Below are 288358 nucleotides of genomic sequence, written 5' to 3'. Positions count from 1 at the left end.
AGGGGAAGGGTTAACGGGGAAGGGTTAGCGGAGAAAGGTTGGCGGTAAGGGTTAATGGGGAAAGGTTAATGGGGAAGGGTTAGCAGGGAAGGTTTAGATGGGAAGAGTTAGGGGGAAGGGTTAGCAGGGAAAGGTTAACAGGGAAGGGTTAGCGGGGTAGGGTTAGCGGGGAAGGGTTGGAGGGGAAGTGTTGGCGGGAAAGGGTTAGAGGGGAAGGGTTAACGGGGAAGGGTTAGCGAGGAAAGGTTGGCGGTAAGGGTTAATGGGGAAAGGTTAGCGGGGAAAGGTTAGTGGGGAAAGGTTTGTGGGAAGGGTTAATGGGGAAGGTTTAGTGGGAAAGGGTTAGCGGGGAAAGATTGGCGGGGAAGGTTTAGTGGGGAAAGGTTGGCGGGGAAGGATTGCCGGGAATGGTTGGCAGGGAAGGGTTAGTGGGGAAAGGTTGGCAGGGAAGGGTTGGCGGGAATGGTTGTCGGGAAAGCGTTAGTGAGGAAGTGTTAGCTGGGAAGGGTTATCAGGGAAGGGTTAACGGGGAAACGTTAACAGGGAAGGGTTGAGGGGAAGGGTTGGCGGGGAAGTTGTGGCGGGAAAGAATTAGCTGGGAAGGGTTAGTGGGGACAAGTTAGCAGGGAAAGATTAGCGGGGAAGGGTTAGGGGGGAAGGGTTGGGGGAAGGGTTAATAGGGAAGGGTTAACAGGGAAGGGTAAGCGGGGAAGGCTTAGCTGGGAAGGGATAGGGCGGAAGGGTTAGCAGGGAAAGGTTAACAGGGAAGGGTTAGCGGGGTAGGGTTAGCGGGGAAGGGTTGGAGGGGAAGTGTTGGCAGGGAAGGGTTGGCGGGAATGGTTGTCGGGGAAGCGTTAATGGGGAAGTGTTAGCTGGGAAGGGTTAGCGGGGAAGTGTTGGCGGAGAAGGATTGGCGGGAAAAGGTTAACGGGAAGGGTTAGGGGGTAGGGTTAGGGGGTAGGGTTAGCAGGGAAGGGTTCACAGGGAAGGGTGAGCAGGGAAGGGTTAGCTGGGAAAGATTAGGGGGGAAGGGTTAGCAGGGAAAGGTTAACAGGGAAGGGTTAGCAGGTTAGGGATAGCGGGCAAGTGTTGGCGGGAAAGGGTTAGCGGGGAAGGGTTAGCGGGGAAGGGTTAGCGGGGAAAGTTTAGCGGGGAAGGGTTAATAGGGAAGGGTTAGCGGGGAAGGGTTAGTGGGGAAGGGTTAGCGGGGAAAGGTTAGTGGGGAAAGGTTAGCGGGGAAAGTTTAGCGGGGGAGGGTTAATGGGGAAGGGTTAACGGGGAAGGGTTAGTGGGGCAGGGTTAGCGGGGAAAGGTTGGCAGGAAGTGTTAATGGGGAAGGGTTAGCGGGGAAAGGTTAGCGGGGACGGGTTAGCCGGGAAGGGTTAGCGGGGAAAGGTCAGCGGGGAAGGGTTAGTGGGGAAAGGTTAGATGGGAAAGTTTAGCGGGGAAGGGTTAATGGGGAAAGGTTAGCAGGGAAAGGTTGGCGGGGAAGGGTTAGTGGGGTAAGGTTAGCGGGGAAACGTTAGCAGGAAGGGTTAGTGGGGAAGGGTTAGCGGGGAAAGGTTAGCGGGGAAGGGTTAATGGAGAAAGGTTAGCGGGGAAAGTTTAGCAGGAAGGGTTAGTGGGGAAGGGTTAGCGGGGAAAGGTTTGCGGGGAAAGGTTAGCCGGGAAGGGTTAGCGGGGAAACGTTAGCGGGGAAAGTTTAGTGGGGACAGGTTGGTGGGGAAAGGATAGCGGGGAAGGGTTAATGGGGAAGGGTCAGCGGGGAAGGGTTAGTGGGGAAGGGTTAGTAGGGAAAGTGTAACAGGGAAGGGTTAGCGGGGAAGGGTTAGCGTGGAAGGGTTGGAGGGGAAGTGTTGGCAGGAAAGGGTTAGCGGGGAAGGGTTAGTGGGGAAGGGTTAGCGGAGAAAGGTTGGCGGGAAGTGTTAATGGGAAAGGTTAATGGGGAAGGGTTAGCGGGGAAAGGTTAGCGGGAAGGGTTAATGGGGAAGGGTTAGTGGGAAAAGGTTAGCAGGGAAAGGTTGGCGGGAAGTGTTAATGGGGAAGGGTTAGTGGGAAAGTGTTAGCGGGGAAGGGTTCGCGGGGAAGGGTTAATGGGGAAGGGTTAGCGGGGAAGGGTTAGTGGGGAAGGGTTAGCAGGGAAATGTTAGCCGGGAAGGGTTAGTGGGGAAAGGTCAGCAGGGAAAGGTCAGTGGGGAAAGGTCAGCAGGAAAGGGTTAGGGGGGAAGGTTTAGCGGGGAATGGTTAGGGGGGAATGGTTGCGGGGAAGGGTTGGCAGGAAAGGGTTAGTGGGGAACGTTTAGCGGGTAAGGTTTAGGGGGAAGGGTTAGCGGGGAAGGGTTAGCTGGGAAGGGTTGGGGGGAAGGGTTGGGGGGAAGGGTTAGCAGGGAAAGGTTAACAGGGAAGTGTTAGCGGGGAAGGGTTAGCGGGGAAGGGTTGGCAGGAAAGGGTTAGCAGGGAAGGGTTAATGGTGAAAGGTTAACAGGGAAGGGTCGGGGAGAAGGGTTGGCAGGGAATGGTTGGTGGGAAAGGATTAGCTGGGATGGGTTGGTGGGGAAAAGTTAGCAGGGAAAGGTTGGCGGGGAAGGGTTAGGGGGGAAGGGTTAGGGGGTAAGGGTTATCAGGGAAGGGTTGACAGGGAAGGGTGAGCGGGGAAGGGTTAGCTGGGAAGGGTTGGGGGGAAGGGTTAGCAGGGAAAGGTTAACAGGGAAGGGTTAGCCGGGTAGGGATAGCGGGGAAGGGTTGGAGGGGAAGTGTTGGCGGGAAAGGGTTAGCGGGGAGGGTTAACGGGGAAGGGTTAGCGGGGAAAGGTTGGCGGGAAGGGTTAATGGGGAAAGGTTAATGGGGAAGGGTTAGCGGGGAAAGGTTAGCGGGAAGGGTTAATGGGGAAGGGTTAGTGGGAAAGGGTTAGCGGGGAAAGGTTGGCGGGAAGTGTTAAAGGGGAAGGGTTAGTGGGAAAGTGTTAGCGGGGAAGGGTTAGCGGGGAAGGGTTAATGGGGAAGGGTTAGAGTGGAAGGGTTAGTGGGGAATGGCTAGCAGGGAAAGATTAGCCGGGAAGGGTTAGTGGGGAAAGGTCAGCGGGGAAAGGTCAGCGGGGAAAGGTCAGTGGGGAAAGGTCAGCAGGGAAGGGTTAGGTTGTAAGGTTTAGCGGGGAAGGGTTAGGGGGGATGGTTAGCGGGGAAGGGTTGGCAGGAAAGGGTTAGCGGGGAAGGTTTAGCGGGGAAGGGTTAGGGGGAAGGGTTAGCGGGGAAGGGTTAGCTGGGAAGGGTTGGGGGGAAGGGTTAGCAGGAAAATGTTAACAGGGTAGAGTTAGCGGGGAAGGGTTGGCAGGAAAGGGTTAGCGGGGAAGGGTTAACAGGGAAAGGTTAACAGGGAAGGGTTGGGGGGAAGGGTTAGCGGGGAAGGGTTGGTGGGAAAGGATTAGCTGGGATGGGTTAGTGGGGAAAAGTTAGCAGGGAAAGGTTAGCGGGAAAGGGTTGGGGGGAAGGGTTAAGGGGGAATGGTTAGCAGGGAAAGGTTAACAGGGAAGGGTTAGCGGGGTAGGGATAGCAGGGAAAGGTTGGTGGGAAGGATTAATGGGGAAGGGTTAGCGGGGAAAGCTTAGCGGGAAGGGTTCCTGGGGAAGGGTTAGTGGGAAAGGGTTAGTGGGGAAAGGTTGGCGGGAATTGTTAAAGGGGAAGGGTTAGTGGGAAAGTGTTAGCGGGGAAGGTTTAGCGGGGAAGGGTTAATGGGGAAGGGTTAGAGGGGAAGGGTTAGTGGGTAAGGGTTAGCAGGGAAAGATTAGCCGGGAAGGGTTAGTGGTGAAAAGTCAGTGGGGAAAGGTCAGCAGGGAAGGGTTAGGTTGTAAGGTTTAGCGGGGAAGGGTTGGGGGGAATGGTTAGCGGGGAAGGGTTAGGGGGAAGGGTTAGCGGGGAAGGGTTAGCTGGGAAGGGTTGGGGGGAAGGGTTAGCAGGGAAAGGTTAACAGGGTAGGGTTAGCGGGGAAGGGTTAGCGGGGAAGGGTTGGCAGGAAAGGGTTAGCAGGGAAAGGTTAACGGGGAAAGGTTAACAGGGAAGGGTTGGGGGAAGGGTTAGCGGGGAAGGGTTGGTGGGAAAGGATTAGCTGGGATGGGTTAGTGGGGAAAAGTTAGCAGGGAAAGGTTAGCGGGGAAGGGTTAGGGGGTAGGGTTAGGGGGTAGGGTTAGCAGGGAAGGGTTCACAGGGAAGGGTGAGCAGGGAAGGGTTAGCTGGGAAGGATTAGGGGGGAAGGGTTAGCAGGGAAAGGTTAACAGGGAAGGGTTAGCAGGTTAGGGATAGCGGGCAAGTGTTGGCGGGAAAGGGTTAGCGGGGAAGGGTTAGCGGGGAAGGGTTAGCGGGGAAAGTTTAGCGGGGAAGGGTTAATAGGGAAGGGTTAGCGGGGAAGGGTTAGTGGGGAAGGGTTAGCGGGGAAAGGTTAGTGGGGAAAGGTTAGCGGGGAAAGTTTAGCGGGGGAGGGTTAATGGGGAAGGGTTAACGGGGAAGGGTTAGTGGGGCAGGGTTAGCGGGGAAAGGTTGGCAGGAAGTGTTAATGGGGAAGGGTTAGCGGGGAAAGGTTAGCGGGGACGGGTTAGCCGGGAAGGGTTAGCGGGGAAAGGTTAGCAGGGAAAGGTTAATGGGGAAGGGTTAGCGGGGAAGGGTTAGTGGAAAGGGTTAGCGGGGAAAAGTTAGCAGGGAAGGGTTAGCGGGGAAGGGTTAATGGGGAAGGGTTAGCGAGGTAAAGTTAGCGGGAAAGGCTTAGCGGGGAAGGCTTAGCAGGGAAAGCTTACTGGGGATGGGTGGAGCAGTGGCCATGCAAAGGTGGAAGGGATAGTGTAGGCTGTTCAGGTGACCTTTAAATATGGTGCCCAGACCATTGACCCCATGAGGTAACAGCAGGGACAGTGACTTCCTGCCCACCCCCACCACGTGATTCCATGCTACACACCAATGCATAAGTAATGCGCTGAACAGCACAGGCTCAAGCATGTCCCATCCACCAACAGGAATCAGTCCCACTCTCACACCCATCACCTAACTTAGATTTAAGAGCAGGAGGTTCCACCATCTGTTTCTCTGCACTGGTCCTTGTTGTAGGAGGGGCCCTGCCCTGTGTGATTGATAGTTCTGGTCATTTCCTGTTCTTAAGATCGAGGCTGTGCTGTGAAAGTGTTTTCTGCCATTGGAAGTTGCTTTGGAGGCAGACTGACCGGGAGCTCTAACCCAAGGGTATTTATTTAGCGAAGCCTTACCAAGGTGATTGGTATTTGTCTTGTTGCTATGTTGAAATTATACAGCCTCACTCTGTACAATGAGTTCTGCTGTTAATGCTACAGTGTCTGCAGCTGAGAGTCTTTTGTTTCCCCCTTCAGCACTTTCCACATTCGAATTTGAGGCAGTCTGACCATAGCCAGCGCTGATACCTGAAATATTCAACATGGAAACACCCACAAATACCTTACTCAACTTCCTGCATGACTTGGAGTCTCGACTGGAAATGTTGTGGTCAGACACAAGAGCTGGCAGAAGCAGAACAAACATTTCCAACCTTAAAAATCTTCATACCACTGCGGGGGGGGGGGTGCAATCAGCCCATCAATTTCTCTGTCCACCCCAGCATGCTTTTCTATTCTTCCTTACCAAAACCTTACCCATTCTCTGCTTCTCTGTGGCAGAATGTTCCCAATTAATACCCCTCTATGTGAATCTTCAATCCCCCAGTGAAAATCCTCAGTCCATGTCCTGGGTTACTAATGCACCAATCTAAAGGAGCAACTTTTCACAGTTTACCCTCCCAAAACATTTCACAATTTCAAAATTTTCCATTGAATTCACTTTCATTCTGATTCAACTCACCAAGGCTCCTTAGACAGCACCTTCCAAACCCGTGACAACTACCATCTAGGACAAGGATAGTGGACACATAGGAACACCACCATCCAGAAGTTCCCCTCCAAGTCACTGGTCATCCATCACTTGGAAATACATCACCGTTCCTTCACTGTCAGTGGGTCAAAATCCTGGAACTCCCTCCCTAACAGCACTGTGGGTGTACCTACACCACATGGACTGCAGCAGTTCAAGAAGACAGCTCACCACCACCTTCTCAAGGGCAACTAGGGATGGGCAATAAATGCTGCTTAGCCAGCGAAGCCCACATTCCATGAATGAATAAAAGAAAATGCCCCAATTTATTTCTGTTGTTCTGACGAAAGGTGATCAGCTCTGCTGAATCTTTCCAGAAGTTTCTGTTTTTATTTCAGCCTTCCAGCATCCTCAGTATTTTACATTTTTGTTGCAATTTACCGAGCTTTTCTTTATAAGGTCAATCTCCCATGTTGGGAGTCATTCTAGTTAATCATCACTGTCCCTTTCCAATTATGCCATGCTCCCATAATAAAATTTTAATACCATTCCCCAAAACCAGTTCAAAAATCTTCCCACCCTGTTCAGCACTGGTTTGGGTGAGGGTGAGGTCAGTGGGGGATCTCTTGGACTTGATTTGCGACTCAGGCACAACTCTGGGAGGAGTCTCAAGCAAGTTTGGGGGTTTGGTCCCTACACAGTGTGTGGTATCTAACTCCAACTCAAACCTTTTATGGGCCTTGCCTGGAATGTCCTGCAAACTCTACTCGCAATATGGATGTGTTCAAATAGAAACATTGCGTAAATTTTGTGTGTAATGATTTTGTACAAACTCTTGTCCATAACTCACTGTGTTTATTATTTAATAAACTCTGCCTGTCTTAAAGATCTATGATCCTGTGGGTTAGATTTGACTTAGTGACTCAATTAATCAGAAGCTCTTTGAGTGGAGGGTGGGCATTAGGCCGATGAGAAGAAAGGTTCTGAATTACCCGATAATCCCCCCTCCACCCCGCCAACCACCCCCATCCTCCACCTAAATCCTACCACCAACTTGAGAAACAGAAAGTAACTCACAAAGGTTTTGAGTCTATTTTGGATAAACTCAGCTCGGTGGTAAGGGGTAAACTTTCTGGGGAGAGTCAGTCAGCAGGTGGTTCCTGAAGTCAGCACTGAGCCTCACACAACTTGTTTCCGAGCAATGGAATCTCTGAAAGTTTATCTGGTAAGCTCAATTTTTCCTCCTCCATTCACTACCTGACCTGATTCTGTGAGTTATGTCTCCATTGAAGTGTTATCATCACTATGAGGGGGTTTGTTACACAAATCTTTATATCAGGGACAGCTGCACTGCCTCCTTGAGGAAGTTGAAAGAAGGAATACAGAAGTCACAACAAAGACAGGGTTAAAGAAACCCCCTATAGCCCACTTCTACCTCCTTCCCAAACACCACAGACTGCCCTGGTAGACCCATCGTGTCAGCCTGCTCCTGCCCCACTGAACTCGTTTCTTCCTATCTTGACTGTTCTCTCTCCCCTTGTCCAGTTTCCTCCCATCTACATCCGCGATTCCTCTGACACCCTACATCATATCAACAATTTCCAGTTCCCTGGCCCCAACCACCTCCTCTTCACCATGGACATCCATCCCTCTACACCTCCATCCCCACCAAGATTGTCTGAGGGCCCTTAGCTTCTTCCTCGAACAGAGGTCCGAACGATCCCCATCCACCACCATCTCCTCCGTCTGGCTGAACTTGTTCTCTCACTGAACAATTTCTCCTTAAGCTCATCTCACTTTCTCCAAATAAAAGATGAGCTTTATTCTGCTATTAACACTTACTCTGGGCCAAAGCTTTAGCTTTTAATTCTATCATTACCAATCCCTTTGTTTTATGTTCCATGACATCTTTGTAATTTAATCTCTCCTGCCCCTCCTTTTACAACAGCATAAGAACCCATCACATTTCTGCCTCTCTCCAGCTCTGTAGAGTTAAACAGACTCGAAACATTAACTCTCTTTCTTTCTCCACAGCTGCCAGAGCTGCTGAGTTTTTCCGGCATGTTCTGCTCTTATTTCAGATATCCACATGGGCCCCAGTTATGCCTGTCTCTTTATGGAGTATGTGCAACATTTCTTGTTCCAGTCCTACTCAGGCCCCCTCCCGCAACTCTTTCTCTGGTACATCGATGACTGTTTCAATGCCGCTTCATGGTCTCATCTGGACCTGGAAAAGTTAATCCATTTTGCTTCCAATTTCCACCCCTCTCTTACTTTCACATGGTCCATTTCTGACACTTCCCTTCCCTTCCTTGACCTCTCTGACTCCATTTCTGGTGATAGACTATCTACCAATATTTACTCACTAACCCCCACACCTACCTCAACTACACCTCTTCACACACTGCTTCCTGTAAGGACTCCGTCCCATTCTTCCAGTGTCGCCGTCTTGGTCGCATCTGTTCCAATGATGCTGCCTTCCAATACAGCACTTCCTTTTTCCTCAGCCGAGGTTTCTTCCCCACTGTGGTTGACAGGGCCCTCACCATGTCCTGTCTATTTCCTGCACTTCTGTCCTCACCTCTTCCCCTCCCTCCCAGAACCATGATAGGGTTCCCCTTGTCCTCACTTTACACCCCACCAGCCTCCACTTTCAAAGGATCATCCTCCGCCATTTCCGCCAACTCCAGCATGATGCCACCACCAAACACATCTTCCCTTCACCCCCCTGTCGGCATTCCATAGGGACCATTTTCTCTGTGACACCCTGGTCCACTCCTCAATTGCCTCCGACATCCCATCCCTTTCCCACGGCACCTTCACATGTTATTGCAGGAGGTGTAACACCTGCTCCTTTACCTCCTCACTCTTCACTGTCCAAGATCCCAAACACTCCTTCCAGGTGAAGCAGCGAGATATTTGAACTTCTTTCAATTTAGTCCACTCTATTTGCTGCTCACAATGAGGTCTCCTCTACAGTGGGGAGAACGAACACAGTCTGGGTGACCACTTTGCAGAACACCTTCGCTCAGTCCCTAAGCATGACCCTGACCTTCTGGTCACTCGCCATTTCAATTCACCATCTTGCTCTCACGCTCACATTTCTGTCCTCAGCCTGTTACAATGTTCCAGTGAAGCCCAACACAAGCTGAAGGAACAGCAGCTCATCGTTCAGTTAGACACTTTACAGCCTTCTGGACTCAACACTGAGTTTAACAACTTCAAACCATGATCTCTGTCTCTATTTTCCTTCCATTCCCCCCAAATGCCAGTCTGTATCTTGTACTCATGTTTTTGCTTTCAGACATCGCTGAGCTTTATTCTGCTATTAACACCTATTCTGGGCCAAAGCTTTAGTTTTTAATTCTATCATTACCAATCCCTTTGTTTTATGTTCCATGACATCTTTGTAATTTAATCTCTCCCGTCCTCTATCCTTGGCCTCTTTTGTGCCACCTGCCCCTCCTTTTACAACAACATAAGAACCCATCACATTTCTGCCTCTCTCCAGCTCTGAAGGAGAGTTAAACAGACTCGAAACATTAACTCTCTTTCTTTCTCCACAGCTGCCAGAGCTGCTGAGCATTTCCGGCATGTTCTGCTCTTATTTCAGATATCCAGCATCTGCAGTATTTTGCTTTTATTGAAGAAAAATTATTTTCGCTTTTTACGAAAGTTGGATTTTCTTTACTTGTCAAATAAATCAGAAACATGAGTTTGATGGAGGCAAAATAACTTTATTTTTAAATGAAAACATTGAATTGTTAGACTTATCGTCGCATTAGTAAAGACTTCTGTCGTTCATATTCATGGATTTCTATCCATCTCAGCTCTTCTCCTTCAGCGGCAATGTATGATGCTATAATAATTCCACAATTACATTGAAGCTGATTTAGATTTCACCAGGTGAAGGAGATCCTGTCTCACCAGGTCCCATCAGAGAGGCGTGGCAGCAGGTGTGTGGCAGGTGTGCGGCAGCAGGTGTGTGGCAGCAGGTGTGTGGCAGCAGGTGTGTGGCAGCAGGTGTGTGGCAGCAGGAATGTAGCAGGTGTGTGGCAGCAAGTGTGTGGCAGCAGGTATGTGGCAGGTGTGTGGCAGCAGGTGTGTGGCAGGTATGTGGCAGGTGTGTGGCAGCAAGTGTGTGGCAGCAGGTGTGTGGCAGGTGTGTGGCAGCAGGTATGTAGCAGGTGTGTGGCAGCAAGTGTGTGGCAGCAGGTGTGTGGCAGCAGGTATGTGGTGGCAGGTGTGTGGCAGCAGGTATGTAGCAGGTGTGTGGCAGCAAGTGTGTGGCAGGTGTGCGGCAGCAGGTGTGTGGCAGGTGCGCGGCAGCAGGTGTGTGGCAGCAGGTGTGTGGCAGGTGTGTGGCAGCAGGTATGGAGCAGGTGTGTGGCAGCAGGTGTGTGGCAGGTGTGTGGCAGCAGGTGTGTGGCAGGTATGTGGCAGGTGTGTGGCAGCAAGTGTGTGGCAGCAGGTGTGTGGCAGGTGTGTGGCAGCAGGTATGTAGCAGGTGTGTGGCAGCAAGTGTGTGGCAGCAGGTGTGTGGCAGCAGGTATGTGGTGGCAGGTGTGTGGCAGCAGGTATGTAGCAGGTGTGTGGCAGCAAGTGTGTGGCAGGTGTGCGGCAGCAAGTGTGTGGCAGGTGCGCGGCAGCAGGTGTGTGGCAGCAGGTGTGTGGCAGGTGTGTGGCAGCAGGTATGGAGCAGATGTGTGGCAGCAGGTGTGTGGCAGGTGTGTGGCAGCAGGTGTGTGGCATTAGGTATGTGGCAGATGTGTGGCAGGTATATGGCAGGTGTATGGCAGGTGTGTGGCAGCAGTAAGTGTGGCAGCAGTGAGTGTGGCAGCTGTGTGGCGGCAGCTGTGTGGCGGCAGGAGTGTGGCGGCAGGAGTGTGGCGGCAGGAGTGTGGCAGCTGTGTGGTGGCAGGTGTGTGGCAGCAGGTATGTGGCAGCAGTGTGTGTGGCAGCAGTGTGTGTGGCAGGTGTGTGGCAGCAGGTGTGTGGCAGGTGTGTGGCGGCATGTATGTGGCAGCAGGTGTGTGGCAGGTGTGTGGCAGGTGTGTGGCACCAGGTGTGTGGCAGGTGTGTGGCAGCAGGTGTGTGGCAGGTGTGTGGCAGCAGGTGTGTGGCAGGTGTGTGGCAGTAGTGTGTGGCAGGTGTGTGGCGGCAGGTATATGGCAGCAGGTGTGTGACAGCAGGTGTGTGGTGGCAGGAGTGTGGCAGGTGTGTGGTAGGTGTGTGGCAGCAGGTGTGTGGCAGCAGGTGTGTGGCAGGTGTGTGGCAGGTGTGTGGCAGCAGGTGTGTGGGAGCAGGTGTGTGGGAGCAGGTGTGCGGCAGCAGGTGTGTGGCAGCAGTGTGTGGCAGCAGGTATGTGGCAGATGTATAGCAGCAGTGTGTGTGGCAGCAGTGTGTGGCAGGTGTGTGGCAGCAGGTGTGTGGCAGAAGGTGTGTGGCAGATGTATAGCAGCAGTGTGTGTGGCAGCAGGTGTGTGGCAGAAGCTGTGTGGCAGATGTATAGCAGCAGTGTGTGTGGCAGCAGGTGTGTGTGGCAGCAGGTGTGTGGCAGCAGGTGTGTGGCAGGTGTGTGGCGGCATGTCTATGGCGGCAGGTGTGTGGCGGCAGGTGTCTGGTGGCAGGAGTGTGGCAGCAGGAGTGTGGCTGCAGGTATATGGTGGCTGGTGTGTGGCTGCAGGTATATGGTGGCTGGTGTGTGGCAGCAGGTGTGTGGCAGCAGGTGTGTGGCAGCAGGTATATGGCGGCAGGTATATGGCGGCAGGTATATGGCAGCAGGTGTGTGGTGGCAGGTGTGAGGCAGCAGGTGTGTGGCAGCAGGTGTGTGGTGGCAGGTGTGTGGCAGGTGTGTGGCAGCAGTGTGTGTGGCAGCAGTGTGTGTGGCAGGTGTGTGGTGGCAGGTATATGGCGGCAGGTGTCACAGCATGTTTGTGGTGGCAGGTGTGTGGCAGCAGGTGTGTGGTGGCAGGAGTGTGGCAGGTGTGTGGTAGGTGTGTGGCAGGTGTGTGGCAGCAGTGTGTGGCAGCAGGTGTGTGGCAGCAGGTGTGTGGCAGCAGGTGTGTGGGTGTGTGGCAGCAGGTATATGATGGCAGGTGTGTGGCAGCAGGTGTGTGGCAGCAGGTGTGTGGGAGCAGGTGTGTGGGAGCAGGTGGTGCGGGAGCAGGTGTGCGGCAGGTGTGTGGCAGCAGGTGTGTGGCAGAAGGTGTGTGGCAGATGTATAGCAGCAGTGTGTGTGGCAGCAGGTGTGTGTGGCAGCAGGTGTGTGGCAGGTGTGTGGCGGCATATATATGGCGGCAGGTGTGTGGCAGCAGGTGTCTGGTGGCAGGAGTGTGGCAGCAGGAGTGTGGCTGCAGGTATATGGTGGCAGGTGTGTGGCAGCAGGTGTGTGGCTGCAGGTATATGGTTTCAGGTGTGTGGCAGCAGGTATATGGCGGCAGGTGTGTGGTGGCAGGTGTGAGGCGGCAGGTGTGTGGCAGCAGGTGTGTGGTGGCAGGTGTGTGGCAGGTGTGTGGCAGCAGGTGTGTGGTGGCAGGTGTGTGGCAGGTGTGTGGGAGGTGTGTGGGAGGTGTGTGGCAGCAGGTGTGTGGCAGCAGTGTGTGTGGCAGGTGTATGGCGACAGGTGTGTGGCAGGTGTGTGGCAGCGGGTATTTGGCAGCACTGTGTGGTGGAAGGTATGTAGCATGTGTGTGGCAGCAGGTGTATTGAGGCAGGTGTGTGGCGGCAGGTGTGTGGCAGCATTGGAATGGCAGGTGTGTGTGGCAGCAGTGTGTGGCGGAAGGTATGTAGCATGTGTGTGGCAGCAGGTGTATTGAGGCAGGTGTGTGGCGGCAGGTGTGTGGCGGAAGGTGTGTGGCGGAAGGTGTGTGGCGGCAGGTGTGTGGCGGCAGGTGTGTGGCGGCAGGTGTGTGGCGGCAGGTGTGTGGCAGGTGTGTGGCAGCAGGTGTGTGGCAGCAGGTGTGCGGCAGGTGTGTGGCGGCAGGTGTGCGGCAGCAGGTGTGCGGCGGCAGGTGTGCGGCGGCAGGTGTGCGGCAGCAGGTGCGCGGCAGCAGGTGTGTGGCAGCAGGTGTGCGGCAGGTGTGTGGCAGGTGTGTGGCGGCAGGTGTGTGGCAGGTGTACAGCAGGTGTGTGGCGGCAGGTGTGTGGCGGCAGATGTGTGGCAGGTGTGCAGCAGGTGTGTGGCGGCAGGTGCGTAGCGGCAGGTGCGTGGCGGCAGGTGCGTGGCAGCAGGTGCGTAGCGGCAGTATGTGGCGGCAGGTGTGAGGCAGCAGGTGTGTGGCAGGAGTGTGTGGCAGGTGTGTGGCGGCAGGTGTGTGGCAGCAGGTGTGTGGCAGCAGGTGTGTGGCGGCAGGTATGTGGCAGCAGTGTGTGGCGGCAGGTTTGTGGCGGCAGGTGTGTGGCGGCAGGTGTGTGGCGGCAGGTGTGTGGCAGGTGTGTGGCAGCAGGTGTGTGGCAGCAGGTGTGCGGCAGGTGTGTGGCGGCAGGTGTGCGGCAGCAGGTGTGCGGCGGCAGGTGTGCGGCGGCAGGTGTGCGGCAGCAGGTGTGTGGCAGCAGGTGTGCGGCAGGTGTGTGGCAGGTGTGTGGCGGCAGGTGTGTGGCAGGTGTGCAGCAGGTGTGTGGCGGCAGGTGTGTGGCGGCAGGTGTGTGGCAGGTGTGCAGCAGGTGTGTGGCGGCAGGTGCGTGGCGGCAGGTGCGTGGCGGCAGGTGCGTGGCAGCAGGTGCGTAGCGGCAGTATGTGGCGGCAGGTGTGAGGCAGCAGGTGTGTGGCAGGAGTGTGTGGCAGGTGTGTGGCGGCAGGTGTGTGGTGGCAGTGTATGGCAGCAGTGGATGGCAGGTGTGTGGCAGCAGTGTGTTGCAGCAGTGTGTGGCAGGTGTGTGGTGGCAGTGTGTGGCAGATGTGTGGCGGCAGGTGTGTGGCAGCAGGTGTGTGGTGGCAGGTGTGTGGCGGCAGATGTGTGGCGGCAGGTGTGTGGCGGCAGGTGTGTGGCGGCAGGTGTGTGGCGGCAGGTGTGTGGTGGCAGGTGTGTGGCACCAGTGTGTGGCAGCAGGTATGTGGCAGCAGGTATGTGGCAGCAGGTGCGTGGCAGGTGTGTGGCAGCAGGTGTATGGTGGCAGTGTGTGGCGGCAAGTGTGTGGCAGGTGTATGGTGGCAGTGTGTGGCGGCAGGTGTGTGGCAGCAGGTGTGTGGCAGGTGTATGACGGCAGGTATGTGGCGGCAGGTGTATGTTGGCAGGTGTATGGTGGCAGTGTGTGGCTGCAAGTGTGTGGCAGGTGTGTGCCAACAGGTGTGTGGCAGCAGGTGTGTGGCAGGAGTATGGTGGCAGTGTGTGGTGGCAGGTGTGTGGCAGCAGTGTGTGGCGGCAGGTGTGTGGCAGGTGTGTGGCAGGTGTGTGGCAGGTGTGTGGCAGCAGTGTGTGGCAGCAGGTGTGTGGCAGGTGTATGGCGGCAGGTGTATGGAGGCAGTGTGTGGCAGGTGTGTGGCAGGTGTGTGGCAGGTGTGTGGCAGGTGTGTGGCAGGTGTGTGGCAGCAAGTGTGTGGCAGCAAGTGTGTGGCAGGTAGTCAGTTTGCTACAATGATCCATTATTTGTTTTTGCGACTGACTGACAGTTAAATAACTATAAAAGCAGACACTTTATTAGCATCCGTTTCTTCACAATATTTTGTCTGGATTAATATCCAGGTGCATATGGAGGGGGAGTCATATACTCTTCAGGGAGAGCAACTATGCCACTTGCCTGTCCTCTCCCCTCTCCCTCAGCACAGCCAGTCACAAGCTGACAACCACCTACTGGCTCTTCCTGACCAAGGCACAAAGAACAAAGAGTGGGCCTGTGCAATATGGACTGACCTGGGGAAACGGATTTACGTGTGGCCCTGGGAGGGTGACGGGGATTGTGGTGAGCTGGGAAGAGCAGATCATAATGATTCCCAATTGAAGGAGAGTTGTCTATGTATTTGGGAGTAGGAGCAAAGATGTTTGTATCTGTCACATGATCAGTTTGCTGTCTCTGGATAGGGATGGGATGACTCCCAGAGACATTACCATCTGCTTGATGCTTAAATTCAGATTTTGAATCAGAAACATCTGGTCCTGAACTGCTATTCCAGATTCTCGTTTCTGAGTTGTGCTGGTTTCTTTGAAGGAGCAGATTCTGGGCACCAGAAGCAGTCGCCTGAAATGGAAATATGACCAATGGATTTATTGACTTCTAATGCACAAAGGTTTGTTCATGTCCAGTCAGTCCGACACAGGTTGATAGTCAATGAGAAAGCAGGCCATACATATATCCATGAGGTTATGTTGGCCATGACCTGCAGTATTGGGACAGTTCACCTGCCCAGATCTTCTGGAATCAGGCTCCAACTTTGTGAGGTGACAGTGGCGGGAGGTTCAATAACATAAGAAATAAGGGCAGGGATAGACCATCCTCCCCCTCAACTCTGCTCCACCATTCAATATGGTCATGGCTGATCTTTTGTCTCAACGTCACTTTCACACAAGCTCCCCATATGAAACAAAGAACAAACACTTGCATTTATATAGCACCTTTCATGACCATCAGTGTTGTAAAGTGCTTTGTGGCCAATGAAGTACCTTTTGAAGTATAGTCACTATTGTAACATAGAAAATACGGCAGCCAATTTGCACACAGCAAGCTCCCACAAACAGCAATGTGATAATGATCAGAATGTCTGTTTTTGTGAAGAGGAGTCATTCAGGCTCAAAACATTAACTCTGTTTCTCTCTCCACAAATGCTGCCAGACCTGTTGAGTTTTTCTAGCATTTTCTGTTTTTATTTCAGATTCCCAGATTTCTTTTATCTGTTTCTGTGATGTTGATTGAGGGACAAATATTGTCCAGGAAATCGGGGAGAACTCCCCTGCCCATCTGTGAGCAGTGTTGCAGCCATCCAAAGAGGCAAAAGGGGCCTCGGTTGAATATCCCATCTGAAAGATTGTGCAGCACTCATTCAGTACTGCACAGGAGTGGCATCTTTGACTTTTGTACTCAAACCCTGGAGTTGGACTTGAACCTGGAACGTTGTGACTCAGACACTAGACTGCAGATATCCTTTGATTCCCTGAGAAGCCAAGAATCTGTCTATCTCAGCCTTAAATATATTCAACGATGGAGCATCCACAACCCTCTGGGTGAATTCCAAAGATTCAAAAACCTTTCAGTGAAGAAATGTCTTATCAGTGCAGTTCTAAATGATCACTCATATTCTGATACTGGGCCCCCATGTTCTAGATTCCCCAGTGGGGGGAAACAACATCTCAGCGTCTACCCTGTCAAATCCTTCAGAATCCTTCATGTTTCAATGAGATCACCTCTCATTCTGCAAAATCCCAGAGAATATAAACCCAGTTTATGTAGCCTCTGAACATAGGGCAGCCCTCTCAACCCTGAAACTAATCTAATTTACATTTGCTGTACTGCCTCCAATGTTAGTATACCCTTCCTTAGATATGAAGGCGAAAGCTGCACATAGTGTTCCAGGTGCAGTCTCACCAAAGTCCTGTAGAATTGTAGCAAGACTTGTTTATTCTTATATTCCAATCCCCTTGCAATAAAGGCCAACAGGCAATTTGGTTCCTAATTATTTGCTGCACCTGCATGCTCTGTATTTCTTGTACGAGCACATCCATGTCCATCTGAACATCAAGATTCACAAGCCTTTTAAAAAAAATTCTACTTTTCTATTCTTACCATCTCACATTTCCCCATGTATACTCTATCTGACACTTAACCTGTTTATATCTCTTTGCAGCCTCTTTGTATCCTCCTCACAGCTTGAATTCCCGCCTAGCTTTGTATTATTAGTAAACTTTAAAACATTTTCCTGTGTCTTGCTGAAAAAAAAGAGATGTTTCAAAGCTTTTCATCTTGCACTCATCAGGACACTTTGCAAGAATACCAATATAAAGGGAAAACAACAATTTATACTGCATGTAAAGAGAGTGCTGATTGGTTGGCAAGTGGTTTCTGATTGGCAGAGGCGTTACCATGGAGAATGCACCAGTGATGATAACTGACAGCATTGTTTGAAATTTAAACAAGGTAGCTTGACCCTGATTGGTCAAGGTATTGCCCTGAGGAATGAGTCAGCGAATGACTGTCACCTATTTTGGTTAGCTGAAACAGGTCTATAGATGACTCCCACCCATGACTTCTTCCCCTTGTTACTCCTTATTTCCACCCAAACTGATTCCATGTCATGATCTATTGCACCTTTATTATTACTCAGCACCGCAATGATCCTTTCTTTTATTAACAAAGCTACCCCACCTCCTTTTCCTTTTAGCCCATTTTTCCAGAACGTCACATACCTTTGAATATTGAGTTCCCAGTCTTGGTCACCCTGTAACCACGTCTCTGTAATAGCTATCAAGTCATATCCATTTATTTCTATTTGTGCTGTCAACTAATCTATCGTGTTACAAAGCCTATGTGCATTCAGATAAGGAGCCTTAAGCTTTGACTTTTTACAATTATTACTCATTTTGGTTCTGATTTCTGCTACAACTCTTCTGCTTATATTTTCTGCCCCTTTTTGTTACACCTTGATTATCACTCACCTCTTCACTACCCTGCACATCTGCTCTCTTGATTCTTTTTGATTTTTTTTAACTTCCCTTCAATTGAACCCTCCACTAAAATTAGTTTAAAGTCCTATCTACAATCCTAATTATATGATTTGGCAGGACACTAGTCAATGGAACAGCTCTCTCCTTCCCCAGTACTGGTGCCAGTGTCCCATGAATCGGAACCTGTTTCTCCCACACCAATCTTTCAGCCATGCATTTACCTCTCTAATCTTACTTATCCTACCCAATTTGCATTTGGCTCACATAGTAATCCGGAGATTATTATCTTTGTGATTCTGCTTTTTAATTTAGACTCGAGCTGCTCGGAGCTCCTCAGCAGAACCTCTTTCCTACTCATATGTATGTTGTTGGTACCTACCTTCCCCTCCCACTCCAAGTTCCTCTCCAGCCCAGAAGAGACATCCTTAATCTTGGCACGCAGCCTCTGGGGCTCTCTGCCTCTTTGATCTATTACAATCTTTAACTTTTCTTGTTAGCCACACTTGGATCACTTCTTCTGCTGGTTTTTTGTGTCTTAAAGGGATGTATAATTGTTGTAAATCATGTATTAAATCTTCAAATGTTAGCCATTGCCTGTCTACTATCATACCTTTAATGTAGTTTCCCAATCTACCATGGTCAACTTGCCCCTCACACCTCTGTAGTTTTCTTTGTTTACATTTTAAGACCCTAGTTTTGAACTGAACTACATCACTTTCAAACTTTAATGTAAAATTTTATCATATTATGGTTACTCTTTCCTAAAGAATCATTTACAATGAAATTATTAATTAGCCCTTTCTCATTAAGCAACATTAGATCTAGCTGGTTCCTCAAAATACTCGTATACATTTCAAGAATTCATCCTCCACAGCATTGGTGTTTCTTAACTGTGCTGTAACTATTCTATGATTTTATGAATGTGTACACAGCAAGATCCACAAACAGCAATGAGGTGATGACCAGATAATAAAATCAGAAGATGCTGGAAATACTCAGCAGGCCACTTAGCATCTATGGAGAGAGGAACAGAACTACAGCAAGCAGTTAGGAAAGCAAATGGCATGTTAGCCTTTATTGACATGAGCCTGGAACATTTGGTCTGTCTCTCCACAGTTGCTAACTAGCCTGCTGAGTATTTCCAGCACTTTCTGTTTTTATTTCAAATTTACAGCATCTGCAATATTTTGTTTTTGTGTTGTAATGACCAGACAATCTGTTTAGAGTTAAATATTAGCCAGGGCAACGTAAAGAACTTCTCCACTTGTCTTCAAACAGTGCCATGAAAACTTTAACATGTAGCTGACAGGATAGCACCTCCGATAGTGTAGCATTCCCTGCACTGGAGTAGCAGCCTGGACTATGTGCTTAAGTCTCTGGAATGGCACTTGAAAGCACAACCTTCTGACCCAGGAGGTCTAAGTGACACCAGAGTTTGTTTATTTGTTTAAAGTAAACTGGAGTTACAAGTTGTAAGTCTGGGTTTGTTTATTTGGGTGGTGTTTGGTTGAATTGTGTTACTGGCTTTGGGACAGCTCTGGGTGGCGTTTATTGCATCAACTTTACTGTGAAGTGCAATTAGTTTTAGTGCCTGAGGTTAGGGTAGATTTGTCATTCTCACTGGAATTAGGGTAAGGGACTGGACCTGGTTTGCTGTATTAGCTTTGACTGGCTGTTTTTGGTGGTTGAGGATTAGGTTTAAACCGAGTTTTCTGTGCATAGTCATCAAGCCCACAGAGCTGGAAACATGGACTGTTGGTGACTTAATTGCTCTCCTGATGGCGGGTTGAGATGTTGTGACAAAATGAGCAGCGTGTCTGCAGCATGTCGAAAATTATGCCGCTTGTGACAGATTTGTACTTTAATACGTTTGTATGTCATGAATATTCATTAACATTAAACAGTTTTCAATAAAGTCCTACCTTCAAGATAAAGTCAGCAGGGCACGAGAATCTCATGGCCCCCTGCTCACAATTGTTTAAAGGTGGCAAACACCAGCCAGCTTTGTGCAGTTGTGTGTAAAGTCAGTGCTTTTCCTCATTAAATTCTAGGCTACAAGAGAGGGGAGCAGGAGAATGGCAGCTTGCAGGAGGCTCAGGACAGGCACAGGTAAGTCAGTGATTCGGGGGGTGGTTGTGGCATGAGGTTGGGGGCATGGAGGAGTGAAGTGGGAAGGGCCTGGAGTCCTGGGTGCGGTGGGGACAGTCAGTCAAGGTAAGAAAATGAAAGGCCTAAATGGTGGTGTCAGTACTGTCTAAATGTGTGTCCATCTCAGGTTGTCAGCTGGCAGAGTCCTTACAGGACTTTGAGTTCACCTCCAACATTTCAATTGCCCCCGCTGGGGGTGATCTTGGAACATGTTCTTTACAATGCAGAGAAGGGAGGGCCAGCTGAGCCTGTGAGTTCAGCCATGTCCCACAGAGCGGCGAGTACAACACTGGGCACTAACGTGAACATTCAATAAAGAGTGAACAAAAAAAAACACAACATTGTTTCATCCACAATAAAGGAAATGTCCCTAACTCCTCTGTAACCATCAACCATGAGGCGTGCCAACATTTAACTCTCTGACTCAGCTAGTTTCAACAAATGATGATGATGCACTCATGAATAAAGTGATAGGAATGTAATGTGAATGATCCACAAGTGAATTTTAATTTCGAAAAACCTGTGCTACTTCTGTGCTCTCAGATCTTATGTAAATGGTAATGGAGTTGGGCAGGAACATTGTGACCGTGATACAGAGCCTTCCTGTTTGACCAGGAGGCTCTTTAATAGACCACCTGTAGATGCAGCATTGTCACCTGATGGCAGGTTTCACCTATGAAAAGCCTGTCCCACTGCTGAATTGAAAGTGTTTTGCATGCACATCACTGGCACTTAGAATTTTAATTATAATCACATGGGAAAGGGCAAGAGAAGAGAAAATGGAAGTGCTGCACAGTTCCAGTTATGACGCTGGGAATGGCATGCTGTTCACAAAATCCTGAGCTCAGAGTCATTTAATCAAAGAGGCCATTCAGCCCATCTACTCCATTTCGGCTTCCCATGGAGCAATCCAATCTTGGGGAGCAGTCCCACTCCCCAACTTGATCCCTGTAGCCTGTAGGGGGTTGAGGTGTTGGGGGTAATGGAGGAGTGGACCAAGGTGTCCTGGCATGCATGATGCCACCACCGAACACATCTTCCCTTCACCCCTCCATGTTTGCATTCTGTAGGGATTGTTCCCTTTGGGAAACCCTGGTCCACTCCTCCATCACCCCCAACACCTCAACCCCCTCCCACGGCACCTTCCCGTGCAACCGCAGAAGGTGCAACACCTGCCCCTTTACTTCCTCTCTCCTCACCGTCCAAGGGCCCAAACACTCCTTTCAAGTGAAGCAGCATTTCACTTGCACTTCCCACAATTTAGTCTACTGCATTCGTTGTTCCCAATGTGATTTCCTCTACATTGGAGAGACCAAATGCAGACTGGGTGACCGCTTTGCCGAACACCTTCGGTCTGTCTGCAAGCATGACCCAGACCTTACTGTCACTTGCCATTTCAACACTCCACCCTGCTCTCATGCCCACATGTCCGTCCTTGGCCTGCTGCATTGTTCCAGTGAAGCTCAGCGCAAACTGGAGGAACAGCACCTCATCTTCTGACTAGGCACTTTACAGCCTTCCAGACTTAACATTGCGTTCAACAATTTCAGATCATGAACTCTCTCCTCCATCCCCACCCCTTTTTGATCCCCTTTTTCCAAATATTTATTTTTTAATTTTCTAATATATTTTTTTCCTAAGTATTTCCATTATTATTATTTTAAAATTTATTTCCATTCATTTTTTTATCCCCACCCTTTTGCCTATTTTGATCTTTTCTCCCACACCGTCCCCTCCCCCCACCCCACCCCCACTAGGGCCATCTGTCACTTGCTCTTCCTGCTTTCTACTCTTAATGTCACCATTAGTGCCTCCTTTATCCAGTATCACCACCATCAACACCCCTTCGACCTTTTGTTTATGACATCTTTTGCAATCTCTCCTGTGCCTTCACCTATCACTTGCCCTCTATCCAGTTTCATCTATCCCACCCCACCCTTAAACAGTTTATATTTCACCTCATTCCTACTTCTCTTTAGCTCTGAAGAAGAGTCACCTGGACTTGAAACGTTAACTCTGTCTTTCTCTCCACAGATGCTGTCAGACCTGCTGAGTTTTTCCAGGTATTTTTGTTTTTGTTTCAGATTTCCAGCATCCGCAGGATTTTGCTTCCATGCTATTATCATGACTTGTTGTTTTCTGCCCTTAAACCAATTATTAGCCAAGCTGACACTAACCCTCCTATTCCATGAGCTTCAATTTTGTTAGCCAGCCTTTTTCATGTTAACCTATCAAACATTTCCTTAAAATCCACATAGACAACATCCACCATATTGCCTTCATCAACCTTCTCTGCTATTTTGACAAAATATTCAGTTGGTTTAGTTAAGCACAATTGGCGTTTTACAAATCTGTGCTGGATCTCTGCAATTAACTCAAACCTCTTCAAGTGCCAACTGACATTCTTCCCTGGCTGTGGATTCTAAAACTTGGTAATATTGTGGTTAGGTCTGTTTGGAACTGTGTGCTTCAGAGGATAGAGTTCAATTTGTTTTGATGGAATAAATTACATTTCATTACGGTCATGTTTTTGGATTTTTGTCTATTTTCCCAAGGAGGGATTGAGGTTCATTATGATATTGAACCATTTCGGATAAGACTGAAGCAAACCCAGTGGATTTGGAACTTGACTCATTGGGATTTGAGTATTATTGGGTTTGATAGGATAGGAAACTGCCCCTCAGATATTTTGAAGTCTGCAATGCAGAAAGGAGGAATGCTCCTCAATGATTTGCCTCTGTCTGTAATGGGAAGAAAGAGAAAGTGCTGTAACAAGTGCTGGAACTAGGAGGTACATTTCCTTTACCTTGAATAAACCCTCATTCCCTCGGTTCAAAGCTCAGGAAAAAGGAAGTAGATTTTTTTCCCCACCCACTTTGGTCTCATCCCAGAATTCCTGAGAACTCTTCCCAAAAGAAGATTTGTTCAAGATTCCCCATATTAAACAGGCAGGAAGATGAGGTGCCAGAGGGAATTAGAGACCCTGAACTCTCATGGGTGCCTGTAAATCTTACAGTGAAGGTCTTGTTGCTGGGCACTCTGCTCAGACAGATGAGCTGAGGGGCTGCAGGAAGCAAGTTGTACACTGACCTAAAGGTAAATCATCTTGTTTACAATCTGCAGTCAATTTTCAGGCCCAGGGAACCTCGTGTCAATATTGTCCAACAGGGGGTTCTTGAGCTCTTTGGGCAAAGTCAGTCCTCTCAACAGCCTCCGTACCCAGTGCAAACCCCAGGGGAGGTAACTGCTCCAGACATCCAGCTAGCTAATCCAAAATGGAAGCTGAATAGGAAAATAAAATTCAAACAGCACTTACTCCTGCAGTGGGTAGCTGCTCCATAGATATTGCGGTCGGCTGATTTCTTAATGATGGGTAGAGTCTTTTCACAGACGCTCGATCTTGCAGCTCGGGAAGCTCATCAATCATCGCTTTGGTCTCTGACATCGGTTTCAAGGAGGTCACTCCTCGACATGGAAGAGAAGGGGGCACATTGTTACTGCCTCCTTTCAGTGGTATTGGAGGGCCACTGGCTGCTTCTTTTGGCTGATTAGGAGTCCCATGGTGGCAAACAGATTTCGGTTTCGCTGGATAGGAGCTCCCAGCAGAGGAATCTGAACAAGAAGTTGGTGAGTTCCAATTCTTTTCCATGGGAACAAAAATACCCAATTCTTCATAATCAACATCTCTGTGACTCACCTGTGAAAGATAAGATTGTAATTGTGGGGAGGAGGAACTGCCAATCATTCAGCAAAATCTACACTTCAGACCAGAGATTCTCAAGCTGCCTTCTTTTTGACAGCTCCCTCTCAAAACATTAAAAATTCCACAGATCCTTGTACCACAGCACAGCGATTTAAGACTGACTCCTGTCACCTGGTAAAACTGCAGCAAATTTCACATAGCAAGATCCAACAATGGAACATCAAATGGATCAACAGGCCTGACATGCACACTAGCTGCAGTCTCACTCCCACATATAAAAAGGCCAGCGTTCACAGTTACCCAGACCATGTCACTGGGAGTCAGGCCCAGGACAGCAATATGTAGCTGGGAGAGGGAAGTTCGATAAGCTGTCCTTGCCATTAGTGGTTCTGTGAACAGCATGGACAAGCAGCAGGCGCGAACATTTACTGACATTGATTAATTCACAGAACATTTGCCAACAAAACAGATAAGAAACCCCACTGCCCACTGGTGAATAGGGTTAAGCATGGCAGTAGGACGGGGCAGCAATAGAAGACAATATCAAAGGGCAGAATTGGCGAAGGTCGCCTCGTTCAACATCAGACTGGTGACAGCTCGTGTCTGACCCTGTCACTGTATCAACGTGAAACTGTGTGTGACCGTCACTGTATCAGTGTAACACTGTGTGACCGTCACTGTATCAGTGTAACACTGTGTGTGACCCTGTCACTGTATCAGCGTGACCCTGTCACTGTATCAGTGTGACACAGTGTGTGACCGTCACTATATCAGTGTGACACTGTATGTGCGTGTGACCCTGTCACTGTATCAGTGTGACACTGTGTGTGACCCTGTCACTGTATCAGTGCAACACTGTGTGTGACCCTGTCACTGTATCAGTGTGACATTGTGCGTGACCCTGTCACTGTATTAGCATGACTCCGTTACTATATCAGTGTGACACTGTATGGGCGTGTGATCCCATCACTTTATCAGTGTGGCACTGAATGTGACCCTGTCACTGTATCAGTGTGGCACTGTGTGTGAACCTGTCACTGTGTCAGCATGACACTGAGTGTGACACTGTCACTGTATCAGTGTGACACAGTGTGCATATGTGACCCTGTCACGGCATCAGTGTGACAGTGTGTGTGGCCCTGTCACTGTATCAGCGGGAATCTGTATGAACATGTGAACCCGTCACTGTATCAGTGTGACACTGTGCGCGTGTGTGACCACATCACAGGATCAGCGTGACACTGTGTGCATGTGTGACCCTGTCACTAAATCAGTGTGACACTGTGTGCGCTGGTGTCCCCGTCACTGTATCAGTGTGACACTGTGTACGTGTGTGACCCATCACTGTATCAGCGAGATACTGTGTGCACGTGACCCCATCCCTGGATTGATGTGACACTGTGTGTGCGTGTGACCCCGTCACTGTATCAGTGTGACACTGTGTGCGTGTGTGACCCCATCATTGTATCAGTGTGACACTGTGTGCACATGTGACCCTGTCATTGTATCAGCGTGACACAGTCTGTGACCCTGTCACTGTATCAGTATAGCACTGTGTGTAAACCTGTCATGGTATCAGCGTAACAATGTGTGTGATCCCGTCACTGTATCAGTGTGACAGAGTGTGACCCCTTCACTTTACCAGTGGGATATTGTGTGCGCGTGTGACCCCGTCACTGTATCAATGTGACAGTGTGTGACCCTGTCACTGTATCAATGTGGCACTGTGTGTGCATGTGGCCCTGTCACTGTATCAGTGTGACACTGTGTGCGACCCAGTCACTGTATCAGTGTGACACTGTATACGTGTGTGACCCCATCACTGTATCACTGTGACACTATTTGCGTGTGTGACCTGTCACTGTATCAGTGTGACACTGTGTGCACATGTGACCCCATCACTGCATCAGTGTGACACTGTGTGTGCGTGTGACCTTGTCACTGTATCAGCGTGACACTGTGTATGATCTTGTCACAGTATCAGTGTAACAATGTGTGTGATCCTGTCACTGTATCAGTGTGACCATGTGTGACCCAGTCACTTTATCAGTGGGACAATGTGTGCGCGTTTGACCCCTTCACTGTATCAGTGTGACAGTGTGTAACCCTGTCACTGTATCAGTATGACACTGTGTGCTCATGTGACCCCGTCACTGTATCAGTTTGACACTGTGTATGCGTGTGACCCTGTCACTGTATCAGCGTGACACTGTCTGTGACCCCATCACTCTATCAGTGTAACACTGTGTGCACGTGTGACACCGTCACTGTATCAGTGTGACACAGTTTACGTGTGTGACCCCATCACTGTGTCACTGTGACACTGTTTGCGTGTGTGACCCGTCACTGTATCAGTGTGACACTGTGTGCACATGTGACCCTGTAAATGTATCAGTGTGACGCTGTGTTCGCATGTGACCCCACCATTGCATCAATGTGACACTGTATGCACGTGTGACCCTGTCACTGTATCAGTGTGACACTGTGTGTAACCCTTTCATGGTATCAGTGTAACAATGTGTGTGATCCCGTCATTGTATCAGTGTGACACAGTGTGACCCTGTCACTTTATCAGTGGGACATTGTGTGTGCGTGTGAACCTGTCACTGTATCAGTGTGGCACTGTGTGTACATGTGACCCTGTGACTGTTTCAGTGTGAAGCTGCGTGTGCGTGTGACCCTGTTACTGTAATAGTGTAACACTGTGTGCACGTGTGGCCCTGTCACTGTATCAGTGTGACATTGTGTGAGACCCAGTCACTGTATCAGAGTGACACTGTATGCACGTATGACCTTGTCACTGTACCAGTGTGACGCAGTGTGTAATCCTGTCACTGTATCAGTGTGACACTGTATACGTGTGTGACCCCATCACTGTAACACTGTGACACTGTTTGCATGTGTGACCCGTCACTGTATCAGTGTGACACTGTATGTGACCCTGTCAGTGTATCAGTGTGACAGTGTGTGCACGTGTGACCCTGTCAATGTATCAGTGTGACACTGTGTTCGCATGTGACCCCGTCACTGCATCAGTGTGACACTGCGTGCGCGTGTGATCTTTTCACGGTATCAGTGTAACAATGTGTGTGATCCCGTGACTGTATCAATGTGACTGTGTGTGACCTGGTCACTTTATCAGTGGGACAATGTGTGTGCGTTCGACCCCTTCACTGTATCAGTGTGACTGCATGTGACCCCGTCACTGTATCAGCGTGACACTGTCTGTGACCCCATCACTCTATCAGTGTAACACTTTGTACACGTGTGACCCCGTCAGTGTATCAGTGTGAAACTGTATAGGCATGTGACACCATCACCATATCAGTGTGACATTGTTTGTGATCCTGTCACTATATTAGTTTGACACTGTGTGCGTGTGTGACCCTGTCACTGTATCAGCATGACACTGTCTGTGACCCCATCACTGTATCAGTGTAACACTGTGCGCACGTGTGACCCCGTCAGTGTATCAGTGTGAAACTGTGTACGCGAGTGACCCTGTCACTGTATCAGTGTGACACTGTCTGTGACCCCATCACTGTATCAGTGTAACACTATGTGCACGTGTGACCCCATCAGTGTATCAGTGTGAAACTGTATACGCGAGTGACCCTGTCACTGTATCAGTGTGACACTGTCTGTGACCCTGTCACTTTAGCAGCGTGACACTGTGTGTGACGCCATCACCGTATCAGTGTGACATTGTGTGTGACCCTGTCACTGTATCCGTGTGATACTGAGTGCATGTGTGACCCTGTCACTGTATCAGTGTGTGTGTGTGCATCCTGTCACTGCATCAGTGTGACTGTTAGAGAGACCTTGCCACTGCACCAATGTGACAGTTCCTGTGTGTGACACTCTGTCATTTTATCACTTTGGCAGTTAGTTTGACCCTGTCACTGTATCAGTGTGACATTGTTTTTAACACTCTTACTGTTTCAGTTTGACAGTTCCTGTGCATGTGACCCTGTCACTGCATCAGTGTGACTGTTAGTGTGACCCTGTCCCTGTATCAGGGTGACAGTTAATGTGACCCCGACACTGCATAAGCATTACAGTTAGTGTGACCCTAATACTGTACCGGTGTCACAGTTAGTGCGACCCTCTCACTGTATCAGGGTGACGGTTAATGAGACCCTGTCACTGTATCAGGGTGACAGCTGGTGTGATCCTATAACTGTACCGGTGTCACAGTTAGTGTGACCCTGTCACTGTATCAGGGTGACGGTTAGTGTGACCCGGTCACTGCATAAGCGTGACAGTTAGTATGATCCTATGACTGTACTGGTGTCACAGTTAGTGTGACCCTGTCACTGTATCAGGGTGATAGTGTGACCCTGTCACTGCATAAGCGTGACAGTTAGTGTGACCCTATAACTGTACCGGTGTCACAGTTAGTGTGACCCTGTCAGTGTCACAGTGTCACAGTGTGTGTGACTGTGAGTGTATGTATGCGACTGAGTGTGTGTGTGTGTGTGTGTGTCTGAGTGTGCGTGTCCGAGTGTGCGTGTCTGAGTGTGTGTGTGTGTGTGTGTGTGTGTCTGAGACTGTGTATGTGTGTGTGACTGAGTGTGTGTGACTGTGACTGTGTGTGTTTGTGTGACTGTGAGTGTGTGTGTTTGTGTGACTATGAGTGTGTGTGTGTATGTGTGACTGACTGTGAGCATGTGTGTGTGTGACTGTGTGTGCGCATAACTGTGAGTGTGTGTGACTGTGAGAGACTGTGTGTGTGCGCCTGTGAGAGACTGTGTGTGTGTGTGTGTGTGTGTGCGTGTGTGCGTGTGATAGAGTGTGAGAGAGAGAGACTGAGAGTGGTGTGTGTGTCTGTGAGAGACTGTGTGCGCGCGCGTGTGTATGTGAGACACTGTGTGTGTGTGTGTCTGTAAGCGCGTACATGTGTGTGTGTCTGTGAGAGCGTGTGTGTCTGTGTCTGTGAGAGCATGTGTGTGTCTGTGAGTTTGTGTGCCTGTGAGAGACAGTGTGTGTGTGTGTGTGTGCGTGCCTGTGCATGTGTATGTCTGTGAGAGACTGTGTGTGTGCCTGTGAGGGACAGTGTGTGCATGTATGTGCATGTGCGTGTGTGTATCTGTGAGAGACTGTGTGCGTGCGTGTGTATTTGTGTGCGTGTGTGTGTGCGTGTTTGTATGTGTGAGACTGTGTGTCTGTGTGTGATAAAGAGACTGTGTGTGTGTGACTATGTATGTGTGTGTGTGTGTGTGTGCTTGTGTGTGTGACTGTGTGTATGTGCGTGTGAGAGAGACTGTGTGTGTGCGTGCACATGTACCTGTGAGAGGCAGTGTGGGGGTGGGGGGTGTGAGAGAGAGAGACTGTGTGTGCATGTGAGAGGCTGTGTGTGTGTGTGTATGTGTGTCTGTGGGTGTCTGGGTGTGTGTGAGAGAGAGAGACTGTGTGCATGTGCGTGTGTGTGTGTGTGTGTGTGTGTGAGCCCCTGTCACTGCATAAGTGTGACAGTGAGTGTGTGACCCTGTCACTGCATCAGTGTGACAGCGAGTGTGACCCTGTCACTGTATCAGTGTGACAAAGTGTGAGACGCTGTCACTGTTTCAGTTTAACAGATAGAATAGTGGAACTAGTGGAGTTGTTTTGAGATAGGATCTGTAACTGTAGTGCTAAAGTTAAGTTTGGAATATTTTATACATTTGTTTGGCAGATGGAGGGTTTCATTGCCTGAAGCCAGCATCAGGACAGCTAATGGTTTTAAATTCAAATTCAAATTGCTTCAAATTCACTAAATCAATCACCCAGCTTGTGTGGCAGTTCAAATCCCTACCTGTCCACAAGGGCTCGTCAGACATTCATTGAATGGGGCAATGGGAACATGTGTGTGGAAGTTCACCAAATCTTGCAGTGCGCTGTGGAAATTTGACTCTCCTGCGATGTTGTACTGTCCGCCTGTTGTTACATCAATGATGAAATGACGACAACGATCTAACCCTCTAGAATGGGCATAGATTAAAAGAGAATTTAAAGATGCTTCTATCCAGGATTGTTAAAGGCAGAGCAAATAACTTAAACATCAACCAATAGAAAGGAACTCTCCCACCACCTGGCAGCGATCTAGGCACTGGAAACGACAAAGGCAAACTCAGCCCTGTCGACTCTGCAAAGTCCTCCTTACTAATATCTGGGGGCTTGTGCCAAAATTGGGAGATCTGTCTCACAGACAAGTCAAGCAACAGCCTGACATAGTCATCTTCACAGAATCATACCTGACAGATAATGTCCCAGACTCTGCCATCACCATCAGTGAGTATGTCCTGACCCACTGGCAGGACAGACCCAGCAGAGGTGGAGGCACAGTAGTATACAGTCAGGAGGGAGTAGCCCTGGGAGTCCTCAATGTTGACTCTGGACCCCACAAAGTCTCATAGCACCAATTCAACCATGGGCAAGGACACCTCCTGCTGATTATCATGGACCACCTTCCCTCAGCTGATGAATTAGTGCTCCTCCATGCTGAACATCACTTTGAAGAAGCACTGAGAGCAGCAGGGCACAGAATGTATTCTTGGGTGGGGGACTTCAATACCCATCACCAAGAGTGGCTCGGTAGCACCACTAGGACTCAGTCAGTGAAGGACATAGCTGCTAGACTGGGCCTGTGGCAGATGGTAAGGGAACCAACAAGAGGGGAAAGCAGGCTTGACCTCATCCTCACCTGTTGCATGACGGTATTGGTAGGAGTGACCACCGCACAGTTGTTGCGGAGACGAAGGGCGGAATTGTCCCAGATTTACACTAAGTGCAGTAGTGGGCAGGATAAAGGGCATTTTACCCACTGGCTGCAATGGTGGATTTTCGTGCCACGTTGTCCCATTCCCAGCTTATTAATTATGCAGTCATAGGAAACACGCTGTCTCGCTGGCGGGCAGCCTCTGACTTGCCCGCCATGTTGTTACCTCACCGCCTCCTCATGCAGGGCACCATATTTAAACTGCAGCTGTGCTTGCAGACCAGGACTGCTCCAGTGAAGACGTGGCCCCAAAAGCCAGGAAGAGTGCAGCCATCGCACCCCCCCGCACCACCTGAGTCAGTATCGCATCCCTGGGACATCTCCTGGACAGCGCAGGGGCCCATGTAGAGGGTCCTCTACGCACACTCTGGCTGGAGGAGCCCGTCAGTCTCACCACTCCAGCTTGAGAGGCAGTGGCAGAGGTGGTCAGTGCCAATGCTGCACACAAGTGGTCAGCCATTCAGTGCAGAAAACAGATGAATGATCTCATCCGTTCCCCAGGGTGAGGCAACCATCTCATCACTCTAAACTCACAGACTCACCAGCCCATCACACATTCACTGACATCTCACTCACTGCCAGTTCAAGGGACATCACCTCTCACACAAACCTCTCACATTATCATCTGGCCTCATCTCCTCTGGAGACTGCCTCCTCAGCCCTCACCATCTTGAGGCCACTTACACAGATCAACATGTGCCCCCACACACACTCTGGGATACCCCCCCATTCCCCAGTACAGTCGTCGCCCTGCAGCCTCTTCCTTTGCCCGAGGTCACTTCTCTCCCTTCTCCAAGAAGGCCCTAGACCTGCAGCAATTGAAAAGCACCCCCCCTGCCTTACGGCTGGTCTGGTAGGTAGAGACCAGCCCGTGAGCACCCCTAAGAGTGATGTGGTGCTGCCTGCGAAGCCTGGCGCTGATGACCATGAGTGCTGCCCAAGGCAAGGTAGGTAAACAAACCTCCAAGTCCCAAGCAAGGTGTAGCCTGCTAGGTGTATGTCACTTATGTACAGTTGTGAAACACGTTGGCATGCAATCACGCCAACATGCCCAGATGATCCAGCATGGGGGGGATGATTCCGGTGAGCAGGGCTTATAATGAGATGCTGAAGTATTGATATTAGGTTCCTGACAAGCAGCAGGAATTAGTATTATTATTTAAACTGCAGCTGCAGTAATAATAACAATTATTCCATTGACGGGTGGAGCAGTTGATCAGAAACTGGTTTCACGATCGTGTAAAGCCAACTTCTGGCTCTCTCATCATATTGTCAGCTCACGCCAGCCACTGCCAACAGGACCGGACAATTTGGCCCAAAGTCCTGTCTTCACATTGAGGATACCTTCCATCGTGTTGTGTGGCACTACCACCGTGCTAAATGGGATAGATTTCAAACAGATCTAGCAACTCAAGACTGGGCATCCATGAGGTGCCGTGGGCCATCAGCACAGCAGAATTGTACTCTAACATAATCTGTAACCTCACAGCCTGGAATATCCCCCACTCTACCATTACCATCAAGCCAGGGGATCAACCCTGGTTCAATGAAGAGTGCAGGAGGGCATGTCAGGAGTAGCACCAGGCATACCTAAAAATCAGGTGTCAACCTGGTGAAGCTATAACACAGGACTACTTACGTGCCAAACAGCAAAAGCAGCAAGTGATAGACAGACGTAAGCTCTGCAGTCCTGCCACATCCAGTTGTGAATGGTGGTGGGCAATTAAACAATTAACAGGAAGAGGAGGTTCGACAAATATCCCCATCATTAGTGCAAAGGACAAGGCTGAAGCATTTGCTACAATCTTCAGCTGGAAGTGCCGAGTGGATGATCCATCTTGGCCTCCTCCGGAGGTCCCCAGCATCACAGCTGCCAGTTTTCAGGCAATTCGATTCACAATTCACACCACGTGATATCAAGAAATGGCCGAAGGCCTTGGAGACTGCAAAGGTTATGGGTCCTGACAATATTCCGACTTGTGTTCCAGAACTTGCTGCGCCCCTAGCCAAGCTCTTCCAGTACAGCTACAACACTGGCATCTACCCGGCAATGTGGAAAATTGCCCAGGTATGTCCAACCCAGCCAATTACCACCCCATCAGTCTATTCTCAATCTTCAGTAAAGTAATGGAAGGGGTCAACAACAGTGCTATCAAGCGGCACTTGCTTAGCAATAACCTGCTCACTGACACCCAATTTGAGTTCCGCCAGGGCCATTCAGCTCCTGACCTCATTACAGCCTTGGTTCAAACATGGACAAAAGGGCTGAACTCCCGAGGTGACATCAAGGCCACATTTGACCAAATGTGGTATCAAGGAGCCCTAGCAAAACTGAAGTTAAAAAGAATCGGGGGAAAACTCCACTGGTTGGAGTTATACCAAACACAAAGGAAGATGGTTGTGGTTGTTGGAGGTCAGTCATCTCAGCTGCAGGACCTCACTGCAGGCGTTCATCAGGGTAGTGTCCTAGGCCCAAACATCTTCAGCTGCTTCATCAATCACCTTCCCTCCATTATAAGGTCATAATTGGGGATGTTCAGAGATGATTGCACATTGTCCAGCACCATTTGCGACTCCTCAGATACCGAAGGAAACCATGTCCAAATGCAGCAAGACCTGGACAACATTCAAGTTTGGGCTGATATGTGGCAAGTTACATTTGTGCCACACCAGTGCCATACAATGAGCAGTCCAACAAGAGAGGATCTAACCAAACGGCTGACATTCAATGGCATAATCATCGCTGAATCCCCCGCCACCAGCATCCTGGTGTTACCATTGACCAGAAACTAAACTGGACTGGCCATATAAATACTGTGACTACAAGAGCAGGTTAGGGATCCTGTAGTGAGTAACTCACCACCTGACTCCTCAAAGCCTGTCCACCATCTACAAGGCCCAAGTCAGGACTGTGAATGAATTCTCTCCATTTGCCTGGATGAGTACAGATCCAACAACACTCGAAGCTCAACACCATCCAGGACAAAACAGTCCACCCGATTAGCACTCCATCCACCACCTTCAACATTCATTCCCTCTGCCACTGATGCACAGTGGCAGCAGTGTGTACCATCTATTAAGACGCACTGCAGGAATTCACCAAGGTTCCTTAGACAGCACCTTCCAAACCCATGATGACTACCATCAAAAGGACAAGGGCAGAAGATAGATAGGAACACCACCACTTGGAAGTTCCCCTCCAAGCCACTCACCATCCTGACTTGGAAATATATTGCCGTTCCTTCACTGTCGCTGGGTCAAAATCCTGGAACTCCCTCCCTAACAGCACTGTGGATGTACCTAAATTACATGGACGGCAGTGGTTCAAGAAGGCAGCTCACCACAACCTTCTCAAGGGCAACTAGGGATGGGCAATAAATGCTGTCCTAGCCAGTGAAGCCCACATCCCGTGAATGAATTAAACAAAACTGAGAGTTTGGTGTGTTCTCAGAGTAACTGTGGAATAGACCTTTGATGTAACAACTGAGGTAGAGCTGGGGTCCAGCAAGTAGATGTGAGGAATCTTTTCTCCAATATCCTATGCTTATTATCCCATATTCCTGGGAATTTCCGGATTTTGCTCTATTAAACTTCTATAGCTCTGATATGAAGATAAACATTTTCCGATAAAGAAATAACAAGCTTGTATTGGTGTAAAGCGTTTCACATTCTCATCACGTACTCCAAAACTCTGCTTTGAAATAGAATGCTTTAAATATGCAATATTTTACAGAAATTGTGTGTGTGCAGGGGAGAGAGCCAGAGGGTGACAGTCCATAAAGGGAGAGGGCTGAACAATTTACAAAAGTATCAGATAGAATTGAGGCACAGGGAGCTGCTTGTAGCACCATTCAATTAGATTGTAGCTGATCTGGATCTTAACTCCATTTACCTGCCTTGGTTCCATAATCCAGTAATCTTTAATAGCCTCATCCAAGAAAAATCCATCAATTGTACTTTTGAAGTTTTTAATTGACACTTAAGCTCATTAGTATTTTGGGAGAGATTTCCAGATTTCCACTAAGCTTCCTGACATCATCCTTGAACAGCCTGACTCTAATTTTATTATGGGCAGAATCATCCATACCTGTTGGTGTTGGGCATGTTCAGAGGCGTGAGCGGACAATATGGTGAGACGGCCAAAGATTTGTTTCACAACGTCGTGAAACCAGTTTGCGATCATCCACTCAGCACGTCAATGGCGGGCTGCGTTTCCCGCCACCGGACATCAGGAATCTCATTGTAATACATCTACATATCATCATAAGGCCAGCCCGCCAAACACATACCACCCCCGCTCCCCCGGGTCATCTGTCCACGTTGGCATGATTGCATGCCAACATGTTTCACAACAGCATATATAAGTTGTGCACTTGGTTGGCTGCATTTTGAGGGGAACTGGGAAGTGAGTGCACAGTAATGTTGCACAGCACTCGCCCGGGTCACCTGTTGGACTTCAATGTTGAGGCTTGTTGGGAGGGTGGCAAAGGCTGCCCTGCAGTTGAGATGACATGGGGAGGGATAGAGGCAAAGGCTGCCCTATGGTTGAAGATGGTGCACAAGCATGTGCAGGGTGGGGTGGGGGAGGGGTGGCAAGGGAAGCAGCCACACATTAGTACAAAGTGATCATTCCTCTGCAGCTGAGACAGTTCAGGCACAGCCACATTGATAAGATTAGAGTCGGGCCTGTAACTCATCTGCCCGCACGAGCAATGCAGAGGCCTGAAAGTGCCACCAAGCGCTCCAGAGCTTTTCACACCTCAGGCACAGACTGCGAACTAAGGAGCATTTTAGTGGACTGCAGAACAGTTGGACGACTGGGCACATTGTACAATCTCCTTGCTAAAGCCGGCCAAGGAGCAGTCACTGGTGGAGATGCTTGCAATGTCATCATCCCAGTTTGGACCAGTCTCCCCCATGTTTCAGGCTAACAATGCAGCCTTGCAGTGTGAGTTAGGAGAATGCCTGTGCCTGGGCTGAGAGCACATCATGCAGTCCAATGGGTAAAGCTGTGCCAATCGGTCAGGTGGAGTGGGGTGGAGGTGGGTGGGGTTTCGGGCAGCCAAGCAGCGCACTAAACCCTGGCCATCCTAGTGGTGGCCAGCACTCTCCAGGATGCCTTAAGGGGCCTTCAGACTTAACCAAGAGAGGTTCTTAGAACACCCACGCATTTCTCTCTTTCATCCTGCAGGAGGAGTACATCAGGAGCTTGGAGCCTGGTGAACAAGCTGTATGCCTTGTGGTGTACAGAGATCGAAGACGACAGAGAAGAGAGCGACTGAAGTGCCTGTGTGCGCAGAGGGAGCAGCACCCTCTGGAAGAAGAGGCGGCTGGGGCTCCTACACACACTGCCCAAGAGCCACAGCAAGCCGTCACTAGTTGGCGCCCAACTAGACTCAGGGTCAATAGATGCTGCCTTTCATTCCTGCACGCGGCCGAGACCCAGTGTCGCTGAAGACTGCGCATGTCTAGGGACCTGGTTGGTCACAGCTTGCCATGAAGAGATAATGTGATTGGGAATTATTTTTAAATTAGACCTGTAATACGTTCTGTGACTGTGTGTGTCTTAATTGGATTAAGGCCAGCTAGTCTGGGTGCTTTGATGTATAGTTTTGAGATATTAATTAGATAAACGCAAGTTAGTTAAAAGGTAAAATGAAATTTGCATTTTTAAATGAACCATTGAAAAGAATGGATGAAATCTTGCACCTAGCTGGGAGACGCCAAGCAATGTGTTTATATTACTAATAAAATTGGTGGAATGAAAGGATTATTATTATTAGGAGGTAAAATTTAAAAACTTAGTAATACAATGGAAAATTTACATTCAAAGGGGAAGCTAAGTATAAACAGGAAGGAGTGTGTGTGTGAGTCAGAGGCCTTTAAGATGTAACCAGCTTGTAAGCCTAAAATTGTGTCTGCAAAGGGACCAAATTGCGAGGGACCTCATTTTGAATTTGTAAGGTCAAATGTACTTTGCCTGATGTCTGTTTAAAGTCTATGGGTCATTGTTGCATTGGTGAAGATTTACCTAGGTGTGGTTAATTTGGGGATTTGTTTAAAAGTTATTATGGTAGTAATTTGTAGGCATATGAATGTGTTTAATTAGTTGTTAACTTAATAAATGTTTAATTTAGTTTTATATAAAAAACCTCTTGAGGCTTGGTGGCTTTATTCCTGAATTCAGAGCTGCATCTCAGACATACCAATTGGAAATATAGGTTATGACAGTTGTTCAAGTTTCCCTCTGGGATTTAAACAACTCAGCCTTTATCAACTGCTGTGTCACAACAAGCTAGCAGCTACTGCAGGATTCGGAGCCACGTGGACATGAAGGACATCTACTGTCAGTGGCTGTGAAAGTGACCGCAGTGTTCAATTTCTATGCCAGTGACTCCTTTAAGGTTCCACAGGTGACCTCTGAGATTTCACAAGCCTCCACCCACAAATATATCCACGCAGTCACGGATACCATCTTCGCGAGGGCACACAACTTTGTGCATTTTGCCCAGGACCAGGAGAGACAGGATGCAAGAGCGATTGGATTTACCCAGATCTCAGGTTTCCCACAGGGTGCATCGACTGCACTCACATGGCACTCAGATCTCCGTCACAACACACGTTCTACTATGTCAACCTCAAGGGCTTCCACTCGGCCCTTGCAGGGTTGCGCAGTTGGTGTGTGACCACCACAACCGCATCCTGCAGGTCTGCACACAGTTTCCAGGGACTATGCACGACTCCTACACCCTCAGTCAGTCACAGATCCCTGACATCTTCCAGGGTCCACAGAGTCTGCAGGTGTGACTCCTCGGGGACAAGGGCTACCCGCAGAGGCCGTGGCTGATGACACCCATGTGGTGGCCTCAGACTGCAGCAGAGTGAAGGTATAACAAAGCTCATGCTGCAACTCACACCTTGGTGGAGCAGATCATTGGGATGCTGAAATTGAAGTTCCAGTGCCTGGACCGGTCTGGCGGATCCCTGCAATATGGTCTGCAGAGGGTGTCACATATCGTCACCTGCTACACCCTTTACCACCTGGCACTGCAATGGGGAGAGAAGCTGGCTGAGGAGGAGATGGAGGTCTCCTCCAATGAGGAGGATATTGATGGTGAAGAGGGTGAGGAGCTCCTTGAAGGCGGTGATGACAGTGATGAGATCCTCACTCTGGCCAGGCGAGGTAGGCGCGCTTGGGAGGCCTTCATAGCTGTTAGATTTGTGGAGAATGATGACAACATGCAGTGAGGAGAACCCATTAGTCCTCACATAGCCTTTGTGAATGTCTAACTTCTGTCCGACCGAGGACAGCTCACTTGTGCTCTGTGATCAGGGTCATAACATAGAGACACAGCCATGAAACTTTAGAAGCATCTGATCCTTTGTCAGCCTTCAGTACCTGACCCCTTCAGGAGCACAGCTTCACTGGTCACAGATGCTGGTGTACTGGGAGCCAGCCTCACCTTAAAGGTGCTGAGAGCACACAGAGGGTATGAGAGAACTCTGTGGCGCCTGCCCACTACATTCTGGCAGCAATGACCAGCACCACCGAGGTGCAGGCATCAGTAATGTTTCCAGGGAGTGTGAGGCTGGACCATCACTTTGGTCTGAAGGCTGCACAAAGCACAGGGAAGAGGCTCTGGGCTGAGACATCTGCCTTTTATTTTGTGCAGAAAGGTTTCACATCTGAGTGACACGAACACTGCTCATCAGAACAAGGAGCCACAGGCAGGGAGACATTCTTGGGAGTTTATTTACAATCATGAACATTATGTACAAGTGATTAACACCCATGCCCAGGCTGTGCAACTATATCTTCTTAACCTTCCTAACCCTGCCGCTATGTCTTGGTGCTTCCTGGACATCCACAGCAGAGGTGGAGGCAGCCTGCTGACTGTGATGCCCTGTCTGTGATGACTTTGGCGGGGTCTTCTGAAGGACTGAGACCTGGAGAGCCCCGGCCTGCTTTCGAGGTCCTACTGTGTGGCAGTGGTACCCCCCTCGGCCTGTGGAGCTGGAGCTGTTGGATTCACAGGAAGAGGGGATTTGGATGGGCTGGGAACTCCCAGAGTCACCTGGGTGAATGGCCCCTGGATGTGCATCTGCTGATCCTCCTCCTTATGAGTGCCCTAGGGCCCCTGGTTGACTCCTCGAGGAGAAGGGGAAGCTGGAGTGAGATTGAGCTGCCCAGCACCCCTCTCACATGCACACTGTTGGAGTCCAACTATGGCATCAGCAATGGAGTTCAACCTGCGCAGCAGTGCAGGAGCCATGTCCTGGACCAAGGTCTCCATGGCGGCTGCCATCCTGCCAGTGTTGGCCTCGGTGTGTTGCAATGCCAGTACTATCATGTCAGCCTGAAGACAGATAGACTCCTCCATTGTGCCTTGCAATCTGAGGAGTGCAGTGGACATCTCTTCCTGGTGTTCCTGAGCTTGCCTTTGCAGCTCCAGCAACTGTGACATGACCGAGTCCAGAGGCTCGTCATCTGACTTGGACTCAGCAATGTTCTGGCCTCCAGCAGTCCTCTGAGTGGCGGACACCTAGGAAGTCCCTGCCTCCATCTGCTATGGATCAGACAGTGCAATATGCCCACCAGATTGTGATCCCAAGACTACTCTAAAGCTAGGTCCCACTGAGGTGTGTGTCTCTGCGCTGGTGGAGGGTGTGGGTGAGCGCTGTGATGGGACTTCAGGGAGGGTGCCTCCAGATTCCTCTTCAGAGGTTTCTTTGGAACTTGCTTGGAGACTCTGGGTCATGGACTCCATTGCTGCTTCCCAGATGTGCCTGCGAAAGCAAGGGGAGATAATTAGTGCATGGCAGTGGCCTGTGAAACAGGACGCTTCACTCACAGCATGGTTATCTGATGGATGTTGCACTGCTGGATCCTCACTTGGTAGAGCACCTCCGACTTTACCGTCAGCACAGGACCGGTCCAGATCCTCACCGGCCAGCTGGATGGCTCTGTTTTCAAAGTCCATGAGGACCTTGATTTCGGGCATTCTGCCACCGGCTTGTTGTCTACCAGCTTGTCCTGCATGGATTGAGATGGGGGGAGTCTATCAGGACGCCTGCCAGGCCAGATGATAAGTACGTCTGGCATGTGTGGGTGGTGAGTAGTCCCATGGAAGGGATGAAGACAATGATGATGAGTGTGAGAGAGTGATGTCTCTTGAACTGACAGTGAGTGAGGGCCCTGTGGGTGTGCGATGGGTTTGTGAGTGTGTGATTTGGGAGTGATGAGAAGTGTGACTTACCCTGGTGGAATGGAGGAGACCATTCATCCTCTTACGGCACTGGGTGGCTGTCCTCTTCTGAAGGCATTGGCACTGACCACAGCCTCCCAAGCCGGGTTAGTGCTGTTAGAGCCCATCCTGCGGCCAGAGCGGGGGTAGAGGACATCACAGCGGGCCTTCACTGCATCCAACAGATGCTCGAGGTAGGTGTCATTGAGCCTGGGGGGCCGGTTTTGGACAATATGGCACCTTCTATATTCACTGGAATATCAACTGAGTCTATGCAGCCTGTCCTCAACATTTAACCCGTTTAATCCCAGTATTGTCCTGCTCTATCTATGCTGCAGCCCCTCCAAAGTCAGTATACTCTGCCTTAATAGGCCCTTTAACTTTGCTCCCTCCTTGAAGTGGGCAGTTGCTCCGTACCCAACTCTGCCACTGGTAAAATGCCCTGGTGTCTGCACCATGTCTAAGAACCATCCCGACCCCACTCGCAACTATTTTATTATCACCCACCCGGGGACTGCTAAATTTCTGTCCAAGGTTATGGAGATGTGTTACTCATTTCCCGGTGCCCTTGTTTACCTGTAGGAGAGGCTAAATCCAATCCGACTCTCACCAACGCGAATGAGGAAACAGCCCAGAGCTTTATCCTTCAGTAACTGTTCAGCTTCTCTGTCATGGAAAAGAACATATGGTGAACACATGGCAGATACATGTCAATGCATGTTTAATATTAGTCTGGAACATACAGACATTACAGGCTGAATTTTAAATTGCAGGTGGGGGAAGGAGCAATGAGTCAGGATCCCCAGATTTCATGGAGTGGTTTTTCCGTGGCATTATCCCAGTTCCCTCTTTCCAAACCAAATGGATATCAATAAATGGCTAAAGGCACTGGACTGGATACCGCAAAGGCTATGGGCCCTGACAATATTCCGGCAATAGTACTGAAGACTTGTGCACCAGAACTTGCTGGGCCCCCAGCCAAGCTGTTCCAGTACAGCTACAACACTGGCACCTACACAGTTGTGTGGAAACTTACCCAGGTATGTCCTGTAAACAAAAAGCAGGGCAAATCCAACCCAGCCGCCCCATCAGTCTACTCTCAATCATCAGCAAAGTAATGGAAGGAGTCATCAACATTACTATCAAGCGACACTTGCTTTGCAATAACCTGTTCTCTGTCGCCCAGTTTGGGTTCCACCTGGAACACTCAGCTCCTGATATCATTGCAGTCTTGGTTCAAACATGGACAAAAGAGCTGAACTCCTGAGGTGAGGTGAGAGTGACTGCCCTTGACATCAAGGCAGCATTTGACCGAGTGTGGCATCAAGGAGCCCTAGCAAAATTGGAGTTTATGGGAATTGGGAAAAACTCACTGCTGGCTGGAGTCATAGCTAGCACAAAGGAAAATGGGTGTCTCCAACAAAAGAGAGTCTAACCATCACCCATCGACTTTCAATGGCATCACCATCACTGAATCCCCCACTAACATCATCCTGGGAGTTATCATTGACCAGAAACTGAACTGGACTAGCCATATAAATACTGTGGCTACAAGAGCAGTTCAGAGGCTGGGAATCTTGCGATGAGTAACTCATCTCCTGACTCCCCAAAGCCTGTCCACAATCTACAAGGCATAAGTCAGGAGTGTGATGGAATACTCCCCAATTGCCTGGATGAGTGCAGCTCCAACAACACTCAAGAAGCTTGACACCATCCAGGACAAAACAGCCCACTTTTTGGCACCCCACTCACAAACATTCATTCCCTCCATCACCAATGCACAGTGGCAGCAGTGTGTACCATCTACAAGGTGCACTGCAGGAACTCACCAAGGCTCCTCAAACAGCACCTTCCAAAACCACGACCACTACCATTTAGAAGGACAAGAACAGCAGACACATGGGAACACCACCACCTGGAAGTTCCCCTCCAAGTCACTCACCATCCTGACTTGGAAATTTATCACTGTTCCTTCACTGTCGCTGGTCAAAATCCTGGAACTCCCTCCCTAACAGCACACGGACTGCAGTGGTTCAAGAAGGCAGCTCACCACTACCTTCTCAATGGCTACTAGGGATGGACAATAAATGGTGGTCTAGCCAGCGACACCCACATCCCATGAATGAATGAAAAAAAGGTTGGTGGTAACAAGATCCGCTTCGTGGAATACCTTCACTCAGTCTACCAGCAAGACCCCAAACTTCTGGTCTCTCAGCATTTCAGTTCACCATCTTGCTCACATTTCTGCCCTTGGCCAATTAGAATGTTCTAGTGAAGCCCAGCAGTGGAAGAACAGCACCTCATCTTCTTATTAGACACTTTACAGCCTTCTGGACTCAACATTGAGTTCAACAACTTCAGACCATGAACTCTGTCTCTATTTTGATTTATTCCCCCCAGTGCCAGTCTGTATCTTGTTCTCATGTTTTTGCTTTCAGACATCACTGAGCTTTATTCTGCTATTGACACATTCTGTTATTTTGCTTTCAGACATTGTTGACCTTTATTCTGCGATTTACACCTAATCTGGTCCAGTCCTTTGTTTCTTTAATACTATCATTACCAGTCCCTTTGTTTTTTTGTTCCATGACATCTTTGTTATTTAATTTCCCCATCTCATCCCTATCCCTGACCTTCCCTTTAACTCCACCTTACCCTCTCCCCTTTTTCAACAGCATAAAACCCATCACATTTTGACCTCTTCTTCAATTGTAACATGGGCTCGAAACATTAACTCTGCTTCTCTCGCCACAAAAAACTTTCTGTTTTTATATTACCTTTCCACCGAGCTTTGTATCATCAGCAACTCAGATACGTAACTCGCTGTCTCTTCATCCAAGTTTAGATTGTAAATAACTAAGGCCCCAGCACTGATCCTTGTGGCATTCCACTATTTGCTGCCTGCCAGCTTGAAAAAACCTCGTTTATACCCATCTCTACTTTCTACCCTACCTGACGACTGAAGTGTCAGAGACGCTGGAGGGGGGCTGAATGGAAAAATTCTACTACAGGCAACTGAGATACAACAACTGGAGTGTTGGAGTCTCAAAGGAAGGCAGTCCCCAACCCCACCCCTCATCAGTAGCAAAATGGATGTAACTTTTGACCCCAGAAACCATGGCACCTGTTACTATGGAGAAGCACTTTCGGGGCAGGTTGTGAAGGGCTGCTGATGTCACCAGCTGAAGTCTGGAAAGAGCTGGAGGTGAATAAATCCAGAATCCACCACAGCCACATAGCAGGAAGGCTTGTCCCAGAGGATATTAGATGTCAGCAATGAGCAGCCATCAAAGGGAATCTCTGGAGACACTGCAACTCAGTTACATTGCGAAAGCTGTTCCTCTCTCTGTGTATCCTGTGCCGGGATGGGGGAGATCACCTTCTTGTGCTGGGGGGGTAGAGGGCATCATCTTCCTGTGCTGGGGGGGTGGTAGAGGGCATCACCTTCCTGCGCTGTGAGGGGGGATCACCTTCCTGTGCTGTGAGGGGGGTGTTATGAACTTGATTTTCTGGATAGGTTTCTCCAAAGAAAGAATGAACTTTATTTATAGGGATCCAGCAGCAGTTACATGCTTCATCAAGAACCATAACTAAACACAAACTCCACCCCTAAGGTCCGTGCACTTCAGGCTGATTCGCTCACTCTGTCACATGATACTACACAGTACAATAAGTCTCAAAGCTACAGTCACTACATTCCTTAAAGCTACAGTTCACAGAATCACAGAAGTTTAACGACACAGAAGGAGGCCATTCGGCCAGTGTCTGTGCCTGTTCTCCAAATGAGCATATGCCCTGCCTTTTCCCTGTACCCCTGCACATTGTTTCTATTCAAATAATCATTGAATGCCCTCTTGAATGCTTCGATTGAACCTGTCTCCACCACACATCCAGACAGTACTTTCCAGACCCATACCATTCACTGTGTGAAAAAGATTTTTCTCACATCGCATTTGGCTCTTTTGCAAATCACTTTAAATCTGTGCCCTCTCGTTCTTGATCCTTTTATGAGTGGGAACAGCTTCCCTCTATCTACTCTGTCCAGCCCCCTCATGATTTTGAACATCTCTACCAAATCTCCTTCTTAGCTTTGGACATAAGTTCAAGGTGAGGGACAGGAGGTTTAGGGGGGGTGTGAGGAAAAACATTTGAACCCAGAGGGTGGTGAGAGTCTGGAATGCGCTGCCTGGGAGGGTGGTGGAGATGGGTTGCCTCACATCCTTAAAAAAGTACCTGGATGAGCACTTGGCATATCATAACATTCAAGGCTATGAGCCAAGTGCTGGTAAATGGGATTAGGTAGGTAGGTCAGGTGTTCTCACATGTCGGTGCAGACTCGATGGGCTGAAGAGTCTCTTCTGCGCTCTGTGATTCGTGATTCTCTCCAAGGAGAATAGTCCCAATTTCTCCAATCTATCCTCATAGTGGAAGTTTCTCATCCCTGGAATCATTCTTGTAATCCTCTTCTGCACTCTCCAATGTGTTCTCATCCTTCCTATAATGTAGTGCCCAGGACTGTACACAATATTCCAGCTGAGGTCTAATGAGTGTTTTATATCAATTCAGCATAACCTTCCTGCTCTTGTACTCTATGCCCGTATTAATAAAGCCCAGGATACTATATGATTTATTAATTGCTCTCTCCACCTGTCCTGCCACCTTCAATGATCTATGCAGATATACACACAGGTCTTTCTGCTCCAGCACCTCCTTCAAAATTTCACCCCTTATTTTATATTTTCTGTCCATGTTCTTCCTACCAAAATGCATCACCTCACACTTCTCTGCATTGAACTCCGTCTACCATGTATCCACCCATTCCACCAACTTGCCTATGTCCTCTTGAAGTTCCACACCGTTCTCCTCACAGTTCACAACACTCCCAAGCTTCGTATCATCCACAAATTTTGAAATTGTCTCCTGCACACCAAGATCTAGATCATTAATATAATAGGAAAAGCAATGGTCATAATACAGTTTATACCTGGGGAACTGCACTACAAACCTTCCTCCAGCCCAAGAAATATCCATGGACCATTACTCTCTGCTTCCTATTTTTCAGCCAATTTTGTATCTACAAATTACTACATTCCTCCCCCTTTAATTTTCTTTTACAGTTTATATTTACGAGAACAACTACATTGATAACATTACAAATATATTTACAGGTTATGAAATTATAAGTTCAATCTCTCAGGCGGTTTCCTGATCAGGGTGAAATGTCATAGCTCCACGACTTTAGAATCTCTTACCAAAGCTTCCTTCTGTGGAACCGCACCATCATCAGGTAACTCCTTAGGTGCAGGCAGTTCAGTGTTATCCACCACAGAGGCATCTGGTATGTCTATCCTCGGTTGATCAATCACAACAGGGACCACAGGTTTTACAATGGTTACAGGTGGAACATCGGTTTATTGGGGTATCTCACTTCTTCTCAAATGATCCACATGCTTTCAGGTGATCCGGCCCCCCCACTTCTACATGGAACAACAACGGTCTGATTACAGAAACTATTACACCAGGTAACCAACTCGATCCACCACTGAAGTTTTATACAAATACTGTTTTACCGACAGTAAATTTGACTATGCAAATCATGAGTCACTTTTTGACTCCCTTGACTGTTCTCTACCTTCCCCTCCAAATTGGGAAATACCAGGCTCAATCCCATATGAAGGCGACATTTCATAAATAATCCTGAAGGTGTTGAACCAGCAGTAGTGTGTGGGGGTCATTCTATAGTAAAGCAGAAAACGTGAAAGTTCATTCTCCAATGATCCTCCCGATAATCTTTTCATACCAACTTTAAAAGTCTACTGCATTTGTTGCTCCCCATGCGGTTTCCTCTACATTGGAGAGACCAAACGCAGACTGGGTGATCGCTTTGCAGAACACATTCAGTCTGTTCGCAAGCATGACCCATACCTCCCTGTCACTTGCCATTTCAACACACCACCCTGCTCTCAGGCCCACATGTTCGTCCTTGGCCTGCTGCAATGTTCCAGTGAAGCTCAACGCAAACTGGAGGAACAGCACCTCATCTTCCGACTAAGCACTTTACAGCCTTCCGGACTGAATATTGAGTTCAACTATTTTAGATCATGAGCTCTTTCCTCCATCCCCACCCCCTTTCCGATTTTCCCCCTCCTTTTTGTTTTTTCCAATAATTTATATAGATTTTTCTTTTCCCACCTATTTCCATTATTTTTAAATGTATTTCCATCCATTGTTTTATCTCTACCTTTTAGCCTTTTTCGATTCCTTCACCCCACCCCACCCCCACTAGGGCTATCAGTACCTTGATCGTCCTGCTTTCTACCCTTAATTAGCACATTCCTTTAGATAATATCACCACCTTCAACACCTCTTTGTTCTTTTGTCTGTGACATCTTTTGGTTATCTCCACCTATCACTGGCCTTCTATCCAGCTCTACTTGTCCCACTACCACCCCCCACCCCCCCACCACCCCCAAACCAGCTTATATTTCACCCCTTTTGTATTTTTCCTTAATTCGGTTGAAGAGTCATTTGGACTTGAAATGTTAACTGTGTTCCTCTCCACAGATGCTGCCAGACTTGCTGAGTTTTTCCAGGTATTTTTGTTTTTGTTTTGGTTTTCCAGCATCCGCAGTTTTTTGCTTTTATATTAAAAGTTTGTACTGCTCTCTCGGCCAATGCATTAGATGATGGATGATCTGATGCTGTCTTTACGTGTTTGATGCCATTTAGACTCACGAATCTTTGAAAATTCAGCACTAGTAAATGCAGTACTATTGTCTGAGACAATGACTCCAGGCTCTCCATGTTAGAAAAACTTTGGCATCACCTTTCTATAGTCACACCTGACATTGGCGATCTAACATCGTACGCGTCCAACCATTCGGAGTGTACATCAATTATTAGAAGGAGCATGGTGCCTAGAAATGGACATACATAATCTATATGCAGTCTCATCCAGGGTCGATCAGGCCATTCCCATGGGTGCAGTGGGGCTGCAACAGGCAACTTTTGTCATTGCTGGCTCTAAGACAGGGTTTAACCATTTTTTTCTATATCACTGTCTATATCTGGCCACCAGACAGAGCTCCTTGCAAGCATTTTAATTTTGGAAATTCCAGGATGCACGCCATGCAACTCAGTTAAGAGCGGTTCCCTTCCTTGTGAAGGAACAATAACTCATGCACCTCATAATAGGATACCATCCTGACCACTCAGTTCACTCCTTCAGGTGAAGAATGGGTTAAATTGTTCGGGGACTGGTTCCTGGGACCACCCGCTGGGCTGGGACTTTCCATGCCTGCTGGGGTCGGTTGTGTTCAGTGGTTTGAATGGAAAATATGGCGAGAAGGCCAAAAATCAGTTTCGTAACACTGTGAAAATAGTTTGCAATCGTCTGCTCAGCCTGTCGTGTTTCTCACCATTGGACATCGGGAACCTCATTGTCATACATCTGCACATCATTATAAGGCCAGCCTGCTTTTTCCGTTTTTCCTGCCAGCTACCGCACTTAATGCAAATCTGGGATGATTCTGCCCCTGGTCTCGTACTCTAGACAAGACTAGATCCCAGTTCGTCCAGTTTCTTATTTGTCTTGCATAGACTGGCGAAGGATCCGGGAAATTCATCACTAATACAGTCTCTTGGGCATGTTCAATGCTCTCCTGCAAAGGAAGGCAACTTAGAGCATCTGCATTGGCTATATGCATCCCTGGTCTGTGTATAAAAGTATATGTTGATAAAATCAAAGCCCTTCTTGGAATTCTTGCGGAAGCTATGGGAGGGGTAGCTTTTTCTCGCTAAACAGACCCAAGAGCGGTTTGTGATTAGATACTATAGTAAAATGTTTGTCATGTAGATACTGATGGAATTTTTTAAACTCCAAAAAAAAATCAATAATCTTTCTTTCTCAATTTATAAATAAACCTTCTTGGCCATAGAGGGACTTCTGGGTGCTTACATTATCAGCCTTTCTGAACCGTTATCCAGCTTGTGTGATAGTACCACTCCCACACCATAGGGGGATGCACCCCAAGTTAGCACCAATTCTTTTGTGAAGCAGCTGTTTGAAAGGTTAGAGGGTGTGGAAACCTATATCAGCAATGTGCTTGTCTGGGGAGCCTCACGAGAATAACATGACCACAGACTGAGGCAGGTGCTGCCGGACCGAGTGAAAGGAATCTCAAGTTGAAGAAGGAAAAGTGCAAAATAGGTCTTCGTGAAATCAAGTACTTGGGACATGTGCTAAAAGGTAAGGGACTGAAGCAGAATCCAAGTGAACATGCTATCCCCAGAATGTGAGAAACACTTGGAGAAGTTTTTGGGAATAGTGACCTATCTTGGGAAATTCATTCCGAACATATCAGACCTGACAGCACCTCTCAGAGATCTTCCACAAAATGATGTGGAATGGCACTGGGAACAAAGTCACCAGGAAGCTTTGACCAGAAGAGAACACCGACCCAGGCACCAGTGTTAAAGTATTACGATGTCAGTCAGTCGGTCAAGACCTCAGTGGACACTTCAAAGACTGGCCTGGGAGCTGACCTCTTGCAAAATGAGGCACCAGTGGTAGATGCTTCAAAGGCAATGGCTTAAACACAGCAGTAGTATGTCCAAATAGAGAAAGTAATGCTATCAATTGTATTTGGCCTATAACACTTCCACCAGTTTGTCTACGCCAAAGACATGGAGGTAGAGTTTGATCATAAGCCTTTGGAAGCTATACTTAAAAAACCCCTAAACTGTGCACCACCAAGAATCCAAAGATTACTAATGCATTTGCAGAAGTACCAGGTCAGAGTTAAATACAAACCGGGCAAGGAAATGTACATCACAGGCACGTGCGTACCTACCCATCATGGAGGAAGAGGATAAAGAAACAGAGGCACAGCTTCACATGCTAACAAAGAACTTACTGTGGCTGTAACCAAACTGGGTGAGATCAGGAAAGTGACCAAGAACAACGCCACCCTGAGAAACCTGCAGCAGATTGTGCAAACTAGCTGGCCCACACATCGGATTGGAGCCCCTTCTGCTGTACAAGAGTACTGGAATTTTCACGAGTAGCAGAAGGAATACTTTTCAAAGGAGAAAAGACCATAATTCCTGCAACACTGAGGAAAGAAATGCTGCAGCACATACATGAAAGTCACCTCGACACAGAAACATGCAGGAGAAGAGCTCATAATGTAATGTATTGGGCTGGAATGGGAGCACAAATCAGGGAAATGGTGAATACATGTGCAGTGTGCCAACAGTTCAGTAAATCAAAACAAAAAGAACCACACAATGTTCCAGAGAGGCCCTGGCAGAAAATTGGAGTGGACCTGTTCACATTTGACAACAGTGAGTAGTACTAGCAGTAGATTATTACTCAAAGATTTTTGAGTCTGTGCTGCTGGGAAATGATAGTAAGAGCATTGCTGTAATAAATCATGTAAAATCAATGTTTGTTTGCCACAGCATACCTGAAGTGCTCATCTCAGATAACAGTCCACAATTCTCAGGCACTGAGTTTCGTGAATTTGCACAGGACTGGGAGTTTTGCCACACTATGTCAAGATCCAAATATCCACAATCCAATGGAATGGTGGAACGTACCTTGCAGACCTTAAAACACCTGTTGAAGAAGCAAAGGCGGACGCAAGAAACCCCTACCTGGCTCTGCTGGATTTCAGGAATACTCCATTAGAGGGTATTGGATCATCTTCAGCACAGCTCCTGATGGGGAGAAGACTAAGAACGAAGCTTTCAGCTGCACCCCAACTGTTATTTCCACAGCCAGTGAGCAGGACCTGCTCAAACTGAGACAACAGAAGCAGAAACAGTACTTTGATTGAGGTGCCCAACCACTGCCTGACCTGAACATGGGAGAGACAGTGAGGATTCAGCATGAAGGGATCTGGAATCCTACTGTTACCACGGGAATCACAGGAGAACCAAGGTCTTATATAGTGCAGACTCCAAATGGACAACAGTACAGGAGAAACCAGAAATACTTAACGGAAAACAAATGAAACGCAAGCTGCTCTGAACCAGAAAGTGTGGCTGAAGATCAAAAACCAGAATACACCAGTGAAGCAACAGGTAACCAGACAAAGCCTGAGACTCCTGAAAACTGTCCAAGGAGTGATAGTGACACAGAACTGGAGAAGGTCCCTTGTCCTTCAAAATCACCTCTGTCACCATTCAGAGCATCCAGTGGAAGAATTGTGGAAAAAACAGAGATACTGAGATGAGTAAAAGACAAAACAGACGGATCAAAACAGAGTGAGAAAGAATAGATAAGAAATTTTGTGTACCTGAGCTATATAAAAGCCTTTTTTTTAAAAGGGAAATGTCATGATAATAGTTGATTGTGGCAGTGGACCCCAGTATTAGATACTATATAGTACTCTGTACTATTCTGACCTGGGTGTAGTAGGTGGGATAACACATGTTGGAACCTGTCTTGATAGAGTTCAGTTAGTACAGGTATGTTTTCATGTTAGGAAAAAGTGTTATCAGTAAAGTTAGTTCAGCTACAATGTCAACAGCCTGTGTACATCATTGAAACAAAAAACAAGATGAGGGGGGGTTGGAGGGTGGGGATCACCTTCCTGTGCTGGGGGGTGGGAATTACCTTCCTGTGCTGGGAGGAGGGTGATCACCTTCCTGTGCTGGGAGGAGGGTGATCACCTTCCTTTGGTGGGAGGAGGGTGATCACCTTCCTTTGGTAGGAGGATGGGATAACCTTCCTTTGGTGGGAGGATGGGGATCACCTTCCTGTGCTGGGAGGAGGGATATCACCTCCCTGTGCTGGGAGGAGAGGGATTACCTCCCTGTTCTGGGAGGAGGGGGATTACCTCCCTGTGCTAGGAGGAGGGGATCACTTCCCTGTGCAGGGAGGAGGGGGAGAAATCACCTTCCTGTGCTGGGAGGAAGGGGGATCACCTTCCTGTGTTTTTGTTTAGTGGCTCAATGCATGGACATAATCTTACTGTTTGCAAAGCACAGGGCCGTATTTGAATACATGTTGCCTCTGGAACGTATATTCACACAGACATTTCCTGGTTCACTGCAATTAAATTTCCCTACTTTTATATTCCATTTCCCTTGCAATAAACACAGCATTCCATTTGCCTTCCTAATCTGCACCTGTAGCTGTGCCTGCATACTAACATTTTGGGATTCATGTACCAGGACACCCAGATCCCTCTGTACCACCGAGTTTTGCAATCTCTCTCCATTTAGATTTACTGCTTCCTGCCAAAGTGGACAAGTTCAATTTGCAGACTCTCTACGACTTACTTTTCTACCTATCTAGCCATCATTGACAAATTTAGCTACTACACATTTGGTGTCCTCATCTAAATCATTGATATAGACTGTAATAAGGATGCTTCTATAATCATGGGTGACTCTAATCTACATATAGAATGGGCAAACCAAATTAGCAAAAATACTGTGGTGCAGTGTGTATGAAATGGTTCTTTTGACCAGTACGTCAAGGAAGCAACTAGGTAACAGGCTATCCTAGATTTGGTATTGTGCAATGAGAAGGGGCGAATTAATAATCTTGTCGAGTGGGATCCTTTAGGGAACAGTGACCATAACATGATGGAATTCTTCATTAGGATGGAAAATGAAGTAGTCAAATCCAAAACTAGGGTCTGAAATCTAAATAAAGGAAACTACAAAGGTATGAGGGGTGAATTGGCTAAGGTAGATTGGGAATCTTCATTAAAAGGCATGACAGAGGATAGGTAATGGCTAATATTTAAGAATGAATGTATGCATTGCAACAGTTACATATTCCCTTCTGGTACAAAAACACAACAGGAAAAACGGCCCAACCATGGCGAACAAAAGAAATTAAGGATATTATTGGATCCAAAGAGGAGTCATATAAAGTTGCTAGAAAAAGTAGCAAACTCTCAGGATTGGGAGCAGTTTAGAATTCAGCAAAGGAGGATCAAGAGATTGATTAAGAGAGGAAAATAGAGAATGAGAGTAAACTTGCAAGGAACATAAAAGCAGACTGTAAAAACTTCTATCAGCATGTAAAAAGAAAAAGATTATTGAAGACAAATATAGGTCCCTTACAATCCAAAATGGGAAAATTTATAATAGAGAACAAGGAAATGGCAGAGCAATTAAACATTTACTTAAGATCTGTCTTGACGGAGGAAGACACATATAGCTTCCCAGAAATACTACGAAACCAAGGGTCTAAAGAGGAAGAATTGAAGGAAATTAGTATTAGTAAAACAATAGTGCTGGAGAAATTAATGGGACTGAAAGCCAATAAACCCCCAGGGCCTGGTAATCTACATCCCAGGGTACTAAAGGAGGTGGCCATGGAAATAGATGCGTTGATTGTCATCTTTCAAAGTTCTGTAGATTCTGGAACAGTCCCGGAAGATTGGAGGATGGAAATTGTAACCCCACTATTTACAAAAGAAGGGAGGGAGAAAACAGGGAATTACAGACTGGTTAGCCTAACCTCAGTAGTAGGGAAAATGCTACAGATAACTATAGAGGATGTAATACAGGACACTTAGAAAATATCAACCAGATTAGACAAAGTCAACATGGATTTATGAAAGGGAAATAGTATTTGACCAACCTACTGGAGCTTTGTGAGGATATAACTAGCAGAATAGATAAGGGAGAACGAGTGGATTGGGTGTATTTGGATTTTCAGAAATTTGGATTTTGATAAAGTTCCACATAAGAGGTTAGTGTGTAAAATTAAAGCACATGAGATTGTGGATAATATATTGTCATGGATTGAGAATTAGTTAGCAGGCAGGAAACAGAATAGGAATAAATGGGTCTTTTTTGGAGTGGCAGGCAATGACTACCACAGGGATCAGTGTTTGGACAGCAGCTATTCACAATATATATCAATGATTTGGATGAGGGAACTAAACGTAATATTTCCAAGTTTGCTGACGACACGAAACTTGGTGAGAATGTGAGCAATGAGGAGGGTGTTAAGAGGTTTCAAGGCGATTTAGACAGGTTGAGTGGGTAGGCAAATACATGGCAGGTGCAGTATAATGTGGATAAGTGTGAAGTTATCCACTTTAGTAGGAAAAACAGAATAGCAGAGTATTATTTAAATGGTGATAGATTGGGAAATGTTGATGTACAAAGGGACCTGGGTGTCCTTGTACACCACTCACTGAAAGCAAGCATGCAGGTGCAGCAAGCAGTTAAGGCGGCAAATGGTATATTGGCCTTCAGTGTGAGAGGATTTGAGTACAGGAGCAAGGATGTCTTACTGCAGCTGTCCAGGGGCCTTGGTGAGACCACACCTGGAGTATTGTGTGCAGTTTTGGTCTCCTTATCTAAGAAAGGATATACTTGCCGTTGAGGGAGTGTAGCGAAGGTTCACCAAACTGATTCCTGGGATGGCAGGATTGTCGTATGAGGAGAGATTGGGTTGACTAGGTCTGTATTCACTGGAGTTTAGAAGAACGAGAGGGGATCTCATTGAAACATATAAAATTCTGACAGGGATGGACAGATTGGACGCAGGGATGATGTTTCCTCTGGCTGGGTTGGGTAGGGGGGGGTCTAGAACCAAGGGGTCATAGTCTCAGGATATGGGTTAGGCCATTTAGGACTGAGATGAGGAGAAACTTCTTCACTCAGAGGGTGGTGAACCTGTGGAATATATTTAAGAAGGAAATAGATGTTTAGATTCGAAAGGCATCAAGGAGTATGGGGAGAGAGCGGGAGCATGGCGTTGAGATATAGGATCAGCAATGATCATATTGAATGGCGGAGCAGGCTCGCAGGGCCGAACGACCTGCTCCTGCTTCTATTTTCTATGTTTCTATACTTCACACTGCGATATACGCTGCACTGTGATATATTCTGTCCTGCGATATACAAGACACTGTGATATACCCTGCACTGTGATATATTTTGCCCTGTAATATAAAAGACACTGTGATATACCCCACACTGCGATATACCCCGCACTGTGATATATTCCGCCCTGTGATATACACCATACTGCAATATACAAGACACTGTATATATATAAATATAAAGGGGTAAGTCATGGCAGGAGAGCTCAAAGCCATGGTGTGCTCCTCCTGTTCTATGTGGGAAGCCAGGCACATTTCCAGTGCCCAGGGCCAGCATGTGTGCGGGAAGTGTCTCCAGCTGCAGCTCCTGGAAGACTGGGTTTTGGAGCTGGAGCGGTGGCTGGGGACACTGTGGAGAATCCGCGAGGTGGAGAGTATCGTGGATAGCACATATAGAGAGGTGGTCACACCGCAGGCTAAGAGTCCACAGGCAGGAAGGAAATGGGTGACCACCAGTCAAAGCAAGAGGACTAGGCAGGCAGTGCAGGAATCTCCTGTGGCTATTCCCCTGCAAAACAGATATACCGCTTTGGATACTGTTGGGGGAATGGCCTCTCAGGGGAAAGCAGCAACAGCCAAATTTATTGCACTGCAGTTGGCTCTGCTGCATAGGGGAGGAGTAAAAAGTGTGGGAATGCAATAGTTATAGGGGATTCAAGTGTAAGGGGAATAGATAGGTGTTTCTGTGGCCACAAATGAGATTCCAGGATGGTATGTTGCCTCCCTGGTGCTAGAGTCAGGGATGTCTCAGAGCAGCTAGAGGACATTCTGAAGGGGGAGGGTGAACAGTCAATGGTCATGGTACACATTGTTACAAACGACATAGGTGAAAAATGGGATGAGGTCCTAAAAGCAGAATATAGAGAGTTAGGAAGTAAGTTGAAAAGTAGGACCTCAAAGGTAGTAATCTCAGGATTACTACCAGTTCCACGCCAGTCAGAGTAGAAATAGCAGGATATGTCGGATGAATACATGGCTGAAGAGATGGTGTGCAGGAGAGGGTTTCAGATTCCTGGGGCATTGGGACCGGTTCTGGGGGGAGGTGGGATCAGCACAAACTGGACGGGTTACACCTGGGCAGGACCGGGACTGATGTCCTAGGGGGAAAATTTGCTAGAGTGGTTGGGGAGGGGTTAAACTAAAATGGTAGCGGGGTGGGAACCTATGCAAGGAGTCAGAAGAGGGGGAATCAAGGACCAGAACAAAAGACAGTAGAATAAGAAAAGTGATAGGCAAAGAAATCAAGGGCAAGAATCAAACAGGACCTCAGTGAAAAATAGTGGGAACGGGACAAGTAATGTTAAAATGTCAAGCCTTAAGGCTTTGTGCCTTAATGCGAGGAGCATTCGCAATAAAGTGGATGAATTAACCACGCAAATAGATGTAAACAGGTATGATATAGTCGGGATTACGAAGACACGGCTGCAGGGTGACCAGGGATGGGAACTGAACATCCAGGGGTATTCAGTATTTAAGAAGGACAGACAAAAAGGAAAAGGTGGTGGAATTGCATTGCTGGTTAAAGAGGAAATTAACGCAATATTATCTCCGAGAATGTGGAGTCTGTATGGGTGGAGCTGAGAAACACTAAAGGGCTGTACATAGACCCCCAAACTGTAGTGGTAATGTTGGGAATGGCAATAAACAGGAAATTAGAGACACATGCAATAAAGGAACATTTGTAATTATGGGTGACTTTAATATGCATATAGATTGGGCAAATCAAATTAGTAACAATACCATAGTGGAGGAATTCCTGGAGTGTATACAGGATGTTTTTCCGGACCAATACATTGAGGAACCAACTAGAGAACAGGTCATCCTTGACTGGGTATTGTGTAATGAGAAAGGAATAATTGGCAATCTAGTTGTGCGAGGATGAGTGATCATAATATGAAAGAATTCTTCATCCAGATGGAGAGTGACGTAGTTGATTCTGAGACTTGGGTCCTGAATCTTAATAAAGGAAACTACGATGGTATGAGGCACGAGTTGGCTATGATGGATTGGGAAACGTTACTTAAAGGGATGACGGTGAATAGGTAATGGCAAACATTCAAAGAGCGCATGGGTGATCTGCAACAATCGTTTATTCCTGACTGGCGTAAAAGTAAAACAGGAAAGGTGGCCAAACCATGGCTTACAAGGGAAATTAGAGATAGTACTAGATGTAAGGAAGAGGCATACAAATTGGCCAGAAAAAACCAACAGACCTGAGAACTGGAAGCAGTTTAGAATTCAACAAAGGAGGACCAAGGGATTTATTAAGAAGGGGAAAATAGAGTACGAGAGTAAGCTTGCAGGGAACATAAAAACTGACTGTAAAAGTTTCTATAGGTATGTGAAGAGAAAAAGATTGGTGAAGACAAATGTAGGTCCCTTACAGTCAGGAACAGGGGAATTTATAATGGGGAACAAAGAAATGGCTGACCAACTTAATACATAGGTAAAAGCAAAATACTGTGGATGCTGGAAATCTAGAACAAAAACAAAAATACCTGGAAAAACTCAGCAGGTCTGACAGCATCTGCGGAGAGGGATACAGTTGACGTTTCGAGTCCGTATGACCCTTCATCAGAACTAAAAAATATAGAAATGAGATGAAATATAAGCTGGTGGAGGGGGGTGGGAGGGACAGGTAGAGCTTGATAGGAGGCTAGTGATAGGTGGAGGCCAAGAAGAGATTGCCAAAGATGTCATAGGCAAAAGGACAAAGGGGTGTTGACGGTAGTGATTATCTAAAGGATGTGCTAATGGGGACATTGAGGGTAACAAGCAGAACAAGCTAGTGGCAGATGGCCCTAGTGGGGTTGGGGTGGGGGGGAAGGGATCAAAATGGGATAAAAGGTGGAGATAAAACAATAGATGAAAATACATTTAAAAATAGGTGGGAAAAGAAAAATATATTTGCAAAAAAATTATAAATTATTGGAAAAAGGGGGTAGGAATGGAGGAGAGAGTTCATGATCTGAAATTGTTGAACTCAATATTCAGTCCGGAAGACTGTAAAGGGCCTAGTCGGAAGATGAGGTGCTGTTCCTCCAGTTTGCATTGAGCTTCACTGGAACATTGCAGCAGGCAAAGGACGGACATGTTGGCATGAGAGCAGGGTGGATTGTTGAAATGGCAAGCGATAAGTAGGTCTGGGTCATGCAGTGGTCCATCACTGACACTTCCCTTCCCTTCCTTGACCTCTCTGTCTCAATCTCTGGTGATAGATTGTCCACCAATATTCATTACAAGCCTACCGAACCCCCACAGCTACCTCGACTACAGCTCCTCACACCCTACTTCCTGTAAGGACTCCATCCCATTCTCTCAGTTCCTTTGCCTCCATCGCATCTGTTCTGATGATGCCACTTTCCAAAACAGTTCCTCTGACATGTCTTCCTTCTTCCTTAACTGAGGTTTTCCACCCACAGTGGTTGACAGGGCCCTCAACTGTGTCCAGCCCAACTCCTGCACATCTGCCCTCACACCTTCCTCTCCTTCCCAGGACCATGATAGGGTCCCCCTTTTCCTCACTTATCACCCCACCAGCCTCCATGTTCAAAGGATCATCCTCCTCCATTTCCGCCAAATCCAGCATGATGCTACCACGAAACTCATATTCCCTTCAGCCCCCCTGACAGCTTTCCACAGGGATTGTTCCCTTTGGAACACACTGGTCCACTCTTTCATCACCTCCTACACCTCAACCCCCTCCCACGGCACCTTCCCATGCAACCGCAGAAGGTGCAACATCTGCCCTTTACTTCCCCTCTCCTCACCGTCCAAGGGTCCAAACACTCCTTTCAGGTGAAGCAGCGCTTCACTTGCACTTCCCTCAGTTCAGTCTACTGCATTCGCTGCTCCCAATGCGGTTTCCACTACATTGGAGAGACCAAAAGCAGACTGGGTGACCACATTGCGGAACACCTTTGGTCTGTCCGCAAGCATGACCCAGACATCCCTGTCGCTTGCCATTTCAACACTCCACCCTGCTCTCATGCCCACATGTCCGTCCTTGGCCTGCTGCATTGTTCCAGTGAAGCTCAACACAAACTGGAGGAACAGCACCTCATCTTCCGACTCTGCACCTCACAGCCTTCCGGACTGAATATTGGGTTCAACAACTTTAGATCATGAACTCTCTCCTCCATCCCTTGCCCCTTTTTCCAATGATTTATAATTTTTTTACAAATTTATTTTTCTTTTCCCACCTATTTTTAAATTTATTTCAATCTATTGTTTCATCTCCATCTTTTATCCCATTTCGATCCCTTCGCCCCACCCCACGCCCACTAGGGCCATCTGCCACTAGCTTGTCCTGCTTGTTACCCTTATTGTCCTCATTAGCACATCCTTTAGATAATATCACCACCATCAACACTTCTTTGTCCTTTTGTCTATGACATCTTTGGCAATCTCTTCTCCACCTATCACTGGGCCCCTATCAAGCTCTACCTGTCCCTCCCATCCCCCTTCTACAAGCTTATATTTCATCTCATTTCTATATTTTTTAGTTCTGATGAAGGGTCATACGGACTCGAAACGTCAACTGTATCCCTCTCCGCAGATGCTGTCAGACCTGCTGAGTTTTTCCAGATATTTTTGTTTGTGGTTTCAACTAAATACATACTTTGGTTCTGTCTTCACAAAGGAGGACACTAATAACATACCAGAAATGTTGGGGAACACAGGGTTAAGTGAGAGGAAGGAACTGAAAGCACAACGCGGGATACAGCACAACGCAGGGTAGAGCATGGCCCGGGGAACAGCACAACATGGGGTACAGCGCAATGCCGAGTACAGCGCAATGCGGGGTACAGCACAATGCAGGGTACAGTGCAGCCCGGGATACAGCACAATGCAGGGTACAGCACAACGTGGGGTACAGCGCGGCCCAGGGATACAGCACAATGCGGGGTACCGCACAACGCAGGGTACAGATCAACGCGGCGTACAGTGTGGCCCGGGATACAGCTCAGCCTGGGATACAGCATGGCCCGGGGTACAGCACAACGTGGGGTAGAGCTCAACACGGGGAGCTGTGAGGCGGGGGCTCCAGCACGGCCGGGGTACAGAACAGCACAGGGTGCAGCACAACATGGCCCGGGAAGCAGCACAATGCGGGGTACAGCATTTCCGAGGGCACGGCGCAACGCGGGGTAAAGCACGGCCCAGTGTACAGAGCAACGCGGGGTACAGCACAACACGGGGTTAAGCACGGCCCAGTGTACAGAGCAACGCGGGGTACAGCACATCACGGGGTAAAGCACGGTGGGGGTATAGCGCAACACATGGTACAGTATGGCTTGGGACACAACACATACAGCACAACACGGGGTAAAGCACAACACAGGGTACAGCATGGCCCAGGGTACAGCACAACGCGGGGTAAAGCACGGCCCGGTGTACAGAGCAATGCGGGGTAAAGCACAGTGGGGGTATAGCGCAACGCATGGTACAGTATGGCCTGGGATACAACACATACAGCACAACGCGGGGTACAGCACAACACGTGGGAACAGCGCGACGTGATGTACTGCACTGTGTGGGGTACAGCGCGACGTGGCATAAAGCATGGCCCAGGGTAGAGCGCAACCCATGGTACAGTATGGCCTGGGGTACAGCACAGCCTGGGGTACAGCACAACATGGGATACAGCACACCGTGGGGTACAGCGCAATGCAGGGTACAGCGCCACGCCAGGTACAGCACAACGTGGGGTACAGCACAACAAGGGGTACAGCGCGGCCCAGGATACAGCACAATGTGGGGTACAGCACGGCCCAGGGTACAACACGGCCCAGGGTACAGCACAACATTGGGTACAGGTCAACACAGCGTACAGCATGGCCCGTGATACAGCTCAATGTGGAATACAGAACGGCCCGGGGTACAGCACAACTTGGGGTGAAGCACAACACAGGGTGCAGCAAAACACGGGGTACAGCACAATGCAATGATCAGCTAAACGCGGCATATAGCGTGGCCCAGGATACAGCACAATGCGGGGTACTGCACGGCCCGGGGTACTGCGCTGCCCGGTGTACAGCATAGCCCGATGTACAGCACGGCCCAAGGTACAGCACAACGCGGGGTACAGCACAAGGCAGGGTACAGCAAGGCCCGGGGTACAGCAGAACACGGGGTACAGCACAACGCAGGGTACATGACAAGACGGGGTACAGCACAACGCGGTGTACAGCACAACGCAAGGTGCAACACAGCCCGGACTACAGCGCAATGTGGGGTAAAGCACTACACGGGGTACAGCACTTCCCAGGGTACAGCGCAACACTGTGTACAGCGCAATGCTGGGTTACAACACGGCCCGGGGTATAGCTCAACATGGGGTAGAGCACAATGTGGGGTACCGCACAACATGGGGTGCAGCACAACACGGGGTACAGCATAACGCAATGTACAGCTAAACGCCGCATATAGCGTGGCCCGGGATATAGCACAACACGGGGTACTGCGCGGCCCGGTGTACAGCACAATGCAGGGTACAGCACAACGCTGGGTACAGCACAACACGGGGTACAGCACAAGACAGGATACAGCACAAGGCAGGATACAGCACAAGGCAGGGTACAGCACAACGCAGGGTACATGACAAGACGGGGTACAGCACAACGCGGTGTACAGCACAACGCAAGGTGCAACACAGCCCGGACTACAGCGCAATGTTGGGTAAAGCACTACACGGGGTACAGCACTTCCCAGGGTACAGCGCAACACTGTGTACAACGCAACGCTGGGTTACAACATGGCCCAAGGTATAGCACAACATGGGGTAGAGCACAATGTGGGGTACCGCACAACGTGGGGTGCAGCACAACACGGGGTACAGCATAACGCAATGTACAGCTAAACGCCGCATATAGCGTGGCCCGGGATATAGCACAACACGGGGTACTGCGCGGCCCGGTGTACAGCACAATACAGGGTACAGCACAACGCAGGGTACAGCACGGCCCAGGGTACAGCACGGCTCAGGTTGTAGCACAGCCCAGGGTATAGCACGGCACTGGTAATAGCACGGCCCGGGTTACAACATGGCCCAGGGTACAACATGGCCCGGGTTCAGCACAATACGGGGTACATGACAAGACGGGGTACAGCACGGCCCGGGGTACATCACAACGTGGGGTACAGCGCTACATGGGGTACAGCAATTCCCAGGGTACAGCGCAACGCTGTGTACAGCGCAAAGCTGGGTACAGTGCAACGTGGGGTAAAGCACTGCCCGGGGGACTGTGCAACGCGGGGTATAGCGCGGCCCAGGGTGCAGCATAATGCGGGCTACAGCACAATGCGGGGTACAGCAGGGCCTGATATACAGTACAATGTGTGATTCAGCGCAACAAGGGGTACAGCGCAACGTGGGGTAAAGCATGGCCCGGGTACAGCACAACGCATGGTACAGTATGGCCTGGGGTACAGCACAGCCCTTGCTACAGCACAACGCATACAGCACAATGCGGGGAACAGCACAGCCCGGGCTACAGCACAATGCGGGGTACAGCACATCGTGGGGTACAGCACGGCCCGGGATACAGCACAACGCGGGCTACTGCACAACGTGGGGTACAGAACAAGGCGGAGTATAGCAACTCGCGGGATACAGCACAACACGGGTTATAGCGCAACGCCGGGTACAGCGCAACCCGGGGTACAGCACGACTCGGATTGTAGCACAGCCCAGGGTATAGCACGGCCCTGGTACAGCACGGCCCGGGGTACAGCACGGCCCGGAGTACAGCAAAGCCCGGGTACAGCGCAACTTGCGGTACAGTGAAACATGGGGTACAGCCCGACGTGGGGTACAGCGCAACATGGGATAAAGAACAATGCGGTGTACAGCACGGCCCAGGGTGCAGCGCAACACAGGGTACAGTGCAACGCGGGGTAAAGCACAGCCTGGGGTACAGCGCAACGCAGGGTAAAGCACGGCGTGGGTTCAGCGCAACGCATGGTACAGTGTGGCCTGGGATACAGCGCAGCGGGGTACAGCACAACGCAGGGTACAGCACAACGCTGGGTACAGCACAACGCAAGGTGCAGCACAACGCAAGGTGCAGCACAGCCCGGGGTACAACACAATGCAGGGTACAGCATGGCCCAGGATACAGCGCAACGTGGGGTACAGCGCTACACAGGGTACAGCACTTCCCAGGGTACAGCGCAATGCTGTGTACAGCGCAACACCGGGTACAGTGCAACGTGGGGTAAAGCACTGCCCGGGGGACAGTGCAACGTGGGTTATAGCGCAGCCTGGGATACAGCACAACATGGGGTACAGCGCAACGCGGGGTAAAGCATGGCCCAGGTACAGCACAACGGATGGTACAGTATGGCCTAGGGTACAGCACGGCCATTGCTACAGCACAACGCATACAGCACAAAGCGGGGAACAGTACGGCCCAGGATACAGCACAACATGGGGTACAGCAAGCCCTGGGGTACACCAGAACACGGGGTGCAGCACAACACAGGGTACAGGACAATACAGGGTACAGCATAACGCGAGGTGCAGCACAGCCCAGGGTACAGCACAGCCCGGGGTACAGCACGGCATAGGGTACAGCACGCCCCAGAACGCAGCACAACACAGGGTACAGCACTTCCCAGAGTACAGCGCAATGTGGGGACAGCACAATGAGGGGTAAAGCACCGCCCGGTGTACAGCGTAACGCGGGGTACAGCACAACACAGGGTAAAGCACGACCGGGGGTACAGCACAACGCGGTGTAAAGCATAGCCTGGGGTTCAGTGCAACGCATGCTACATTATGGCCTGGGATACAGCATGGCCCAGGCTACAGCACAACTTGGGATACAGCACAACGCGGGGTACAGCACAAGGCGGGATACAGCACGGCCTGGGGAGCAGCACATCACGGAGTACAGTGCAACCTGAGATACAGCACAATGTGGGATACAGCACAACACGGGGTACAGCGTGGCCCATGATACAGCACAACGTGGGGTACAGCACAACATGGGTTACAGCATGGCCCAGAGTACAGCACAACGCGGGGTACAGCACATGGGGTACAGCATAGCGTGGGATACAGCACAACGTGAGGTGCAGCAAAACGCGGGGTATATGACAATACGGGGTACAGCACAAGAGGGGGTACAGCACAACGTGAGGTGCAGCACAGCCTGGGGTACAACACAACGCAGGGTACAGCACAGCCCGAGATACAGTGCAACACAAGGCACAGCACTTCACGGGGTACAGCGCAAAGCTGTGTACAGCGCAATGCTGGGTACAGCGCAACATGGGGTACAGCGTAGCCCAGGGTACAAAGCAACATGGGGTACAGCACAAAGCGGGGTGCAGCACGGCCCGGGGTGCAGCACCACGTGGGGTACAGCCCAAGACGGGGTACAGCAAGGCCCGGGGTATAGCAGAACATGAGGTACAGCACAACACGGGGTACATGACAAGACGGGGTACAACGCTACGTGGGGTACAGCACTACAGGGTGTACAGCGCAACATGGAGTAAAGCACGGCCCAGTGAACAGCGCAACGCGGGGTACAGCGCAGCCTGGACCACAGTGCGGTATACAACGTGGCCCAGTGTAGAGCCCAATGAGGGATACAGTGTGATGCGGGGTACAGCACAACGTGGGGTACAGTGTAGCCCAGGGTACAGCGCAACACGGGGTACAGCTCAATACAGGGTATAGAACAGCCTGGGGTACGGCACAATGCGGGGTACAGAACCGCCCGGGGACACCAGAACACGGGGTACAGCACAAGGAAGGGCACGTGACAATACGGGGTACAGCACAATGCGGGGTACAGCACAACATGGGGTACAGCAAGGCCCGGGGTACACCAGAACACAGGGTGCAGCACAACGCAGGGTACATGACAATACGGAGTACAGCACAACGCAGGGTACAGCATAACGCAAAGTACAACGCGGCCCAGGATACAGCACAACGCGGTGTAAAGCATGGCCTAGGGTTCAGCGCTAAGCATGCTACATTATGGCCTGGGATACAGCACGGCCCAGGCTACGGCACAACTTGGGATACAGCACAACGCGGGGTACAGCACAACATGGGGTAGAGTACAAGGTGGGGTACAGCACGGCCTGGGGAATAGCACAACACAGGGTACAGCGCAACCCAAGTTACAGCACAATGTGGGATACAGCGCAACGCAGGGTACAGGTCAACATGGGATACAGCACGGCCCGGGGTAGAGCACAACGCGAGGTGAAGCACAACATGGGGTCCAGCACAACATGGGGTCCAGCACAACGCGGGGTGCAGCAAAACGCGGGGTACAGCTCAACAGGGTGTACAGCGTGGCCCGGGATACAGCAGAACACGGAGTACATCACAATGCCGGGTACAGTGCAATGCGGGGCACAGCACAATGCGGGCTACAGCGCGGCCTGGGATACAGCACAATGCAGGATACAGCACAACGCGGGGTACATCGCAATGCCAGGTACAGCGCAACGCCGTGTACAGCTCAACGTGGGATACAGCACAACGTGGAATACAGCACAACATGGGTTACAGCATGGCCCAGAGTACAGCACAACGCGGGGTACAGCACAACATGGGGTACAGCACAGCCTGAGATACAGCACAATGCGGGATACAGCACAACGTGGCGTGCAGCAAAACGCGGGGTACAGCTCAACAGGGCGTACAGCATGGCTCGGGATACAGTACAACACGGGGTACTGTGCAGCCTGGGTTACAGCACAACGCGGGGTACAGCACAAGGTGTGATAAAGCACGGCCGGGGGTACAGCACAATGCAGGGTACAGCACAGCCCGGGGTCCAGCACAACACGGAATACAGCTCAATACATGGTACAGAACGGCCGGGGGTACGGCACAACGCGGGGTACAGAACGGCCCTGTGTACACCAGAACATGGGGTACAGCACAACGCAGGGTACATGACAATACGGGGTACAGCACAAGAGGGGGTACAGCACAACGCGAGGTGCAGCACAGCCCGAGGTACAACATGGCACAGGGTACAACACAACGCAGGGTACAGCACGGCCCGAGATACAGTGCAACACGAGGTACAGTGCTTCGCTGGGTACAGTGCAATGCTGGGTACAGCGCAACATGGGGTAAATCAATGCCCGGGGGAAAGTGCAACGCGGGGTACAGCACAGCCTGGGGCACAGTGTGGGATACAACGTGGCCTGGTTTAGAGCACAACGACGGATACAGCACGATGCGGGGTACAGTACAACGTGGGGTACAGCGTAGCCCAGGGTACAGTGCAACACAGGGTACAGCTCAAAACGGGGTGCAGCATGGCCCGGGGTGCAGCACTACGTGGGGTACAGCCCAAGATGGGGTACAGCAAGGCCCGGGGTATAGCAGAACACGTGGTACAGCACAACACGGGGTACATGACAAGACGGGGTACAACACTACATGGGGTACAGCACTACAGGGTGTACAGCACAACGTGGTGTAAAGCACAGCCGGGGATACAGCACAACGCGGGGTACAGCGCAGCCCGGGGCACAGCGAGGGATACAACGTGGCCCGGTGTAGAGCACAACGAGGGATACAGCACGATGCGGGGTACAGCACAACGCGGGGTACAGTGTAGCCCAGGGTATAGCGCAACACGGGGTACAGCACAAAGCGGTGTGCAGCACGGCCTGGAGTACAGCACTGCCCGGGGTAAAGCACGGCCCTGGATACAGCACAATGCGGGGTATAGCGCAATGTGGGATAGACCGTGTCCTGGGATAAAGCACAACACCCGGTAAAGCATGACCCGGGGTACAGTACAGCATAGCCCAGGGTACAGCGCAACACAGGGTACGGCACAAAGTGGGGTGCAGCACAATGTGCGGTACAGCGTAGCCCAGGGTACAGTGCAACACAGGGTACAGCACAAAGTGGGGTGCAGCACAATGTGGGGTACATGACAAGACGGGGTACAACGCTACGTGGGGTACAGCACTACAGGGTGTACAGTGCAACGTGGGGTAAAGCAAGGCCCAGTGAACAGCGCAACGTGGTGTAAAGCACGGCCCGGGATACAGCACAACGCGGGGTACAGCGCAGCCCGGGGCACAGCGTGGGATACAACGTGGCCCGGTGTAGAGCACAACGAGGGATACAGCGCGATGTGGGGTACAGCACAATGCGGGGTACGGCGTAGCCCAGGGTACAGTGCAACACGGAGTACAGCACAAAGCGGTGTGCGGCACAGCCCAGGGTACAGCACTGCTGGGGGTAAAGCACGGCCCGGGAAACAGCACAATGCAGGGCACAGCACAGCCCTGGGTACAGCACAACACGGGGTATAGCGCAATGTGGGATAAACCGTGTCCTGGGATAAAACACAACACCCGGTAAAGCATGACCCGGGGTACAGTACAACGCGAGTTAAAAGACAGCATGGGGTTCAGCACAACACGGGGCACAGCATATCACGGGGTACAGAACAGCCCGGGGTACAGCGCAACATGTGGTACAGCGCAACACGGGGTGCAGCGCGACGGGGTGTACAGCATGGCCCGGGCTACAGCACTTCTCAGGGTACGTAACATGGGGTACAGCACAACGCGGGGTAAAGCAAGGCCCGGTGTACAGCGCAACGCGGGATACAGCACAACGCGGGGTAACGCACGGCCTGGGGTTCAGCGCAACGCATAGTACAGTATGGCCCGGGATACAGCACAGCCTGGGACACAGCACAACGCGGGGTACAGCACAGCCCAATCTACAGCACAATGTGGGGTACAGCAGAATGCGGGATACAACACAACGTGGGATAAAGCAATGTCCGGGGGACAGCGCAACACGGGGTACAGCGCAGCCCGGGGCATAGCGCGACACAGGGTACAGCACAAAAATGGGTACAGCACGGCCCATGGTATAGTACGGCCCGGGGTACAGCACAGCCCGGGGTACAGCACAACAAGGGTCAGAGCACGTCCCTGGGTACAGCACAACGCGGGATACAACACGGCCTGGGGTACAGCACAACGCAGGGTATAGCGCAACATAAGATAGAGCGTGTCCTGGGATAAAGCACAACATGGGGTAAAGCATGACCCGGGGCACAGTACTACGCGAGTTAAAACACAGCCTGGGGTTCAGCATAACGCGGGGTACAGAACGGGCCGGGGTACAGAACGGCCCGGGGTACAGCGCAACGCAGGAACACAGCACAATGCAGGATAAAGCACAGCCCGGGGTACTGCACAATGTGGGTACAGCACAACGCAGCATATAGCACGGCCCGGGGTACAGTACAACACAGGGTACAGCACAACATGGGGTACAGCACAAGGCGGGGTACAGCAGAACCCGAGGTATAGCAGAACACGTGGTACAGCACAATGTGGGGTACATGAAAAGACGGGGTACAGCACTACGTAAGGCACAGCACCACATGGTGTACAGCACAATGTGGGGTAAAGCACGGCCCGTGGAACAGCGCAGCACTTGGTAAAGCACGGCCCGAGGTACAGTACAACGCAAGTTAAAACACAGCCTGGGGTTCAGCACAACGCTAGGCACAGCATAACACGGGGTTCAGAATGGCCCGGGGTACAGCGTAAATGTGGGGTGCAGCACAACGGGGTGTACAGCACGGCCCGGGCTACAGCACTTCTCAGGGTACAGCACATCGCGGGGTAAAGCAAGGCCCGGTGTACAGCCCAATGCGAGGTACAGCACAACATAGGGTAAAGCACGGCCGGGGGTACAACACAACGCGGGGTAATGCAGGCCTGGGGTTCAGCACAACGCATGGTACAGTTTGTCCCGGGGTACAGCACATCGCGGGGTATAGCACGGCCCAGGATACAGCATAACGCGGGGTACAGCAGAACGCGGGGCACAGCACAACGCGGGATACAGCACAACGCAGGATACAGCACAACGTGGGGTAAAGCAATGTCTTGGGGACAGCGCAACGCGGAGTACAGCGCAGGCCGGGGCACAGCGTGTTATACAACATGGCCCGGTGTAGAGCACAACAAGGGATACAGCACGATGTGGGGTGCAGCACAGCCCGGGGTACAGCACGGCCCGGGAAACAGCACAATGCGGGGCACACCGCGGTCCTGGGTACAGCACAACATGGGATACAACGCAGCCCGGGGTACAGCACAACGCAGGGTATAGTGCAACATGGGATAGAGCGTGTCCTGGGATAAAGCACAACTCGGGGTAAAGCATGACCCGGGGTACAGTACTACGCGAGTTAAAACACAGTCTGGGGTTCAGCACAATGCGGGGTATAGCATAACGTGGGGTACAGAACGGCCCGGGGTACAGCACAGCCCAGTGTACAGCGCAATGCGGGAACTAGGCGCAATGCGGGATAAAGCACGGCCCGGGGTACTGCACAACGTGGGGTACTGCACAACGTGGGGTACAGCACGGCCCAGGGTACAGCACGGCCCGGGGTACAGCACAGCCCGGGGTACAGCACAGCCCGGGGTACAACACAACGCGGGATACAGCACAACGCAGGGTACAGCACAAGGCGGGGTACAGCACAAGGCGGGGTACAGCAGAACAAATGGTACAGCACAACGCGGGGTACATGACAAGACGGGGTACAGCGTTACGTGGGGTACAGCACTACATGGTGTACAGTGCAACGTGGGGTAAAGCACGGCCTGGGGAACAGCGCAACGCAGAGTAAAGCTTGGCCCGGTGTACAGCGCAACGTGGGGTAAAGCACGGCCTGGGGTTCAGTGCAATGAATGGTACAGTATGGCCTGGGGTACAGCACAGCCTGGGGTACAGCACAACATGGGATAAAGCACAACGTGGGGTACAGCACAACACAGGGTACATCGCAATTCCAGGTACAGCACAACGCAGGATACAGCACAACATGGGGTACAGCACGGCCCAGGGTACAGCACTACGCGGGGTATATCGCAGCCAGAGATACAGCACAATGTGGGATACAGCACAACACCGGGTACTGCGCGGCCTGGGTTACAGCACAACGCGGGGCACAGCACAGCCGGGGGTCCAGCACAGCACGGGATATAGCACAATACAGGGTACAGAAAGGCCCGGCTTACAGCACAACGCGGGGTACAGCACAACGCGAGTTGCAGCGCAGTCCGGGGTACAGCACGGCCCGGGGTACACCAGAACACAGGGTACATGACAATACGGGGTACAGCACAATGCGGGGTACAGCACAACACGAGGTGCAGCACAGCCAGGGGTACAGCACGGCCCGGGGTACAACACAATGCAGGGTACAGCACGGCCCGAGATACAGCGCAACATGGGGTACAGCACTTCACGGGGTACAGCGCAATGCCGAATACAGCACAAAGTGGGGTGCAGCATGGCCCGGGGTACAGCACAACGCAGAGTACAGCAAGGCCTTGGGTATAGCAGAACACATGGTACAGCAGAACGCGGGGTACATGACAAGACGGGGTACTGCGCTACGTTGGCTACAGCACCACATGGTGTACAGCGCAACGTGGGGTAAAGCACGGCCTGGGGTGCAGCGCAATGCATGGTAGAGTATGGCCTGGGGTACAGCACAGCCTGGAGTACAGCACAACCTAGAGTACAGCACAACAAGGGATACAGTGTGATGCAGCGTACAGCACAACGCGGGGTGCAGCACGGCCCGGGGTGCATCACAACTTGGGGTACAGCACAACGCGGGGTACAGCATAACACGGGGTACATTGTAGCCCCGGGATACAGCACAATGTGGGGTACAGCACAACACGAGGTGCAGCACAATGCGGGGTGCAGCACAGCCCGGGGTGCGTCACAACATGGGGTACAGCACAACGCGGGGTACAGCACAACGCAGGGTACAGTGTAGCCCCGGGATACAGCACAACGTGGGGTACAGCACAATGCGAGGTGCAGCACAACGCGAGGTGCAGCACGGCCCAGGGTGTGTCACAACATAGGGTACAGCACAACACGAGGTGCAGCACAACGTGGAGTACAGCACAAGGCGCGATACATGACAAGATGGGGTACAGCACTACGTGGGGTACAGCACTACATGATGTACAGCGCAACGTGGGGTAAAGCACGGCCTGGGGATCAGCACAACGCAGGGTAAAGCACGGCCTGGGGTTCAGCGCAATGCATGGTACAGTATGGCCTGGGGTACAGCACAGCCTGGGGTACAGCACAGCCCAGTACACAGCACAACACCGGGTATTGCACAACGCGGGGTAACGTGTGGCCCGGGATACAGCGCAACGTGGGGTACAGCACAAGGCGGGGTACAGCAGAACAAAGGGTACAGCATAATGCGGGGTACAGAATGGCCCGGGGTACAGCGCAACACGGGGAACACGGCGCAACGCGGGATAAAGCACGGCCCGGGGTACAGAACAATGCTGGGTACAGCAAAACGCGGGATACAGCACAACGCAGCGTACAGCATGGCCCGGGGTACAGCACAACCTAGGATACAGCATGACCTGGGGTACAACCCAGCCCGGGGTACAGCACAACGTGGAGTACAGCACAAGGCGGGGTACAGCAAGGCCCGGGTTACAGCAAGGCCCGGGTTACAGCAAGGCCCGGGGTACAGCAGAACACATGGTACAGCACAATGCGGGGTATATGACAAGACGGCATACAGCACAACGTGGGGTACAGCACAACGCGGGGTAAAGCACGGCCCGGGGTACTGAGCGGCCCAGGATACAGTGCAATGTGGGGTACAGCGCAACATGGGGTGCAGCGCGACGGGGGGGTACAGCACTTCCCAGGGTACAGCACAATGTGGGGACAGCACAATGCAGGGTAAAGCACGACCCGGTGTACAGCACAACGCGGGGTACAGCACAGCCCGGGGTACAGCACAACGCCGGATACAGCACAATGCGAGGTACAGCGCGGTCCGGCATACAGCACAACGCGAGGTACAACACGGCTCGGAGTACAGCATAACGCAGGGTACAGCACAACACGGGGTAGAGCACAACGTGGGGTACTGCACAACACGGGCTACAGCGCCACAAGGGGTACAGCACTACTTGGGGTACAGCACAACGTGGCTTAAAGCACAGCCCGGGGTACAGCACATCATGGGGTACAGCGCAATGCGGGGTAAAGCACAGCCCGGGGTACAGTGCATCACGGGGTTAAGCACGGCCTGGGGTTCAGCACACCACATGGTACAGTATGGCCTGGTGTACAGCACAATGCGGGATACAGCACAACACGGGATACGTCGCAATGCCAGATACAGCGCAACGACGGGTGCAGCGCAACATGGGGTATAGCACGGCCCGGGATACAGCACAACGTGGCGTACACCACAATGCGGGGTACAGCTCAGGGCGTACAGCGTGGCCCGGGATATAGCACAAAGCGGGGTACTGCACTGTCTGGGATACAGCACAATGTAGGGTACAGCACGGCAAGGGGAACAGCGCGACATGTGATAAAGCACGGCCCAGTGTACAGCACAACGCGGGGTACAGCACGGCCTGGGGTACAGCAGAATACAGGGTACATCACAATGCAATGTGCAGCACAGCCAGGGGTACAACCCGGGGTACAGCATGGCCCAAGGTACAACACAGCCCGGGATACAGCACATCGCGGGGTTCAGCACAGTGCGGGGTACAGCACAAGGCAGGGTCCAGCAAGGCCCGGGGTACAGCAGAACACGGGGTACAGCACAGCCCGGGATACAGCGCTACGCGAGGTACAATGCAACACTGTACGGCGCAACGCTGGGTACAGTGCAACGTGGGGTACTGAGCGGCCCAGGGGACAGCAGAACATGGGGTACAGCACAGCCCAGGTTACAGCGCTACGCAGGGTACAGCACAACACTGTGTACAGCGCAATGCTGAGTACATCGCAACATGGGGTAAAGCACTGCCCAGGGGACACGACGTGGGGTACAGTGCGGCCCAGGATACAGCACAACGCAGAATATAGCGCGGCCTGGGGTACAGCACAATGTGGGCTACAGCACAATGCGGGCTACAGCACAATGTGGGCTACAGCAGGGCCCGGTATACAGCACAACGTGGAATATAGCACGGCCCGGGGTACAGCACAACGCAGGGTACAGCACAACGAGGGATACAGCAAATCGCGGGGTACAGCACAACACGGGGTACAGCACGGCTCGGGGTACAGTACAGCCCAGGGTACAGCACAACGCAAGGTACAGTGCAACATGGGGTACAACGCAGCCCGGGATAAATCACAATGTGGGTACAGCACCACGTGGACTACAGCGTGGCCCGGGATACAGCACGACATGGGATACAGCAGAACACGTGGTACAGCACAAAGCGGGGTACATGACAAGACGGGGTACAGCACGGCCCGGGATACAGCACAATGCAGGATACAGCACAACGCAGCCTACAGCAAGGCTCGGGGTACAGCAGGGCCTGCGGTACAGCACGGCCCTGGGTACAGCACAAGGTTGGGTACACCAAGACCTGGGGTACAGCAGAACACGTGGTACAGCACAACGCAGGGTACATGACAAGACAGGGTACAGCACAACGTGGGGTACAGCACGGCATGGGGTACAGCACAATGTGGGATACAGCACCACGCGGGATACAGCACAATGTGGGGTACAGGTCAACGCGGCTTATAGTGTGGCCCAGTATACAGCTCAACATGGCGTACAACACAGCCCGGGCTACAGCGCTACGCGGGGTACAGCACAACACCATGTACAGCGCAACACTGGGTACATTGCAACGTGGGGTAAAGCACTGCCCGGGGGACAGCGCGACAGGGGCTACAGTGCAGCCCAGGATACAGCACAATGCAGGATATAGCACGGCCCGGGGTACAGCACAACGCGTGCTACAGCACAACGCGGGGTACAGCAGGGCCCGGTATACAGCACAACGTGGGTTACAACAAATTGCGGGGTACAGTACAACACGGGGAACAGCACGGCCTGGGGTACAGTACAGCCCATGGTACAGCACAAAGGGAGGTAAAGTGCAACATGGGGTACAACGCAGCCCAGGATAAAGCACAACGCAGGTACAGCACCACACAGGCTTCAGCACGGCCCGGGATACAGCACAAGGCGGGATACAGCACAACATGGGATACAGCAGAACACGTGGCACAGCACAAAGCGGGGTACATGACAAGACAGGGTATAGCGCAATGTGGGATAAGGCACGGCCCAGGGTACAGCACAACGCAGCCTACAGCACGGCCCGCGGTACAGCACGGCCCAGGGTACAACACAGCCCAGGGTACAGCACAACGCGGGGTACACTACAAGGCGGGGTACACCAAGGCCCAGGGTACAGCAGAACACATGGTACAGCACAATGCGGGGTACATGACAAGACAGGGTACAGCACGATGTGGGGTACAGCGCGACGGGGGTACAGCACAGCCCGGGGTACAGCACAACGCGGGATACAGCACAACACTGGGTACAGCACAACGCAGGATACAGCACAACGCTGGGTACAGCACAACGCGGGATACAGCACAACGCTGGGTACAGCACAACGCGGGATACAGCACAACGCGGGGTACAGCACAACGCGGGGTACAGCACAACGCTGGGTACAGCACAACGCGGAGTACAGCACGGCGTGGGATACAGCACAATGCGGGGTACAGCACAGCCCAGGGTACAGCATGACCTGGGGTACAGCATGGCCCACGGTACAGCATGGCGCGGGATACAGCACGGCCCGGGGTACAGCTCAACGCAGAATACAGCACAGCCTGTGGTACCACACGAGCTGGGGTACAGGTACAGCACAGCCCGGGGTACAGCACCACACAGGGTATAGCACAACACAGGGTACAGCGCGGCTTAGGGTACAGCGCGGCTTAGGGTACAGCGCAACACGGAGTAAAGCAGCGCCTGGGTACAGCACGGCCTGGGGTACAACACAACGCGGGGTACTGAACAATGCGGGGTACAGCACAGCCCAGGACACAGCACAGCCCGGGATACAGTATAACGCGGGGTATAGCGCAACGCAGGATACAGAACAGCCGAGGGTGCAGCACGGCCAAGGGTACAGCACCACGTGGGGTAGAGCACAATGCGGGGTCCAGCACAACGCGGGGTGCAGCAGGGCTCGGTATACAGCACAACGCGGAATATAGCACAGCCAAGGGTACAGCACAACGTGGGGTACAGCACAACGCGGGATACAGCAAATTGAGGGATACAGCACGGCCTGGGATACAGTACAGCCCAGGGTACAGCACAAAGGGAGGTACAGTGCAACATGGGGTACAACGCAACTCGGAATACAGCACAACATGGGATACACCTCAGCCTGGGTAACAACACAAAGCAGGGCACTGAACAACGCGGGGTACAACGCAATGTGGGGTACAGAACATCCCGGGACACAGCACAGCCCGGGATACAGCACCACACAGGGTACAGCACAACACGGGGCACAGCGTAGCTCGGGTTACAGCATGACCTGGGGTACAGCGCAACGTGGGATACAGCACAGCACGGGATACAGCACAACGCAGTGTGCAGCACGGCCCGGGGTACAGCACGGCCTGGGGTACATCACGGCCTGGGGTACATCACGGCCCGGGGTACAACACGGCCCGGGGTACAGCACAATGCGGGGTGCAGCACAAGGCAGGGTCCAGCACGGCCCGGGGTACAGCACAGCCCGGGACACAGCACGGCCTGGGGTACAGCGCTATGTGGGGTACAGCACTTCCCAGGGTACAGCACAACACTGTGTACGGCGCAACGCTGGGTACAGCGCAACGTGGGGTAAAGCATTGCATGCGGGACAGTGCAACTTGGGGTACAGCGTGGCCCAGGATGCAGCACAATGCAGAATATAGCGCTGCCCGGGGTACAGCACAACGTGGGGTACAGAGCAGCTCGGGATATAGCACAATGCAGGATACAACACAGCCCGGGGTACAGCACGGCCTGGGGTACAGTACAGCCCAGGGTACAGCACAACGCAAGGTACAGTGCAACATGAGGTACAACGCAGCCCGGGATAAAGCACAACGCGGGTACAGCACCACGCGGGCTACAGCGCGGCCCGGGATACAGCACAACGCGGGATACAGCAGAACACGTGGCACAGCACAAAGCGGGGCACATGACAAGACAGGGTACAGCACAACGCGGGATAAAGCACAGCCCGTGGTACAGCACAATGCGGGGTACAGCATGGCCCAAGATACAGTACAACGCAGGATACAGCACAGCCCAGGATACAGCACAACGCGGGATACAGCACGGCCCAGGGTACAGCAAGGCCCGGGGTACAGCACAACACTGGGTACAGCATGACCCGGGGTGCAGCAGGGCCTGCGGTACAGCACGGCCCTGGGTACAGTACCTGGGTACAGAACGGCCGAGGATGCAACACGGCCAAGGGTACAGCACCACGTGGGGTAGAGCACAAGGCGGGGTCCAGCACAACTCGGGGTGCAGCAGGGCTCGGTATACAGCACAACGCGGGATATAGCACAGCCAAGGCTACAGCACAACGTGGGATACAGCACCACGTGGGATACAGCACAACACGGGGTACAGGTCAACGCGGCGTATAGTGTGGCCCAGTATACAGCTCAACATGGCGTACAGCACAGCCCAGGGGACAGCACAACGTGGGGTACAGGTCAATGTGGCGTACAGCGTGGCCCGGTATACAGCTCAACGCGGGTTACAGCACAGCCCGGGGTACAGCACAACACTGGGTAGAGCACAACACGAGGTTCCACACAATGTGGGGTGCAGCAAAATGTGGGGTTCAACACAATACGTGGTACAGCTCAAAAGGGCATACAGCATGGCCTGGGATACAACACAACGCGGGGTACAGCACAGCACGGGGTACAGCTCAACGCAGTGTACAGTTTGGCCCATGATACAACACAACACGGGATACAGCATGGCCCGGAGTACAGCATGGCCTGGGGTACAGCACAATGCAGGGTACAGCATGGCCCGGGATACAGCGCAACGCGGCGTACAGCACAACGCGGGGTACAGCGCGGCGCAGGATACAGCTCAACGCGGGATACATCACAGCCCAGGATACAGCACAATGCGGGATACAGCACGGCCCGGGGTACAGCACGGCCTGGGGTACAGGTACAGCACAATGTAGGGTACAGCATGGCCTGCAGTACAGTGCAACGTGGGATACAGCACGGCCCAGGGAACAGCACGGCCCGGGATACAGCACGGCCCGGGGTAGAGCACAATGAAGGGTACAGGACAACATGGGGTACAGCGCAGTCCGGGATGCAGCACAATGCAGGATACAGCGTGGCCCAGGGTATAACACAGCCTGGGGTACAGCACAATGCGAAGTACCATGCAGCCCGGGATACAGCACAACACGGGCTACAGCACAGCCCGGGGTACAGAACAACGTGGGGTATAGCACAACGTGGCCCGGGGTATAGCACAGCCCGGGGTACAGCACAACGCGGCCCGGGGTATAGCACGGCCCGGGGTACAGCAAAACACAGGGAACAGGACAAGGCGGGGTACAACGCATCCCGGGATACAGCACAAGGTGGGATACAGCATGGCCCGGGTTGCAACGTGGCCCAAGGTACAGCGCAGCCCGGGGTACAGGTACGGCACAACGCGGGGCACAGCACGGCCCAGGATACAGCTCAACACGGGATACAGCACAGTCCAGGATACAGCACAACGCGGGATACAGCATGGCCCGGGGTACAGCACAACGCGGGATACAGCACGGCCCAGGGTACAGCATTGCTCGGGGTACAGCACGGCATGGGGTAGAGCACAATGCAGGGTACAGGACAACATGGGGTACAGCACATCCCAGGATACAGCATAACGCGGCATATAGCGCAGCCCGGGATACAGCACAATGCAGGATACAGCACAGTCCAAGGTACAACACAGCCTGGGGTACAGCACAATATGAAGTACAGCGCAGCCCGGGATACAGCACAACCCAGGCTACAGCGCGGCCCGGGATACAGCACTACGCGGGGTACAGCACAGCACAGGGTGCAGAACAGCCCAGGGTGCAGCAAGTGCCGGTGTACAGCACCACGTGGGGTACAGCGCAACATGGGGTACATCGCGGCCCAGGGTACAGCACAGCAAGGGATACAGGTACAGCACAACGCGGGAAACAGCACGGCCCGAGGTACAGCACCAAGTGGGATACAGCGCAGCCCGGGTTACAGCATAATGCGGCCCGGGATACAGCGTGGCCCGGAATACAGCGCAGCCCGGGGTAAAGCACATCACAGGGTACAGCATGGCCCGGGGTAAAGGACAGCCTGGGAAACAGCATGACGCAGGGCGTAGCACAGCCCAGAACAGCACAAAGCAGCGTACAGCACAACGTGGGGTACAGCACTTCCCTGGGTACAGCGCAATGCGTGGTACAGCGCAACACGGGGTTAAGCTCTGCCCAGGGTACAGCGCAATGCGGGGTAAAGCATGGCCTGGGATTCAGCGCAATGCATGGTACAGTATGGCCTGGGGTAGAACACAGCTTGGGGTACAGCGCAATGCGGGATATAGTGTAACGCAGAGTAAAGCACAGCCCGGGATATAGCGCCGCTCAGAATACAGCGCGGCCCGGGGTACAGCACAACATGGGGTACAGTACAGCCCGGGGTACAGCACGATGCGGGGTACAACACGGCCCAGGGTGCAGCGCAACCCGGGGTACTGCACGGCCCGAGGTACAGCACAATGCGGCATACAGCACAATGCGGGGTACAGCACAACGCAGGGTACAGCACAACTTGGGCTTAAGCACTGCCCAGGGTACAGCACAATGCACGGTAAAGCACAGCCTGGGGTTCAGTGCAACGCATGGTACATTATGGCCTGGGATAGAATACAGCCTAGGATACAGTGCAATGTGGGGTATAGCGCAACGCGGGGTAAAGCTCAATGCAGGATACAGCACGGCCCGGGGTACAGCACCACGTGGAGTACAGCACAACGCTGTGTATAGCACAATGCGGCGTACAGCATGGCCCAGGGTACAGAACTATGCGGGGTACAGTGCAACACTGGGTACAGCACGGCCTGGGGTACAACACAATGCGGGGTACTGAACAACGCGGTGTACAGAACAGCCCGGGATACAGCACAACACGGGGTATAGAATGGCCCGGGATGCAGCACGGCCCAGGGTACAGCACCACATGGGGTGCAGCACAGCTCGGGGTACAGCCCAACACGGGGTACAGCACGGCCCGGGGTTCAGTGCAACACGGGTACAGCACGGCCCAGGGTACAACACAACGCGGGGTACTAAACAACGTGGGGTACAGCCCAACACGGGGTACAGAACGGCCCGGGTTGCAGCACAGCCCGGGATACAGCTCAACGCAGGTTACAGGTATAGCAGAATGCGGGGTACAACGCAACCCAGTGTACTGCACAATGCTGGATACAGCGCGATGTGGGATACAGCACAACGCAGGGTACAGCATAGCCCAGGGAACAGCGCAACACACTGTACAGCGCAACGCGGGGTAAAGCATGGCCCGGGGTACAGCACAACGCTGGATACAACGTGGCCCGGTGTACAGCACAACGCGGGATACAGCACAATGTGGGGTAGAGCACAATGTGGGGTAAAGCATCCCAGGATAAAGCATGGCCTAAGGGAAAGCGCAATGTGGGGTAAAGCATGGCCTGGGGTACAGCACAACGCGATGTAAAACACAGCCTGGGGTACAGCACAATGCAGGGTACAGAACAATGCCAGGTACAGAACAACGCAGGGTACATCGCGGCCCAGGGTACAGCACAGCCCAGGATACAGATACAGCTCAACACGGGGTACAGCACAACGCAGAGTACAGTGTGGCCTGGGATACAGTGCGGCCTGGGATACAGCACAACGCGGGGTACAGCACGGCCCGGGACACAACACAACGCAGGGTACTGAACAACGCGGGGTACAGCAGAACGCGGCATGCAGCGTGGCCCAGGATACAGCACAACGCGGGATACAACATGACCTAGGGTAAAGCACGGCCCAGGTTACAGCATGGCGTAGGGTACAGCACAACGTGGGGTAAAGCGTGGCCCAGGGTACAGCACAATGCGGGGTACAGCACGGCCTGGGGTTCAGTGCAACATGGTACAGCACAGCCCGGGGTACAGCATGGCCTGGGGTACAGCGCAACACGGGGTACAGCGCAATGCGGGGTGCAGCACAACGCGAGATACAGCACGGCCCGGGGTACAGCACTACCCAGGGTATAGCGTGGCCCAGGGTACAGCACAACGCGGGATACAGCACAACACGGGATACAGCGCAGCCCAGGGTACAGCACGGCCCAGGATACAACACAACGCAGGGTACAGCACCTCCCAGGGCACAGCACAACGTGGGGTAAAGCACGGCCCGGGGTACAGCACAACGCATGGTACAGTATGGCCTGGGATACAGCACAGCCTGGGGTATAGCACAACATGGCGTATAGCACAACGCGGGGTACAGCACAACACAGGGTACAGCACAGCCCGGGGTACAGCACAGCCCGGGGTACAGCACGGCTCGGGGTACAGCACAACGCGGGGTATAGTGCAACGCGGGGTACAGCACGGCTCAGGGTACAGCACGGCCTGCGATACAGCGCTACGTGGGGTACAGCACAGCCCGGGATACAGCGCAATGCAGGGTAAATCACGGCCCGGAGTACAGCGCAACGTGGGGTAAAGCGTGGCCCAGGGTATAGCGCAACGCATGGTACAATATGGCCTGGGGTACAGCACAACTACGGGTATAGCACAACACGGGGTACAGCAGTGTAATACAGAACTTGGGCATAGCTAAACAGAGAGACACCTCAAAGCTTTTCGTCTCTCTACACATCAGGACACTTCGCAAGAATACCAAGAAGGGGAAAACAACCATTTATATTGTATAAGAAGAGAGTTCAGATGGGTTGGCAAGTGGATTCTTGATTGTTGAGATATTACCATGAGGAATGCACCAGTGATCGTGGCTGACAGTTAACTGCCAAGAATTGTTTGAAATTTAAACCAGGCAGCTTGATACTGATTCGTCAAAGCACTGCCCTGAGGAATGAGTCCGCGAATGGCTGACACGATGTGCTAAATCGCCTCTTTCTGCGCCATAACTTATCTACGGCTCTGTATCGCAGTGTGTGGTAGATCGCTGTGCGAGGCAAATGGCAGCACGTAGTACAAGGCAACATGGGCTATGTTGCATTGCATGTTATCGCAGTGTGGAGTGTATCACCATGTGGGGTGCATCACTTTGCGGGGTGCACCCTGCGGGGTATATCATAGCATTGAGTATATCACAGTGCTGGGTATATCGCAGTTTAGCTTGTGCAGCATAGAGTGTGATGTAGGATGTATCACAGTGTGGGATATATCGCCGGGTGGGGGCATATCACAGGGCGGGGTACATCGCAGTGCATCGCTGAGATGGTTGCATCACAGTGTAGGGTATATCACAGTTTAGCATATGCCGCATCTATTCCGAGTGATCTGATGTGATACATCTTACTTTACAATGTACCTTGCACTGTAGCAGGGTACATCGTGAAGTAAGATGTATTGCATCAGATCACTCAGATCAGAATAGATGCGGCACAGGACTCGCTCCGCTCGCTCCCACGCGATAAATAAAATGACATCGCCGACTTCATTTGAGAAGTAAAAGACCCTAAACAGGTCTTTTAAGCCAACATTTTAGAAATTAAAGGCTTTCAAGCTGACTTTTATCTTGGTGTTACACTAATGGCTGATCATTTGCCATGGTTCTAAGCAATTCCTTTCAGCCATCAAACATATAACATTAAGGTCCAGGAGGAACAAGTCAGATCACTGCCAGTCTTAGTTACCAGGACCAAAGATTACAGAAACCCTCCATGTCTTGCACTTCAAAGCATCCCTTTCCTCAGCAGAAATCTGTGCGGGCAACCAGGCATTCTGCCAAAAGTGGACAAAGTCCTCTGACAAGGGTCAGCCACCTATGGCCACTGAGATGATTTTCAGTGGAACGTGACGTGATTTTCCAGTCTGAGCAGCCAGATTCACAGACCAGCTTTGAACAAATCGGAAGCGGAGAGTTGTGATCTTTTTAAAGCTGCTCTCTCAATGTCACTTTCACGGAGTTGCTGTGCTGCTGCTTCGGGACTTTGGGCAACTTCTTGGCTCCGATTTCTTTGTTTTGAAATGCCCACTACAAAGCTGTCAGCAGCTCTCAGTTGGAAAATGGTAGGAGACATCCTTGTAATTATACAACCAATTGGATGCTGTGTGTGTAGTGGGTTGAGGGGGTGGGGGTTTGGGGCTTGCGTTGGGAGCAGGTGGAGAGGGGAGGGAGGGAGATGGGGAGGGAGTGTTGAGGGGAGGCTGGACGGAAGGTTAGAGTAGGGTTACAGGTGTTGAAGAGGAGGTTGGACGTAATTATATATAGAGACTTTATAAACGTTAAAATATATTACTGGCATGCGAAAGCTTAAATCAGAGTGAAGTACACCAGTTCAGAAAGGTTGCCGAGCCTTGTCCTACAACAAAACAACAGGACTGAATTCTGCCCAGAATTCCAACAGCTCTTTAAGGGGCTAAGTAAACTCAAATCTGAATACATTGCTTCTAGGTGCTACATCATGCCTATACATTCCTAAGGGGGTACCACACCCACTACTACCAAATGTTAAAGAGGAAACTTCACAGAACGTTACATATCGGGGTAATATTACCCATCATGGAGGCCAGCCGGTGGTGTTCGGGGCTCGGAACAGTCCCCAAGCCGAATGGTCAGCTCAGGCTGTGTGTTGACCTCACAAAACTAAACAAAGCAGTCCTGAGGGAAATCCACCCTTTGCTCAGTGGATGACAGTTTGGCAAATCATGTCAACAGCATCCTCTTTACTAAACTTAGCTCTAAACTTTGCTGGTTTTGGCAAATACCCCTCAACCAGGAGTCCAGGCTCTTAACAATATTTATGACACCATTTGGAAGCTTCTGCTTTAACCACCTTAGATTCAGACTCAGATATTTACAGCACAGAAGGGGGCCCATCATGTCCACACCGGTCAAAGATCTGACTACGCTAATCCCATTTTCCAGCGCTTGGCCCATAGCCTTGGAGGCTATGGCAATGCAGATAAATATCTAACTACTTCTTAAATGTTACAAAGGTTTCTTACTCAACCATCCTTTCAGACAGTGAGTGCCAGACTCCCACCATCCCTTGGGTGAAAACATTTCTCCTCAACTCCCCTTTTAGCCTTCTACCTCATCTTAAATCTATGCCCCCTGGTTAATGATCCCTCTACTAATGCAAAAAGTGCCTTCCTATCCACCCTATCTATGTCCCTCATAAGAACATAAGAAATAGGAACAGGAGTAGAAAATTCAGCCTCTCGAGCCTGCTCCACCACTCAAAAAGATCATGGCTGATCATCTTCTGAACTCCAGTGGAAACAAGCCCAGTCTATCCAACCTTTCCTCACAGGACAACCCACTCATTCCAGGTATCAATCTAGTAAACCTCCTTTCAACCACTTCCAATACATTTACATCCTTTCTTAAATAAGGAGACCAAAACTGCACACAGTATTTAAGGTGCGGTCTCACCAATGCCCTGTATAACTGACGCATAACATCCTTACTTTTATGTTCAATCCTTCTCGTAGTAAAGGATAGCATTCCATTAGCTTTTTCAATTACTTGCTGGACCTGCATAATAACTTTTTGTAACTCGTGTACTAGAACACCTAGATCTCTCTGCACCTCAGAATTATGCAGCCATTCTCCATTTAAGTAATACTCTGCTTTTTTGTTCTTCCTGCCAAAGTGAACAACTTCACATTTTCTCACAATAAACTCCATTTGCCAAATCTTTGCCCACTCATTCAACCCACCAAGATCCATCTGCAACCTCATGTCCTCTTCACAACATACTTTCCTACCTACCTTTTATGTCATCTGCAAGTTTAGCTACCATGTCTTCACTCCCTTCACCTAAGTCATTGATGTAAATCATAAAAAGTTGAGGCCCCAGAACAGACCCCTGTGAGACTCCACTCTTCACATCCTGCCAATCAGAAAAAAACCCATTTATACATACTCTCTGCTTTCTGCCAGCCAGCCAGTCAGCCAATCTTCTGTCCATGCTAATATGTTATCCCCTATACTATGCGCTTTTATTTTCTGTAATAATCTTTGATGTGGTACCTTATCAAATGCCTTCTAGACTGTAAGTCTAGAGGCTCCCTTTTATCCACTGTGCATGTTACTCCATTAAAGAACTCCAATAAATTGGTTAAGCATGATTTTCCTTTCACAAAACCATGCTGACTCTTCTCTATTTCCTTGAGCTCTTCTAAGTGCCCAGCTGTAACCTCCTTAATGATCGATTCTAACACTTTCCCCACGACAGATGTCAAGCTAACTAGCCTATGGCTTCTTGTTTTCTGCCTCCCTCCCTTCTTGAATAGAGGGGTTATATTTGCTACTTTCCAGAATCTAGCGAATTTTGGAAAATTAGCACCAGCACGTCAACTACCTCATTACCCTAGGATGTAATCCATTGGGACCCAAAGACTTGCCAGCCCGCAGCTCCGTCAATTTGTTCAGTATTGTTTCCCTGGTGGTTTCAATTTTACCAAGTTCCTTTCTCCCGTTCACCTCCTGATTTGCAGCTATTACTGGAATGTGGACACAGAAGCAAATGATTTGTTCATTTCTTCCACCATTTCCTTATTATCTATTAACTCACCTTACTTACTCTTTTCCTTTTTAAATACCTATAGAAACTCCTATCTTTTTTCACATTTCTAGCTAGCTTCGTCTCATACTCTCATAGTACTTTCTTTCTCCTGATTAACCTTTTAGTCATTCTCTGCCATTCTTTATATTCTGTCCAATCATCTGTCCTGCCACTCATCTTTACGGAGTTGTATGCTTTTTCCTTAAGTTTGATGATTTCCTTAACATCTTTACTTAACAATGGATAGTGGGCCCCCACTTAGAATTTTTCTTTATAGTAGGAATGTACTTATTCTGAATATTCTGAAATACCCCCTTAAATGTCTGCCATTGCTTCTCTATTGATCTATCCTCTGGCCTAGTTTCCCATTTCACTTCAGCTTTCATCCCCACATAGTTGCCTTTATTTAAGTCTTAGACCCACTTTCAAACTGGATGTAAAATTCAATCACATTGTGGTTGCTGCTACCTAGGGGTGCATTTACTCTGAGGTCATTAATTAATCCTGTCACATTACACAACACCAGATTTAATATAACCTGTTCTCTGGTTGGTTCCAGAACATGCTGCTCTAAGAAACTAACTTGAAAGCATTCTAAGAACGCTTCATTCAAGCTACTACTGCCAATCCAATTTTTCCTGTTTATTTGTAGCTTAAAATCATCCATTATTATTGCTGTCCCTTTATCACAAGCACATGATATTTTCTCTTAAATACTTTGTCCTACACTGCGGCTGCTGTTATGAGGGCCTGTAGACCACCCCCACTAATGACACTTTTCTCCTACTATTTCTCATCTCCAGCCAAACCAATTCTACATCCTGATCTCCTGAACCAAGGTCATCTCTAACTATTGTACCAATGACCTCTTTGATTAACAGTGCTACCCCTCCACCTTTACCTAGCTTCCTATTCTTGAATACCATACACACTTCAATATTAAGAACCCAATCTTTGTCATCCTGCAGCCACGTCACCATAATTGCTATCAGATCATATTTATTTACTTCAATGTGGGTCATCAATTCATTTACTTTGCTATGAATGCTACATACATCCAGATAGAGAGCCTTCAGTTTTGTCTTTTTATTACTTTTGTAACATTTAGTCTTGACTGTTGATATATTTTTAGGTTTTTTCTCTGTCCCTTCCTGCCATTCTCTGACCCTCATTTCCCATGACTCTACACCTTGAATTGCTAACCCTACCCAAGCTTGATCCCTCATCCCTTTTGTTTAGTTTAAACACCTTATACACCTTAAATATCTTATACATCTCTATCAGGTTTCCTCCCAACCTTTGCTGCTCCAAGGAAAACAATCTCAGCCTATCCAATCTTTCCTCATAGCTCAGACTCTCCAGCCCAGGCAGCATCCTCGTAAATCTCCTCTGCACCCTCTCTAGTGCAATCACATCGTTCCTATAATGTGGTGACCAGAACTACACGCAGTACTCCAGTTGTGGCCTAACCAGCGTTTTATACAGTTCCAGCATAACATCCCTGCTCTTGTATTCTATGCCTCGGCTAATAAAGGCAAATATCCCATATGCCTTCTTAACCACTTTATCTATCTGCCTTGTTACTCTTGGGGATCTGTGGATATGCACAGCAAGGTCCCTCTGATCTTCAGTACTTCCCAGGGTCCTACCATTCATAGTGTAATCCCTTGTCTCCTCCCCAAAGTGCATTACCTCACATTTTTCTGGGTTGATTTCCATTTGCCACTGCCCTGTCCACCTGACCAGTCCATTGATATCCTTCTGCAGCTTACAGCTATCCTCCTCACTAGTTACCACCCTACCAATTTGTGACATCCATGAACTTCTTGATCATATCCCCTACAATTAAGTCCAAATCATTTATGTACACCACAAACAGCAAGGGCCTCAGCACTGAGCCCTGAGGAACCCCACTGGAAACAGACTTCCAGTCACAGAAACAGCCTTCTACCATCACCTTCTGCTTCCTGCCTTTCAGCCAATTTTGGATCCAGCGTGCCACTTTGCCTTGGATCCCATGGGGTCTTACTTTCTTGACCAGTCTGCCATCAAACTACATGACCACCTTATCAAAAGTCCGCTGAAGTCCATGTGGACCACATCAAATGCATGAACCTCATAAATACTCCTCGTTACCTCTTCATAAATTCAATCCAGTTTGTCAAACACAACCCTCCCTTAACAAATCCATGCTGACTATCCCTGATTAATCCGTGTCTCTCCAAGTGCAGATATATTCTGTCCTTTAGAATTCTTTCTAGTAACTTCTCCACCTCTGAGGTGGCCTGTAATTTCCTGGTCTATCCTTTCCTCCCTTTTTTAATAATGGGACAATGTTAGCAATCCTCCAGTCCTCTAGCACCTCACCTGTGGCCAGAGAGGGTTTGAAAATTACTGCCAGGACCCCTGATATCTCTTCCCTTGCCTCCCTTAACAGTCTGGGATACATCTCATCCAGGCCTGTGGATTTATCCACTTTTAAGGCCGCTAAACCCGCTAGTACCTCCTCTCTCTCTATGTTAATTTCCTCTAATATTTCATAGTCCCCCACCCTGATGTCGATACCTGTGTCGTCCTTTTCCATTGTGAAGATCGACGTAAAGTATTCATTGAGGACAGTACCCATGTCTTCCGGGTCCACACACAGATTGCCTCTATGATCCCTAATTGGCTGTACTCTTTCCCTAGTTATTCTCTTGCTCTTAATATATTAAAAAAAAAGCCCTTTGGTTTTTCTTTATTCTACCCACCAATGCAGTCTCTTAGCTTTCCTAATTTCCTTTCTAAGTCGCCCCCTGCACTTTTTATACTCCTCTAGGGACTCTGCCATACTGAGCCCTTGGTATCTGCCATAAGCTTCTCTTTTTTTCTTAGTCCTAACCTTTTTGTCCCTTGACATCCAGGGTTCTCCAGACTTGGTCCCTATCCCAGTTAATATTTGGGTAGTTAAAATCCCCTACTATTTACTGCCTTATTATTCTAATGCTTCTCAGAAATGTGACTACATGATCCTCTATCTCTCCCTGACTATTTGACGGCCTATGGTACACACCCAACAGTGTGTTTGCTGTTGTGTGATTTTTACTTCTAACCATATAGTCTCATTTAATGATCCTTCCAAGGTTTCATCCCTCCTCACTGCTATAATTGATTCCTTGATCAATATTGTGACTCTTCTCATCTCTCCCCCTCCCTATCTCATCTGAATACCCTAGAATCAGGAATATTGTGCTGCCAATCCTGCCCTTCTGTTAGCCAAGTCTCGGTCATAGCCAGGATATCATACTCCCACGTGCCTATCTGGGGCGTTAGCTCATCCGTCGTATTTCTCAGGCTCCTTACATTAAAATGTATTCTATTTAGCCTTGCTGAACTCACTTCTTTCTTATCAAGCCTATGGTTCCTCTGCCTTCCAGACTCACTTACTAGCGCTTTAATTTCTAATTCCATTTCGGCTTCTCTCCCCTCTGAACTATTTTTCAGGATCCCAGGCCCAATTTAGTTTAAATCTGCCCCAACAGCATTAACAAACCTCCCTGCGAGGATGTTGGTCCCGTTCCTGTTCAGATGCAACCCATCCAACTTGTACAGGTCCCACCTCCCCCAGAAACAGTCCCAAAGCCACAGGAATCTAAAGCCCTCCCTCCTGCACCATCTCTTCTGCCACGCATTCATCTGCTCTATCCTTCTGTTCCTATACTCACTACTGTGTGGCACCAGGAGTAATCTGGAGATTACTACGTTTGAAGTTCTGCTTTTCAATTTCCTAACTCCCTAAAGTCTGCTTGCAAGAGCTCATTTCTCTTTCTTCCTATGTCATTGGAGCATGACTTCTGGCTGTTCACCCTCGTCCTTCAGAATGCCCTGCTGCCGTTCTGTGACATCCCTGACCCTGGCACCCGGGAGGCAACATACCATCCTGGAGTCACGTCTGCGGCTGCAGAAACGCCTGTCTACTTCCCTTACTGATGAATCCCCTACCACTATTGCCCTTCCACACTTCTTCCTCCCCACTGTGAGCAGCTGCACCACCCACAGTGGCATGACCTTGGCTCTGGTTGGCCTCCACAGAGGAACTGTCACTCTCACCATTTTCCAAGGCCGAAAAGCAGTTTGCAAGCGAGATGCACCTTCCCTTTGGGATATTATCAAGTATTCCTGCAAACTATGTCAAATATTCTGGCAGGGGAATGAGAGGTAATTTGTCACATGGATGACATCCTTATCCATGGAGCCACAAGATAGGAGCATGACCACAGAGTTCAGGAAGTTCTCAAAGTGTTTTGAGAGACAGGTCTCACTTTAAATAAGAAATATGAATTAGCCAAAACTACTATCAAATTCTTGGGACACATGGTGCAAAGACAGGGTCTTATGGTATACCCTCAAAAAACGAAAGCCATCAGTGACTTTCCACAACCACAGTGTATTACTGATGTCGAGAGGTTCTCCGGAATGGTCAGTCAGGTTGGCAAATTTATTCCAAATTTACCCACTATTGTGGAAACATTAAGAGATATTTTACAAAAGGGTCAACAGTGGTTTTGGGGCATTGATCAATCCAATGCATTTGGGCATATAAAGGATAGACTCATCTCTTCAGATGTGCTGGCACATTATGACCCAACATTGCCCACAGTAGTGGCTGTCGAGACATCCTCAACAGGCCTTGGAGCTGGGCTCATTCAAGTCCAGGAGAATGGAAAGACAAAGCCTGGATACTTTGCCTTCAGAGCATTGACAGAAATGGAGCAATGCTATGCAGCCATAGAGAAGGAAGCATTGGCAGAGATTCTCCAGCTACCTGATTTCTAAACTGAGACCAACCATAAACCATTAATCATCTTCTTGAATTCCACAGAGATCGTCAAAATACCCCTACACATCCAACAGTTCAGGCTTTGGTTGATGCATTACTATTACACGGCTGTGTATGTGTCAGGAAACTCACAGACAACGGCTGACGCCCTATCCAGAGCCACAGTGGATCAGGCCCAGGACTTCATTCTCGTTTCCAAGGGGGAAGCATCCTCATCAACTGTAACTCCCTCTCTCCAAACGAAAGCTGCAAGAAGTCCACCAAGCACAGGAGGAGGGTGTGGAGTGTGCCCAAGTCAGGGAATTTTGCCAAGAATGTTGGTCAAAATACAGTCCGACTGAGGTGGGATTGGAACAATATGGTGTGAAAAGCCACCATTGTGGCCAGCTGGTAAAATGCTCTTTGTCCCGCCCACTACCATACTTGGTGCAAATTTGGGATGATTCCGCCCTAAATCCCTGTGATGCCTTCACAAGTCTCCCTGATCATGTTATTGTGACCATTGAGTGGGGCGGTGGTCTTGAACCAGCTCGTTGGATAGGTCAGCATTCTGCAAGTTGATTGATGGATTCTTTGGACCTTCATCCCAAAGCGCATGGTAATTGAACACACGTTCTCGAAGGCATGAATGAGATCTGGGCTTTCTTGAATCTTCTGAACGTGCCGAATGGTGTTTGGATGAGAAAGGAATGTGGATGTTCCATTCGTTGAAGGACTGGCCTTCAGATTTTCAGTCCCGAATCCAGGCTTCTGGCCTGGTATTAAGGGAGCTCGGGTCTTGCCTCGCCGCTTGGAGTTATACCAGTTCTTCTGTTTTTCATGCAGGTCGGTCTCCAAGTTCCTCACTCTTTTATGGCCAACTGCCGTAATGGTTGCAGGTTCTGCTGCAGCAAAGGGACTTGTTTCTTCAGCCGTAGGCCCATGAGCAGTTTCACCAGTGAGAAGCTGTTAGTTACAGGTGGAGCTCTGTAGTGTAGTAAGGCTGAATTCCAGGCAGAATTCTTGGTCATTAATGTCTTGATGGTTCTTTCACCCATTCCATTGGTCTGTGGGTGGAGGAGAGAACTGGTAACGTGGCTGATCCCACAGATATCTGTAAATTTTTTGAAGTGTTCATTGACAAATTGTGGCCTGTTATCCAAAATGATTTTGTCCAGAACCCATGTGTGGAGAATATGTTCTGTAACGCCCGAGTCACAGTCTCGGCCATCGTAGTTTGGAGTCTGGTAGCTTTTAACCATCTGGAGTAATAGTCGATGGTAACATAGAAACATAGAAAATAGGAGCAGGAGTAGGTCATTTAGACCTTCGAGCCTGCTTCACTATTCAATATGATCATTGTTGATCCTCTATCTCAACGCCATACTCACATGCTCTCCCCATACCCCTGGACTTTAGAGTCCAGGAATCTATCAATTTCCTTCTTAAATATATTCTGTGACTTAGCTTCCTTTGCTGACAGTGAGGTCGGAAGTGCTCTACCAAGTGAGGACCAGTGGGACTTAGCTTTGGAGTAGCCTTGGGATCACATAGTTGGCCTCTAATAGTGTGTACACGAGAGGAGCACTGGGCAGTTTGATCTCACTTCAGCTCCCCTTCTCCTCGACGAGTCAGCCTGGGGCCCTCGGGCACCCAAATGGAGGAGGATCAGCAAATACACAGCCCGGTTCCATCCACTCAGGTAACTCCGGAAGTGTCTGGCCCAACTGTATCCTCTCTTCCTGTGACTCCAGAAAATCCAGCTCCACAGGCAGAGGAAGGTGCCACTGCCACACAGCAGGATCCCTAAAGCAGGCCGGGGCCCTTCAGCAGACACCCACCAAAGTCACCACAGCAGTCAGCCGGCTGCCTCCACCTCCGCTGGGGACGTTGGGGAAGCAACAAGGTGTAGCAGCAGGGTTAGGAAGATTAAGAAGATATAGTTGCTCAGCCTGGGCCCGGGTGTTAATAGTGAACAATATGTGCAAGTGATTGTCAATAAACTCCCAAGAATGTCTCCCTGCCTATGGCTCCTTGTTCTGATGAGCAGTGTTCACGTCACTCAGATGTGAAACCTTTCTGCACAAGATAAAGGCAGGTGTCTCAGTCCAGGGCCTCTTCCCTGTGCTCTGTGCAGCCTTTCCAGCACACTGATGGTGCACCTTCACTGTCACTGGTCACAACAGCCATGCCTGTGTCTCAATGGGGTTATCATCGCTGCCAGAATATCCTGGGCAGGCAGCAGAGAGTTCCGTCATTCTCTCTGTGCTCCCAGCACCTTTGAGGTGCTGATGAGATGGGGGGGGACCAGCCGCATTTGTGTCCAGTGACAGTGTGGTCCTGAAGGGTTCAGCTCAAGAAGGATGCCATAGGATCAGGAGAAGTTAAAGGTTCCCTGCTGTATCTCCATGATATGACCCTGCTTACAGAGCGCAAGCGAGCTCCCCTCAGACAGACAGGAGTCAGATATTCACAAAAGCAATGTGAGGATCTATGGAGTGTCCTCACTGCCTATCATCATCACCCTCCTGGAATGTAGGAATTATTAGGGTCTTCGCTGCATCTCCATGCCTTATCACAGAGGGTATGTGCACTGTCACCAACCAGAAAGAAGTCAAACGTTCACAGATGCGATGTGTGGATTTATGGTGTCTCCTCACTGCACATCGTCATCATCTTCCACAAATCTGGCAGCTATGAGGGCCTCCTGAGCACGCCTGCCTCGTCTGGCCTGTGCACGGGCCTCATCACTGTCATGCTTGCCTTTGAAAACCGCCTCACCTTCATTGACTTCCTCATCAGAGGAAACCTCCAGCTCCTCAATCTCCTCCTCAGCCAGCTCCTCTCCCCATTGCAGTGCCAGGATTGTATTGCAGGGCTCCACCAGACCGGTCCAAGCACCGGAACCTCATTTTCAGCATCCCAATGATTTGCTCCACCAAGTTGCAGCATGAGCTTCATCATACCTTCACTCTGCTGCAGTCTGAGGCCGCCACACGGGTGACATCAGCCACGGCCTCTGCAGATAGCCCTTGTCCCCGAGGAGCCAAACCTGCAGCCTCTGTGGACCCTGGAAGACGTCAGGGATCTGTGACCTGCTAAGGATGTAGGAATCATGCACACTCGCTGGAAACCGTGTGCAGGATGTGTTTGTGGTGGTCTCACACTAGCTGCACATTCAGCGAATGGAAGCTCTTGAGGTTGATCTAGTTCACCATGTGTTGTGACGGAGATCTGAGTGCCACATGAGTGCAGTCACTCACACCCTGCACCTGTGGGAAACCCAAGATTTGGGCAAACCTAATCACTCTTGCATCCTGGGTCTCCTGGCCTTGGGTAAAACGCACAAAGTTGTGTGCCCTCACAAAGATGGCATCCATGACTGCATGGATGTATGTGGGTGGAGGCCTGTGATATCCCATAAAGATCACCTGTGGAACTGTGAAAGGGGTCACTGGCATAAAAATTGAACGCCGCGGTCACTTTCACGGCCACTGCAATGGATGCCCTCCATATCCCCATGGCACCAAATCCTGCAGCAGGTGGCAGATGTGACCAACCAGCTCCCCAGACGTGTCTTTGGAGACACTGGTTCTCAGTCATCTGCAGGAATAAAAGACAGCTAGTCCCTGGGTCTAGCAGACACCGACCAGCGACAGCTCACTGTGGCTCTTGAGTGGCATGTGTGGGAGCCCCAGCCACCCCTTCTTGAGGGTGCTGCTTCTGCCTCTGCCCACCCAGGCACTGGTTGGTCTTTTCTCTTTTGTCTTCGCTCTCTGTACGCCACAAGGCATACAGCTAGGTCACCAGGCTCCGGGCTCCTGATACTCCTCCTGCAGGATGAAAGAGAGAGATGCGTGGGTTAGCTTGGGTGTACTAAGAACCTCCCTTGGTTAAGTGTGAAGGCCCCTTAAGGTATCCTGGAGAGTGTGGCCACCACTTGGATGGCCAGAGTTTAGTGCACTGCATGGCTGCCCGAAACCCCACCCACCTCTGCCCCACTCCACCTGACTGATTGGCAGCAGCTTTGCCCACTGGACTGCATGCTGTGCTCCCAGCTCAGGCACAGGCATTCTCCTAACCCACACTGCAAGGCTGCATTGTTAGCCTGAAACATGGGGGAGACTGGACAAACCAGGATGCTGACATTGCAAGCGGCTGTGTGCGTCTCCACCAGTGACTGCTCCATGGCCGGCTTTAGCAAGGAGACTGTACAATGTGCCCAGTCATCCAATTGTTCTACAGTCCACGAAAATGTTCATTAGCTTGCAGTCTGTGCCTGAAGGGTGAAAAGCTCTGGTGCATTTATTGGCACTTTCAGGTCTCTGTGTTGCTTGAGTGAGCAGATAAGCTAGAGGCCCGACTCCACACATGTCAATATGGCTGCGTCTGAACTGTCTCAGCTGCAGAGGAATGGTCACTTTATATAAGCTTTCCCTAATGTATGGCTACTTCCCTCCGCTGCCCCACCCCCCAGCACACACTTGTGTACTACCATCAACCGCAGTGCAGCCCTTGCCCCAGTACTGTACTGTCAGCCAGTGGGAGAATGTGACTTGCCTGTGCCCTCGCCCGAATGCGCGGTGTTTCAACCTTGAAGTCCAATAACCGACTCTCCCGAGCGCTGCACAACGTTACTGTGCACTCACCTCCGAGTTCCCCTCGAAGTGAAGCTCACCAGGTGCACGCCTTATAAATGCTGTTGTGAAACACGTCAGCATGCAAACACACCAACGTGCTGGGTGATCCAGCGTGGGGGGGGCATGAGGGGGTCCAGCATGCAGGGCATATAACGATATGCAGATGTATTAAAATGAAGTTCCCGACATACGGCGGTGGGGACCAATTTTTGGCCTTCCCACCATATTGTCCACTCACGCCCGCCATGAAACCCAACACCAACGGGCACAGAAAATTCCGCCCTTAATCTCTGAATTTTGGGGAGACTTGGTGGTTGGGTAAGTATAACGTAAATAGTTTAAGAAATAGTTGAACATTGTTATTAAGGAATTTGATATTATACTTAGGGTTGTTGTCGTATAATGGGTTAATAGTTAAGGTAATGAGTTAGTCATATGTATCATGATTTAACAGTGACATCAGCAGACACACGAGAGATTCTGTAGAGCAGATGGAATAGTCTGTACTGGAGAGAGATGTGCCTATCTATTAGCTCATCATGTATATATAATGTAAATAAAGCGGTTTGAAGTAACATTCCTGAGTCAGACTAGTGTTACTCTAAATAAGACAAGCCACATGACCAAAATACCAAGCACTCTGTCCAATGTCCTATCTGAATCCAGTCTGCTGTTGTACCCGAGGCTGAGAACTTGTCCTCGGTTCTCACATTCCACGCTCCTTTCAGCCTGAAAACCTCTCATCATAGCTGCACCATTCAGCTCAGCAACTCTCCCCCGCCAGATGTTTTATCTTATTCTATATATTTTGTCCTGTATGAAATCTGTCCAGTCACATTGGGTGCTCTCACAGCACATGGCATTGTGGATTACATACCCAAGAGTAATTTTCAGTTCTTGAACCCAGGATCCTATCCCACTTTCCAGTTGCTGCCCCGGGATCTCTCAGAATCATTCAGCAGACACTCACCTCCTGGAGATAATACCATGGAACCAATCTGGGACAGTGCCATCTCTCATGATCTTCAAGGCTTGAGTTGTGGTAAACCAGGTGACTGCAGCTTTCCGAGTCAAAGCTGCATTCGAGGCATCCATTGAAGCAGCTTTGAGTTAACAGCTCCTGTCAGATCACAATAATAGAGGCAAATGTGTGACAGACCATCGCTAGAACAGGTGAGCCCCTTCCCCCCACCACCACCTTCTATGTCTGTATGGCTATCACTGCAGAATACTACATTTCACCTTCTTGCTGTGTGTTAAGGACAGTTGGCAGATAGGAGCAAGAATCCAAGTGCCATCAGTTTGTAAAGGGCTCCTGAACATAGAATTTACTTTTCCTTATTGAAAGGGAGAGAAGGGCCAGCAGCACATACATATATACATGGGGATTAGCAGCAGAATTAGTCTATTCGGACCATCCAGCCTGTTCCATTATTTGATAAGATCATAGCTGATCTGATTGTGGCCTCAGCTCAACTTTCCTGTCCACCCTCAATACCCTTTGACTCCCTTGTCAGTCAAGAATCTAACTCAGCCTTAAAAATATTCAATGACCCTGCCTCATTGCTCTCTGGAGACAAGAGTTTCAGACTCGTGACCCTCCGAGAGAAAAAAATTCACCTCATCTTCACCTTAAATGTGAGAGCCCTTAGTTATAAACTGTGTCCCCTAGTTCTAGTCTCTCCCACGGGGGAAAGATCCTCTCAGCACCCAACCTGTCAAGTCCCCTCAGGATCTGATATGTTTCAATAAAATCACCTCTCATTCTTCTAAACTTCAATGGATTCAGGCTCAGCCTGTCCAACCTTCCTTCATAAGATAACCCTTTCATCCCAGGAATCAGTTGAGTGAACCTTCTCTGAACAGCTTCTAATGCAATTATGCCCCTTCTTAAATAAGGAGATCAAAACTGTACACAGTCCTCCAGATATGGTTTCACCTGCATCCTGTACAGCTGTATAAAATATTCCTACTTTCATATTCCATCCTCTTTGTAAGAAATGCCAACATTCCATTTGCCTTCCTGAACACTTATTAACTGCGTATTAACTTGATTCATGTACCAGGGCCAGGACTTTTAGGATGGAGGGTTTCCCTTTCCGTCAGGTGAAGAGTCGGTGGGGAACACATCCCCTCTGACACTGTCTGCCCAGCAACAATTTCACACTCCAGCGAGCGCTAATTGGCTGGAGACGGGACTTCTGCCCCTCACTCAGGAGGGGCCTTAGAGAATTCCAGTTAACCTGATTGCTTGGCAGCTCTCTAGCCCGTGCAGCACCAGAAGCTGCAGTGGACAGGACTGGGACTGCAAGCAGTCCCCAGAGCCAAGTCCTGGGACTCCAGGGAGAGATAAGGTGGAGGGGTAGGGGAGGCCTGATGGAGGTGGACAGGGGAGATTGGGTTGGAGAGGTCAGGGAGTGGAGGGAGCTCCTGTGGTTACTGGACCTTAAGGGTTAACCCCAAGGTTTAAAGGATAGTGCCGAGGCCTGAACCAGATTTATTTTCAGGCTTCCCTCATACCCTGGAACTCCTCCAGCCAGCCTGAAAATTGAGGCTGGGTGGGGAACAAACCTTCAGTGGCCAATAACTGGCCACTTAAGGACTTCAAATCAGGGAAAGCACAGGCCTTGCCCGTCCCAGCGCAAACTTGCAAAGGCCGGGGGCGGGCAGGAACCCAGCGGGAAGCTGAGGAATTTTATGTTCACATCCCACCTATAAACCCCCTAGCAGGGGTATGTAAAATTTAGCCCCAGGACAGCCAGATTGACATTGAACCTATTGATGCCAGGACATTTCAGTGGCAGCACGATCAGTGCCATCCCAAAGGATTTACTCCAAAATCTTCCATGTCCATTGGAAGGAGTGCTGAGTGATCAGTTTTTGCCTCAAGTACTTCACTTGGAGCAGCTCTCATTCGCCTTGCAAATGGAACTTTCATCTGCTTTGGCACATATTCACTGCACAGGCCATATATGCACACAGGCTGCACATGCACACAGGCCATATGCACAGGCTGCATGAGCTCTGTACATCACGGAGAACTGCGTAAGTCCGATCCTGACAGCATTTTACATACCATCATAGAATCAAAGAATGGTAACAGAACAGGAGGAGACATTCAGCCCATCATGACCATTCAGCTAGTTCCACTCCCCACCCTTTCCCTGCAGCTGTTTAAATTTTCTCTCATCAGGTACCTGATGAAATGTCATCTCAACCTGAAACATTAACTGTTTCCCTCCACAGAAGCTGCCTGACATGGAGTATTTGCAGCATTTTTTTTATTATTAAGTCAGCAATCTTTCACTGGTCAATGATAATATGGCCTTGATATTCTTAGGCAATCAAGAAAGAAATGGTCAGAGCACAACATGTTATATAGGGGACCAGTGGGAGGGGGCTTGTTGGAACTGTATACCACCCACCTCGGCCTGCCTGCTAGTGCACAGTGCCAGGCTCAGTCACGCTATCAGCACCGCCCCCCAATGCCTGCAGTCTTTACAGGTTGGTAGACACATTGTCCACAGATGCTTCAGGAAATGTAGACACAGAGACAGTGGCCAGAATTTTCCAGCCCCTCACTCCTCTCCCACCAATGTGAACAGAGATTTCAATGGCTCACTGGCCCCACTGCAGGGGAGCCCACCACAGGCGTGCTGGAAAATTCCAGCCAGTGAATCTGTGGTCTGGCACTGGCAGTGGGGTCACTGGCAGGAAGTGCATCTTCAGAAAATATAGCTGTGTCGCCCAGCTGTTTCTGGGGCTTGAATGCGATATTCAATCTCCAGGTAATCATTTGAATATAAATGATACATCAACATAATTTCCATTGTAAAATGATTGCAGATTCTGACATATAATTGGTGAATAGTGGAAGTGCTGTATCTCAGGAGCCCATGCTGTGTCCACTTTTGTTCTCTATTTTATGTATTGATGACTTATACGTGGGCATAGGAAGCACATCTCAAAACATGCTGATGACAAAAAGAACTTGGCAAACAGCAAGGACTGACAGACAAATGAGAATCAAAAAAGTAATTTGATCATCAGTTAAGTAATTTGATCACCAATAAAGTAATGGAGGGGGTCATCAACAGTGCTATCAAGCGTTAAATTGCTTTGCAATAACCTGCACACTGACTCAGTTTGGGCTCCACCCAGCTCCTGACCTCATTAACCTACTCAGCTCCTGGCCTCCTAACCCACCACTGACACACAGTAGCAGCAGTGTGTACCATCTACAAAATGCATTGAAGGAATTCACCAAGGCTCCTATGACAGCACCTTCCAAACCTACGACCACTACCACCTAGAAGGACATGGGCAGCAGACACATGGGAACACCACCAGCTGAAGGTTCCCCTCCAAGTCGCTCACCATCCTGACTTGAGGCCACTTCTCCCCCTTCCCCAAGCAGGTCCTAGTCCTGCAGCCATTGAAAAGCCACCCCCGCCTTACGGCTGGTCTCATAAGTAGAGACCTGCCTGTGAGCCCTCCTAAAAGTGACTTGATGCTGCCCATGAAGCCTGGTACTGATGACCATGAGTACTGCATGAAGCAAGGTAGGCAAACAAATCTCAAAGTCCCAACCGAGGTGCAGCTCGCCAGGTGCAAATTGTTTTATGTGTAGTTGTGAAACATGTTGGCATGATCACCTGGATGATCCAGTGTGTGTGTGTGTGTGTGTGTGTGTGTGTGTGTGTGGGTTGGGGGGGGGGGGGGCGAGATTCTGGTGAGCAGGGCTTATAATGAGATGCTAAAGTATTGAAATTAGGTTCCTGTTGTGCGGCGGCTGGAAATGTGGCCCGCCATTGATTGGCGGAGCAGACAATCACAAACTGGTTTCATGAAGGCTGTGGGAACTGCTTGCAGTCCCAGTCCAGTCCACTGCAGCTTCTGGCACTGCATGAGCTAGAAAGCTGCCAGCCAATCAGGTTGGCCAGCACCACTCTAAGACAGGACTTCCTTCCGAATGAAGGATCAAAGTCCAGTCTTCAGCCAATTAAGACTCATTGGAGTATCAAATTGCTGTGGGGCAGACAGTAATGGTGGGGACAAAAACAAAAATTGCTGGAAAAGTTCAGCAGGTCTGACAGCATCTGTGGAGAGAGAAACAGAGTTAATGTTTCTGGTCTGTATGACTCTTCTTCAGAACTCAGTAATGGTGGGGATGTGTTCCTCACTGACTCTTCGATGGTGGGAGGGGAAACCCCGCCATGCAAAAAATCCTGGCCTTTCGTTTCAGTATTGTTGCCAACTTACTATTCATAATATTTATTCACAGGGTATAGGCACCATTGGCAAGGCCAACATTTATTACCTAACCAGAATTGCTCCAATCCCAATGATTACTCATAGGGCGTTGCAAGAACCAAATTGTAGGAGACTGACTAATTAATGTTTCAGGATGCATGCCCACTGCCTGCCTGCCCCCACAGCCTCAATTTTACCAATTAATGGCCACTTTAAGGGACCTCATTCCTACACTTCTGGGATGTAACCAGTGGCATGAGGGGCCCACATCAACCCAGCACTCAACCTGGCAGCTTTCATTGCATTGGGCTGATGGTAAGCAAGGTGGGGAGGAGGGGGTCAGGGGTGCACCTCCTTCATGCAGACCCTGGCTTATTGAAGGGTCTCCCCCAGCCCCAAAGCCATCCCCCCCAACACCAGTTTCCCTCCAACCCAGACCCCCAACCCTCTTGCTGTGTCCTGCTAGCCTGGCCTCATTGATTGGGCCCCCCCCCCCAACTTACCTTTAACTCCGACTCCAGCGATGGTTACGGTTGGGAAAAGGATGTGGTCCCAGCAGCGCCACTGGATGATCCCAACATATCGTTAAATCCAGCCCAAAGTGTGGTTTGACCAGAGTGTTGAGTATGCTGGAGGAAGCTCGGGAGACTGGGGTTTCTCTGTCCAGGTAAAGATTCCCAGTATTTGTTCCTTTCACTGTTTCACCACATAATACAAACAAAAACTTTCTTCCTAACTCCTTTCTAATTGTCCAGCAGCCTCGTCAGATTACCTCATCCATTCTTTTCATATTTAGCATGCATTTCTGAATGTTTGGCAGCCCTTTAAGTGAAGCAGCTTTAGAAACTCTATCCTCCCAGTTGCAGATTCAATAGTAATTTTTCTGGAAATAATTTTCAGCTTTCCCTATTCTAGACAAGCTTGGATACTTTTAAACTTTATGCAGGTTATGGACAGTGAAGCCAAGCCTCCTCTTGAGGCCCTCAGCATCACAGATGCCGATGTTCAACCAATCCAATTCACTCCATGTGAAGGCACTGGTTACTGCAAAGGCTATGGGCCCTGACAATATTCCAGCAATAATACTGAAGACTTGTGCTCCAGAACTTGCCATGCCCCTAACCAAACTATTCCAGTTCAGCTACAATGCTGGTATCTACCCAGCTATGTGAAAAATTGCCCAGGTATGTCCTGTACACAAAAAGTAAGACAAATCCAATTTGGTCAGTTAGTACCCATCCACCTACTCTCTATTGGCCTCCATCTACCTTGGGAGATGATGGACTGTGCTGGAGCGTTTGTCACTTCTGGCTTGAAAATATCTGTCGTGGCTGTAGAGGTCAATTTGTGAGTGGCAGTCCCTTCCGCAGCTGACACAGATGAATAACGTTGGCCCAAGGTCGACTGGTGTTTTTTCCTTCTGGTGAGCTCTCTTTTCCACTATCTGGTCACTTCTTTTGTCTTCCATTTTTTCCACGTCCTTCCTCACTGCTTGTCTCCAGGTACTCTGGTCAGCAGCAAGGAATTCCCATGCATTGACACTGATTCCAGTCAACTTGGAAGTCTCAGCTGCAGACATCCATGTATTGCAGATGTGAGTAACTTTTGGTCTTGTGCAGATAGCAAGCTCACCATAGAACATGTCTTTGGGGATCAGCCCATCATGCATTCAACTCACATGACCCAGCCAGAGTCTCCGCTGACACAATGATCAGCCATGATCTTATCGAATGGTGGAGCTGGCTCGAGGGGCCAAATGGCTTACTTCTGCTCCTATTTTGTATGTTAGTTTATAAATGTGCTGGGGATCCCTGCACGCTGGTTTACTCTATATTCGGTACTGCACCTTGACAGAAGATGTCCGATATTCATCTGGTGCAATGGAGGTGAAAGTTGTTCAACCACTTTTCTTGGCTTGCATAAGTTTTTTTGGGGGGGCAGGAAAAGAGGGGTTGAGCGGTCAGAGGTCAGGGTTGTGGGGGGGTTGGGGGGAGGGGAAGTCACATGGGATCAGTCTGGGTCTTTACAATTAATTACCTAGAAGTTAGAAGAGGTTTTAATTCATCTTTTCCTGAGTAACTATCGGTCTAACCCTGGAGGAACCATCTAAAGCTTGTGATTTAAACTGCATTTTCAGATGGTTCCCAGTGCAGCGCAATTGTCTAGAGGAAGTTTGTACTTCTGGGCAATTACTGTGCAAACCCTTACCTGGGGACTTCCAAGAGGGGTTCCACAATGCATCTTTGGGGTACCCCCCAAATCGAATGCTGGGGAGCTCGGAGGTTACAGCTCATCTGTTTTTATATTTCTAGCTAGTTATTGCTCATACTTTAATCTGTCCCTTCTTATTAATCGTTTAGCCATTCTTTGCTGTTTTTTATATTCTGTCCAATCTTCTGACCTGCCACCCATCTTTGCACAATTATGCTTTTCCTTTAGGTTTGATACTATCTTTAACATTTTTAGTTAACCCCGGATGGTGGGTCCTCCCCTTGGACTTTTTATTTCATGTTGGAATGTATCTATTCTGTGTATTCTGATATATTTCAGAAATGTCTGCCACTGCATCTCTATTGACCTATCCTTTAACCTCATTTGCCAGTTCACTTTAGCCAGCTCTGCTTTATGCCTCATAATTGCCCTTATTTAAGTTTAAAATACTAGTCTTGGACCCACTCTTCTCTTTCTCAGAATGTAAAATAAATCATATTATGATCATTGCTACCTTGAAGCGCTTTCACTATGAGGTCATTAATTAATCCTATCTCGTTGCACAATACCAGGTCTAGTATAGCCTGCTCTCTGGTTGGCACCAGAACCAGCTGTTCTAAGAAACTATTCTGAACACATTCTATGAATTCATTTGGGCTACCTTTTCCCATTTGAATTTTCCAGTTTATATGTAGATTAAAATCCCTCATGATTATTGCTGTACTTTTCTGACAAGCTCCCATTAGTTCTTCCTTTATAACCTATCCTGCAGTGTGGTTACTGTTAGGGGGCCTCTACACCACTCCCTCAACTGACTACTTGCCTCTATCATTTTTCATATTTACTCAAACTGCTTCTACCTCCTGATTTCTTGAATCTAGGTCTTCCCTCTCTATTGTGCTAATACCATCACTAATTAACAGAGCCACCCCTCCACCTTTTCCTAGCTTCCTTTCTTTCCTAAATGTCATGTACCTTTCAATATTCAGATCCCAATGTATGTCGTCCTGCAGCCATGTCTCTGTAATGACTATCAGATTGTATTTATTTATTTGTTTCTATTTGATTTAACAGTTCATTTGTTTTGTTTGAAATGCTATGTGCATTCAGATACAGAGCTTTAGTTTTGTCCCTTTATTATTTTTGTAACCTCTAATCTTAACTGATGATTTACTCAGATTTGTACTGTCTATCCCTTCCTGTCATGGTCTGTTTATCATCTCCCATATCAGTATCTTTCCCTCTTGCCTTGACTCTACTCATTGGTTTACCACACCCTCCCAAATTTGATCCTTTGCCCCCACTATTTAATTTAAAAACCCGTCTACTTCCCTAGGTGCATGGTTCACTAGAGCATGGTCCAGGTGCAGACTGTGCCAACAGTGCAGCCCCCACATTCCTCAATATTAGTGCTAGTGCCCGCTTCTCCCACACCAGTATTTAAGCCATGCATCCATCTCTGTAATCTTATTAACCCTATTCCAATTTACACGTGGCTCAGGTAATAATCCAGAGATTATTACCTTTGAGGTTCTGCTTTTTAATTTCGAGCCTAGCTTCTCATACAGGTTAGACAGAACCTCTTTTCTAGTTGTACCTATGTCGTTGGGACCTACAAGGTCCATGATTACTGGATCTTTTCCTTCCAACTGCAAGCTCCTCTCCAGTCCTGAGCCGATATCCCAAACCATGGCACCAGGCAGATAACACAGCCTTTTTGATTCTCGCTGTTGGCTGCAGAGAACAGTATCAATCCACCTGAATATACAGTTCCCTACTATCACTACATTTCTTTTTGCTGCCCCCACTTGAACGGCTACCTGAACCATTGCACGATGGTCAGTTTGCTCATCCACCCTGCAGACCCTGCTTTCATCCACATAGATTGTGAGCACCTCAAACCTATTTAACAATTGCAAAGTCTGAGGCTCCTCCACTTCTGTCTGCTCGATCCCTCTACCTGCCTCACTCACAGTCACACCCTCCTGTCCCTCAATACTGACCAAAACAGATGACCCTATTCTAAGAGTTGTGACCGTCTTCTGGTACAAAGCATCCAGGTATTTATCCCCTACCTGATGTTGCGTAGTGAAGGCAATTCAGCTTCCAGATCAATAATCCTGATCAGAATTCCTCCAGCTGCTTACACTGTCTGCTTGTCCTGGATTGCATTGGCGTCCAGGAGCTCCCACATTCCACAGCTGCAACACAACATCTGTCCTGCCATTGTTACTTATGTTATTTGGTTAATTTAATTACTTTCTTAATTAAGTTAGGATTATTCCTATGTATACCACAATTGACTGCACTAAGTAAATGTTAGCACCACCTTCAACTAGGAGTTATATGTTTAATTTCTAACTGGCTTACTAGTTACTCATCAACCAGCTCCTTCCGCTGCACCAAAGAGTAAAGAAAAAGTAGATAAAAAACAACTGATTCCTTTTCACCCGCTCTTCTAGGTGCTGTTGACTGCCTCGCTACTGTAATGGAGGATGCTGAGAACACAAGGCACTGTGTGTTTTCAGTGAGTTTGCTGTTGGTCCACACTCGCCATGGTAGCTACGGCTTTGGCAGTCCTGGTGCTGATTTCAGCACCAAGGGACAGGTTGCTGATAATTGTTGATCCAAGATACGCGAAGGTGTCGACAACCTCCAGAGTGACGTTGTCAATGTTGATAGAACATGGATTCTCTTCTACATCCTGGCTCAGAACTTTAATCTTCTTGGCGCTGATTGTCAGTCCAAACTCCTTGCATGCCCGGGAGAAGAGATCTACATGTTGTTGCAAGTAAACTTTAGTATGGGATGCCAGCGCGATGTCATCAGCAAACAGAAACTCACAAACCAGGATATTACTATGGTCTTGGTACACAGTCTTGCTGAGTTGAACAGCTTGCCATCGGCTCTGACATGCAGGTAGACTCCCTCATTTGAGCAGCTGAATGGCAGCATGGAGAAAAATATGCCAAAGAGAGTTAGCACCAGGAGACAGCCCTGCTTTACCCCACTGCTGATCTTCAAAGCCTCTGGTGATGCTCCATTGTAACTAACAAAACTGTGCACATTCTCATGGCAAAAAGAAATGATGCCCAGGAGTCTAGGCAGGCAGCCTGTTTCACACAGCAGTTTGAAGAGTCAAAGCTGTAGCTACCATGGCGAGTGTGGACCAACAGCAAGCTCACCGAAAACACACAGTGCCATGTGTTCTCAGCCCCCTCCATTACAGTTTGAAGGTTAACAGCCTTGGTGAGGGCTATGAAGACAATGTAGAGCAGCTGCGCTGTTCGCAGCAATTCTTCTGCAACTGTTAAATTGAGAAAATCATAATCTGCCAGTTCTGAAGCTGCACTGTGCCTCAGTGTAGATGTGTGACACCAGAGTCTGCAATCTGGTCAGAGCAACAGGAGGAGATGCCTCAGGAATTGTTGCAGTCATTGCAATCCCCTTTGTTTTTGTACAGGTGACTACTTTTACATCATGTATGTCTTGAGGTACAAATCTTTCCTTCCAGCAGAGACACAAAAGTTCTTGCAGATGCTGCAGCAGTGCCAGTTTTCCACTTCTGATGACTTCAGGTGGAATGTCATCGTTTCCTGGGCCTTTACCACTGGTAAGACGGTCAATGGCCTTGTTGAGCTCTACTGTGGTGGGCTAACTGTCCAGTTCCTCCAGATAGCCTGGAGTGGCACTGAGAGCTTCTTCAGTGACAATGTTCTCTGGCGCATAGGTGTTTGAGAGTGCTCCACCTATCTTCAATAGGCTTGCTAGGTTCTATGATGATCGTCCCTGTCTTTGTCTTCAGGGGGGCTGATGTGGTTGGCTGCTGGCCCTGTTGCTTTCTTGATTCCTAATACATATGAATTAGGAGGAGTAGGCCATTAGGCCCCTCGAGCTTGCTCTGCCATTCAGTAAGATCATAGCTGATCTGATTCTGGCCTCAGCTTCATATTCTGCCTGCCCCTGATAAAAAGTTATTTACATCAACCTTAAAAATATTCATTGATCTTGCCTTTGCCACTCTCTGGGGAAGAGAGTTCCAAAGACTCACAACCCTCGGAAAAACATTAACCTCATCTCCGTCTTAAATGGAAGGCCCCTTATTTTTGAAGTGTGTCCCCTAGTTCTAGTCTCTCCCACAAAGGGAAACATCCTTTCACTATCCACCCTGTCAAGTCCCCTCAGCATCTTATGTTTCAATAGGATCACATCTCATTCTTCTAAACTCCAATGGGTATAGGCCAGCCTGTCCAACCTTTCCTCAAAAATAAATCCCCCAAACCCAGGTATCAGCCAAGTGAACCTTCTCTGAACTGCTTTGAACATTTATATCCTCTCTTAAATAAGGAGACCAAAATTATACACAGTACTCCAGATGTGGTCTCATCAGCGCCTTATACAACTGCAGTAAAACTTCCCTACTTTTATATTCCATTTCCCATTGCAATAAACAACATTCCATTTGCCTTCCTAATCACTTGCTGTACCTGTTTACTAACCTTTTGTGATTCATGTACCAGGACACCCAGGTCCCTCTGTATCTTGGAGTTCTGTAATCTCTCGCGAATTAAATAATATTCTGCTTTTCTATTCTTCCTGCCAAAGTGGACAAATTCATATTTTCCCACACTCTACTCCATCTGCCAAATTTTTGCCCATTCACTTAACTTATCCATGTCCCTTTGCAGGCTGCTATGTGTTCTTCACAACTTACTTTCCTACTTGTGTGTCATGAGCACATTCAGTCCATTCAACTAAGTCATTGATATAAGTTGTAAATAGTTGAGACTCCAGCAATGATCCCTGTGGCACTCCACTTGTTACATTTTTCCATCCCAAAAATGGCCCATTTTTGGCTATTCTGTTTCTTGTTAACTAACTCATCCACTAGCCATGCTGATAGGTTACCCCCTACACTACAAGCTCTTATTTTGCCTTCTGTTATCCATTTGCTTGCTACTTCCTCAAAGAGTTCCAATAAGTTAGTCAAACATGGTTTCCCCTTCACAAAACCATCTTAACTGGGCCTGATTACATTAAGCATTTCTAAGTGCCCTGCTATAATCTCCTTAATAATAGATTCCAGCAATTTCCCTATGACAGACGTGAAGCTAACTGGTACGTAGTTTCCTACTTTCTCTCTCCCTGCTTTCTTGAATGGAGGAGTTACATTCACTATTTTCCAATCTGATGGGATCTTTCCAGAATTTAGGGAATTTTGGGAAATTAAAACCAATACACCTACTATCTCAGCAGTCACTTCTTTTAAGTCCCTAGGATGAAGTCCATCCGGACCTGGGGACCTGTCAGCCTTTTAGCCCTAATAATTTTCTCAGTACCCTTTCCCTGGTGATTGTAATTATTTTAAGTTCCTCCCTTCCTTTCACCTCCTGATTCACGATTACTTCTGCGATGTTATTTGTATCCTCTGTAAGGCCGACACAAAATTACCTGTTCAATTCATCTTCCACTTCCTTATTTTCCATTATTAACTCCCCAGACTTACTCTCTAGGGAATCAACGCTCACCTTGTTAACTCTTTTGTCTCGTGTGCAATAATGCCCAATACTCACCTCCACTTCAGATGTCAAATTTCCAGAATTCCCAGGTCCAAGGTTCTGTATCTTCTGGGAGACTTCAACACAAGGATGGGTACCAACCACACAGCTACTTCCAAACTAAGCACACTCTCGATCATAGCAAAATGTTGGTCAGTGTTGTCAACAGTGCTATCAAACAGCACTTGCACAGAAATGACCTGCTCACTAATGGTCGGTCTTGGCTCTGCCAGGGCCACTCAGCTCCTGACCCGATTACAGCCTTGTTCCAAACATGGACAAAAGAGTGGATCTGAGATGAGAATGACTGCCCTTGACATCAAGGCAGCACTTAACCGAGTGTGGCATCAAGGAGCCCTAGAAAAACTGCAGTGGGAATTAGGGGGAAAACTCTCCAGTGTTTGGAGTCATACCTAACACAAAGGAAGATGGTTGTGGTTGTTGGAGGTCAATCATCTCAGTTCCAGGACATCACTGCAGGAGTTCCTCAGGGTAGTGTCCTCGGCCTAACCATCTTAAGCTGTTTGACCTTCCATCATAAGGTCAGAAGTGGGGCTGGCATTACATTGCTGAATCCCCTACTATCAACATCCTGGAGATTACAATTGACCAGAAACTGAACTGGACCAGCCATATAAATAACATGGGTGTAGGAGTAGGTCAGGAGCTGGGACTTCCGTATCAAGGATCTCACCTTCTCCCCCCCTAAGCATGTCCACCATCTACAAGGCACAAGTCAGGAGTATAATGGAATACTCCCCACTTGCCTGGATGAGTGTGGCTCCATCAAAACTCAATACCACCCAGGACAAAACAGCCCAAATGATTCATCCACCACTTTAAACATTCACTCCCTCCACCACCGACACACAGTGGCAGCCATGTGTATCAGCTACAATGTGCACATGAAGCAGCTAACCAAGGCTCCTTCAACAGCACCTTCCAAACCCATGACCTCCATCTAGAAGGACAGGGGCAACAGACCCATGATCACTGTTCCTTCACTGACACTGGGTCAAAATCCTAGAACTCCCTCCCTAACAGCACTGTGGGTGTACCTACACCACATGAATGCAGCAGTTCAAGAAGGCACTACCACCGCCTTCTCAAGGGCAAATGTGGATGGGCAATAACTAGGTGGCCTAGCCAGTGACATCCACATCCTGTGAAAGAATTTTTTTAAAAATACACCCCTCACACCAGCCCAGAGAGTTTGCTCCACAACCTACACCTTTCACAAGACCTTTCTCTCCAGGCAGTTTTGTTTTGCCTATCGCCTACATCCCCATAAGGTTTCATTCAGTTAGGAGATTTTCATGTGGAATCTTCCAATAACTTCTTGAAAATCAAAATAGATTGTTTATTTGGAGTTTCAACCAATCAAGTTCTCTCTAGATCCACTCTGGCAGTTAGTGTTAGTGTTCTGTAAAATAGTTTCGATCGTGTTAACGTGTCTTTGATGCTACCTGATGGGCCTCTCGCCACCACAGCCAAACGTGTCTCCCTTGCTTAAATACAAGTATTAAATTCATTCACTTTCAATTTGTTAAAACATTACGAAATGACGGGTTACTTTTCCACAATGACATCACTAACCTCCACACTATGGCCCCCAGGGATGAACCTGCTCTCCTTGAAAGCCTGCCCGCTGCTGTTCCATCCGCTGAGTTTCAAGAACACTGTGCAATCTGTCCCGATGCTTTTCGTGTCAGTGAATTAATTCCAGTCTATGTACTTACCTGTACCGTGCTACCGGAGCTCTGTTCAGGTGCTGTGAGTCAGACCAGGATGTGGCAACTCCCAGATTTTCCAGTTCTCCGAATGATTAAGCTCCAAAAGGATTAACTGTTTCAATGCCTTACTGTGTGGAAGAAAAAGCTGACCAGTATTTGAAAAGCATTTTCATTTTGTCATTCAGCTGCTGACCTCCAGCTCCTTAGTTAATCTGCCCATTGAGGAAAATAGCGCATCGACGATGCAGAGACCAACGTTGCCTCGAAGCTGAGTTCGATACACGGCCGCGAAGTAATTGGGAATGTGCCAACAGGGAGCAAAGAAGCAGCCTGAAGGGTGTTTCAGATGGTGTTAAATGGCTACTGCCGAAACCCTTTATTCACAGAAAATGACATTAGAGGTCAGGAGTACGATAAGCCACAGTGCACAGATATTTATCTAAACATCCCCCTTTTCATAAAAATAAAATAAATTGCATGCCCTATCATTTGCATGTTACTTGATATACCTAGCCACTAAAGAAAATTATCACACAGGAACAAAAAATTGTTTACTCTTTCTAGTCAGTTCCAATTTTGCCTGTCCCGACACACGCATTGTACACATAATCTTTAAAGCATTCGGGTCTTCTAATGGAGAGATGGATGTGTAGTCTCACCATCTCCCCATTGTCACTGGACTAGTAATCCAGAGGCCCAGAGTAATGCTCTGGGGATCTGGGTTTGAATCCCACCACGCCAGATTGTGACATTTAATTTCAATTACAAATCTGGAATTAAAAAATTGATGATGACCATGAAACCATTGTCAGTTCGTATAAAAACCCATCTGGTTCACTGATGTCCTTTAGGGAAGGAAATCTGCCATCCTTATCTTGTCTGGCCGACGCATGACTCTAGACCCACATTGATTGACTCTTAACGCCCTCTGAAATGGCCTAGCAAGCCACTCAGTTCTTAAGGGCAATAAATGCTGGCAGAGCCAGTTACACCTGCATCCCGGAATGAATGAAAAATATGAGATGTTGTTGGCTGTTTGCTGGTTCCTGGAGTGATTTGCTTCGCTGAGGAAGGATGTTGCTGTGGCAAATGTCTGCGACAAATGATCATTCAGTTCCTTGCTCACTTGGTGACTTCAGATCTGCCTCATCAGCTGTCTGCTGTGAAAGGGCAGCTTGTCCAGTCGCATCAAATGTCTGTGGTTGTGACGCAAGATCAGGTTGTTCATTGTACAAACAAGATGACAACTTCTCTACACACATCCCATATTGACTTTTTTTGATTGTGTTGAACGTTTGCACTCTTACAGGCTCGTCAGCTCTCAGTTTTGGCAATGGACGTGGGGGAGGATGTATAGAATAAGGGGTGGGCCACCAAGGTGAGGAGCGATTTCTTCAGAGGATGGTAAATCTTTGGAATTCTCTACCCCAGGGGGCTGGGGAGGCTCAGTCACTGAGTATGCTCAAAGTAGAGATTGATAGATTTCCAGATACCAATGACATTAAGGGATATGGGGATAGCGCGGCAAGATGGTGTTAAGGTAGATTAGCAATGATCCAGTTAAACAACAGCAGGCTTGAGGAGCCAAATGGCCCACTCCTGCTCCATGTTACTAAAAGATAAGTAATGGTGACCATGAAACCACTGCTATTTATCATAAAAATTGGTAGTTAGAAAACATATTTAAGGAGGGAGGGAAAGAGAAAATGAATAACTATGGACATCAGTAGGATGGAAAATGCTAGATTCTATTATAAAGGATTTGATAACTGGTCATTTAGAAAATAATGGTAGGATTGGGCAGAGTCAACATGGGTTTATGGAAGGAAAATCATGTTTAACAAACCGGTTAGACTTTTTTGAGGATGTAACTAGCAGAATAGATAAGGGGGAACCAGTGGATGTGGTGTATTTGGATTTGCAGAAGGTATCCAACAAGGTCCCATACAGGAGGTTAGTAAACAAAATTAGAGCTCATGGGATCGGGGTTAGTATACTGCTTTGGATTGAGAATTAGTTAACAGACAGAAAACAGAGCAAGGATAAACAGGTCATTCTCAGATTGGCAAGCTGTGACTAGTAGGGTACGGCAAGGATCAGTGCTTGGGCCCGAGCTATTCACAATCTATATCAATGATTTGGAAGTGGGGATCAAATGTAATATATTCCAAGTTTGCTGATGGCACAAAACCTGGCAATGTGAGTTGTGAGGAGGATTCAAAGAGGTTTCAAGGAGCTTTAGACAGACTGAGTGAGTGGGCAAGTACGTGGCAGATGGAAAATAATGTGGAAAATGTGAAGTCATCCCCTTTGGGAGGAAAAACAGAAATGCAGAGTCTTTCTTAAATGGTGAGAGATTGGGAAGGGTTGATGTCCAGAGGGATCTTGGTGTCCTTGTTCATCAGCCACCAAAAGCTAACATGCAGGTACAACAAGCGATTAGGAAGGCAACTGGTATGTTGGCCTTTATGGCAAGAGGATTTGAGTACAGGAGTAAAGATGTCTTGCTGCAATTGGTCTGTCTGGAGTGCTGCTTTGGGCTGCAGTAGACTAAGTTGGAGTTTGGTAACTGAGGGAGATCAGTGAGGAGGGAATGAGGTGATCCTTAGAGTACCGAGAGTACGGTCAAGTAAGTATTTACTACTTTTATCACGTATAATTTTTGAGGTCTTATTTTGTGGTTCATCATTTGTAAGGGCTATATTCTGTAACTACAAGGAGCAGGGAAGAAGGGTCCTAGAGTAATTGATATTATTTGATATTAAGTATCTTCCAAAAAGTTTAATTTAATTTAAATCATGGCAGGAGAGCTCAAAGCCGTGGTGTGCTCCTCCTGCTCTGTGGGAGAAACTGGGAACATTTCTAGTGCCTGGTGCCAGCTTGTGCACAGGAAGTGGCTCCAGCTGCAGCTCCTGGAAGCCTGGTTTTCAGAGCTGGAGAAACTGTGGATCATCCGTGACGCGGAGAGTATCATGGATAGCACATATGCAGAGGTGGTCACACTGCAGGCTAATAGTCCATAGGCAGGAAAGGAATAGGTGACCACCAAGCAGAGCAAGAGGACTAGGCAGGCAGTGCAGGAGTCTCCAGTGGCTATTCCCTTGCAAAACAGATATACCGCTACGGATACTGTTGGGGGGAATGGCCTCTCAGGGGAAAGCAGCAACAGCCAAATTTGTTGCACCATGGTTGGCTCTGCTGCACAGGGGAGGAGTAAAAAGTGTGGGAATGCAATTGTTATGGGGGATTCAATTGTAAGGGGAATGGATAGGTGTTTCTGTGGCCGCAAACGAGACTCCAGGATGGTATGTTGCCTCCCTGGTGCTAGGATCAAGGATGTCTCAGAGCAGCTACAGGACATTCTATAGGGGGAGGGTGAACATCCAATGGTCGTGGTACACATTGGTACAAACTACATAGGTGAAAAAAGGGATGAGATCCTAAAATCAGAATATAGAGAGTTAGAAAGTAAGTTGAAAAGTAGGACCTCAAAGGTAGTGATCTCAGGATTACTACTAGTGCCACGTGCTAGTCAGAACAGAAGTAGGATATATCAGATGAATATGTGGCTGGAGAGATGATGTGAAGGGGAGGGTTGCAGATTCCTGGGACATTGGGACCAGTTCTCGGGGAGGTGGGACTAGTACAAATTGGAGGGGTTACACCTGGGCAGGACTGGGACTGATGTCCTAGGGGGAATATTTGCATGAGTGGTTGGGGAGGGTTTAAATTAAAATGGCAGGGAGATGGGAACCTATGCAAGGAGTCAGAGATGGGGAATCAAGGACAAGAACAAAAGACAGAAAGGGGAACAAGAAGTGATAGGCAAAGAAATCAAGGGCAAGAATCAAACAGGGCCTCAGTGAAACATAGTGGGAATGGGACAAGTAATGTTAAAAAGACCAGCCTTAAGGTGAGGAGCATTTGCAATAAAGTGTGTGAATTAACTATGCAAATAGATGTAAACAACACTTTGGAAGGAGTAATTTGACAAGGAAATATTCAATGAACAACATGACACTAGAAGGTTCTGAGGAACAAAGGGACCTTGACGTGTGTGTCCATAGGTCTCTGAAGGCAGAGATGTTGTGGGTGGTGAAAAAGGCATATGGGACACTTGCCTTTATCAATCGAGGCACAGATTACAAAAGTAGGGAGGTCATGTTGGAGTTGTATTGAACCTTGGTGAGGCCACAGCTGGAGTACTGTGTGCAGTTCTGTTCACCACATTATAAGAAGGATGTGATTGCACTGGAGGGTGTGCAGAGGAAATTCACCAGGATGTTGCCTGGGACGAAACATTTAAGTTATGAAGAGAGGTTGGATAGACTTGGGTTGTTTTCGTCAGAGCAGAGAAGACTAATGGGCGACCTGATCGAGATGTACAAGATTATGAGGGGCGTAGACAGGGTGGATAGGGAGCAGCTGTTCCCCTTAATTGAAGGGTCAGTCACAAGTGGACATAAGTTCAAGGTGAAGGGCAGGAGGTTTAGGGGAGATGTGAGGAACAACCTTTTTACCCAGAGGGTGGTGATGGTCTGTAATGTAGTGTGGGAGGATGGTGGAGGCGGGTTGCCTCACATCCTTTAAAAAGTACCTGGGTGAGCACTTGGCACGTCATAACATTCAAGGCTATGGGCCAAGTGCTGGCAAATGGGATTAGGTAGGTAGGTCAGTTGTTTCTCACGTGTTGGTGCAGACACAATGGGCCAAAGGGCCTCTCCTGCACTGTGAGATTCTGTAAACAGGTTTGATATAGTCGGGATTACGGAGACATGGCTGCACGGTGACCAGGGATGGGAACTGAACATCCAGGGGTATTCAGTATTTAGGAAGGACAGACAAAAAGGAAAAGGCGGTGGAGTTGCATTGCTGGTTAAAGAGGAAACGCAATAGTGAGGAAAGATATTAGCTCTGATGATGTGGAATCTGTATGGGTAGAGCTGAGAAACAATAAGGGGCAAAAAACATTAGTGGGGGTTGTATATAGACCCCCAAACTGTAGTGGTGATGTTGGGAATGGCATTAAACAGGAAATTAGAGACGCATGCAATAAAGGAACATCTGTAATTATGGGTGACTTAAATCTGCAACATAGATTTGGCAAATCAAATTAGTAACAATACCGTAAAGGAGGAATTCCTAAAGTTTATACAGGATGGTTTTCTGGACCAATACATTGAGGAACCAACTAGAGAACATGCCACCCTAGACTGGGTATTGTATAATGAGAAAGGAATAGTTGGCAATCTAATTGTGCAACCTTGGGGATGAGCAACCATAATATGATAGAATTCTTCATCAAGATGGAGAGTGACGTAGCTGATTCTGAGACTAGGGTCAAGTCTTAATAAAGGAAACTATGATGGCATGAGGCCCAAGTTGGCTATGATGCATTGGGAAACGTTACTTAAAGGGATGACGGTGGATAGGCAATGGCAAACGTTCAAAGAGCGCATGGGTGAACTGCAACAATTGTTTATTCCTGTCTGGCGCAAAAGTAAAATAGGAAAGGTGGCCAAACCATGGCTTACAAGGGAAATTAGAGACAGTATTAAATCCAAGGAAGAGGCATACAAATTGGCCAGAAAAAAACAATGGATCTGTGGATTGGGAGCACTTTAGAATTCAGCAAAGGAGGACCAATGGACTGATTAAAAAGGGGAAAAGAGAGTACGGGAGTAAGCTTGCAGGGAATATAGAAACTTTTACAGTCAGTTTTTAATAGATAGATGAAGAGAAAAGGATTGAAGAGAAATGTAGGCCCCTTACAGTCAGAAATGGGAATTTATAAAGGGAAACAAAGAAATGGCTGACCAACTGAATACATACTTTGGTTCTTTCTTCACAAAGGAGGACACAAATAATATACCAGAAACGTTGGGGAACACAGGGTTTAGTGAGAGGGATGAACTGAAAGTAATCAGTATTAGTAGGGAAATGGTGTTGGAGAAATTGATGGGATTGAAGGCTAATAAATCCCAGGGCCTGATAATCTATATCCTAGAGTATTTAAGGAAGTGGCCCTAGAAATAATGGATGCATTAGTGGTCATCTTCTGAGATTCTATAGACTCTGGAACAGTCCCTACAGATTGGAGGGTAGCAAATGTAACCCCACTATTTAAAAAGGGAGGCAGAGAGAAACAGGGAATTTATAGACCAGTCAGCCTGACATTGGTAGTGGGGAAAATCTTAGAGTCCATTATAAAAGATTTAATAGCTGAACACTTGGAAAACAGTGCAGAATCGGACAGAATCTGCATGGATTTATGAAAGGGAAATCATGCTGGACAAATCTACTGGAATTTTTCGAGGATTAACTAGAAGAGTTGATGAGGGGAAGCCAATGGATGTGGTTTATTTGGACTTTCAGGAGGCTTTCGACAAAGTCCCACATAAGAGATTGGCATGTAAAATTAAGGTGAATGGGATTGGGGGTAGTGTATTGAGATGGATAGAAAACTGGTTGGCAGACAGGAAACAAAGAGTAGGGACACACGGGTCTTTTTCCGAATGGCAGGCAGTGACTAGTGGGGTACTGCATGGATCAGTGCTGGAGTCCCAGCTATTCACAATATATATTGATTTAGATGAGGGAATTAAATGTAATATCTCCAAATTTGCAGGGGACACAAAGCTGGGTGGGAGGGTGAGCTGTGAGGAGGATGCAGAGATGCTTCAGTGTGATTTGGACAAGCTGAGTGCGCAAATGCATGGCAGATGCAGTATAATGTGGATAAATTTGAGGTTATCCACTTTGGTAGCAAAAAAAGAAAGGCAGGTTATCATCTGAATGGCTATAAATTGAGAGAGGGGAATGTGCAATGAGACCTGAGTGTCCTTGTACACCAGTTGCTGAAGATAAACTATGAAGGCAAATGGCATGTTGGCCTTCATAGCCAGGGGATTCAAGTACAGGAACAGGGATGTCTTGCTGCAATTGCACAGGGCCTTGATGAGACCAGACCTGGAATATTGTGTGCAGTTTTGGTCTCCTTCTCTGAGGAAGGATGTACTTGCTATAGAGGGAGTGCAGCGAAGGTTTACCAGACTGATTCCTGGGATGGCGGAACTGACATATGATGACAGATTGAGTTAGGATTATATTCGCTGGAGTTCAGAAGAATGAGGGGGGGGGGATCTCATAGAAACCTATAAAATTGTAACAGGGCTAGACAGGGTATCAGGAAGGATGTTCCCGATGGTGGGGGAGTCCAGAACCAGGGGTCACAATCTGAGGATATGGGGTAGACCATTTAGGACTGAGATAAGGAGAAATTTCTTCATCCAGAGAGTGGTGAGCCTGTGGAATTCGCTACCGTATAAAGTAGCTGAGGCCAAAACATTGTATGTTTTCAATGAGTTAGATATAGCTCTTGGGGTGAAAGGGATCAAAGGATATGGGGAGCAAGTGGGAGCAGGCTGTTGAGTTGGATGATCAGCCATGATCATAATGAGCAGGCTCGAAGGGCTGAATGGCCTACTCCTGCTTCTATTTTCTATGTTTCTAATTGTATAGAGCCTTGGGAAGACCATTCCTGGAGTATTGAGTACAGTTTTGGTTTCCTTATCTAAGGCTGGATATACTTGCCAGAGAGGGAGTGCAACGAAGGTTCACCAGACTGATTCTTGGGATGGCGGGAATGTCCTGAGGAAAGATTGAGGAGACTGGGTCTGTATTCTCTCGAGTTTAGAAGAATGAGAGGTGATCTCATTGTAGCATAGGAAATTCTTACAGGGCTCAACAGGCTAGATGCAGGAAGGATGTTTCCCTTGGGTGGGGAGTCTAGAACCAGTTCATAAGGAATGAAACTGGATGGGCCAGCCCGCATCAACCTAGGTACTGGGTATGACAACAGCAAACTCAGCCCTGTCGACCCTGCAAAATCTTCCTTATTCACATCTTGGGGCTTGTGCCAAAATTGGGAAAGCTGTCTCGCAGACTAGTCAAGCAACAGCATGAGTTATACTCTGTCATACCTTACGGACAATTTTCCAGATACCACCATGTCCCAAAGGCAGGACAAACCCAGCAGAGGTGGCGGCACAGTGGTATACAGTCGGGAGGGAGCTGCCTGGGAGTCCTCAACATCGACTCCGGACCTCATGAAGTTTCATGGCATCAGGTCAAACATGGGCAAAAGCTCTTGCTAATTTATCACATACCGCCCTCCCTCAGCTGATGAATCAATGTTGAATACCACATGGAGGAAGCACTGAAGGTGTCAAGGGCACAAAATGTTCTCTGCGTGGGGGACTTCAATGTCCATCACCAAGGGTGGCTCGGTAGCACCACTACAGACCAAGCTGGCCAAGTCCTAAAGGACATAGCTGCTAGACTGGGTCTGTGGCAGATAGTGAGGGAACCAACAAGAGGGAAAAACAATCTACCTGCTGCAGGTGCATCTGTCCATGACAGTATCGATAGGGGTGACCACCGCACAGTCATTGTGGAGACAAAATCTCGTCTTCATATAGAGGATATCCTCCATCGTGTTGTGTGACACTATCGCTGTGCTAAATGAGATCAATTTCAAAGAGGTTGAGCAATTCAAAACTGGGCAACCATGAGGTGCTATGGGCCATCTGCAAGAGCAGAATTGTACTCAATCACAATCTGTAACCTCATGGCCAGGCATATCCCCCACTCTACCATTACCAAGCTGAGGGAATCAATCCTGGTTCAAGGAAGAGTGGAAGAGGGAGCAGCACCAGGAGTCAACCTGGTGAAACTATGAGACAGGACTACTTGCGTGCCAAACAGCATAAGCGGCAAATGATAGACAAAGCTAGGCAATTCCACAACCAATAGATCAGATCTAAGCTCTGCAGTCTTGCCATGTCCAGTCGTGAATGGTGGTGGACAATTAAACAACTCACTGGAAGAGGAGATTCCACAAATATCCCCATCCTCAATGATGCAAGTGCAAAAGATAAGGCTGAAGCATTTGCAACAATCTTCAGCCATAAGTGCCGAGTGGATGATCCATCTTGACCTCCTCTGGAGGTCCCCAGCATCATGGTGCCAGTTTTCAGCCAATTCAAATCACTCCACATAATATCAAGAAACGGCTGAAGGCACTGGATGCTGCAACGGTAATGGGCCCTGACAATATTCCGGCAGTAGTACTGAACCACTTCAGCTACACTGGTATTTGCCTGGTAATGTGGAAAATTGTCCAAGTACGTCCTGCACACAAAAATCAGGACAAATCCAACCCAGCCAATTACCATCCCATCAGTATACTCTCCATCAGTAAACTGATGGAAGGAGTCATCAAAGGTGCTATCAAGTGGCACTTGCTTAGCAATAATCTGCTCACTGACGCCCGGTTTAGGTTCCGCCAGGACCACTCAGCTCCTGACCTCATTACAGCCTTGGTTCAAACATGGACAAAAGAGCGGTACTCGCAAGGTTAGGTGAGAATGACTGCCCTTGACATCAAGGCTGCATTTGACCGAACGTGGCATCAAGGAACTCTAGCAAAACTGGAGTCAATGGGAGTCAGGGGGGGAAACTCTCCGCTAGTTGAAGTCATGCCTAGCACAAAGGAAGATGGCTATGATTGTTGGACATCAGCCACCTCAGCTACAGGACATCACTGCAGGAGTTCCTCAGGGTAGTGTCCTAAGCCCAACTATCTTCCGTTGCTTAACCAATGACCAGCCCTCCATCATAACGTCAGAAGTCGGGATGTTTGCTGATGATTGCACAATGTTCAGCACCATTTATGACTCCCCAGATACTGCAGCAGTCAGCATCCAAATGCAGCAACACATGGACAATATCCAGGCTTGGGCTGACAAGTGGCAAGTACCATTCAAGCCACACAAGTGTCAATGACCATCTCCAACAAGACAGAATCTAACCATCGGCCCTTGACATTCAATGGCATTATCATCATTGAATCCCTCATTATCAACATCCTGGGGTTACCATTGATCAGAAACTGAACTGGACCAGCCATATAAATACTGTGGCTACAAGGGTAGGTCAGAGGCAAGGAATCCTGCAATGAGTAACTGACCTCCTGTCTCCCCAAAGCCTGTCCACCATCTACAAGGCACAAGTCAGGAGTGTGAAGGAGTACTCCCCATTTGCCTGGAGGACTACAACTCCCACAACACTCAAGAAGCTTGACACCATCCAGAGCAAACCAGCCCGCTTGATTGGTACCGCATCCACAAACATTCGCCCCCTCCACCACCGATGCACAGTAACAGCAGTGTACACCACCTACAAGATGCACTGCAGAAATTCACTGAGGCTCCTTCGACAGCACCTTCCAAACCCAAGACCACTACCATCTAGAAGGATAAGGGCAGCAGATAGGTGGGAATACCAGCAACTGGAAGTTCCCTTCTAAGTCACTCACCATTCTGACTTGGAAGTATTTCACATTTTTTCACTGTTGCTGGGTCAAAATCCTGGAACTCCCTTCCTAACAGCACTGTAGGTATACCTATACCACATGGACTGCAGCAGTTCAAGAAGGCAGCTCACCACCACCTTCTCAAGGGCAACTCAGGATTGGCGATAAATACTGACCCAGCCAGTGAAGCCCACATCCCGTGAATGAATAATAAAACACACAAATCATGGACTTTACGGGTGGGATAAAACAGTTCAATATTATCAATTCCAGGGTACAGGATTTAATGGGTTGATTTTAATCGATACCTTCCAAATTCCTTTCAGTTCTTGTTGATGACACAAGGCGGTTTTCCAGCACTTTTCAGTATTTATTTCACAGGTTGAGCACTTGCCTTTCAATGTCTCTAAGTGATTTTCCCCTTTGCCCCTTAACAGGGGTTTTCAGAGAGCAGCTAGAGGTTTGAAGAAAAAAGCCAGCTAGCTATTATTGTGGAATCGCTGGAATCTTCCACACACAGGGGAAAGAAGTTTTAGGTCTTGTTCCTTTCAGGCTGGAAGCTATTCTGCTGCCCTGCTCTTCACACAAACCCTGGTCAGGACCAAATTAAAATGCTGTTGTCAGGCAGCTCCCTTGGTCTGGGACTCCTTTCCAGCATCATCCTGTCTTTCATGGCACACTGTTCCAGGACTACAACATTGTGTATATCTCTCATCCTGTTCCCGTGAACATGTCTAACTGCAGCCGTTGTTATTTTAATCCATAATCCAACAGAAAATACAGAGATATGTTCTTTACAACAATCCAACAGAAGTAAAAAGATACGTTCCTTACAGTTATCACAATCCAATCAATCAGGATTCAGGTGTAACTAATAAACTCTTATTAAAACACAATATCTGAGCATAAGACAGGATATGATATTACTAGTTATACAGCAAAAACAGACAACTGTGATGTGAGTACTGCTCCAGATTGCGCAGGGCATCTGACACACAAGAACCCCTTTTTTTCCCTCACCACTCAGATCTTCTGGAGATCTGGAACACCTCAGCAAAGTGGGACTGGAGACTTCCTTCAGTGTCCTTTTCCACCGCACACTGCAACAAACCCACCAAAAGTCTTTTAGTTTATACCCTTTTTCCGGGGTGGATGCTTGATGAATTACTGACGTGGCCTTTTAGTTCTATATTTACTTAATTTCAAAATACCTCATTAGGCATTGAGTCCTTTGACTAAACTTTGGGTTAAATGTCCCCCTATTAGCCCCGTAGGCCTTCATACATATTCAGATGATATCTGGCCATTCATACCCCATTCCTTCCTTATCACCTCTCAAGCTGTCTTCCCCAGATTAGATTTATCCTCATATTCCATTCCATCTCTGGAACTACCCTAACACCCCAAAAGCTTTCATTTGTTCTGCTATCAGTTAGACTGAGACCTGCTAACAAGCATCCAGAATTATCAATCAGTGCATTTGTTTTTATCCCTTATCAGGCTGGTGAACTGTGATATTGCTCACTGCAGTCACATCTAATGCTCCCACACACTGCTGGAATCAAGTACTTGAGCAAGCATCTTACAGTTCTTTGTTCAAACAAGGCAACCTTAGCTAAGAATAATGATTTCTCTAGCCTGGTTCCCATGACAGTGAAACTTAAGTAATTCACAGTAAAAGTGAACTTGAAACACTAACCCATTCCTTTTTCAGACTAATTTTATATATATGTACTTTCTAACCCTATTCCTAATTTCTAATTATTTTTAAATTTTGAGATCTGACCTGGGTAACTGGCAAAAAAGGGTTGATGAACCTATACAAATCCCAGTGGGAGGTTGGTAGTGTATGTGCTAGTATAATCTGAATTGGCTAATTCAACCAGCCAAATTTAGACATCATGAACTGCTCATCAGAGACTGGGTGGTAACTCCCAGCCAGGTCCTTCATGATAAGTTCAGAATGCATGTGACGTTTGAACATTCTTGCCAGGATCTCTATTCAGCATTTGTTCCGTCAACTTGAAAGTCACTTACCAAAAAATGCAGACACATTTACGAGACCAGAGAACCTGCTTTTTAAAGACTCACATTTTAATCTCATTAAAACGCCACTTGTATCCATAAATTCAGTAACTTCAGGAAGTACAGAAGAATTATAAAGTGGCTAATTCTTTTTTTTAAAGTAAAGCTATTTACATGGTCACCTGAAACAATGCAGCCTCCCATCCCTTTGAACCAAATGATCCTGGAGACTATTGTAACACAAGGAATGTTTGAAGGATGTACAGGGGCAATGATTTTGAAACAAGGAGGCAATATTTTCCACCCAAACTATCTGTATTCTCCTTAAATACTGTGTTTAAATAGTGATGATTCAAACTGACATGGGTGGGGGACACTAAAAACTGCAGGCCACATACTGTTTCTAGCACACTACCTTCCACAGCTGGGGATGCTAGGTGCAAAGTGCAGTGGCATCACCAACACCATTCCAGAATGCAGATGAGCTTTTCAGTAATGTCAATACAGAAGCTAGAGTAGGGAGCAGAATACTGGAATAGTGAGATCCCCACTTCTGCCACCAGTGGGGCTGCAGCCAAGGTAGCCACATAGCCCCTGTTAAGCACAGGACCATGCTTTCAGATATTTTCCCCAGTTATAACCACATCAACACAAGCTGCCCATCTCCCTGGGGGTGGGTTCCTGGTGGTAATTCGACCATAAATACTGGCATTAACAGTTGCATCTGGCATTGGCTAGTCCACTAAGGAAAGAACATAAATCGGTCTAACTACTTGCCCTCCCACCCCCATCACCCTCCATTTAACACTGGTTATAAAATGCATTCTGCTATCTGTATGGACAGAATAAAACTGGCAGATTCATTTTAGTGGGTGTGTACATCACAAAGAGCACTTTAGTTCAACCTTATGGCTTTTAAGAGGAAGGCAAAGTAATTGCTGGAATTATTGCCAAAATGTGGTCTCACGCCCACCACTGGACCAGGATGTCAGCCAATGCCATTTAACCTCTAACTGCCAGCAACACATTCTGCTGTCTAATGGTCAGGGCCTGGCATCAGTGAGAAATCATTCAATCTGTTCAGGTGTTTGTTGTCTGGGTGGAGGGTCACCTCGGCAATATCTCCCTTCAATACCATGCAGTACTTTGGAAACATTATAGGGTGCAGTTAGTTTTACACAAAACTAGGCAGTGTTAGGGCCTGTGCTGACACAGATTAGAGACATCGCAGAAGCTATAGATCAGGACTGTCAGTTGAACAAACTCCAAACTGTTGTCCACAAAACAAGCTTCGCTTATCAGCTTTTCATCAATTTAACCCCACCTGGGTCGGAGCCAGACTGATCTTGGGTAGTGCAACATATTCTAGGTCTTGTTGGTGGGGATACCCTGGCAATATAGCCTACTTGTATTTTTAATGGGTTGGGGGAGTTGTTAAATCTGTATCTGCTTCAACATCCCAGTCACCCTGGATAATCAAAGCAAGAAAAGCTGTGAGCAACTAGAAAGTTAGCACAAAACTAAAACTTAATTTAAAGTAAAAAAAATAAAATCTTCACTGTGTGAACTAAAGAGGCCATGATGAGATGGATGGTGTCTGGAGGCTGCTTTCATAGGTGAGGCAGCATGGTACTGTGTTGTGGAGCACTGGATCATTTTCTGAGGTCAGCACCAGTGCGTTTCTGAAGACTGTGATCACAATCAATTTGAAAATAGAGTTTCACATCTGTGAAGTGAATAAATAATCTTTTCCTTCTAACTGACACCCAACACCATGAATCACCCACCATCAGTTTTTAAAGCAATCTCCAAAAAAAAACCAGCAAGAGGGTCATCGCAAGTTGTTGGACAGCACAACTTGCAGCTGCAGCGAAGCATTCCTCACGCTCTTCACCCTGTCCCAGTGGCCCAGGCCTCACACTGCATTATGGAGTCACCCTGATCAGAAGGATCTTGGACATGGGACAGCTATGCTCAGACAGCACAGTGGAAGGATGTGACATTTGACTCCAGTATTCCTGGTTAAGGAAAAGTGAAAAGTCCATCTGTTAATGTCAGTGCTCAGAGGGTTGGCTTTGACAGGGAGGCCCAGGTAATCAAAACCAGACTCAGTGAGAGGCACTGACTGTATTTTTATAGTATTGGGTGGCAGGAGATTCTGGTAAAATAATCAGGCTGGGTATTTAAACCTATGACATGATTAGCACATGGCTGACATATTTCAATATTGGTTTCATTTCTCTGTTAGAATTAAAGGGGTGTGTTCTTACTCCTTCATCCATTGAGCTACACAAAGTGCTTAGTAAAAATTCACAAGGAACGACATTCAGGTCTGTCTGAGCTCAGCAACTGTTGAACTAGCTTGCTACGGGTACTGAGAAAGTGCAGTTAACACACAGGCATTTATACACAGAGATATCAATGGCTGGCTACCTTTGTCCCATCCTCCTTCACTGTTGTCTGTGCACCATCCACACAAGAACATCTTCCAAAGTAACGATGATGTTGGATTTTAACCTCTAGGATTAGAGAAGTCCAAGTACTTTGTTCAAAAGGCTCTGAAAATCCATCTATTCCCTTCTTTCCTGGTTTTCCCTTCTGATTTGGGAGCAGCAATTTGACAGATACCTCCTTGATCTGTATTGGGGCAGGGGAAGAGGGGAGATCAGAAAAGAATCTGTTTCCTTTCACTGCTTTAAAAGGATACAATATTCTAGGAATTAAAGAAAAGTTCAAAACCTCACTCCTTTTGTCCATCATCAAGGTCACAGCTACACTGTAGTCTTAAGGGAACTGCAAAACGAATCCTTCCACCTTATAGGGCTGCTAATAATGGTTTTATCATCAAAATCCTGGTACAATTTACTGCCCAGTGCTTAAGTTTATACAGTGATAGTCACAATAGGGACTGGCTCATGAATTAATAGTGCAAGAGGTAAACCTGCTGGTACAATTCAATCCACAAATCATCTGACTGTTTCACAATCAAATGCCAAGATGACAGCTGTCAATCAATATCCATCAACTAAAAGTGCATTTCACCTCCCTGAGAGGATTTTACTATTTCAGTACTCAAGTTTTGAGAATTGTGCATAAGCTGAGTTAATAGGACCTATTTACTGTGCTTTAAGCCTCTCGTCCACTAAACTGCCAACTCTTGCAGCCAGTAAAATAAAAATTACCCTACACTGCGAACAGTAGTGGCATCCTTTTCACAGCTCATGCTCCCACCAGTGTAAGCATCAACATTCAAATACTACTTACAATATTGTTTAGTAGGACTCCATCAGTCAAGTGTTGTAAGAAAACAATGGCGATGAATAAATTCATGGCTATTGCACATCAGCAAGCAAATAGTTTCCAATCAGGAGGGTTTCACCACATCTTGCCCCAGCCTCTCCCTCTCCTGTATTCCACCTCTTCCCATCCCACCCTCATACCCTCCCCATATGACAAAATAGAACCTCCAGTTATTGGTGAAATCCTCTCAGACAACATCAGGGAACCAAGCAGGTATCATCAGTAATTATCTTGAATCCATGGTTTTGTATTCTATTTATCGAATATAGTGAAAAAAATGAAAACTGGCTTGGATTTGTAGCAATACCACAGGAACTATCAGAAGGAAGCAAAGAGCTGAAGTCTACCCAAGATCTATTGTCTGCTGTTCACACAATGATGCAGGCTAACTGCCAAGATAATGTTCTGTTAAACCTAACTGATGTACTACATCCACGACTAGGCTTTATATCTACTTCAATATTGTTTTTCTAGATCGTACGCGAGTTGTACTAAATTTCAGAAAAGCAACAGGACCATGAATTGAAACTGGGAGCGAGCTGCAGTCTTCTCTACAGTACATCTGCACCTGGGGAAGGGAGGAGAGGGATCTGCACAAGCACCCCTGCCTCTAGGTTTGAGAATTGACATTTGATTTGCTCAATCTTTCTCACAACCATCATGTCACTAAGATCCATGCATTCCATGCATAATAAACAGGTTCAACCACTGGCAGAACAAACAGTCCAATCAGTGGGACTCTGCCCTTCCAGGACAGGGAATGTACACAGAGTAACACATGTGAAGCTATGTCAGAAGGAACTCAGCACACTGTACAGTGAGATCACAGGGTCAGAAAACAGCTGTTACTCCAATATCAGGAGCATTTCCACGACAGAAGATTTGTAGGGAAAATCAGAAAAGAGGGGAACACAGGAAATGGGAACACTAGGATTCCAAACAATTACACCCCAACAGATTGGAAATTAGTTAAACGGAGGGATTCCCATCAGAAGATTCTGACTTGCACATTTCCACTCCTGAGGTAATCATCATCAGACAGTTCCTAAAAGCTAAAAACCTCAGCTGCTTGAACTCTCGAGGCCTTCGGCAGCACGACAGGGCTTGTCCAGAGGAAGTGTCTATTTGTACAGGAAAAGCTCAGGGCGTGCACACTCCACTTCAAGTCACTGAGAGCTTAGGTTTTTTTTTAAGGCAATGTTCATCACAGGAGAAGACAACGAAAGAAGTTGCTCTTTTTCTGCTGTTCTGAGGTGATTCGCACGCCTTGGCTGCTACCTTGTGGACTATTGCCTTCCTGTATACAGGAAAAGAAGGTTAGCAAATTGTGCTTCCATTGCATCCTACCAAACCTCAGCCCAACTAATTCACACTGTCATAGCAACCATTTCAACAACCTTAGCTTCTGTGTGGGTCGTATCCTTAACCACACCTAGTCCCGCTCTCCCATCGCCCGTCCTCACTGACCTACATTGGCTCCTTGTCCACCAAGCCTTAATTTTAAAATTCTCATTGGTGTTCTAGTCGGTCCATGGCTTCTCCCCTCACCATCTCTAACTCCTCCAGCCCTACAATCCTGAGATCAGTGCACACTTTCAGTTCTGGTCTCCTGACCATCCCCCCACTTCCTTTACCTCACCATTGGTTTCCAATGTCTGCATCCCAAGGGAGGAATCCCCTCCCTTAAACCTCTTTCTCCTCTCTTAAAAGATTCTTCTCCTTAAAACCCATGTCATGGACCAAGCCTTTATTTACTCTTTCTTTGGCTTGTCATTAATTTTTTGTCTAATTACGTGACTATGAATGCCAAGTTGTTAGAGGCACTACATAACAGGTATTACAGGTAAAATGAATGAGTTAAGGGTGAGGATTCACATGTGGAATTGAGATATAGTAGCCATCACTGAGATGTGGTTAAGGGAAGGGCAGGATTGGCAGCTGAACATTTTGGGATATAGAATCTTCAGGCAAGACAGTGGAGGGGGTAAAAGAGGAGGAGCCGTTGCATTATTAGTTAAGGAGTCAGTTACTGCACTAAGGAGAGATGAAATCTTGGAGGGGGCATTGAATGAAGCTTCGTGGGTAGAGTTTAGGAATAAAAAATAGGTAACCACATTATTAGATGTTTATTATTGGCCCCCAGATAGTCAATGGGAAAATTGAGGAGCAAATATGTGCACAATTTGTGGAGGTGTGTAAAAATAATAATAGGGTAATTAGATTAGGTGATTTCAACTTTCCCAACATTAATTGGGATAGAGATAGTGTTAAAGGCTGGGATGAAGTGGGTTTCTTGAAATGTGTATAGGAGAACCTTTTAGGTCAATATGTAGAGGGTCCAACAAGGGATGGTGCTGGACCTAATTCTGGGGAATGAAGCCGGACAGGTGGCTGAGGTGGTGGTGGGCGAGCATTTTAGCGACAGTGACCATAACATGGTACAGTTTAAGTTTGTTATGGTCAAAGAAATAGACAAGTTGCAAAAAAATGTTTTGGATTGGGGGAAAGAGTGGATTTTAGTAAAATAAGGAAGGATCTGGCCAAGGTAGACTGGGAACAGTTACTTGTGGGGAAATCTACAGAGGAACGGTGGGGGGTGTTCAAAAAGGAAATGGAGAGGGTACAGGCTCAATAGGTTCCCTCTGGGGTGATAGGAAGGAGTAACAAGCCCAGAGAAAAATGGATGACCAGATATATTCAGGTTACGATGAGAAGGAAAAGAGAGGCCTTTAGCAGGTACAAGGGAAGCAAATCAACAGAGGCATTAGTGGACTACATAAAGTACATAAGAAAGAAATTAGGAGAGCAAAGAGGGGATATGAGAAAGCTCTGGCTGGTAAAAGTAGGGAAAATCCCAAGATATTCTATACGTATATCAATGGGAAGAGGATAACCAGGGAAAGAATAGGGCCCATAAGGGACCAAGGGGGCAATCTATGGGTGAAGCCAGAGGACATCGGCAGAGTGTTGAATGAATATTTCATGTCTGTCTTCACTCAAGAGAATGAGGATGAAGGTATCAAACTCGGGGAAAGAGACTGCGAGGTTCTTAAGCAAATTGATATAGGAAGTGACAAGGTATTGGAGGTGTTGGCAGGCTTAAAAGTGGACAAATCTCCAGGTCTGGATGATTTGTGACCCAGACTGCTGACGGAGGCAAGGGAAGAGATCGTAGGGGCTCTGACCTAAATTTTTAATTCCCCTCTGCCCCCTGGGGAGGCGCCAGAGGACTGGAGAAGAGCAAATGTGGTTCCACTATTTAAGAAGGGTTGTAGAGGGAACTACAGGCCAGTGAGTCTCATCAGTGGTAGGGAAACTATTGGAGAAAATTCTGAAGGAGAGAATCTATCTCCACTTGGAGAGGCAAGGTTTGATCAGGGATAGTCAGCATGGCTTTGTCAGAGGGAGGTCATGCCTAACAAATTTGATTGAATTTTTTGAGGAGGTGACCAGGTGTGTAGATGAGGGTAGTGCAGTTGATATAGTTTATATGGATTTCAGCAAAGCCTTTGACAAGGTCCCGCATGGGAGACTTATAAAGAAGGCAAATGCACATGGGATACAGTGTAATTTAATAAGGTGGAATTAAATTGGCTTAGTTGTAGGAGACAAAGGGCGATGACAGAAGGATGCTTTAGTGACTGGAAGCCAGTGTCCAGTAAGGTACCACAGGGATCTGTGCTTGGACCCCTATTTTTTGTCACTGTTTAAACGACATAGATGACTATGTGGGGGGGGTAGGATTAGTAAGTTTGCGGTTGACACAAAGATTGGCTGGGTGGTTAACAGTGAGGTTGAGTGTCTTGGGCTACAGGAAGATATGGACGGGATGGTCAAATAAGTGGTAGATGGAATTTAACTCTGATAAGTGAGGTGATACACTTTGGAAGGAGTAATTTGACAAGAAAGTATTCAATGAATTAGGAAGTTCTGAGGAACAAAGAGACCATGGTGTGTGTGTCCATAGATCTCTGATGGCGGCGGGGCATGTTAGTGGGGTGGTGAAAAAGGCATATGGTACACTTGCCTTTATCAATCGCGGCATAGATTACAAAAGTAGGGAGGTCATGTTGTTGTTGTATAGAACCTTGGTTAGGCCACAGCTGGAGTACTGTGTGTAGTTCTAGTCGCCACATTATAGGAAGGATGTGATTGCACTGGAGGGTGTGCAGAGGAGATTCACCAGGATGTTGCCTGGGATGAAACAATTAAATTATGAAGAGAGGTTGGATAGACTTAGGTTGTTTTCGTTGGAGCAGAGAAGACTGAGGGGCAACCTGATCGAGGTGTACAAGATTATGAGGGGCATGGACAGGGTGGATAGGGAGCAGCTGTTCCTCTTAGTTGAAGGACCAGTCACAAGGGGGCATAAGTTCAAGGTGAGGGACAGGAGGTTTAGGGGGGATGTGAGGAAAAACTTTTTTTATCCAGAGGGTGGTGACGGTCTGGAATGCACTTCCTGGGAGGATGGTGGAGGTGGGTTGCCTCACATCCTTTAAAAAAGTACCTGTATGAGCACTTGGCACGTCATAACATTCAAGGCTATGGGCCAAGTGCTGGTAAATGGGATTAGGTAGGTAGATCAGGTGTTTCTCACGTGTCGGTGCAGGCTCGATGGGCCGAAAGGCCACTTCTGCACTGTGATTCTGAGAGATAAATGGAGGTAAACATATCACTGCTTCCAGATATGGTTACTCAGATTCCCAGCCAGCAAGACTCACTGTTCCAACTCCCAATCCACAAGTAGTTGCCTGGTTTTGATTGCACATGGCTCTTACGCCTCTAGATTGTTTTCTCAGAAGTTAAACACATTGACAGACACAGGAAGTAAGAGATACTCACCAGTTTCTTGTCCATTTTTGTTTTTATGTCTCTGGCAAGCGTGAAGAATGCCTGAAACAGTAAGCATTGGAATTGTCAACTCTCTATCCAGAAAAAAAAAGTTAAGGAAACCATAACATCACAGCTTATAGCCCTCTGGTGGGCAAATCCTTTCCACTTGTATCGCATGTGCATACAAATTACCCCTCTATGGTTATCTCAAGGCTTTCTGTATCTTCCCACCCACTCCACAAGAACTGAACTTGCATAACTCTCCCTGCTGTCTGAGCACTATTTCTCTTCTGCTACTTTCTTCACCGCCACCATTCATGTTCTCCTTCTCACAGGCCAGTGTCTCTTGACTTCCCTCCACAACTCTAACCAGTTGTCCATCTTAATAACACAGATCCAGTTTCCTTCTATTCCAACATAGGTCATGTTGACTGCAGCACCTGCCCTGGAGTAACCATCTCAACCTACTGCATCACATCGCCTGGTACATACTGGGCATCAGCCTCCAACATTTCCCTACTCCTCTTACCACTGCTCCAAAGTCCTTTGCGCCCAACACCCAACTCCTCCCACCCAACCCCTCCCACCTCGCCCCACCCAACCCCTTGCCCGACCCACTCAAGATCTTCAACATTGTAATTTTGCAAGGCGTCTTTGATGGGGATGTCCACCTCCCATCACCATCTTGTTACACTGCCCACTTTTTATCACCAGCTTCCAATCCTCCTGTTCTCACCCATTACCAGAACTTCCTTTTCACAACACCACCTTCAATAACTCCTCTTCCTGCTACTCCACCTCCACCACCCCCCCGACCCCCCTTCCCCACCGATATCACTGCCTGCATGGTCCCTCTCAACACCCATGTCCACACACCTAATCTCTCATGGATTCTTTTCCACCATAAATCACATATACCGGTTACTTGTATGATGTGTGATCAGAGAGCTGCAGCTAAGAACCAGGCCAAAGACCACACCAAAGGAGAACCTCAAATCATCAGATCCAACACAATGGGCTCCCATTGAGCTTTCTCCCTTGGCCTCTTCATTGTCACCTCCCTGGCTGAAATCTCATTTCTTCATCATTTTACAATACCTGGCAGTTCCTTCCCCAATCCTCTTCAGTCATTTCCTCTGGAAAGTTCATCATCCACTCCCTGACCTTTCGCAGAGTGGATGGCAGCAACACAGGTAGAACAGGAAAAATGGGTTCTTTCAATGTACTTCATGGACTGCAGCGGTTCAAGTAGGCAGCTCACTACCACCTTCTCAAGGGCAATTAGGGATGGACTATAAACACTGACCTAGCCAGTGACGCTCACATCTCACAAATGAATTAAAGAAAAACTCCTTCTAGTGAAATAATCGCTTAATCATTCTGATGGGGCACTCAGTCACAGCCAAACCAGAAACTCTTCATTCAAATCAAAATAGAAAATCAACTATTCAAAGTCAGCCCTCAGGTCTTGCAGAATTCTCATCCCCTTATCCAATATAGTACAATCTTTCTTTTGGGGGGGGGGGGGGGGGGGGGGCGTGGGGAAAGGAGGAGAGTGGGGGGGTCAGGAAGAAGAGGTCTCAGCAATGCTATTCAGTCACAGAATCACAGAAACAGTGCAGGAGACTGCCATCAGCCTGTCATGCCTTGAACAAATCCATGCTGGGTCAAAATCCTGGAACTCCCTTCCTAATAGCACTGTGGGTGTACCTACACCACATGGACCGCAGTGATTCAACAAAGTAGCTCACCACCACCTTCTCAAAGGCAACTAGGGACAGGCAATAAATGCTGGCCCAGCCAATGAAGCTTACATCCCGTGAGTGAATAAAATAAGTGGGAGCTCTCCTTACTTAACCCATGACTTTCCAAACAAAAGTTTATTTTGTCTTGGATAATGTTTTCCAAGAACTTCCCCACCACTGATGTTAGGCTAGTAGTTTCCTGGTTTATCCCTCTCCCCTTTCTTGAGCTGTGGTGTAACATTAGCAGCTCTCTAGCCCTCTGTCCCTACCACTGTATTCAGTGAGGATCGAAAGATTGCGACCAATACCTCCACTATTCCTATCTTTGCATCTTTCAAACAACCTAGATCATTCCAAGTGGACCAAGTTATTTACCAACTTTCAATAATATTAATCTTTGTTAGTACATCATCTCTATTATTATCCTATCTGTAACTTCCCTCTCCTATTAGTGTAACCATGACATCATCGACTTGCTTTTTGAAGACAGATGCCAAATACTCAATTAATACTTTAACTACATGAAGATTTCCCTTCAGGTCCTTCATAGGCTCAACGGTTTCCCTAGCAAACTGCTTCCATGTGCTAACAATGTTTTAGGGTTTGGCACTGCTAGTCTTTTCTTGTAACCTCTCCTGCCTCCTATATTTACTTTTTCAATTCCCTCCTCTATTTTTCATATTCTTCATGTTGTTAACTGAATCTTTTCTTGTCATGTCATAAGCTTTCTTGTTCTGTTTTACTTTTAAGTTTTATTTCCTTTGCCATCCCAAGTGCATCACCTTTGAATGTTCTACCCTTTCCCTTCCAAGGAGTATGTCTAATTTGTACCTGAACTGTCTCCGAATTGTAGTTTAATGCAGTAACAGAGCTATGGTAGTCAATTGGCTTTCCTAATCAATCAATCTATGCTGTACCCCTTCTTAAATCACTGAAATTAGTTCTTCCCCAGTTGAGCATTTTCATCTTCAGTATTTTCAAGTCTCTTTCCACAATTACATTAAACCTAAACATGATGCGGTCACTGTTAGCTAAATCAGCTAAATCTCCCACTGTAACATACTTCACTTGCCCTATTTTATTTCTCAGAACCAGATCAAACAATTCTTCATTCATTGTAGACTGGAAAAATGTTGATTGAGAAAGTTCTCCAGTACATATCAGAAATTCCTCTTATTCCCTACCCATATCACGATGCTTTTCCCAATCTATATCAAGGTAATTCACAGAATCACAGTGCAGAAGAGGCCTTTCGGCCCATCGAGTCTCTACCGACACATGAAACACAACTGACCTACTTACCTAATCCCATTTACAAGCATTTAGCACATCACAACATTCAAGGCTATGGGCCAAGTGCTCATCCAGGTACTTTTTAAAGGAAGTGAGGCAACCTTCCTCCACCACCCTCCCAGGCAGCGCATTCCAGACCATCGCCACCCTCTGGGTAAAAAAGCTTTTCCACACATCTCTCCTAAACTTCCTGCCCCTCAGCTTGAACTTGTGTCCCCATGTGACTGGTCCTTCAATTAAGAGGAACAGCTGCTCCCTATCCACCCTGTCCATGCCCCTCAATCTTGTACACATCGATCAGGTCGCTCCTCTGTCTTCTCTGCTCCAACGAAAACAACCTAAGTCTATCCAACCTCTCTTCATAACTTAAACTTTTCATCCCAGGCAACATCCTGGTGAATCTCCTCTGCACACCCTCCAGTGCAATCACATCCTTCCTATAATGTGGCGACCAGAATTGCGCACAGTACTCCAGCTGTGGCCTCACCAAGGTTCTATACAACTCCAACATGACCTCTCTACTTTTGTAATCTATGCCTCGATTGGTAAAGGCCAAATGCCTTTTTCACCACCCCACTAACATGCCCCTCTGCTTTCAGAGATCTATGGACACGCACGCCAAGGTCCCTTTGTTCCTCAGAACTTCCTGGTGTCATGCCGTGCATTGAATACTTCCTTGTCAAATTACTCCTTCCAAAGTGTATCAGCTCACACTTTTCAGGGTTAAATTCCATCTGCCACTTATCTGTCCATTTGACCATCCCGCCTATATCTTCCTGTAGCACAAGACACAAACTCACTGTTAAACACCCGGCCAATCTTTGTGTCATCCGCAAACTTACTAATCCTACCCCCCACCATAGTCATCTATGTCGTTTAAACAGTGACAAATAATAGGGGGCCGAGCACAGATCCCTGTGGTACGCCGCTGGACACGGGCTTCCAGTCACTAAAGCATCCTTCTGTCATCACCCTATGTCTCCTACAACTAAGCCAATTTTGAATCCACCTTATCAAATTACATTGTATCCCATGCACATTTGCCTTCTTTATAAGTCTCCCATGCGGGACCTTGTCAAAGGCTTTGCTGAAATCCATATAAACTACATCAACTGCACTACCCCCATCTACACACCTGGTCACCTCCTCAAAAAATTCAAATTTGTTAGGCATGACCTCCCTCTGACAAAGCCATGCTGACTATCCCTGATCAAACCTTGCCTCTCCAAGTGGAGATAGATTCTCTCCTTCAGAATTTTCTCCAATAATTTCCCTACCACTGACGTGAGACTCACTGGCCTGTAGTTCCCTGGCTTTTCTCTACAACCCTTCTTAAATAGCAGAACCACAATAGCTGTTCTCCAGTCCTCTGGCACCTCCCCCGTGGCCAGAGGGGAATTAAAAATTTAGGTCAGAGCCCCTACGATCTCCTCCCTTGCCTCTCTCAACAGTCTGGGACACAACTCATCTAGACGTGGAGATTTGTCCACTTTTAAGCCTGCCAACTACTTGTCACTCCCTATATCAATGTGATTAAGCACCTTGCAGTTCCTCTCCCCGAGTTCCATACCTTCATCCTCATTCTCTTGGGTGAAGGCGGATGTGAATTATTCGTACAACACTCTGCCGATGTCCTCTGGCTCCACACATAGATTGCCCCCTTGGTCCCTACTCTTTCCCTAGTTATCCTCTGCCCATTGATATAATTAAAGCCTCTTACTATCACTATCTTGTCTTTTGTTACAACCTTTTGAAATATGCCAAAATATTTGCTCATCCACCCACTTCTTACTATTTGAAGCTCTTAAAAAACGCTCCAATGTAACTCATGCCAAATTTGAGACCTGGAATCATCTAGTAAATCCCGTTTAGAACTGTACCATCCTTATTCAACATTGCCACATCTCTTCCTGTTTTCTCCTTCAGAGAACCAGGAATATGAAAAATTCTTCCTGGCCATTTCTGAGCCGTGTATTTATTAATGCAACAATGTCATAGTCCCACCGAGCAATTTGTGCCTGCAGCCCACCAGCCTTGCATGATGCAAGATACAGTTTAATATTTGGTCTGGGTGGATTGCTACAAGCCAGGGGTTCAGGTCCGGAGGACAAAGAGGGTGGTTATCAAACTGGAGCCTGAAGGTCAGATGGGCAGGTAGCACAGACCAGCTGTTGGATCATTGGGTGGTGGAGCTTTGGGAAAGTAACAATTATGCATGAACAGAGCTCATCGCTTTTGGTAATGATGGGTAGTCACTGTTCTCATCAGCAGCAGAAAACATCGAGCACACTCGGCAATTCAGTAACCATTGATACTTACATTCTCCACGTTTATGTTTGCTTTTGCACTGGTCTCCATGAATTTGATTCCATAGTCACTGGCTAACTGAAAGAGAAAAGAAGAAATGGATTGAACAGAATGAAGTGGGGAAGAAAATCAGGGGATGGACAAAGGACTGACTTTTGTGGTCTCAAAGTTTTAAAACTCTCAGCATGTCCTTTTTGACAAAGATCATTGTTGCCATGGTGATTACTGATGACTCAGTCACTTGGTTTACCTTGTACTCTAAAGTTGGTTAAGAAATTGTCTCAAAGTTTTTGCCTCCACTGTTCCATCCAGAGTGGACTGGAGGGGTGTGCACACGTGTGCATGTGCGTTTGTGTGAGCGTGCGTGAGTGTGCATGTGAGAGCAAGTGTGTGTGCATGTGTCTGTGTAGAAAAACTTGCACTCCAAAAGTTATCCTCTTAGTTTGAACCTGTGCCACTCTCATCCTACTGTTGCAATCTACTTTTAAGCAATATTTCTGATTTATCTTTTCCAAACCATCTTCATTACTTCGTTCATTCATTCATGTGTGCTCTGCCCTTGGCCCATTGTCTGCTGATGCTTCGTCCTGAGCCATTCTTTTCATCAGTGGTTTGTCATTGCTTTCCACTTTCAGGGGCAGAGTGAGGAGGCAGGTCCCAAGTCTACCTCAGCTGGAACAGGGATTGAACCCGGGCTGTTGGCATTATTCTGAACCAAATGTTAGCCATCTAGCCAAATGAGCTAACTGCACCCCCCTTCAAATCATCTACACTCTTGTATTCATATAGGTCACTTTCAGACGCTTCCTACTGGCTGAAAGCACCAGTATCTGCAGTCTTTGTTATTGTACTGAGGTTTAAGGAGACTGTCAGGTTGGATTAAGGCAAAGTGCTCCTTCTGGGCCAGGTTCCATCCTTCACCTGTGCTATCTCCACAATGCAAAGCCATTCGGTTACTCATTGGTCTGTCTCATTAGAATTTCAGAGCCCTGGAGTTTCTGCAAGGGCTTTTTTCAAACACTCAGTGGAGGACAATCCCCAAACTAGAATACCAAGATTAGTATCCTCAATATGCAGGGAAAGAGATTTAAACTTTACAATTAAACAGCTACGAAGCCTAAAGGTTTGGATGCCCTGGCTTAGATGACGAGGTTAAAGCCATTGCCCAGTAAACGAGAACAAGCAAAGTCTTTGTCAGCCTGAATTGTAGGGAGAGGTAATGAGTTGTGCCGTGGCAGTATATCAGGGCAGAAGCAGATCTACATAAAGAGCAATGACCTCAGAGAGGCATTCGGACTGGATTTTTTCCGCAGCTTTGTCTCTTCAAAGAGAAGTTTCCACTTGTGGCATTGATTCACAAAAAGCACCAATTGAGAGATTACTCACTGTCCATGTCACTTAAACAAGTAGCTGTCAATGAATCCCCTCTCTCCCCGACCCCAGCCTTGTCCATGCCACCTCACTCCTTCCCAGTCCATCACCCATCAGAACACGCTCTGCCCTCCCCCCAAGTCTTCTCCACTCTGTTGGACCCCGCACCCTGGCTCTGCCCCACACTCTCCACCTTATTCTAGTAGAGTTGTCAGTAATTCAGGGGTGTCAGTCACAAATCTTTTTATAGTTGGGGTGAAAGAATAGTGTAGTTTGACTCATTTACTTGTGTTTGCATTGAAATCTTTCCAACCTTTTTGTCTAGTGTAATATAGTTCATTTTGCTTGTTTAATACATATGTTTTATTCTTTTGTTAAAAGTTCATCAGCAGACTCCTGTGAATCTGTTCAGTAACTGCCCTCCAGAGTTTCTTAAAAAAAGTTAGCATCTATCAAGCCAGGTTTCACTCCGGGACCCGATTTGTCCAGTATTATCAGCTGGGATCGTAACATAACATTCAGTTTTTACAAGGATACAGGGAATGCCTTACTTACTGATGAGAACTGCCACAGCCCCAGTGACAATTTGGCAAAGTGGAAATGAAAGGACAAAAGCTGGTTCTTGCACCACAGTCACATTTCTGGGTATAAAGTATTGGGGCAGAGGTAGGGGAGTTATTTTTAAATGCTAAAGTTTTAAAGGCAAATACATTCACACAAGTGAAAAGAAAATGGCCTTGAGATGTCAATTTCAGTGTTACTTTTCCATAGAAAGTAAATATTAAGCCGACCATTAGCCTGTCTCAGCTACTGATCCCCACTGTGTTGGGAAGTCTCTCGTCCTTTCTGCATATGAACAAAAGGATATTCAATAAAAAGAGCTACACATGGGCAGTCAGGTCCAACAAAGCCTGAAAAGTCAGTTAAATTATGACTCAAAATGACAATGGGGGGAGGGTAGTTTGGAATTATTTTAAGTCAAGCAAGAACCCACTATATAGTTAACTGTAACATGTTCATTGTTTTAGTATTAAGTGAAGACAAGTTGCCCTGATTGAATCTGAACATGATTGTTGCTCTAACCACTTCCAGAGAAATAAAACAAATGATTTGTTTCTGCTCTTGTCTTACCTCAGGTTATCTTTGAAGGTTACAGTGAGGGACATGGCAATATTATCCAAACAACATTAACAGCTCACAATATTAGGTCCCTCTTAGATTACAGTGTAGCCAGATATTTCTCATCATGGACACAACCCTAAACAAGACACTCAAGGGTGCTTATGGAGTGACGAGCGCCCTGCACCTGAGAGAATATCTAAAGCAAGAGCTGAAGTTTCTCATAACTATCAGTTGCAGTTGAGAATTTCTGGGGCTTGTACCTTCTCTCCACGTTCCTTGCTGACTTGCCTTTTCTCATTTACATCACACTTGTTGCCAAGGATCATTTTCTCTACATCAGCCGAGGCATGCTGAGATAGAAGACAGAAACACAACTAAAGTCAAAAGGTAACAATTGAATTCCATGTAAGTCCTGCCATCCCCCACCCTCAATCCCCAATTACCCCATGATTCACATCACTCCACAAATCTATATATTCAAATCCTCTTACCTACCACACAAGATAACATTGGCAAAAATACTGGGGCCAAGTTAAATACAAATAGATACATGATAAGACTTTCAACAGGCCAGGTTACTTAAAATGTTTTGTACTAGAGGATCGTAATGAATATTTCATCTCAAAAAACCCAACCCAATTCTGAGCATGTAATATGGAGCAGAATATTGTGGAAATGGATATAAAGCACAGCCAAACTCCTCATGCTAACTCTTCCACGCTCCTTAACAAAAATGCCTCAAAAGCCCTCATGCACATATCCTCATGTTAAATGTTGCTCGAATTCTTCATGAGGCCTCAGCTTCCTGTAAGGTAGGAGGACACTACATTAACTGACATGCTTCTAAAGGATGATATGTGGATCCTTCTTGGGGGAAGCAGGGGAGGGTGACGGAGGTGGATGTTAGAATAGCGTTTGCATGAACTCGCAATAAAAATGACATCTTGTCTCATTACTGTTACAGTTCTGTCATCACCAAAAGCCTTGTAAAATTCTACAGCACCTTTCACATTGTCAGACCATCCGGCAACGAAACACTTTTAAATTGCAGTACCTACTGTAATGTTGGTAAGCACAACAACCAATTTGCATAAAACAAGGTCTCACAAACAGCAGAGATAAAGAACCAGATAATACTTCAAACAGAGGTGGTTGATTGTTGGCCAGGATATTGGGAACATTTTTCCACTCTTTTTCAAATAACACCACAGGAATTTCTACATCCATGAGTGGGCAGACAACCTTGGTTTAAATGTCTAAACTGAGAGGTGACACCTCCAGCACAGAGAACAGCACTCCTGCAGTACTGCACTGACAAGCCAGCTTAGATAATGTGCTTAAAATGGGGGGGGGGGGGGGGGGGGGGGGGGTGCGGTGGGCTGGTTTGAAGCCCTAACCTTCTCAGAGGTGAGCGTGCAGCCACTGAGCCAAACCTGACACAGCAGACTCGCATGTCTTCTTGGAAAACTCACTAGGTTTGTAAAACATACCTCTTCAATATTCCGGATCCAGTTCTTGATATTATCAAAGGACTTCTCATTAGTGATATCATACACCAGCATGATTCCCTGCCAAAACAGAAGTCTTAAACTAGTTATTGAATGAAGGGCCTCAAACTTTCATTAACACCTACCACAGTCCTTCAGTAATGAGCAGAGTGTGGCTGACACTTCACAGCTCAAAGAGTACAGCTTTCAGGAGAGTATTATTTACTGAGATCTAAACACACAAATGCTCTCTCAAACCTCACTCCCTTATGGACAAAACTCCCAGCCAAAATTACTGACCATTCAAGGAGAAAAAAATTAAATCAGTGATGGCTATAAACGTAGAACAGTGTCCCATCCTTCACTCTAACTGTACAAACAACACACAGCAATTCCTCCATCACCCAGCCTCCCCAACATTTGATACAGCACCTGCTAACCAGGGTTAGTAATGTATGATGTTCATGTAGCAGTGACAGCTTACCATGGCCCCTCGATAGTATGCAGTAGTGATTGTTCGAAAGCGCTCCTGCCCAGCTGTGTCCCTAGGAGATTTGAACAGATTTAGTTACATTCTTTGTGAATATTAAGGTGATCTTTCCATTGATTTTTGTGACATCATATTTATTTCACCTTCCTTTGTCTTGTACAAACAAACATATCTCTTCAATATTCCACATCCTGTTCTTGATGTTATCAAAGGACTTCTCATTAGTGATATCATAAAGCATCATGATTCCCTGCCTATTGTCCTAAGAGATTATCAAATACTTCACTATTAAACTGCCACACATTCCTTTTACCCCAGTCATACAAGGGGATTAGGTAGTCTTGCCCTGTATTTGCACTGCCTTCTCACTCAATGGTTAGGGTTTAATTAAGACTGCTCAGCTGATTAAAGGTAATATGTCAGAGCAAAGTCAGGCACAGTTCCTGCCTACTGCTAATACTTGGAATCAAGCAGTGAAGTGCTACTGGGTTTTGTCAAGTGCCACCAACCTAGTCACACTAAATCTAAGAATCTTAGTTAGAGGTTAGTAGAAAGGCCTGCTCTCCATTAAACTCCTGGCCACTGAGCAAGCCAATCGTCATCTAAACTAGCACATAGTGTTAATGGCTTCCTTCTACTAGGCACTGGGCCTAGTCCCTTTCAAAACCTGGTCATCACCTTCACTTCCAAGAAAAATAACCCTTGACCCATCAGGCTGCAACAATTCCTGCTCCATCTCTAAGCTGCCATCCTTTTTGAATGGATCCCTACCTCCATGCTCCTGAAGTTTCAAGTAACTTGGAAGTGCAGTGTCCACACTGCTCATAGCCGAAACTAGCCTGATCAAGAGATAGATGGGCAATCTCCTCGCAGATTCATAAAGCACAAGAGGCCATTCGGCCAAATGTGTCTATACTAGCTCTTTGAAAAGGCTCTCTAATTAGTCCGACTCGCCTGCTTTCCTCATTGTCCTGTAAATATTTGTTTCAGTATTTATTCTCTTCCCTTTTGAAACTTCCTAGTGAATCTGTTTCCAACAACCTTTCAGGTATTGTATTCCAGTTCACAGCAATTCACTGGATAGAATTTCCTCCGTATGCCTGTCCCATCATAGGCAAAGCATTTTTAGGCTCTTTTTCCCACATCTAACATATCCTAAGACTACTCATTTCCACATGAACTATCACCGCCTCAGCCCTTCCAATACCAAAGCTCTACAGCTTCAATCACTAATGTTCTCAAAATGGTCTCCTCTCCCCTTTTACAAATTGCAAATGGCCCCAAGGCAGCCACCACATTATCCTGCATGAGGCCTTGTTCACCGATCAAGCTGATTCTCAGTGATGAGCACCGGCTCCTAGTCCCTGAAAACAGTGTGTTTAAAGTTTTCATTCTCTGGTCTCTCCATGACCACATTCCACACTATCCTTCAGCCTTATATTCCCACCAGTCCCTCCACAACTATTCTGTCTGATCTTTTGGGCAACCAGCTCTTCACTTACAGCCAGCCCAGTCACATACACTCAAACTCCCTCTTAAACCCTGTCACTTCATCCATATAAAGGCAGGCTTGCATTTATATAGCACATTAGAAAGCAGAGTGCTGGCAAGGGTTACTTAGGCTTTATTACAAAGTAAAGTAGTGCAAGTGTATAAGGCCTCATCACCTGCAGTGCTCGCTGCAGTTCTGATCTCTTTACCCAAGGACGGTTATACGTGCCTTAAAGGGAGTGCAACTAAGATTTATAAGAACATAAGAATTCAGAGGAATAGGCCATTCAGCCCTTCGAGCCTACTCCGCTATTCAATGAGATCATGGCTGATCTACCACTTCAACACCATTTTCTTGCACTTACCCCGTATCTCTTCATATTTTTAATATTAGAAATCTATCGATCTCTGTCTTGAACATACTGAATGACTGAGCCTCCACAGCCCTCTAGGGCAGAGAATTCCGAAGATTCACCACCCTGTGAGTGAGGAAATCCCCCCTCGTCTCAGTCCTAAGTAACTTGCCTCTTTTTCAAAGACGGTTCTAGATCCCCCCCGCAAACCAGGAGAAACATCCTTCCTGTAACCACCCTGTCGAGCCGGAAAGCATTTTGCATGTTTGAATGAGATCACCTCTCTTTCTTCTAAACTACAGATAATAAAGGCCCAATCTATTTAATCTTTCCTCATTGGAAAATCTCTCCATCCCAGGAATTAGTTTGGTGAACCTACATTGCACTTCCTCTATGTCAAGTATATCTTTCCTTTAAGATAAAAGGAAATACATTCTGCAGATGCTGGAGATCTGAAATAAAAACAGAAAATGCTGGAAAAACTCAGCAGGTCTATCAGCATCTGTAGAGAGGGAAACACGGTTAACGTTTCAAATTCGTATGACTCATCTTTAGAGCTCTGAAGAGTCACGCGGACTCTAAACGTTAACACTGTTTCTCTCTCCACAGATGCTGTCAGACCTGCTGAGATTTTCCAGCATTTTCTGTTTTTATTTTATATTGTCTTTCCTTAAGTAAAGAAGCCAAAACGCTATACAATACTCCAGACGTGGTCTCACCAAGGCTCTGTACAATTGCAGTAAGACATCTTTACTCCAATATTTCAAATGCTCTTGTAATAAAGGTCAACATACCATTTGCCTTCCTAATTGCTTGCTGCATTTGCATGTTAACTTTCAGTGACTTATGAGCAAGGACACCCAGGTCCCTTTGGACATCAACACTTACCAATCTCTCACCATTTAAGGAATATTCTGTATCTGTTTTTCCTACCAAAATGGATAACCTCACATTTCTCCACTGTATTTCATCTGCAAAATTTTTTGCACCCTCCTCACAACTCACCTAGTTTTGTGACATCTGCAAACTTGGAAATGTTATATTTAATCCCCACATCCAAATCACTGATATAGATTGTGAATAGCTGGGACCTAAGCACTGATCCTTGCAGTATCCCACTAGTCAGCCTACCAACCTGAAAATGACCCATTGACAATGAGGTGTCAACCTGGTGAAGCTATAACACAGGACTACTTGCGTGCCAAACAGCACAAGCAACAAGTGATAGACAGTGCTAAGCAATCCCACAACCAACGGATCAGACCTAAGCTCTGTGGTCCTGCCACATCCAGTCGTGAATGGTGGTGGACAATTAAACAACTTGCTGGAGGAGGCTCCACAAATATCCTGATGCTCAATGATGGGGGAACCCAGCACATCAGTGCAAAGATAACGCTGAAGCATTTGCAACAATTTCAGCCAGAAGTGCCCAGTGGATGATCCATCTCAGCCTCCTCCAGAGGTCCCCAGCATCACAGATGCCAGTCTTCAGCCAATTCGATTCACTCCACGTGATATCAAAAAAACAGCTGAAGGCACTGGATACTGCAAAGACTACGGGCCCTGACAATATTCCAGTAATAGTACTGAAGACTTATGCTCTAGAACTTGCTGCATCCCTAGCCAAGCTGTTCCAGTACAGCTACAACACCTGGCTATGTAGAAAATTGCCCAAGTATGTCATGTACACAAAAAGCAGGACAAATCCAACCCGACCAGTTACAGCCCCATCTGTTTACTCTCTTTCATCAGTAAAGTAATGGAAGGGGTCATCAATAGTGCTATCAAGCAGCACTTGCTTAGCAATAACCTGCTCACTGACACCCACTCAGATCCTGACCTCATTACAGCCTTGGTTCAAACATGGACAAAGAGGAGAGAGTGACTGCCCTTGACATCAAGGCAGCATTTGACCGACTGTGGCATCAGGGTGCCCTAGCAAAACTGGAGTCAATGGGAATCAGGGGGGAAACTCTCCGTTGGTCAGTCATACCTAGCACAAAGGAAGATGGTTGTGGTTAAAAGCAAAAGAACTGCGGATGTTGGAAATCTAAAACAAAAACAAAAATACCTGGTTTAAGGGGGGTGGGACAAGTAGAGCTGGATAGATGGTCAGTGATAGGTGGATAAACAAAAATAAAAATACCTGGAAAAACTCAGCAGGTCTGGCAGCATCTGTGGAGAGGAACACAATTAACGCTTCGAGTCCGTATGACTCTTCAACAGAACTAAGTAAAAATAGAAAGGGGGAGGGTAGAGCTGGATAGAGGGCCAGTGATAGGTGGAGATAGCCAAAAGATGTCATAGACAAAAGGACAAAGAGGTGTTGAAGGTGGTGATATTATCTAAGGAATGTGCTAATTAAGGGTAGAAAGCAGGACAAGCAAGGTTTTTACTTAGTTCTGTTGAAGGGTCATGAGGACTCGAAACGTCAACTGTACTCTTCTCCACTGATGCTGCCAGACCTGCTGAGTTTTTCCAGGTATTTTTATTTGTTTTTCCACCTATCACTGGCCCTTTATCCAGCTCTACTCGACCCACCCCGCTTAAACCAGGTATTTTCATTTTTTTGTTTTGGATTTCCAGCATCCGCAGATTTTGTTTTTATTAAGGTACAGATAGCCCTAGTGGGGGTGGGGTGAAGGAATCGAAATAGGCTAAAAGGTAGAGATAAAATAATGGATGGAAATACATTTAAAAATAATGGAAATGGGGGGGGGGAAAGAAAAATCTATATGAATTATTGGAAAAAAAGGGGGGGATCGGAAAGGTGGTGGAGGAACAGCACCTCATCTTCCGACTAGGCACATAACAGCCTTCCGGACTGAATATTGAGTTCAACAATTTTAGATCATGAACTCTCTCCTTCATCCCCACCCCCTTTCCGATCTCCCCACCCCCCCCAATTTTTTCCCAATAATTTATATAGATTTTTCTTTTCCCACCTATTTCCATTATTTTTTAATGTATGTCCATCCATTGTTTTATCTCCACCTTTCAGCCTATTTAGATTCCTTCCCCCCACCCCATCCCCACTAGGGCTATCTGTACTTTGCTTGCCCTGCTTTCTACCCTTAATTAGCACATTCCTTAGATAATATCTCCACCTTCAACACCTTTGTCCTTTTGTCTATGACATCTTTTGGCTATCACCACTTATCACTGGCCCTCTATCCAGCTCTACCTCCCCTTAAACCAGCTTATATTTCACCTCTTTTCTATTTTTACTTAGTTCTGTTGAAGAGTCATATGGACTCGAAACGTTAACTATGTTCCTCTCCGCTGATGCTGCCAGACCTGCTGAGTTTTTCCAGGTATTTTTATTTTGGATTTTCAGCATCCACAGTTTTTTGCTTTTATCTCAGTGATAGGAGTTTGCCAAAAGATGTCATAGACAAAAGGACAAAGAGGTGCTGACGGTGGTGATATTAGCTAAGAAATGTGCTAATAGGTGACATTAAGGGTAGAAAGCAGGATGAACAAGGTACAGATAGCCCTAGTGGGGGGTGGGGTGGGGGGGAAGGGATCGAAATAGGCTAAAAGGTAGAGATAAAATAATGGATGGAAATACATTTAAAAATAATGCAAATAGGTGGGAAAAGAAAAATCTATATACATTATCGGAAAAAAAGGGGGGTGAGCGGAAAGGGGGTGGGGATGGAGGAGAGAGTTCATGATCTAAAATTGTTAAAAGTGCCTAGTTGGAAGATAAGGTGCTGTTCCTCCAGTTTGCGTTGAGCTTCACTGGAACAATGCAGCAGGCCAAGGACAGACACGTGGGCATGAGAGCAGGGTGGAGTGTTGAAATTGCAAGCGACAGGGAGGTCTGGGTCATGCTTGTGATGGCTGTGGTTGTTGGAGGTCAGTCATCTCTGTTCCAGGACACTGCTGCTGGAGTTCCTCAGGGTAGTGTCCTCAGCTCAACCATCTTCAGCTGCTTCATCAATGACCTTCCTTCCATCATAAGGTCAGAAGTGGGCATATTCGCTGATGACTGCAAAATGTTAAGCACCATTCGTGACTCCTCAGATACTCAAGAAGTCCCTGTCCAAAAGACCTGGACAATAACCAGGCTTGGGCTGACAAGTAGCAAGTAACATTCACAATGACCATCTCCAACAAGAGAGAATCCAACCATCACCCCTTGATGTTCAATGGCATTACCATCACTGAATCCTCCACTATCAACATCCCTGGGAGTTACCATTGACCAGAAACTGAACTGGACTAGCCATATAAACACTGCAGCTACAAGAAGTCAGAGGCTAGGAAAAGTGCGACAAATAACCCAACTCTTGACTCCCCAAAGCCATCTACAAGGCACAATTCAGGAGTGTGATGGAATACTCTCCACTTGCCTGGATGAGTGCAGCTCCAACAACACTCATGAAGCTTGACACCATCCAGGACAAAGCAGCCCACTTGATTGGCACCACATCCACAAATATTCTCTCCCTCCACCACTGACACACAGTAGCAGCACTGTGTACCATCTACAAAATGCACTGCAGGAATTCACCAAGGCTTCTTCAACAGAACCTTCCAAACCCACGACCACTACCATCTAAAAGGACAAGGGCAGCAGATAGATGGGAAAACCACCACTTGGAATTTCCCCTCCAAGACACTCACCATCCTGGCTTGGAAATATATCACCATTTCTTCACTGTCGCTGGGTCAAAATCCTGGAACTCCCTTCCTAACAGCGCTGTTGGTGGACCCACAACACATGGACTGCAACAGTTCAAGGCGGCAACTCACCACCACCTTCTCAAGGGCAACTAGGAATGGGCAATAAATGCTGGCCCAACCAGTGAAGCCCACACCCCATGAATGAATAAAAAAAAAATTCTTAATCTGTTTTCTGTCCGTTAATCAGTTCTCAATCCATGCCTGTATATTCCCCCCAATCTAATTTTATTTACTAACCTCCTGTGTGGGACCTTATCGAAAGATTTCTGAAAATCCAAGTACACCACATCCACTGGTTCCTCCTTATCTATTCTGCTTAATTGACCTGCCCACATAAAATGGCGGCCGGCCCTGTTTTGGCAGGGGAGTTCAGCTGCCTGCCTGTCACCGAGCCAGTGGGGCCCGCCCATCAAGGTCAAAATTCTGGCCTTGGTTTCCCTTTCTTAAATCCATGTTGGCTCTGCCCAATCACACCATTATTTTCTAAATGTCCTGTTATCACATCCTTTATTATTGATTGTAGCGTTCTCCCTACGACTGCTGTCAGGCTAATATGTGCATAGTTCCCAGTTTTCTCTCTCCTTCCTCTTTTAAACAGTGGGGTTACATTTTACACCTTCCAATCTGCAGAAACCATTCCAGTCAATTGGATTTTAAAAGATGATCACTAACGCATCTATTATCTCTACAGCCATCTCTTTCATCACTCTGGGATGTTGACCATACACTGGATGAGGCACTTGCCTATGAGAGATTGAGTTGCCTCAGTCTATATTACCTGGAGTTTAGAATGAGAGATGATTCATTGAAACATGTTGGGAGGATATTTTCCCTGGCTGGAGAATTTCAAACCAGGGGTTGTAGTCTCAGAATGAGAGGTCAGCCACGTAGACTGAAATGAGGAGAATTTCTTTTGCTCAAAGGCAACACTCCCTCCAAATTGTGTGGCTGCGCAGCAACCTGCAAGCTCCTGCGCAAAAGAACTTAAAGGGTTCCTGCTCTTAAACAAATTGGTCACGGGCTACAAAAAAACATTTAAGGATATGTTGCTCAAATGCTGTGAATCTTTGGAATTCTTTACCCAGAGAGTTGTGGGTGCTCAGTCACTGAGTATATTCAAGACAGGTAGATTTTTGGATTCTAAGGGAAATCAAGGGACCTGGGATAATGCAGGAAGCACCAGCTGAGACAGATCAGCTATAATCTTACTGAATGACAGTGCGAGCTCGATGGGCCTACACCCACCCCTATTTCTTATGTTCTTCCACAACCTATGATTCTGAAACCTCAGGACATCCAAAGCACTTAACAGTCAATGAAGCATTTCCGAAGTGCAGTCACTGTTGTAACATAGGAAACAACTAAAATGTTTCTTTTTAGACCAAGCCTTTGGCGATCCCGTACCTCTCTCATGACACAGTCCCAGACTCTTATTTATGTCCTATATTTTTCCTATCCCTACTCCGTGAAAAACATTGGGAGATTTTCTAAATTAATCAGGTTATATAAATGCAAGCTGTTTTTAGAGAGCTTGCAGTGGCACAACGACCCAAAGACCACCTCTTATGCTGCAATAGCTACAGTTTCATGTTCTATTCTGCAGAGCTAGTACCTTCAGAAACACCAAAAATTTACCAAATTAAAATATTCCTTTGGGATCCCACTGCCCTGACTCCAATCAATGGACACATGGGCTTTTTCCAAATGAGTTGCATGCAGCAGTGTCACGAATAGACAGCCAGAAGTTTATATGTCTTCATTATCAAAGACACTGATTTCAAGGCAAACACAGTCAGCATAATACAGGAGAGCAGTTTCACAATCCTCACCATATTTGCAGTTTGATTTTCTTTCCATCCAACTCAATGGTTCGGATTTTAAAATCAATACCTGAAAAGGACAGGAAACAAAAAGTTAGAACCACTTGTTACAGAATTACCCAGAACACAACCTCCTATCTAAACATTGCATATTTAAACTAGCTTTCCTGCTGTGCAATCAACACATTTAAATATGATTTTTTTTCTATCCTCTTTCATGTTCTATAGGCCTAATTTGGGGCATTGTACAACAGCAGTCTTGGGTGCTCCCGTGTTTCTCCCTCCACAGATGCTGCCAGGCCTGATTGAGTAACTTGTCCAGCTGGAAGCCATGAGCCTCTGCGTTCCCCACAATCCCCTCCCTAATACCTTAATCTCCTTTCTTCTGTAATTTGTAATAACTCTCAATAAGATTTTTATCTAGGCTGCCCACACAGCATCTCACAAAGGCAATATTCCTGAGGGTACCTAATTCCTCTTCAACAAATGGAAATTGTGCGAACGGAAGGAACCAGAACTGCAGATATCTCTGATGACTACGATAACAAAAAGCAAAATACTGCAATGCTGGAAATTTGAAACAAAAACAGAAAATGCTTGGGAAAATCAATTTAACATTTAACAGAGTTAACATTTCGAGACTGTATGACCAAAACATTAACTGTTTCTCTCTCCACAGGTGTTGTCAAACCTGCTGTGGTTTCTCAGCATTTTCTGTTTTTATTTCTAATGATAACGATCTGCATTAACTGCTTAACTAACGCGCCTCCTACCCCCTGGGCCCTGGGCCCCGGGCCGCGCGCCTCCTACCCCCTGGGCCCCGGGCCTCCTAAGCCCTGGGCCCCGGGCCGCGCGCCTCCTACCCCCTGGGCCCCGGGCCGCGCGCCCCCTAACCTCTGGGTCCGGGACCGCGCGCCTCCTACCACCGGGCCTCCTACCCGCTGGGCAGGGCCCCGCTCTCTCCTCCGCAGCCCAGGGCCCTGGATCCCGGAACCAGGCCCTGCGCTCTGTCCGCGGGCCCCGGCTCCGTACCGATGGTGGAGATGAAGGTGGTGTTGAAGGCATCCTCGGAGAAGCGGAACAGGACGCAGGTTTTCCCGACACCGCTGTCTCCGATCAGCAGCAGTTTGAACAGATAATCGTAGGTCTTCGCCATGGCCGCCTCCCGCGCCCAGCTCCGCCGGATGTCCTGCCTTCCAGCCTCTCATTGGCCTGTATTAGGCAGGCTCCCCCAATGATTAGTCAACGGAACGCGTCATGCCCACTATCCTGGAGCCGATTGGTTGGTACCATTGTCAATCACGAGAGGCCTCCCTCGGGTTTGACAACCGTTTCCGCCGGGAACCATCAATACTGACAAGAGGCCGAATCTCGGCTCTCGAGCACGTTTCGACAGGCTGCCTGCTGCAGGCCTCGAGCGCTCCCAGCTCAAGTGTCCGCTCAGCTGACTTTCTGAACGCCAGAGGTGAATGCGAGTGGCCAGCGACCTGGAGGACCGGGCCTATCCTCCGAGAGCCGGGGAGTGGAGCCTCTTGTCCCCCGAGAGCGCTCTTTGTGGCCTCCCGTGATTCCGGAAGTGAGGTCATGGTGAGGTGAGATTCCGTCCTGTTTGTGTGAAACGGAGAGGGGCCCGGGGCGGGGGACAGTTACCAGAAGCCGAGGCTTTGGCCTGCATCTGGTGCAGCTGGGGCCACTCACTAGGGGTCAGAGCCCACACCCCCCCCTCCCCACCCCGAGTGAGGAGCCCACCCCCCCCCCCACCCCGAGTGAGGAGCCCACCACCGCCCCCCCCTCCCTTACTGGTGTGAGGAGCCCCTCACACACCCCCCCCACTACTGGTGTGAGGAGCCTTTCACACACCCCCCCCTTACTGGTGTGAGGAGCCCACCACCGCCCCCCCCTCCCTTACTGGTGTGAGGAGCCCCTCACACACCCCCCCCCACTACTGGTGTGAGGAGCCTCTCACACCCCCCCCCCCCCCCTTACTGGTGAGAGGAGCCTCTCACACCCCCCCCCCCCCCCCTTACTGGTGAGAGGAGCCTCTCGCAACCCCCCCCCCCCCCTTACTGGTGTGTGGCGCCCCCCACCGCCCCCCCCCCCACTGGTGTGAGGAGCCCCCCCCCCCCCCCACCACCACTGGAGTGAGGAGCACCCCCCTTCCCCTCCAGTGTGAGGAGTCCCCTTCCCCCCTCCCCCCTTATCCCTTCCCCCCTTATCCCTCCCCCATTCCCCCTGCCCCCTCCAGTGTGAGGAGCCCCCCTTTCCAGTCTGAGGACCTCCCCCCTTCCAGTGTGAGGACCTCCCCCCCCCCCCCCCACCCGTTCGTGTGAGGAGCCCCCCCCCCCCACCCGTTCGTGTGAGGAGCCCCCCCCCCCACCCGTTCGTGTGAGGAGCCCCCCCCCCCCCCCGTTCGTGTGAGGAGCACCCCCTCCCCCCCCCCCCCCCCCCCCCCCCCCCCCCGTTCGTGTGAGGAGCACCCCCTCCCCCCCCCCCCCCCCCCCCCCCCCGTTCGTGTGAAGAGCACCCCCTCCCCCCCCCCCCGTTCGTGTGAGGAGCACCCCCTCCCCCCCCGGTTCGTGTGAGGAGCACCCCCTCCCCCCCCCGTCGGGGGAGCCCCCCCCCCCCCCAGTTCGTGTGAGGAGCCCCCCCCCCCCCCCCCAGTTCCAGTGTGAGGAGCCCCCCCCCCCCCAGTTCCAGTGTGAGGAGCCCCCCCCCCGTTCCAGTGTGAGGACCCCCGCCCCCCCGTTCCAGTGTGAGGACCCCCCCCCCCCCCGCCGTTCAAGTGAGGACCCCCCCCCCCCCCCGTTCCAGTGTGAGGAGCCCCCCCCCCCCCCTCAGTGCGGGGAGCCCCCCTCTCTCTCCCCCCCCCCCCCCCTTACAGTGCGAGGAGCCCACCCCTCTCCCCCCCCTCCCCGTTTCAGTGTGAGTTGCCCCCCCCACCCCGTTTCAGTGTGAGTTGCCCCCCCCCCACCCACCGTTCCAGTGTGAGGAGCCCCCCCCCACCCACCGTTCCAGTGTGAGGAGCCCCCCCCCACCCACCGTTCCAGTGTGAGGAGCCCCCCCCCACCCACCGTTCCAGTGTGAGGAGCCCCCCCCACCCACCGTTCCAGTGTGAGGAGCCCCCCCCACCCACCGTTCCATGTGGAGGAGCCCCCCCCACCCACCGTTCCAGTGTGAGGAGCCCCCCCCCTCTCCTCCCCCCTTCCAGTGTGAGGAGCCCCCCCCCTCTCCTCCCCCATTCCAGTGTGAGGAGCCCCCCACCTCTTCCCCCCCCCTTCCAGTGCGAGGAGCTCCCCCTCTCCCCCCCTTCCAGTGCGAGGAGCTCCCCCGCTCCCCCCCTTCCAGTGCGAGGAGCTCCCCCTCTCCCCCCCTTCCAGTGCGAGGAGCTCCCCCTCCCCCCCCACGTTCCAGTGCGAGGAGCTCCCCCTCCCCCCCCCTTCCAGTGCGAGGAGCCCCCCTCTCCCCCCCTTCCAGTGCGAGGGGTCCCCCCTCCCCCCCCTCAGTGCGGGGAGCCCCCCTCTCTCTCCCCCCCCCCCCCTTACAGTGCGAGGAGCCCACCCCTCTCCCCCCCCTCCCCGTTTCAGTGTGAGGTGCCCCCCCCCCCGTTTCAGTGTGAGTTGCCCCCCCCCCCCCGTTCAGTGTGAGTTGCCCCCCCCCCCCGTTTCAGTGTGAGTTGCCCCCCCCACCCCCGTTTCAGTGTGAGTTGCCCCCCCCCCACCCACCGTTCCAGTGTGAGGAGCCCCCCCCACCCACCGTTCCAGTGTGAGGAGCCCCCCCCACCCACCGTTCCAGTGTGAGGAGCTCCCCCCACCCACCGTTCCAGTGTGAGGAGCCCCCCCCACCCACCGTTCCAGTGTGAGGAGCCCCCCCCACCCACCGTTCCAGTGTGAGGAGCCCCCCCCACCCACCGTTCCAGTGTGAGGAGCCCCCCCCACCCACCGTTCCAGTGTGAGGAGCCCCCCCCACCCACCGTTCCAGTGTGAGGAGCCCCCCCCACCCACCGTTCCAGTGTGAGGAGCCCCCCCACCCGACGTTCCAGTGTGAGGAGCCCCCCCACCCGCCGTTCCAGTGTGAGGAGCCCCCCCCACCCGCCGTTCCAGTGTGAGGAGCCCCCCCCACCCGCCGTTCCAGTGTGAGGAGCCCCCCCCACCCGCCGTTCCAGTGTGAGGAGCCCCCCCCACCCGGCGTTCCAGTGTGAGGAGCCCCCCCCACCCGGCGTTCCAGTGTGAGGAGCCCCCCCCACCCGGCGTTCCAGTGTGAGGAGCCCCCCCCACCCGGCGTTCCAGTGTGAGGAGCCCCCCCCACCCGGCGTTCCAGTGTGAGGAGCCCCCCCCACCCGGCGTTCCAGTGTGAGGAGCCCCCCCCACCCGGCGTTCCAGTGTGAGGAGCCCCCCCCACCCGGCGTTCCAGTGTGAGGAGCCCCCCCCCACCCGGCGTTCCAGTGTGAGGAGCCCCCCCCACCCGGCGTTCCAGTGTGAGGAGCCCCCCCCACCCGGCGTTCCAGTGTGAGGAGCCCCCCCCACCCCGCCGTTCCAGTGTGAGGAGCCCCCCCCACCCACCGTTCCAGTGTGAGGAGCCCCCCCCCACCCGCCGTTCCAGTGTGAGGAGCCCCCCCCCACCCCCGTTCCAGTGTGAGGAGCCCCCCCCCACCCGCCGTTCCAGTGTGAGGAGCCCCCCCCACCCGCCGTTCCAGTGTGAGGAGCCCCCCCCCACCCGCCGTTCCAGTGTGAGGAGCCCCCCCCCACCCGCCGTTCCAGTGTGCGGAGCCCCCCCCCCACCCGCCGTTCCAGTGTGAGGAGACCCCCCCACCCGCCGGTTCCAGTGTGAGGAGCCCCCCCCCCCCCCCCGTTCCAGTGTGAGGAGCCCCCCCCCCTCTCCTCCCCCCTTCCAGTGTGAGGAGCCCCCCCCTCTCCTCCCCCCTTCCAGTGTGAGGAGCCCCCCCACCTCTTCCCCCCCCCCCTTCCAGTGCAAGGAGCCCCCACCTGCCCCCCCCTTCCAGTGCGAGGAGCTCCCCCTCCCCCCCCCTTCCAGTGCGAGGAGCTCCCCCTCCCCCCCCCTTCCAGTGCGAGGAGCTCCCCCTCCCCCCCCCTTCCAGTGCGAGGAGCTCCCCTCCCCCCCCCTTCCAGTGCGAGGAGCTCCCCCTCCCCCCCCCGTTCCAGTGCGAGGAGCTCCCCCTCCCCCCCCCTTCCAGTGCGAGGAGCCCCCCTCTCCCCCCCTTCCAGTGCGAGGGGTCCCCCCTCCCCCCCCTCAGTGCGGGGAGCCCCCCCTCTCTCTCCCCCCCCCCCCCCCTTACAGTGCGAGGAGCCCACCCCTCTCCCCCCCCCCCCCCAGTTCCAGTGTGAGGAGCCCCCCCCCCGTTCCAGTGTGAGGACCCCCGCCCCCCCGTTCCAGTGTGAGGACCCCCCCCCCCCCCGCCGTTCAAGTGAGGACCCCCCCCCCCCCCCCGTTCCAGTGTGAGGAGCCCCCCCCCCCCCTCAGTGCGGGGAGCCCCCCTCTCTCTCCCCCCCCCCTCCCCGTTTCAGTGTGAGTTGCCCCCACCCACCCCGTTCAGTGTGAGTTGCCCCCCCCCCACCCACCGTTCCAGTGTGAGGAGGCCCCCCCCCACCCACCGTTCCAGTGTGAGGAGCCCCCCCCACCCACCGTTCCAGTGTGAGGAGCCCCCCCCACCCACCGTTCCAGTGTGAGGAGCCCCACCCACCCACCGTTCCAGTGTGAGGAGCCCCCCCCACCCACCGTTCCAGTGTGAGGAGCCCCCCCCCCTCTCCTCCCCCCTTCCAGTGTGAGGAGCCCCCCCCCCTCCTCCCCCATTCCAGTGTGAGGAGCCCCCCCACCTCTTCCCCCCCCCTTCCAGTGCGAGGAGCTCCCCCTCTCCCCCCCTTCCAGTGCGAGGAGCTCCCCCCGCTCCCCCCCTTCCAGTGCGAGGAGCTCCCCCTCTCCCCCCCTTCCAGTGCGAGGAGCTCCCCCTCCCCCCCACTTCCAGTGCGAGGAGCTCCCCCTCCCCCCCCGTTCCAGTGCGAGGAGCTCCCCCTCCCCCCCCCCTTCCAGTGCGAGGAGCCCCCCTCTCCCCCCCTTCCAGTGCGAGGGGTCCCCCCTCCCCCCCCTCAGTGCGGGGAGCCCCCCCTCTCTCTCCCCCCCCCCCCTTACAGTGCGAGGAGCCCACCCCTCTCCCCCCCCTCCCCGTTTCAGTGTGAGGTGCCCCCCCCCCCGTTTCAGTGTGAGTTGCCCCCCCCCCCCCGTTTCAGTGTGAGTTGCCCCCCCCCCCCCGTTTCAGTGTGAGTTGCCCCCCCCACCCCCGTTTCAGTGTGAGTTGCCCCCCCCCCACCCACCGTTCCAGTGTGAGGAGCCCCCCCCCACCCACCGTTCCAGTGTGAGGAGCCCCCCCCACCCACCGTTCCAGTGTGAGGAGCTCCCCCCACCCACCGTTCCAGTGTGAGGAGCCCCCCCCACCCACCGTTCCAGTGTGAGGAGCCCCCCCCACCCACCGTTCCAGTGTGAGGAGCCCCCCCACCCACCGTTCCAGTGTGAGGAGCCCCCCCCACCCACCGTTCCAGTGTGAGGAGCCCCCCCCACCCACCGTTCCAGTGTGAGGAGCCCCCCCCACCCACCGTTCCAGTGTGAGGAGCCCCCCCACCCGACGTTCCAGTGTGAGGAGCCCCCCCACCCGCCGTTCCAGTGTGAGGAGCCCCCCCCACCCGCCGTTCCAGTGTGAGAGCCCCCCCCACCCCGCCGTTCCAGTGTGAGGAGCCCCCCCCACCCGCCGTTCCAGTGTGAGGAGCCCCCCCCACCCGGCGTTCCAGTGTGAGGAGCCCCCCCCACCCGGCGTTCCAGTGTGAGGAGCCCCCCCCACCCGGCGTTCCAGTGTGAGGAGCCCCCCCCACCTGGCGTTCCAGTGTGAGGAGCCCCCCCCACCCGGCGTTCCAGTGTGAGGAGCCCCCCCCACCCGGCGTTCCAGTGTGAGGAGCCCCCCCCACCCGGCGTTCCAGTGTGAGGAGCCCCCCCCACCCCGCGTTCCAGTGTGAGGAGCCCCCCCCACCCCGGCGTTCCAGTGTGAGGAGCCCCCCCCACCCGGCGTTCCAGTGTGAGGAGCCCCCCCCACCCGGCGTTCCAGTGTGAGGAGCCCCCCCCACCCGCCGTTCCAGTGTGAGGAGCCCCCCCCACCCACCGTTCCAGTGTGAGGAGCCCCCCCCCACCCGCCGTTCCAGTGTGAGGAGCCCCCCCCCCACCCGCCGTTCCAGTGTGAGGAGCCCCCCCCCCACCCGCCGTTTCCAGTGTGAGGAGCCCCCCCCACCCGCCGTTCAGTGTGAGGAGCCCCCCCCACCCGCCGTTCCAGTGTGAGGAGCCCCCCCCACCCGCCGTTCCAGTGTGCGGAGCCCCCCCCCCACCCGCCGTTCCAGTGTGAGGAGACCCCCCCCCCACCCGCCGTTCCAGTGTGAGGAGCCCCCCCCCCCCCCGTTCCAGTGTGAGGAGCCCCCCCCCTCTCCTCCCCCCTTCCAGTGTGAGGAGCCCCCCCCTCTCCTCCCCCCTTCCAGTGTGAGGAGCCCCCCCACCTCTTCCCCCCCCCCTTCCAGTGCGAGGAGCCCCCCCTGCCCCCCCCTTCCAGTGCGAGGAGCTCCCCCTCCCCCCCCCCTTCCAGTGCGAGGAGCTCCCCTCCCCCCCCCTTCCAGTGCGAGGAGCTCCCCTCTCCCCCCCCTTCCAGTGCGAGGAGCTCCCCCTCCCCCCCCCCTTCCAGTGCGAGGAGCTCCCCCTCCCCCCCCCGTTCCAGTGCGAGGAGCTCCCCCTCCCCCCCCCTTCCAGTGCGAGGAGCCCCCCTCTCCCCCCCTTCCAGTGCGAGGGGTCCCCCCTCCCCCCCCTCAGTGCGGGGAGCCCCCCCTCTCTCTCCCCCCCCCCCCCCTTACAGTGCGAGGAGCCCACCCCTCTCCCCCCCCCCCCCGTTTCAGTGTGTGGTGCCCCCCCCCCCCGTTTCAGTGTGAGTTGCCCCCCCCACCCCGTTTCAGTGTGAGTTGCCCCCCCCCCACCCACCGTTCCAGTGTGAGGAGCCCCCCCCACCCACCGTTCCAGTGTGAGTAGCCCCCCCCCACCCACCGTTCCAGTGTGAGGAGCTCCCCCCCACCCACCGTTCCAGTGTGAGGAGCCCCCCCCCACCCACCGTTCCAGTGTGAGGAGCCCCCCCCACCCACCGTTCCAGTGTGAGGAGCCCCCCCCACCCACCGTTCCAGTGTGAGGAGCCCCCCCCACCCACCGTTCCAGTGTGAGGAGCCCCCCCCCACCCACCGTTCCAGTGTGAGGAGCCCCCCCCACCCGCCGTTCCAGTGTGAGGAGCCCCCCCCACCCGACGTTCCAGTGTGAGGAGCCCCCCCCACCCGCCGTTCCAGTGTGAGGAGCCCCCCCCACCCCGCCGTTCCAGTGTGAGGAGCCCCCCCCACCCCGCCGTTCCAGTGTGAGGAGCCCCCCCCACCCGCCGTTCCAGTGTGAGGAGCCCCCCCCACCCGCGTTCCAGTGTGAGGAGCCCCCCCCACCCGCGTTCCAGTGTGAGGAGGCCCCCCCTAACCCGCCGTTCCAGTGTGAGGAGCCCCCCCCACCCGGCGTTCCAGTGTGAGGAGCCCCCCCCACCCGGCGTTCCAGTGTGAGGAGCCCCCCCCCACCCCGGCGTTCCAGTGTGAGGAGCCCCCCCCACCCGGCGTTCCAGTGTGAGGAGCCCCCCCCACCCGGCGTTCCAGTGTGAGGAGCCCCCCCCACCCGGCGTTCCAGTGTGAGGAGCCCCCCCCACCCGGCGTTCCAGTGTGAGGAGCCCCCCCCACCCGCGTTCCAGTGTGAGGAGCCCCCCCCACCCGGCGTTCCAGTGTGAGGAGCCCCCCCCACCCGGCGTTCCAGTGTGAGGAGCCCCCCCCCACCCGCCGTTCCAGTGTGAGGAGCCCCCCCCACCCCGTTTCAGTGTGAGTTGCCCCCCCCCCACCCACCGTTCCAGTGTGAGGAGCCCCCCCCACCCACCGTTCCAGTGTGAGGAGCCCCCCCCACCCACCGTTCCAGTGTGAGGAGCTCCCCCCACCCACCGTTCCAGTGTGAGGAGCCCCCCCCACCCACCGTTCCAGTGTGAGGAGCCCCCCCCACCCACCGTTCCAGTGTGAGGAGCCCCCCCCACCCACCGTTCCAGTGTGAGGAGCCCCCCCCACCCACCGTTCCAGTGTGAGGAGCCCCCCCCACCCACCGTTCCAGTGTGAGGAGCCCCCCCCCACCCGCCGTTCCAGTGTGAGGAGCCCCCCCCACCCGACGTTCCAGTGTGAGGAGCCCCCCCCACCCGCCGTTCCAGTGTGAGGAGCCCCCCCCACCCGCCGTTCCAGTGTGAGGAGCCCCCCCCACCCGCCGTTCCAGTGTGAGGAGCCCCCCCCACCCGCCGTTCCAGTGTGAGGAGCCCCCCCCACCCGCCGTTCCAGTGTGAGGAGCCCCCCCCACCCGGCGTTCCAGTGTGAGGAGCCCCCCCCTACCGCCGTTCCAGTGTGAGGAGCCCCCCCCACCCGGCGTTCCAGTGTGAGGAGCCCCCCCCCACCGGCGTTCCAGTGTGAGGAGCCCCCCCCACCCGGCGTTCCAGTGTGAGGAGCCCCCCCCACCCCGGCGTTTTCCAGTGTGAGGGAGCCCCCCCCACCCCGGCGTTCCAGTGTGAGGAGCCCCCCCCCACCCGGCGTTCCAGTGTGAGGAGCCCCCCCCCCCGGCGTTCCAGTGTGAGGAGCCCCCCCCACCCGGCGTTCCAGTGTGAGGAGCCCCCCCCACCCCGGCGTTCCAGTGTGAGGAGCCCCCCCCACCCGGCGTTGTCCAGTGTGAGGAGCCCCCCCCACCCGGCGTTCCAGTGTGAGGAGCCCCCCCCACCCCGTTTCCAGTGTGAGGTGCCCCCCCCCACCCACGTTCATTGTGAGGTGCCCCCCCCACCCACCGTTCCAGTGTGAGAGCCCCCCCCACCCACCGTTCCAGTTGGAGGAGCTCCCCCCACCCACCGTTCCAGTGTGAGGAGCCCCCCCACCCACCGTTCCAGTGTGAGGAGCCCCCCCCCACCCACCGTTCCAGTGTGAGGAGCCCCCCCCACCCACCGTTCCAGTGTGAGGAGCCCCCCCCACCCACCGTTCCAGTGTGAGGAGCCCCCCCCACCCACCGTTCCAGTGTGAGGAGCCCCCCCCCACCCGCCGTTCCAGTGTGAGGAGCCCCCCCCACCCGACGTTCCAGTGTGAGGAGCCCCCCCCACCCGCCGTTCCAGTGTGAGGAGCCCCCCCCACCCGCCGTTCCAGTGTGAGGAGCCCCCCCCACCCGCCGTTCCAGTGTGAGGAGCCCCCCCCACCCGCCGTTCCAGTGTGAGGAGCCCCCCCCCACCCGCCGTTCCAGTGTGAGGAGCCCCCCCCACCCGGCGTTCCAGTGTGAGGAGCCCCCCCCCACCCGGCGTTCCAGTGTGAGGAGCCCCCCCCACCCGGCGTTCCAGTGTGAGGAGCCCCCCCCACCCGGCGTTCCAGTGTGAGGAGCCCCCCCCACCCGGCGTTCCAGTGTGAGGAGCCCCCCCCACCCGGCGTTCCAGTGTGAGGGAGCCCCCCCCACCCGGCGTTCCAGTGTGAGGAGCCCCCCCCACCCGGCGTTCCAGTGTGAGGAGCCCCCCCCCACCCGGCGTTCCAGTGTGAGGAGCCCCCCCCACCCGGCGTTCCAGTGTGAGGAGCCCCCCCCACCGGCGTTTCCAGTGTGAGGAGCCCCCCCCACCCGGCGTTCCAGTGTGAGGAGCCCCCCCCCACCCGGCGTTCCAGTGTGAGGAGCCCCCCCCACCCGCCGTTCCAGTGTGAGGAGCCCCCCCCCACCCGCCGTTCCAGTGTGAGGAGCCCCCCCCCCACCCGCCGTTCCAGTGTGAGGAGCCCCCCCCCCACCCGCCGTTCCAGTGTGAGGAGCCCCCCCCACCCGCCGTTTCCAGTGTGAGGAGCCCCCCCCCACCCGCCGTTCCAGTGTGAGAGCCCCCCCCCACCCGCCGTTCCAGTGTGAGGAGCCCCCCCCCCACCCGCCGTTCCAGTTGTGAGGAGCCCCCCCCCACCCGCCGTTCCAGTGTGAGGAGCCCCCCCCCCACCCGCCGTTCCAGTGTGAGGAGACCCCCCCCACCCGCCGTTCCAGTGTGAGGAGCCCCCCCCCCCCGTTCCAGTGTGAGGAGCCCCCCCCCCTCTCCTCCCCCCTTCCAGTGTGAGGAGCCCCCCCCTCTCCTCCCCCTTCCAGTGTGAGGAGCCCCCCCACCTCTTCCCCCCCCCCCCTTCCAGTGCGAGGAGCCCCCCCCCTGCCCCCCCCCTTCCAGTGCGAGGAGCTCCCCCTCTCCCACCCTTCCAGTGCGAGGAGCTCCCCCTCCCCCCCCCTTCCAGTGCGAGGAGCTCCCCCTCCCCCCCCCCCCTTCCAGTGCGAGGAGCTCCCCCTCCCCCCCCCCTTCCAGTGCGAGGAGCTCCCCCTCCCCCCCCCCCCGTTCCAGTGCGAGGAGCTCCCCCTCCCCCCCCCCCCCTTCCAGTGCGAGGAGCCCCCCTCTCCCCCCCTTCCAGTGCGAGGGGTCCCCCCTCCCCCCCCCTCAGTGCGGGGAGCCCCCCCCTCTCTCTCTCCCTCCCCCCCCCCCCCTTACAGTGCGAGGAGCCCACCCCTCCTCCCCCCCCTCCCCGTTTCAGTGTGAGGTGCCCCCCCCCCCCGTTTCAGTGTGAGTTGCCCCCCCCCCCCCCCGTTTCAGTGTGAGTTCCCCCCCCCCCCCCCCCCCCGTTTCAGTGTGAGTTGCCCCCCCCCCACCCCGTTTCAGTGTGAGTTGCCCCCCCCCCCACCCACCGTTCCAGTGTGAGGAGCCCCCCCACCCAACCGTTCCAGTGTGAGGAGCCCCCCCCACCCACCGTTCCAGTGTGAGGAGCCCCCCCCCACCCACCGTTCCAGTGTGAGGAGCCCCCCCCCACCCGCCGTTCCAGTGTGAGGAGCCCCCCCCCACCCGCCGTTCCAGTGTGAGGAGCCCCCCCCACCCCGCCGTTCCAGTGTGAGGAGCCCCCCCCACCCGCCGTTCCAGTGTGAGGAGCCCCCCCCCACCCGCCGTTCCAGTGTGAGGAGCCCCCCCCACCCGCCGTTCCAGTGTGAGGAGCCCCCCCCACCCGCCGTTCCAGTGTGAGGAGCCCCCCCCACCCGCCGTTCCAGTGTGAGGAGCCCCCCCCACCCGCCGTTCCAGTGTGAGGAGCCCCCCCCACCCGCCGTTCCAGTGTGAGGAGCCCCCCCCACCCGCCGTTCCAGTGTGAGGAGCCCCCCCCACCCGCCGTTCCAGTGTGAGGAGCCCCCCCCACCCCGCCGTTCCAGTGTGAGGAGCCCCCCCCACCCGCCGTTCCAGTGTGAGGAGCCCCCCCCACCCGCGTTCCAGTGTGAGGAGCCCCCCCCACCCGCCGTTCCAGTGTGAGGAGCCCCCCCCACCCGACGTTCCAGTGTGAGGAGCCCCCCCCACCCGCCGTTCCAGTGTGAGGAGCCCCCCCCACCCGCCGTTCCAGTGTGAGGAGCCCCCCCCCACCCGCCGTTCCAGTGTGAGGAGCCCCCCCCACCCGCCGTTCCAGTGTGAGGAGCCCCCCCCACCCGCCGTTCCAGTGTGAGGAGCCCCCCCCCACCCGCCGTTCCAGTGTGAGGAGCCCCCCCCACCCGCCGTTCCAGTGTGAGGAGCCCCCCCCCACCCGCCGTTCCAGTGTGAGGAGCCCCCCCCCACCCGCCGTTCCAGTGTGAGGAGCCCCCCCCCCACCCGCCGTTCCAGTGTGAGGAGCCCCCCCCACCCGCCGTTCCAGTGTGAGGAGCCCCCCCCACCCGCCGTTCCAGTGTGAGGAGCCCCCCCCCCACCCGCCGTTCCAGTGTGAGGAGCCCCCCCCACCCGCCGTTCCAGTGTGAGGAGCCCCCCCCACCCGCCGTTCCAGTGTGAGGAGCCCCCCCCACCCGCCGTTCCAGTGTGAGGAGCCCCCCCCACCCGCCGTTCCAGTGTGAGGAGCCCCCCCCACCCGCCGTTCCAGTGTGAGGAGCCCCCCCCCACCCGCCGTTCCAGTGTGAGGAGCCCCCCCCACCCGCCGTTCCAGTGTGAGGAGCCCCCCCCACCCGCCGTTCCAGTGTGAGGAGCCCCCCCCACCCGCCGTTCCAGTGTGAGGAGCCCCCCCCACCCGCCGTTCCAGTGTGAGGAGCCCCCCCCACCCGCCGTTCCAGTGTGAGGAGCCCCCCCCACCCGCCGTTCCAGTGTGAGGAGCCCCCCCCACCCGCCGTTCCAGTGTGAGGAGCCCCCCCCACCCGCCGTTCCAGTGTGAGGAGCCCCCCCCACCCGCCGTTCCAGTGTGAGGAGCCCCCCCCCACCCGCCGTTCCAGTGTGAGGAGCCCCCCCCACCCGCCGTTCCAGTGTGAGGAGCCCCCCCCCACCCGCCGTTCCAGTGTGAGGAGCCCCCCCCACCCGCCGTTCCAGTGTGAGGAGCCCCCCCCCCCACCCGCCGTTCCAGTGTGAGGAGCCCCCCCCCCCACCCGCCGTTCCAGTGTGAGGAGCCCCCCCCCCACCCGCCGTTCCAGTGTGAGGAGCCCCCCCCCCCACCCGCCGTTCCAGTGTGAGGAGCCCCCCCCCCACCCGCCGTTCCAGTGTGAGGAGCCCCCCCCCCACCCGCCGTTCCAGTGTGAGGAGCCCCCCCCACCCGCCGTTCCAGTGTGAGGAGCCCCCCCCACCCCGCCGTTCAGTGTGAGGAGCCCCCCCCACCCGGCGTTGCAGGTGTGAGGAGCCCCCCCCCCACCCGCCGTTCCAGTGTGAGGAGCCCCCCCCCCCCACCCGCCGTTCCAGTGTGAGGAGCCCCCCCCACCCGCCGTTCCAGTGTGAGGAGCCCCCCCCACCCGCCGTTCCAGTGTGAGGAGCCCCCCCCACCCGCCGTTCCAGTGTGAGGAGCCCCCCCCCACCCGCCGTTCCAGTGTGAGGAGCCCCCCCCACCCGCCGTTCCAGTGTGAGGAGCCCCCCCCACCCGCCGTTCCAGTGTGAGGAGCCCCCCCCACCCGCCGTTCCAGTGTGAGGAGCCCCCCCCACCCGCCGTTCCAGTGTGAGGAGCCCCCCCCACCCGCCGTTCCAGTGTGAGGAGCCCCCCCCACCCGCCGTTCCAGTGTGAGGAGCCCCCCCCACCCGCCGTTCCAGTGTGAGGAGCCCCCCCCACCCGCCGTTCCAGTGTGAGGAGACCCCCCCACCCGCCGTTCCAGTGTGAGGAGACCCCCCCACCCGCCGTTCCAGTGTGAGGAGCCCCCCCCCACCCGCCGTTCCAGTGTGAGGAGCCCCCCCCACCCGCCGTTCCAGTGTGAGGAGCCCCCCCCACCCGCCGTTCCAGTGTGAGGAGCCCCCCCCACCCGCCGTTCCAGTGTGAGGAGCCCCCCCCACCCGCCGTTCCAGTGTGAGGAGCCCCCCCCACCCGCCGTTCCAGTGTGAGGAGCCCCCCCCACCCGCCGTTCCAGTGTGAGGAGCCCCCCCCACCCGCCGTTCCAGTGTGAGGAGCCCCCCCCACCCGCCGTTCCAGTGTGAGGAGCCCCCCCCACCCGCCGTTCCAGTGTGAGGAGCCCCCCCCACCCGCCGTTCCAGTGTGAGGAGCCCCCCCCACCCGCCGTTCCAGTGTGAGGAGCCCCCCCCACCCGCCGTTCCAGTGTGAGGAGCCCCCCCCCACCCGTCGTTCCAGTGTGAGGAGCCCCCCCCACCCGCCGTTCCAGTGTGAGGAGCCCCCCCCCCCCCCCCCCCCACCTTCCAGTGTGAGCAGCCTCCCCCCCCCCCCCCTTCCCGTTCCAGGTTGGGGAGCCCACCCCTCCCCCCCGTTCCAGTGTGAGGAGCCCACCGCCCCCCCCACCACCGTTCCAGTGTGAGGAGCCCCTCCCTCCCTCCCCCCACCTTCCAGTATGAGGAGCCCCTCCCTCCCTCCCTCCCCCCACCTTCCAGTGTGAGGAGCCCCTCCCTCCCTCCCCCCACCTTCCAGTGTGAGGAGCCCCTCCCTCCCTCCCCCCCACCTTCCAGTGTGAGGAGCCCCTCCCTCCCTCCCCCCACCGTCCAGTGTGAGGAGCCCCTCCCTCCCTCCCCCCCCCCCACCTTCCAGTGTGAGGAGCCCCTCCCTCCCTCCCCCCCACCTTCCAGTGTGAGGAGCCCCTCCCTCCCTCCCCCCACCTTCCAGTGTGAGGAGCCCCTCCCTCCCTCCCCCCACCTTCCAGTGTGAGGAGCCCCTCCCTCCCTCCCCCCACCTTCCAGTGTGAGGAGCCCCTCCCTCCCTCCCTCCCCCCACCTTCCAGTGTGAGGAGCCCCTCCCTCCCTCCCTCCCCCCACCTTCCAGTGTGAGGAGCCCCTCCCTCCCCCCACCTTCCAGTGTGAGGAGCCCCTCCCTCCCTCCCTCCCCCCACCTTCCAGTGTGAGGTGCCCCTCCCTCCCTCCCTCCCCCCACCTTCCAGTGTGAGGAGCCCCTCCCTCCCTCCCTCCCCCCACCTTCCAGTGTGAGGAGCCCCTCCCTCCCTCCCTCCCCCCCACCTTCCAGTGTGAGGAGCCCCTCCCTCCCTCCCCCCACCTTCCAGTGTGAGGAGCCCCTCCCTCCCTCCCCCCACCTTCCAGTGTGAGGAGCCCCTCCCTCCCTCCCCCCACCTTCCAGTGTGAGGAGCCCCTCCCTCCCTCCCCCCACCTTCCAGTGTGAGGAGCCCCTCCCTCCCTCCCCCCACCTTCCAGTGTGAGGAGCCCCTCCCTCCCTCCCCCCACCTTCCAGTGTGAGGAGCCCCTCCCTCCCTCCCCCCACCTTCCAGTGTGAGGAGCCCCTCCCTCCCTCCCCCCACCTTCCAGTGTGAGGAGCCCCTCCCTCCCTCCCCCCACCTTCCAGTGTGAGGTGCCAACCCCCCCCCCTCCTCCTCTCCACCCCCCCCCCCCCCCCCCCCCCCCCCCCCCCCGGAGTGAGGGTTGGTGTGGGTAAATTAGTGTTAAAGCGTATTAATGATATAAATATGGTAAATACGTGTTGACAGCACCATGTAACTTTATGCATTGAGCTATTTGTAGAAGAAACCATTCATATTTTTGCAAAGCTGTCAATTAGAAACTGCAGGGCAAACAAACAGTTTGGAGAACGAGTCTGAATCACAGAATCCATTACCATTCCTATCACCGTTTTGATGTCTTTTGCTTTGTAGGGCCCATCTTTGCTGGTTTAATGACAATGGAACCAGAAGCAGAATTACCAGAGATCCCACTTGCTTCCAACGTAAAGCAAGAGCCCATAGGAAAAGCACCAGCGGCCAGCTTAGATCATTCATGTCCCTCAGCATTCAGTGGCATGATCCAGGAAAATGGCAGGGTGCCTTCGACTCCAGAGGTGAAAGGGCCTGAGACTGCCCAGTGGACAGAGTGTCTGAACACTGAACATTCCTGCTTTTCAGAGGAGCTCAAGCTCGCTTTGCAAAGTGACCGGAACCTCGTACGGAGCTACACTTACACGAGTGATGACTCTTCTAGCGCTGGAGATTCCTCTCCATCTTCCGGCACTAATCTCGCTGAATCTGAGGAACTATCATCAGAGGAGAATGAAGGGAGGATGACACTGTGGACGGGAACCTACAGGTAGGAATTTCCAGCTTGACAAAACCGATCATGGTTCAAGGGCTTCAGGTGCAACTGGTATCCCAAAGTGAGAAGGGGGTGGGATAGGAAACAGAATGGCAGGAATAACGAATGCATCAGAGCTTAAGAATCGTAGAATCATAGCTTATGGCACAGAAGAAGGCCACTTTTAAAAAAAAAAAAATTCATTTATTGGCTAGGCCAGCATTTATCACCTTTGAGAAGGTGGTGGTAAACTACCTCCTGGAACCGCTGCAGTCCATGTTAGTGCTGTTAGGGAGGGTATTCCAGGATTTTGACCCAGCGTCAGTGAAGGAACAGTGATATATTTCCAAATCAGGATGGTGAGTGACTTGGAGGGGAACTTCCAGGTGGTGGTGTTCCCATGTATCTGCTGCCCTTGTCCTTTGAGGTGATAGTGGTCGTGGGTTTCTAAGATGCTGGCTAAGGAGCCTTGGCAAGTTCCTGCAGTGCATCTTGTAGATTGTACACACCCATTGTTTGTCGGTGGTGGAGGGAGTGAATAAAAACAGAAAATACTGGAAAAACTCAGGTCTAACAGCATCTGTTGAGAGAAAAATAGAGTTAACATTTCAAGTCCACATGACACTTCTTCAGAGCTAAGGAGAAGTAAAAATGTGATGAAATTTATACTGTTTAAGGGAGGGGGAGCAGGTGAAGCTGGTTGGAAGGCCAGCGATAGGTGGAGGCAAAGGAGTGATTGACAAAGATGTCATGGACAAAAGGACAAAGAGGTGTTAATGATAGTGATACTGGCTAAAGGAGATACTGATAGTGGCATTAAGATAAGAAAACAGGTGATAGCAGGACAAGGGAAAGCACTCTGAAAAGGACAACATGAACAATTGACAGGTGGCCCTTGTGGGTGTGGGGAGGGGATGGTGGTGGAGAAAAAAAGGTCAAAAATAGGATAAAAGGTGGGGATAAAATGAATAAATGAATGAAAATGAAAATAAATAAAAATAAGTGGATAAAAAATAAAAATGAATATTGAGAAAAGGGTAAAAAAGAGGTGAGGATGGAGGAGAGAGTTCATGGTCTGAAGTTGTTAAACTCGTTAAGTCCAGAAGGCTGTAAAGTGCCTAATCGGAAGATGAGGTGCTGTTCCTCCAGTTTGCGTTGGGCTTCGCTGGAACATTGCAGCAGGCCAAGGATGAACGTGTGGGCATGAGAGTAGGGTGGTGTGTTGAAATGGCAAGCGACATGAAGGTCTGGGTCATGCTTGCGGACAGACCGAAGGTCTTCCGCAAAGCGGTCACCCAGTCTGCGTTTGGTCTCTCCAGTGTAGAGGAGACCACATTGGGAGCAGCGGATGCAGTAGACCAAATTAAAGGAGGTGCACCTGAAAGGAGTGTTTGGGCCCTTGGATGGTGAGGAGGTAAAGGGGCAGGTGTTGACCTTCTGTGATTGCATGGGAAGGTGCCTTGGGAGGGTGATGGAGGAGTGGACCAGGGTGTCCAGGAGGGAATGGTCCCTACGGAATGCCATCAGGGGGTGGCTGAGGGGAAGATGTGTTTGGTGGTGGCATCATGTTAGAGTTGGTGAAAATGGCGGAGGATGATCCTTTGAATGCGGAGGCTGGTGGGGTGAAAAGTGAGGACAAGGGTGATCCTATCATGGCTCTAGGAGAGAGAGGAAAGTGTGATGGCAGAGGTGCAGGAGATGGGTTGGAGAGTAGCTAATGAAACCCCACTATTTAAAAAGGGAGCCAGAGAGAAAACAGGGAATTATAGATCAGTTAGCCTGACGTCGGTAGTGGGGAAAATTCTAGAGTCCATTGTAAAAGATTTAATAGCTGAGCATGTGGAAAACAGTGGCAGAATCAGACAGAGTCAGCATGGATTTATAAAAGGGAAATCATGCTTGACAAATCTACTGGAATTTTTTGAGGATGTAACTGGTAGGGTTGATGAGGGGAAGCCAGTGGATGTGGTATATTTGGACTTTCGGAAGGCTTTCGGCAAAGGCCCACATAAGAGATTGGCGTGTAAAATTAAAGTGCATGGGATTGGGGGTAGTGTATTGAGATGGATAGAAAACTGGTTGGCAGACAGGAAACAAAGAGTAGGAATAAACAGGTCTTTTCCCGAATGGCAGACAGTGACTAGTGGGGTACTGCAGGGATCTGTGCTGGGACCCCAGTTATTCACAATATATATTAATGATTTAGATGATGGAACTAAATGTAATATCTCCAAATTTGCAGATGACACAAAGCTGAGTGGGAAGGTGAGTTATGAGGAGGATGCAGGGATGCTTCAGTGTGATTTGGACAAGCTGAGTGACTGGGCAAATGCATGGCAGATGTAGTATAATGTGGGTAAATGTGAGGTTATCTACTTTGGTAGCAAAAACAGGAAGGCAGATTATCATCTGAATGGCTATAAATTGAGGGAGGGGAATGTGCAACGAGACCTGAGTGTCCTTGTATACCAGTCGCTGAAGGTAAGAATGCAGGTGCAGCCGGCGGTACAAAAGGCAAATGGTATGTTGGCCCTCACAGCGAGAGGATTCGAGTATCGCCCCTCAATCTCCGTTGCTCTAGTGAGAACAATCCAAGTTTCTCCAACCTCTCCTCAAAGCTAATAACCTCCAGACCAGGCAGCACCCTCTCCAAAGCCTCCATATCCTTCTGGTAATGGGGTGACCAGAATTGCATGCAATATTCCAAGTGTGGCCTAACCAAGGTTCTATACAGCTGCAGCATGACTTCCCAGCTTTTATACTCAATACCCCTACCAATGAAGGCAAGCATGCCATATGCCTTCCTGACCACCTTATCCACCTGCGTTGCCACTTTCAGTGACCTGTGGACCTGTACACCCAGATCCCTCTGCCCGTCGATGCACTTAAGGGTTCTGCCATTTACTGTGTAATTCCTACCTGCATTAGACCTTCCAAAATGCATTACCCCGCATTTGTCTGGGTTAAACTGATGTGCAGGGCAAGTTTTTTATGCAGAGGGTAGTGAATTTCTGGAAGTCGCTGCCAGAGGAGGTGGTGGAAGCAGGTATGATAATGGTGTTTAAAAGGCAGCTTGACAAATACATGAATAGGATGGGAATAGAGGGATATAGACCCTGGAAGTGCAAAATGTTTTAGTTGGTGGGCAATATGATCGGCGCAGGCTTGAAGGGCCAAAGGGCGTGTTCCTGTGCTGTACTTTTCTTTGTTCTTTGTACAGGAATAGGGATGTCTTGCTGCAATTATACAGCGCCTTGGTGAGACCACACCTGGAATATTGTGTGCAGTTTTGGTTTCCTTATCTGAGGAAGAATGTTCTTGCTCTCGAGGGAGTGCAGCAAAGGTTTACCAGATTGATTCCTGGGATGGTGGGACTGACATATCAGGCGAGATTGAGTCAGTTAGGATTATATTCGCTAGAGTTCAGAAGAATGAGGTGGGGATCTCATAAAAACCTATAAAATTCTAACAGGACTAGATAGGGTAGATGCAAAAACGATGTTCCCAATGATGGGGAATTCCAGAGCCAGGGGTCACAGTCTGAGGATACGGGATAGACCATTGAGGACTGAGAAGAGGAGGAATTTCTTCACCCAGAGTGTGGTGAGCCTGTGGAATTTGCTACCACAGAAAGTAGTTGAGGCCAAAACATTGTATGTTTTCAAGAAGGAGTTAGATATAGCTCTTAGGGCAAAAGGGATCAAAGGATATGGGGAGAAAGCAGGAGCAGGCTATTGAGTTGGATGATCAGCCATGATCATAATGAATGGCGGAGCAGGCTCAAAGGGCCAAATGGCCTACTCCTCCTATCTTCTATGTATGTTTCTATGTATTTATGTGCTAGTTTCCACCATCATTGAGGATGGGGATATTTATGGAGCCTCCTCCTCCAGCGAGTTGTTTAGTTGTCCACCAGCATTCACGACAGGACTGCAGAGCTTGGATCTGATTTGTTGGTTGTGGAATCACTTAGTTCTTTCTATCACTTGCTGCTTATGCTGTTTGGCACGCATGTAGTCCTGTGTTGTTGCTTCACCAGGTTGACGCCTCATTTTTTAGGTATGCCTGGCGCTGCTCCTGGTATGCCCCCCTGTACTCTTCATTGAACCAGGGTTGATCCCCTGGCTTGGTGGTAATGGTAGAGTGGGGGATATGCTGATCCATGAGGTTACAGACTGTGAATGAGTACAATTCTGCTGCTGCTAATGTGCCACAGTGGCACATGGTTGCCCAGTCTTGAGCTCCTCGGTCTGCAAGAAATCTATGCCATTTAGCACGGTGGTGCCACACAACACGATGGAGGGTATCCTCAATGTGGAGACAGGACTTCATCTCCACAAGGACTGTGCGGTGGTCACTCCTCACAATGCTATCATGGTCAGATGCGTCTGCGACAGGCAGGTTGGTGAGGTTGAGGTCAAGTATGTTTTTCCCTCTTTTTGGTTCCCTCACCACCTGCCGCAGACCCAGTCTAACAGCAATGTCCGTTAGGACTCGGCCAGCTCGGTCTGTACTGGTGCTACTGAGCTAATCTTGGTGATGGACTTTGAAGTCCCCCCACCCAGAGTATGTTCTGTGCCTTTGCTCTCAATGCTTCCTCCAAGTGGTGTTCAATATGGAGGAGCACTGATTCATCAGCTGAGGAAGGGCGGTACGTGGTAATCAGCAGGAGGTTTCCTTGCCCATGTTTGACCTGATGCCATGAGACTTCATGGGGTCCTGAGTCAATGTTGAGGACTCACAGGGCAACTCCCTCCTGACTGTATACCACTGTGCACCACCTCTGTTGGGCTTGCCTGGCAGGTGGGACAGGAAATACCCAGGGATGGTGATGGTGATGTTGGTGTAAGGTATGATTCTCTGTTGGAGTATGTCAGGCTGTTGCTTCGCTAATCTGAGATGCTGGGTGGCCCATCCAGTTTCAATTTTATTGATTTTGTGGTGGTTTGAAACAACTAATTGGCTTGCTAGGCCATTTCAGAGGGCATGTAAGTCAATCACATTGCTGTGTGTCTGGAGTCACATGTAGGCCAGACCAGGTGAGGACGGCAGATTTCGGACATTAGTGAACCAGATGGGTTTATACAACAATCAACAATGGTTTCATGGTCACCATCAGACTTTTAATTCCAGATTGGTATTGAATTCAAATTGCACTACTTGCTGTGGTGGGAGAGAGCCTGGGACCCCAGAGTATTACCCTGGGTCTCTGGATTACTGGCCCTGTGACAATACCACTACGCTACCGTCCCCCCCCATCCTTTAGCCCCATCATGCTCATGCTGGCTGAAAAATTGAGCCACCCAGCTGAATTCCACTTTCCATCTTTTAGTCCATAGCTCTGCAGGTTATAGCACTTCAGGTGCACATTCAGGCATCTCTTAAATGAGATGAGGGTTTCTGCCTCTACTGCCATTTCAGGCAGTGAGTTCCAGACCCCACCACCCTCTGGATGAAAAATTTTTTCTTCATCTCACCTCTAATCATACGAGCGTAAATACGTACGAGTTATGAGTAGGAATAGGCCACTCGGCCCTTCAAGCCTGATCCACATTCAGTAAGATCATGGCTGATCTGATTGTCACTTCCTGCCCAGCCCCGACAATCTTTCACCCCTTTGTTAATCAAGAATCAACCTAGCTCTGTCTTAAAACTATTCAAAGACCCTGCTTCCATTGCCTTTTGAGAATTTCTCACAACCCTCTGAGAGATTTCTCCTCATCTCTCTTAAATGAGCGACCCCTTATTTTTAAGCAGTGATCCTTAGTTCTAGATTCTCCCACAGGAGGAAACATCCTGTCCACATCCACCCTGTCAAGACCCCTCAGGATCTTCAAAGTTTCAATCAAGTCACCTAAACTGCAGTGGATACAAGCCTAATCCGTCCAAACTTTCCTCATAAGCCAACCCGCCCATTCTTGGTATTAGCCTAGTAAACCTTCTCTGAACTGCTGAGACATTTACATCTTTGTTTAAAACAGGAGATCAATACTGTGCACAATACTCCAGATGTGGTCTTACCAATGCCCTGTGCAACTGTAGTATAAACTCCTTAGTTTTGTAATCAATTCCCTTCTCAATAAAAGATAATATTCTGTTAACTTTCCTAATTATCTGCATTCTAGCCTTTTGTGATTCATGCACATGGACACTCTGATCCCTCTGAATCTCAGAGCTTTGCAATTTCTCACCATTTAGATAACATGCCTCTTTTTCATTCTTCCTGCCAAAATGGACAATTTCACATCTGCCCAAATTATACTCCTTTTGCCAGGTCTTTGTCCATTCACTTCACCTATTTATGTCTCTTTGTTGCCTCCTTACATCATCTTCACAACTTACTTTCTTACCAATCTTTGTGTCATCAGCAAATTTAGCAACCATACCATCTATCCCTTCATCCAAATCATTTATATAAATTGTAAAAAGTTGAGGGCCCCAGCACTGATCCCTGTAGCACACCACGTGTGATGTGACATCCTGCCAACCAGAAAAAGACCCATTTATACCTACTCTCTTTCCTGTGAGCTAGCCAATCTTCTATCCATACCAATATGTTACCCCCTAAACCATGAGCTTTTATTTTCTGCAGGGACCTTTGATATGGCACCTTATCAAATGCCTTCTGGAAATCTAAACCAGTGCATCCACCTGTTCCCCTTATCCACAGCACGTGTGACTCCTTCAAAGAACTCCAGTAAATTGTTTAAACATGAATTCCCTTTTACAAAACCATGTTGACTCTGCCTGATTACCTTAAACTTTTCTAAGTGCCCTGCCCTCACGTCTTTAATAATAGTTTCTAACATTTTCCCTAAGACAATGTTAAGCTAACTGGCCTCTAGTTTTCTGCTTTCTGTCTCCCTCTCATTTTGAATTTCCTATTTTCCAAACTAATGGAACCTTCCCTGAATCTAGGGAATTTTTTAGAATTAAAGCCTGACTACTCAGCTTACTTCAAAAGAAAACTCATTGTCTAATGATTGTGTCTAACTCCATAGAACCATAGAAAAGTTACAGCACAGAAGGAAGCCATTTGGCCCATCTTGTCCATGCCAGCCCAAGGACAGCCAGGTGCCCTTTCTAATCCCACCTTCCTGCATCTTTTGTGTTACCACTGAAGGTCCCATTTATACCATGAAAGTGGCAGAATTTTTTTTAAAGCTTCGAACATTTGTTCCAAAAGTGTATTTCTGAGAATCTAATTCCAGTTAAGACCTGGAGCCTATCAAGGTTCAATATTTTAGCACAATCCAAAAAATTGAACATGTTCGACCTTTGAAGTGGATAGCAGGAAGATGTTGACAGAAAAGGTGACTGTCCCAGATGTTGACTAGTCCTGAGAGAAGGTGCACACACTCGGAATATTTTTGATCAGATATGGATGCACAAGCAATTTCAACACACTTTGCCTGTTGCAGCCTCAGAAGTTGTGCAGAATGTTTCAACTAATGTACTTTTTTCAAAGTAGCACGTAGCACTATGAAATTGCTTTAATTCAATATCCATTGCTATGTTAGGAATACAATTCTTGTACTAGTACCAGGGGTAATTGGATGAGTGCTGACATTATAGTGAGGTTAAAGGGTAAATACTACTCCCTGTACCAGGGGCAATGGATATGGACTGACATTGTACTGAGGGTAGTGGGTATATACTGCTCCTTGTACCAGAGGCAGTGCACAAGGACTGACATTGTACTGAGGGTAGTGGGTATATACTGCTCCTTATACCGGGGGAAATGGGACTGACATTGTACTGAAGGTAGAGGGTATATACTGCTCCTTGTACCGGGGAGCAGTGGGACTGACATTGTACTGAGTGTAGAGGGTATATACTGCTCCTTGTACCGGGGGCAGTGGGACTGACATTGTACTGAGGGTAGAGGGTATATACTGCTCCTTGTACTGGGGGCAGTGCATACGGACTGACATTGTACTGAGGGCAGAGGGTATATACCTCTATCCAGTGTCTTCAATTGTTTCTGGAGATCACGTGGAGTGAATTGAATTGGCTGAAGACTGGCATCTGACCACAGGAGGAGGCCGAAATGGATCATCCTCTTGGCAATTCTTGATGAAGCTGGTTACAAATGCTTCAGCCTTGTCTTTTGCACTGACGTGCTGCTCTTCCCCATCCTTGAGGATAGAGATGTTTGTGGAGTCGTCTCCTCCAGTTAGTTGTTTAAATTGTCCACCATCATTGGTTGTGGCTTCAGCAGGCTGGCACTTCAGTTTTGGATACAGCTGGGTGGCGCTGTTGCTGCTGGCATGGTCTCCTACAATCCTCATTGAACCAGGGTGGATCCTCAGCACTCACCCCTGTGGCACTCGACTAGCTAAAGTTTGCTAACCTGAAACTGACCCATTTATCCTGACTTTGTCTCCTGTTAGCTCCTGTCCTGCATGTAATTATTCCTGCCAGAAGATCTGCTGTCATCATATGTCACACTCGTCTGTCTTGCTACATCTTCACACATCCACTGTAGCTTGTCTACAATCACTGTGACATTTGTCATCCAGCTGCACCTAAGTCAACCCCTCTTTCTGCTGCTCTCCACTTTGTCCTTTAGGAGAGATCGCTGTAGTATTTCAGCTCTGGTCAAATGGCCAAAATACTGACATTTTCTTTTCTGGATGTCACTTTTTAGGGTTCTTTTTGTTCTTGCCGTTTCAAACACCTCTTCATTTGTCTTATGATCTGTATATGGAGTGTGTAGCATACGTCTTAGTACCCACCCTTCAAAGATTTTCTTACACAGGCCTTTATTTATTGTCCAGGTTTCTGAGGCAAACAGGAAAGTGGAGAGAATGGAGCATCTTATGAGTTTTTTCCTTGTTACAAGTTTAAGTTTTCTTGTTAATGCATCCTTCATCTTCATAGAATTACTTCTGGCTAACTCTATTCCTCTTCTGACTTTGGCATCACATCTGTTTTCATTTGTCCCAATTGACAAACTTATCTCCTTATTTCTGTGTGACACTGTCCACTTCAATCTTCACTCCAGTTTTTTCTAATGTATTCCTTCTAACTACCATTGTTTTTGTCTTTTTGGCGTTCATACTCAATCCATATTCTAAGTTCCTATATTTTACTTGATCTATGATATTTTGTGGAGCCCCTTAATCTGCAAATAGCACGTGTTGTCAGCATGCTGCAAATTTATGTTTTTACGTCCAATTATTGCCCTGGAATTACCTTAACTCCCTGAATATTTGTCCCATGTACAGCTTAAATAATTTTGATGATCGTGCATTACCTTGGCATACTCCTCTTTTCACAGGCAACCATGGGCTCTTATAGTATCTTTTATGTGGCACCTTATCAAATGCCTTTTGGAAATCCAAACACACTACATCTACTGACACCCCTTTATCCACCCTGCATGACACATCCTCAAAGAACTCAAATAAATTTGTCAAACTTGATTACTCTTTCATGCATTCAAGTAGAATCAACATGGTTTTATAATTTTCTCAATGTCCTGCTACTACTTCCTAAATGATTCCAACATTTTCCCAATGCCAGCATTGGCTAATTGGACAAGAGTTTCCTGCTTTCTGTCTCCCCGCTTTCTTGAATAGAGGTATTGTATTTGTGTTTTTCAATCCGCTGGGACCTTTCCGGAATTGAGGGAATTTTGGAAGATTACAACCAACCCATACACTATCTCTGCAACCACTTCCTTTAAGAATCTAAGATGCAGTCCATCAAGCCCAGCAGACTCCTCAGCCGTTAGACCCATTAGTTTTCTCAGTAATTTTTCTTCAGTGATTATTTTCAATTCCTCCTTCCCTATACCTTTGATTTTCATGGGATGCTTCTTTTTTATTTTTCGTTCTTGGGATATGGGTGTCTTTGGCTAAGCCAGCATTTATTGCCCTTGAGAAGGTGATGGAATTCTGCTGCCTTGAACCGCTGCAGTTTGTGGTATAAGAACACTCAGTGTTGTTAGGGTGGGAGTTCCAGAATTTTGTCTTTTATTTTGAAGACAAATACAAAATACTGTTCAAAGTCTCTGTGATTTCCTTGTTTCCTGCTATTAGGGAGATTGGTATGTACTGAAACTTGCACGAGGGTATAGTGGGTATGTACTGGCACTTATACTGAGCGGTGTGCTAGGGGCTAAATTTAAATTCAGAACAAAGGTAGTGATATCTGGAATGCTACCTGAACCATGAGCAAATTAGCATAGAGTCAATAAGATCAGAGTTGAATGTGTGACTCAAAGAAATGAATTTCAATTCATGGGGCATCGGTACCAGTACTAGGCAAAGAGGGAGCTGTTCCGTTGGGATGGTCTTCCCTTGAACCAGGCTGGGACCGGTGTCCCTGCAAATCGAATAACTTGGGCTCTAGAGAGGGATTTACTAAATATTGCAGGGGTAGAGGGGCAGGGGTCAGGTCTAGGTGCAGGAGGTAAAACTGCAAGGACAAGGTGATAGTGAAGTTTAACAATATGGGTAATGATAACCAGAGTGAGACAGGAAGAAACAGTGTACAAACATAAGAATGCACCAACAACTAGTTTGAAAAGGGAAAACTAGTAGAAAGGCAACATTAAGGTTCTTCACAAATGCTGCGCACATTCAGCTAACAAGATAGATGAATTGATGGCACCGATAAAAGTAAATGGGTATACAATATGATAGCCATTATAAAGAAATGATTGCAAGGTGACCAAGGCTGGGAACTAAATTTTCAGGGGTGCCTGAAAGAGGATAAAGAGAAAGAAGGAAGTGGTAAGGTACCTCTGTTCATCAAGGATAACATTAGTACAGTAGCAAGAAAGATCTTGGCTTAGATCAAGATGTTGAATTAGTTTGGGTGGAAAGAAATAGCAAGGGAAAGAAGTCACTGGTGGGTGTAGGTTATAAGCCCCTAACAGTAGCTACTACACTAAGAAATAATGGCTTGTTAGAAAGGCACTGCAAAAATTGTGGGTGATTTTAATCTTCATTCATTATTGATTTATTAATCTTCATTATTGATTCATTACTCTTCAAATTGGCATAGGGTAAATCAAATTAGAGAGTTATATGTGTGATCAATCAAAGATTAGTGTGGGAGAAATGGACTTTGATTCATAGGGCACCAGTACTGGGGAAAGTGGGAGCTGTATCACTGGGACGGTCTTCACCTGAACCATGCTGGGACAAGTGTTCTGGTGAATCATGTAACTAGAGCGGTAGAGAGGGCTTTAAACTAAATAGTGGGGGCAAGGGATCAAATTTGGCAAGATGTGATTAATTAAATAGAGAAGGCAGGGCAAGAAAGCAAGGTTGGAATAAGGGAATGATGATTAGAGCATGGCAGGAAGGAACAGAGTGTACAAATCTAAGAGTGCAGCAACTGATAAGGCTGGAGGTTACAAAAAGTAGTAAAGAGAACCAAAGGCTCCCTATCTGAATGCATGCATCATGTATAACAAAACAGATGAATTGACAGCATAAATTGAAATAACAATGTATGATCTGATAAACATTACAAAGACATGGCTGTAGGGTGACAAAAATTGGGACCTGAATATTCAGGGGTCCGTGACATTTAGGAAGGACAGGAAGCTAGGAAAAGGTGGAGGGGTAGCTCTGTTAATTAAGGATGACATTGGTACAGTAGAGAGAAATTACACTAGTTCTGAAGATCAAGATATTGAATCTGTTTGGGCGGAGATGAGAAATAATAAAGGTAACAAGTCACTTGTGGGTGTGGTTTATAGGTTCCCAAACAGTAACTGCACTGTAGGACGGGGCATATAGAAAAATATAATGGGGGCTTGAGAGAAGGTACGGCGATAATCATGGGTACTTTTAATCTACATATAGATTGGGCAAATCATATTGGCAAAGATAGGCTGGATGATGAGTTCATAGAGATTTTCTGGGACAGTTTCTTAGTGCAGCACCAACCAGGGAGCAGGTTATTCTCGATCTGGCATAGTGCCATAAGACAGGATTAATTAATGATATGAGAGTGAAGGTACTCCTAGGTAGCAGTGATCGTAATATGATTGAATTTCACATTAAATTTGAGGGAGAGAGGAGTGGATCTAAGACTATTGTTTTAAACTTAAATAAGGGCAATTATGAGGGCATGAAGGTAGAGCTGGCTAAAGTGAACTAGGAAATTGTAGATCAGTAGAGATGTAGTGGCAGACTTTTAGGAGATATTTCAGAATACTCTGCAAAGATACATTCCAGTGAGATATAAAGATTCCATGGGAAGGTGCTGCATCCGTGGCTAACCAAGGAAGCTGAAGATACTATCAAACTGAAAGAAAATGTGTATAATTTTGCAAAGATGAGTGGCAGGTCAGAAGATTGGACAGAATATAAAGAGCAGCAAATAATGACTAAAAGATTAAGGAGGGAGAAATTGGAGGACAAGAGAAAGCGAGCTAGAAATATAAGAAGATAGTAAAGAGTCTCTACAGGTATTTTAAAAAGGAAAAGATTAAGTAAAGTGAGTGTTGGTCCTCTCAAGTGAGAAAAGGGAATTAATAATGGAAAATAAGGAAATGGCAGATGAATTGAACAGGGGTGATTTTGTGCCTGTCTTCACTATAGAGGATACAGATAACATCCCAGAAATAATTGTGAATCAGGAGGTGAAAGGGAGGGAGAAACTTAAAATAATTATAATCATAATGGCAAGGGTCCTGAGAAAATTATTAGAACTAAAAGCTGACAAGTCCCCAGGTCCTGATGAATATTCAAGAGTCCATGACATTTAGGAAGGACGGGAAGCTAGGAAAAGGTGGAGGGGTAGCTCCAAAATTCCCTAGATCTGGAAAGGTCCCATCAGCTTAGAAAATAGTGAATGTGACCCCTGTATTCAAGAAAGGATGGAGTCAGAAAGTAGGAAACTACATACCAATTAGCTTAATATCTGTAATAGAGAAAATGCTGGAATGTATTATTAAGCAGGTTGTAATGGGGCACTTAGGAAAATCTCAATGCAATCAGGCGGAGTCAACATGGTTTTGTGAAAGGGAAATCATGTTTGACTAACTTATTGGAGTTCTTTGAGGAAGTAACAAGCAAGGTGGATAAAGGGGAAGCTGTGAATGTGCTGTATTTCGATTTCTAGAAGGCATTTGATGAGGTGACACATCAAAAGTTGCTACACAAAATAAGAGTTTACATGTTAACATGAATAGAAAATTGGTAGCTAACAGGATACAGAGAGTAGCCAAAAATGGGTCATTTTTGGGTTGGCAAGATGAGACGGATGTTATTGGGATCCAAGCCAATTGAAACTAAGAGAGTTTATTGACTTTGTTCAGGCTTGCAGCTCTCTTCCCACAACCCCAGTGTCCTACCTGTCCCCTATTTATGTTATTGAAGGTAAAGCACACGTCATCTGCCCCAAACCCACCATAAGGGATTTGGTGAAATGGCAGGCCAGCTGAATTTGTGATAGCGGTAGGATTTGAGCCTACACTCCATGGAAAGTGAAGTCTAAATCCAAAACCTTAGGCCACTCAGCCACACTATGTCCCCTATTTATTTGTGCTCAAAGTACTTAAACAATGCTCTTCATCTGTGTATCTTAACAATATAACTAAGGTACAAATAACAGATCCCTTTTCTTTCTGAAACAATAACTTTTATAACACATTATTTCAAAGCAAAGAGAAAAAATGATTTTCCACATTTTGTACAACCCATCATAATACAAGACATCCCTCTTTCAGGACCTTTTTTCTCAAGCAGGCATTCCTTTTTGTAAAACAGTCGAATAATTGGTGAGTTGTGTCGACCCATTTTATGTTGGAGATCTCTTTCCTCTCTAATATTTCTTTTCTGCTATCAAGGTCAATCCTTAACCTTTTCTCATTCACATTCTTTTTTCAATGTACAATATCCCATAGAGAATGGTTATCTACATAACTTTCAATGGTAAACTTTTCTCAGAGTTTCCCTTGTATAGGATTTTCCTCAAAATGTTTGATAAGTAAAATCCCGTATCCATGGCTTCTACTAGAGCCGGTATTTCTGCAGCTAAGGTGCTTTTAACTACAGTTTTTATTTTCTTCGCTTCCCAGGCTAATGGACAACATGTTATTCTTTCCCACCAAGAATATGATAAACCCTGCTGTACTAGAATATCTGTCAGGAAGATTGGCATGTGAAGCATCACTAAAAATGACTAACTTCATGTCTTCTGAATCACCCAAGCTGAAACCTTGAGTGCACATTTCTGAATTTAATTTCTTTAATAATTTATTTGCTCTCAGAACATCTTCAACTGTTGCATGTTTCACCATAGTATTCAGTTCCAACACATCATAACTGCCGTCAGGTCTAGTCTGAGTGCACAACCAGTTCAACTGTCCAATCAAACTTCTTAATTGGTCTATTTCTTCCTTAGATGCAGGTTCCTCTTTTTGTGAGGACTTGGCCTGTGATTGACATTTTCTAAACAGGACTGTTGATTCAAGGTCAGTCCCGACTTATTCTGCTTAATGTCTAACCTTATATATTTAAAAGCCCCCGAAGCCTGACTTCCAATCTTAAACTCCTCCTTTACTTTACCTATCAGTCATTTACTCAAGTCCTGCTGGACCTCCCCACAGAAAATCATCAATGTGCATCATAAAGTTGCCTGCTAGTTTCTCCTTGTGATATCAGGAGAACATTGCTGGTCTGCTTTTAGCTCAATACTGCCCATTTTTAGCAAGATGGACCTAACTGAGAAATAACCCGCCCTTGATGCATCATTCAACCTATAAATACATTTGTTCAGTTTCCACAATTTCCCTTCTTTATCACCAACTTCTTTAAGTGGTTTCAAAAACACTTCCCTTTGAAATTTCTAACCCTGCAAAAATACAGCTTTTACATTCTCAGGCATGTGTTGCTAAAAGAGCTCAGAAAATCTTCAAGCTTGCTTTTCCTGCAGTGTGGGACTTCACTCTGACATCTTGATCATCAAATCTCTCTTTGAAACCCTGAGCCATAAGTCTGACTTTAGCCTTATACGTGCTATCAGGAAGTACCTTTTTTGTGCATATCCACTTGTGTGATAAAGCTGGCTGACCCCTGTGTGTATTTCAGTATATATGCCAAATACTTTCCAACTCTTTGTTTGGCATCCTTTATCAACTTATTCTTGATAAGCAAGGGGGTGAAAGGTTATCAGGGGTAGGCAGGAATGTGGAGTTGAGGTTACAGTCAGATGAGCCATGATATTACTGAAAGGCAGAGCAGGCTCAAGGGGCCCAGTGGCCTACTCCTAACTTGAATGTTTTTCTGTTATCTTCTGATTTGTTAGCCACTAAAACTTCAAATATAAGGGCTTCTACTTTTAGTAGCATTCCTAGCTTGATCTGTGGTCCTTGTTCTTGTCAAACTATGACCTCTACTTGCCCTCCTACCTATCTGGACGACTGCTACACGACCCCCCTCTCCTACAATCAGAGCTCCTTTCACAAGTCCAGTTTTCTGAGGATCATGATCACTTCCTGGTCCACTTTCAGAACTCTCGCTGCATTTTCTGGCCTTCCACAGCCTTACCTTATTTTGCCAATTCATGGCTCTTACCTTCTGTCCTCAGCTTGCACATTTCAGCCAGTGTTTGTATTTTCTGCTGACTTTTCCTGCTCCCCCTATAATGGTGACATCCCTCCATCCACTGGCCCTACTGGCATGTATATTATTGTAGTATCAACTCTAGTGCAGCTTTGGCAAATGGAGCGCAGCCAACTGAGTGAGTGAAGACGGAGTTTGGTGAGAGGGGAGTTTTAAGTGTTAATTTTGTTCTGAAATTTTCCTCTTAAAATCCAGACGAGTCTGTAATTAGCAGTAACTGGAAAGTACTGTGTAAGCAGGCTAAGTTCTCCTTTTCTTGCAGTTTAAATAGGGTAAAGTCACTCCCAGTTATAGGAGCTGAGTAGTTAATTAGCTAACTGGGTGAATCTGATTACTTTAGTCCCAGGTCAGTTTACTATAAATTTAGGGTTCTTTAGCGCAGCCAACTAACTGAGTGAAGACTTGAAGTTTGATGAGATGGAGGAGAAGGAGTTGTTAGTTTCTTCTTTCTATCTTTCTCACCCCATAGCAATCGGTTCTTGCTCTTGCTGGGAAATGAGGTGGCTGTTTGGTAAGTTCTATTCTATCCCTAAGATTTAAAATAGTACATAATTTGGTGGTAAAGTTAATAAAATATATAAGGAAGCAACATAAATAAGTGATTAATATTAAGTAATTATTTAAAACACATTAAGAATGGCAGGACATGTGATGTAACAAGACCGCAACATGTGGGAGCTCCTGGATAACATTGTGATCCAGGGAAAACATGTCTGCACTAAGCGTTTGGCTCAGAGTCATTGAGCTGGAGGTTGAGCTGCAGATTCTGCGACACACCAGGGAGGGGGAAAATTACCTGGATACTTTATACCAGAAGGCAGTCACACCACTTAGAATAGGGTCTTCTGATTTGGTCAGTGACCAGGGACAGGAAGGTGTGACTGCGAGTGAGGCAGATAAGGGGACCCAGAGAGCAGGAGTGTGAGTCTCTGCAATTGTTCAATAGGTTTGAGGTTCTCTCAGCTTGTGTGGATGAGAGTGGGGGCTGCTGGGTGGATGAGCAAACTGACCATGGCACCATGGTATAGAAAACCTTCCAAGTGTGGGGAAGCAAAACAAATGTAGTGGCAGTAAGGGACAGTATAGGAAGGAGGATTGACAATGTTCTCTGTAGCAAAGAGTGAAAGTCCAGGCGGCTTTGTTGCCTGCCCGGTGCCAGGGTTTGGGACGTGTGCTCAGGGCTGGAGAGGAACTTGCATTGGAAAAGGGAGGTTCCAGTGGTCATGGTCCATGTAGGTACCAAGACATAGGCAGGATGAGGAAGGGGGCTCTGCATAGTCAGTATTCGGAGCTAGGCACCAAATTAAGAAGCAGAACCTCAAAGATAATTTTTGGATTATTACCTGAACCATGTGCAAATTGGCATAGGACAAATAAGATCAGAGAAATAAATGCGTGGCTCAAAGACTGGTGTGGGGGAAATGACTTCTAGTTTGTGGGGCACTGGCACCAGTATTAGGGAAAGTGAGATCTGTACCATTGGCACAATCTACACCTGAATCATGCTGGGGCTGGTGTTCTAGTGAGCTGCCTAATAAGGAAATAGAGGGGGTTTTAAACTGAATAGTGGGGGCAAGGGATCAAATTTGGAAAGATGTAAACCAAAGAGGAGAGACAGGTATTTAAAATTGGAAATGATAAACAGATTGTGACAGGAAGGGACAGAGTGTACAAATCTAAGAGTAAATCAGATAAAGCTAGATGGTACAAAAATAATAAAAGGACAAAACTAAAGGCTGTGTATCTAAGTGCACGTAGCATTCGAAACAAAACAGATGAACTGATAGCACAAATACAAATAAATAAGTGAGATTTGATAGCCATTAAGAAACATGGCTACGGGATGACATAGATTGGGACCTGAATATTGAAGGGTATGTGATATTTAGGAAGGACAGGAAGTTAGGGAAAGGTGGAGGGGCGGCTCTGTTAATTAATGATGGTATTAGCGCATCAGAGAGGGGTGATCTATGTTCAGGAAACCAGGATGTAGAAGTGCTTTTGGTTGAGATGAGGAATAATAAAGGCAAGAAGTCACTTGTGGGAGTGGTGTACAGGCCCCCTAATTGTAACTACACTGTAGGACAGAGTATAAAAGAAGAGATAATGGGAGCTTGACAGAAAGGTACAGTCATAATCATGGGGCATTTTAACCTACATATAGTCTGGAAAAATCAGAAAGGCAAAGATAGCGTAGATGAGTTCATAGAATGTTTTCGGGATAGTGTTTTTGAACAGTGGGTTCTGGAGCCAACCAGAGAGTAGGCTAAGATAAAAGCAAAATACTACAGATGCTGGAAATCTGAAACAAAAGCAAAAATACCTGGAAAAACAATCCCCATCCACCACTGCTCTCCTCCGTCTGGCTGAATTTGTTCTCTCAGTAAACAATTTCTCCTTAAACTTGTCTCAATTCCTCCAAATAAAAGGTGTGGCTATGGGTACCCGCATGGGTCCCAGTTATGCCTGTCTCTTTATGGGGTATGTGGAACATTCCTTGTTCCAGTCCTATTGAGGCCCCCTCCCACAACTCTTTCTCCAGTACATCGATGATGCTTCGGTGCTGCGTCATGCTCTCGTCTGGACCTGGAAAAATTTATTAATTTTGCTTCCAGTTTCCACCCTACCATCATTTTCACATGGTCCATCTCTTACACTTCCCTTCCCTTCCTTGACCTTTCTGTCTCAATTTCTGGTGATACACTGTCCACCAATATTCATTACAAACCTACCGACTCCCACAGCTACCTCAACTATAGCTCCTCATACCCTGCTTCCAGTTTGGACTCCATCCCATTCTCTCAGTTCCTTCGCCTCCGTCACATCTGTTCTGATGATGCCACTTTCAAAAACAGTTCCCCTGAAATGTCTTCCTTCTTCCGTAACCGAGGTTTCCCACCCACGGTGGTTGACAGGGCCCTCAACCATGTCTGGCCCATCTCCCACACATTCGCCATCACACCTTCCTCTCCCTCCCAGAGCCATGATAGGGTCCCCCTTGTCCTCACTTATCACCCCACCAGCCTCTGCATTCAAAGGATCATCCTCCGCCATTTCCACCAATTCCAGCATGATGCCAGCACCAAACACATCTTCCCTTCGCCCCACACTGGCAGCATTCCGCAAGGATCGTTCCCTCCGGGACACCCTGGTCCACTCCTCCTTCACCCCCTACACCTGAACCCCCTCCCACGGCACATTCCGATGCAACCGCAGAAGGTGCAACACCTGACCCTTTACTTCCCCCCCTCCTCACCGTCCAAGGGCCCAAACACTCCTTTCAAGTGAAGCAGCATTTCACTTGCCCTTCTCTCAATTTAGTCTACTGCATTTGCCGCTTCCAATGTGGTCTCCTCTACATTGGAGAGACCAAACGCAGACTGTCTGCAAGCATGACCCAGACCTCCCTGTCGCTTGCCATTTCAACACACCACCCTGCTCTCATGCCCACATGTCCATCCTTGGAAAACTGCAATGTTCCAGTGAAGTTCAACCCAAGCTGGAGGAATAGCACCTCATCTTCCGACTAGGCACTTTACAGCCTTCAGGACTTAATATTGAGTTCAGCAACTTTGAATCATGAACTCTCTCCTCCCTCCCCATCCCCCTTTTTCCAATAATTTATAATTTTTTATATATTTTTTTAATATATATTTTTCTTTTCCCACCTATTTCCATTATTTTTAAATATATTTCCATCCATTGTTTTATCTCTACATTTTAGCTATCTGTCACTTGCTCATCCTACTTACTACCTTTAATGTCACCATTAGCACATTCCTCAGCTAATATCACCACCGTCACCACCCCTTTGTCCTTTTGTCTGTGACATCTTTGGCAATCTCTTCTTTGCCTCCACCTATCACTGGCCCCCCCATCCAGCTCTATCTGTCCCACCCCCCCTTCAACCAGCTTATATTCCACCTCGTTTCTATATTTCTTAGTTCTGATGAAGAGCCATACATATTTGAAACATTAACTGTATTCCTCTCCGCAGCTGCTGTCAGACTTGCTGAGTTTTTCCAGGTATTTTTGTTTTTGTTTCAGAGAGCAGACTATACTGGACCTGGTATTGAGCAATGAGATGGGATTAATTAATAACCTCCTAGTGAAGGCACCCCTAGGTAGCAGTGATCGTATTATGCTCGAATTTTCATTCATTTTGAGGAAGAAACAAGTGCCCCCAAGTCTAGTATTTTAAACTTAAATAAGGACAATTATGAGGGCATGAAAACAGAGTGAACTGGCAAATGAGGTTAAGGGATATTTCAACAGAAGTTCAGTGGCAGACATTTAAAAGGATATTTCAGAATACACAGAATATATACATTCCAATGAGAAAGAAGACTCCAAAGGGGAGGGCCCACTATCCGTGGTTAACTAAAAAAGTATCAAACTTAAAGAAAAAGCATATAATTACGCAAAGACAGGTGGCAGGTCAGAAGATTGGAAAGAATATAACGAACAGCAAAAAATGACACAGATTAATAAGGAGGGAAAAATTAGAGTATGAGAGAAAGCTATCTAATAATATAAAGATGGATACGTAAGAGTTTCTATAGATATTTAAATAAGAAAAGAGTTAACAAAGTGATCATTGGTCCTATAGAGAGTGTGCCTGGGGAATTAATGATGGAAAGTAAGGAGATGACGGTTGAATTGAACGAGCATTTTGCCTCGGTCTTCACTATAGAGGACACGGGTAATATCACAGAAATTACTGTGATTCAGGAAATGGAAGTCAGGGTGGAATTCAGGAAAAGTACAATCGCCAGGGAAGTGGTATTGAGCAAATTGTTGGGGCTGCGGGCTGACAAATCCCCAGGTGCGGATGGACTTCAAACTAAGGTCTTGAAAGAAGTGGCTAGTGAGATAGTTGATGCGCTGGTTTTAATTTTCCAAAATTCCCTAGACTCAGGGAAGGTTCCATTAGGTTGGAAAATAGCAAATTTAACTCATTTATTCAAAAAGAGAGGGAGACAAAGCAGAAAACTATAGCCCAGTTAGCCTAACATCTGTCATAGGGAAAATGTTATAAGCTATTATTAAAGATATTATAGAAGGGCACAGAAAAATTCAAAGTAATCAGGCAGAGTCAACATGGTTTTGTAAAAGGGAAATCATGTTTAACCAATTTATTGGAGTTCTTTGAAGGAGTCGCATGTGCTGTGGATAAATGTACTGTACTTAGACTTCCAGAAGGCATTTGATAAAGTGCCACATCAAAGGTTATTGCAGAAAATAAAAGCTCATGGTGTAGGAGGTAACATATTGGCACGGATCGAAGATTGGCTAGCTAACAGGAAACAGTTGGCATAAATGATTCATTTTCTGGTTGGCATGATGTGCTGGGGCCTCAACTTTTTACAATTTATATAAAGGATTTGGATGAAGGGACCGATGGAATGGTGGCTAAATTTGCTGATGGTGCAAAGATAGGTAGGAAAGTAAATTGCGAAGAGGACGTAAGGAGGCTGCAAAGTGGCATAGTGATAAGTTAAGTAAATTGGCAAAGATCTGGCAAATGGAGTATGATGTGGGCAAATGTGAAATTGTTCATTTTAGAAGGAAGAATAAAAACAAAGCTTATTGTCTAAATGGTGAGAGATTGAGGAGTTCTGAGATTCAGAGGGACCTTGGTGTCCTAGTGCATGAATCACAAAAGGCTTTTGTGCAGGTACAGGAGGTAATTAGAAAAGCTAATTGCTTATTATTGTGAATGTTATTGTTTATTGTGAGGGGAATTGAATACAAGAATACAAAAGTAGGGAGGTTATGCTTCAGATGTTGGTGAGACCGCATCTGGAGTATTGTGTACAGTACTGGCATTTAAACAAAGATGTAAATGTGTTAGAAGCAGTTCAAAGAAGGTTTACTAGACTATTGCCAGGAATGGGTGGGTTGTCTTATGAGGAAAGGTTGGACAGGTTAGGCTTGTATCCACTGGAATCTAGAAGAGTAAGAGGCAACTTAATTGAAACCTTTAAGATCCAAAGGGGTCTTGACAGGATGGATATGGAGATGATGTTCCCTTTTCTGGGAGAATGTAGAACTCGGGGTCACTGTTTAAAAATAAGGGGTCACTCGTTTAAGACCGAGATGAGAACTTTTTTCTAAGGGTTGTGAGTCTTTGGAACTCTCTTCTTCAAAAGGCGGTGGAAGCAGAGTCTTTGAATATTTTTAAGGCAGACCTAGATAGATTCTTGATTAGCAAGTAGGTGGATAGATTCTTGATTAACAAGGGGGTGAAATGTTATCAGGGGTAGGCAGGAGTGTGAGGTTGAGGTTAATTTCAGATCAGCCATGATCTTACTGAATAGCGGAGCAGGTTCGAGGTGCCAAGCAGCCCAATCCTGCTCCTAATTAGTTTGATCGTATGTATCTTTGGGTAGTTGTCTTTGGGCATAAATAGCCTTATTCTGCACTTCAGTATCACTTTTGTCCCATTTCAATCAGCCCTTTATCTGCCATATTCTGCTGCTTGTAATTGTCCAACATATGTGTATGTGAAATACATGGTGTCTCTTTACTTTCTAGTACCTGTTCAGATTCTATAAATGTATCATCAATGCCAATTAGCCTCGTGGAATGTTTCCTAACCGTTTGATTGCCATGTTGTAAAATTGTTTTTTTCATCACTGGGCCCTTCCATTCTTTCTGCCTTTCTCTTTTGTAATATATCATGTCCCCTGGATTAAAATGTATTACTGATGGCCTTATGCAGTGCCTAAGGATTGCCAAATTTTCTGAAATCTCAGCCTTGATAAATGCCCTTCTCCCTACATTCAAGTGCTCAGAAAAAAATTGAACTAATCATACACCCTTCCAATGCTGTGGGGATAATCCCACACTACCAAAGGTATTTTTGGATTTTTCCCATAAAACTAATTGATAGAGACAGTAGCTCCCAACCATTGGAAGTCAATTCTTTGCATGGACTGCCCACGCGCAATTGAATGAGTCCGCAACCCACTACCGGGCTAAAGCTTCTGGTGCCCAGTGCAATTCCTTCTGACTGATCAGTATTGTGATCTTCCCCTTCCACGTCATGTGTCATTTCAAAAAGCCCTGATATTCCCTTTCGGACAATTTATCACATAACGATGCTTTGTGTCACATCAAAGTACCTGTTAACCATTCCTTGGTTATTCCTTGGGTTAATCTCCTATTGTTACTCAATTCCTGCTGCCTGTTAGAGCTGCCAGAAGGATCTCTAGCCTCATTCCTTTTGTTTGTGTTTGTTCTTTCATATTGGTACTTACACCCATATCTAAACAAGTCTTAAAATGCTGTTCGTATTGAACCCTCCACCTGGTGTGTTAGAACCATAGAACCATAGAACACAAAAACAGGCCATTCAGCCCTTCTAGTCTGTGCCGAAATATTATTCAGCTAGTCCCATTGACCTGCACCCAGTCCATAACCCTCCAGACCTCTCCCATCCATGTATCTATCCAATTTATTGTTATTACTTAAGAGTAAGCCCACATTTACCATATTGCTGTTATTGCTGTGCCATGAAAGTGGCTGGAAATGAATGTTTCCCCAGAAAATTTTTTAAAGCTCCAGTCATATGTTCCAAAAACACATCTCTTCCTGAGAACTTAATTCCAGTCAGGCCCAGGAACCTATCCATGATCAATATTTTAGCAGAGTCTGACAACTTGAAAGCAAACACTGAATTAAAGATCTCCAAATAGAATTTCTGCAATCTGTTATGTAACCTGTTAAATTCCATGATGTATTCTTCTATGGAATAACTGTCCATCCTGCTAAATTTATCAAAGTCGGACCATGCCTCATATGCATTTAACAAATCATCTTTCTTATAAATTTTGTCCATAAGTTTCAAGAGATTATCCAAACTTTCCTCAGTGTCCAAATGATGAGCCTCAAGCTTCGAAAATACTTTGCACTTGATTCTGTTTCCGCTGGGAAGCGAGGGTGCCAAGGCCACACCTTTTCTTTTTCTTTGGTAAGGGTGTAACCTGTGTCCAGATATCCACTTCATTCTTCTATTGGTCATGTGGTTCAGCTTCACAGAACAACAGTGGACAGCCAGACCCTGATACTTTACACTTGGTCTTGGCCATTCTTCTCCAAAGTGACTCCAATTACAACCTTCTGTCTGGAAAGAAATCTTTGTTTCCAGTCTTCCATCTTTAGGCCACCGTCCTCTGCTACCAATTTTAATAGGATCTGAGCTGGGTGGTGGAGTAGAAACCATGACACAGACCCTTTTCTTCATAGAGACTTATTGGCTTTGTTCAGTCCCACAGTTCCCCCACTCACCCAATGTCCCAGCTGTCCCCTATTTATATGCTTTTTTTAAATAAACAATAAACCAATGGCCTCTAGCGTACCAGTGGACACTGTGTGCTCCCTCTCCAGGGCCACCCGGCCACAAATATAGCTGTGGCAGAGGTCGGTTCGGATGACCCCCTCGACCGCCTGCCTCCTGGAGCTGTTGATGGCCACTTTGGCCAGGCCCAGGAGCAGACAAATTAGGAAACCCTCCTCTCTGCCCATCCCCCTCCACACTGGGTGACCAAAGATCAAGAGCGTGGAGCTGAAGTGCAGCCAAATATTGAGGAGCAGCCCCCTCAAATAATGGAAAGGGGCTGCCACCTGGGCCACTCTACATAAATGTGGAGCATGGATTCCATTTAGCCTCAGAAAACATACGCAGCCTGGGAGCCTGTGAACTGCTTTAGCCTATGATTGCGTGGCACTTCTGCATGCAACATCCTCCATGCCATGTCCCCAAAGGGGAGAGGAAGGACTGCCACATTGCACTGGGGACCTCACACACTTCTAGATGGTAGGTCAGAGGCCACAGTGTGCCCTGATGATGGGAGAAGGCAGGGAAGTGGAGGGCGCGCAGCAGCAGGCCATACAGGAAACCTCTCCATGCCGAACGGAAAGGCATGGAGGGAATTTCTGTGAGACGGCTCAAAATGTGGGGTTGTGATTCCCAAGGGAGGTGTTGGGAGGCAGGACCAATGTGAAATTCTGACCGAACGGGGATCAGTTCAGACTGAAGTCCGCTGCATGCTTGAGCCTCCTGGACACCACGAGTACCGTCGGATCAGAGCACCTCTGTTTTCAGACTGTGGATGGCTTTGGCCATGAGCTGGGCATCAACAGATGCCTGCCTGGCAAGCTGTTGTGGTATCATCCAGCCCATTCCTCCACCATCCAGCGCATCTCTGACTCTGGTCTCTCCAGCAGCCCAAGCCCTCTCTTCCCTAGCCATCGGAATCCATATTGATGGAGGTGAGGATTCCTGAGCAGCGGCTCTGATAACAGCCGCCGCTCCTAATGGGAGAGAATGCTAGCATGAGGCAACCATGTTCCAAACTTTGATCAGTTCCCTGTAGAAGACAGGCAACCCCTACAAGGAGGCATGGAGAATTGCCGGGCCTATCAACAGGAGCTGTAGGTCATAGTTGAGACCAAGCACCTGGAGGAAGAAATATGTTGCCAGGATGCACCATCATGGAGGGGGCTTGAAGTAAAGGTAGCGTTGCAGGGTCTGGAGTCTTGGGTGTGAAGGCACACCAGTGACTGCCCACCCTCCTCAAGTAGAAGATACAGAACCTCAGTAGCAACCCAGTGTGTCTTTTTGTCCCAAAATAAGTCATTGAGCCTCTTCTATATTTTTTTGTGACAAAGTCCAGGGGAGGGATCAAAGTGACCATCCAGTACCACAGCATTGCCACGATCAGCTGGTATATGGACAGCACTAGGAGCAGTCCTGTCTAGTGTCCTTGGCGAGTGGTGACTTTGGCCTCCAGCTCTTGCCAGTTTGCCAGCCAGGATTCCTCAGCACAACTAAGATGGACTCCCAGATAGAGGAGATTGGTGGTACTCCAGGCAACCTCCTCCACAAGAGGCACAAAGGCTCCACGCAGATCGAATACAATTAACCAGACGGGGCAGCCCTAACGCACTCCTCTCCCAAAGCAAATGGACCCGTTAACCTTAATTAGACAACGCTGCGGCAGTGTACAGAAGTAGTATCCGGATGGTGAAATGCATCCCGACTGAAAAGCTAGCAGAGTCCCAAATAGATATTTGTGATCCACCCTGGTGAATGCCGCCTCCTGATCCAGGGAGAGGAAGGTGCTCAACAGACCAGCCCTCTGGGGAAAAATGTATTGAGCCCTGGACCAGATGAATATTATCATAAGTGGTCTGACCCGTGACTGTGTAGGACTGGTCAGGGTGGATCATGTGGTCCAGCAGGAGCCAAGGCTTGAAGCCATCACCAAGGCGAAGGTCTTGCACCCCATGCTGGGGAGGGAGATCGGGCGCCAGTTCTTAAACAGGCGGAGCTCACCCTTCTTAGGCAGCAGGACAATCCTGGCCCTGCGCCACGAGAGGGGCATCTCCCCGGCTGTGATACTCTTTTGTCCCCCCCCAGGACCTGCATGTAGTCATTCCCCAGGGCGTCCCAGATGCCCTGAAGAACCCCATGGTCAGCCCGTCCAGTCCTGGGGACTTGCCCCTGGAGGGGCTATTGAGGATGCCAATCAGCTCCTCCAAGGTGAGCGGAGCATCATGCTCCCCAGTCCCTGGGCCAACCTGTAGCAGGTCCTCCCACAGAGGTGAAGTGAACTGGGATACAAGGCCAGGGATAGATCAGCAGAGAAGCAGTGGCAGACGTTTAAGGGGATATTTCAGAGTATTCAGAATAAGTACATTCCTACTATAAAGAAAAATTCTAAGGGGAGGACCCACCATCTGTAGTTAACTAGAGATGTTCAGAATGCATCAAACTTAAGGAAAAAGCATACAACTCTGCAAAGATGAGTGGCATGTCAGATGATTGGACAGAATATAAAGAACGGCAGAGAGTGACCAAAAGGTTAATCAGGAGAAAGAAATTAGAGTATGAGAAGAAGCTAGCTAGACTTGTAAAAATGGATAGCAAGAGTTTCTGCAGGTATTTAAACTGGAAAAGAGTAAGTAAAGTGAGTGTTGGTCTTTGAGAGTGAGAGAATGGGTAGTTAGTAGTAAATAATAAGGAAATGATGGAATGATTATAGCATAGTAGAATTTCATATTCACTAAAGTGAATATGAAATGTTCTAAAGTGGGCTGGGAAAATAGATTAAGGGAAAGGTCAGTGGATGAGCATTTAAGCAGATATTTCATAACGCTCAGCAAAAATTTATCCCGGCCAAAAAGAAGGACTCGATGAGAAGGGTGAACCACCCTTTCTAGTTAACAAAGGTGGTCAAGGAGAGTATAAAATCAAAAACTAAGGCATACAAAGTGGCGAAAACCAGTGGTAGACCAGAGGATTAGGAATTTTTTAGGAACCAACAGTGGATGACTAAAAAGCTAATAAAGAGGGAGAAAATTGATTATGAAAGTAAATTGGCAAGAAATATAAAAATAAAACAGCAAGAGCTTTTACAGGTATATAAAAAGAAAAACAGTAGCTCAAGTGAGCATGGAACCCTTGGAGGATGTGATCGGAGAATTGATAACGGGGAACAGGGAAAAGGCAGATAATTTAAATCAATATTTTGCATTGGTCATCGCACTGGAGGACACTATAAACATTCCAAAGATATCAGATAAGCAAGGAACTAATGGGAGGGAAGACCTTGTAACAGTCTCTGTCATGAGGGGCAAAGTATTTGAGAAGCTAATGGGACTAAAGGCAGACAAGTCACCAGGACCTGATGGCCTGCATCCAATGGTCTTGAATGAAGTAGCTGCAGGGGTAATGGAGGCATTGGTGGAAATATTCCAGAACTCACTGGATTCCGGGAGGGTCCCAGCAGATTGGAAAACCACTAATGTGATGTCCCGTACAAGAAGGGAGGGAGACAAAAAGCAGGAAACTATAGGCTAGTCAGCCTAATATCTGTCATTGGGAAAACGCTAGAGTCCATTATTAAGGAAGAAAGAGGACATTTAGAAAAGCTTAACGCAATCAAACAGGGTCAACATGGTTTTGTGAAAGGGAAATCACATTTGACAAATTTGCTAGAGTTCTTTGAGGATATAACGAGCAGAGTTGATAAAGGAGAACCAGTAGATGTAGTGTACTTGGATTTCCAGAAGGCATTCGATAAGGTGCCACATGAAAGATTATTGCACAAGATAAAAGCTCATGGTATTGAGGGTAATGTATTAGCATGGATTGAGGATTGGTTAATACACAGAAGACAGAGTCCGAATTATTGGGTTTTTTCAGGTTGGAAAGACATAACTAGTGAAGTCCTAGGGCCTCAATTATTTACTATCTATTTTAATGACTTGGAGGAAGGGGCAGAGTATAATGTATCCAAATTTGATGACGACACAAAAATAGGTGGGAGGGCATATTGTGATGAGGACATAAGGTATCTGCAAGCGGATATAGATAGGTTGAGTGCGTGGGCAGAGACTTGGCAGATGGAGTTTAATGTAGGAAAGTGTGAAGTCATGCACTTTGGTGGGGAAAATCAAAAGGCAGACTATTATTTAAATAGAGAGAGACTCCAAAAAAGTGCAGCACAGAGGGATCTGGGTGTTCTTGTGCATGAAACACAAAAAGTAAGCATGCAGGTGCAGCAAGTAATTAAGAAGGCAAGTGGAATTTTGGTCTGTATTACTAGGGGGTTGGAGTTTAAAAATAGGGAAGTCTTGTTACCATTGTACAGGGTGTTGGTGAGGTCGCACCTAGAATACTGTGTACAGTTTTGGTCCCCATATTTAAGAAAGGATATACTGGCATTGGAGGCAGTTCAAAAGAAATTTACTAGGCTGATTCCTGGGGTGAAGAACGGATAAACAGGTTAGCCCTTTATTCATTACAGTTTGGAAGAATGAAGGGTGATCTTATTGAAACGTACAAAATTCAGAGGGGGCTTGACAGGGTAGATATTGAGAAGATGTTTCCACATCATGGGGGAATCTTGAACTAGGGAAGAGTTACAGAATAAGGGGATGCTCATTTAAAACGGTGATGCGAAGGAATTTCTTCTCTGAGGGGAGCCAATGTCTGGAATTCTCTACCCCAGAGTGTTGTGGAGGCTAGATCACTGAAAATATTTAAAGAGGGGGTAGATAGATTTTTGAAATATCAGGGAGTTGAGGGCTGTGAGGAGCTGGCATGAAAGAGGAGTTGAGGCCTAGGGCAGATCAGCCATGATCTTATTGAATGGTGGAGCAGGCTTGAGGGGCTGAATGGCCTACTCCAGCTTCTATTTCTTATGTTCTTTGAGGACAAGAATCTTGGTTCTGAAACTATGTCTTACTTTTCTAATTGCCTTTATTTAAGTTTACGAAGACCATTGGCTAAAGTGACCTGGGAAAATAGCTTAAAAGATAAGATGGTAGAGAAGCAGTGACAGATATTTAAGGAGATATTTCATAACTCTCAACAAAGATATATTACATTGAAAAAGACTAAGAAGGATGAACCACCTGTGGCTCAGGAAGGAAGTTGAGGATGGTGTCAAATTGGAAGAAATACATAGGATATTGCAAAGATTAGTGGTGGGCCAGAAGATTGGGAAAATTTTAGAAAGCAGTAATGAATAACTTAAAATAGAGAGAAAAAAGAGGCTATAGGAATAAACTAGGAAGAAATATAAAATGTAAAGTAAAAACTACAAGTTTATAAAAAGGAAGAGAGTAGACGAGGTAAATATTGGTCTCTTAGAGGGTGAGATTGGGGAATTAATAGTATGAAGCAAGGAAATGGCAGAGACTTTGAACCAATATTTTGTACTTGTCCATGTTGTTGAATACTCTAAGAGCATCTCAATAGTAGATAATCGGGGGCAAAAGGGGCATCTACGATGTAAGAAATGGAACAATAGATTGAAGAGGGTTTTTTTTGTTTTCAGTAAGGCCACCCTCCTCTGATAAAAACAAAAAATAAAAACCAGAAAACTGTGGGTGCTGGAAATCCAAAACAAAAACAGAATTACCTGGAAAAACCAGACCTGCTGAGTTTTTCCAGGTAATTCAGTTTTTGTTTTCCACCCTCCTCTGAGTTTAATTCAAGTTGAGGCGCAACTGTTGCAGGTTCACAATGTCTTTGGGCTCCAATTATTCACTTTTACCCTATTTCTGGGACTTTGCCTTGTTGAGATGGCTGTGTGTAACGATTTGACCTTTGTCCCCAGGCCCCCAAATGTCAACCCCTCGGCAACTGGTGGAGAGGAACAGCAGCAATACACTAGGGCTGGACTTGCCTCGTCCTCCAGGGCCCGGGTGGCAAAGACCATCCAGTCCAGCTCCAACATGAAGTGGGTGAACTCATCGTCTCGAAAGCTGCCCCGGATGAAGAAATGTCAGCGGACCCAGAAACAGAAGGAGCAGATGCAGCGGGTGCGCAGAGCGAGAGAGGCTGTGATTCGCAGGAAGTGTGCTCCACAGTGGATTGGCAGCTCCAGCGATAGCGGGTCCAGCAGTAACTCTGAGCTCGATGAGGTCATCACCTGTGATAATGGCCAGGCCAACCATCAGGATCATCTGGGTGCATTACCTTAATCCATCTTTGGTCAAATAGAAAGGAAGTTGCTGAAGAATCTAATCTTAGGGAATTAGGTGAAAGTGGCATAGAACTCACAGGAACAGGGTAGGGCAAGATATAAAAACAAAAAATTGCGGATGCTGGAAATCCAAAACACAAACAGAATTATCTGGAAAAACTCAGCAGGTCTGGCAACATCGGCGGAGAAGAAAAGAGTTGACGTTTCGAGTCCTCATGACCCTTCAACAGAACTGATCTTTATAAGGAGAGGGAAATATAAGGTGGGGGGGTTGGTGGTGGAGAAGTTGGGGGGGGGGTGTTAGGATAGGAGCAGATCATCAAAAGATGTCACAGACAAAAGAACAAAAGAACACAGAGGTGTTGAAGTTGGTGATGTTATCTAAACGAATGTGCTAATTAAGAATGGATGGTAGGGCACTCAAGGTATAGCTCTAGTGGGGGCAGGGGAGCATAAAAGATTTAAAAATAATGGAAATAGGTGGGAAAAGAAAAATCTATATAAATTATTGGAAAAGAAAAAAAAACAAAAGGAAGGGGGAAGAAACAGAAAGGGGGGTGGGGTTGGAACAGGGAGCTCAAGATCTAAAGTTGTTGAATTCAATATTCAGTCCGGAAGGCTGTAAAGTGCCTAGACGGAAGATGAGGTGCTGTTCCTCCAGTTTGCATTGGGCTTCACTGGAACAATGCAGCAGGCCAAGGACAGACATGGGCAAGAGAGCAGGGTGGAGTGTTAAAATGGCAAGCGACAGGGAGGTTTGGGTCATTCTTGCGGACAGACAGCAGGTGTTCTGCAAAGCAGTCGCCCAGTTTACGTTTAGCCTCTCCAATGTAGAGGAGACCGCATTGGGAGCAACGAGTACAGTAGACTAAGTTGGGGGAAATACAAGTGAAATGCTGCTTCACTTGAAAGGAGTGTTTGGGCCCTTAGACGGTGAGGAGAAAGGAAGTGAAGGGGCAGGTGTTACATCTTTTGTGTGCGCATGAGGAGGTGCCATAGGTGGGGGTTGAGGAGTAGGGGGTGATGGAGGAGTGGACCAGGGTGTCCCGGAGGGAATGATCCCTACGGAATGCTGCCAGTGGGGGTGAAGGGAAGATGTGTTTGGTGGTGGCATCATGCTGGAGTTGGTGGAAATGGCAGAGGATGATCCTTTGAATGCGAAGGCTGGTGGAGTGATAAGTGAGGACAAGGGGGACCCTATCATGTTTCTGGGAGGGAGGAGAAGGCGTGAGGGTGGATGCGCGGGAGATGGGCCGGACACAGTTGAGGGCCCTGTCAACGACCGTGGGTGGAAAACCTCGGTTAAGGAAGAAGGAGGACATGTCAGAGGAACTGTTTTTGAAGGTAGCATCATCGGAACAGATGCGACGGAGGCGAAGGAACTGAGAGAATGGGATGGAGTCCTTACAGGAAGCAGGGTGTGAGGAGCTGTAGTCGAGGTAGCTGTGGGAGTCGGTAGGCTTGTAATGGATATTGGTGGACAGTCTATCACCAGAGATTGAGACAGAGAGGTCAAGGAAGGGAAGGGAAGTGTCAGAGATGGACCACGTGAAAATGATGGAGGGGTGGAGATTGGAAGCAAAATTAATAAATTTTTCCAAGTCCCGACGAGAGCATGAAGCAGCACTGAAGTAATTATCGATGTACCGGAGAAAGAGCTGTGGAAGGGGGCCAGAGTAGGACTGGAACAAGGAATGTTCCACATACCCCATAAAGAGACAGGCATAGCTGGGGCCCATGCGGGTACCCATAGCCACACCTTTTATTTGGAGGAAGTGAAAGGAGTTGAAGGAGAAATTATTCAGTGTGAGAACAAGTTCAGCCAGATGGAGGAGAGTGGTGATGGATGGGGATTGCTCAGGCCTCTGTTCGAGGAAGAAGCTAAGGGCCCTCGGACCATCCTGTTGGGGAATGGAGGTGTAGATGGACTGGACGTCCATGGTGAAGAGGAAGCAGTTGGGGCCAGGGAACTGGAAATTGTTGATGTGATGTAAGGTGTCAGAGGAATCACGGATGTAGTTGGGAAGGGACTGGACAAGGGGAGAGAGAAGGGAGTCAAGATAACGCGAAATGAGTTCCGTGGGGCAGGAGCAAGCTGACATGATCGGTCTACCAGGACAGTTCTGTTTGTGGATTTTGGGTAGGAGGTAGAAGCGGGCCGTCCGAGGTTGGGCGACTGTCAGGTTGGAAGCTGTCGGAGGAAGATCCCCAAAGGAGATGAGGTTAGTGACAGTCCTGGAAACAATGGCTTGATGTTCATTGGTGAGGTCATGGTCCAGGGAGAGGTAGGAGGAAGTGTCTGCGAGTTGACGCTCAGCTTCCGCGAGGTAGCGGTCAGTGCGCCAGACAACAACAGCACCACCCTTGTCAGCGGGTTTCTCCGGGCTCACTTCTTTGGGCAGGAGTCCTCTCCCCGTTCAACAGATCCTTTTACCCACCTCCAAAATTCTCCCTCCACCTGGACCCCTCCCTCTGGATTCTTACCTTCTCTTGATCTTTTCATTGAGAACTGTCGGCGCGACATTAGTCCTCTCAATTTCTCTGCTCCTCTCACCCATTCTAATCTCTCTCTCTCTGAACTTACTGCACTCCGTTCTCAGGTCCAACCCTGACATTGTCATCAAACCCGCTGACAAGGGTGGTGCTGTTGTCTGGCGCACTGACCTCTACCTCGCGGAGGCTGAGCGTCAACTCGCAGACACTTCCTCCTACCTCTCCCTGGATCATGACCCCACCACTGAACATCAAGCCATTGTTTCCAGGACTGTCACTGACTTCATCTCCTCTGGGGATCTTCCTCCCATAGCTTCCAATCTGATGGTCGCCCAACCTCGGACGGCCCGCTTCTACCTCTTACCTAAAATCCACAAACAGAACTGTCCTGATAGACCAATCGTGTCAGCTTGCTCCTGCCCCACGGAATTCATTTCTCGTTAATTTGACTCCCTTCTCTCTCCCCTGGTCCAGTCCCTTCCCAACTACATCCGTGATTCCTCTGGCACCTTACGTCACATCAACAATTTCCAGTTCCCTGGCCCCAACCGCGTTCTCTTCACCATGGACGTCCAATCCATCTACACCTCCATTCCCCACCAGGATGGTCTGAGGGCCCTTAGATTCTTCCTCGAACAGAGGCCCGAACAATCCCCATTCACCACTACTCTCCTCCGTCTGGCTGAACTTGCTCTCACACTGAACAATTTCTCCTTCAACTCCTCCCACTTCCTCCAAATAAAAGGTGTGGCTATGGGTACCCGCATGGGCCCCAGCTATGCCTGTCTCTTTATGGGGTATGTGGAACATTCCTTGTTCCAGTCCTATTGAGGCCCCCTTCCACAGCTCTTTCTCCGGTATATCGATGATTACTTCAGTGCTGCTTCATGCTCTCGTCGGGACTTGGAAAAATTTATTAATTTTGCTTCCAATCTCCACCCCTCCATCATTTTCACGTGGTCCATCTCTGACACTTCCCTTCCCTTCCTTGACCTCTCTGTCTCAATCTCTGGTGATAGACTGTCCACCAATATCCATTACAAGCCTACCGACTCCCACAGCTACCTCGACTACAGCTCCTCACACCCTGCTTCCTGTAAGGACTCCATCCCATTCTCTCAGTTCCTTCGCCTCCGTCGCATCTGTTCCGATGATGCTACCTTCAAAAACAGTTCCTCTGACATGTCCTCTTTCTTCCTTAACCGAGGTTTTCCACCTACGGTCGTTGACAGGGCCCTCAACCGTGTCCGGCCCATCTCCCGCGCATCCACCCTCATGCCTTCTCCTCCCTCCCAGAAACATGATAGGGTCCCCCTTGTCCTCACTTATCACTCCACCAGCCTCCGCATTCAAAGGATCATCCTCTGCCATTTCCGCCAACTCCAGCATGATGCCACCACCAAACACATCTTCCCTTCACCCCCACTGTCGGCATTCCGTAGGGATCATTCCCTCCGCGACACCCTGGTCCACTCCTCCATCACCCCCTACTCCTCAACCCCCATGGCACCTTCCCATGCCCACACAAAAGATGTAACACCTGCCCCTTCACTTCCTCTCTCCTCACCGTCCAAGGGCCCAAACACTCCTTTCAAGTGAAGCAGCATTTCACTTGCATTTCCCCCAACTTAGTCTACTGTATTCATTGCTCCCAATGCGGTCTCCTCTACATTGGAGAGACCAAACGTAAACTGCACGACCGCTTTGCAGAACACCTGCGGTCTGTCCGCAAGACTGACCCAACCCTCCCTGTCGCTTGCCATTTTAACACTCCACCCTGCTCTCTTGCCCACATGTCTGTCCTTGGCCTGCTGCATTGGCCAACGCATACTGGAGGAACAGCACCTCATCTTCCGACTAGGCACTTTACAGCCTTCCGGATTGAATATTGAATTCAACAACTTTAGGTCTTGAACTCCCTCCTCCATCCCCACCCCCTTTCTGTTTCTTCCCCCTTCCTTTTTTTTGTTTTTTTTCTTTTCCAATAATTTACATAGATTTTTCTTTTCCCACCTATTTCCAGTATTTTTAAATCTTTTATCCTCCCCCCCCCACCCCAACTAGAGCTATACCTTGAGTGCCCTACCATCCATTCTTAATTAGCACATTTGTTTAAATAATATCACCAACTTCAACACCTCTCTGTTCTTTTGTCTGTGACATCTTTTGATGATCTGCTCCTATCCTAACACCGCCGCCCCCCCCCCCCCTCCCGCCCCCCCCCCGCCCCTCCACTCTTCACCTCCCCCCCACCCACCTTAAACCAGCTTATATTTCCCTATTTGTAAAGAAAGATCAGTTCTGTTGAAGGGTCATGAGGATTCGAAACGTCAACTCTTTTCTTTTCCGCTGACGTTGCCAGACCTGCTGAGTTTTTTCAGGTAATTCTGTTTTTGTTTAGGGCAAGATATAGTTATCATAGCACTGTGTCTTTCACTGTATTAAATATCAATTCACTTTTACTTAAAAAGATGCAGCAGTCTCTGCCTCAGCCACTCTGTGTAAAAGGCAATTTCAGCTGAAAATGGCCTCTGTGCAAAGAAATGCCCCCTAACCTCAACCATCACTCTCTGATAATAAATTGACTATTTCTCATTTGCTATTCTAATTCTATTAACGCTTCTCTTACATTTTTTGTTCCAGTGGTAACAATCCCAGTCTCTCAAATCTCTCCTCATATCTATTGTTCCCTTTTCCTGACATCATTCTGGTGAATTTGCACTGTTTGCTCTCCATTGGCATTAATGTCCTTTCAATAATGGGCTGTTTGAGGCTCCGTGGGCACCCGGTCCCCTCGCTGAGGCTCCACAGGCACATATATCAATTTTTTTTTTGTACTCTGCCCTGATTTATAAAAGCCAGTTCTTTTGACTGAAGAAATTTCTAATTTCAGTCCTAAATGGCTGACCTCAAATTTTAATACTCTTTTCCAGAATATCTGGTCAGGGGGGAAACGTTTTCTTAGCTTCTATCTAGTTGACCCCCTTACGAATTTTATGTTTCAGTTAGATCTCCTCTCATTCTTCTCAACTCTGGGGAATATAGGCCTGACCTATTCAACTTCTCATAGGACAATCCCCTCATCTCAGGAAGTTGCACTCATAAGAACATAAAAACAGGAGCCGGAGTGGGCCATATGATATTCAATACAATCGTAGCAGATCTTTGACTTCAGCTCCACTTTCCTGCCCATTCCCCTTGGTCTAGGTTCCTGAGAGACCAGAAAAATCTGCCTCTTTCTTAGCCTTAAATGTATTCAATGATGGAGCATCCACAACCCTCTGGGGGAGAGGAAGTTATGATCAACCTTTGTACAACACTGCTGCAGCATCAACTGGATTAATGTGTCCAGTTCTGGCACTGCTCTTTAGGAAGGGTGTGAAAGCTTTAGAGAGGGTGCAGAAGGTTCCAGGGAGGAGAGAATTCAGTTACAAGGATAGATTGGAGAAGCTGGTCTTCTTTAGTGAATAGAAAATCGAGAGGAGATTCGATGAAAGTGTTCAAAGTCATGATGGATCTAAATAGAGTAGTTTAGGAGAAACCTTTTCCATTGGCAGAAGGGTTGAGACCCAGAGGATAAGCATTTAAAGTGATTGGCCAAAAAAAAAACAAAGGCAACATGAGGAAAATCTTTTTCACGCAATGAATGGTTATGACCTGGAATGCACAACTCAAATGCGTGAAGGAGACAGATTCAGTCATAGCTTTCAAAAGGGAATTGAATAGGCTTCCGAGGGGGACAAAATTGCAGGGTTACAGAGAAAGGCCAGGGGGAGTAGGACTGGCCAAACTCGCTAAATGTAACCATTCTAGGATTGTAGCAGGCAGGTTGTGTAGTTTCTCATGAAGGGATGGGAAACAGGCACTGGTGGAGTAAAGGTTCTGCCACTGAGAAATAAATAAAACTATTGCAGCTAAACTAACATTGTAGGAACCAGTGTTTGCAAAGTCGATTATTAAAATGCCCATCTGCATAGATTTTAGCCAATTTTAAATTTTCAGCAATGAGCACCGTTGAGCTGTCAGAGTTGCTAAATTGTTATGTTTGTGGCTTCAATAGTTTAAAAAATAAAAAATTTCTAAATTACTTAACCAAAAGGAATGTTCTCACTCCCTCTTCCTGGAGTAAGCCCTCATGCAGTTGAATATGCCCATTTTGCAGAACTGAAGTATTTTCAGCTCTGTTCAACTGAAATTTGTTCATTCTTTGTTACTGCGCTGTGTTGCTCGAATGCAAGATGTCCTGCGTAGTGTAGGTGTTCAGTGGGGTTCATTCAACAGATTGAACTCACTAAATGTCCACTGAAATGACTTGTGCTGCATATATCACTGCGAAATAAACCTTGAAACCCTTTTACCATCAGTAAATGGAAAAAGACCTTTAAAGTAACTGGCATGGACTCTCAGCTCCAGGACTGATCTGTATGTCTACAGAATTAGTGTGTTAAAGCTATTTTTCTCCAATGTTTGGCAGTTCCATGCGTCAGCCTAAAAAAAGTCTTTTCCAGTTACCTCTCTCCAACAACTAGTTCCAGTCTCCCAGGTGTGCTTGGAGCACCCAGCCATGTGCATCTCCTCCACTGAAGCGCCAGTAAGTCCTTTTGGTGTCTCTTGTGAATTTAGGTTGTCTTGATGACCTGAGATGGGAAGTTCTGGCTGCGAATGATCTTGAGGAAAAAACTTTCTCTAAGTTTAATTTAAAGACAGGGATTCCTCCCCTGAGAGATGGGTTATGTCAGTTTGGTATTCCTGTTGTTTCCCCTGCTTTGCCTTTGCCTCATTCTCATTCCACGCAAGGCGAGAACTCAAAGCCAGAAACATAAGAAAATCACCACAAAATCCAATAGCAAATTCAGGAGAAATGTCTTCCCTAGCCCCCAAGAAAACACCCCCCCCCCCACCCCCCAGAGTGATGAGAACATGGAACTTGCTACCACAAGTAGCTGTTGAGATGAATTGCAAAGATCTATACAAGGAGAAACTTATTAACCAGGGAGACAGAAAGAATCAGACTGGCACAGCACAGGAGGCTGCCGTTCAGTTCATTAAGTCTATGCTGAGCAATCATGTTAGTCCCACTCACCCTCCTCTCAACTTTATCCAAATGCCTTTCTCCTCCAAGTTTTTATCCCGTTCCCTTGTAAAGGCTGCAATTGAAATCTATATCCACCAACTAATCAGGCAGTCCATTCCAGATCCTAACCACTCACTGCATAAAAAGAGTTTTCCTCATGTTGCCCCTGGTTCTTTTGCCAATCACCTTATATCTGTGCCCTTTGATCATTCATCTCTCAGCCACTTGAAAGTTTCTCTTGATCTACTCTATCTAAACCCTTCCTGATTTTGAACCCATCTATCAAATCCCCTCAAAGCCTCTCTGGTCTTTGGAGAACAGTCCCTGCTTCTCCAGTCTCTCCATATAACTCTAATCCCACATCCCTGGAGCCATTCTAATAAATACCTTCTGTACTCTCTCCAAAGCCTTCACATCTTTCCAAAGAGTAGTGCCCAGAATTCAGCACAATGCTCCAGCAGGGGCTGAACTTGTATTTTACAGGAAGAGCAGGACATGCTGATAGGTCAAATGAGGCTCAAGTGGAGCATAAATACTGGCATGAACCTGTTGGGCTGTAAACATTTTGTAATTACAATAATTACTTGTATACAATCAGCACTGGATAACAGTGATGTCCCAGAGGGTTACACACACCAATGGCTAAAATGGTGGCTGTTTTGGAGAACGGTGCCGAAGTTCAAAATGATCAGGAGATTGTAGACTTCTTTCTTGAGTTCTCTACCTGAAGACAGACCCTTGGCAATTATTTGCTGAACACAGCAAAGTACCATGATTTTTTTCCTATTATGGGTAAGACAAGGAGGCAGACCCCAAGCCTTCCTCAGCTGTAACAGGGATTGAAACCTGTGCTGTTGGTGTTAATATGATCCACAAGGTTGCTATCTAACTGGCCTCCTAGGTTGTAGTTACCTTTGGAAATAATCAAACTGTGTGAAGTCATCTGCTCTCTCCACAGACCCAATGGATGAAGATGATGTTTTGGTCGTTGAGCCACTGACCAGCTCCACCTTGCCAGTTAGTGAGGAAGTGAACATCACATCTAGTGACAGCGAGGTGGAGATCATCAATGTTGTAGATGATGAAAGGTGAGTTGATGAGTGTAGCCTGAATCCCTTCCTGTTTAGGAGACTGCAAGTTAGATGCAGGCAATGCCTTAGACCAGTTGTTTAAGCAAGTGGGATTAGGCACGGGGTTCGCTGGTGGCCGTAGTTGGGGTAAAATGCAGTTATTAGCAAGGTACGCTCCTGTGTCACACTGCAGATCGGTTGTATGTTGGAGACAGTACCACAGCTTGTTTTGGTGTTTGTATGTGATTCACATGTTAGTGTCTGAGACATGTGATAGGGTTTATAAGATTCTCCTTCCTGCATCATTGCTCTAATTCTGCTTGCATCCATGCAGGCCCTCGGTGTCTGGAACGTGGATTGGCCATACTGTGAAGAAACCAGCCAGCTCCAGGCTGCAGGCTCCACCTGGACACCAAACCACTTCTGCAGAGGTCGTAGACCTGACACTCGATGATAATGGTAAAGATTTGAAGTTTTTGTGTAATGCTGCCACTCTGCCTTCTCAGCCACATACTGACAGAGACAACCTACTTCTAACTCTTTCCAGCTCAAACTACTCACTCGTGCGGTTAATTACGCTAGTATCCCAGTGAAGAGCCCTGATCTATGTTGCCAATGGCTGTGGAGTTTGATAGAGATGCTGTACATTTAGTAACAGTTGCTCCAGAAGATGGTTGCAGGCAGATGTATCTCTGCTCCCAATGAGCTGGTTATGGAGTACTTTGTACTTAGACTCCATTTAGAACCTATTTTGAATGATTTGCCTTTGAATCACATTATTTTCTCTGCTTTCAACTCAGGAAGAACTTGCATTTACACAGCACAATTAACAATCTCTGCAGCTCTCAAATTGCTTTCCAGCCAATTAAATAGTTTTTGATATGTATTCACTATTGTAATGTAGGAAATCTGGAAGCCATTTTCTGAATAAAATCTCATGAGTAACAATGAGATCCCGATAATTGTTTTATTGGTATGGGTTAAGGGATGAATATTGTCCAGTACACCAGGGAGAACTCCCCTGGTGGTCTTAAAGTAGTACGTGGAATCTTTTCTATCCACCTGAGAAGACAGATAGGGTCTCAGTTTAACGTCCCATCCAAAAGAAAGCACTTTTGAGAGCCCAGCATGCCCTCACTGCTGCACTGAAGTGCCAGCCTAGATTTTTTGCTGAAGCCTCTGGTGTGGGATTTGAACCCACAACCTCTTGACTCAGGCCAAATTGCTGCCCATGAAGTACACATTAGCTTTGTCACTGGTGATCAGGCTGGATTTAGTATCCTTATCAACCCATTCAGCAATTTCTTTGTGTTTCTAACTGTGGTATGAGTAAAGTACATGATGTGGATCTGCCCAATATGATGTTAATCCAGACCGCATAATGTGGATCTGCCCAATACAATGTTAATCCAGACTGTTTAGTGTGGACCTGTTCAGTATGGTGTTACTTCAGACTGGTTAATGTAGATCTGTTTGGTACAGTGTTAATCCAGGCTGGTTAATGTGGATCTGCTCAGTACAGTGTTAATGCACACTGGTTAATGTGGATCTGTTCAGTATTTTCTAGAGGGTGTGTGCACTGAATTCTGAAGTAATGACCAAGACCTTTTAAAAATTAAATTAAAATATTTATCCACAAACTGATTTCAAGCACATAGATAAGACTGCAATTACTATAACAACTCCTAAAATTCCTAAATAACCTAACTCCCAATTACACACCCACTTTAAGCAACAGCCCAAATTAAATTTTAGATTTAAAAACAAAACCAGCAAGTTAACATAGTACCCACTTGACAGTGGAATTCCAAATGGCTCTCCCCAACTTCAGTTACTGGACATAATAGGCTGATGCACAAATGGCTGCAGACTTCTTGCAGGCTGTTTCTGACACACCTGTTAGATCTTACATGGTCTTCTCACACAGCCTTTCATTCTCCTTTATATGTTTCCCTCTTTAATATGTGAATTTTTTTGTTCCATGTCTGAAACTGCATCCTTCTCATAATATAAAAACTTTCATGTTGCCAATATTGTCTGTAACTTTTGGGGAAGATAAACACATTCCTTAGCCTTGCTTATCTGATTAGTTGTAAACGGATTAATATCCCTTTGAAATCCAAACGATCCTCTCATTTATCTAAAAATGCAAATTCCCATCACACTTTATATGCTAAACCAGCGCCATGTTTACTCATTAGCACTTCAAGCACATTTCTATACCAAATTTCTTTTGATCATTTCATGCTTGCAGTCTACCTGACTGCAAATGTAATTAAATCACACAGACCCAACTATACTCACACCCATAAACCTACTTTACAAAAAAACCAGAAAAATATTATGAAAATTATTATATTTTGGTAATACTGGATCTGTTTGGTGCAGTGTTAATCCAGACTGGTTAATGTGGATCTGTTCAATACAGTGTTAATCCAGACTGTTTAACGTGGATCTGTTTGGTACACTGTTAATCCAGACTTGGCCACTTGTTGGGAGATGTTTCAAAAAGACTATTATTTAATTGTGGTTTCATTACTTAAAATCTGTCAGGTTGTGTTTCAATGATGTTGCTTTTATCATGTGTCATCATGTGGGAAATGCATGGGATGGATTCCTAGTAATTCTCACCAGGAGAGTGGAGTTTATTTACTCAGTGACTGGGCAGGGTGGGTTAATAATTCAATTCTAAAAATATATTTTGGACCAGGTGAACATGTATTTGGATATGTTGCTTCACTGTTTGTCCTGTCTTTCATTGTGCCAGATCCACTAACTATGTTGGGTGATCTCCCTCCTGATGACTCCCTTAGTAGTCCTGAAATCGTGCAGCCAGATTTGGTGAAAGTTCCACCATCAGGAGTCTCGTTGTCTGTTAGCATTGCCGCAACAAACTTACCATGTGCATCCTTCAGTGCTACTGCTGCTTGTACATCTACAGTCACCTTAGCAGCTTCCCACATGGTGTCAGGTATTGTATTGAATTTCTACTTATCCATTCTCACCTTTACAATTTTACCCTACCCCAAGTAGTACCTATCCAGTCCTGACATTGTGCCCTATAACATTGCACCAAGCAGTATCTGCCCAGTCCTGGCAATGTACCCTGTAATCCTGCACCAAATTGTTCCTATCTACTCCTGGTATTGTACCCTGTAACATTGTGCCAAGCAGTAACTATTCAGTCCTGTCAGTGTTTGGTTATTGTTGATTCTTTTTCACTATTTTAAGCTTCCCTGTCTGAATATTTTCACATCATTCCCAAATAGCCTCCAGTTGGACTGTTGCCAGTGCTACTCTTAACTAACTATTCAGAAGTCCTTGGCTGGTTTGTACCACTTCCAAAATTTGACTGTGATGGGCTTAGGAATGGGGCTGGCAACATGCAATTTGTTTAAATAAAACAGTGAAACCTTCCACACTGGACTTCTAACCATAACCCTAGAAAGTTGTTCTCTCTGTGCTCGGTGTTTGATTTTGAAAGCAATTCCAACTACCCTTTTCCTCCCAAAAGAACCTTTTTTTAATTATAACATATATAACCACAAAAACTGTTGGCATTGCTCAGCAGGCCTGACAGCACCTGTGGAGAGAGAAGCAGAGTTAATGTTTCAGGTTGCTGACCTTTTATCAGAACTAGAAAAAGTTAGAAAAGTAATGGGTTTTGAGGAAGTGAAAGGGTGGGAAGAGGAAGAAAAGGAGAAGGCCTATGATAAAGTGGAGGGAAAGAGATTAAATAACAAAAGGTTTCATGGTGCAAGGCACAGGGGAGTGGCAGTCGGACAAATACCTGTACAAGATGGACAGGTTGCACCCCAGCAGGACAGCGACCAATATCCTTGTAGGGATATTTGCTAGTACTGTAGGGGAGGGTTTAAGCTAGATCGGCAGGAGATAGGAACCTGAGTGGGGAGACACAAGAGGGAAATAAAGATAAGAATGGAAAGCGGAAAAATAGAAAGCAAAAATGAGGAAACAAGGGCTTGCAGCAAATTGGGCCATAGTACAAAAAAGATGCGTAAAAATGTTAAATAGACAAGTCTAAAAGCATTGTATCTGAAAGTATGGAGCATTCACAATAAGGTAGACAAATTAACAGTGCAAATAGATGTAAACGGGTACACTATGATTGCGATTACAGAGATCTGGCTGCAGGGTGAGCTAGGCTGGGAACTGAATATCCAAGGGTACTCTGTCTTTAGGACAGACGGACAAAAAGGAAAAGGAAGTGGTGAGACATTGTTAGTTAAGGATGAAATCAGTGCGATAGTGAGAGAGGATATTGGCTCAGAAAATCTAGATGTAGAATCAGTCTGGGTGGAGCTAAGAAGCAACAAGGTGGAAAACACAAGCGAGAGTTGTCTATAGGCCGCCAAACAATAGTGATATGGTAGGGGGTGGCATTAAATAAGAAATTAGAGATGCATGTAACAGGGTTCTACAGTAATCATGGGTGACTTTAATCTACATATAGACTGGGCAAACCAAATTCCTGGAGTGTGTATGAGATGGTTTTTTAGACCAGTATGTCGAGGAACCAATTAGGGAACAGGTTATCCTAGATTTGGTATTGTGCAATGAGAAGGGGTTAATTGTTGTGTGGGACCCTTTAAGGAACTGTGACCTTAATAGAATTCTTTATTAGGATGGAAAGTGAAGTAGTCCGATCTGAAACTAGTGTCCTAAATCTTAACAAAGGTATGAGGCATGTGTTGGCTAAGGTAGATTGGGAAACTTCATTGCAGGGTGGATAGACAATGGCTAATATTTAAGGAACAAATGTATGAATTGCAACAGTTACACATTCTTTTCTGGCGCAAAAACACAACAGGAAAAGTGGCCCAACCATGGCTAACAAAATAAATTAAGGATAGTTATATGACTCCTCTTTGGATCCAATAAAGTTGCTAGAAAAAGTAGCAAGCCTGAGGATTGGGAGCCGTTTAGAATTCAGCAAAGGAGGACCAAGAGTCAGAGGGGAAAAATAGAGTATGAGAATAAACTTGCAAGGAACATAAAAGCAGACTGTAAAAGCTTCTATAAGTATGTAAAAAGAAAAAGATTAGTGAAGACAAATTAGTTACAGTCCAAAATGGGAGAATTTATAATAGAAAACAAGGAAATGGCAGAGCAATTAAACAATTACTTTAGTTCTGTCTTCACGGAGGAAGACATACATAACTTCCCAGAAATACGAGGAAACCAAGGATCAAGGAAGAATTGAAGGAAATTAGTATTACTGAAACAGCTGGAGAAAGTGATGGGACTGAAAGCCGATAGATCCTCAGGACCCGATAATCTACAAAAATATAAAAGCAAAATACTGCGGATGCTGGAAATCTGAAACAAAAACAAGAAAATGCTGGAAAAACTAAGGTCTAACAGCATTTGTGGGGGCAGAGGGGGAAAAAATGAACATTTCGAGTTCTTATGACTCTTCTTCAAAAGCTCTGAAGAAGAGTCATAAGGACTCTGTTTTATCTTTCCCTCCACAGATGCTGTTAGATCTGAGTTTTTCCAGCATTTTCTGTTTTTGTTCCCAATAATCTACATTCAGGGCACTAAAGGAGGTAGCCATGGAAATAGTGGATGCATTGGTTGTCATCTTTCAAAATCCTGTAGATTCTGCAACACTCCCGACAGATTGGAGGGTGGCAAATGCGACCCCACTATTTAAAGAGGAGGGCGAGAGAAAACAACTAATTACAGACTGGTTAGTCTAACATCAGAAGTAGGGAAAATGCTAGAGCCTATTTTAAAGATTGCAGGACAATTAGAAAATATCAACAGGATTAGACAAAGTCAACATGGTTAAGAAAAGGAAATCATGTTTGACAAACCTACTGGCAGGATTGTCATATGAAGAGAGATTGGGCCAACTAGACATGTATTCACTGGAGTTGGAAGAATGAGAGGAGATCTCACTGAAACATATAAAATTCTGACAGGGATGGACACACTGGATGCAGGGATGATATTTTCTCTGGCTGGGGGGTCTAGAACAAGGGGATACAGTCTCAGGATATGGGGTAGACCATTAAGGACTGAGATAAGGAGAAACTTCTTCACTCAGAGGATGGTGAACCTGTGCAATTCTCTACCACAAAGCTGTGGAGGCCAAGTCACTGAATATATTTACGAAGGAAATAGATTTCTGGACTCTAAAGACATAGAGGAGTATGGGGAGAGCATGGGAGTATGGCGTTGAGATAGAGGGCCAGCCATGATCATATTGAATGGCGGAGCAGGCTAGAAGGGCTGAATGACCTACTCCTATTTTCTATGTTTCTAAGTAAAGAAATAAAAATATGCCTAGCAGAGGTGTGAATGACAAGATCTTAAATAATTACTGCCCAGAAGCAAGAGGAGAAAAGAGAAATGAAACAATGGGAGCAGAGGTAATGATCTAGAATTGTTGAATTCCGTGTAGAGCCGAGAAGGCTATAGAATGCCCTGTCAAAATATGAGGTGCTATTCCTCGAGCTTGCGTTGAGCTTAGTGGAACATGTTTACTGGCCAAGGACAGAGTGGTCAAGAATGGGAGCAAGGTAGAGAATTAAAATGACAAACAACTGGAAGCACAGGGCTAGGCATTGCTTTGGCTTTATTGTTGGTGTTGTCTGGCACTGGTTCTGATCTAAGGTCTTATGAGAGTTTTGTACCATTGAATTGACTTATTTGGGTTACAGGTTGTAGTAGAACTACAGAAGGAAATAGATCTTAAACAAGTGGAGGAAATGAAGAGTGAACCTGAGGTTTAAATGAGTGACTACAATCCTCCACCAGTCTAGTAAATTTAGTTTCTGTAAAAGCAACTATGAATATATAGGAAAGTTCCTTTCTCTGTTGCTTGGGCGAGGGGTTTTAATTCCTCCATAGGCTTCCAATGGCTGTCAGAAGGGGCTGATTATAGCACAGGCTCTGATCAAACATGGGGCTGACAGCGAAATTCATCAAAGCACAGAAAACTACAACCAACTGCTTGGTCAAAGTTTTGAGGTTAGAAAACCCTGTCAGAGTCGAATGGGACAGAGTTGGCAGAATCAGTCCAATATCAATACTGATAGTTTGCAGTTTATGTTTTAAAGAATTGGAGGAGGGGATTTGGAGGGTTCCCAAATGTTTTGTGGAAAGTTCTCAATCCTGCTCCAATAATGTAGGTTTGTATTTAGGATCAAGTTTGTGAAAATTAACTGTTAAAATACAGTGCTGCTTTGCTCCGTTTACAGTAACTGCTCTGTATAATCTCTCCATATACAGTTCACCTCCAGATTCAGCAACTAATAATCACAAGTGGTGTTTTTTTGTTTGGCCTTGCTTGCTGCTTAACAGAATTCAGTGATTGTATTCTCTGACTGCCCATCAGTGTGATGCTGTTTGAACCTCTGAGATGCTTTTAGATGGAGGCTAGTTGGACTTTTGTGTGTTCATCTCTGGGACCTGAGTTTGAATGCGTCCCAGGATGGTGCATTTAAGGGGAAGCTGGATAAACATGAGGGAGAAAGGAATAGGAGACTACATTGATGGGTGGGAAGAAACTTGTGCTGATCGAATTACCTATTTCCGTACTTTACGTTCTAAAATCGCCAGTGTCTTGTTCCTACATAAACTGGTTTCCTCAGTAACAGTACAAAGGATAGTACTGTCAAGAGTAAAGCAGTAAACTGGAAATCATCCTCGGGCCAAAAGGATGGTTGGTTTGGGATTAAACATGTTGCACTGGTGAAGCAGATGTTCTGTTGGGCACTGCAGGGATGACTTTTACTCTGATCACTTCAGTATGTGAGCAGAGAATTTGGAGCAGTGGAGAGGAACCACAGAACCATAGAAAATTACAGCACAAAGAGGCCATTCAGCCCATCATGTCTGCACCGGCTGAAAAAAAAACTAGCCGTCCATTCTAATCCCATCTTCCAGCACCCAGTCTGTAGCCTTGCAGGTTACAGCACTTCAGGTGCAGATCCAGGTTCCTTTTAAATGAGATGATGGTTTCTGCCTCAACCACCAATCTGGGCCGCGAATTCTAAACACCCACCACCCTCTGGGTGAAAAAGGTTTTTTCCAATATCCCCTCTAACCCTTCTACCCATCACCTTAAATCTGTGCCCTCTGGTAATTGATCTCTCTGCTAGGGGATACAGGTCTTTCCTATCTACCCTATCTAGGCCCCCCATAATTTTGTACACCACGATCAAGTCGCCCCTCAGCCTTCTCTGTTCTAAGGAAAGCAACCCTAGCCTACCCAATCTTTCCTCATTGCTGCAATTTTCAAGCCCTGGCAACATTCTTGTAAATCTCCTCTGTACTCTCTCCAGAGCAATTATGTCCATCCTGTAATGTGGCAACCAGAACTGTACACAAAATTCCAGCTGTGGCCTAACCAACGTTTTATACAGCTCCATCATTACATCTCTGTTTTTGTATTCTATACCTCATCCAATAAGGTATTGACTGCCACTTTCAGGGACCTGCGGACATGTACTCCAAGATCTCTCAATTCTTCTACCCCTTTCAATATCCTCCTGCTTATTAACTATTCCCTTGCTTTGTTTACCCTCCCAAGTGCACTACCTCTCACTTTTCCAGATTGAATTCCATTTGCCACTTTTCCGCCCACTCAACTAAACCATTGATATCATTCTGGAGTTCATAGCTATCCTCTTCACTATCAACTACGCGACTGGTTTTTGTGTCATGTGCAAATTTTTCAATCATGCCTCCCACGTTTAAGTCCAAATCATTAATATCACCGAGAACAGCAAGGGACCCAACTGAGCCCTGTGGAATGCCACTGAAAACTGCTTTCCATTCACAAAAACATCTGTTGACTATTACTCTTAGTTTCCTGTCGCTGAGCCAATTTTGGATTCAACCCACTGCATTCCCCTGTGTCCCATGGGCTTTTACTTTTCTGACTAGTCTGCCATGTGCAACCTTGTCAAATGCGTTACTAAAATCCCTGTAGACCACATCCACTGCACTACCCTCATCAATCCTCCTTGTTACTTCCTCACAAAATCCTATTTAGTAAGGCATGACTTTCTCGTAACAAAACTATGCTGACTATCCCTGATTGATCCTTGCCTTTCCAAGTGACAGTTTATTCTGTGTCTCAGAATTGATTCTAATAATTTTCCCACCACAGAACTCAGACTATACTTATTTGGCCTATTCCTTAGACTCTTTTTAAACAGCAGTACGATGTTCCCAGACCTCTAATCCTCTGGTACCTCGCCTATATTGAGTGAGGATTGAAAAATGATCCCCTGGGCATCTGTTATTTCCTGCCTGGCTTCCTTTAACTGCCTGGGATACAATCCATCCAATCCTGGTGACTTATCTACCTTCAAGGATGTCAATCCCTCTAGTACTTATTCCCTTGTTATGCTTATATACAATAATAATTTTTCACACTCCTCCTCTTTAACTGGACTGTCTGCATCATGCCACTGCTTCGTGAAGGCAGAGATAAAGTACTCATGAAGTGCCCCACCCACATCATCGATGCATAATTTACCATATACATTTCTGACCGGCCCTACCCTTTCCTTAGTTATTCTCTTGCTCTTAGTGCACTGGTAAAACATCTTTTGGCTTTCCTTGATTTTACCTGCCAATATTCTTTCATAGCCGCTCTTTGCTTTCCTGATTTCATTTTTACTTCACCCCTGTACTTTCTATACTATAGACTTTCTAACATATTAATTTTCTTGTGACTGTCCTAAGTTTTCTTTTTCTGCTTTATCTTACCCTGTATGCGTCTAGGTAACCAAGGGGCTGTTTGGTTTAATAATTATTATTGAAGTTGATGATACTGAAAATTTTTTTCATTCATTCACGGGACGTGGGCTTTGCTGGCTGGGCCAGCGTTTATTGCTCATCCCTAGTTGCCCTTGAGAATGTGGTGGTGAGCTGCCTCCTAGAACCGCTGCATTTAAAATAAATTAAATAATATTTTTATAGCCAGGAGAGAGAGAATTTGCTCCTATCATTTTGTTTTAGATTATCACAAGAAACAAATGCCAAAAACTCATTGCATGGTTCAGCATTTCATCAAGATTCAAATAAAATTTCCACTGAGATGCCACATACTGTTCAATAGGAAAATTACTTTTGTGATTATAGTTATTGCTGAATCTGAAGGCTAATGGAATGCTAGCCTTTATCTCATAGGGGCTGGAATACAAAGGAAGAGGAACTGATGCTTCAGTTGTACAGAGCCTTGGTCAGACCATATTTAAAGCACTCTGGTCGGTTCTGGTTACTGCATCTCAAGAGGGATAAATTGAGCTTAGAGGGAATGCAGCAGATTCACCAAAATGATACCAAGGCTCGAATTGTGAGATTGGGTCCAATAAACGTGATAGCATACCCTTAAATTTAAAAGGTTATGCGGGGGATCTCTAGGCTATTTAAGAGTGAAATCAGGAAGCATTTTTTCACTGAAAGGAATGTAGAAATCTAAAAGGCAGTAATTCTACTGATCTGATGGAGTTGGGACTGAGACTGATGGATTTTTGTTGGGTAAGGTATCAAGGCATATGGATTAAAGGTTATGTTGTGGTACAGATCCGCCATGATCTCATTCAATAGCACAGCAAGCTGGAGGGGCTAAATGGCCACCTCCTGTTTCTATCTCTGCAGCTTTCTAGGTTTGGCATTGCATGTCACTGGACTGGGTTACAATGGGACAGAAGGGCCCTGGCAGCAAACACAGACCCTGCTCAGTGATCCACATCCCATGTTGCTGCCTTGGATAATGACTCAACCTTGTGCAAGAAACTTCAATTTTTGAAAGTGAACAGGTTGATTTTTCTGAAGTAAGAGTTTAAAACTTTGTGACCCTCTCTGCTTTATTTGCCGCTTGAAATTCGGATTATCTCCTTCCTTTCCCTATGTGTTGTACACATAGGGACATGAGAATAAGGGAAGTAAACACATGGCTAAAGAAGTGGTGTAGGAAAGAGCGGTTCCGTTTCGTGGGGCACTGGCATCAGTTTTGGAACAGGAGGGATCTGTACCGCTGGGATGGTCTCCACCTGAACCGATCTGGGACTAATGTTCTAGCGAAAAGGGTAACAGGGTGGTCAACAGGAATTTAGAAACTAGAAAGGGGGGGTGGGGGGAGGAAGAAAGAGTATAACTCTAAGAAGTATGACTAATGGGAAACAAAGCAGCAGGTTAGCGTGTGGGGAGGGGCGTGGATTCAACTTCATGGAAAATGATGAAAAAACTGAAAATAAAGAAGAGCCCAGGAGAGGCTATTAAAGTCTCCAGAACACAAAATAGGACAGAGTGTTTGGAAAGGGCTAAGAATCTAACCTCAAGCACATCAGATAAAGGGAGGACAATGAGAAAGGGGATGGGAAATACAGGACTGAAGATGTTGTATCTGAATACACGCAGTATACGAAATAAGGTAAATGAGCCTGTGGCGCAGATTGAAATTGGCAGGTGTGATGTGGGCATTATGGAGACATGGCTGCAAGGGGATCAGGACTGGGAGCTAAATATCCAAGGATATATATCCTATCAAAAAGATAGGCAGGTTGGCAGAGGGGGTGGCTTTGCTTTGTTAGTAAGAAATGAAATTAAATCGATAGCAAGAAATGATGTAGGGTCAGATGATGTAAATTCTGTGTGAGTAGAGTTGAGGAACCGCAAAGGTAAAAAACCATAATGGGAGTTATGTACAGGCCTCTGAACAGTAGTCAGGATGTGGGGCACAAGATACACCAGGAGATAGGAAAGGTGTGTAAGAAAGGCAAGGTTCCAGTGATCATGGAGGATTTCAATATGCAGGTAGACTGGGAAAATCAGGTTGGTAGTGGATCCCCAGAAAAGGAATTTGTGGAATGTCTACGAGATGGCTTTTTGGAGCAGTTTGTGGTGGAGCCCACTAGGGAACAGGCAATTCTAGATTTAGTGATGTGTAATGAGGCAGATTTGATAAGGGAGCTTAAGGTGAAGGAACCCTTAGGACGAAGTGACCATAATATGATAGAATTTACCCTGCAATTTGTGAGGAAAAAGCTGGAATCAGATGTAACGGTATTACAGTTGAATAAAGGCAACTACAGAGGCATGAGGGAGGAGCTGGCTAGAATTGACTGGGAGATGAGCCTATCAGGAAAGACAGTGGAGCAGCAATGGCAGGAGTTTCTGGGAGTAATTTTGGAGACACAGCAAAAATTCATCCCTAGGAAGAAGAAGCATACTAAAGGGAGGACGAGGCAACCATGACTGACAAGGGAAGTCGGGGACAACACAAAAGCTAAAGAGAAAGCGTACAGTGCAGCGAAGAGCAATGGGAAACCAGGGGATTGGGAAACCTACAAAGACCAACAGAGGACAACTAAAAAAGAAATAAGGAGGGCGAAGATTAAATATGAGGGTAAACTAGCCAGTAATATAAAAGAAGATTGCAAGAGTTTTTTTTAGATATATAAAGAGTAAAAGAGAGGCAAAAGTGGACATTGGGCCGCTGGAAAATGACGCTGGAGAAGTAGTAGTGGGGAACAAAGAAATAGCGGAGGAACTGAATAGGTACTTTGCGTCAGTCTTCACAGTGGAAGACACGAGTGACATCCCCAAAGTTCAAGAGAGTCGGGTAGGGGGGCGCAGAGGTGAGTATGGTGGCCATTACCAAGGAGAAGGTGTGTGGAAAACTGAAAGGTCTGAAGATGGATAAATCACCTGGACCAGATGAATTACACCCCAGAGTTCTGAAGGAGATAGCTGAACAGATAGTGGAGGTGTTATTGATGATCTTTCAGGAATCACTGGAGTCAGGGAGGGTCCCAAAGGACTGGAAAATCACTAATGTAACCCCCCTGTTTAAGAAGGGAGTGAGGCAAAAGACGGGAAATTATAGGCCGATTAGCCTGACCTCGGTCGTTGGTAAAATTTTAGAGTCCATTATTAAGGATGAGATTTCAGAATACTTGGAAGTGCAAGGTAAAATCGGGCAAAGTCAGCATGGTTTCATCAAGGGGAGGTCATGCCTGACAAATCTGTTAGAATTCTTTGAGGAGGTAACGAGTAGGTTAGACAAAGGAGAGCCAATGGATGTTATTTACTAGGACTTCCAGAAGGCCTTTGACAAGGTGCCGCACAGTAAGATAAGAGCCCATGGTATTAGAGGCAAGGTACTAGCATGGACAGAGGATTGGCTGTCTGGCAGGAGGCAGAGAGTGGGGATAAGGGGGTCCTTCTCAGGATGGCGGCCGGTGACTAGTGGAGTTCCGCAGAGTTCCGTGTTGGGACCACAACTTTTCACTTTATACATTAATGATCTAGATGAAGGAACTGAGGGCATCCTGGCTAAGTTTGCAGATGATACAAAGATAGGTGGAGGGACAGGTAGTATTGAGGAGGCAGGGAGGCTGCAGAAGGATTTGGACAGGTTAGGAGAATGGACAAAGAAGTGGCAGATGGAATACAACATGGGGAAGTGTGAGGTCATGCACTTTGGTAGGAAGAATAGAGGTGTAGACTATTTTCTAAATAGGGAGAGAATTCAGAAGTCTGGAGTGCAAAAGGACTTGGGAGTCCTAGTCCAGGATTCTCTTAAGGTTAACTTGCAGGTTGAGTCGGTAATTAGGAAGGCAAATGCAATGTTGGCATTTATTTCGAGAGGACTAAAATATAAAAGCAGGGCTGTGGTGCTGAGGCTTTATAAGGCTCTGGTCAGATCACTTTTAGAATATTGTGAGCAATTTTGGGCCCCGTATCTCAGGTAGGATGTGCTGGCCCTGGAAGGGTCCAGAGGAGGTTCACGAGAACGATCCCAGGAATGAAAGGCTTAACATATGAGAAACATTTGAGGACTCTGGGTCTATACTTGATGGAGTTTAGAAGAATGAGGGGGAATTTGATTGAAACTTACAGAATACTGAAAGGCCTGGATAGAGTGGACGTGGGGAAGATGTTTACATTAGTAGGAGAGACTAGGACCCGAGGGCACAGCCTCAGAGTAAAGGGAAGACCTTTTAGAACAGAGATGAGGAGAAACTTCTTTAGCCAGAGAGTGGTAAATCTATGGAATTCATTGCCACAGAAACTGTGGAGGCCAGGTCATTGACTGTATTTAAGACCAAGATAGATAGGTTCTTGATTGGTAAGGGGATCAAAGGTTCCGGGGAGCAGGTGGGAGAATGGGGTTGAGAAATTTATCAGCCATGATTGAATGGCGGAGCAGACTCAATAGGCCGAATGGCCTAATTTCTGCTCCTATGCCTTATGATATTAATCAATGATTGTTTTACAGGGGAGATGGCAATGACCTCAGGCAGTTCAGTGTCACCATCCTGCCAACATCAGAGAGCATCGAAATATGCTGCCTGCTGCTCCCAGCGCTGCCGGTGCAGTTCCACCAGATTGGGGTCTCAGCGACCTTGCCCTGCCCACTCATACTTCCAGCAGTGTCACATGGAGCAAGTCCAGGGCCAAACATACCAAGCTGAGTATTCACAGCCTCATCACCTCCATTCCCACACACAATTCCTCAATCAGAGCCATCTGGCCTGGACCCACCAATCTCACCCGCACTTCCCTCCATCAGAGTTCCAGCATATTCAACAAGGAAGGCCACAGTCTGTGCTCAGCTTGCGAGTAGGGGAGACCTCAGCCAGCCAGGAGAATCAGGTAAGCAGATTTCTAGCCAATGCCAGTAAGATGGAGAGCTAATTGTCTAGTGGTGCGGTGTGAGTGATTTCATAGTTATGACCCTGAGAAGCTGTGATGTATGATGTAACTTCTGATTTGTGTCCAACAAACATTTTCCCCTCATCCTGTATTTTGAAATGTTTTGCAAGTCCAAACTATGGAACGCTTCATGAATTTGCATGTCATCCTTGCGCAGGGGCCATGCTAATCTTCTTTGTATCGTTCCAATTTTAGTATACGTGCTGCCGAAGCGAGCACATCCTGTATTTTGAGATGGAAAAGATGACCATGTCTACTAAATCATGCTTTAACTTCAACCATTTATTGTGTCTGGTCCTTTAAATGGAGAAGACTTGTTGATCAAATTTAACTGTAATTTGTGACATTCTTGAAGCCACAGTCTCAGAAATCTACCAGAGCATCACCCTCTGCCTTAAATCCTGCTCATGGGTCATTATTGATTTATTGGATGATATGCATCCTTGCCCAGGGATTGTTTGCACGCACATGCACATTTACGTACGCATCATTCTAGTCCAAAGGTAATAGGTATGAGAGTGCGTATGTACTAATCCTGCCCTGTCTGGGTGAGGAATGTTTGTTTTACTTCTAATTTTTTGTAATGCTGTTCTTGTGGATGTTGTTATTAAGTACAGTGTTGATGTAAAGCTGGTATCTTGTCCTTGTGGTGCCTCTACTGATTGTTTTCCTTACAACAACTTTAGGCCTCTTCATGTGACCTCACTAACCTTGTCGAGGATGTTGATGGGGTTGAAGCTGCCCAGAAGAGCCGTGCCCTGACACCATCTTGGCATGCCCACAACTCTGAGGAAATGGAAGTGAATGCAAGCCGGTCTGCTATAGCCCAACCCAGGGCCACACAGACGCCGACCGTTTTGTCACCACCCCTTTGGCACTCTTCCCCAAATGATGGTAATTGCAGCCAATCTGACTCCAAACATCTCAGCACAGTTCATTCACCCACCTTTGTCACTTCAACATCTTGGCAACAGTATACCATCCAATTGAGTGAGATTTGGAGCAACCAGGCAGCAATTGAAACCCAGGGTCACCAAGGGCATAGTGCACCTCATCAGTCCCCCAGTCACCCATGTGTTTCAGGGTGTATGTATAATAATCCTCTTTGTGGTTCTCACAAGTATATTCAATCAGGACTGTTAAAATTGCAGGGTTTTGCTTCAGTGGAATTAAGAACTCAGAGACAGGCTGTTCCGTCCGTTCAATCTTCACTGGACAGTCAACTAATCTAATTCCACCCTCAACTTATACCCCTTACCCTTTAATATCCCGCTGAGTCTCTCACCCTCCACTCACTCCTCATATACTTTAATATCTGCTCATCCTGCTCACTCCATAAGTCGTTTGCTATCCCCGCTTCTCTGCCACACTTCCACTTATTCACTGTACTCTTCAACATTCCTTTTGTCAAGGATTAATTTAATTCCTTTTTAACGGAATTTATGGACTCTGCGTTCACAATTTATGACAGAAAATTTCAATTTCTAACCACGCTCAAGACATTTTTCTAACCATACCTTTTAATTTCTTGCAGCTCTCTTACAGGCCTCTTCCCTCCCTTGCATTCCCATTAATTGGGGGAAACATCCTATCACTATTTGCCTTTCATAAACTTGACCTTGTCAATGCCAATGAAAATCTCTAATTTTCCTAGTCTGCTGCAATAATTGTGACTCCTCCCGCCTGGTACCATTCCTGGTACCAGTGAGTCTAGGTTGTGCTGCTCCCATTGGTTTCATGTTATAGAAGGTCCAGAACTGCACACAGGCCTTCAACGGGCTCCTTATTAGAGTCCTGTACAAGTTAAAACCTCCTTGGTTTTGCATCTTTGGTACAAAACTGGTCTCTTATCTCCACGTGCTTGCACCTTTAATGCCTTCATATCTTCAAACCCAGGTCCCTCTGAGTTATCCTTTTAGAATCTCACCATTTAAGAGGTTTTCAGTTCTCTATTCAAGAATTCTCTATTCCAAGATGCATTTCATCTAATTTTCCTACATTGAAGTGCATCTGTTATGTCGGTCCATTCTGGTAGCTTAATTCTTTCTTCCTTCAGAATCCTTATTACAAGTTACCATTCCAGTTAGATATGGTTTATATGAATTATTAATAAGCATTTGATGAGGCAGATTTGGTGTTATCAGTAAATTCTCATATTGTTCCCCCAGTTACAAAATCCAGGTCATTCCTGTAAATCTGAAAAACATTGACCTCTTTGGGATACAGCTCACCACATCTTTCTAATCCAACACTCCTGGTGCCCAGATCTTTTACCTTCTCTATCCTTGTGGCCACATTCTCAATCCCATGTGGTTTTATTTTTGCAGTATGTCTTTTTTGTGGCATCTCACTGAATGCTTTCTGAAAACCCTCATAAACAACATCCACTGGGTTCTTTTCTCTATCACCTCTTACTCTTTAAAGAATCTTATAAGATTGTCAGCTATGCCTATCTTACAGAATCTGCCCAGTTAATTAGTTAGTTCCATCTTGTATCACAGGCGATGTATAACAAACTGACCAATCATTCCCTTCCTGATGCCCCATCATTTTGTTTTTGCAGAAGGAAGTGACATTTAACTCCCTCCAGGCCTATGTAATGTCTTTCTCTCCCACAGAAGTTTGGAAAATTAGACTCAGCGCCTCAACGATTTTTGCCTGGGTAGAGCTTGTGATCCTTGGATAAAAATAGTTAGGTTCCTATGATTTCTCTACCTTACATCTATTTAACTCCACTAGTCCCATCTCTCACTCTCACCCTCAGTAATAATTGCACACTATCCTCTGGTTATTCTATAATCTCAGTGCCCTCCACATCTCTGGAATCTGAAATTGAGATTTAGAAACTCTGCTATTTCTCCCCTCTCATTACCAGTATGATTGCTGAATGACCTTTCCATTGACTACCATGTTGTGATTAATGTACCCGTAGAAAGCATTTTTAATGCCTTTTTTGGGATCTTATAGAACAAATTTTAAATTAGGCAGTTAAGTAGCAAATGAACATTATCTAGATAGGTGATGCAGGAGGAAGGGCTTCAGATTTCTGGGCGTTGGGACTGGTTCTGGGGAAAGTGGGACCTGTATAAGCCAGATGGATTACACCTGAATAGGACCAGGACGAATGTCCTTGCAGGGAGATTTGCTAATGTTGGGGAGGGTTTAAACTAGATAGGCAGGGGGATGGGAACCTGAGGGCAGATTCGGATAGGACAAATTCAGAGTAGGGGGCTGGAGACAGAAAAGTAGTGGGTGACTCTGAAAGACAGGAGAAGCAAAGGTTAAAAAGTTTACAGCACAGGAACTTGGCAATGTTAAAAGTTACTTATTTAAATGCAAGGAGTATAGCAAACAAAGCTAATGAGCTGAGGGCGCAGATAGATGTATGATATCATTGCTATAATGGAAACTTGGCTTAAAGAGGGGCAAAAATGGCAGATCAACATGCCTGGATATGGGATTTTCAGGCAGAATAGAGAGGGGGCTAAAAAAATGATGGGGGTGTAGTATTATTGGTTAAAAAATCAATTACAGCTGTGAGGAGGGATGATATACTAAATGAATCATCAAATGAGGCCATGTGGGTTGAGCTCAGGAATAAAAATGGGGCAGCCACACTACTAGGAGTGTACTATAGATCCCCAAATAGTGAGAGGGGGATATAAGAGCAAATATGTAGGCAAATTTCTGAGTGCAAAAACAATAGAGCAATAATAGTTGGGGACTTTATCCTAATATCAACTGGGATACGAATAGTGTAATACCACAAAGGGCACAAAATTTTTGAACTGCATTCAAGAGAACTTTTTTTAGCCAGCACATAAGCTCAAAGGGAGGGAATGCAGTTCTAGATTTAGTCTTAGGTAATGAAGCTGGGAAAGTGGATAAAGTAGCAGTGGGTGACCATTTTGGGGATAGTGACCATAATATAGTTAAATGTAATGTAATTGTGGAAAAGGATAAAGATAGAACAGGATTAAAACTTTTAAATTGAGGGAAGACAAATTTTATAAAACCGAGAGGTTAACTGGTGAAAGTGGACTGGACATAGCTACTAGAAGGGAAAACAATGTCAAATCAATGGGAGATATTCAAAAGCGAGTTTCTATTGGTATTGTGTAGTCATGTCCCCACAAAGAACAAGGGCGGTACTGCCAAACCTAGAGCCCCTTCTAATCCAGAAGCATACATTGTAAGATAAAGCAGAAAAAGAGAGCTTATGACAGTCACAAAAATCTTAATACTGTAGAAAGCCTGGAGGAATACAGAAAATACAGGGGTGAAGTAAAAAATGAAATTAGGAAAACAGAGGATATGAAAAAATATTGGCTGGTAAAATCAAAGAAAACCCAAAGATATTTTACCAGTACATTAAGAGCAAGAGAAAACGAAGGAAAAAAATAGGGCCAATTAGAGATGTACATGGTAACTTGTGCTCTGATGCTGAAGATGTGGGTAGGATTCTTAGTGAGTACTTTGTCTCTGTCTTCAGTAAGGAGACGGATGAAGCAGATATTCTAGTTAGAAGAGGAGTGTGAAAAATTAGATACAATAAGCAAATTGAGAGAGGATGTAATGGAAGGACTGACATCCTTGAAGGTGGATAAGTCACCAGGGTCAGATAGATTGTATCCCAGTCTGTTCAAGGAAGCCAAGGAGGAAATAGCAGATTCTCTGAGGATCATTTTCCAATCCTCACTAGATACAGGCAAGGTATCAGAGGATTATAGGTCTGCAAACATTGTACCATTATTTTAAAAAGGTGCGTGGGATAGACCGAATAATTATAGGCCAGTCAGTGTGACTTCGGTGGTGAATAAATTATTAGAATCAATTCTGAGGGACAGGATAAACTGTCACTTAGAAAGGAACGGATTAATCAGGGATAGTTAGCATGGTTTTGTTAGGGGAAGGTCATGTCTTACTAATTTAATTGAATTTTTTTGAGAAGTTATAAGGAGGATTGATGAGGGTAGTGCAGTGGATGTGGTCTACATGGATTTGAGTAAGGCATTTGAGAAGGTTGCACATGGCAGACTGGTTAGAAAAGTAAAAGCCATGGGATACAGGGGAATGTCACGAGTTGGATCCAAAATTGCCTCAGCGACAGGAAACAAAGGGTAATGTTTTTGAGAATGGAACATTTCCATGGGCTCAGTGTTGGGTCCCTTACAGTTTGTTGTATATGTTAATGATTTGGACTTAAATATGGGTGGATTGATTGGGAAATTAGCAGTTGACAAAAAAATTGGCCGTGTAGTTGATAGTGAAGAGGATAGCTGTTGTCTCCAGAATGATATCAATGGTTTGGCTGAGTGGGGGGGAAGTGGCGAATGGAATTCAATCCAGAGAAGTCTGAGTTATTGTGTTTTGAGAGGGCAAACACAGCCTGGGAATACATAATAAATGGGAGGATATTGGAAGGGGTAGAGGAAGTGAGACACCATGGAGTGCTTGTCCACAGGTCCCTGAAGGTGGCAGGACAGGTAGAAAAGGTGGTAAGGAAAGCATATGGAATGTTTCCCTTTATTGGACCAGGTGTAGAATGCAAAAGCAGGGATGTAATGATGGAACTGTATGAAACACTGGTTAGGCCACAGCTGAATTTTGTGCACAGTTCTGGTCACCACATTACAGGAAGGACAAAATCGCTCTGGAGAGAATGTAGAGGAGATTTACAAAAATGTTGCCAGGGTTTGAAAGTTGCAGCTATGAGGAAAGATTTGATGGACTGAGGCTGTTTTCCTTGGAACTCAGGAGACTGAGGGAGTGATCTGATTGAGGTGTACAAGATTATGTGGGGCCAAGATAGAGTAGACAGGGATACCCTGTTTCCCCAGCAGAGAGATCAGTTACCAAGGGTACAGATTTAAGGTGGTCGGTAGAAGGTCTTGAGGAAAAACCTCTTCACCCAGAGGGTGGTGGGTATTTGGAATTCACTGCCTGGTTTGGTAGTGGGGGCAGAAACCCTCAACTCATTTAAAAGGTACCTGGATCTGCACCTAAAGTGCTGTAACCTGCAAGACTATGGACCGGGTGCTGGAAGTTGGGATTAAAATGAGCAGCCAGTTTTTTTTATTTTTTATTTTTCTGACGGCACAGACATGATGGGCTGAATGGCCTCGTTCTCTGCTGTAACTTTTCTATGGTTCTATAAGTGTGAGGCGATGTGTTTTGATAGGAGAAACATTACCTACAGCTTGGAAAATAAGGTGGGGTAGAAGAGCAAAGGGATCTAGGGATACAGTACAGCTTAACTAGTCGTTGAAAGCAGGTTGATAAAGCAAATAAAATGCTAACAAAGCATTTGTTTCTAGAGTTGTTTCTAGAAATATAAAACTCAGAAGGAGCGATGTTACGCTAAACTTGTATAGGACTTTGGTTATTTGCACCATTTGCACTTCTGGTTTACATACTATTAAAAAGGACATGGAAAAACTAGAGAAAGTGGAAAAGTGATTTACAGAACTGCGCGATTTTAGCTATAGAGAAAGATTATACGGAGTTGGCTTTTTATGTTAGAGAAAATTTAGAGGAGATCTGATGGAGGCCTTTAAAATTATGAATGAAATTGGCAGAAAATCCAAAACATAAATCCAATAGGGAAATGAGGAGAAATTTCTTCACTGAGACAGTAGTTAAAATTTAGAACTTGCTACCACAAGAAGTGCATGAGGCCAATAGCTTGGATACTTCATAAAGAAATTAGACAAGTGCATGAGAGAAAGAGGAATAGAAAGTCATTGAGAGAGGCTGAAAATGAGGGAGATGGAATGGGAAGAGACTGGTATGGAGTATAAACCTAGCTCTGATTAGCTGGGCTGAATTGCCTGTTTCTGTGCTATATATTCTATTTTGTTGAAGTAGTACTCCCCTTGACCTTTCTAATCTCCCTTTTAGTTGCTTTCCTGTCTATAATATTTGAAGGCCTATGCTGCAGGTGCCATTTTAGAGATAAACTTTTATAGGATTTCCAGTGTTCAAACATTCCCAGTTGCCTGTCACCATTGACCATCCTGCCTGAAAATATTCCCTCAATGACATTTTGCGTTGTAAGGTAATCAATTAGTTGTCATGATTACTGTTGTGCAGGAACCAGAATGATGCTACCACTACTGGGGGAAGTTTCAGCAATTGAAATTCAGGACACATTTCTCAATTTTTTTTGTTGCCAATGCTTTGATTTTAAAATTCTTATTCTTGAGTTCAGATTCCCCCATGGTCACACCATTCCCTAACTCAGTGACCACCCCCCCCCCCCCCGCCACCGAGCTCTACAAACCATTTTTGTGCGCATTCCCTGGTTCCTTCACCCCACCATTGGTGTTTTGAGTTGCCTGGGCCCTGAGCTGTATGGTCATTTGCTCAATTATCATCTCCTTTGTCTTGCATCATGTTTGACATTGCTCCTGTTAAGCATCTTGGGACATTTTAATATAATCCATAAATATATATATTTTATATAACTAATATAATATACACAAGTTGTTTTAAATTTTTCCCCAGTCACCTGTTAATACATTTTAAATTTAATTTTATGAGGACAGACAGAAGAGAGGGAGACTAAGGTTCCGGGAAGGGGTTATAAAATGAAGGGTGGTTATCCTGGTTTTCATGTTTATTTTTTACTCTTTGCAATCCTTTTCTCTTTGCTGGAACTGATTTGATTTGTACCCTTGTCACCTGCTGAACAGTAGTTCTGTTTGCCACTTTTACTTTCCATTTAATTTGGGTGCAGAACCTTTCATCTAACTATCATCTGTTTATTTCTAGTTAAATATCTGTATCCTCAAGTTTTTTTTCCTTATCCTTATAGTAAATCTTTTTGTGTAGTGGTCACCGTTTCCCAAGTATTCTTTAAAATTGGAAAATAAATATCCAACAGCATTTCACAGAATCATAATCAAAAGAGTGCACTTGAGACAAAAGAGGAGTAGGACTGGTGACCAAAATCTTCATCGAAGAGTGTCTTAAAGGAGGAGAAGCAGAGGGATTTTAGGAATGCTGCAAGGGCCACGGTCATTTACAATCTATTTTAATGACTTAGAGGAAGAGACCGAGAGTAATGCATCTAATTTTGTTGTTGATGCAAAGTTAGATGGGAATGTAAACTCAAAGGAGGACACAGCAGGGCTGAAACAAATGAGAGAACACGAGAGACTTCAGGCTTAAAGGAGCAAGAGAGAGAATGGGAGACACAGTGGGCTAAAGGAGAGAGAGGGAGAGAGTGCAAGAGAATGGGAGACAAAGCGGGGCTAAAGGAGAGAGAATGGGAGGCACAGTAGGGCTTAAAGGAGCGAGTGAGTGTGTGGGAGGCACAGTAGGGCTTAAAGGGGAGAGAGAGAATGGGAGACACAGAGACTTAAAAGAGAGAGAGAAAGGAAGAATGGGAGGCACAGAGAGACTTAAAGGAGAGAGAGGGTGCAGGAGAATGGGACACATATACGGGCTTAAAGGAGAGGGAAAGGGAATGGCAGACACAGTGAGACGTAAAAGAGAGAGAGCGAGAATGGGAGACACAGTGGGACTTGAAGGAGAGAGGGAATGAGGGAGACCGTAGGACTTAAAAGAGAGGGAGAGTGCGAGAGAATGGGGGAGACAGCTTGCCTTGAAGAGAGAAAATGGGAGATGCAGTGGGACCTAAAGGAGTGAGAGAGAGAGAATGGGGACATGGGAGACATAGTGGGACTTGAGAGAGAGTGAGAGAATGGGAGATACAATGGGACTTAAAGGAGACAGAGAGAATGGGGGAGACAGTGGGACTTAAAGGAAAGTGCGCGAGAGAATGGGAGATACAGCAGGGCTTGAAGGAGCGAGGGGGGAGAGTGCAGAGAATGGGAGACAGTGGGACTTAAAGACTCTAGAGAGGGAGAGAATGGGGGAGACGGTGGTGGGCTGAGGCTAGCCTATCCAGTCTGGGTTCAGAGCCTGTGTTTGGAAAGAAAGATCGAGGTGTGACATCACATGGAAGCAGGTAGGTGATTGGCTGGTGAGTACTGCCTATTTATCTTATCTATACCTGTAGTTACCTGATTTCTCTTTCTCACTTTTCTTGAATAGTGGAGTCACGTTAGCAAACTTCCAATCCAATCTCACAATTCCTGAATCAAGAGTTTTGGAAGACTTGGCAGAATGGGTGCATGAATGGATAATTAATTTCATTATACGCAAGTGTGGGGTGGTGCATTTTGGTAGGGGAAATAAAGAGGTCATCACTTCTCAGAAATATGAGTTTAAATGGTGGTAGTTGTGCAAAGGAATGTAGGGGTACAGACACACAAATAGTTACAATATCAAGTAGGTTAACAATGCTATAAAATCACAAAACACTAGGATTCATTTCTAAAGGAATGGAAATCAAAAGCAGAGTTGTTATGCTCAGATTATATAGATTATATAGAACCTTGGTTTGATTGCTCTTGAGGTACTGTGCACAGCTATGCTCTCCATATTACACTGGATAAAGTGTAAAATCAATTCAGAAGTGTTGGAGAGTTGACAACTGTCAGGATAGACTGATTAAACTGAAGCTCTATCCTCGGGGAAAGAGCAGACTGATAGAGGCCTCTCAAATTGTGAAAGGACTGGGGGAAGATGGTTCCACTTTTGGAGACTCAGAATTAGGGGCCATCAAATTAAAATAGTCATCAATAAATCCAATAAGGAATTCAGGGGCAACACCTTTACTCAAACAGCTCTGAAAATATGGAACTCTACCACAGGGAATGGTTAAGGTGATCAGCATAGATGCATTAAAGAGGGAAAGCCAGTAAATTATATGAGGGGGGATGGAACAGAAGGATATGTCAATAGGGTGAGATGACATAAGTTGAGAGGAAGGAGTTTGATAGGGGTACACATAGAGAAGATGTTTCCACTTGAGCAGGGAGTCCAAAGCTAGGGACCATAAATATAAGATAATCACAAATAAATCCAAGAGGGAATTCAAGAAGAACTTTTTTAACCAGAAAGTGGTGAGAATGTAATTGAGGTGAATAGCAAGAGTTGTATCTGAATGGAAGTGAGATAAGTACATGAGGAGAAAGGAATAGAAGGGAACCTTACTGGGCATTCACACTGTAAAAGATCTGTTGGGCTGTTTCTGTGCTGTAATTCTTTGTATTTCAGTGATACCTGCACTCCTGTCATGAGTGATTTTGTAGAATTGCAAGTTAGCCCTGATAGGGTGTGCAGATGTGAATGCTGAGAAGGCTATGATGAAAACACGGTTGGGTTTTCTTGCTGGTGCAGCTTTCTGCCAGGTCTGTTTGGAATTGTATGACAGGATAGAATTGGCATATTTTATTGGTCTTTGCAGGGATGCATGGTATTTTGGAATTAGTGAAACCTTTTCCAGCAACCAGGTCGCTTGCTATTTGAACTTTCTGAAGTTTATTGCTTAGACTGTAATGCGATGAAACAGATTTAGTAGCCTTTCATATTTCATGAATCAGTATCATTTATTCTAATGAATCTTCCTAACCTGAATTTATTTTGCTGTATTGCAGACTCCGCATTCTCAAGGGCTTTAGCTCGTCCCACACCCACTACTCAGGCAGCAAGCCTATCCTGTCAACCTCCCACATCAACTAGTTATCCCATTGCCCGGCCAGTGCCATCTTACCATGCTCGCATCCAACCAGGGCTGTCAACAACATACAGGCCTACCACTTCCCAACAGCTTCCAACTGTGCCAACCTCTCAGCAGGCAGTGCCGCCACTACACATGGTACCATTTCAGCAGCCGCCTCTAGCAGCCCCCTCTCTGCTAATGAACACTCCATTAGTGTCAGCCAATACTCCACAGCAACAACAGCAGCAACAATGCTCTGTGTATCAACAACAACAACAATGTTCAGTTTATCAGCAACAACAGCAGCAGTGCTCTGTGTACCAGCAACAGCAGCAGTGCTCTGTGTACCAGCAACAGCAGCAGTGCTCTGTGTACCAGTACCAGCAGCAGCAGCAGTGCTCCGTGTACCAGCAGCAACAACAGTGCTCCGTGTATCAGCAGCAACAACAGTGTTCGGTCTACCAGCAGAGAGGCCCTGAGATCCAAAGAAACCATTGGATGGAGACAGTCAGGTAAGAAGTGTTACTTGCTTAATATTAGGCAAATACAGCTTGTCCCTTCTAGTGATACTGCAGAGTAGCAACATTCTTTCTGTTACAGAGACTGGCTTGAGGGGTGCAGCTCATTTGAGAGGGGAAGCCATTTTATTCTGTGAACCCAAGTAAAGATTCTGTGAGACTTGACCATTCTGGGATGCTAATGAATCAATTGCTTGTGTTGCTTCCCTTTGTGGTAAGTCTCACAGCAATCCGAATCTTGGGTTTGAATAGTTAACTCCCATTATCTGTTGGAAACGACAGGACTTTGAGAACTTGCTTTATCCAAGCAGCAGATTCAAAGTATGACACTTTCTTTCCGCCCATTACGTTACCTTATTCATGACTACATTTATAAAGTTCCATAATGATGACTGAATAATGTCTCCAACTTGGCTTGCTTTCAATCATTTGTTGCTCATGTGATTTGAATCTCGCTGGTCCCAAGCTATGAAAGTCCCTCATTGTAAGACAGTGTCTTAAGCCCCGCTGCCCCAACACCGCACATTCCAATTTTTTATCAGAGACACCTCCCTTTCTGATTTTTGATCTTGCTCCTAGAGCCAGAAGGATATTTTGACACACTGAACAATTCATTGACGAATGTTGATTTGAGTCTTTGACAATCCCTCAGTCATTGCTGGCTGGAATGTAATTGCATGTTGCTTGTGGAATGGAGAACCTCACTTACTGAATTCTTCTCGAGCACAGACCTGTGATGTAAGCTGGATCATTTGGTGTAATCACTAATCTTTGTGTATGGGTTCACAGGGAAGAAAGGGTGACGTCAAATTTCCCACAATACCATTCCGGACATGTCCACCTGCACCGATACCAGTTGGTGCCACCCAGGCTACACCTGGTTTCCATGGCAACACCCTCCATTCCTGTGGTAAGAAATAAACAAGCTCTGATGGAGTGAATTCATCTTCATATTTCTTCAATTCGAATTGTACTTTTACAACTGCCCATGCCCTTTAAAAGAGGTTTCTTTTTTTTCATAAATTTTGTTTTGGAAACATTTTACAAATGTGCATGTTACACAGGAATTGAAGAAGTAGATCCAAGTCACACCCTTAGGAATAGGGCCAAATGACTAAACAGTCAGATTACCCAAGCAAGTTATCCTTTACTAATGTTGATGAGATTTCAACTATAGACTCTTAAGAGGGGAAGTTAAGAAACTTGTAGCATAACAATACTTAACTGATGAACAAGTAAATACTGGTGAGTGATGAAAAGAACAGACTCAGTAATGACTCAGAACCCTGCTTTGTGTCGTACTATCCACCACATACCAAAAGGATTCCAACTCTGATTTCAGGTCTACAGTGAATGAGCAGATCTCAGCTGGTTGTCTGGTGGGGGGAAAATAATTCTTTTACGATTTCTGCCATTTCATTATTGCTGCCTATCAATTTATTCTCACCATCAATGGTGGCCCTATTCCCATCCCAACTCTTTAGTTGGTTCCTGGTTCTAGGTTCCTGCTAGAGTAGAAATTTCTCCTTAACTCAGTGTTTAATGGGAGGCCCCTTATTTAGAAACTGTGCCCCAGTTCTAGATTTCCCCATGAGAGAAAACATCCTCTCAGCATCTACCCTGACAAGCCCTTCTCAGAATTTTATATATTTCAACAAGATCATCTTTAATGTTCTTTGGTAGTTTAATGTCATAGCTTTTTGTTGCCTTCCAATTGTTTTTTCTTTGACTTCTCTCTTAGTTTCTTGTATTTATATAGCAGCTATAACACAGTAAAATAGGAATGGATGGTAGTTTGCAAAAACAAGGGGACCAAGTGTGGTTTCTTTTGAGGAGGAAGATTTGAAAAGGTTGGGGATGGTACCTGATGAGCAAGAATCATGTTATAATTGGTCTCAATGTCTCCAGGGTAGGGAGACATTAATGCTTCTGAACCCACATCTTTCTCTAGTTTCTCATCTGTTTCACCTCATGCTCATCTTGTTCGAGAGACCCAGCCCCTGCTTTCTTGATCTTATCCTAATCAAACTACTGACCATCCGTCTTTGCTTCCTGGCTCCCATGGTAGCTGACATTTGTACGTGGTTCCTGCTAGAGTAGAAATTTCTCCTTAACTCAGTCTTTAATGGGAGGCCCCTTATTAGAAACTGTGCCCCCGGTTCTAGATTTCCCCATGAGAGAAAACATCCTCTCAGCATCTATCCTGACAAGCCCTTCTCAGAATGTTATATGTTTCAACCAAGATCATCTCTCATTCTAAACTCCAGTGTGTAAAGACCCAACTTTCTCAACCTTTCTTTCATCAGAGGAATCAGCATAGTGAACCTTCTCTGAACTTCCAATGCAAGCATATTCCTCCTAAGTAAGGAGACCAAAACTGCACACCGTACTCCAGGTGTGGTCTCTCCAGTGCCTTGTACAGATCTAGCAAGACTTTTATACTCCATTCACCTTGCAATAAAGGTCAACATTGCTTTTCTATTTACTTGTTGTACATGCATACGAACTTTTTGTGATTCAAGGATACCCAGATCCCTTTGTACTGCAGCATTCTGCAGTCTCTCTCCACTTAAATAACATTCTGTTTTTCCACTCTTCCCACCAAAGTGGACAACCTCATACTATATTCCCATTCACTTAACCTATCTATATCCCTTTGCAGGCTTTTTGTATTCTCCTGACAACTTGCTTTTCTACCTATCTTTGTATTGCCAGCAAATGTGGCTACAATGCAGTCAGTCCTTTCATCCAAGACTAAGTATTTGAGGCTGCAGCACTAATCTCTGTGACATTCCGCTAGTTAATTTGCCAAGTTGAGAATGATCCATTTAACCCTTTTTTATTTATCACTTCTGTTTCCTGTTAGTTAGCCAATCCTGTGTCCATGCTAATATAACACACCCAACACCTCGAGCTCTTATCTTGTGTAGAAATCTTTTATGTGGCACCTTATTTAACGTCTTTTAGAAATTAAAATGCGCTACATCTACTTGTTCCCCTCAATTCATCCTGCTTGTTACACCCTCAAAGAACTCAAATTGGTTTGTCAAACACGATTTTCCTTTCACAAAAATATATTTTGATTCTGATGTTTGATGTTTTGATGACTCTGCCTGATTGTATTATGATTTGCTAAATGTCCTGCTAGCAAATGCTTAATAATGGATTGTAGCTTTCTCCCAATGACAGATATTAGACTTTGTTGAATAATGGTGTTACATTTGTGGTTTTCCAATCTGCTGGGACCTTTCCAGAAGCTAGGAAATATTGGAAGAGTACAACCAAGGTATCCACTATCTCTGCAGCCACTTCTTTTAAGATCCAGGGATGTAGGAGGACTTATCAGCCTTTAGTCCCATTAGTTTTCCCAGTACTTTTTCTCTTGTGATAGAGATTGTTTTAAGTTCCTTCCTCCCTCCCTTATGCCTCTTGATTTTTCTCTAGTCTTTGAATTCTTTTGCTGGTTGCTAAAAAAAAAATCTTCTGGCAACTTCTGGCAATCATTCAAAAAAAGCATTCCAAAAATTGCAAGTACTTCAACTCTAATTAAACACAAAAGTGATAGTCCAACAGGAGGTTACGTTCCAAACATTTGCGAAAAGCAAAATTCCTGGAGTTTTAAATGGCAAAGTGGGTGATGATGTGCCAACCTCTAAATTTTGCAACATTTTACACTTTTTCTTTCAATTTAATACCTTCCTTCACTTCCTTTGTTAAGCCACGGATGTTGCATCCTTCTCATGGAGCCTTTCTTTCTCACTGGAATATCTCCTTAAATGCCTGCTGCCACTTGTCTACCGTCTTACCTTTTTAACCTATTTCCCACTCTAGGCAATTCTGTCTTTGTACCCTTATAATTGCCTTTATTTAAATTTAAGTCACTAGATCTGGACCCAAATTTCTCACCTTCAAACTGAATGTGAAATTCTCCATGTTACAATTACTCTTGCCTAAAGTACCCTTTACTATGAGATCTTTAATTAATTTTATCTTATTATACATTGCCAGGTCTAAAATAAACTGTTCCCTGGTTAGTTCCAGAACATGATGTTCTAAGAAATTGTCCTGATGATACTTTTGTGAACTCATCCTCTAGGCTAATTTTGCTAATTTGATTGGGTCAATCTATAAGAAGATTCAAATCGCCCATGATTATTTCAATATCTTTCTTTACAAGGCTCCATTATTCCTTGATTTGTACGCTTTCTCCTTTAAACCATTTCCACTAGTGACTTCTTTCCTTTGTTACCTCTTTGTTAGCTCCACCAAACTGATTCTACATCATGACCTTCCAAACCAAGATCATTTCACGCTGCTGTACAGATTTAATCCTTTATTAACAGAGATACCCCACCTCCTTTTCCTTTTTTCCTGTCCTTCCAAATACCCTTGAATATTCAGACCCCAGCCTTGGTCACCTTGTAACTGCGTCTCTATTATGGCTTTTTTAATACATTCTTTCTTGGGATGTGGACATCACTGGCAAGGCCAGCATTTATTAGGGATGGTCCAATTTGCCCTTGAACTGAATGGTTTGCTAGGCCATTTCAGAGGGCAGCTAAGAGTCAACCACATTGCTGTGGATATGGAGTCACGGGTAGGCCAGATTTCCTTCCCTGAAGGACATCAGTGAACCAGAGGGGCTTTTACAGAAATCAATGACAGTTTCATGGTATGAAACTAGCTTTTGATGCAAGATTTTTAAAATTTTATTAATTCCACCAGCTGCTGTGGTGGGATTTGAACCTTTTGTCCCCATTAGCCTGGGCTCCAGGGTAAACTAGCCCAATGACATTACCATGATGTCACCACTTCCCCTATCATATACTCTTATTTCTATTTGTACAATCAATTCATCTATCTTGTTATGAATGCTGCGTGCATTCAGATAAAGGACTTTTAATTCTGTGTTTTGACTATTCTTTCCCTCCTTTGACCTTATTTGCTGTTACACTCATGTTGTATACTCTGTGCCTTCCTGTCACATCTGGTTATCATTATCTCCATCGCTGCCCTGTACTATTGGCTTGTTCTTTCCCTTTGACTTTCCAAACCTCCCTCATGAACCCTCAACCCATCCCACTATTCAGTTCAAAGCCCCTCTGCAGCCCTAGTTTTACAATTCACCAGGACTCTGGTCCCAGCGTGGTTCAAATGAAGGCCATCACTTTGGTGCAGCTCCCTCTTTGCCCAGTACTGATGCCAATGCCCCATAAATTGAAACCCATCTTTCCCACACCAACCTTAAAGCCACGTACTCAACCCTCTGATCTTATTTACCCTGTGACAGTTTGCTTTTGGTTCAGGTAGTGGTCCTGCCTTTTAATTTAACCCCTAGTTGCTCATGACACCCTTAACAGGGCCTCTCTCTTTCCCCTACCTATGCCCTTGATACCCACGAGAACTATGACAGCTGGATGCTTCCCCCCCTTACCACAAGTTCCTCTCCAGCCGCAAGGAGATTTCTTTAACCCTGGTACTGTGTCAACAACACAGTCTTCAGGATTCATGCTGGTGGCTGCAGGGAACAGAATCTATGCTCCTAACTATACTGTAGCCTACTAGAATTACATTCCTTCCCCCCACTTCCCTGCTCATACTTGAATGGCCCCTGCACCATGGTGCTGTGCTCAGTTTACCCATCAAAGAACAAGAACAAAGAAAAGTACAGCACAGGAACCGGCCCTTTGGCCATCCAAGCCTGCGCCGATTAAATTGCCTGTCAAACTAAAACATTTTGCATTTCTGGGGTCCATATCCCTCTATTCCCATCCTATTCATGTATTTGTCAAGCTGCCTCTTAAACACCACTATCGTAACTGCTTCCACCACCACCTTTGGCAGCGAATTCCAGACACTCACTACCCTCTTTGTAAAAAACTTGCCCCGCACATCACCTCTAAAGGTTTCTCCTCTCACCTTAAATCTATGTCCCCTAGTAATTGAAAAGCTTCTGACTATCTACTCTATCCATACTACTGAGTCCATGCCACTCATAATTTTGTAAACTTCTATCAAGTCGCCCCTCAATCTCCATAGCTCCAAGCAACCCCTGCACTCGATCACACAAGCAGCAAGAACCTTATACCTGTTGGACAAGTGCCAGGCCTGCATTGCTAACTTCTGGATCCCCATGCTTACCTCACTCGCAGTCACACACTCCTGTCTCTGACCATTGACCAAATCAGAAGTACCTAACCTAAGGACTGCTTCCTGGAACTCTCTGGGTAACTTTCCGTCACCCTGATCATGACAGTGGCTGAAGCTTGGATTCCAGCTCATCAACTTGGAGCTGAAGTTCCTTGAGTTACAGGCACGTGTGGTCACTGTGGAGAATACTCATGTTTACCACATGCTACGGCTGCAACACATCGCCTGCCCTGCCACCTTTATTGTGTTTTATTACAGGTTCCAAGTTTAGAAGTATCACTAAACCATTATTTTAAGCTGCATTAATTAGTTTCACTAGTTGAGCTATGAACTTAATTCAATATTTGTATCTCCCCAGTACCAGTTTAAGCTACTGCCTCAGTTTAGAGGGAGAAGAAAAGTCTTGAAACTCAACAACCAATCACCTAATTGCTCACCTCTCTCCTTCTGCAGATCATCTCTCTGGTCTTTATCTTTGATCAATTTAGGTTAAATGAAAAATTTGCCAGACAACTCACCTCACATGACCTTGTACTGTGACCTCATTTTGCTTCTGGGACAGCTCAATCCCACACAGTCCTAGCTGCTTAGTTCCCGCTCCTTTTCAAATTAACTATTTACAACCGCTATACTATGAGATCGCACTGATCTTTTTTCAAACATGGTAGCTCCGCTCTCTTTATACTGCTACAACTCTGTGTTCCCACTATTGATCTCTCTCTTTATACTGCAGCCGCTCTCACTTTGTTCCCACTACTGGTCTCTCTCTTTATACTGCAGCCGCTCTCACTCTTTATGGGGTAGAGGGGCATAGGGTTCTGGGAGTACAAATGGACAAATTTTTGAAGTAGCGACGTGGGTCACTATCACCATTCCAAAAGTAAATTGAGTACTTGTATTTTTTTCGAGGGACAGAAATTGAAATGTAGAGAGGTTATGTTAAACTTTCATCAAATTTTGGTTAGAGCAGATTTACAGTACTGTGCTTAGTTCTGTTCGCCATAGTATAAAAAGGACATCGAGGTTCTGGAGAGTACGCTAAGAAGATTTACAAGGATATCACAGAATTGGCAAGTTATACATATTTGGACAGCATGAACAGATTGAGTTCCTTTGTTAAAATGGGAAGTTTCATTAGTGACCTAATAGAGGTCTTCAAAATTCTGAGCTTTGATAGAGTACACAAAGAGTGTCTGTTTCTACTTTTCAGGGGAAGAGGCCATCAATAGAAGATAGTCATCATGAAATCCAATAAGGAATTCAGGAGAAACTTCTTTATCCGGAGAGTGCAAGAACTTGGAACTCGCTGCCACAGGGCAGGAGTAGTGATTAATATAGATGCATTTAAGGGGAAGTTAGACAAGGGAGAAGGGAGTAGAAGACTGTGCTGATAGAGTTGGATAAGGAGGAATGGGGAAGGCTTGAGTAGAGCATAAATGCAGTATAATGGCTGGATTGAATGACTTGTTTCTGTGATGCACATTTTATGCTATGTTAATCACTATTTATACTGATGTGCGGTTTTCTTGCTGGGGAGCTTGATGCAATTCAGCTACAAAGTGAGAGAGAGCACACACACTGGTGGCCCTCTTAGTAATAAATAGTTCCAGTAATAAAAATACATCGAAATTACAATAAAGAAACAAACCATTCAGCCCAATCAACCCATGTCAGCATTTACCCTCCACGTGAACAAATAATTCTAACCTGGTTAACCCACACTGTTCCCATATCTCTTTCCTTCATCCAGTCATCCATTTTAATCTTGTATGTTGGCACAGTTTCTCCCTCAGTCACTGACCTTACATGCAAATTCCACAGCCTCAAAAACTCCAGATGAAGAAGGTGCTCCTGCTCTGAATGCTTCTACTGTTTACCTGTGCAGCCTTTCAGTGGCTTGACTCTCTTGCTGGAACACCCTCTCCCAGTTCCTATAAGAGAAAAGAGGCAAAAGCCACAGAGAATTGGGTGGGTAGTGGACAATTCTCTTAGACAAGAAGAAAACAGTGAAAAATGGATACGGTCACTTAAATCTGGAGTAGCCAGAGTTCTGGCTAGCACCCTAGATGGTTAATATTACCTTGGCTTTTTACCACATTTGGATGAAGGAATAAAGAATTGTATATCCAAGTTTGCACTAAGTTAGGAGCACAGAAAATGTGTAGATGGAGGGCATTGCAAAGGGACATAAGCAGACAAAGTGAGTGGGGAAAAATGTGACAGATGGAATTCAATGTGAGAAATTTTTTTTGGATTCGAAAAGTCAAATTGGAAATATTTTCTAAATGGCAAGGGGCTCTGGAGGTGCTGAGGGATTTAGGTGTCAATGTAGACAAATCGCTGAAAGTTTTTGTATAGTGTACAACCTAAAGAAAAAAGACTATGAGAGGATTGGAATACAAAAGTTATGCTCCGTTGCACAGAACCTTGGCCAAACCATTATCCGGTTCTAGGCCCCGAGCCTCGAAAAGGATATATTGGTCTTGGAGGAGGTGCCACACAGATTCACCAGATTGATATGGGGACTTAGAGTTAAGCTATGAGGACAGGTTGCATAGACTGATTCTTAAGTACACAAGGTTGAGGGATGATTGGATTGGGTTGTTTAAACTGATGGCAGATTCTTCTGGTAGATACTAGATATGACCTGTCTTAGGGCAGCTCTTCTGCACAGTTCTCTACAGCTCATGGCCTTGTGCTTTTCTTTTCAGTTTCTCGTAGGGGTCTTCCATTTTCAAAGTGAAGGTACCTAATACCATCATTCTCTTTCTCCCTCATGGTTTACATCCTTTTAATCTTCCTTCAGTCACCCCCTTCAGCAAGTTCTCATGCCTTAGAATATAGCTACTCCAACCTTGTTGTCTTCTCTTGATATTCACTAATAATCCTTTCTCCTCCATCATCCTGAGAACTACTTCCTTGCTTTTCTGTTCTCTCCAACTGGCCCACTCCATCCTTCTCCAGAACCACATTTCACAACTTCCTAGTCTCTGGATAATCACTTTTCTCAAGGTCTACATTTCAGTCCTGTACAAGACACTCCAAATCACTATCTTGATAATTCCCTTCTTAAGATCTCGACTTGTTCTTTGCTAAAAAAATTCTTATTTCTTGGAGAATACATTCTTTGTCATTGTTATTCTAGCTCTGATTTCTTTACAGCTGTAACCATCTTCTGACCAGATGCTTCCTAAGTCCTTAAATTATGATACCTGTTCCAACTGTTGACCATTCATCTCGACCTCTACTTTCCCAGCATTTTTTCTTCATAACTTGTCCTTTTTACATTCATTTTCATTCCCTAAGCTTTCACCACTTCATTCATTCATTCATTCATTCATTCATTATCCATTAGTATCTGTAGATCTTCTGCTATGCTAGCAGTTGACAGTCACAAATTCACTCCTACTTTGACAGGTTCTGGTAGTGGAATCCAGAAAAGGGAGCATAATTTTTAAAATCACTGCTAGACCATTTAAGAGAAAAATCCAAAATCATCATTCACATAGAGGATAGTGGATATCTTGAACCTGCTCCCCTAAAAGGCTGTGGATGCCAGGAATCAATTAAAGTATTCAAGACTGAGATCAATAAGTTTTTGTTGGGTATCCCAAGACATGGAACAAACAGAAGTAAATTGGTTTGAGGTACATGTCAGCTGTAATTTGATTGAATGGTGAAGCAGAGTTGAGAGGCAGAATGACCAACTTCTGTACTTATCTTCCAATCCACTATAACCACTATAAGAGGAAGAAGTTGGATCTTTCACGTGAAATGAGGATCCAGCTTTCAAAATAAATCTATCAAAAACATTTTTTTTGTTAACAAATTTATGTAATGGTACAAAAACAGAAAATGCTGCAAATAGTCAGCAGGTCAGGCAGCATCTATGGAGTGGAAAGAGTAATGTTTCAGGTCGATGATGGCACTTCGTCAGACCTGAGGAAAGAGAAATGTAGTAAGTTTTGAGCAAGTGAAAGGGGAAAGGTTAGGAAGAACAAAAGAGAATGCCTGTGCTAGGGTGGAGGACGAGGGATTTTCCCTCGCAGCTTCCAGCTATCTGGTGTCTCTCTCAAGAGTTGCTAGCTCCATTTCTAACTTTCAGAGCTGGAATTCTCTTTCCCTTTCCTGTTCCTTTACACTCTTTCCTTTTCTCTCCTGATCTTCCCTTTCTCTGTGTCTCTTTCCCTCTCCTTAAATTCTAGATGTATTCTGAGCTTTCCTAGCTCATCTAACTGCTCTCTCGGATCCAGATGATGAGATCCAAATGTTCTACCAACAACTGAATCAGTTCATTTCTCGTCACTTTACTGGGTAACTTTAACTGTACCTCTCTAGCTACAGCATTCAGCTACTCTGTGCTAAGGGCTGCTAAAGTTTCACCGTTCAAATCTCCTTGCTTAACCCACACCTGGGCATCAAATGTTGCCATTTTCTTAGTGTTAAGGGAAAAGGAACTTGCTGTTGTAAGTTGTGTGTTTTTAAAAATTTTTAAATTTGTTCCAGCCACTTGAGATTTTTCCCTTTTGGTTTCCAATTGATTTGTGTCTAAACTTGGACTCTGGTCAAATTCAAATGGGTATTCCCAGATTTGAGCTACCAGTATCTGTTACGGACAGATGGGCGGATAATTCAAACAGTGCTAATTTCTCCTCTCATCACCCATCCGTAAACAGAAAGGGGGTTTTGATTTGCCTCCTTCTTTATAAGCAGTGGCATATTTCCCAACCCCTCAGCTTTGGTGTGATCCAGTTTTCCATTGTAAACATGAGATAAGATGCACCCACTTAAAACGTGGGAGAAGGGTCGCAACATTGCTTCCCTTGTACTCGTACAGTAAAAGAAGGATAGTGAAAGGAAAGGTTTACAGTGCAGAGATCACAGAGAAAAAAATATTGTTTCATGTGAGTTCCAGAGTCCAGAATCAAAGCCCAATGAGGTATTTCTTCCTGGAGGTCGGCGAGCTAAAAACCGATGCTGTATAATTCACGTTTCTGGCTTGTTGACTTCACATGATGAGAGAGGCTTACAGAAATGTGAAAACCATTTGTTGGTTCATTCCCCAGGGCAATTCTTAACCAAGCAGAGTCAAGCTGCCTGCGTTAAATTTCAAAAATGCTTGGCAGTTAACTGTCAGTCACCGTCAACAGGTGTATTCTCCATGGCAACGACTCTACCAATCAGAGTCCACTTGCCAACCAATCAACACTCTCTTTTCATACAGTATATGTTGTTTCTCCTGACATTGGTATTTTCTTGCAAATTGTTCTGATGAGTGCAACATGAAAAGCTTCAACAAAAAAATCTTTTTTCAGCAATACTCAAGTTCTGTATTACCAAACAACTACAGTGTGAAGATGTGGGAGTCGTATGACATGGGTCTCTGGTTTGTGGAACCAGTAATATTGCCTTGCTGTACTGCAAAGTCTTAGTCTGCCATTTTGTCATCTAACTAGCAGTACCACAAACAAAGAGCTCTGGTCCAGGACACCTGGTCCCATCTACACTGCTTATCCTGGAAAGTCTGTGCCAAAGCCTTCAAGGCTGAGTCATTTCTGTAAGCATATTTAGCTGAAACAGTCTGTACATGTTCTTTAGGTCTGCTCTGTGTATTAATGTAGGTAGCTTCTGGTACATGCAGATCCACTACACTGCATGCCCAAATGACAATCTTAAATTGGTTGTCAGGGTAATTCCTAGCACACAGGATTATTTAGCAAATGTTGTCCAATTGCGGAATTGCATCTAATATTGGACACTCTGTTTTGCGTTTTTCAAGCACAGGCTGGTTGGGTGCAGTCTGTACCTTGCTTGCTATGAACTGCGGAAGGGCCACGCTGTTCGATATGATCCGTCCAGCCTTTGGGACGTAGAGCCTACATACCTTGCATCACACTAACACTGAAATCCATACACCGTATTGCTTATTTGTGTGATATGGTTTTAGCTGGACAGCAGCGTTCTGTTAGTGGTGAATGCCACTTGTGTTACTGCTGCATTTCAAACAATGCTTGGCAGTTAACTGTCAGTCATCAGCTGGTGCATTCTCCACAACAACACCTCTACCAATCAGCACTCTCTCTTTTCATACAGTATAAATATGTTGTTTCCCCTGACATTGGTATTTTCTTGTGAATTGTCCTGATGAGTGCAAGATGAAAAGCTTCAACAAAAAAAGGTCTCTTCTATCAGCAGTCTTCACACTGTCTTTGACAAACGGTGTGTATACCTCATCTGGGTCCTCAAGATTATTGAATGTCTCAACCATTACGAATTGAAAGGAAGGGAGCGGGACCCTTTGTCTTTGCAGATGAGCAGACTTCTGTTGGCCGGCTGGGTTATGAAATGCAGATGGCCTTTGTGTATCTCTTTGAATTTGGTCTGTGCGGCCCACAATGTGGTGTTAGTAGTTTTTCAGAGATAATGAAGTGTGAGTTTCCTGATACTGCCAGGTAGCTTTTTTTGTTCAAGGCTCAGACGGATATAGATTCAGCCATGTTAGGTCTTTGTCCAGTTTTAAATTTTTTTAGAGACAGCAATGAGCATATTTCTATATATTTTATAAGAAAGATATACAGACCAAGATCTTAGTCCCTCACAGAATAATAAAGAAACAAAAGATTTGTCTAAATGATGGTGCTTGATAAGAGTAGGAACAAGAAGGATGAAACCGAATAGTAATTTAGGGAAAAGCTTCAGTTGCATTGAAGAACAGTTCTATTGGCAGGCCAGGTGAAGTAGATTAATTGATAGTAACACCAAGAGTTCACTAATTCTCCAGGCCAGGTTGCATGTTGCTTCCTGGTAACCTGGTAAGTTCAGCAATGTGAAGCCTAGCGGCAAGCCAGTTTGGAAGCCCCCATGAACAGATTCCCTCACGAAATCAGGAAACATGTCATACATCAAAACACCGGAAAATCTTGGAGCTGGCCTGAGTTTTCAGATTGTAATAGCATTACATGGGAGGAAACCAATGTTTCAAGGCTGTAGGAGAAACTACAACCTTACCCAGTGCACAGGGATCCTGCTAGAGGCTGGATTTTGGCAGTCGATTGTCCATCTTCATTGGTGTTTATAATTTTGATCCTGATGCAAGTGATGGGCTTTCTCCCTGATTAGCAAATTGAGCTACATTTTCCATTTTGGCCATTGTTATCGATTCTGGCTTACATGTGAGTCCAAATGCAAAGCAATGTTGTTGACTTTTAACTACCCTCTGAAATGGCAAGCCACTCAGTTCAAGGGCAATTAGGAATAGACAACAAAAGCTGGTCCTGCCTGTGATGCCTACATCCCATGAGAAGAATAAAGGAAAACTGCCACCTATGGCGACTTCAGCATTTTACAAAAGCAATGTCAGCCCAAAATGGAAAATGTAGCTCAATTTGCCCAAGTGGATCAAATATCAATGGGAGAGCATTTAAGTGACAGTGACCATTGTATAATAAGGTTTAGGTTGGCTATGGAAAAGGACAAGGAGCAATCCAGAGCAGAGATAGTTAATTGGAGGAAAGCAAACTTCGATGGGATGAGAATGCATCTGAGCCAAGTGAGTTGGAATCAAATGTTGGCAGATAAGACGGTGGCTGATCAATGGGCTACCTTCAAAGAAAAAGTATTGTAGGCATTGTCAAGGTATATTCCCTTGAAGTAGAAAGTTAGGACAAATAACTCCAGAGTGCCCTGGATGACTAGAGCAATAGAGGTAAAGATGAAAAGGAAGACGTGCATGTATGGCAGATGTCAGGTAGAAAATACAATCGAGAATCAGGCTGAATGTAGAAGGGCTTGAGGGAAAGTGAAAAAACCAGTAAGAAAAGCAAGGAGAGAGCATGAAAAGAGACTGGCAACAACATAAAAGGGAATCCCAAGGTCTTCTATAAGCATATAAATAATAAAAGCGTGGTAAAAGAAAGGATAGGGCCGATCAGGAATTAAAAAAAGAGGACTTGCACATGGAGGCAGGAGAAATATTAAATAAATGCTTGGCAACTGTCTTTACAAAGGAAGAAGATGCTACACAGGCTGAGGTGAGAGGAGGTAGTAACTGGTACACTCAAAGAATTTACAATTGAGATGGAGGAAGCTTTAAAAAGCCTGTCTTTACTTAAAATATATAAGGTACCAGGACCAGATGAGAGGCATCCAAGGGTACTGAGGGAAGTGAGAGTGGAAATTACAGAGATACTAGTGATAATCTCCCAGTCTTCCTTAGACACCGGGGAGGTGCCAGAGGACTGGAGAATCGCGAACATTGCATCCTTGTTCAAAAAGTGGTGCAAGAATAAAGCTGACAACTACAGACCAATCAGTTTGACTTCAGTGGTAGGGAAACTTCTGGAAACTATAGTTTGGGACAAAATCAATAATCACTTAGACAAGTGCAGGATAATAAAGGAAAACCAGCATGGGTTCATTAAGGGAAAATCACGTTTAACTAACTTGGAGTTTTTTGAGGAGGTAACAGAGAAGGTTGATGGGGGCAGTGCTGTGGATATGGTCTATATGGATTTTTAAAAGGCATTTGATGCAGTGCCACACCGCAGCCTTGCAAGCAAAATTCTAGCTCATGGAATAAAAGGGAAAGTGGGCACTTGGATAAGAAATTGGCTGAGTGACAGGAAACAGAGTGTAGTGATAAATAGTGGTTCAGATTGGAGGAAGGTCTGTAGTGGAGTTCCCCAGGGGTTAGTATTGGACCCTTGCTCTTCCTGATATACATTAATGACCTAGACTGTGGAGTTCAGGGCATGGTTTCAAAATTTGCAGATGATACAAAGATTGGAAACATCAACTGTGATGAGGATGGTCTTGAACTTCAAAAGAACATAGACATGTTTGTGGATTGGGCAGACAAGTGGCAGAAGTTCAATGCAGAAAAGTGAGAGGTGATTCATTTTGGCAGGAAGAATATGGAGAGACAGTACAAAATAAAGGGTCAGCTTCTAAAGGAGGTGCAGGAACAGTGTATATGTACATAAGTCATTGAAGATGGCAGGGCATGTTGAGAGAACAGTTAATAAAGTATATAGTATCTTAAGTTTTATTAATAAAGGTATTGAGTACAAGAGTAAGGAGGTCATGTTGAACCTGTATAAGACACTAATTAGGCCTCATCTGGATTACTGTGTCCAGTTCTGGACGCCATACTTGAGGAAGGACGTGAAGCCATTGGAGAGACTACAAAGGAGATTCACAAGAATGATTCCTGCTATAAAGAACTCTAACTATGAGGATGGATTGGACAGGTTGGGACTGTTTTCCTTGGAGAAAAGAAGGCTGAGAGGAGACTTGATAGAGGTATTCCAAATCCTGAGGGATATGGACAGGGTAAATAGTGAGAAACTTCCCACTCGAGAGAACATCAAGAACTAGAGGGTACAGATTCAAAATAATTGGCAAAAGGAGTAAAAGTGATATGAGGAAAACTTTTTTCACCCAGAGAGTGGTTGGAGTCTGGAATGAACTTCCTGAGAGTAGTGGAGGCAGGTTCGATCAAGGTGTTCAAAAGGAAATTGCATTGCTATCTTAAAAGAGAGAATGTGCAGGATTACGTGGATAAGGCAGGGGAGTGGGATTAGGTAAAATGCTCTTTCAGAAAACCAGTGCAGACTTGATGGGCCAAATGGCCTCCTGCACTATAAAGATTCAGTGATGTTTTAATGTACAAGTAAAAAGAGTACTGTTCTTTACTTCCTGGGTATTTGCAGATTAGTTCATGCTACAAGTGTTGTGCTGGATTCCATTGTTTAAATGGAACTCTCCATTAACCTGCATTTTAGATTATCTGGCATCATCCATTCCCCGTATATGCCACATGATAAATTTTACTGTTTTAGGCAGTGCTTTCCAAATCCTAATCGCTCGTTGCTTAAAAAAGATTGCCTGTGGTTCTTTTGTCAATCAGCTTAAATCTGTCAATCAGCTTATTACCCCTTCAGCCTTTGGAAACAGTTTCCCTTTATTGACACTATTTAAAGCCTTTAAGATTTTAAATACCTCAATCAAATCTGCTCTGTGTTCTTACCCTAAGAAGAAGAACACCAACTTTTGCAATCTAACTACATAACTGTATTCCCTCATACTTGGGAACCATTCTAGTAAATCTCTTCTGCACCCTCTCCAAAGCCTTCACTTCCTTCCTAAAGCCTGATACCCAGAATTAGACACAACATTCTAGCTTGGGCTAGACGAGTGTTTTCTATAAATTTAGAATAACTTGCTGGTTTTCGTACTCCATGCCTCTATTTATAAAACCTGTGATGATACAGGCTTTCTTAACTTGTTTTATTGATCTGCCCTGCCACAAATCAAAGATTTATGTGCAACTGCTGTCCAGGTTTTCTCTTCTTACACCCTCTTTCAAATGAGGGAATGCTAGCATAGTTGTTATGTTATTAGACTAGTAACTGAGAGGCCTGGACTAATGATCTGGAAACAAAAGTTTAAATCCCACCAGAGCACCTGGGGAATTTAAGTTCAGTTAGTAAATAAACCTGGAATAAAAAGCTAGCATCAGTAATGGTGACTGGATTATCATAAAAATCCATCTGGCTCATCCATATCACTCAGAGAACAAGATCTGCCGACCTTACCTAGTTTGGCCTATATATGATTCTGGACCTACAGCAATGTGGTAGAGACTCTTAACTACCCTCTGAATTGGTCCAGCAAGTCATCCCATTTAGAGTTATTGGGGATGGGTAATAAATGCCAGTAATGCATTTATGCCTGTGAATGAATAAAATAATATACCATTTAGTTTACATTGTCTCCCCTCATTCCACCAACCAAATATATCACCTTACGCTTTTCCACATAGAATTTTACCTATCGTGCACCTGCTTATTCCACCAACCTGCCTATATCTTGAAATTTGTGACCATCTTCCTCACTGTTTATTACACTTTCAAGTTTTCCAAGTCGTAAATTTATATCAAGAACATCAGTGGCTCGAGGACTGAAAGCTGGGCAGCAGCCAGAAAACAGCCGTTCATCACAACTCTATTTTCTAACCCTTAGCCAAATTTGTATCCATGCTGCTACACCCCTTTTTATGCCACGGGCTTCAGTTTTGCTAAGTTATTTTATACATAGCTTTTTTATGCAAAGACTTTTCTTTTGATATCTTTTCTGATGACAGAATATGTATATATTCTTGTGAAAATTTCAATTAGAGGCGACAGGTTTAAGGTGATTGGTGAAAGAATCAATGGCAACACTTCCTAAGTTCCTTCGTTTTTACACGGTCAATGTTTAGGATCTGGAATGCACTGCCTAAGGGTGTGGTAAAGGCAGATTCAACTGTGACATTCGAAAGGGAATTGGATAAGCTTCTGCAGAGAAAACAATTGCAGTGCTACAGGGAAAGGGCAGGGGAGTGGGGCGAGCTGAGTTGATTTGCACAGAGCCAGCATGGACGTGACAGGCTGAATGGCCTTCTGCTGTGCTATATCTGTTCTACGATCATGTACAAACAAGCGCAGGCAACTGCAGATCAATTTGTCATACTTCCATTCCATGTATTGTAATTGGAGTAAGCAGAACCAGTAACATTTGCCAACCTAGCCAAATATTTCAACACCCCTTTGTTCTTTTGTTTATGAACATCTTTGGCAATCTATTCTTTGCCACCACCTATCATTGGCCCTCTATCCAGCTCTACTTGTCCCCACCCCTCCAACCAGCTTATATTTCACCTCATTTCTATATTTCCTTAGTTCTGATTAAGAGTCATATGGACTCAAAATGTTAACTGTGTTCCTCTCCACAGATGCTGTCAGACCTGCTGAGTTTTTCCAGCTGTTTTTGTTAGCCAAATATTTGGTTTACTTAGTTTCAGAAGATTAGGAATATTCAGTAGGCTTTGGTTTGATGGAAGGTGGAGCTGTTGTTGACAGTTCCACCAATTACTTCTTGCCTCTCTCTCTGGTGAAAGCTGCTGACATTACTTAGTGCAAAGACATTTTGCATACATCTTACAAGCACTGCAGCCCAGATCAAACAATATGTAAAACTAGGCACAGTCCCCTCTGCACCTATCAGCTGCTGTATTTAGGGAATTGATGAATTCTCACTTTATAGCAAGTTAATCTTGCATGGGACTTCTCCCAGGTCTGCAGTTACACTCTTGGAGGGTGGAAGTACAACAATCTCTCACTTTAAACTATTTGGAAAGGGATTTGTAAGAAATCTGAGAAATAGTGAAACTCGTAACCCTAGATGATAATGTTTATTCAGCCAGCTTAAGCGGATGGAAAAATGTATGCCCTTCACATGAATAAACTGTGTATAGTAGCGGGGGGAACTAACTCTTAACTAAATCAAATGGATAGTAAAGGTTATCAGTTTTAAAGTAAGGGCCAAAGTATATAAAATGTATAGAAAGATTAAACTGTTCCGCATCTTTTATTCATCAGATATTTCCAACAACCCTAAAGGGCATCCCTTGAAATTTGAATATTGCAAAACAGCTGCAGAATTTCCATTTAGTTTCTTATTGGTTGCTTTGGGTTCTGAGATTGTAATGGTGGCACCATTCAGAGTATATTTTACTAACTATAAAGATTGAATAATAAAAGTTTCAAGCATAGTTGTCACCTGTGTAACATGCTGTTTCTGCAAAACAAGCAGCAGTCCTTGAATATATTAACTGTTACTATCCCCCTAGAGACTGATAACTTTAAAAAGATATTTGAAATTCCAGTGATCGACTGTAAAGATCTCAACAAAATTTCAAGTTTTAAGGCTTTTATTGTAATAAACAAACTAAAGGCGACATTAACTAAGCACCATTTTTGTGGGCAGCCTACACTTTAAACTACACAAAACACCCCCTATTTAACATTTGAAATGACTGAAAATCTCCCTCCATGGTTATACTTTACTTGTCCCTTAAGTGGACTCTTCATTTTCCAGGCACCAGCCCAAAGCTATTCTCCACTCCCGATGGCGTGCTTCCTTTTCCCTTTTCCAGTCAGATAACTTCTAATCCTCGCTCGCACACTCGCTCATTCACATGTGCACTCTAGCTTGCTCTCACGCGCCCTCGCTCTCGTGCTCATCCTTGAAGATCTGTCTGAGGTTCAGAGATTTCTTAACAAACCTGCTCCCAATATCATAATGTCTTTCCTCTTCCTCTCAAAGCCCATCTCTGTATCAATATGAATCACATTGCCCTTTATCCAGGTAGAAATGCTGATTAACTATCTTCTGACTCCTGTACCTCCATTCTATCTTGGAATTTATTAGTCAGTTTAAAGCATAACCGTTTATAAAGCTTGACATTCCTCACACCTCCCTCTGAGACTTGGAGACTAACAGCCTACCCAACTTTGAGACAAAAGCTCTTCCCATTGTCTACAGGTATGAACATTGTGCACCTTCTTCCCAGTAAAACAACCTGGGCCTCACTGTCCCCATAGCAACCAAACCATCCAGGCTTCTTGTCAAGCAGTATTCAAAGCAACTCATATGACTCCCTTCACTACTGTATTTTACCTTAAATTAAACAGTTCTAAAGCATAAACTTATAAACGTTGTATTTGTACCATAACATATTCTTTTTAGCAGTGTTATCTCATTAGAAGTTCTGATATTTTATACGAAGCACAGTCGTTATAAGTAAGGCATTTCTTGGGAACATTTCTTAAACAAAATTGTTATCTTACAGGTAATCCAAAAGCAAAATTTCAAATAAAAACCCAAGTTCTGGAAATCCCCTGCAGGTGAAGAGAGAAACAGAGTTAACATTTTGGGTTGATAACATTAACTCTGTTTCTCTCTTCACAGATGCAGCTTGACCTGCTCAGGATTCCCAGCATTTTTCTGTTTTCATTTACTGTATAGGTATGTTCGATCCTGTTCTCCTGCCTCAAGTTTTAAAACTCTCAATCTATGAACCCTTGTTTTGTCTACACTATTACATCTCTTCATAATTTTAAATACCTCTATTGTATTGCCCCTTAATCTGCATTGTTGAAATAAGAAAAAGGATCCAATTTTAGGTCTGTCATATGTATCTTCTCATTCTAGACAGCATCCTACTGAATTATTCTCCCTCTTAAGTTCCAATAGCCTTCCTTTTTGTGAGCCCAATGCTGCACACTGTATTCTATATCTTTAGATTTTAGCTGAATGTTTTGTGTGTTTGAATGTATAGCTGTGAGGCTGTGGAAAATTTACAGTGACTCATTTCTCTCATTATACCAGGTGATGCCTGATATCTTCATGCACCCACACTTACAAGTCTTTCCCCATCATGGACTGCGAGGCATGCAAAGCCATGTCACAATGCACAGGGGTTACCAGGTAAAGGCCTTGTATTAGAGATGCATTTAATAGCAGCTAGCAGAGATGCACAAAACATTTGCAGTCATTATTACAATAATGTGCTTTTTTAAATACAGGATTTCTCGCCCTTTCACGAAAGACTTTAACAAGATCAAAATATCTCACTCTAGAAAGAGCTCCATAATGTTGTCCATGTGTAAAATTGGAATACAAATTTTGTCAAGAGTCTGGCCTTGTGAATTATTTATGTTATTGAATATGGTACTCTATTTCCTCCTGAGTTGAAAAGGCAGGTTTACATCTGATGGGTTCGATATTATTTGAGGAATAACCAATCCGGGCCTGAGCTCCCTCAGAGTGGCAATCAGAGTTGAATTGCCATTCTGCTCCTACTTTTCACATTAAAAATTTTTCATTCCTGTTTTGCCCGACCATCTGACTCAGGCTGGGCAAAAACTATGCAGGTCAGCATGTTCCCTGGGCCTCTAGTCGAGTACTGGAGAGTCAGAGGGAAGGAGGCCACGCAGCCGTTTTAATAGCACTGGCTGCCATAATTCAGGTAGGTTTCAAGGTCCAGCCAAGGAGAAGGTAGGTTTGTCAGATAAGTGGTTAGAATTTGGGGGGGGGTTGGGCACTAAGTTGGGAGGGTGGTTGGGCTGGGGTGTCGGAAACTTAGTTGGTTGGGGGGGGGCATTGGGCGTTCGCTTTCCGGGGGTGGGGGGGTGGTCTGGCACTTGGGGGATGCGGACGCTAGGTTAGGGGGGGTGGTCAGGCTCTCGATTGGGAGGGTGAAGGGGATCAGACATTCGGGGGGCTGGAGTTGGGGTTTTGGGCACTCTTGGGATGGGGTCAGGTGGGGGTAGGGGGTTGGGCATTCGTGTGGTGTCGGGCCTGGGGGGCTAGTCAGGGGTTGAGGGGAGGTACGGGGCTGGCGGGGGGGTGGCGTGATTGAGAGGTGGGGTGAGTCCCCAGAGGTTGGGGGAGTCTCATGTTGGAAAGAGTAGCCGGGGGGTGGTGGGAGTGTCTTGGGGGGTGGGGGCGGGTAATTGGGATGGGTGGGAGTTGGGTGGGTGAGGGATGAGTTGGGGGTGTCTTCTAGGGGGAGGGTAGTAGTCGGTGGGGGAGGTGGTGCAGGGGATTCCCATGGGTGGTGGGGGGGGTGGGGGATCGTGTGGGTCTGTACAACAGTTACCTAGAAGCTAAAAGTGGTTTTCATTCTTCTAACTTTTTCTGTGTAACTGTTGACTTAAGACAGTTGGAATTGTTCAAAATTTGTAAGTTAAATTTTCGGATGGTTCCCAGTGCAGGGCAATTGCCCATCAGAAGTTTGCACTTCCTGGGCAATTGCTATGCAAACCTTGGAACTTCTTTGGTGTGAGCAGGGCTCCCCAGTGCATTCCTGGGGTGCCCCCCAGTTACATTGCCCTGGAGCTCAGAAGTTACAGCCCTCTATTTCCTTGAAATGTGCATGTTATAGTTTGAGCATCTATCATTGCAGAAAGCAGCTTTCTAGCTATCAATCCTGTTCCATGACAATGTGCTCTTAGGATTCACGTAGAAACGTCATCATTGCTGCTTCCTTGGGTCTATATTTGCATGGTGGCACATCTCATCTGGAGCTACTCTGTGTAGGGTACAGATTGTTAACATCTTCGGCTACAGAATCAATAATAATGTCTTCTTTTAATTCATCTGACAGCTTTTATAAAATGTTTTCATTCAAATCTAGTGAATCTTCTTTTATGGCAAAAAAAATTGATTTTGAATAATTGTCATTGGTTTCCATTCATTACCAGAGATGGCTGTTTCTCTTGTATATACAGTCATCTGTTGTGTGTTCCATTATGGCTGTGGAGACCAATTGCAGATCCACATGGCTTTCCACAGTGTGGGTGACAATGAATTGTCTGATTTTGTTGGGGCTGCTGGGTCTTTCTAGCTTATCTTTTATTCTTAGCTGGCTGTATTCTTTGCAGTTTGAAGGAAGCAATGCCACCACTTTAGTTCGCTCCCCAGGTAGTTCCTTCATGTGCATTTTCCTCCCGGCCTGTGGTAAGCATGCCATGCCTGTTGGGAGAGATTCCCCTTCGGTACTGAGAACTGGTGAGTTGCTGCATGAGGGAGAAATTCCTCATCTCATGCTCATCAGCTAAGGCTTGAAGTTCCCTGGCTTTTTTGGCCCACCATGTGCCTTGCATCCCATACAGCTTCTGTTACAGGTTCCTTTTGCTCTTCTGGAGTGTCTTAGCAGTGGATGTATCTTAGTTTCCCAGCCATGCTACTTATGCTGCACTTTCCTCTGTAGCAGTTCTTTAATTGGTTCATTGTTTTCATCAAACCAATCTCTATGGTTTCTTTTCTGTGTACCCAGGACATTATTGGCAGCTTTTGGGACTGTTAATTTGAAGATTGACCATGCCACTTCAACTTCATCACTTCGGTTTTCTTTGGAGGATGGCTGCTTCTCAATCTGAGCCTGAGTTCACAGTGTTCTGCAGGCGCCAGTTTCCACGTTTATTCTTTCACAGGATGTGGGTGTCACTGACTAGGCCAGCATTTATTGCCCATCCCTAATTTCCCTGGAGAAACCTGCTGCAGTCTCTGTGGTGCCGATACACCCACAATGCTGTAGGGAGGGAGTTCCAGGATTTTAGCCCAGGAACAATGATATGTTTCTAAGTCAGGATGATGGGTGGCTTGGAGGGGAACTTGCAGGTGGTGGTGTTCCCATGCATCTGTTGCCCTTGTAGGTTGTAGAGGTGGGTTTAGCAGGTGCTTTTGAAGGAGCCTTGGTACGTTCCTGAATTGCATCTTGTAGTTGGCACACGCTACTGCCACAGTACATTGGTGGTGGAGGGAGTGAATGTTGAAGGTGGTGGATGGGGTGCCAGTCAAGTGGCTATTTTGTCCTGGGTGGTATCGAGCTTCTCATTTGTTGTTGGAACTGCATTCATCAGACAAGCAGAGAGTATTCCATCACACTCCTGACTTGTGCCTTGTAGATGATAGGCTTTGGGGAGTCAGGAAGTGACTTATTCACAGCAGAATTCCCAGCCTCTGACTGCTCTTGTAGCCACAGTATTTATATGGCTAGTCCAGTTCTGTTTCTGGCCAATGCGTAACCCCAGGATGTTGATAACAGTGGATTCAGCGATGGTAATGCCATTGAATGTGATGGGACGATGGTTAGATTTTCTGTTGTTCGAGATGGTCATTGCCTGGCATTTGTCAGCCCAATCCTGGATATTGTCGGGTCTTGCTACATTTGGACCTGGACTGCTTTAGTATCTGAGGAGTCGCGAATGGCGCTGAACATGGTGCAATCATCAGTGAACATCCCCACTTCTGACCTTATGATGAAAGGAAGGTCATTATGAAGCAGCTGAAGATGGTTGGGCCTAGGACACTACCCTGAGGAACTCTTGCAGTGATGTCCTGGAGCTGAGATGACAGACCTCCAACAACCACAACTATTTTCCTTTGTGCTAGGTATGACTCCAACCAGCGGTGAGTTTTCCCCCTGCTTGAACCAAGGCTTTAATGAGGTCAGGAGTTGAGTGGCCCTGATGAAACCCAAACTGAGTAGCAGTGAACATGTTATTGCTGAAGTGCCTCTTGTTAGCACTGTCGACAACACCACCTTCCATCACTTTGCTGATGATCGAGAGTAGATTGATGGGGCAGTAATTGGCTGGATTGGGTTTGTCCTGCATTTTGTGGATGTGACATACCTGAGTAAGTTTCCACATAGCTGGGTAGGTGCCAGTGTTGTAGCTGTACTGGAGCAGCTTGGCTAGGAGCGAGGCAAGTTCTGGAGCACAAGTCTTCAGTACTATTGCCGGAATATTTTCAGGGCCCATAGCCTTTGCAGTATCCAGTGCCTTCAGCTGTTTCTTGATGCATCGTGGAGTGAATCAAATTGGCTGAAGACTGGCATCTGTGATATTGGGGACCACCGGAGGAGGCCGAGATGACTCATTCACCCAGCACTTCTGGTTGAAGGTGATTGCAAATGCTTCAGTGTTGTCTTTTGCACTGATATGTTGGGCTCCCCTATCATTGAGGATGGGGATATTTGTGCAGCCTCCTCCTCCAGCGAGTAGTTTAATTGACCATCACCATTCATGACTGGGTGTGGCAGGACTGCAGAGCTTAGTTCTGATCTATTGGCTGTGGGATCGCTTAGCTCTGTCTATTTCATGCTGCTTCCACTGTTTGGCACGCAAGTAGTCCTGTGTTGAAGCTTCACCAGGTTGATACCTCATTTTTAGGTATGCCTAGTACTGCCGGGCATGCCCTCCTGCACTTTTCATTGAACCAGGGTTGATCCCCTGGCTTGGTGGTAATGGTAGAGTGGGGGATATGCTGGGCCATGAGGATACAGATTATGGTTGAATAAAATTCTGCTGATGGTGAACAGCGCCTGATGCATGCCCAGTCTTGAGTTGCTAGATCTGTCTGAAATCTATCCAATTTAGCATGATGGTAGTGCCACACAAGATGGAAGGTATCTTCAATGTGAAGACAGCACATTATTTCCACAAGGACTGTGCGGTGGTCACTCCTACCAATACTGTCATGGGCAGATGTACCTGTGACAGGTAGATTGGTGAGGATGAGGTCAAGTATGTTTTTTTTTCTCTTATTGGTTCCCCCACCACCTGCCACAGACCCAGGATTTGGCCAGCTTGGTTTGTATTGATGCTACCAAGCCACTCTTGGTGATGGACATTGAAGATCCCCACGCAGAATACATTCTGTGCCCTTCTCACCCTCAGTGTTTCTTCCAAGTGATGTTCAACATGGCAGAGCACTGATTCATCAGCTGAGGGGGGTGGTAGGTGATAATCAGCAGCAGGTTTCTTTGCCCATATTGACCTGATGCCATGAGACTTCATAGGGTCCAGAGTCAGAGTCCCAGGGCAACACCCTCCCGACTGTATACCACTGTGCCGCCCCCTCTGCTGGATCTGTCCCGTCAGTGGGTCAGGACATACCCAGGGAAGGATAATGGTGGTGTCTGGGACATTGTCTGTATGGTCCGATTTCTGTGAGCATGACCATGTCAGGCTGTTGCTTGTTGTTGTGGGATAGCTCTCTCAATTTGGCACAAGCCCTCAGAAGTTAATAAGGAGATTTTGCAGGGTTGGCAGGACTGGGTTTGCCACTGTCATTTCCAGTGCCTACGTCAATGTCAGGTGGTCCGTTCAGTTTCATTCCTTTTTAGCAGTTTGATAAAACTGAGTGGCTTGCTAGGTCATTTCAGAGGACACTTAAGAGTCAACCACATTTCTGTGGGGTTGGAGTCGCATGTAAGTCATAACAGGTAATGATGGAAGTTTTCCTTCCCTGAAGGACATTAGTGAACAGGATGGGTTTTTGCAACAATTGATTCATGGTCACTATTACCGAGACTAGCTTTTAATTCCAGATTTATTAATTATTCCACCTGCTTCCATGGTGGGATTTTAACCCTTGTCCCCAGAGCATTAGTCTGAGCCTCTGGATTGAAAGTGTGGTGACATTACCACTTGCCACTGGCTCCCCATCTAGCTTTGCTGGGCGTCTAGTTGGCCGCCTTTTCGATGATTTAGTAAATTTTGTCTTGGAACACAGCATCCTGTGGTCTGTAGAGCATTGCACTCCTCTCTTGAAAGATGTATGACCGCCAGGTTTATGTTGCTCTGCTGGATGATGATAAAGTCAATCTGAAGCCAGTGTTTAGATCTTGGATGTATCCAAGTGCTTTTGTTCTTGGCCTTCTGTCTAAAGATGATGTTGGTGATTGACATATTCCAGCAGGTGAAAAATCTCGTGAGAAGCACGCCAGTTACTGTTGCATTTCCCCACACCTCGCTTTCCCCAGGATATTCCAAGCCTGATAGTCAGCTCCTAGTATTGCATTGAAGCATCAGAATGAGCATGTCCTCCTGTGGAGTATTTGCAATAGCTCTGCCCAGGTCCTCGTAGAATTTGTCTTTAATATCCTCAAGATTCATCATTGTTGGGGTGTATGCACTGATGATTGTTGCACACTTTTTTCAAGAGGCAGGTATGCAATCATGAGGCGATTGTTTATGCCCGTAGAGAGAGTGTCCAAACTTCTTGCAATATCATACTTGATAACAAAGCAAACATCTGCCTCTTGCTCTGAATTGCTTCTCCAATAGAATGTGTAGCCTGCTGATAGCTGGTGCTTCTCTGCTAGGGAAGTTTTACCAAAAGCAGGAATGCCAATTTTGTATTACAATAGCTCCCTGCTAGCCAGAACTGTTCTGTGCTGAGGTCGGGTGCTGTTGTCCCTTATTAAGTAGGATTTGTGCAATTCAATAAACTGAGTAGAGTTCCTGTTTCTATTTTTTTTGTCTCACCAGCAATATACCACAGTGTGGGGTGAATACAAAAGGAGTGTGTTTTGGGATATAACAGGATGTTTGTGAGGGAGTTGATAAGGTGTGCACACAAGAAACACCTGTGTGAGAGTTGATGACAGTGGAGATGGATTGCACTTGGTCAGCCCCATTCTCTTGGTCAGCCCCATTCTCTTGGTCAGCCCCATTCTCTTGGTCAGCCCCACTCTCTTGGTCAGCCCCACTCTCTTGGTCAGCCCCACTCTCTTGGTCAGCCCCACTCTCTTGGTCAGCCCCACTCTCTTGGTCAGCCCCACTCTCTTGGTCAGCCCCACTCTCTTGGTCAGCCCCACTCTCTTGGTCAGCCCCACTCTCTTGGTCAGCCCCACTCTCTTGGTCAGCCCCACTCTCTTGGTCAGCCCCACTCTCTTGGTCAGCCCCACTCTCTTGGTCAGCCCCACTCTCTTGGTCAGCCCCACTCTCTTGGTCAGCCCCACTCTCTTGGTCAGCCCCACTCTCTTGGTCAGCCCCACTCTCTTGGTCAGCCCCACTCTCTTGGTCAGCCCCACTCTCTTGGTCAGCCCCACTCTCTTGGTCAGCCCCACTCTCTTGGTCAGCCCCACTCTCTTGGTCAGCCCCACTCTCTTGGTCAGCCCCACTCTCTTGGTCAGCCCCACTCTCTTGGTCAGCCCCACTCTCTTGGTCAGCCCCACTCTCTTGGTCAGCCCCACTCTCTTGGTCAGCCCCACTCTCTTGGTCAGCCCCACTCTCTTGGTCAGCCCCACTCTCTTGGTCAGCCCCACTCTCTTGGTCAGCCCCACTCTCTTGGTCAGCCCCACTCTCTTGGTCAGCCCCACTCTCTTGGTCAGCCCCACTCTCTTGGTCAGCCCCACTCTCTTGGTCAGCCCCACTCTCTTGGTCAGCCCCACTCTCTTGGTCAGCCCCACTCTCTTGGTCAGCCCCACTCTCTTGGTCAGCCCCACTCTCTTGGTCAGCCCCACTCTCTTGGTCAGCCCCACTCTCTTGGTCAGCCCCACTCTCTTGGTCAGCCCCACTCTCTTGGTCAGCCCCACTCTCTTGGTCAGCCCCACTCTCTTGGTCAGCCCCACTCTCTTGGTCAGCCCCACTCTCTTGGTCTTATACATCTGCTCCTGGTGTTGGGCAAGTCAAGATGACTGGGGATGTGGTTGACTGCAGTGGATGACCAACAGCACCTTCTGTGTCCATGCCATTGAGCTTTACAATTGTCCTCACAAATGTGCTGCAGTGCTTTCAGTACCAGTAAGGGAAACCCATTTCCTCTGCTACAACTGTCGAGGCAGCTTTTTTTTTAGCACCGAGGGTGGTGGGTAGATGGGCATTCTCCCTCATATGTGAGCACCAGCTGCATGTTACCTCTGATTTCATTATTGTGGTACTTAGATGGGGTTATTCATGATCTTGACTTACAGATACTGCTGGAGACAGGTGTTTGTAAATTCTACCTATTATTGAACTTAATACTATGCACAAATCAGACTTAAATTGAGGCTCTACACAGAACTGTCTCACTCCATGCTCTGTTATCACCTGACCTTATGTCACTGCTGATGTAGACTATATATTTACATATTTAACATTATCCCTTCGTACTACATCTCCTCCTCCAAGTTTCTGACTCTACTTAAGACATTATTTTCATTGTTCTACACCTTCCCCCCGCCACCCCCTCTGAAGTCTCTGCCTTCATCAAGCTTCTTGAAATAAACATAGGGAGATTCATGAAATCGCCACTGACTTTGTTCTCAGCTCTCAGGGGTTGTATAGGATTCAAATGCTGCATGTTCTCTCTTGAACTCTGTCGAGTATTTTGTAAATCACCAGAGACTATTGGTTCTCAGTTCAAGTTTTCTTTCTGATTGTATGGGTAGTAAGTCCATTCCAGTGATGGACATTCTCTTGTGGACATAAGTGCACTTCCCGTTCCTTCTCACTCTCCCATTTTCAATCTCTACAAGATAAGGTCTCAGGTTTTGTCTTTCCCAGTACTTGGCCTTCTTGACTCTGATCCAGACTGATTCACCTGGTTGGAGCTCTGATAAATCATGCACGCTATGGCAATGATTGTAGTTTCTGGTTTCATTTGCATGATGCTCATCCTCCTCCTCTCTTACTCTCTCTATGTCAGTTGTTTTTAGAAATAAACGCATGTGGAAGAACAGAAGTTGATTCCGTAGTCGCCATCCTGTCAGATTTTCTGATGGAGCCAAACCAATGGTGTGGGAATGATAACTCAACAGTGAGAAATTGATATCGTCATTCTTTTTCAATAAAGCTTTAACCATTTTTATGCCTCTTTCATTTCCTTTTGGGACAAATCCATAATCTTTAAGTTTCTTGAACCATTCATTCGCACACTGTAGACCATTGTCTGAAATGCCACGTATGGCAAACATTTCTTTTAATGAATTAATGACTGCTTCAGAGGTACCATGAAAATGTTTAACCTCAACCGAGTGTAATAATCAACAACCGTGAGGATTTGCAAGGAACATTCGGGTCACACAAGTGCCAGGCAATGACCATCTCCAACAAGAGAGAATTTAACCATATCCCCTTGACATACAATGGCATTACCATTGCAGAATCGCTCACTATGATCATCCTGAGGGTTACCATTCACCAGAAATGGAACTGGACTAGCCACATAAATACTGTGGCTACAAGAGCAGGTCAGAGGCTAAGAATCCTGTGACAAGTAACTCACCTCCTGGCTCCCCAAAGCCTGTCCACCTCTACAAGGCACAAGTCAGGAGTGTGATGGAATACTCTGCACTTGCCTGGATGAGTGCAGCTCCCACAACACTCAAGAAGCTTGACACTGTCCAGGACACAGCAGCCTGCTTGATTGGCACCACATCCACAAACATTCACTCCCTCCATCACTGACGCACAGTAGCAGCAGTGTGTACCACCTACCAGATGCATTGCAGGAACTCACCAAGGCTCCTTAAACAGCACCTTGCAAACACACGACCACTACCATCTAGAAGGACAAGGGCAGCAAATACATGGTTACACCACCACCTGGAAGTTCCTCTCCAAGCCACTCCATCCTGACTTGAAAATATATCGCTGTTCCTTCACTGTCGCTGGATCAATATCCTGGAACTCTCTCCCTAACAGCATTGTGGGTATACCTACACCACACGGACTGCAGCGGTTCAAGAAGGCAGCTCAGATGGCCAATAAATGCTGGCCCAACCTGCGACGCCTACACCCAATTAATTAATTTTTAAAAAGCCTTCCTCTTGAACTCAAAGGTCCATTCCAAGACATTTGCATGGCCTGGATGGGAATGAGGATACCATCGACGGGTCTTTTTGCTCTTGATGATAGATTGTACAGATGATGCAGCTCAAAAGTGTTTCCTGTGGTGATTTTGAGATCCTTGGCCACCGGACTGAATTTCACACTCTGGCATGACGCTTTGTCCCAACAGGGTGTCCCTCTGTTCTTCTCTGAAGATCTCGAATTTGAGAACTGCACCAACCTCTCATAATAAATGAGAAAGTCATCCACAACACTGAGATGTCTTTGTTGCTCAAAGTATTGTTTCAGGATGAGATTGTTTGGAACATATTCTGGACATCCATTTTTGCAGAACTATCAAATTTAGCACCTTCTTCATATGCCTTTTGTGCTTGTTGGATTTCATTCGTTGTTGTTGGTTGGAATTTTGTAGTCAATGAGGCTTTAAGTCATCAATGAAATTTACGTCCTGTTCAGGCTTCTCAATACATCTTTGTTGTTTGTCTTGGACATGTTCATCTTTTGGTTTCTTGCTTGATGCTCGTCCTTGTGGTTCCTTCACCTGCTGTCCATGGGAAATGCTCTTCCCGGTTTTCTCCAGGTTTTTACGTAGCTCTGTTGGGTTTTGGGGCTCCTGCTTCTGAGCACTGGTTTCAGTCTTTTCCAGACCATTGAATAGTTTTGGGAATTCTGTCCTGAATTCTGTTGATTTTTCTGGTCTTTCCAATTCATCAACTTTTTATAGATGAGTTGTAGATCTGTGCAAGCTTTCTGACTTACCAGTGAATATCCTTGTTTGTGGACTGCGTAGAAAGTTTCTGTGATTTCTTTTCCTTTGTACTGGAGTTTAGCAATCAACTGTCCCTTGACATTCAGCTGAATGCCGCTCAGACCATGGAGTCTTATGGTCGATGGCTGGAGGAAGTCTTGTTTTAGTAACTATTCTGTGCCTGAAAGAATTGAAACTCCTGCTTCAGTGTCTAATTTGAAGTTTGTTTTATGTCCGCTGACCTTAATATCTACTCTCCAATAGTTCCCAAGAATCGCACTTCATTATCTTTTTCTTGTTCAACTTCTAGGATGGTACATGGTTTTAGTTGTTTCTCTTTTTATTTCTGTTAGGAGCTTTTTACTGTGGTGTACCAATCTAAAATGGTGCTGCTCTTGCATTTTTGGCAGGATATTCTTTTCCCACCACAGCGAGAACACTGAATAATGGCAGCTACCATTATGGCGCCCTCTTAACTTCTTCCTTGTTTTGGCTTGGGTGCGCTGTTTCTTCTATATGTTATAAACTGCATTGTCACAGTCATTTTTCTCCACGAGATTTCTTTTTTGCCTCAAATAAACAATTGATTTTGTTTTCTGACTTCTGCCTGCCTTGCTTTCTGCACAGCCTTCGACTACAGAAAATCTGATAAAGTCTTTGCTAAGACTCCTACAACAATGCGATCCCCAATTAATCCGTCTTTTGGAGCTCCATATTGGCAATTCTCAGCTAATTGATATAAATCATTAATGAAGGAATCTACACTCTCTCCCGGTCTTTGGGTGCCCCTATTGAATTTTACTCTATCTGTAATGTTGTTCTTTTGAAGACTGAAATAAGTATCAAAGGCTTTGATAACTTCTTCCTAGGTTGCTGTGTCTTCATTTATGCCATGTCTGACCATTATGTCACCTGCGCTGCAGCCTATGGTGTAGAGAAAGGCACTGACATGTTCCTTGCTAGTCTTCTCTGCTGGTCCTGAAGCTGTTCTGTATCTGGTTAAAATCTGCAATGTCAGTTCTCCCACTCCTTAGCTTGATGCGGGTCTTCCACGTGGTCGAAGCACTCTGGTAAAGGTAGGATTTTCTCCATGGCTTCCCGTCACTGTAGCCTTTTCTGGTTCCATTGAAGATTTGCTGTCCTTGTCCTGCAGTTGTTTCTCTTGCTTCTTCCAGTCGCTGGGCTCTTCTCTTCTTGCTTCTTTCATCATGATTTCCGCTCCCACCATCTGTTATTGTTGTGGGTCTTAAACGAGGTTGTTCATGATCTGGACTTATAAAGTACTGCTGGAGGCGAGGCTGTTCTTAAAAGACCTTGTGTAGAACATGATGCTAACTGTATAGAATATGGATGTAGCTTGAGCCTCTACGTAGAACAATTTCACCCCATTAACATTAACCCTTTATACTACACTGCCCTCACCTGGTTTGGCCTGCGAACTAGCGCAGGGTGTGGCCACTGCCATGTACAAGCAGCTATGAGGACCCACAGGGGAGAGCTGGGTGCTGAAGATCGGGTGCAATAAACTATCCAGCTATGAATTGGGATGTTCAAATAAGAGATTGTGTCAAATAAGAGTGCCCAGCATTTTGCCATACTTAAATTCCATCACATAATCCAGCAAGCCCCTCCCTCTCTCCCACATCAGCTCCTGCCCCTTGCCCTCGCCTCGTGGAAACAATCTATAAACTTTGTTGCTGAGCTACTCTTCCGCTGTTTTTGTTCTACACCAACCGTTGACAACTGCATGTGTGTCAGTTTTCCGCACGCTCCAGGTGCCTCCAACACACACCACCCACCAAATAATCCCACTGACCAACATGACTCTTAAACTAACCAATCAAAATAGCCTGGACCAACGGCAACTAAGTATTATTATAATTAGTTTCTCATTAAAGTATATGTGCCACAATATACAGACTAGTATATACACAAATAAGATACACAAATAAGAAGTAGATGAAGTGGGAATGAAGAACTGATGAACAATTGTATCCACTTATCTTCATTCTTAACAACTAGGGAATGGATAAACTTTTCAAGAGTGGTTTCTGCTGAGCAGCCCTTGCACTGTTTCATACTTGGAATATTACCTCATCCATTTCAATTTCAGAGCTTTGTTGCTGGCCCTAGTAAGTTCATCATGTCCAGGTAAGGTGAACAGGAGGGTCAGATTGAAAATAAAATTTGTATTTACATAATGTCTTTTACAATTTCCGTATGTCCTAAATGAAGTTAATTTTGAAGTGTAGTTGGTGTTGTAACATAGGAAACACAGCAGCCAATTTATGCACAGCAAGATCCCTCAAACATGTTAATGACAAGCTAAATAACTGCCTCCTGTGCTGTATAACCATTCTATGTATCCACAACAAACAGCTGTGAGATAAATGACCAGATAACTTGTTTTAATGATTGAGGAATAAACAAAAGCCCAGACACTGGGAAGAACTTCCCCAATCTTTGAAGAGTGCCTGAAATCCTTTACCTGGGAAAAGAATTTAATTTTGGCCTCATGTCTTATCTGAAAGATGGCACCTCTAACAGTAGAACACTCCCTCAGTACTGTGCTGGAATGTCAGCATGGGTAACATACTTATGACTCAAAGGTGGAGCCTAAACCCATGCCCTGACTCAGCTAAGAGTGACGCCCAATGAGCTGCAGTTAACATGTAAATTGGCGTGGGCAATAACTGCACCCAACATGAAGGGATAAATGCCTAATCAATAGTTCCTGTTGTCTTATTTCATTATTGCAATAATGTGAACAACGCAATTTATATAAATGGGTCAATAGTGATATACTGTGTACAGAGAGGCTCATCCTCACTGGACACTACTGCCTGGAGTTGTTTTGTGACCTGATCTCTTCTTTCATTTTGAGGACCTGCTACACTTGGAGGATCAGTTTAGTGATTTAAACCATGGAGCATCGCAAAGCACCATTGAAAGATACACGTTCCTGCATAAGTATGAAAAGGTGAGGGGGTTTTTTGCAGCTAGCTTCTGCCCGCAACAATCTTCCCACTGTATCACTTTGGGGTTTTAAGAAATATTGATTGGAAGCTGCTGGTTGTGCAAGTTAGTAGATTGGAAGCAAGCGGTGAGTAGATGGGGGCTGTGCATGTCTGCGTGACCACAGTCTCTTTCCCCAGGCATGATCTTTAAATTCTTCTACATGTAGCATTGTTGAGATTAATACAAGTGTCAGGCAATGACCATCTCCAACAAGAGAGAATCCAACCATCGCCCCTTGATGCTCAATGGCATTACCATCACTGAATCCCCCACTATCAATATCCTGAGGGTTACCATTGACCAGAAACTGAACAGGACTAGCCATATAAATACTGTGGCAACAAGAGCAGGCCAGAGGCTAGGAATCCTGTGGCAAGTAACTCACCTCCTGACTCCCCAAACCGTGTCCACCATCTACAAGGCACAAGTCAGGAGTGTGATGGAATACTCCCAACTTGCCTGGATGAGTGCAGCTCCCACAACACTCAAGAAGCCGGACACCATCCAGGACAAAGCAGCCCGCTTGATTGGCACCACATCCACAAACATTCATTCCCTCCACCACCGACGCACAGTAGCAGCAGTGTGTACCATCTAAAAGATGCACTGCAGGAATTCACCAAGGCTCCTTCAACAGCACCTTGCAAACTCACAACCACCACCATCTAGAAGGACAAGGGTAGCAGATAGATGGGAACACCACACCTGGAAGTTCCCCTCCAATTCAATCACCATCCTGACTTGGAAACATATCGCTGTTCCTTCACTGTCGCTGGTCAAAATCCTGGAATTCCCTTCTTAACAACGGTGTGAGTGTACCTACACCACATGGACTGCAGAAGGCAGCTCACCACCACCTTCTCAAGGGCAACTAGGGATGGGCAATAAATGCTGGCCCAGCCAGCGAATTCCACATCCCATGAATGAATTTTTTAAAAATCTTGTGCTCGTCTGTGCGTTTCACTCAACTGATTTCATTTTTCAGAGGACACTGGAGACCTGTGCAGAGGGGAAGGAGGCATCTGAGGTGGAAGAGAAATGCACAATCTGTCTATCGCCGTTGGAGGAAGGAGAAGATGTTCGGTGAGAAATCCCAGCAGAGCTCCAAGTTGTTGCAGCATCCCCTCAGCATCCATCTTGTCAAGCCCCTCAAGAACTTTATATGTTTCAATGAGATCGCCTCTCGTTCTTCTAAGCCCTAGGGAATTTAGGCCTAGTCTATTCAATCTCTTTTCGTAATGCCATCCTCTCATCCCAGCAATCAGTCAAGTGAGACCAAAACTGTACACAGTGCTCTAGGTGTGGTCTCACTCTATATAATTGCAATAAGACTCCTTTGCTCCTATACTCCAATCCCTTTGTGTTAGAGTATCATTTTGCTTTCCTAATTGCTTGTTGTAACTGCATGTTGACTTTGTAATTTCTGTACAAGGACATCCAAGTCCCTCTGTGTGCCAACATTTTCCAGTCTCTCACCATTTAAAAAAAATTTTGCTGTTCCATTTTTTTCCTTCCAAAGGGGATTAACTCCACACTTCCCCACATTATAACCTGTCATGTTCTTACCCATTCACTTAACCTGTCTCTATCCTTTTACAGCCTTGTCTTTCCCCACCAAACTTATCGTCAGTAAGCCTGGATACATTACATGGTATTCCCTCATTTAAGTCATTAATATATATTGTAAATAGCTGAGGACCAAGCGCCAATCCTTACAGTAGGCCCAGTAGTACAGCTTACCAACCTGAAAATGACACGTTTATTCCGACTGTCTTTGGTCCGTTAACCGACCTTAATCTGTACTAATGTATGAACCCAATCCTATGAGCCCTAATTTTGTGTAGTAATCTCTTATCAAATGCTAATTACAACATCAAAAAACTTTAACTGATTTTGAAACATGATTTTCTATTCATAAATTTGAGTAAATGCTGCAGCGTCATATTATGATTTTCCAGTGCCCTGTCCCAAATAAAAGATTCTAAGATTTTCTCTCTCACTCTTACAATGCTAGTTGGCCTGTAGTTTCCTGTTTTCTCTTTCCCCCTCCTCTCTTGAACAGCAGCTTTACGTTTGCTACCTCCCAATCCATGGGGACGTTTGGAGAATTGAGAGAATTTTGTAAGGTTAGAGTCAGTGCACTTATCTCTGCAGCTAACTCTGCAAACCCCAGGTTGATGACCATCAGATCCAAGGTATTTTGTCGACACTTGGTCCCATGAATTTTTCCAATATCTTCCTTTCAACATATTTACAATCTGTTTTATGTTTCTTGTTAATTTACACTCCATTTCTATTTCTCTATCAATCTCTTAGTCCTCCTTTGTTGAACTCTAAAATCCTCCCAATCCTCAGGCAACATTGAGGCTCACTGTTTTATCTAATACTACCTTTAACTTCTTTTGTCACCCACAGGTTGACCATTTTTCTCTTAAGATTTTAAGTGCTTAAGAAAGTGTATATTTATTGAAAATTATCAATTAATTCTTCAGATTTTTTTATTCTTTGGAATGTGGCTCCCCCCCCCACAACAACTTTACCTGTCTTAGATATCTGATTGATTAGAAAGCAAGCCCCAGGTTGGTTTAATTGGATCCCATCCCAATTAATCACTTACCTATAGCTCCTTGGGTTCCACCACTCCTCTGACATCACTTTTTCAGATTCTCCCCTGTGTGAGTGGCCTCTGTTCCTGTTGTATTTACACTCATCTCCTGTTCCTCTTTCCAAATATTTTTATGCTGCAAACCCTGTGTTGCCACTAACCTTTTGACCTCAAATCCAAAAGAAGTTAGGCCACCGTATAAAGCTTGCTTTTTGAGACATAGAATCTGTATCCTGTATTGAACCTGTATGTGTTTTTTATTCATTCATGGGATGTGGGCGTTGCTGGCTAGGTCAGCATTTATTTTCCCTCCCTAATTGTCCTTGAGAAGGTGGGGGTGAGCTGCTTTCTTGAACCACTGCAGTCCGTGTGGTGTAGGTACACCCATAGTGCTGTTGGGAAGGAGCTCCAGGATTTTGACCCAGTGACAGTGAAGGAACAGTGATATATTTCCAAGTCAGGATGGTGAGTGGCTTGGAGGGGAATTTCCAGGTGATGGTGTTCCCATGCCCTTGTCCTCCTAGGTGATAGAGGTTGTGGGTTTGCTCTAAGGAGCCTTGGTGAGCTCCTGCTGCGCAACTTGCAGATGGTACACACTGCTGCTACTGTGCATTGGTGGTTGAGGGAGTGAATGGCACCCCATCCACAAACAATCAAGTGGCTGCTTTGTCCTGGATGGTGTCAGGCTTCTTGAGTACTGTGGGAGTTGCACTCATCCAGGCAAGTGGGGAGTATTCCATCACACTCCTGGCTTGTGTCTTGTAGATGGTGGACAGGCTTTGGGGAGTCAGGAGGTGAGTTACTTGCCACAGGATTCCTAGCCTCTGACCTGCTCTTGTAACCACAGTATTTTTATGGCTAGTCCAGTTCAGTTTCTGGTCAATGGTAACCCCCAGGAGGATTCAGTGATAGTAATGCAATTGAACGTCATGGGGTGATCTTTACCAAAATTGATGATCAAAATCTCCCAACTTATCGGTGAGTAATTAAAATTGTGAATTGTGTCAGTGATTGCTGAGGTACTCAGCCAGCCATAACACTGTTTGTTCTTCATTGTAGGCGTCTGCCATGCATGCACCTCTTTCACCAGATTTGTGTGGACCAGTGGTTGGCCACCAGTAAGAAGTGTCCAATTTGCCGCGTGGACATAGAAGCCCAGCTTCCTGTTGACACCTAACTGCCCAGAGAGGACAGAAGGTAAAATAATGCGATTGTTTGATTTGAAATGTTCAACTAATAGGAGCAGAAACACAACAGAGAATGTAAAAGGGCAGAATGAGGGAGATGACAGGGAGAGTAGGGCCGGGGTTGTGCAGAGTGATGGCGTAGAATGGGGGGTGTGTTCTTTTTTGTTAAGGGATTGAGCAATGAGTCCTGCAATTTTCAGATGAAACTGCACAGGGTTGTTTACAAATTTTGGGGAACCCTTAGGTATTCTCTTGGATACAATAGTGCTGGTCACTCCCATAACCAAACTAAACCTCTACTCCTCACAATCTGATCCCTTGGTGAGACAATTGCACATAGGGTGTATTGCTCTGGATGTTGTTTTCTGCGGATGCCATCTTGTGCACTGCTCCAATATTCAGCAGAAGGCTTGAAAACACTGATTAGACATCCCCAGGTATGAAATGTTGAATTGCCGCTGTTCTACACACAGTAAGTGTAAGGTACAAAGAAATCTAATATAATCTCAACTAACTTCAGATTCCCCCCCCCCACCCCCACAACAACAACAACTTATTTATCTAGCACCTTGAATGTGATGAAATGTCCAAAGGTGCTTTATAGGAGCATTATAAATTCTGACACTGAGCCACATGAGATATCACACCAGATGATCAAAAGCTTGGTCAAAGAGGTAAGATTTAAAAAGTGTCTTAAAGGAGGAAAGAGAAGTAGAGAGGCAGAGAGATAAAGGGAAGGAATTTCGGAGCTGGGACCTTCGCAACTGAAGACATGGCCACCTATGCTTTTTTTGTTCATTCATGAGATGTGGGTGTCAATGGCTAGCCCAGCATTTATTGCCCATCCCTAATTGCCCTTAAGGTGTTGGTCAGCTGCCGCCTTGAACCGCTGCAGTCCATGTGGTGTAGGTACACCTACAGTGCTGTTAGGGAGGGCATCTCAGCGACAGTGAAGGAACAGCAATATAGTTCCAATTCAGGATTGAGAGTGGCTTGGAGGGGAACTTGCTCTGGTGGTGTTCCCATGCATCTACTTTCCTTCTCCTTCTAGATGGTAGCAGTCGTGGATTTGCAAGGTGCTGTCTAAGTAGCTTTGGTGAGTTCCTGCAGTACATCTTGTAGATGGTACACACTGCTGGCACTGTGCATCGGTGGTGGAGGGAGTGAATGTTTGTGGATGGGGTGCCAATCAAGCAGGCTGCTTTGTCCTGGGCAGTGCCAAGCTTCTTGAGTGCTGTTGGAGCTGCACTCATCCAGGCAAGTGCAGAGTATTCCATCACACTCCTGATTTGTGCCTTGTAGATGGTAGACAGGCTTTGGGAAGTCAGGAGGTGAGTTACTTGCTACAGGATTCCTAGCCTCTGACCTGCTCTTGTAGCCACAGTGTTTATATGGCTAGTCCAGTTCAGTTTCTGGCCAGTGGTAACCCCCAGAATGTTAAAAGTGGGGGATTCAGCAATGGTAATGCCATTGAATGTCATGGGGTGTTGGTTAGATTCTCTTTAGTTGGAGATGGTCATTGTCTGACACTTGTGTGGCTTGAATGTTACTTTTCACTTGATGGCCCAAGCCTGGATGTTGTCGAGTTCTTGCTGCAGTTGGACATGGACTGCTTTAGTATCTGAGGAGTCGCGAAGGGTGCTGAACATTATGCAATCATCAGCGAACATTCCCACTTCTGACCTTATGATAGAAGGAAGGTCATTGATGAAGCAGTGAGGGACACTGAGGAACATTTTTTAAAAATTTGTTCATGGGATGTGGGCGTCGCTGGCTAGGCCAGCATTTATTGCCCATCTCTAATTGCCCTCATTGAGAGGGCATTTAAGAGTCGACCACATTGCTGTGGGCCTGGAGTCACACGTAGGCCAGACCAGGTAAGGACAGCAGATTTCCTCCCCTAAAGGGCATTAGTGAACCAGATGATTGTATTTTTTTATGACAAGTGCAATGGTTTTATGGTTGTCATCAGACTTTTAATTCCAGATTTTTATTCAATTCAAATTTCTCCATCTGCCATAGTGGGATTCAAACCTGGGTCCCCAGAGCATGACCCTGAGTCTCTGGAATACTAGTGGAAATACTACTATGCTGCTACCTCCTGCAGTGATGTCCTGGAACTGAGATGATTGACCTCCAAAAACCACGACCATCTTTCTTTGTGCTAGGTATAACCCCAACCAGCAGAGAGTTTTCTCCCTGATTCTCATTGACTCCAGTTTTGCTTGGGCTCCTTGATGCCACACTTGGTCAAATGCAGCCTTGATGTCAAGGGCAGTCACTCTCACCTCACCTCAGGAGTTCAGCTCTTTTGTCCATGTTTGAACCAAGGCTGTAATGAGGTCAGGAGCTGAGTGGCCCTGGCGGAACCCAAACTGGCAGGTTATTGCTAAGTAAGTGCTGCTTGATATCGCTTTTGATGACGCCTTCCATTAATTTACTGATGATCGACTCTAGACTGATGGGATGGTAATTGGCCAGGTGGATGCCTGTGTTCTAACTGTACTGGAACAGCTTAGCTAGGGGTATGGTAAGTTCTGGAGCACAAATCTTCAGTACTATTGCTGGAATATTGTCAGGGCCCATAGCCTTTGCAGTATCCAGTGCCTTCAGCTGTTTCTTGATATCACGTGGAGTGAATCAAATCTGTGCTGCTGGGGATCTCCGGAGATGGATCATCCACTTGGCACTTCTGGCTGTAGATTGTAGCAAATGCTTCAGCCTTATCTTTTGCACTGATGTGTTGGGCTCCCCCATCATTTGAAGATGGGGATATTTGTGGGGCCACCTCCTTCAATGAGTTGTTTAATTATCCACCACCATTCACAACTGGATGTGGCAGGACTACAGAGCTTAGATTTGATCTGTTAGCTGTTGAACCGCTTAGCTCTGTCTATCACTTGCAGCTTGGCATGTATGTAATCCTGTGTTGTAGCTTCACCAGGTTGGCACCTCATTTTTAGGCATGCCTTGTGCTGCTCCTGGCATGCCCTCCTGCACTCTTCATTGACCCAGGGTTGATCCCCTGGCTTGATGGTAGAGTGGGGGATATGCTGGACCTGAGGTTACAGATTGTGGTTGAGTACAATTCTGCTGCTGCTGATGCCCCACATTGCCTCATAATAAGACGAGATGAGGCCATAGTGATTCGAAAACGAGGATTAGAATTTTGAAGTCAAGACGTTGCTTAACTGGGGGGTAATGTAGGTCAGTGAGCACAGGGATGGGGGGGAACGAGACTTCCTGCAAGTTAAGGGATGAGGGGGGAACGAGACTTCCTGCAAGTTAAGACATGAGCAGCAGAATTTTGGATGAACCCAAGTTTACGGAAAGTCAAATGTGGGAGACCAGCCAGGAGTGCATTGGAATAGTCGGGTTTAGGGTAATGACAGCATGGGTGAGGTTCTCAGCAGATGAGTTGGGGCGAAGTTGGGTGATGTTGCAGAGGTGGAAATAGGCAATCTTTGTGATGTTATGAATGTGAGGTCAGAAGCTCATCTTCGGATCAAGGTTAAGTACAGACTGGCTTAACCGCAGACTGGAGTCAATAGCTAGGGAATGGAGTTTGGAGTGGGCACCAGAAACAATGGTTTAAAGCTTCCTCATGTTTAATTGGAGGAAATTTCTGCTCATCCAATACTGGATAAGCAGACTGATAATTTAGCCACAGTGGAGGGGTCGAGAGAGAGGATGGTCCTCAACATGCATTTGAAAATTAACACTGTTCCTTCAAGTGATGTTGCGGAAGGGCAGCAAGTAGATGAGAAATGGGAGGGGCCAAGAATAGATCCTTGGGGGACTCCAGAGGTAACGGTGCAGGAGCAGGTTGAGAAGCAATTGCAATTGATGCTCTGGCTATAGGGCAGTTGCTGGCATCGTGGTATTGTCACTGGGCTAGTATTCCAGAGACCCAGAGTAATGCTGTGGGGACCAGGGTTTGAACCCCACTGCAGCAGATGGTGAAATTTGAATGCAACAAAAATCTGCAATTAAAAGTCTGACGATGACCATGAAACCATTGCCAATTGTCATAAAAACCCATCTGGCTCACTAATCCCCTTTAGGGAAGGAAATCTGCTGTCCTTACCTAGTCTGGTCTGCATGTGACTCCAGGCCCACAGCAATGTGGTTGACTCTGGGATGGGCACATCCCATGAACGAAAAAAAAAAGAATTGGGATCCAGCATGAGCAGTCCCACTCAACTGGATCACAGTGGAGAGGTGTTGGAGGAGGATGGTGTGGTCAACTATATTCAAAGGCTACAAACAAGTAAGAAGGATGCCCCGCCCCTGACACCCCCATCCTTTCCATTAAATTATCAGATTGCTTCACTGACATCCAGGGTGAGCAGAATTTTCCCCCAATTAAGTATTGGGAAGACTGAAACCCTCGTCATTGACCGCTGCTCTGAACTCTGTTCCCTAGCTATTGACTCAGCCTCTCTCATTGACGGCTTGAGTTTCTGCCCATACATCTGCACGATCACTAATGTCACCCCTTTTCACCTTTGTAACATTGCTCAACTTCTCCCTGACTTTGCTCATCTGATGCTGAAACCTCATTTATGTCTGTTATGTCCAAATTTGACTATTCAAATGCTGTCCTGCTGGTCTCCCACATTTTGCTGTAAACTTCAGTTCATCCAACTCTGTTGCTCGTGTCTATACTTGTACCTGTTCACCTACTACCGCTGTGCTCACTAATCAAGCAACGCTTTGATTTTAAAATTCTTCTCCTTGTTTTCAAATCACTCCATGTCCTCTCTTCTTCCTATCTCTGGAAGGGATACAGAATCTCCGAGATATCTGCGCTCATCTAATTCTAAACAAAAACAGAATTACCTGGAAAAACTCAGCAGGTCTGGCAGCATCGGCGGAAAAGAAAAGATTTGACGTTTCGAATCCTCATGACCCTTCAACAGAACTGATCTAATTCTAGCTTCTTAAACATCTCCAATTTTAATTGCTCCACCATTGTGGCTTCAACTGCCTGGGCCCTAAGCTCTGGAGTTCATGCTGTAAACCTGTCTCTCCTTCCTTTAAGACTGTCCTTAAAATCTATCTCTTTAACCAAGCTTTTGGCCTTTTATCCTAATCTTTAGCTGAGTGGCTAATTTTGCTTTATAACTCTTTTGTGAAGTGTCTTATGACATATTACATTAAAGGTTGTATATAAATAACAGTTGATGTTGTAATGGACAGGACATACGAAGAAAATTCAGTTGACACAAGAACTTAGTAAAAGCACCACTCAGACCTAACCAGATACTAGAACCTTCTTTTGGACAAGCCGAAGTCTCACTCAGTTCTTGCCCTTAACTTCATGTGTATGTCAGAGTGTGGCACTTCCCTGCAGCACATATACCCAGGTGCCCTGATCCAGGAGAACAGCAAGTATCCTTCATCACCCAGCAGCCAACTGCTCCTTACCTCTGCTGTTGAAATGATGCACTGACCAAGTATAAAATAATCATGGCACCTCCCAGCCTGTCGGCAATTCCGGAAGTTGTGTCGATCATCAACTACACAATTGGTGCTTGATAAACTTGGATGCATTGCACATGAGGACAATCAGTAGGTCAACAATCATGGAGATTTCCTGTAGCTTGAGGCTCTGGCTGCTGTCTGTGCAGGAACAGAGGAACTGGAGTGAACCATTCAGCCGCTCAAGCTTGTTCTTCAATTCTATTATATCATGATGGTTCTGTTTTTAAGTCCCACAATATCACAAGAAATAGAAGGAAGAGTAGACCATCTGGCCCATCTAGCTTGCCTTGCCACTCAATATGCTCATGGCTGATCTTGGGCTTAACTCTACTTCCCTGCATTTTTGCCATATTCCTTAATTCCCTGAGGCACCAAAAATCTGTCTATCCCAACCTTAAACATATTCAATCATGGAACATCCACAGCCCTTTGAGGTAGAGAATTCCAAAGATTCACAAACCCTTTGAGTGAAGAAGTATTTCCTCATCTCAGTCCGAAATGATTACCCCCTTATCCTGAAACTGTGCCCCCGTATTTTAGATTTGCGAACAGCAGAAACAATCTCTCGACGTCTACCCTATCAAGCCCCTTCAGAATGTTGTAGGTTTCAATGAAATAGTTGCTTATTCTTCTAAACTCCAGAGGAAAAAAAACTAATTTACTCAGCCTCCCATCATAGGACAATCTCCTCATCCCAGGGACCAATCTAGTGAACCTTCACTGTACCCCCTCCAATGCAAGTATATCTTTTCTTACTTTCAGACTAGGTGACCACTTTACAGAACACCTTTGGTCCGTCCGCAGGCATGACCCAGACTTTCCTGCCTCTTGCCATTTCAACACACCACCTTGCTCTCATGCCCACATGTCCGTCCTTAGCCTGTTGCAATGTCCCAGTGAAGCCCAACGCAAACTGGAGGAACAGCACCTCATCTTCCAGTTAGGCACTTAATAGCCTTCCGGACTTGACATTGAGTTCAACAGCTGCAGACCATGAAGTCTCCTCTATCTTCACCCCTTTTTAAATCCCTTTTTTCTAAATTTATTTTTATTTAGTTTTTATTCATTGTTTGATTCCTTTTTATCCCTTTTTGTATCCTTTTTCCCCAACCACTGCCCCCCATCCCACAAATGGGCCATCATTCGTTCTATGTTGTTCTTTCACAGAGTGCAGACCCTTGTTCTTCAATTCACACTTTATCTTTATGCCACTATCAGCACCTTCTTTAGCCTTCACCACTGCCATTAACACTTCCTTTGTCTTGTGTCCATGACACCTTTGTCAATCTCTCCTTAGTCCCCACCTATCGCTGACCTATCCTGCTTTACTTGATCAACCCCCTTAAGCAGTATAAATTCCATCTCATTTCTACTTCTCTTTAGCTCTGAAGAAAAGTCATACAGGCTCGAAACGTTAACTCTGTGCTGTCAGACCTGCTGAGTTTTTCCAGCATTTTCTGTTTTTATTTCAGATTTCCACACATCCGCAGTATTTTGCTTTTATATTATATCTTTTCTTACGTGGAGACCAAAACTGCACACACTGTTCCAGATGTGGTCTCACCAAAACCCTGTACAACTCTAGCAAGACTTCTTTATTCCTGTACTCCAATCCCCTTGCAATAAAGGCCAAAATGCCATTTACTTTCCTAATTGCATGCTGTATCTGTATATTAACTTTGTGCTCCTTGTGTGAGCACACCCAAGTACCTTTCAGCATCAACACTTACAAGCTTCTCATTCTTTAAAAAAATGTTCAGTTTTCCTATTCTCACAACCAAGGTGAATAAATTAACACTTCACTATATTATACTCTACCTGCCATCTTGTTGCCCACTCACTTAACCTGTCTATATCTCTTTGCACTCTTAGTGTCCTCCCCACAGCTTACCTCCCGCCTAGCTTTGTATCATCCACAAACTTTGATGCATAACTCTCTGTCTCTTCATCTAAGTCATTAATATAGATTAAATAGCTGAGGCCCCAGCATTGATCCTTGCGGCACTCCATTATTTATTACCTGCCAACTTGAAAAAGTCCCATTTATGTCCACTCTCTGCTTCCTATCTGTTAACCAACCCTTTATCCATGCTAATATATTACCTCCAACTCCATGCGCACTATCTTGCCTATTAACCTTTTGTATGGCACCTTGTCAAGCCTTTTGGAAATTCAGATATACTACATCTATTAGTTCCCCTTTATCTACCCTACTAGTTACATCTTCAAAAAGACTAAAAAATTTGTCAAACAGGATTTCTCTTTAGTAAAACCATGTTGACTTGTTCTAATCATACTATGCTTTTCTAAGTGCAGTGTTAACTCTTCCTTCTACCTTGGTTCTGTAACCCTTAATAACCTCACCCAATAAAAATCCATCCATGCATTCAAAAGAAAAATCATATTGGACTCAAAATTAACTCTGTTTCTCTCTCTGCAGGTGCTGCCAGGCCTGCTGAGTTTTGCCAACAATTTCTGTTTTTATTTTAAAAATCCATCAATCTCAGTTATCAAATTTTAGATTGACTCCTGACCTCAAAAACCTTTTTGCGGAGTAAGTTCCAGATTTTCATTACATTGTGTGAAAGTGCTCTCTGACATCACCTTCAATGACCTAACTCTAAATTTAATGTTATGCGCTCTTGTTCTGGACTTCCCCACCAAAGGAATCTACCCTTTCAATTTATTCAATCAATTTAAATATTTCTATCAGCTCACCACTTAATCATCTTTACTCAAGAGAATACAAGCTTTGTCTATGCAACCTATCTTCAGTGGAGTCGATCTGGTGTAAGCACTGTACCCCCAAAGCCAATATACTTCCTGAGGTGCAGTGCCCAGAACTGTATTAATAAGACCATAAGACATAGGAGCAGAAATTAGGCCATTTGGCTCATCGAGTCTACTCCGCCATTCAATCATGGCTGATAAGTTTCTCAACCCCATTCTCCCGCCTTCATCCCGTAACCTTTGAACCCCTTACCAATCAAGAACCTATATATCTCGGTCTTAAGTACACTCAATGACCTGGCCTTCAAAACCTTCTGTGGCAAGGAATTCCATAGATTCACCACTCTCTGGCTAAAGAAGTTTCTCCTCATCTCTGTTCTAAAAGGTCTTCCCTTTACTCTGAGGCTGTGCCCTCAGGTCCTAGTCTCTCCTACTAATGGAAACATCTTCCCCACGTCCACTCTATCCAGGCCTTTCAGTATTCTGTAAGTTTCAATCAAATCCCCCCTCATCCTTCTAAACTCCATTGAGTATAGACCCAGAGTCCTCAAACATGCCTCTATTCTTCCTACCAAAGTGCATGACCTCACATTTCCCCCACGTTGTATTCCATCTGCCACTTCTTTGCCCATTCACCTAACCTGTCCAAATCCTTCTGCAGCCTTTCATTCCTGGGACTGTTCTCGTGAACCTCTGGACCCTCTCCAGGACCAGAACATCCTTCCTGAAGTAGGGGGCCCAAAATTGCTCACAATATTCTAAATGTGGTCTGACCAGAGCCTTATAAAGCCTCAGCAGCACATCCCTGCTTTTATATTCTAGTCCTCTCGAAATAAATGCCAACATTGCATTAGTCTTCCTAACTACCGACTCAACCTGCAAGTTAACCTTAAGAGAATCCTGGACTAGGACTCCCAAGTCCCCGTGCACTCCAGATTTCTGAATTCTCTCCACATTTAGAAAATAGTCTATGCTTCTATTCTTCCTACCAAAGTGCATGACCTCACATTTCCCCCACGTTGTATTCCATCTGCCACTTCTTTGCCCATTCACCTAACCTGTCCAAATCCTTCTGCAGCCTCCCTGAATTATTACCGAAATGAGGCTTAACAAGAGCTTTACATAACTAACATTACTTTTATCCCTTTATATTCCAGCTCCTTTGAGATAAAAGCCAGTGTTCCATTAGCTGTTATCATTGTGTTTTATATGTATCAACTTGAGCTACTGTTACAGAAGGCGTTAGTGACATGCCTGGGAGAGGAGTGTACAGCATATTCCATAAACTGGTCCATCTAGCTTTAATATACATATGGAATATACATATGGTTCATTAACCAGGAAATCACTCTTTGCCTTGGTGGCTGCAGTTTATAACTTAAATGGAATTTTAAGCTTGTGTGAAGCCATTTTGATTTAAAACATACCAGTTAAATGTAACTTGTTCCCAAATGACTGGGATAGGTGGGAAGTGATGTTCCACAAGGATCAGTGCTGGGAACACTGTTCTCCACCATTTACATAAATAATTTTGAATCAGAAGTACAAAATCAAAATTTATGAATGGTGTCAAATGGAGTTATGGTTAAAGCTAGGAGGACAGCAACAATACACTTATTAATAAATGTATTATGCTTATTAAGTCATTAATCTTGCAGAATAAGGATGTAAGGTGATACATTACTTCAATCCATTTTGAAATTCATTTATGTTTTAGTAGAAGTTTCAAGGAGGCCACATATTACTTGAATAATATGTGCCTAAATGAGGTAGAGGTCCAAAGGGAGCTTGGAGTACAGATCCATAAATTATGAAAAGTAACAACCCAGGTAAATTTAAAAAAAAAATTAACCAACACTGGGTTTCATTTATAGATGAATAGAATTCAAAAGCAGAGAAATTATGTTAGAGTACTGTGCACAATTCTGGTCTCCATATTCAAAAAGGATATGGAAGCACTGGGGAAAATTTAAAAAAAAATACAAGGAGAGTTTTTATCTAGAAGGAAAGACTCCCTTTGCTTAAAAAGTGAAGCCTGAGGGGAGACCTGATGGAGGCTTTTGAAACTATGAAGGAGTTTGACAGGATATTCCTAGAGAAGATTTGTGGAGGAGTCTAAAGCTAGAGGTCATAAAATAAGATAGTCATCACTAAATCCAATCTGGAATTCTCTTTGGTTACTCAGTAGTTAGAACTTTCATATGAAGTGATTGAGCTGAATAACAGGGATGTTTTTAAGATAAAACACATGATGGAGAAAGGAATTGACAGGGCAAGTGGAGGAGGAGGCTTGTATGGGACATAAACAACAATATGGACTAGTTGGGCCAAAATGGCTTGTTTCTGTTCTGTAAATTTTATAAAAATCCTTCCTGCAAACAAATGATCAACACATTAGTGAAATAACTAATTCTTGTTGCAGAGATCCTGAAGCTGGTTCAGCCAAGTGTGTACGTTTGTGTTCTAGGATTTGGTATCGAGTTCCCTGATTATCCTGGACTTCGTGAGATTGAATCTGGAATCTGTATGGAGTCCTCAGCTTACACTGACTGGATTGGAAGAGATTGAACAATGTTTGGACCCAGGTCTTCTCTGCCAATGTTAACCCTGACATACAGTGTGCTACTGAAATACCAGCGTCTCATCCACAATAGAAAGGGCCATTGCCTTAAAATGAATCTAAACTTACTGCTTCGACCAGACATGCCTCCAGGTTAGCCTCACATGGGAATGGAAGAAATTCCAAACCAAGATCAGACCAAAGGCTTCCGAGATACTTCCTATTCCCGTCATTAATTCATTTTTCTTTTTCTGTTCAGCAGTGGTTACTCTGCACTAACTGGAGTTTAAATGTGCCCCTGGAAATAAACATCTGGCTGTAACATAAGAGTTAAATGAACTCAGCCTTTCACTGTGAAGAAGTTTAATTTTGTGTGATTGAGAGGCTGGATGTTAGATTGAGCGCATGTCAGCTTTCAGGAGTATTCTAAAGACAAAGACTGCCCCTCCTTCTGACCGGGACGGGGGGAGAGAATTCATCATGAATTTACAGAATGAGAGGGAAAGCCTGGGCAATACACAGTCAAACTTGGACTGGTATAACACGTGCCTGTTTGAGGTGGCTGCTACACCCGATTGGATTCTGCTCTCCAATTCCTGCAGGAATATCAGAGGATCAAGGAAAGAATATTGCAGGCGTGAACTACACCCCTCCCCTGCCCTACCCCACAGCCAGAGCAGACCACTGACTGACAACTCTGGAGATTCCTCTGCATGCAAGGATTTTGTCAGATTAATATTTTGTTTTCCACAGATCTCTTCATATACTTGTTTCCTCTCTCAACATCAGCAGAGTTTGTGATTAGGCAAGTTGCACTGTTCTCATGGAGATGGACAGAAACGATGTTCATCGTTCCAAAGTCCAATTTATAGCCTTAGTCAGCTAACTACAGCGAACAAAAGGGTAGAACCAGGGGTCCCTGATGGTCCTCCCCCCCAACCCCGGACACTGATCCCCAGGGTCACTGATAGTGTCCTCCACACCACACCTCTCCCACCACACCCCTCCCACCCCCGCAACTCCTCGACACTGACCCCAGGGTCCCTGATTCCTGCATGCCCTTCACACTGACCCCAGGGTCACTGGTTCTCCCATGTGGACCCCAGGGTTTGAATGAATGTATAAAATCTCTACTGATTCTCCAGGAAATGGGAGCTTCTGCCAGATCTTCAACTGCTCTGAACTGTGACTTCTGTGCCTGGTCTCCCACATTGCTTCTGAAATAGACAACTAACCATGACCGATTTCTAGATGTCCCACATCACCCTGGATCCAAGTACTAAAACAATCTGAATGGACCAGTGACTATTCTGAGAAGAACCAGGCAACTAGAAGTGACAGCAGGTTCATGGTCTCGGTATTGGCCCCAGGACAAAGGTAAACACCTGAATTGACAGTCACTCTAATCACAGAATTGTCAATCACTTGTAGATCCAGAAACGTGCAGCACCTGAAGTCTTCCAGAGCATATGTTCAATTTTCTAAGACACGAATGAGCAATCTTGTTCCATGTACTGTGTAGTCCCCATACGTAGTGTAAATTGTAATCAGCATTATGTTTTGCCTAATATTTTAGAAAATGAACATGTCTTGTGAAATTCTTACTGAAACCTTTCTCGACCTGTTATGGAACCGTAGAATCTAACAGCACAGGAGGACAACATTTGGAACATCATTGTGTCCAGTTGCATTTTAACAGTTATTATTGAACTTGCTTCCACCACCTGTACCATAACAACAGCCTGTGGAAGAAGAATTTCTCCTCATTGCCCACCTGGTTCTTTTGCCAATTATCTTTAATCTGTCACTGCCTCTTACCCACCCTCCTGCCAATGGAAATAATTTCTCGCTATTGGACCCCCTTGCCAGTGACACCTACATCCCATGAAAGAAAAAAAACCCTAGAGTTAGAAGAATGAGGAGATCTCACTGAAACATGTAAACTTCCTATGGGAGATGCTACAAGATTGTTTCCTCTGGTTGGGAATCTGGAGCTAGGGCGTTGTAGTCTCAGAATATGAGGTCAGCTATTTAGCACTAAAATCAGGAGAAATTTCTTCCTATGTGAATCTTTGGAATTCCCAATGCCAGAAGGCTGCAGATGCCCTGTCTTTGAATACATTCAGGGCCGAGATCAATAAATCCTTGGGTACCAAGGAATATGAGGATGGTGTGGGGGAAACTGGGGTTGAGGTTTTCAATCTTGAGCTGATTGAATGGCACAGCAGGCTTTTAGGACTGAATGGCCTATTCCAGCTCCTATTTCCTATGTTCTTTTGTTCTGGGTACAGTTCCACTTGACACTATCCAGGGCAAAGCAGATTGCTTGATTGGCCCCCCATCCCCCACCTTAAACGGTAATTTCCTACATTAACGGTGCACAGTGGCAGCAGTGTGTACCATCTACAAGATGCACTGCAGCACCTTGTGTGCCAAGATTTCTTTGACAGCACCTTCCAAACCTGTGACCTCTAGAAGGACCAGGGCAGCAGACACATGGGAACACCACCACCTACAAGTTCTCCTCTAAGCCACTCACCATCCTGGCTTGAAAACATATCACTATTGCTGGGTCAAAATTTTGGAACTGGATCAGAAGGTTATTCCCCCTTCAACATTTCACTTGAGACCCTGATACAGTACTGAGAGTGGGAGGGCTGAAGGTGCTGTACTATCAGAGTGTTGATATGAAGAGGTCCACTTGTAAAACACACTGGGAGCACCTGTGGTTGTGAAAATTGCTATATTAAGTGCTAATTCTTCCCTCCTGAAGACAATAGACATTTTAAGTATTTCTGCGTATGGGGTGGAATTTTACAGCCCCTCCCAGAAGATATCACCGAAGTTGCTGGGCTTTTGAACAGCTCACTGCATTTTACAGCCCCAGCCCTATTCCTGCCGCAATAAGGCTGTAAAGTTCCGCTCATGGTTAAATGTAAAAGATGGTTCAGAAATTCATCTCGGGTTTCAGGTAGGATTGGTTATGTCAAAATAGGGGAAGAGTTGTTATTTTAGCAGCAGGTTCTTTACAATAATAGCCATCACTGGCCTGAACTGCTCATGGTTGTGAATATAAGAACAAAGAAAAGTACAGCACAGGAACAGGCCCTTTGGCCCTCCAAGCCTGCGTGGATCAAATTGCCTGTCAAACTAAAACATTTTGCACTTCCGGGGTTTGTATCCCTCTATTCCCATCCTATTCATGTATTTGTCAAGCTGCCTCAAAAACACCACTACTGTACCTGCTTCCACCACCACCTCTGGCAGTGAATTTCAGACACTCACTACCCACTGCGTTAAAAACTTGCCCCGCACATCTCTAAATTTTTCTTCTCTCACCTTAAACCTATATCCCCTAATAATTGACTCTTCCACCCTGGGAAAAAGCTTCTATCTACTCTGTCCATGCCACTCATAATTTTGTAAACTTCTATCAAGTCGCACCTCAATCTCTGTCACTCTAGTGAGAACAATCCGAGTTTCTCCAACCTCTCCTCATAGCTAATAACCTCCAGACCAGGCAGCATCCTGGTAAACCTCCTCTGCACCCTCTCCAACGCCTCCGTATCCTTCTGGTAATGTGGCAACCAGAATTGCATGCAATATTCCAAGTGTGGCCTAATCAAGGTTCTATACAGCTGCAGCATGACTTCCCAGCTTTTATACTCAGTACCCCTGCCGATGAAGGCAAGCATGCCATATGCCTTCCTGATTACATTATCCACCTGCGTTGCCACTTTCAGTGACCTGTGGGCCTGTATACCCAGATCCCTCTGCCCGTCGATACACTTAAGGGTTCTGCCATTTACTATATAATTCCTACCTGCATTAGACCTTCCAAAATGCATTACCTCACATTTGTCCAGATTAAAGTCCATCTGCCATTTCTCCGTCCAAGTCTCCAATCGATCTATATCTCGTCGTATCCTCTAACAATCCTCTTCACTATCTGCAACTCCTCCAACCTTAGTGTCGTCCACAAACTTACTAATTAGCCCAGTTACATTTTCTTCCAAATCACTTACGTATACTACAAACAGCAAAGGTCCCAGCACTGATCCCTGCAGAACACCACTAGTCACAGCTCTCCATTCAGAAAAGCACCCTTCCACTGCATCCTCTGTCTTCTATGACCAAGCCAATTCTGTATCCATCTTGCCAGCTCACCTCTGATCCCATGCTACTTTACCTTCTGTACCAGTCTGCCATGAGGGACCTTGTCAAAGGCCTTAGTGAAATCCATGTAGATAACATCCACTGCCCTTCCATCGTCGATCATCTTTGTCACTTCCTCGAAAAACTCGATAAAGTTAGTGTGTCATGACCTCCCCTTCACAAAACCATGCTGCCTCTCACTAATACGCCCATTTGCTTCCAAATGGTAATAAATCCTGTCACGAAGAATCTTCTCCAATAATTTCCCTACCACTGACGTATGGCTCACAGGCCTGTAATTTCCTGGATTATCCCTGCTACCCTTCTTAAATAATGGAACAACATTGGCCATTCTCCAGTCCTCTGGGACCTCACCCGTAGCCAGTGAGGATACAAAAATTTCTGTCAAGGCCCCAGCAATCTCCTGCATTGCATCCCTCAATACTCTGGGGTAGATTCCATCTGGCCCTGGGGACTTATCCACCTTAATATTCTACAAGATGCCTGACACATCTTTTTTCATCTCAGCATGATCCAGGCTATCTACACACTCTTCCCTAGACAAATCAGCCGCTAAGTCCTCTTTGGTAAATACTGATGAGAAGTACTCATTTAGTATCTCCCATTTCTTTTGGCTCCACACACACATTCACACCTCTGTCCCTGAGTGGCCTTTCCCTGACTACCCTCTTTCTTTTTACATATGTGTAAAAGGCCTTGGGATTTTCCTTAATCCTGGTTACCAATGACTTTTCATGACCCCTTTTACCCCTCCTGACTCCTTGTTTAAGTTTCTTCCTACTTTCTTTATATTCTCCACGGGCTTCATCTGTTCCCAGCCCTCTGGCCCTTATGAATGCTTCCCTTTTCTTGTTGACTATTCTCACAATATCCTTCGTTATCTAAGGTTACTGAAACTTGCCATACTTATCCTTCATCCTAGTAAGAGTCTCTATTAATGATGTGGTATCTTACAGAGCTCACTTACAATCCTGTCTCCCTAAGACAAGGAGTGGGCTGGCCATATGAGGAATTAGGAGATTTCACCAATGCCCTGATGGATGGCTCCAATGTGCTGTGTATCCCAATGCTGTGAGAATCCCCCACTCCTCTGCAGGAGTCAGTCCTCCTGACCAGGACCACCCTGTGTCTAATAATGAAATGATACTGAGTTGCAGGGAGATGTAAAATCCCTATATGTGGATTCCTGCTTCTTCGGATAGTTCCAGGTAAAGTGAACCCAGGAGAAAGTCTTTCCATCATTTGTGCGACTTAATGAAGCATTAATAATTTGTGGAACATCGTTTGTCAGAGAGGAAAGCAAGCTCCCAGAAGCTATAAATGCTGAAGACACAGACCATTTAGAGCCCAATCAAGCTCCATTTTAAACTTGGCAGCATCGGCGGAGAAGAAGAGTTGACGTTTTGAGTCCTCATGACCCTTCGACAGAACTGTCAGTTCTGTCGAAGGGTCATGAGGACTCGAAACGTCAACTCTTTTCTTCTCCACCGATGCTGCCAGACTTGTTGAGTTTTTCCAGGTAATTCTGTTTTTGTTTTTGTTTTTGGATTTCCAGCATCCGCAGTTTTTTTGTTTTTATCCATTTTAAACTTGTTCAGGTGACAACGTCACAGATACATTCACACACAAAGATAGATTGGCCCCCAACTACATTGTACGGTTTACATTGACAGTATGCTGGGCAGAATCGTCCCAGATTTGCACTAAGTGCGGTAACAGGCAGGTAAAACGACATTTTACCAGCCGGCTATGATGGCGGGTTCTCATGCTGTCTCATCCCAAACCTGCCAAGTTATTTAAGCATTCCCGGAAAACACACTGTTTCCACGCCAGGCGCCTTATTTAAAGTCCAGCTGCACGCACATATATCTCAGTGCTTCCAGGCCATGTGTACTGCAGGGAAGATGTCCACAAAAGGCAAGGAGACTGCAGCCCCTATGTTTGGCAACGTGTCACTGGAATGCTGCTTGGATACTGTGGAGCCCTACTACGATGTCCTCTACCCCCACTCTGGCAGCTGTGTTACTAACAAGGCTTGGGAGGTGGTGGTCAACGCTAATGCCTGCAAAAGAGGATGGCCACCCAGTGCCACTACAGGATGAATGGTCTCATCTGTTCCGCCACTCTTCTCGTCACACTCAACTCTCACACTCACACATCACACATCCACAGGGATCTCACACCTCAAGGGACAACGCCACTAACTCTCACTCACAACTCCATCAGGCTCATATCATCTGGAGCTCACATTCTCAATCCGTCCATGTCTCCGCTCACCACACAAACATCAATGCAGAGTCATGTGCCCTGCTCACACTCTCTCCATCTGTTTTCATGCAGGAGAAGCCTGCTCACAATAGCAGGGAGGAGCCCCAGATTGGGGGTGGAATGGCCCAAATTAGGCCCCTCACTCACTTTGAGGAGTGTGCCATTTTGTTGACTGGTGAGGATGCGGCAATGGTGAGGTAGGCTGTGAACACCCACCTAAGGATCCTGCACCACATCATCCCTCTCTCGACACAACTGAAAGTGCTCGCTCTCCTGCTTTTGACTCTGCTGCCATGCACTAATTGTCTCTATGTTGGTTCACAGGGAGCTCTGTCAAGCGATCGACATCCTCAGCCAGCCAGTCCCTCAGCTCTATCCGCATCCTTATCTGTAGCCAAGAGGACACCTCCTCCAGTGAAGAGGTGGAAATAAGCAGCCCGGAAGACCCATCACCAAGGAAGAGCAGCCGGCCCATGAGTGATTCTGGAGGGAAAAGTGTGTGTGGCGGGGCCTTTCGGAGCTTCGTGCAAATACGCTCACATGCACATGGATCCTTCACATGTCATACTTATCTCAATGTCCTGAGCATTTTAAACGCCTGCTGAGGTTCGCTTTCAGCTGACCTGGATCTCCGCCCGCCCACTGATCACACTCCCATGCAGCACATGATCTCGCCCACCATGACTCTTGTTTCACTTTTGATTTAACAAACATGGTCTGGTTTCACTGCGTTGTGCGCTCCCCATTTTAACCCTCCTGCAGTTACCCATTTCCTCTCCCACATCACTGTTGACTCACCCAGCATCACCTTCCACCTTCTCTCTGTTAACTATCAGCCACATCCTTTTTCCTTCGGGGATGCCCAGGTGAACGTGCATGTTCCCTTCCTTCCCGAAAATCCCACCCCCATCCAAATCCACCTCCTTCCCACCCCCAGGGTCCCTGTCTGCCTCTGGGTCCCCACCAACTACTCTCACTGTCCCTTCTATCACTACCGTCGAACCCTCACCCTCCCACCCTACTGCCTCACCCTGCCCTCGGTCATTCTCACCCTTTCTCCATACCACGCCCACCCTCAGTTCTCTCCCAGCAGGCAAACATGGACCTATCTGGCCCCTCCTGTGCTCATTCACCTGCAGATTCCCGCTCCGCACCCCTTCCCCCTTCATACCCCTTCCCCCCTTCACACTCCTTCCACCTCTATACCCCTTCCCCCTTTTGCAAACCTTCCCCACTTTTGGACCCCTTCCCCCCCAGTCCTCCCACACACAACCCCCCGGACTCTCTGCCCCACCACCCCCCACTTAGTCCCTCCTCCTTCCTGACCCCTTCCTCCACCCTTACCTCTTCGGCCACACTTAGTCCCTCCCTCTCCTCACTCCTTCCTCCAGCTTCTTCGTCCAGCCTCACTTATTCCTCCAGCCTTAGTCCTAGCCCCTTCCTGAATCTTTCTTCCACTCTTACTTCTCCCTCCACCTTTACTCCCTCTCCTCCTCCCGGACAACCTCACCCCTTCCCTTGCACCTTCCACTCCCTTACACCTACCTCCCCAGTTGCTGTTTTCTCTCCATTCCCCCCTCCCCCTTTCTCCCGACACCTTCCCCCCTCCCAACCTCACCCCATCCTCTCGCCTTCATTCCCCCTCCCAACCTCATCCCCCTGACACCTCTTTCTCTCCCAGCTGATCCTAACCCTTTCTCTCCCACCGCCTCAACCATCATCTGTTGCGTGCATCAATGGTGACTATCCAAATTCTGTGTGCTGCTTCACAACAGAGCCACATCCATGAGAATCCACCCAGGATGCAGTGGACATTCCTCTGGTGTGCCGTTGATGTCAGGCTCCAGCACCTCCTGCTCCTCAGATGTCCGCGATGTGAGCAAAGCCCTGGCGGGTAATTCCCTGCTTCTGCACGTCACATTTGTCAAGACGTGTTCTACACCAGTGTGATTTCCCACCAACGTGGGCGGATGATCCAGCAGGAGGGACGATTCCGGCGGTTAGGCTTAATATGGTGTATTACAATGAAGTTCCCGACCTCTGATGGTGGGCTGAGTGGACGATCGCGATTTGGTTTCACACTTGTAAAATCAATCGCACCACATTGTCTGCTCACGCCACTATCACTCTCTGCCCAAGACCTTAAACCTGTGTCCTTAGTCCTTATACATTCAGCTAATGGGAAGAGTTTTTTATTGTCTACCTTATCTCAACCTGTCACAATCTTGGACACCTCAATCAAAATCTCCTCAATCTCCTTTACTCCAAGAACATTAATCCAAACTTTTCCAACCTTAACCTTGTAACTAAAATCCCCCATCCCTGAAACCATTCTGGTAAATCTGCTCTGCACCCTCATGAGGACCCTCACAACTTTCCTAAAGTATGGTGACCAGAACTTGATGCAATTCTCTAGTTGTGGCCTAACCAGAGCTTTCTAAAGATTCAGCATAACTTCCCTGCTTTTGTACTCAATGCTTCTATTTGTGAAGGCCCAGATCCCATATGCTTTGCTAACTACTCTCTCAATATGTTCTGTCACCTTCAAAGATCAATGCACATGAACTCCTTGGTCCCTCTGCTCCACGTGCTTTAGAACCGTGCTATTTAGTCTATATTGTGGCACCCTATCCCTTCTGCCAAAATTCATCACCTCACAGTTCTATGTATTAAATTTCATCTGCCACTGGTCTGCTCATTCTGCTAGCCTATCTATGTTCTGTTGCAGCTGATTTATATCATCCCCACTGTTTGCCACTCCTCCAAGTTTGGTATCACCAGCAAATCTTGAAATTTTACTCCATTTTCCAAGATCCAAGTGTTACGATCCCAGCTGAGGTTACCCCTGGACAAGCTTGATCCCAGAGTGGAACCTAGCTTGATGCATCCTAACTTATTTTTTGTTTAGATATGTGAAGAGTAGCTACTGTATAGAGTCACAGGAGTCAGATGATGAACTTCTAACAAAAGATTAAAACATTTATTAAATAAGGAAAGATGAACTATGTTACAATACTCCTTCACCCACAACTATACCTTTTCAGATATATACAGATTTGTAAGGATAACACAAGTTATGAAAGCTTTCTTATACTCTATTGTCCACAGTAAGTGCACAGCCCATGTAAATCTATGGCACCCTGTGGTCAGATACAACACACTCTGAAACCAAGTGACAGATGTCACTCAATCAGATGCTATTTATCTCTCCTCAACTCCCCTCAGATGCTTGTCAGACCATGAGCCAACAAGTCTCACTGAATTCCATCTTTCACACCAAGGTGTGAAACCTCAACTTCCCAAGACCTCACCTTGCAATCTTCTCCCAAACCAACACTTTCACTCAGATGCTTTCCACAAGGGTTCATCCCCAGGGTTTCAAACTCTCCTGGGTCACCACATGCATTCAAGCTGTTTTCCCTGCACTCTGTCTCATTGAATCAGCTGTCAACAGTACTCCACTGTTTTGCATGCCCATAGCAAAGAATTACAGACCTACAGCCATCTCTTTGGTCCTTCTGGCCTCTCGCTTTAAATCTGCTTTCTGCAGCTTTTGTCTCTTTAAACCAGAAGCTTGGAGCCTTTCTATCTGCCCCTCACTCTTCACTTAACAGAAACTTTTCCAGGTTCCTGTCCTTCCTTTGACTAGCAGGTCTGCCTGGGACTTTCCCCTGTTTCTGTCTCACTCCTTTGGCCTTGGGACCTTTTGGTTCTTTTGGGAAATCTGCAGCTCCCTCTCCCAGTGTTTAGTCTCTCTGGTTCAAGTTCAAACTGAACTTAAAACTGCTGTTCCTTTAGTTTTTCTGTGTGTCTGTGGGAGGGACCTGCCTCTCTGGACCCCAACAGCACTGTTCTTCTACTCTTGTTTACTTAGCTTACTGTCGTAAAACTCTCATTAGAAATGCAGGCACATTTTAAAGTGAAACTAAAATTCAATTTCTTAACACAGATACAGAAATACAAAACAAACTCAAACTGTAAAGCTAAAACTCATTCCTAACACCCACAAATGCAAATATTATAACTTAATTGAACTATCTCTATTTCCTAACACAAGTCGTTTACATATCACACAAGCAGTAGTCAATCCTACACTGACCCTTGGGGAAAATCAATGTCTACATCCTTCAGTCTGAAAAATTAGAATACCAATCTAAGGGGAAAACAACAATCTATGCTGTTATATAAATAGGTGTTTGGTAGTACAGAATTTGAGTATTGCTGAAAAAAGACATTTTGTCAAAGCAAAAACAAAAATTTTTGCACTCAGGACAATCACAAGAATACCAATGTCAGGGGAAGCAACAATTTTATACTGTATGAAAAGGGAGGACTGATTGGTTGGCAAGTGGATTCTGATTGGTAGCGATGTTGCCATGGAAAATGCACCAGTTAATTGTGACTGACAGTTAACTGCGAGCATTGTTTGAAATTTTAAATTAGGCAGCTTGATCCTGATTGGTCAAAGCATTGCCCTGAGCAATGAACCAGTGAATGGCTGTCATTTATTTTGTTTAGCTAAAACAGACACAGTATGTGTACATGTTCTTTCTGTCTGCAAGGAACAGAGCCCCTTGTGGTAATATATATAGTTTCCAGTACGCATAAATGTGCCACACTGTGAGCCCAACTAACAAACTTAAATTGGTTGTCAACATAATCTTTAGCACCCTGAGGATTATTTAGCAAATGTTGTCCAATCACGGGATCACATCTAATGTTGGACACTGTTTTGAGTTATGCATTGGCTGATTGGGTACAGTCTGTACCTTGCTCATTGCAAACAGCGAAAGGGACTTGCTGCTTGATACAATCCGCCAGTCTTTGGGATGTACAGCCTACATATCTAGAATCTCACTGGCACTGAAATTCATATACCACATTACTTATTTGTGTGATAGGCAGAATGCTTTCTGGTTTGATGGCAGCATCCTGTTAGTGGTGAATACCACTCATGTTGCTCCTGCATAGTAGCAGCATGAAACAGCTTCACCTGCTGCACAAGTTTGTGAGATACCTTGCCCTTCCAGGGTAACCTGAGGTAGACTGGGCACTTTTAAGGACCGAAAGTGACGGCCTTAGGCCTGTTCATGAATTTGAGTGATATACAGCGTGAAATGATCTGTCAAAGTGTCTTAGAGATCTACAGCATAGATAAAAGCCCTTTGGCCCATCAAGTCTGCACCGGTCAAACAAGTACCTAACTATTCTAATCCCATTTTCCAGCACTAGGCCCATAGCCCTGTGTGCCATGGCATTGCACGTGCACATCCAAATACTTCTTAAATGTTATGAGGGTTTCTGCCTCTACCACCCTTTCAGACAGTGAGTTCCAGATTCCCACCACCCTCTGGGTGAAAAAATTCTTCCTCACATCCCCTCTTAACCTCCTGCCCCTTACCTTAAATCTATGCCCCCTGATTATTGATCCCTCCACCAAGGGGAAAAGTTCCTTCCTGTCTACCCCTCATAATTTTATACACCTCAATCATGTCTCCCCTCATATTCCTCTGCTCCAGGGAAAATAACCCCAGTCTATCCAATCTCACCTCATAACTAAAACTCTCCAGCCCAGGCAACGTCCTGATAAATCTCCTCTGCACTCTCTCTAGTGCATTCACATCCTTCCTAGAGTGCGGATTCCAGAGCTGTAGTCTAATCAGCATTTTATACAGTTCCAGCATATCCTTCCTGCTCTTAAATTCTATGTCTTGGCTAATAAAGGCAAACATCCCATATGCTTTCTTAACCACCTTATCTACCTGTCCTGCTTAAGGGACCGGTGGACTTGCACTCCAAGGCCACCCTGGTCCTTGATACTTCGCAGGGTCCTACCATTTATTGTGTATTCCCATGTCTTGTTTGCCCTGCCCAAGTGCATCACCTCGCACTTATCCGGATTAAATCCCATTTGCCGCTGATCAGTCCATCTGACCAGCCTGTCTATATCCTCCTATAGTCTAAGGTTATCCTCCTCGCTATTTACCACCCCACCAATTTTCGTGTAATCCATGAACTTACTGACCAACCCTCCTACATTCAAGTCTAAATCATTTATATATACCACGAACAGCAAGGGACCCAACACCGATCCCTGTGGAACCCCACTGGACACAGGCATCCAGTCACAAAAACACCCCTCGACCATCACCCTCTGCTTCCTGCCACTCAGCCAATTCTGGATCCAATTTGCCAAATTGCTTTGGATCCCATGGGCTCTTGCCTTCGTTATCAGCCTCCCAGGCAGGACCTTATCAAAAGCTTTGCTGAAGTCTAAGTAGACTACATCAAATGCATCACCCTCATCTACACACCTGGTCACCTCTTCAAAAAATTCAGTCAAATTGGTCAGATATGACCTCCCCTTAACAAAACCATGCTGACTGTCCTTGATTAATCCCTGCCTCTCCAAGTGTAGATTAATTCTGTCCCTCAGAATTGCTTCCAATAGTTTCCCCACCAATGAGGTTAGACTGACTGACCTGTAGTTCCCTGGTTTATCCCTTCCTCCCTTCTTGAATAACGATACCACATTGGCTGTCCTCCAGTCCTCTGGCACCTCTCCTGTGGCCAGAGAGGTATTGAAAATTATTGCCA

The 288358-nt window shown here is 47.3% G+C and overlaps 3 protein-coding genes and 1 non-coding gene across 13 annotated transcripts; 1 reads left to right on the top strand and 3 right to left on the bottom strand.

Annotated features, from left to right (window-relative positions):
- Nucleotides 1–14311: 14311 nt before the first annotated feature.
- On the bottom strand, nt 14312–107034 carry LOC121287445 (hematopoietic SH2 domain-containing protein-like). Its single transcript, XM_041205334.1, has 6 exons — nt 106937–107034; nt 93289–93438; nt 39882–39971; nt 29098–29263; nt 22917–23297; nt 14312–15035 (listed from the first exon to the last, which is right to left on the bottom strand). Exons 2-6 carry the CDS (start codon nt 93411–93413, stop codon nt 14532–14534), a joined length of 1266 nt encoding a protein of 421 aa, XP_041061268.1. The 5' UTR covers nt 93414–93438; nt 106937–107034; the 3' UTR covers nt 14312–14531.
- Nucleotides 107035–118183: 11149 nt separating this feature from the next.
- LOC121287407 (ras-related protein Rab-8A) lies at nt 118184–147118 on the bottom strand. 5 transcript variants are annotated; one of them, XM_041205251.1, is made up of 8 exons: nt 146716–147097; nt 145787–145847; nt 137416–137476; nt 136935–137012; nt 135705–135794; nt 132964–133029; nt 127616–127666; nt 119525–124070 (listed from the first exon to the last, which is right to left on the bottom strand). In XM_041205251.1, the coding sequence occupies exons 1-8, from the start codon at nt 146840–146842 to the stop codon at nt 123978–123980; spliced, it is 627 nt and encodes a 208-aa protein (XP_041061185.1). In that variant the 5' UTR covers nt 146843–147097; the 3' UTR covers nt 119525–123977. The 5 variants fall into 5 exon arrangements, with proteins under 5 accessions (XP_041061190.1, XP_041061185.1, XP_041061187.1 ...); XM_041205253.1 differs by having other exon boundaries at nt 146810–147084; XM_041205256.1 differs by lacking the exon at nt 135705–135794 and having other exon boundaries at nt 118184–124070; nt 146716–147118.
- LOC121287405 (E3 ubiquitin-protein ligase arkadia-C-like) lies at nt 146965–276901 on the top strand. 6 transcript variants are annotated; one of them, XM_041205248.1, is made up of 15 exons: nt 146965–147369; nt 161936–162362; nt 192076–192428; nt 200970–201099; nt 201416–201540; nt 203849–204052; nt 215351–215727; nt 216474–216681; nt 226296–226872; nt 227668–227788; nt 247240–247338; nt 260615–260710; nt 261734–261831; nt 264413–264550; nt 275225–276901. In XM_041205248.1, exons 2-14 carry the CDS (start codon nt 161956–161958, stop codon nt 264528–264530), a joined length of 2913 nt encoding a protein of 970 aa, XP_041061182.1. In that variant the 5' UTR covers nt 146965–147369; nt 161936–161955; the 3' UTR covers nt 264531–264550; nt 275225–276901. The 6 variants fall into 6 exon arrangements, 3 of the variants coding, with proteins under 3 accessions (XP_041061182.1, XP_041061183.1, XP_041061184.1); XM_041205249.1 differs by having other exon boundaries at nt 275180–276901; XR_005945185.1 differs by lacking the exon at nt 261734–261831.
- LOC121287695 lies at nt 215900–216006 on the bottom strand. Its single transcript, XR_005945227.1, has one exon. It is a non-coding gene; the product is annotated as a U6 spliceosomal RNA (small nuclear RNA).
- Nucleotides 276902–288358: the final 11457 nt, after the last annotated feature.

The sequence above is a fragment of the Carcharodon carcharias genome, chromosome 14 (assembly GCF_017639515.1).
Source record: "Carcharodon carcharias isolate sCarCar2 chromosome 14, sCarCar2.pri, whole genome shotgun sequence".
Classification (NCBI taxonomy): Eukaryota; Metazoa; Chordata; class Chondrichthyes; order Lamniformes; family Lamnidae; genus Carcharodon; species Carcharodon carcharias.
Note: the sequence above shows the minus strand (reverse complement) of the source record. Positions and strands in the feature narration are given on the sequence as shown.

Bases quoted from the DNA above. Each gene is read 5' to 3' on its own strand.
- LOC121287405 (XM_041205248.1), top strand. From the start codon at position 161,956: ATGACAATGGAACCAGAAGCAGAATTACCAGAGATCCCACTTGCTTCC. The intron at 216,682-226,295 runs GTAATTGCAGCC...GCTGTATTGCAG, and splicing joins GCACTCTTCCCCAAATGATG to ACTCCGCATTCTCAAGGGCT. The intron at 227,789-247,239 runs GTAAGAAATAAA...TCATTATACCAG, and splicing joins CAACACCCTCCATTCCTGTG to GTGATGCCTGATATCTTCAT.
- LOC121287445 (XM_041205334.1), bottom strand. From the start codon at position 93,413: ATGGATGCCTCGAATGCAGCTTTGACTCGGAAAGCTGCAGTCACCTGG. The intron at 29,264-39,881 runs GTAAACAAGGGC...TGCCCATTCTAG, and splicing joins GGATTTAGCCTCTCCTACAG to AGGGTTAGATCGTTGTCGTC. The intron at 15,036-22,916 runs GTAAGTGCTGTT...TTTCCATTTCAG, and splicing joins AGCAGCTACCCACTGCAGGA to GCGACTGCTTCTGGTGCCCA.
- LOC121287407 (XM_041205251.1), bottom strand. From the start codon at position 146,842: ATGCCTTCAACACCACCTTCATCTCCACCATCGGTACGGAGCCGGGGC. The intron at 145,848-146,715 runs GTAGGAGGCCCG...TGTCCTTTTCAG, and splicing joins AGCGGGGCCCTGCCCAGCGG to GTATTGATTTTAAAATCCGA. The intron at 133,030-135,704 runs GTACAAGCCCCA...TTTCTCTTTCAG, and splicing joins GCAAGGAACGTGGAGAGAAG to TTAGCCAGTGACTATGGAAT.